Source organism: Melitaea cinxia, chromosome 15 (genome assembly GCF_905220565.1).
Source record: "Melitaea cinxia chromosome 15, ilMelCinx1.1, whole genome shotgun sequence".
NCBI lineage: Eukaryota > Metazoa > Arthropoda > Insecta > Lepidoptera > Nymphalidae > Melitaea > Melitaea cinxia.
In genome coordinates this window covers 5107944-5396301 of record NC_059408.1, presented here as the reverse complement: position 1 = coordinate 5396301, position 288358 = coordinate 5107944, and the positions used below count along the sequence as shown (strand labels likewise).

Sequence of the window (288358 nt, the reverse complement as noted above, 5' to 3'; positions counted from 1 at the left end):
CAAATTCAATTATTTTTTCAAATTGTGTTGCTTCTATACTATCCGAAGGAACTTCGTTCCTACCTGGTGTCCCATGACACCACATAATTTTTTTTAACTTGAAAGAATCAAAGTTTTCTGAACCGTAAAATATCAGATCCAAAGGACAGGAGTAATGATCATAATTATAAAGGTTAGGTATTTCATTGAAAAAATGTCTCAGTAAAAATAATAAGACTTTATTCAAAGGCTACTTCATTATACGAGCGATTCAATATAGACACAGTCTCGTAAAATAACGTATTCAAAGATCAAGCTAAAGAAATATATAATCGACGTTTCCTGTATTTAAAATCACCAAGTCATTTTCGCTTTAAAAATGACAACGTATCTTAAGTACAAAGCCTATTGTTCACAAAGTTTGTATTAATCTCTTGAAAGGAACAATAGCCTAATACAGCTTACGTTACTATATTCGGAGGGTAAATTTTGTGAGAGCCGTAAAAGCGTTGGTTGGAGTGTTGGGTTGTGAGATGTATGTATCTAGCTAAACAAAGAATGGCAAGTCACGATGGAAGATATAAGTAAAACTATGTTTTAGTAAGAGTTTGGAACTGCTGATTACTAAGTTGCATTAACATTTTTTTTACATGACTAGGGAAACAGATGTACAGTCCACTGGATGATAAACGGTTACAGTAACCTATATACGCCTGTGACAGATTTATACAAACACAGACAGATATCATTACATAACATAAATCAAAGTCGCTTCCCGCTGTATGTATGCTTAGATCTAAAACTACGCAACGGATTTTGTTGCGGTTTTCTTGATAATGATGATTATGATAACTTGTGCAAACCCGGGGCGGGTCATTACTATGTTAATATAAGCAATATTTTAAATATAAAGTGTTGACCAACTTAGTACTTTGAGAGATTAATTTAGAAGAAGAAGAAGAAGAAATATACTTGATTGTGCATAAAAGTTAAAGTACATAGGTATCTTAAAGATAAAATAATAATTGTGTTTGCTCGCTAATGAAAAAAAAAACCGACTTCAATTACATTGAAGAGTAATACAACGTAGATCGACGAAAAAATAGTCAAGTAACTACGCGTTATCAGAGATTACTCAAAAATTAGTTATCAGATCTCGATAAAATTTATATGTTACATGATAAACACCAGCTTTCGATTAAATTAAAAATTATCAAAATCGGTACACCCAGTTAAAAGTTATTACGGATTTTCGAGAGTTTCTCTCGATTCCTCTGGGATTCCATCATCAGATCCTGATTTCCTTATCATGGTACCAAACTAGGGATATCTCCTTTCCAACAAAAAAAGAATTATCAAAATCTTTTCATAAACGACGAAGTTATCCTCGAACATACATTAAAATATATACATACTAGCGACCCGCTCCGGCTTCGCATGAGAATTATCAAAATCGGTACATCCAGTAGAAAGTTATGCAGTATAATACAACGTAGGTCGGCGAAAAAAGCGTCAAGTAAAAACTCATTATTAGATATAACTCGAAAAGTAGTTGTTAGATCTCAAATAAATTTAAATGGGACCAATTGACACACACCACCTATCGATTAAAAAAAATTTGTCGAAATCGGTCCAGCCGGTCAAAAGTTCTGATGTAACATACATAAAAAAAATACAGTCGAATTGAGAACCTCCTCCTTTTTTGGAAGTCGGTTAAAAACACAAAATAATAGTATGCACAAAGGCGGTCTTATCGCTAGGTAGGCGATTTCTTCCAGGCAACCTTGGGGTAGAGGAGATTTTAAAACAAAACAGAGTAGCGTCATCAAAAAGGCAAAACGAAGTGAATCCTACAATCTAAATTAATTAATTAATAAATAAATAAATACACAAATAAATATAATTTAATATTGACAATGAAAGGAAGCGGTATCGACTATTATTGATTTAAACGACTATAATAAGGTTTAAGATTTTGATATTATTATTGTTATTGTTGGTTCTTGAAGAATGTTTTAGAAGTCAGTTTTTGATATTTTTTAATATTTATTTATTAATAGATTATTGTATATTTTAATATGATTAATCTTTATAGATATAAGAGATTTCTGCCTATATATTGACTCAGCACGATATCTTTGGAACCATAAGGCGTAGAGACTTGAAATTTGGTAGGAATATTCCTTTTGTCGAGTAAAGATCAGCTAAGAACGGATTTTAAGAAATAGCACCCAGAAAAGGGGACGTTAATTATTTTTGTGATGCAAATATATAGTAAACTTTTCATTTCGCTCGCATATCTCCAACTTGATTTACATACATTATTATTTTTCACAAAATTTTTTGTTTAATAAAAATAAAATATAGCCTATGTCACTCCTGAATAGTGTAGCTTTCTATCAGTGAAAGAATTTTCATGACCGGATTAGTATTTGGGAAGATTACCCCCTACAAACAAACAAAGTTAAAAACTTTACCTGTTTACACTCGTAATATCGTTTCAGTATAGTAGATTACAAACTTAGGTAATGTACGCAGTGTTATAAGCAACCATAACATAGTCACAATATTTAAATTACTCAAAATCCTAATGTCTCGGTAGACATTAGGTAGCTTCCTGTTATATCCTTATTAAATATTATAATAAATAAAATGAGGTAATGTTCCTAGTGCAGGGCGAGAGAAAAACAAGCCGGAGGAAAAAACTGTCGATACTCTTTGATAATTTAAAGTCAGTGGTAAACAGTTTCGGTGACATCACATTCCTTGTCTTACCTCGCGATGAAGAAAAATGGGTTTTGTTTGCTAATCTTGGATATGGACGGTCATCGTCGCCAAGTGTATCGTATATTTAACTGAGGTAGGGCACAGCAGGAATTTCCTGCTCAAAATATGGAGCGGCCCGACTGGGGTAGTACCTCGACCTTACAGAAGATCACTGCAAAATAATACTGTTTTCAAGCAGTATTGTATTCCTGTTGGTGAGTAAGGTGACCAGAGCTCCTGGGGGATTGGGGATTGGGACGGCAACGCGCTTGCGATGCTTCTGGTGTTGCAGGTGTCTATAAGCTACGGTAATCGCTTACCATCAGGTGAGCCGAACGCTTGTTTGCCGACCTAGTGACATAAAAAAAATATATATCGCCAGTCGATTTTACATCTCTGCAAACGCAAGTAAACGGTGATTATTACAGTACAATTATAGTTCTTTTAAACAATATCTCTTATATCCTCTCATCTTAGTCTTATATATTTACATTCATAGAAATGTCGCCTGAGTTATTATTGAGTCTGTGACGATTTTTCGCTATTCCACGGGAACTACGTATATTTGCGGGATGAAAGGTATATCCTTTCTCGGTCCATAAAATATGTGCATGCCATATTTCATAGTGATCGGTTAAGCCATTAAGCCGTGAAAGTATAACAAACTCACTTTCCCAATACAATATTAGTGTTAGTATTTCATAACTTGGAGACCATTAAAAGTTCAACAAAACAAACAATAATAGCTTAAATTTACATTTTTGCATATTAATAGCTTCATTAAATTTAACTTTATATAATTGTGAATAGACCTTAAAGAAATTTCAAAGTTAAATGAACAGAGTAATTTTAATTGTCAAAATGACAAAACGTTTTAGCAGCTCATTTCAAAAGGTACTTATGCAGTCTTAAGATTGTTATTAGTTTCTTTAAAATATAAAAAGAAATTCAGAGAATTCATTATTTTTAATTCACTCTTTTATACTACGAATCTTTTTTTTTATCAAAAAATCTATTTTGGATTTTTTACGAAAACTATTACTTTGTGTTTATTTTATAAGACTAACTTCTTCTTAGTTCTTTAGATGAAACAAAAAAAAATGGCTATCTATACATCTATACAAATAAATAAAATTGGAATGTCTGTTTGTAATATCAGAATAACCGCTTTTTACATACACAACGCTTGGTACGTATACCAAAATACTGTTTACAATTTTTGTCGGTCTGTCTGTCTGTCTGTTTTTTCCGTCTAATCTCTGACGCGGCTGAACCAATTTTGACGGGACTTTCACTGGCAGATAGCTGATATAATAAGGAGTAACTTGGGCTACTTTTATTTTAGAAATTTATTCATTTTATAACTCTGCGAACTGAACAATAACTTTTTTGTTAAATTCCACGCGGACGAAGACGCGGACACAGCTATTATGATAAATTAATACATAAATATTAACGACACTATAATGGTAATAATTAATTAATGAATAAAATATTAACTAAAAGTCACTATGTTAGTGAAATATAAATATTAAACGGAATAGAAACTCCACTTGCTAGATTATTCCGACTGCGTTCCAATGGGGCTTCAGTTTAATCATTGAATTCTATAATTATGTCTAATGAAAAATCCTTACTACAGAGTTGCTATGACTCTTTGTACGTAATTTAAACACTTTTTATATGTTTGTTTATCTTTATGTATGTTACTGTTAACATCAAACACTAATGCTAAACACGTTTTAATGATTTAATGAAAATTTTCAAATTATTTCATTAGTTTCGTTTATTTTGATTAAAACATGTGAAAACATATTTTATTTTCACTGTTTATCGAAACATCTGGTACAAGGAAACATATTTGTATTACCCTCAAAGCGAAACTCAGCATCGAAACTGCTGCATCGAACTATATATGTATATACAAATGCTTGGAAACGACGATCTTATTACTAAATAGTTATCTCTTCTTGATTCCCTAGGACCCAAACTTGCTAACATAACGGGTTAGTGCATTATACAAGTGTAGGAACTTATTTAATACAATTTAAATAATTATAAGCATTTCTATTATATATAATTATTAGCTCTGCCCGCGGCTTCGCCCGCGTTGAAATCAGTGTGTCAAAAAGTTTTCCCGGCAAACTTCCAGTGAAACTCTCATCAAAATCGGCTTAGCCGTTCCGTTAACCTTCCTCTTGAAGCTCTCTCTCCAATGGTGAAACCGCATGAAAATCCGTTCAGTAAATTTTGACGGAATCGATCACATACACTTTTGGGGACTTTGTTTTATAATACACAACTGTTGCCCGCGACTACGTCCGCGTGAAGCGCGCGTCGCATCGAACAAAATGGTTCGTTGAATTCGTCAGAAATGTGGTATAAAATAATGTAGTAACAATATAGTATTGTAATGTAAATATGTTTAAAACTAGCTGTGCCCGCGGCTTCGCCCGCGTTGAAATCAGTTTGTCACAAAGTTTTCCCGGCAAACTTCCAGTGAAACTCTCATCAAAATCGGCTTTGCCGTTCCGTAAACCTTCCTCTTGAAGCCCTCTCTCCATTTGTGAAACCGCATGAAAATCCGTTAAGTAGATTTTGAGGGAATCGGTCACATACGCTTTTGGGAACTTTGTTTTATAATACACTAACTGTTCCCGCGACTACGTCCGCGTGGTTATGAAGATATGCATTACTATTAAGATGCTTAACGCAAATTATTTTTTTATTTCAGTCACTTGAAATGCTTATCACTCTGAGTAACTTTTTCAAAGGCACAATTTAGTATAACTTAATAGTTATTTTTATAAAACCTCTCTATACACCACATTTTTAGTTTTATTTTCAGGCTGCAGTATGAATAACCTATCAGGCGAACTTGTTGCTACTGTATATGTTTCATACAAACTATCAACCCCAATTAAACCCCCTTAGCGATGGAATATCGCAAAATCCGTTCTTATCGGATGTTTACTAACTATAATCTACCTCCCTGCCAAATTTCATCTTTGTCCATCTTGGATGGATGGACCATCCAGCGGTTTTTGAGTTCTCGTGATGCCAATCAGTGACCTTTCTCTTTTATATATATAGATTACGATGTATTATTTGGACACTTCCTCGCCATCTATAGAGCATACATTTTAAATTTCAAGTCTCTTACCTTAATAACATATGACATTCATATAAACTTCCAACCCCCGTTTTATCCCCTTATGGATCGAGTTTCGTAAAATCCGTTCTCAGCGGATGTTTACGCCCTATAAGGAACCTATCTGCAAAATTTCAAATTTGTAGCTGTTATAGTTTCAGAGATTTCGTGATGAGTGAGTCAACCTACCATACCCCATTTTAACCCCAAAAGGGAGTTGATTTCTAAAGATACATTATTTAAACACCTTCTCACTATCTATAGAGCATACATTTTAAGTTTCAAGTCTTTTCCTCCAAAAATATAGGACTTTCATACAAACTTCCAACCCCCGTTTTATCCCCTTAGGGTTAGAGTTTCATAAAATTCGTTCTTAGCAAATGTATACGCCCTATAAGAAACGTACCAGCCAAATTTCAAGTTTGTAGGTATTATAGTTTCGGAGATTTCGTGATGAGTGAATCAACCTACCATCCCCCGTTGTAACCCCAAAAGGGAGTTGCTTTCTAAATATACATTATTTGAACACCTTCTCACCATCTATAGAGCATACATTTTAAATTTCAAGTCTCTTACGTCAAAAACATGGGACTCTCATACAAACTTCCAACCCCCATTTTACCACCTTAGGGGTTGAGTTTCGTAAAATCCGTTCTTAGCGGATGTCTACGTCCTATATAGTCCTATATAGACTAGATATAAGGAGCCTACTTGCCAAATTTCAAGTTTGTAGGTGTTATAGTTTCGGAGATTTCGTGATGAATGACCTTTCGCGTTTATATATATTATAGATATACTGCGTGCAATTTAGTTTTTAACATGGTTCTACGTAAAAATATGCCACGGAATAGTACGCACGCTCCTCCGTGACTCCGTGACGACAGGGGTAAATAAAAAAGTATTCTAGTAACGTAAAAGTTAGATATTGTAAGAAATATTTTTTTGTGCTACTTATACGTGATCAATATAAATGTTTCTTGAACACATAGGGTTGCAAACGCGGTTATTTTCCTTTAAACTGGGTCAGTTTAAAGGAAAATAACCGCGTTGCAATATAAATAACCTATCAGGCGAACTTATAGCTGCTGTATGTGTTTCATACAAACTATCAACCCCAATTAAACCCTCTTAGCGGTGAAATATCGCAAAATCCGTTCTTAGCGGACGTCTACTAACTATAATCTACCTCCCTACCAAATTTCATCTTTATCCATCCTGGATAGATAAACCATCCAGCGGTTTTTGAGTTCCCGTGATGAGTGAGTCAGTGACCTTTCTCTTTTATATATATATATATTACGATGCATTATTTGGCATCTCCTTACCATCTATAGAGCATACATTTTAAATTTCAAGTCTCTCACTTCAAAAACATAGGACTTTCATACAAAATTCCAAGCCCCGTTTTACCCTCTTAGGTGTCGAGTTTCGTAAAATCCGTTCATAGCGAATGTCTACGCCCTATAAGAAATCTACGTGCCAGATTTCAAGTTTGTAACTGTTATAATTTCGGAGATTTCGTGATGACCTTTCGCTTTTATATATTATATAGATTATATAGATTTATTTAAGATACGCTACTAATGTTAACATAAATGTTTAATAAATGCATCACAAATCATCAGATACAAGTTTTCTTACCAAATATCTAGTTATAAAAGGTTTATGTTAAGTTTTGTTATGTTAAATTTTTATTTTGTCCGCCCGGTCCATAAGACCTTTACGGTCTCTCCACCATATCTTAACGAGCTCGTAAAGACGGCTATTATCATAATATATAATAATAATCTTTTAGCGATCTAGAAATATCCTGTGCTATTTATCAAACCATTAGATAGTCATGTTAAACTTCGAAGCGAAGAATGCCCTCTCAAGCTGTTGGTCACTTGCTAGAACTTTAAAATCTATACTAATATTATCAAGAGGTAAAGTTTCTAACTTTGTTTGTTCGTAAGGGGTAATCTTCGCAAATACTGATCCGATCACGAAAATTCTTTCACTAATAGAAAGCTACACTATTCAAAAGTGACATAGGCTATATTGTATTGTGATTGAACAAAAAATTCAGTAAAAAACCTTACATAAAAATTCTCGTGTCACAATGTTAGTTACAATACTCCTCATATCAGGTAGATCTGAAAATCGGCCAACATATTTTTTTCATACAGCTAAGTTATAAAGGGAATTAAGGGGATCCCAGACAAATTCGGCCGTTTTCATGTGCTATAAAGTATACGTTAAAGTTACGTTAAAAATATCAAATAAATATATGTTGTAACTCGGATTCAGTTTATTAATGTGACTGTAAGATAATTGTATAAAATTCTCTAAATAAAGAGAAATAATTGTTTACCTGGACCTCCTTTCGCGTACAAAAATCGTATAGGCTTTCTAATTTTACTACTTACAATAGTGAATATTTTTTTTATTAATTAAGAATCCTGTACTTAATATTTCTACAGAAGGGTTTTTTATTAAGTGCAGTATTTTATTAGAAAATCGTAAAAATATAATTTTTGGTTATTTGCCGGGCGACAGGCGGCCCGCGGCAGACGGCCTTTGTACGGGGAACTTGTGTCGCTCGTCATCGCACGCTGCTCTTGCTTACGCGCAAATCTATTTACTTTTTTTAATCCAAGATAGGCATCAAAATGTAACAGGTAGACAGACTTACTGTTGAATTTTGCAATTGTATTTACTTCAAATAAAAAAATAATTTAAATTATTAATTTTGAGCTGTGTAAATGTAAAGCTGCTTAGCTTGTGGTCTAAAATCCGAACCTAAAGTCGATCTTCACCGAGCTGATAATAGAATAAAATATAAATTTAGTATATCTATACAAATAAAATTGGAGCGGCTGCTTTTAATATTAAAATAACCGCTTTTTACTAAATTCATATGGATGTATACACGATACATACACAAAAATAGCATTTTGACAATTTTTGTCTGTCTGTATGTCTGTTTGTTCCGCCTAATCTCTGAAACGGCTAGACCGATTCTGACGGAGCTTTCACTGGCAGATAGCTGATATAGTAAGGAGTAACTTAGGCTACTTTTATTTTAGAAATTTATTTATTTTATAACTGCGAACTGAACAACAAGTAACAACTAGTAATTAATATAATTTTATAGCCTAAATGATCGACACAACAAGAAGAAAATTAAATAATAATTATGGATGATCACAACTTGTATGCAAGCTCTTGGTCTAGGAAACGGATCAATCGCATGTCCTAAGTAGTACAAGCTAGAGCCGGTAGATGGCCGAGTTTAATAACCTTTACGTAATACTGATCAGGTGAAGTGCGGGTGGGTGGGGTGTGGCAAAGTCTAAATGCTCAAGGTCATTGAGAAGGGGGAGCCTCTTAAGAGGTGTTAATAACATATATAATAACTTTTACACGGTCTTAAGAGGCGCCATGGACAGAGTCCGGTGGTGGCAAATCATCCGCTCCAGATGCAACACTGATTCTGACCATGATCCTCAGACATAATGGACCGAAAAGATAGAAAAAATAACATATATGGCAAAACAACGTTTGCGTGGTCAGCTAGTTAGTGATAAATGTAAATTAAAAAATATCAAAACGAAATAAAATTGTAAATTGTCTAGACAGACGTATTCAATTTATTTCATAAAACCGCAATAATCATCTAGTTTCTCGGTTAAAAGTTCCGGCGCTATCAAAGCTATTAAACTCCTCAAAGCATGCGACTTCTGAAAGCTAATTTCCTGTGTTAAGCAAACGCAATTTAGCAAATTAACACAGTCGAGTTACACTCTACCACAATGATGTACATCAATAGCAGTTCGAAGCCAATTTACAGACCTCTCGCTGGCAAGGATATGCGTCTAATATCTTTACCAATGCGTTCGCCTGGCAAGTCAGAATCATTTGACGCTCGACGGAGCGCGACACATCTCTGATGGAAAGCCCGCCCATCCGTGATAATCGACACCTTACTTACGATATTAACAACCTTATTCAGTAAATACATTTCTACCCGAATAAAGATTCGAATGAAAACTATTTTTTTTATCCATACTAGAGCTAAGAATACGAAGAGGAGGGTGATGTGTGAGTAATTTGTAATAAGGTAAGTAATACGTGAAGCGTACTTGTTGCATTACTAAGTGAGCAATACAGCATCTGGTGTATTTGTGTGTGTAGGCGCATATAGTGTTTGGATGTCTGTCCTTGTGGGTCTCCCCACCGTGCCTCGCAGAGCACGTTAAGCTGTCAGTCCCGGTTGTTATCACAAATATCTGATAGCGATCGTTACTAAAAGTGGGAAATATATCCCTCAACCCGCAGTGGAGCAACGTTGTGGATTAAGCTCCAATCCATTTCCTAGATGGAGAAAGAGGCCTATATGCCCAGCAGTGAGATGTTGCAGACTGAATCGTGAATCGCGCAGTGAGCAATAAGACCAGTTTCAATATCGATTGTCAATACGGGTTAGTTTTAAATTTGTTCGTCTCAATATCAATCAAAGGCAACCAGGCAACATTTGGGTAGAGGAAATGGTATATATGTAGACAGTTTAGGTGTACAGTTTTACCTAACCATATACAATATACTTATAGATGATCATTCTGAGGCGACATTGAGATGACTAACGTCGTTTTCGCAATTTCAACAAGAGATTTACGTCGTAACGTCTATTAGTATCGTTTCCTCGCTGTGTATCCTTTGACAATGTTGTACTTAATCATTTATTCAGATGTAATAATTTTATACGATATTTTAGCAACATTATATCCAGTCTGCGAAATTAAGACCGTTGTTCGTAGAATAGAAAATAGCTTATATTATTAACTTAATTAAATAATCAAAGATACTCTGATTTGATCATGGTAATTGATCAAGAGATACAAAGGAACCTTTCACAATCTTTCTAAATATTCCAAGGTCAAAATTTTTAAAATTAAAAAAAAATCAGCATGAATTTCCAATAATGGCCCTGAAGAAATTATTTGTTATCAATACCTAGTAAGTTGTACTCACGATTATTTGTCAGAAAAAAGGTTAATCTTTGAATTCATATATCTATTTTTTAAGATTTACAATAATCATATTAAAGCCAGGAGTTTATTTTGGATACAAATTGCATACAATGTACATAGTTAAATTTTTACTACCCACATTTTTCGAGGAGACCACTTTAACGGAATATACCCGGTATGATAATAGATTTTAGTCAATAGTTTTTGTTAAAATCTAGAGATTCTTTTCTTAAAATCCTCTTGGACGTTTATGTCATTATTCAAATAAAAACATAAATTAAATTTTAAGACTCAAATATACGAAAGGAAGGAATAGACATTTTTTAAGAATAAAACGATTATAATTAAAATTAGACATACATACAGTTACAACATCTATATTAATAGAGTAGTAAATTCTTTTCATATTTTGTAAACATATAATTTTGTATCTAACTGGTCATACCAATAAGTATAGAAACTTAGAAAAAAAAGTTAAAACACTTTCCCGCAATTTCTCAAATGTTTTTGTATCCAATAAAACGGAGAAATTAGCTAAACTGAAATTTTATTATAAAAAAAGGAAAAAGTGCTACTCAAGCCACGAAAAAAAGTTGTGAAAATATGGACTTAAAACAGGGTCAGTAGACAGTAGCATTAGAAGAACCAACTACAAAGATACTTTAAGTCCATCTAGTTTTATTTCTATTATAATGCAATCTATTATTATCAAATGAATTTACATAATAATAACGATGGCAATTTCATTAAACAGTGTCTTGTATTAAAGTCATGTTTGTAACAACAAATGTGAACTATGACAATGATATAACTTCGTTTATGACATCATATATTAATTTGAAGTAGTTTTGGGATATATTAAGCTTTAAACATATTTTAGAAATGGAGGAAGTCTTCTACCAATAACAACATCCACATTTAAAAAAGTTAATCGCTGAAATTTATGAACCCGCATAACTTCCAAACGACTGCATCAAATTAGGCAATTATTTTCTTGTTGTAATCGTTATTATCAGGACAAGGTCTTTATAGAAGAAAAATTATAATATTCACAAAATAATAAATATGGCAGAATTTTGCCGTCTCACTTAGTTTACTATATTTAGCTTACTTCTTGATCGCACACACGTTAATCTTAACAATAAATCTACGAATATTCTTCATTTATTTCTTATTTCGAATTCTTAATTCCAAATTTAATTCCTTTAAGCTAATTTCAAACAGTAATCTTCCTTTAATTTTCTTATCCATATAAATTATTAACACTTCTCTTTATATTAAGTGCTTGATCCTAAGTTGAGCTTAGCGAAATTTTAGCTTTAGCGTCTCTGACTGTGTTCGAGAGATAAAACAAATACTCCAAAAAACTATTCGTAACGCAATCTACATTAAGTCCGTTGTCATTAACAATGTTGGATGTGCAAATTGTGTGACTTTTATTGAGTAACAAATAATAAATACACATAAAAAAAAATTCTTAGTAGGTACTACTATTTAGATTCACACCGTTACTATAATTACAGTGCAACATTGTAAAAATAAAAATAAACTTTTCTTGTATTTTAGACTTTTTAGATTTGACCCATTGCTCCAGGAAACTCTTGACGTTTGCTGTAATACATTGAGCAGACGTGTAAACATACAATTTTTAACTAATATTAATAAATGGCTATCATACTTATATCTGTGTGTAGTCATTATATCATGAACATGAACCATTTTAAAAAAATAGTGGTAATTATCGAAAATGTAATCCCAATAACATTTTGTTGATTAATCACTCACATCGTATTTACATTAAATATAATTTTCTACTTATTGAAGCATATAAATTTATTTATTATTTATGAAATTGGACTTCAGATCCCATCACTCAAATCCAAATCAAATAAAACGATATATTATTCCGTAGTAGCATTTTTGTACCAACACATACATATATGTATTTACATAGAACTTGTAATGAAAAAAAAAACGTGTATTCTGAGATAACTTCATAAAAAAGTGTGCAAATAATCTCGAAGTTGCTCCTAACATACATGTATTATTTGAAAGAGTAGCTAACTTGTTTTGTGAAAATTCTGAAAATATATATTTCAGCGCAATTCAATATATCTCTATCCTTTTTATAAAATTACCTTGACTCCTTAACATTTTTACTTCGAAAATTTTCCTAAAACAAAAACATATTTATCTAATACTTTTAATCGAGCAATTCTTGTATATACATAATCTGAATCTCGGAAACGGCTCCAACGATTTTCATGAAATTTAGTATACAGGAGATTTCGGGGGCGATAAATTAATATAGCTAGGATTCATTTTTAGAAAATCCCTGTTTTTAGGCAATGAAAAAATGGCTACACTATCGTTAAAATACGAAGGTAAATTTCGCAATTACGCTTGTTTTCCGACCTAGTTATATATTTAAAAAAAAACTTAAACGTATTAAAACGGTTGTTCATTTATATTCAAGATAGATTATACGCTGCTGTGACAACTTTTTGTGCGAAACCCTAATTACTTTTCTAAGTTAAAAATGGCCTACATTAGCAGTCATTAAAAGTCCTATTAAAATCGGTACAAAATTTCAGCAGAAAGCTGATATAAACATACCTAAGCGAAATTTAAAAAATGTTCTTGTTTAAGTACCAAAAAGTTTTAATTTCTTATTTTTACAAATTTTTAAATAATATTTAAAATTAAATATTTAAATAATTTTGACTAAACTAAACGGCAATGAAAGTGTTAACTGCTAAATTTCTTGTCGAATTTTGCTCAGTGTAAAATACATTCCGTATTCCGATGGCTTTACATTAACCATAATTATAAAAGACTAATATAATTACAATTGGCAAAATTACGATTAAAAGCGCTTATAATAATTACTGATTCTGAATGTGTAACTATATTTAATGTTATCACAAAAATTAACTTTAATTTTATTAAAAAATTTCATGCTTTGATAATGTTTTACTCAATTAAATAACGATTGTTTTATTTGATAGTACTCATTACCTTTAGAGTTTAATCTGTTAAACAAATCTGTAGTAATAAAATAAGACAAACAAATAGTATGTTACGTTTTATGTTTATGGTAGAGATCCGTAGCATGCATTCCATATAGGCAGAAAGGCACTGCCTACCTTGTCATGTTACTAAAAATGATATATAAAACATGAACATTACATATTCAAAAAAAAGACATAAACCGTAATTCAATTTAAATCCGCTTCACCTGAAAAACCCGCCGAAATATATGCGATATTAGCGCTTCGCGCGAATCGACGACGGATCTTTTAAAAGACTTCTGCCTAAAATTGCTAACAAAATGTTAGAAATGACAGTAGGACATTATATAATCCTACAATTTTATAATGTCGCGCGTCATATAGAATACGAACAAAGTATTGTGTTTTTAACATTGGTTGGTTTAACAATGAGAGTAGGCACAGCCTAAGAATAACCTATCAAATCAAATTGTCTTGAATTCGATACCGTTTTTACCAATAATTATGATTTTTGGCACCGTCGCATAATCGCAACATTCCACAGATTAATTTCGTAATAGTAGTAATTCGCTTTGAATTTTTCGTTTGTGCGTTCTTGTTATTAGTAATAATATTAATATATTAGTGGTCATTTAGTTTACCTGTGAAATATATAACGGAGATGTATGTTTGATGAAAGTAAATAGTGCATCCATTTCAACACTTCGATTTTACGGATAAATTAAAAATTCTTCAGGCGTATCGATTTAACACATAAATAACAATGACGTTATAATTTTTCATTTATTAATAAATAAACAAGTACTTTCGTTAAGCATACAATTTTGTAACGAATTAAATAGTGTTATCAACGATTTCCTATGTTTAACACAAACGAAATTATCAGAGTGCCGGCCTTATGAGGTCACAGTCTATCCAGTAACTGATTTATTTGATAAGTATCAGTTGGTTGTTTGTACGTGTATTTGTATGCCTGCATTATTATAAGTATAAATGCACTTTACGTGTCCAATAATTTTATACGGAAAAAATTGCGAGAATGTAGGTGCAGTGTGGCTGTTCATATTTTTTTTTGAGTGCCTACCCTGTCTAAAAACTTTATGCAAGCCACTGGTAGAGCTGTATTTTAATAGGACAAAAGTAAAACGATTTTTATTTAGAATGGCCTAATTTCAGGATCCATTTTTAATCCAATATGAAAGATCATAAACCAAGAATAATCATCGAAAATAATATTAAACCTGACAATACCTAGTGCCTGTCAACACGGATAATATACTTAATGAAAGTAATCCAGAGCATCCGATAAATAAGTAAGTAATAAATTATTGTATATTTTAATATGATTAATATTATATATTAGTCTCACAGTCAATTCAGCCTTTCACCGACCACTGCTGGACATAGGCCTCCCCAAGTTCACGCTAGACATCCAAGTTTTGCGCAATCCTCATCCAACCTCCACCGACAATCTTACGTAGATCGTTGGTCCAGTGGGCAGGAGAACGTCCCACACTACATTTGCCAACACGCGATCTCCACACCAGGACACGTCTGCTCCAGCGGCCATCGGTCCTGCAACACAGATGATCAGCCTACTGCTACTTCAACTTCCTAATTCTGTGGGCTATGTCGGTTACCATCCTTCTTTCGCGAATAGTCTCATTTCTAATCCTATCTCTAGGGTCTCTATCTTTGAGAGAGACCCCAAGCATAGCCCGTTCCATTACAAGTTGAGCGACTCTAAACTTGTAGACTAGTCCCATCTTCAATGTCCACGTCTCGTTAAAACACTGTAAAACAAAAACCGGCTTCGATTGCATCGACATGTATTAAAGCGTAGGTAGACGAAAAAAGAGTCAAGTAAATACGCGTTACCAAACATTACTCAAAAAAATCATCCTCAGATTTTAATCAAATTTGAATGCGACTATAAAACAAGCATCAGCTTTCGATTAAAACAAAAATCATAAAAATCAATATACCCAGTGAAAACTTATACTACTTATATAATACAACGTAGGTCGAGGAAAAAGATAGTCAAATAAATACGCATTATTAGATATAGCTCGAAAGTACTTGTCAGATCTCAATTAAATTTAAACGGACCACATGACACGCACAACCTATTAAAAAGTTATCGAATAGAGAACCTCCTCCTTTTTTGTTATTCGGTTAAAATGTTTAAATAAACTCGTTTTTATGACGATCAAATGTAAATTACGTAAGATACGACTTACCTAATCAGAAAATAACAAATATTAGTTACCTTTTTCACCTCAATCTACCTTTACATAGAAAATACATAACATCTTATTTTTCTCTAAATTAAACCTAAATTAAATTTAAATTGTAGAACTTCGATTTGGTTCATATCAATCACAACTTTTATTTGAACAACAAAATAAAAGACTAGTAAACCATTATTTTTTTTAAATGAAATAAAAAATATTAATAAATAAATAAATAAATATCGCCAATGAAGTATAAATAGTGCAATATTTTATTATCTATGCCATAAAAAATACGGTGTATTTTTTTTAAAGTAAATGTTATAAATAAGTACATATAGTATTATTTGATTATTTATATCTGAAATTTTTATAAATTATTATTTAGTTTATTTATAAAATAATAAAACGGTTCGTGGATAAAAAAGCGTAATAACGCCATCTATGGAAATATTTTGCAACTATATCAGACTTTGAAATGAACCTAAAAACGTCTAAAGCAAAAAGGTTCAAATAATATGTGTAACTTGTGTTGTGAATTATTTTCTCGCCGAATCTCATAATTTTGTTTTTGACTAAAATATGTTCTTTTTAACCTGGTTTTCATAGTTTCACTATATTGTCGTCTACTTTTACGTATTTTTGTAAATGGGTATGTGTGTGAATTGTTATTCAACAGTAGAAATACATACTATAGCTAAATTAATCTTAACTTTATCATGAACAAATAAAAAATTACACTCGAATTGAAATCCTTGTCTACATAGAGAAAGAGGCCAACGCCCATCAGTGGGAAGTTACAGGCTGAATTGTACATTACTTGTACTCGTACTCGTAGTCGAATTGAGAACTTTGTTCTTTAATAATTGTGTTTGCTCGCGAAAAACGAAAAAAAACCGACTTCAATTACATCGACGAGTAATACAACGTAGATCGACGAAAAAATGGTCAAGTAACTACGCATTATCAAAGATTACTCAAAAAGGACTTATCAGATCTCAATGAAATTTATATGTGACCACATGACAAACATCATCTTTCGATTAAATCAAAAATTATCAAAATCGGTACACCCAGTAAAAAGTTATTGCGGATTTTCGCAATTTTCCCTCGATTTCTCTGGGATCCCATCATCAGATCCTGGTTTCCGTATCATGGTGCTAAACTAGAGATATCTTCTTTCCAACAAAAAAAAAATTATCAAAATCGGTACATCTAGTAGAAAGTTATGCGGTATAATACAACGTAGGTCGACGAAAAAAGCGTCAAGTAAAAACGCATTATTAGATATAACTCGAAAAGTAGTTGTTAGATCTCAAATAAATTTAAATGGGACCAATTGACACACACCACCTTTCGATTAAAACAAAATTTGTCGAAATCAGTCCACCCGGTCAAAAGTTCTGAAGTAACATACATAAAAAAAATACAGTCGAATTGAGAACCTCCTCCTTTTTTGGAAGTCGGTTAAAAAGTTACTTTACCTGAAAAATTACCAAAACTGGAGTCCATGTTAAGCATTTTTTCTCTTTTGAAGTAATGGTCTAAGATTCGAACTAGACATGATTTTCACCTATCTATTTAATGGATAAAAAATATTTTATATCTACTTTAGCATGTCAAAGATAAATCGCGAAAGGGTTGGCTGTAAAATTCCTGGCCGACTAAATATAGTTACTAGTTAGACTAAATATAGGCGGTTGGCGAATATAATAATATTCTCCAACCGCCATTTAACCTAGATTTTTAGCAGACAATCCTATGACATCACATTAAAAACGAAGCAGCGCTCATTTTAATGTAATATTTATTTATTTAACATGTGGGTAAAAATAACTAGTATCCATATATATTAATATAGCTGTTTAAACAAACCAACGTTAACATTTTCTTGAAATTGTCGGTACGTACTTAATTTATTCTTTAAACTTATATGTATCATATTTTATATTGAAAATTAAATTTTTTGAATTAACCATAGTTTGGTGTTGAATTTTTCTCCCAAGTCTTACGCGATTTTTTTTAATATACTCAATTAAATATATAAAATAACTTTTATATAATCGATTATGATAATTATGATGATCGAGTAAAAACTGTCGCTAAATCTATAACGGTTTAGGTGTGGTTCGCTTTAACATAGTTGAAAGATACAATTCATTATCAGATGAACAGAAAGTAGTCTTAGTAACACTAACCAAAGTACAGAATCACAAAAAGGAGCCATTCCTCTTGTAACTAACCAAACAAAAGGAAATTATTTTTAGTGTTTAACATTTGTTAAAGTAATAAACTAAACACTAAAATTATTTTATAGATTTGTTTTCTTTTTTCAATAAAGCCCTTATTAATTACTGTTCAATTACGGAATTTTCCAGAATCAACAATTAACCTAATGAGCGTCAAAACAAAGATTAAATTTCGATTCACCTTTTTCATTACTCAAATTTCTTCTAATACGAATTTCCTTTTGCTATCTTTAGGGCTTCTTATAAAATTAATCCGTGGAGAAAAATTAAATTTAAATGATTGTTTGTAATGAGAAAATAATAAAAATAGAGTTTATTTATTAAAGCACCTTGATACTTGTACCAAAAAAATTTCATTCAGCTTAAAGTTGCCTAATCTTCGAAATGACTAGACTAATTTTACTTAACAATATTAATTATTTCATATTATGAGAAATACTTTCATTTCAGAAAAAATCATTAGATTTGCGATACTGAGTTATTATCAGCTTTACAATGAAACAACTTTTTCAGACTTTATCGCGGTTTATTAAGTTTTTTAGATGCCCGACGTTTCGGATACTTTACAACAACCATGGTCACAGTTTGATTGATCCGTTTAAACTAATCTCAACGCACCCACAACTTTTTCTTACGTTCCAGATGTATATGGGCAACGGTAGTCGCAGTCGTAATATCAAATGACATCCGCTCGTTTGCCCCCCTTGGTATAAGAAGAAAAGAAAGGACTCGAACTTAAGCTATATTTACTGACTTTCATGATGCTCATGTGTCTTAAAGTTCCTATCCCGCGATTAATTAAAGCATCACAAGAAAGTCTGCACATGATGTTGAGGATTCAATTTCCAAACTTAAACGTAAACCATTGCGTAATAGAATAGCGTTCTTACTATCACTCAGCGACGCGTTAGCAGCAAAAGATTTTGGGCTAATTAACTTATCCACATCTCATTAATTTTTCATACCATTGAAAAATATAAAGGGCGCAATAAAACTCCTAGGCGACATATATGAATATGCCAATACTTTAAGTTTAGATCAATCTATAATATAAAAATGAGTCGCTGAATGTGTTGCTAAGCGCAAAACTCGAGAACGGTTGGACTGATTTCGCTAATTCTTTTTTTAAAATATTCCTTGAAGTACGAGGATGGTTCTTACGGAGAGAAAAATTCTAAAAAAAAAAATTAATTTCCTGAAGAAGTCTAAAAACAACACTTTTCTATACTCCCGTACAAAAGATTTGTGATAATACTTAAAAGTCAATTTGAACTTTAATACCATACGATAAAGTTTGTGTTAGGCGATACGAAGTTCGCCGGGTCAGCTAGTAGTTAATAAAAGTTGAGATAATAACAATACAATATCTAAAATATTACTGAATTGTCATTATGGGGAGAATACGTTATTTCATAATCTTAGACGTCACAATCTTCTTTTAAAGAAGGTTACTTCTGAATAACACGTGCATTCGCTAATCACGTGGCACAACCAATTTACCACTTGTTGAAGTTGTTTATACCTGAATATCTTGCAGAATTAGCAAGTTGAAGTGGAAGTAGGCTGGTCACCTGTGTCACACGACCGATGACCGTTGGAGCAGACGTGTGCTGGAGGGGAGACTGTGTCTTGGCAAAGGCATTGTGGGACGTCCTCCGGTCCGCTAGACCGACGATCTACGTAAAATTGCCGGTATAGGGTGGATGAGGATTGCGGAAAACCGGGGTGTCTGGCGCGAATTTGTAGAGGTCTGTAACCAGCAGTGGACTGCTGTTAACACATCTGCCTTAGAGACTCTTTAATCCAACATTTTAGTTGTCACTAAATAAGATAAGGAAGAAAATATATAATAGTTTTTTAATACTTTTCTATACCTGTATAAAATTCTGGTCTTTTTTTCTTAGTTTTCACTTTTCTTATGCTTATCTGCATTAGCTGTAACGTGTTTTTAATAAGTTCAAAGTTTTTGGTTTTAAAAAGTCATAGGCACTCTAAAAGTAGTCTCAAAGAGTATTTACAATATTATTTTCCCTAAAGTATTTCAATACAATAACTTTATTTATTATTGTTAAATAAATGTTAAATATCAACAAATATAAAAAAAAATTAAAATCAACAATTATAAACATAGCATATATATTTTTATACATGCAATAGTACTGTACAAAGAACAAAATATAGTTTTTTTGTTAAATACTTAAGGCCAGTTTCAGTTCTACCTATCTCTGAATTTGTTTACATTTACCCCTCCTGGGGGGGGGGGGATTGGGGATTGGGTCGGCAATGCGTTTGCGATGCTTCTGGTGTTGCAGGCGTCTACGGTACAGCTCTTACCATCAGGTGAGCCGTATGCGTGTTTGCCGACCTAGTGATATAAAAAAAAAATAAATATACATCAAAATTATTTATTTGTAGGTAGTCCATTATAATCGCTCTCGATTTACAGAATATTTTGAATCTTATCTTTTTCTTTACGTAGGTATAAGCATTTTGTTTTTTTTTTGTTGTTTTTTTTTTTTTTAAAGTGTGTAGAAGATATTTTTTCTTTGCTTTAAATGTTTACATATACCATGCTGTGACAAATATATGCAAACTTTTTCATTTGAAATTCGCTTTTCTATTATTTGACAAAGTTTCCCGATACAAAAGAGTTTTCAAGCTAAATCAGTTTAAATAATAAGATGTTTAAACATTTAATTCTTATATATAAAATTGTTGTGTCACAATGTTAGTTACCATACTCCTCCGAAACGGCTGAACCGATTTTTATGAAATTTTGTGTGCATATCAGGTAGGTCTAAGAATCACCCAACACCCTTTACCCCTGTTATAGGGGGGTGTTCAGGGAGTTAATAACATATATGGCAAAACAACGTTTGCGGGGTCAGCTAGTAACTTTATAATTTTCCAGTTTGTAGCGTCAATCACACGGCGTAAAATGTTATTGATCGCACCGTATCGAAAGGTCTTATCGATAATTCTTTCTAAGTTTCATTCTAAGTTTTTCATCGGTCACTGAACAACGGGTTACTTATAACTTCAATATTGAATAGTTCTCATATCAAATCGCTTTGTCCTTTGCTTTTAATAGTTATGGCTATTGTAGACCTATCTAAGCTTACGAATCTAATAACAATACAAAGTTGTGTTACTGATTACAATACCCAGTATTTTTTTAAGTACAAAGTAGTGATGTATCAATTTAAATCTATAAATAGTCTACGATAATTTCGAATTACCTTTGACATTATCATTTAATATCCTAAACAAAGCTATATCAAGGAATCGTGTATTAATTCATCTCGTAATGAGCTTTTCTACTGACAAGCGCGTAATTAAAAACTGTTTCAAAATACGACGGCAAACGTTTTAATTCATTAAATGAAATTTGATTTCCAGTTAAGCGGAATATAATCTGATTGCGTTCGACTTTCGTTTTAATGATATTTTGTTTTGGGTTGTGAAATTGTTATTACGTACATAAAATGCAATTTCTGTCTGCTCTTATGTCCTTTCAATATTGTGGATTTGAACATGTCACATTATGTAAATTTTGGACACGATAGTCTGGACGGAGTTGTTAAATAATAATAGAAACACTTTTATCTTTGTCCTTGTTATGAATCTTTTTTTCCACTAGTCTCAACAATACGGTTTTCACGGTATCCTAAAAATCTTATATCGTACGAAGTGGCAATTTTATAAATCAACTTACCGTGCCTCCGTGTTTTAAGCCGCATTAATTTTACGAAAAAAAAATAAACAAAAAAAAATTCAATTTGAACCAATAGATCCTGAAATAAGCGCGTTCAAACAAACAAACAAAACAAATTCTTTAGCTCTACAATATTATGTATATGATACGCTGTCCCGAAAGGTCCTTTGTTGTTTGTAATATTTATAAATGATTTCCTTTTGTCATTCCCAGCGAATGGTTCTGTACTGGTATAAAACAATCAGGTGTCCCAAAGGAATGTAATTAGGTCCTTTGATGTTTCTTAGGTAGAACTTTACCAGATATTATTTCAAATAACGAAAATTTCAATATAGGTATATAAGAATACTTGTGTCATATACAAAAAAGCGATCATCTTATTTTAAGTCAAATGTAATCTCTGACAACTCTACGGTGTGGTTACGGCATTAAAGAATATAGTCACCCCCTATCTTCCCGTGGGTCTCATAAGAAGCGACTAAAAGATAGCACACTTCCACTACCACCTTGGAACTTAAAAAGCCGACCGATGGTGGGATATCCATCCAACTGCTGACTTTAAAATATACAGGCCGAAGACGGGCAGCAACGTCTTCGGTGCGACAAAGCCAGCCCTGCGGTCACCAACCCGCCTGCCCAGCATGACAACTATGGGCAAAACACCCGAGTTCACGCCATTTTTGGCGCGAAATTAGGGAGGCCTATGTCCAGTAGTGGACTGCGGTAGGCTGAAGTGTGTGTGTAATCTCTGACCCCAAGAAACCTGTTTTTATACATTTTATAAAATTTGTTGCTAAGTTAAAAATAACTGTCACCTTTTTTTAAATATATGTTTATATGTCTAAGACGAAAACTAGTTGTATTATTTTCTTTACAAACAAAATACAATAACTGTAAGTAACACTTTGACGACACGATCAATACCTGGGTCAAAATAGTTCGTGTCATGGAAATTATATATGATACTTTGTGGTGTGCCGGTAAAGTTATTAAGGTTCTGAGCTGTATAAATACGAAAATTTCACAGACTTTATTTTATATATAGGTATATAAGTGACAACGACGCGTTGGCACAACGGTCACAGCACTGGATTGTATCTGTTGCATTGGCGGTTGCGGGTTCGATCGCCACACATGAGAAACATTTGTATTGGCCATACCATTGTTTGGGTGTTTATGCAGTCCTTATATCCGAATATATCCGCCAACCCGCATTGAAGCAGCGTGGTGGATTCAGCTCTGATCTTTCTCCTACATGGGGAAAGAGGGCTATTCCCGGCAGTGGGATATTACAGGCTGAAGCGATATATATAAGCTCTTAGGTAACCTGAGCTATGCAGAATATATTAATGTTACTTTAGTGAGATTAATTTTAGAGTGTTTTTTCATTTTTAAATTGATGTATGAAATTTTGATAACCGTTCTGTTGTAGTGGTACGAGAAGTCGCATTAATCCCAGCATTACTCCATACGTAACCATGGAAAAACTCTAAAGTTTGCATTTCACAGACACCTGATAACAATTGTTACTTATCCCAATGAAATTATCTACCGAATCGCAGTCGATTAACTTGATGTATTAAGTTCAGAATAAAGCAACTCTTATGCTCTACATATGATGGCTATTGCCATATTTGACCATCAGTGACAAATTTACAAGCTAATACTCGTATATCTTATTGAATTCAGTTCATATGAAATTTACGTCAGTATTAAAACTCTTCAACGTCCATTTATTTAAATATTACGCCGTCGTGATCGGTACAAGATATTTATATTAAAAGTTGGATACTCATATAGAACTAGTTACTGAAATTTTTGAAATTCATTAACTTATAAAAATAGACTTCCAAACCCTTACTTACTCGTTCCATCATCTTCAACTGTTTAGCGTAACACCTGTTTATAAAAATATAAAAGTATTTTTATCGTTTGGCCTTAGTTTTTGCTAGTTAGTTTCATCTGTTTCTCTACTATAGTTTTTTGTTCGTTAGGGTCTAGGTACACCATGATTGAATGACATAAAATCGAAGAGCTAAAAATAAACAGGTGTACAGCGTACAGCGTTTAGTTCAAGCTATAAAGCATCATGGTATTATTTACAGTTTCAAATGATATTTTATTTTATGGTGTTAATTATCGTATTAAAATTAAAAGTTACATTATTCATAAATTAGAACAATGGAGAATATACAATAACAGCATTGTATTAGTATTATATGAACAGTTCATTAGTATCATAGTTACTAAGAACAATAACCGCATTATATAACAAATTATACACTAAAATCTATTACACTAATCACTCTGACTACTATCCCTAGTTACCAGTTAACTTCCCAGTTTGTATGATACCGTTTAATAGTTTTTAAGTTTAACACGAATAGATATGACTATAATGAATAATAATCGTAATATGTCTTCAAAGTAACAATACGTATCGTTTTATTTTATAGTTATAAATTTTAACATCATACATATATGTAATTTTCGGTTACAAACAGATTAATAATAAGTTTAGTTGTTCGTTAACTGTGGTAAGAATATATTATGAAATTAAAATGAAACTTTAATATAAGCATTAGCACTAACCAAACAACTAAAACCGCCATCCAACTAAAAAAATCGTAGAACTGCAAACGTATGTACTGATAAATATATTATTTGAACGATTTAGTAATAATTTAACGCTTCGATTCTTACGGCGACTGATCTGCTTCACGATTTTAATTACCTATTGGATTTAGCATTTTCATTCTTGTCGACTTTTCTATACATTCGATTTACATTTTTATTTTCATTAACTTCTAATTTTTATTAATTTCATGCATACGTAAGTAAAAACTCTTCAAAAGTTTTACCAAATAAATTCATTTCTCCAACTTAAGTTACAATATTTTACTTAACTAACCTTTTTATATTATCGATATAACAAATTGTCTATAGAAAATTAATAATAATATATAATTATAAAATATTTGCAAAGGCCATAGAAATATTTGCTAATGGTAAAACACAATCTGGAATAAACCGGTGATGGAGGTTTGCTCAAATATTTTTATGCCTCTACAATCGTGAGTCGTCTGATTTGTTATCAGAATTTGTGTACCAATTAACATAATTAAATAGTAAATAATAACCATAAAAAAAATGACACTACTAAGACTAATAAAATTCGTCATATTTGTAAAAACATTATAATAAAACCATAGACAAAAAGTATATCAGTAACGAACATATAAAATGTACCTAAAAACTATTTCTTGTTTATTTCTTTTCAACTAATATAACAGTTGTTCGAAACCTATCAAGGGCAAAGTTAAAAATGTTTTAAAAAAAGCAATAAATCAACTATTAAAAAATATAGTATTAAAAAACTTGATACCCATTTGTTAAGACTTGGATCTTTCTCCTTCTAACTAATAAAAAAGTAAGTCAAGGAACATCATAATGAGCGGTTTTAACAAATTATCATCTAAATATCTAACAGTTTGTTTCACTGGTTTCTCATAATGTTTAACTCGCACTTAAGTTATTGATAGGCACTATCAGCAAAAGGTAAAACAAGCCCCAAATAACACACTTCAACTTTTTGGGTCACAAGTTGCAAATAGCAAGTATGTGACAAATAGAGAGAAGTTTGATGGCAAAAAATTGCCATAATTTTAATCTATTACGTATTACCTACCTATAATATTATCAGAAGTTAATAATACAGGCTCTAAAAAATCCTCCTTAAATTCTCCTCTATAAAGGTATTCAAAGTCATTTTCAATCAACTTAAGACCATAACTAATCTGATGTGCTCTAATCGCTCGTTGTCTGACAATTGATTTAGTAGACCTTAGTGAACCCTATGCGTTGTTTTCCCAATAACAAATGCTATCAACTAAAAATAAAGCATTGAAACATACAAACAGACAATAGAAATATCTACATACTGTGTATAGTAAAAGATATTGCGTCAACGTGTTATGTTTACAAAATAGGAATTTGTAATCTTAACCTAATAAAGTTGAGCTGAGCTGAGTAAAGTAAACGTATCCATCATAACGTGTATTCAAAGGATACGCTAACTCAACGGATACAGGAACTTGATAACAAAGTTAGCAACTCCATTTAAGAAAACTTAATCGAAGACTCTGCCGTAATAAAGATTTTAAATTAAATTCTCGGACAGAGTGCCGACGTATGTACCCAAAATTAGATCTACGTGTGAACTGTTATGTGACTGTGAGGTCTACGACGATTATTTGAGAAATGACTTGTGATCTCTCACAGGGAATGTGTTTTGAATGTATAAAGCTATCGTACTTTATTAAAAGGGAATAGAGTTTAATTTAGCTTGAGATGTCCAAGTTATGAAGTGCGAGATACGTTCCAAAGTTTCAAAGCATTAGACGTTTCCTTTGTAATGAAATTGCTTAAACTCTGCGCTCTGTGCTATCAACGTTTCAACTATTTAGCGACTCGAATCGTACTGAAATGTGATTACATTCAAAAATACGTAAGTGCTTTTATTTCTTTACCAATATTTTAAACGTTACATTTTAATAAAGGTGTCAAATATTTGCTTTAATTTATATTATATTTTAATTATATTATATTATTAGTATTGTGTTATAATACGTATTGTTAAATTATAATTATTGTTTGTTTTACTTTTTAATTTTTATATTGTACATCCACTATACTTTCTTGCAGATACCAAGGTTGGTTGGTAGAAAATGCATTAGCGTTAAGCCCGCCTTTTGTACACACTTGTATTAGTGTATTTATTGTACAATGAAGAATTTAAATAAAAATAAATAAATAATCAAAATAAAAATTTTATATCTTACAAATAAATTAGTAATATAAAATCATAGCAAGACAATTCCTTTGTTTCCTCCTTTTCCTTTGTATATGTTATTTAAAGCAGATCAAATGTGATGTAGGTAAATGATAACAGTCTACCCGTGTACAGTACATAAAGCAAGGTACCGAGGCTGGCAGCTCGTTTCCCGGTACTACATAAACCTGAGTATTGATTTTTACAATTTACGCAGATAGCTATTAGTTTACATACAAGCCCGAGCGTAAAACAATGAACTCGGCCAGGTTTTATTTTTGCACGCTAATTACGTTCCGAGTCCTCTTTGCGTTTTCCGTACAAATTTCAGATGAATAGCCTAAAAGGGTTCACTTTGTTTACATGCCAGCTAGGCTTCGCCGCGACTAATTGCTCTGTGTCGGCACCTTGAGACAGTTGGAATTCACCTGAATCGGCAGATGCGTCGCAGCTGTCGACCGGGCCAGTCCTCTCGCCCCGCGCGCCCCCGCGCCCCGCCGACTCGCGCAATCGCGGCTAACAGTTTTATTTTCCCGAATAAACTTTATCAAACAAAGCGTTCGTGCCCCGCGCCCTGCATCTGCTCGCTCAGCTGTTACTCCTGCAGCTGGCCGCGTTGCCTCGCTCCATCCCGCACAACGTCGGCGTGTCCGAACGAGACGAACGTCACCTAGCGTAATCGCATCGAGACCCTTCAATTCCCTGTGCACGGCCCATTCGTAGTCCGTATCCCGACGCCGGCGGGCAAACTGCTTGTGATTATGACGAGCAAGCGTAAGCGCGAACGCGAGAATGAAGCTGAGCGGCACGTTAAACGTCAGCGGCGTCGCAAGCGTTCCCGCAGCGAACCATTGATGAACGACCCCGATAATGCTGAAAAGCGTCAAGCACTTAAGCGTTTATTTGGACGTATTTGTTCGGTTGAAATGGATAACGAGCATCACACTTCGGATGATATGTTTGACAACATGAACGAGTACGAGAGCCAGGACGCTTACGGAGACGAGAATGATGATCCACTGCTGGATTCGGTGCCCGTGGACATGGACCCCGAGCAGCTCGGCTTCCTGGTATGCGCTCAGGAAACGCTCCGTTTCCTCCACGGCCGTGGAATTCCAATCGAGCACCCGGTGTTCTCGAGGCTGCGCTCGCGTCTTCTCCGCGGGATTGGCGAGATGGCGATGGCCTGAGTATTGCTTGGCCCAGAGCCCACAAGAAACTAAACCTCCTTCTAGCTTCACTATCGAACATTTTCATTACAGTGTTTATTTATCCAGTTTCATATGTACATCGGTGTGATCTTCCTATACAAAGAACTATTCTATTTCCTATAAGGGCTCTGGTTAGTGCTTAAGGTGTTTAAGTGAAAAGTTGATTGTTGTCAAAGCAACAGGTGGCCCGCGAGGGTATTCTAGTCATTAATACTAGTCAATAATGAAATATATTTGTTAAACAAAAAAAAAAACTATTGATATAATGAATGTAATAAATTCGTCCATAAAAACGATATTTGAATTATTTATATCCTCATCGGTAAAAAAAGATATTAAATGAAAACCCAACTAAGATAACTAACATTAACAATTTTTTTAATATTACATAGACTAATCGATTACGTTTACATTTTTTTTAATCACTATTTAATTTATTACATAATATACAAAGACAATAATAGTAACAAATCTAATTAAATCTAATAAATTTATTACTCATTCTCAAATCATTTTTATTTTGTAAATAATTAATCAAGTTATGCATTATAAAGAAAAAAAGCTAAATTTAAATAATTAATTAGAACAATGTCAATACTTGATATATTAGAGATTTTTTGTTTCAAATAAGTGGAGATATTAATTAAATGTCTTTGTTCTAAAAAAATAACAACAATTTTATCGGATTTTCGATTTTATTATTAAATAAGAAATGATTTACTAATAATTAAAATACAAAGTATCTCAAATTCTCGAAAAACATTAATAATTAATAGTTACATAATTATATTAGAATATCTTTAAAAGTAATTAACCTTGAAATGTTATTTATTTCTTTTATAACGTCAATATATGTCGTTAAATTTATACAATATTTAAGATACATATTGAATTCTTTATTTCAAAGCCAGTTTACTGCAAATAAAATTATGTATATTATATACAAAATAAATTTTTAAATATCACAGGTATACCGTGTCGAATATGCAAAAAAAAAATCGTATCAATTAACATTTAAAAAGCAAATAAATTTACTTATAATATTTAAAAACTGTATACCGACCTTTATTTGTTTACAACGGCAGGCAAATTCAAGAGATACGACATGTACCTAAAACATTTTAATCATTTAAGAATAAACTAACAATACCTGTGCGAATAATGCCCACTAAATAAAAGTAATAATTATCACGTTACAAAATTTAAATTCTGAAACAAAAGCAATATTTAAATTAAATATTGCTTATAATATTTTTTATAATATATTTTTTTTTTTTGTCATCGGTAGAGCAAGCAATTATCTATAAAATGATATATAATATATGTGGAATAATTGTGAGGCTTTTTCTAAAATGGGAAGCAAACATCTTAAACCTTAGCGTATTCTATATATGATTAGAATAGTCGTAATGTGGTATTATTATCTATCTACATCACGTCAGTTGTAATTATTAATTATTTAAATACTAATTTATATTTTGTAAAAAGATATATAATGATATTTTAAAACATAGTTACATACAGTCATAATAATATTACTATATAAACAAGTCGGACTTATTTTTGTGCTATCAGCTAATTCAGCCAATTAAAGAGGATGAAGTTTTTATATATAACATCGCTATAAAAATTCGTAGGTTCAATAAATCAATAAGGCTGGAATAAATTTCGAGAAATCTTCGTTCTAATGAACGTTGGCGTTTTGTACACGAGTGGAAATTTAATCTTACTTAAGACGACTTACATTTTCATAGATCAATAACTCAATTTTATTTAGCTTATAAATGAGTAATCCGATAAAATTGCTTTAAAGTTTTACGAGAGCTTAAATTTTCTTTATTAGATAAGGAGCAGTTCACGTTCAGTTCAACTTACCGTAGTCCACTGCTGGACAGAGGAAGTTCGCGCCAGACATTATGGTGCGAACTCATGTGTTTTACACATAGTCATCACGCTGGGCAAGCGCGTTTGTGACCGCAGGGCTGACTTTGTAGCACCGAAGACGCTGTTGCCCGTCTTTGGCCTGTGTATTTAAAAACCAGCAGTTGGGTGGTTATCCCATCATCGCTCGGCCTTATAAGTTCCAAGGGACCTGTGTCATCCCTTAGTCGCCTCTTACGACACCCACGGGAAGAGAGGGGGTGGCTATGTTTTTTACTGCCGTAACCACACAGCTTAAGGAGTAATATTTTAAGTTATTGTAAAAGGAAATATTTCTATAGTTTACAGATTCTTTTGATCGTTTGCTTGAACGAAATTGGATTTCTTTTAATTTTATTAAAAACTATCGACCACTGTCCGTCGATATTTTTTTACACAATAAGTAATCACCAACATATCATAAATACTAAAACCTTCGCCAAAACACGCTGCTTATGGTATAAGTATTATTCCGATCAGTAGTTTTCGCAGTATAACCGAACATGAAAACCGGCTCTCCATTTATTAGTTTTTTTTTTTGCTATCGTAGGAGAACCCATTTACGGGTGACATCCAGAATACCCGGGTAGGTATTCCTAGACCGTATGTTGGCTTCAGCACTCGGAGGTGCAATACCGACCAAAACCCCTGCCTGGCCTTCAGCCACTTTATTTGGAGGGTCCCGGATCTGCTGCATCATCCATTTATTAGTATAGATAGATGTTTTACAATAACAGTTACGTATTTTTAGAGTAATGTCAAACTTTTTAGTTTTCTTTCAAAAGATAAATGAAAAACATAATAACTGAGAACATACTATAGGTAACTATACAAACAAAAATTACATATTATATACTACATACATAGCTTCCAACTGCGACAATTTAGATCACTCTTTTTTTATTCCCGTTGCTATCCAGGTATGGTTTGTATTTTTTTTTTAATATGATTAGGGTGGTGAACAGACGTAGACCCACCTGACGATCTGATCCTACGGGGTTGGGTAGTGGAGTAGCTAAGGATCTCAAGCTACCTTACTCATCACAGGATCACAACACTAATTGATAGTAAGTACTAAGGTCTGGTACTTCCCCAACAGATTCAGATTTTTGGTAGGATATTTGTATAAAAGAAATTAAAAAAAGAAAATCTGAAACATTCTCAAAAAAGTGCGATACAAATTTCGTCTGGTCAGCTTTGTTTACTAAATTTTAATTTAAAAAAAGGATATTCTCGTAATTTTATTATATTACATCAGGTATACATCACTTTCCTACGCGTGTTCCACGAAACGGATACAAAACATGTCAGAAAATGTCGTTACTCGTTGTGATTGAACATATCATAATACTTGACGTGGCTTATCCGAGCCACTTCTCATCCTTACACGCCGTATATTTTGACATATTTTAGCAGAAATTGACCTTTTATAGAATATCTATAAAATATAGTATTCGTCTAAAATTATTATAATAAATTATATTACTAAAAAAATATAAAACATTTTTTCTCTAAAGTTGAAATTAATACAATTATACCTTATTATAATTTAGAAATTCTTATCTTAATTTTTGATAAATTACGGCGGCTGACGGCGTTACGGGTTCGATCCCCGCACATTACAAACGCCAAATTTGTATTGGCCATACAGATGTTTGCCATGGTATGGGTGTTTGTGCAGTCCTTATGGATCTCTTTACCGTGCCTCGTAGAGTGCGTTAAGCCGTCTGTCTCAGTTGTTATCATGTACACTTGATAGCGATCGTTACTCAATAGTAGGGAATATAATCGCCAACTCGCATTGGAGCAGCGTGGTGGATTAAACTCTGATCCTTCTCCTACATGGAGAAAAAGGCCGGCCCAGCAGTGGGGTATTGCAGGCTGAAGCGTGATCTTAAGTTTTAAAAATAAATATCGATTATGTATGTCTGTGATGGAGTATAATAAATTTTGTTACCACTGTCTACAAATTTTACACACATGAATAGTTTAATATTAAAATATAATATACATTCCAAAAATGATATTAACATACCAATAGTTGTTTTGTATTTAAAGCATATCCTGTTTAAATTTGTGACTGAGACATAACAATAAATAAATATAAATTGGTTAATGTTTTAGTGTAGTCTGTATGAATACCATTCCAGCCTATTGCAGTCCACTGCTGGACATAGGCCTCCACAAGTTCGCGTCAAGTATGTCTGTATGAATAATTACCTTACCAGTATATTCATACATGTAATGTATTGCCTGCAAGTAATATGGTCTAAGCGAAAATGAAAATAACTATAGGGAAAATAATTATAATAGTCACAAAATGCAGATAAATAATTTTTTATTAGTAAAAGTATATATTCGTAATTTAATAAAATTAAATAAAAACATGAATCTTAATACCTACTAGACATGCTTTGGCGTTAAATGTATTGTACAATTATTCTATAAATTTCATATGATTTCTTAATAATTACAAAATATATCGAATTACTATACTCGTAAGACTGATAAATAAATAAAAAATAGTACAATCGTTATTTAAGTAATGATGTTAATACATAGTATTATTAAATATTACTCTCATTTAGTACAAGAATGTTGTAATATTGAACATTACTAAATTTTACACTCTAATATTTGGTAAATAAGAAAAAAAACTTTTCTTCGGTACTTAAAAAGATTGAATTTCTGAATAAATAAATTATCTTTTTGCTACTAACGTCTATAATTTATTTGGTATGTAGCAAAATTTAACATAAATTCTCAATATATATTTAGAACTGTTACATTATTTAATATTATATTCATAAACTAGCTTTAATATACATATTACGTATTAGATCGATAGAAACACTATCAAACAAAAAGCAATTTTAACTCCGAGCTAACTTGATGCATATGTTATATCACTTCCCCGATACGCATATTCTAAGATCAACTTATTGATTTCATCCTTACTTAAACTATTCGGGCTATTAACATGTGGCATTTCTGAATATAATTCGTCATATCGATTTTGGTTACTTAAGAAAATTGTTGTGAGAATTGTATAGAGTTCGTGTGCTGTCATCATTGTCGAAGGATTTGCTTCGCTCTTGTCTATGAAGACTTCGGGTATCATTCTGTAAAAAAAAAACAAATACGTAAGGAAAAAAGTGATGACAAACACTCCGCTATAATGGTGACTTAACGTCGGCGTTTTCGGGTTCGAGTCCTGCTCGGAATAGGTATTCATATTTGTACAAATATTTGCTTCCGGTATAGATGTCCGTCCTAGTGGTACTCCCCGCCGTCCCTCAGAGAGCATGTTAAGTTCGTTCCCGGTTGACACTTGATAGGTCGATATTTTATTATTACAGTAAAGTAGGAAAGGAAGAAGGGAAGTCTTAGCAGGATATATCCGCCAATCCGATGTGGAGCATCGTCTTGGTTTAGTTCCGATACTTCTCTTATAGACTATCTCCTATAAAGAAATTAGCCTATGAACAGCAGTAGGATGATACAGGTTAAGTCAACCAACTAAAGTAAATATATATATTATATATATATTACAAATGTGAAACTTATGTTTCATTCTCTTTATTATTTTGCTATATAATTTTAAAAACAAAATTGTATAAAATGGAAATACATCAGTTTAATATATGACAGTTTTCCATATATATATATACAAATATACATAGAACATATATTAATTTTAAATATATTGAGCGTATGTTCATTTCGTTTATAGGATTATTTAGAAACAGTTATACTATACAAGGTTGTTTTTTGGAAGAAAGTTTATGTAACTACATAATTTTCTGGAAAATCTAATTTAGTTCGTGTATTTAATGAATTACTATAAAAAACAAAACAATTATCCGCCTTAATATTACATAACTATAATTCAGAATAAAATTAAAATACACTTAGTCATTTTTATTCTTACTAGTATGGAAGGGCGACAAAGTGTAAACACATAAAACATAGCTCTTCTCTAAAAGTGATGAAAGTAAAACCACCTTAACTTTTATTAAAACATATTTTAAATAGTTTTCACGAAATTTCGTATTTAGATATAAAGGATATTGCTTAAAATTGCAAACTTTGCTCAAATTATAATTTAATAATGAAAGTCAAAGACAAAATACGGAACGCTAATATTAAATTACACTCCCTCATCCAACATCATTATATTCTGATACAAAAATAACCTACGGATATTATACCGGGTATTATGAATCTCTGTAGAATCAGTTCCTAATTATTACGTACTTTACGATCGACTGTATATTCATATTTGTTATCTACTACTTGACAATATAGATATTAGATGTTAAAAAAGTTATTTAAATAAACTCAGGCTTTGAAACAACTTGATTAATTTTCGATTTAAATGCAAATGTATGTGTAATGTGTATGTAAAGATAAATATAGAATTAGAATAGTAATGGTTTCACACTCAACATTATTATGATTTGCACCGTAAGTCCGAAAACACACGCAACCAGACGAAAAATTTAAACAGACGAAATAAACAAAAATAGTGTTATTTATTATTAAATACAAATAAGCACAATAATGACATTTAGAGACAGATAAATTATGAAAATAGACATGATAAGCAAGCAGAAAATGTAAACGCATTCGCTTTGACTGAAGGAATAATAAATGTTGCGTATTTTCTAGTTCACGAAGACTTACTTATCCATCTTAAAAATAAATAAGTAATGTTACTAGTACATATTGTATTTCATAAGACTTTCACAGACTAGATAATTCTGATCTTAGCTCTTAGTAAGGATTTCCGTCTGGTCACTTAGTTTGTATTGTCGATATTTTTGATAGCCCTAAGTTATAAGGGGGGGGGGGGGGGTTAAAGGGGATAATAATATATATGGTAAAACAACGTTTGCGGGGTCAGCTAGTAATAATATGTTATAACATATTATAAGTACGTAAGATAATATATATTTTTTTTTATTGTTTGCCTCTAATTTTGCACTTTTTTTGCTTAGTTTAATTTTTCTATTTTATATGTAATATGTGAGAGTGAGAGAAATAAATGATATATTTATTTATTTAATGTAATTATATATACCTATTGTAAATAAATACTTTATTCACGGCATTTCTATAGAACGATAATGGTCTTCCATTGAAATTCTCCTATTTCATTCGTCTTATTCATTCTTCTTCTTTAAATTTTTTAGGACTTTGCAGAACATTTTTAAGGATTAAAAATTCAGAAAACTACGTAGTAAATTGGAAATTTTCAACGTTAACCGTTATTTACACTTCACGCGGTTAACATTTCGCGAGACAGGACGTCTTTCGTTTCGTGTATTTAATACATAATTACCTATGCAGAAAAAAAAAACTAGTATCTATCTATTTACATTTTCCATTACTTATATACCAATGTACATATATTATAGATTATAAATTAACGTGTGAATGAACAATAAATCATTCATATACACAAACAACCGTTGCCAGGTACCCAAGTCTATAAACATATACATAACAAAAACGATACAGTCGCGGTAAACCGACATATGTTTCGAAAGGAGGCGTCAATCTAGTTCGAAAGAGTTTATTTTTCTCGAACTATAGATTATCACCAAACCATTATAACTCCTTTTTGAATGTTTTGTAATCTAGTCTAATATATAAAATTCTCGTGTCGCGGTGTTTGTAGTTAAACTCCTCCGAAACGGCTTGACCGATTCTCATGAAATTTTGTGTGCATATTGGGTAGGTTTGAGAACCGAACAACATCTATTTTTCATCCCCCTAAATGTTAAGGGACCCTAATTTTTTTTTCAGATTAATTATTTATTTTTTCTTTTATTATGATTTGGCGTTGAAAAATACATACAATCCTAAATTTTCACCCTTCTACCAATAACCCCTATTTTTAAATAGCGTTTAGCGGCAAGACAACGTTTGCCGAGTCAACTAGTCTATATATATAAAAATCAATTGCTGATCGTTAGTCTCGCTAAAACTCGAAAACGGCCGAATGTATTTATCTTATCTTGGTCTTGAAATGTTCGTGGAGGTCTAGGGAAGGTTTAAAAGGTGCGAAAAATTCGAATAATTGCCGGGAAACCCCTAAAACCAGCCCTTTTCTTTTTCCCATATAAAAGTTTTCTAAATAAAATGTAGAGTCAATTTGAACTTTATTGCTATTCAAAAAGTTCATGTTGTTTTTACGTAAGTTATTAATGATTATATTGATCTTATTCGTAGACCGCATTTTAATTTAATTTACATACGGTAAACATGGTATTAACTAGCAATTTCACATTACTTATTATATTGTTGCGGGGGCGTTAATAATAGAAAATTCCCGTTTTTAAACTATCGACTCCAGAATTGGTACGAGTCTCCTATATGTGATATAGAAATGACCGATAAGCGGATTTAAGGATAACTCATGCCCAATAAGGATTACGGGGGTGGGCGGTAACAATGAAAATTTTAAATGTATGTAACTCCGAAACTACTAAACCAATTTTTATCAATTTTTTTAAGCATCTGTAATTTGGTCCAACTTGGGAGATAGGGTAGTTTTTATTCAACTGGACCCAGTAGGTGGCGCTGCTATCAGTATGTAAGCTATCAAATTTAGTAGCTGTTTTCCGGGCAGGACAACGTCTGCCGGTTCCGCTAGTCATTATGTAAAATAACAATTCAGCTATATATATATATAATATGAACAATGTCAAAAATATAAAAATTTGCTTATCCATATAACGTATCTTCCACATATCGTAAATTAAAAAACAAATAAGAAATACAGGAGAACTGAAGTTTAACTATTTGTGATAGATTATCATCATCATTATCATTTCAGTCTCTCACAGTCCACTGCTGGAAATAGGCATCCACAAGCTCACGCCAAAAATTTTTTCCCATAGTCACCACGCTGGGCAGGTGGGTTGGTGACCGCAGGACTGGCTTTGTCGCACCGAAGACGCTGCTGCACATTTTCGGCCTGTGTATTTCAAAACCAGCAGTTGGATGGCTATCCCACCATCGGTCGGCTTTTTAAGTTCCAAGGTGGTAGTGGAACTATGTTATCCCTTAGTCGCCTCTTATGACACCCACGGGAAGAAAGGGATTGGCTATACTCTTTACTGCTGTAGCCACACAACAGATATTTGCAATATAAATATGCATATAGCCAGTGTTTAATATTTGTTTAAGACTTATATACGTTACTATAGAGTGTCACATTTACCAAATCTTTGTTTGTAAAAATGGACAATTTAATAAGAAATAAAAAAAACACAATTTCAAACTCGGAAACCAACAATCCTGACAAATACTCGGAGTTGAAGATTCAAATACAAAGGCAAGTTAATCCAAAATTATAAAACCACGGCTCTCCGCGTAGGTTATAATCTGTTCAAATGGCTGCATTATACGGGTTCTATGAATCATCGCAGCTGTACTTCTAATTAAAAGCTTCAATTGGCTACCCCTTCGGACGGATGTTCACTAAAACCGTAATCTATCTAGAGTTCGCTACACGGATGGATTTACTTAAATAGCCACAATTCCATTTTCATATTAAGTTAATTTGAACTGGTCTATTAACTTGATCATTTCAAAAGTTATAAGCATTTTTCACTCTATCTCGCACATAACCTGCTGATGGGACTTATGGACAGAAGATCGTCTCAATCAAATCAAAAGTTATAAAATCAAACTACAACGGTTTTAAAAATGATATTCCTTTGAGATTATCCTGACAGATATAGAGAAAAATAAAATATAAACATATCATTAAATTTTCTCTGATAGTGTCGTGAGTGTTGCGTCAGATAGGTCTATCAGCAAACAGTGAAACGGGCCCTGATTCTATCGATACATATATAATACACTAGATAAGCCACGCGGTTTCACCCGATTAATTTCCGATCCCGTGGGAATGTCGAGATAAAAAGTATCCGTTATTCTAGATCTCCAACTATCTACGTACTGAATTTAATTAAAATCAGTCGAGTAGTTTTTGCGTGAAAGAATAACAAACATACATGCTTACACCTTCACAAACTTTCTCATTTATACAATATTACTTTATTCACAAATATATAAAAAAAATTGTGTAAAAATTATTTAAACATGTGTTGATTAACTCGAGATTGTTGTGGACTCAATTTATCAGTGTTATGTGCTGTTTTATTTTGGAATGTATTTCACTAAATAAAACTCGGGCCAGAAACATTTCAACCGATTTACATTCCACCCAACACATGTCGAGGAAACCTGTTAAAACTTCCTGCGACTGCCCCGAAAAGAGAAGAAACAACCCACCTGCACTCGCCCCTCGGCTTTATCTTGAGCAAACCTTACAATTACACCTTATATTGCGAAAAAACACTCCACAACTCTCTCAAGCTATTAATCGTACAGGAACTTTCGACAAAATGCCCGAGTACGACCGACCGACAGTCATTCACGATCCTTTTTTCAAATACTTTACAATTTTCATTATTAAAGACATTAAGCTTTATTACTTGAAGTTAAAGTTCATTTTCCAATGGACATATATAAACAAGGGGTGCATCTGGGAGCTGTCTGGCCCTATTTGTGTGATTTACCCCAACATGTGGTGTAGTGGGGTTTGAATCAGCTCCGAAACCGGATAAATGTAGTGCTGCGCTGGTTTCAAAAATGAATGATATTGCAACGGATTTTAGTTTTACAACGATAGTGCGCAGATAAAAAATGCTGCGTAACAGAATCACAGATAAAAAAAAACGTATTCGTGCGGCAGAACAAACTCAACAAAAGCTTTATATTTATATTTTTTGCGTTGAAAACCAACACAATGGATTTACGAGTATTTATACAAAGTGGAATACGACATAACAAAGTAAACATTATCAAAAGAATAAATAAATGTAACAAAAATTACATACATAAAATAAGATAATTGTTTGCTCGCAAAAAACCGACTTCAATTACATCGACAAGTAATACAACGCTTCAGCCTGTAATATCCCGCGACTGGCCTCATAGGCCTCTTTCTCCATGTAGGAGAAGGATCAAAGCTTAATCCACCATGCTGTTCTAGTGCGAATTGGCGGATATATTCGCTACTATGAGTAACAATCTCTATCAGGTGTACATGATAACAACCGAGACCGACGGCTTAACGTGCTCTCCCTGGCACGGTGGGAAGACCCATAAGGGCTGCATAAACACCCAGACCACGGCAAACATCTGTATGGCATTGGCCATACATTTATATTGATAAATGTTTGTCATGTGTGGGGATCGAACCCACAACCGCCAGCGCAACAGCAGCAGTGCTGTGACCGTTGCGCCAACGCGTCGTCGTAAGTAAATACGCGTTATCAAAGATTACTCAAAATGTAGTCGTTAGATTTCAATCAAATTTACATGAGACAACAGAACAATCATCTACTTCCGATTAAAACATGATACATCAAAATCGGTACAACTAGTAAAAAGTTATGAGGTGTAATACAATGTAGGTCAACTAAAAGAATAGTCAAATATATACGCTTTATTAGATATATTAAAATGTGATAAATTTAAATGACGACCACGTGACAAGCACCACCTTCGAATAAAAAAAAAGAATCATCGAAATCGGTCTACCCAGTAAAAAGTTGTGAGGTAACAAGTATTAAAAAATACATTAAAATTGAGAACCTCCTACTTTTTTTAAGTCGGTTAAAAAAATAATAAAATATTTAATATTAGGAGGTTATGGAGGAAGTGGATTTATTCAAATGATTTTAATCAATACTCGTGATACTCGTGCTGGCTTTGAAATAGACAGGCTGAAGACGGGCAGCAGCGTCTCGGTTCGACAAAGCCAGCCCTGCGGTCACCAACTCGCCTGCCCAGCGTGGTGACTATGGGCAACACACATGAGTTCACGCCATTTTTGGCGCGAACTTGTTGAGGCCAATGTCCAGCAGTGGACTGCAATAGGCTGAAATGATGATGATGATGATGAATACTTGTGATTACCTGTAGGTAAAGTAAAAATTGTAAGCGTAATTATATTCAATAAAAATAAAATATAAAACAATATATTCATGTAATTTTAAAATACCTACGGATAGAAAATATAGAAAGTGAAATTCTAGCAAATGTCAATATAGCGCTACTGAAAAAACATTCTTGGAAACTTATCATCTACCCACGATAATACACCTACACACTAGAGATAGACTTTGAAATTAATATTATAAATATAAGTTAGTTTTTATTTTATTAGGCTTCTCCTCAATTTTATGTAGAATAAATTAACTGTTGGATTAGGGATTTTTAAATTAAAAATATGAAAATAAAAATGTAAAGAACGATGTGATTGTTTAATAAGAATAACTATATCTCCATTCTCATCCATGTAGACTGCGTGCTGTTTGTCAAAAAATATATAAATTTTACACTCTGCGTTTTCCTGAAGAGTATCCTAGGACACAGTGTCTGTCTGATACTGTCTAAATCGTCTGCAGTAGACGGATTAAGACTAATGATAATATTAATTTTCACACAATACACACACGACCAATACTTCTGTGGTCCAATAGATGTTTACCGTAGTATGGACGTTTGTGTTTTAGATTTGTATGTATTTCCTGACTCCTGACACAGATTTCATATTTTAGTCCAGGTTGAGTGTAGAGCATTTATTAATAACTAGCTGTGGCCGCGTCATCCGCGTGGAATTTAACAAAATAGTTATTGTTTAGTTCATAGTTATAAAAAAAATAAAGTAAAAGTAGCCTAAGTTACCCCTTATTACATCAGCTATCTGCCAGTGAAAGTCCTGTCAAAATCAGTCCATTCGTTTTAGAGATTAGCCGGAACAAACAGACAGACAGACAAAAATGGTAAAAAATGTTATTTTGGTATATGTACCGTGTATACGTAAGAATTTAGTATAAAGTGATTATTTTAATATTACTAACATACTCACCAATTTTATTTATTTATGATTACTAGTGAAGTTAATTTTAATACCAGTAAATAGTTTAACGAACGACTCTCTTCTGGCTTCGGGAGTTCCTAAAATATATTTAATAGACAAGATCCAACTAAAAACATCTAAAAAAATGGTCTCTTGTTCGGGAATCCCCTTTTTTGTCAACATAACGGGCATAATAGTAAATGTTCTAAGAATATTTCAAATGTTTACCTACTACGGTTACAAGGATCCAAAGATCCTTTTGATGAACCGACACAAACATAGTGGTTAGACAGTACAGTATTATATATAACTAATAATTAACAAATAGTGAGAGTGGTCGAAGAATATGTAAATTTTTCTGCATTTAACTAGTTTCCATTGATGTAAGATGACGAACTCTACCACTGAGGCAGTAATAGCCCTGTGTCTAATGTGGAAACAATAAGCTTTAATCAATAACTTATGAATTCAAATTAAAGCCAGAGCCAAAGTTTTTAAATGTTAACAATCTAAAGCATTTCATGATTTATAATGAAGAAAAATCTAAAAACCGAAAATTAGTTAGGTTATTAAGAAGATGTAATTGAGGTAGAGCAGGAAATATCTTCGTTTAAATCTAGAACAGCCCTACCGGGGAAGAATTTTCAAATAAAGAACCTTAGAGAAGATCACTGCCAAATAGTAAATACTTATCTCAAGGGGTATTTTGTTCCTGTGGTGAACAAGATAGGAGCTAATCGGTAGAAGCAAGTTCAACACCGCGATTGTTATACTCTTAGAGTTGAATTTTCAATAACCGCCTACTATCAGACGGCTTGTACGCTGATTAATCTGCAAAGACCAGTAGATTATCTGAACACAGTTTAGTAATACTCCTATTTTACCAGATCTTTTTCAAAGAGTTTGGATATTTACAGATGTAATAATACAATCGTTATCGAAAGACACCTTGAAAAGGCAGTTTAAAATGTCACAGTGTGCTAGGTTAACATAATATTTCGGAAGATAATCACTATATTTATACATGGCGATGTAGATACACATGAATAGCTACCATCAAATTTCAGTAACAATGAGTAAAGTTATTATGAAGGAACATTAAAAGTATTATTTGTCTTTGACTATCCTAAGTGCTAATTGTTTAAGGTAGTTTCCCATTCAAACAAAGTTATACCAAACCAAAAAAAGACTTATATTGTTACTTATGGTTGTGAATGCACACACACACTGTAATCTTATCACCTTAAACTCGTTATGGACAGTGTGAGACTAACATAATACAGATATATTATACAATAGAATGTAATCATTCGTTCGCGAACTGCGCAGGCGATGAGCCGCGTGCGATTTAACGAAATAGTCAAACCGGAAAAATCGTGACAAGAAATTTAATTAGCCCGACACAAAGTGACAATGTATACACAGACGCTAATAATAAAATGTTGAGTGTACTTAAAAAATAGATGTAGTTTTTAAACAGTGTTTATAAAATGATTATTACATTTTCAGAATAAGAAAACAATAAAATAATCTCGTGACGCTTGCGAGAAGTTTTTAAAATGGTAAAGATATTTTTAAACTTATACATCACTTTTTTTTAAACTATACACTCTAATTTATGTAATTTTATTATATAAAGGATATTATTTAAGATATAAAATAGAAGATGAGTTTAAAACATAACTTAAAGATGTTGTTATAAATACACAACCTGCTTAGAACCTGTTTCTGTTTTGGAACCATTTATTTAACACATTCATACACACGGTCACCGAATACTTAACGTGATAAGACTTTCAAACTGTTTGAAAATAAATTTATATAAAATCAAATTATTTTTCATATTTCAAATTATTTTAAAAACCAACAAAACCTATTGTTAACACTTGTGCCACGATTTCATTGTTTTATTTAAAAAACAATTATCATTAAATATACAATACGGACATAAGTATACTATTTGTCGTATTGTGTAGTACTTATTTGTCTACAACAAACAATACTGCTTTGGTTAAAATGAAATAGAATAACTCAGTTATTTTTTTGTTATTAGTCTTTAATTACTAAATCTCTTTTTATCATATGTCAGAACTGTTTAAAAGTGTTCTAGAAGTTCAGAGAACCATTATATTTTCTTATGTCTTCAATGCATTATTGTAAAAACTACCGTGTACTATTTTTCAGAGCACACTTGAACCCTAATCAAATGTGGACTTACTCGAGCGTAGACATCCCAGCGAGTACAGTCAGCCGGACGGAGAGAATAAGGATATACATATCTGAGTGCGTTGTGTGCTTCTGTATATTATTCTTCTTTGTTTGCGTAGGCCTACTCCTTTACTTGTTCTTCCATTTGTATAACACCGTGACAAATACACACAAAAATATTGTTACTTTAATTGAAAGTTGAGGTGGAAAATTACTGAATGTGAAATTACCAAGTGTGTAGTAAATAGATCTCGTTCCTGTAAGATTATGTAAAAATAAAATGTGATTCTAATTTATGATTGCATTGTTAAGTTTTATTTTATTGTAACAAAGTCAGTATTTTATGATATTTATTTGTGTAATTTTTGTGTGTGTAGTTATATTACTTACCTAAACTGCAGAATGAGGTATTGTCACAATTCAAATGATGCACTTTTAATATTTAGAAATAATGAACAGGTATATAATTAATAACATAATTTAGTCAGATACGTGAACAAAAGCTTATCTAATTAAAAGTCAAGGAACAATAAAATGTGTACTTAATAGCGTTATTTAATTATTTCTCCTATTAAATTAGATTGTTTCACGAATTGTTTATTATATTGAATTGAAACCTAATTATATGGAAACAATATAAAATGTTATTCATCAATAAAACAATGAAGAGTAAATTCAAAATAAATAAAATACGATAGATTTATACCCTTTTTCCTATCTATAATTGGACTGGATAATTAATTATCACGGATTTCAGTCCGTGAAATGGATTGGCAAATACGAAGCCTTATTTAAACTGAGGCGAGATGATTATTTGTATGAATGAATAATAAATGTAGATCTTTAACTAGTAAATGGATAGAACGACTAGAAGCTATGATCGTGCATTAATTATTTGCATAGTGCTCAGTCAACAAATTAAACTGTATTTACCTATACATTATTAACAAAATTGAAATTTATTTGTATGAATCTCGGGATCTATCGATCTTATTTTAATTATGTGTTACATATTCTATAGATTTATAGAGCATAACGTCACGAAAAACAGTGACCATATTTTTATTAAAATTGTTGTTTTAATTTTAAAAAAATATTATTATTATTATGCGTCTTAATAATATAAACTTTAATTATGTGTATAACTTCTAGTGGACCTGAGAAATATCGTGGCGTTCTCAAAACATATTTAAAAAGTAAAATCAAATCAAAGTCGCTGTATACAGCGACATTGATTGACTCTTAAAGGTGTTTCTTTATATATATTTTTTCTATACAATTTTAATAACAAAACTGAAAATGTAAAAGTAAACAGCCATCTTGAATATTCGTTACCATTGTAAGCAAAACGATGTATTGATCGTAAAGCTTTACTGTAAAATATTTCTAGTCTATCGTTGTTTAAGATATTTATAATATTTTTTTTTTATGTAAAATGTTGATTTTATTTGCTCGATTTAATACTGATCTGTTCACTTACATATAATAATAGTACCTTTAAAAGAACGTTCTGTAATTATAACCATTTTTTGTCCAATTTGAATGGATATATCCATTATGATAACATATCAGAAATACAAAATCATTTTTTTATGAAAAAAGTATATTTTCATTTGATGTATTTAATTCCTATACCTATTTTCCTTGTAAGTCCTCTCCACTCGTTTCTTTATCATAAGTACCTGAAAAAACATTTAACTCTTTGTAATCCTAGTTTTGTTAGTTGCTATAAGAAGTTTAATGCAAATTTACTTAAACATTAATATTTTGTAGGAAAGATAAAGAAAAATCGTCTGTGAAATTACACAACATTATTAAATTCAAATGATGTTAAAAATCAATTAATAGATATATAAATTATATATTTATTTGATAAACGATAACAAACGAAGCCATTAATTAAAAGTTCGTCAAAATAAAGTAAAATATAATATGATTATTTCTATATACGAGTACCTATATAAAACTAATTTTAATTTATTTATCACTTATTCTCCTAAGTCCTACCTTTACACCCAATATGAAAGAAAGGCATTAGATACGTACTCGGTGCTATAACATCAAATTGGCAATGGTTAAGGAGCCGTAGTGTGCGCGGTAACGGAGCATTGCTTTGTAGCTGGGTCCGCCTTGGGGAAAACAACGGTAGTCGACAACGGCGCTTCACAATTCCATCAGGAACAAGTAAGTACACTAACGTTAAATGTAAATACTTCGGTAAAAAGAGGTTTTTAAACGAATTCAAAAAAGGAGGAGATTCTCAATCCGATTGAATTCTTTTTTATGTGTTTGTTTTTACTGGGTGTACCGATTTTGATGTGATTCTTTCTTTGTTCGATTGTTCGAAAGCTGGTGCTAATGAACGAAATCTGACGAGTTGTTTTTAAGTTGTCCTTCATAACGTGTTACGTGTTACTTGTTGATAAAAATTAAAGTTACTTTTTTTAGTAAACATAATTATTTTTATTTAAAGAATACAGAAAGCGAATAAATAGTTATTTCAATAATATGCAACGATGAGTAATACGATGAATACTCAACAAATCAAAGGCACGTTTTATGTTTAAAATTATTCAATCAAATTAATTACAAACATAATCGTAATAATAAATGAACTCATTAATTATTACGCGGTAAATTATCATAAGGGAATCATCAATAGCGTAGTAATTATTTTAATTTATCAGCTAGCATTATTATACAAATTTTATTTAAAATTAGAAAACCAATTTGGAGGATAACAGCCATACAAAGCGGATGATATGCTATAAAATATGCAATGCAATACACTAAACTCAAAAATAGTCAAAATCTACCAAACCCGCTATTGCTAAAAGACAATTATTTTCTGAGACCTTGTGTTAAAACTTATCACATCTGTAACTTCATTGTTATCTTATCATCATAATAAATATTATTGTTTATTTTTTCTATTTATATATCTCTCCGTCCTTTAAGGTAACCTTCGTCGCCGTTTTATAGTTCTAAGATGTATCTTAGACTAGATTCTTTACACTACATTCTACAATTTGTTTTAAGCTTTCATGGTGACTAACACACTTAATTATACGGAACTTACGCTGAACTTAGTTACGTTACAGACGCCATGGTCACGGACGATAATGAACGTGTTATTAAACTGGCGTCTTTCCATTTAAGTCCGATATCAGAATCGATATTGTAACCTAAATATGCAACTTATTTGCACTAACGCTTTATCAAAAATGATAAATTATTAAATAATTATTATTTATAAAATTACAGACGTGTGTTCGTTAATGCCGTGTCAATGACAGAGTCACCTGAGTTTTTTTTTTTTTTTTTTTTCGAATTGAAGAGTGCTGTTGGCCCTAGCGGCCTTTACAGCGTCACCGGCGAGAGGGGCCGGGCACTTAGGCAAGCCGGCCGCGAAGGAAGAATGGGAGCCCTCTGGGAGGGCTCGGAGGGGAAAGACGCCCGCCCTAAGGGTGTCTCCTAGCGAGATCGCACCTCGTCTTAGAGCGTCGTCGCAGTGGAGGAGACGCTATGCGGAGCGCTGAGACGGCTTACGGACGGTCAGCTACGCGCCTAGGCGCGTGCTGACCGTCAGAACGCGGGGACCTCGCCCTCGCCGGCAGGGGCGGTGTGTGTGTGTCCTGTGTGTGGTGGTGTATATGGCGTTAAGCGCCGTGATCCTATCGTCAGGGTCGGTTAAGACGTGCATGGGACGCCTTTGTACGGTCTGTAAGTTACCTCTACCTACGTATTTGCAAGCCTCTGCTACAAGAGGATTTGGGTGACTGCGCGCTCTCTCAAAATACGCTGTAGCGAGTGTTCCTGAGTTTTACCGTTGTCAGTTATTTATAGCCAATTATCCCGTGTCTTCTCATTTTTTTTAGTAATTAGCTGTAGTACTTCAGTTTTTTAACATATAATTTCGGCTATGGTAAGCCTCCATGTAGCTATCTTTATATGGCGTTAAACAACAGAACGCCAGTTTTATTATACATTGTTTAGTATTATTCTACCTTCCTATCTTTTGAACTGTTACCTATTGTTTCTGTTTACATTTTTTGAAACTCGTTATTTATATTACTGTTTGATTGCATTTGCCATTTCTACTGAACGTAATACGTTTATTGTATCTTCTTGATTTTTGAATTTTCCTTAAATCAATATCAATCAATCATCTTTTATTCCTATAAAAATTATGCATATCTTAAATGTACTGAATAAGAGTCATTAGACTCTTAAAAATAATTATAAAGATTTATTATCTATATAGAAATTAAAAATAACTTAACATCAGTTACGAAATAGTTTTTTTTGTCATAAAATATTAAGCAAACTCCGAATTTTAATGAATTTACGTCATATCATACTATGTAGTGATGATTATTTATAAGTATGTTTATCGAAAAAAAAAATGTTGCTATACCAGTCGGCTGTTACCTATAACACAAGTATTAAGTTGCTTAGTTTAGGAGCAGATGACCGTGTGAGTAATGTTGCAAATATTTATTTATTTATTTACTGTGCATGATGCTACAAAAATTTGCCCTGATCAGTTGTTTCCATACAAGAAAGAAATGTTGATCCTAACGCCATCCAAACTGCGCGTACGAAGTTATAAACACAACTGCTATCATTACTATATCAGATAAAATAATCATGTCGGAAAAACCTGTTTATATACGAAGATATAACGTTACTATAAAACAATAATTGCACTCAAAGTCACTTTTAAACGACTTCCAAAAAAGGAGGAGGTTCTCAATTCGACTGTATTTTTTTTTTTTTTTTTTATGTATGTGACATCAGAACTTTTGACCGGGTGGACCGATTTCGACAAAGTTTTTTTTTAATCGAAAGGTAGTGTGTATCATGGTCCCATTTAAATTTATTTGAGATCTAATAACTACTTTTAGAGTTATATCTAATAATATACCACATAACTTTTTACTGGATGTACCGATTTTGATAATTCTTTTTTTTTGGATAGGAGATATCCTTAGTTTGGTACCATGATAAGAAAACCAGGATTTGATGATAGGATCCCAGAGAAATCGAGCGAAACTTTCGAAAATCAGCATAACTTTTTACTGGGTGTACCGATTTTGATAATTTCTAATTTAATCGAAAGCTGATGTTTATCATATGGTCACATTTAAATTTTGTCGAGATCTGATAACTACTTTTAGAGTAATCTTTGATAATGCGTATTTACTTGACTATTTTTTCATCTACCTACGTTGTATTACTTGTCGATATAATTGAAGTCGATTTTTTTTCGTTTGCCTGTAAACACAATTATTATATAACTTCTTTTAGATGTTGTTTGAACATGAACAAGAAATCCCAACGAGTTAAACCTACAAGAACAGATATTTTGGTAATCATTACATTTCCGCCAATCCGCAGTGGATCAGAGTGGTGGATTAAGCTCCGATTCTACTTCTACATGGAGAAGGCCTATGACCAGCAGTGGGATGTTATAGGCTAAATATTTTTTTAGACGTTGACTAAAAAAAGTCAACAACAACTCTTTAATACTCCACTACTTCAATTGACACTTCAACGCTAAAATTAATCTGGTTTTTTTTTCGCTTCATAAAACCGCAGTCAACTACTGGAAATAACACGGTTGTTTTTAATAACAATAATTTACTCTTCAATTATTTTTACTACATATAAAAAGAAGTTTACAATTTATAACACAATACACAAAAAGAAATGTACAACAGGCGGTCTTATCGCCAAACAGCGATCTCTTCCAGATAAGCAGCGTGGAAGAGATAATTTTATTAACATTTTTTTAGAATTAAAATTGATAATAGATCATAATTATGCGTATACCCATAAATTCAGAATCTGTCAAAAACGAAACGACTGTTCTACAAGTTTTGGCTGTACGATATTAAATTGATTAAGTATCTCTACATACACATAATTATTACGTCAACAAATTTACAGTGACAACATACCATAAATGACAAATGTCCATAATGATGTAGTGTCCCCGATTAAAAAGTCCCCGACATACAAATGGCATGGTAAGTGGTAAATCTTTAAATAAATAATAATTATCATAGCTATCACGGAACTGATAGAAGGTTTTCACTAAAAATACAATCAAAAAAACGCACACACTTATCATACCTAAATAATCTGTTTAATTATATTAAACGTTATTTTGTAATTGCCAGTAGAGGACGCTTGTAGCAGTTACCTTGTCTGTGTATGTTGTGGTTATATTGCTGAAAAATACTGATACTTGAAATATTTCTTTATTCCAATAAGTTGAAATAAAAAAGAAGATTAACCTCTATATATTTAAAACGACCATATTATTAAAATTGTTTAATATCAGAGATGGTAAAAACTAAACAATAACAGTGCCATTAAAGTTAATTAATATTTCCAATAAAACATTTCAATTATAGTTTTGATAACAGTGACATTATTGCGGAACTAACAAATCTATATTATATAGGTTTATTTAATAAATAATGGAAGTAGCCATGTAAACGTATGAATGTCACCATATTTGTAGTGTTCTCTGATATCTCTATACCAATATTTAAATATAAACCTGAAAGTATATTTAACAATGATAAAGTTAAGTATCATGTTACGTGTTATCAATATTTTGAAGTCTTCGAATATTTTTGCTTGTGTGAATTTTTCAACAATATTATTTTTGCGAGAAAATTTATTAGTAAAAATCGTTATTTAATTTAGGTAATAATGTGTGATATGATGATAACTGTTCATGCATATGTCTGTTAGTAGAACTTACAAGTTTTGTACGAAACTTTAAATTTCTCCTTTCAGTAAATGACAAAACTATTATAATACAATTATATTATTTCTTTCTGAATGCAATTTTACCTCTGTAGTACAAGTCTTTTAATAATTTTTCACCTAAAGGACTATTGCATCACAAGCTAATATATACAATTACATAGTGAAATATTTACATAAATAAAAACTTATTCATAAAACTTATGTTTATGACCTCGTAAAAATACCACATGCCTTTAATTTAATAGTGAGTCAAATGTCAACACTCAAGGTGAATCAATAATAAGATCTTTCTACATGTGAAGTAAATGCCTTAATCCTTAACACCGCTTCCGAAACACACACATACACAAACATACGAGTATATATATATATATATATATATTACATTGTATACAAATATTCGACACTACAATAGATAGAGCCGGCTGCAAGCACAGCATTTAATTACAGTTGTCATTGCAACAATGTGCCGACGATTGGTAGACTAAATAAAATAAACCGCACGAGTTGCTAACTGTTGCATAATCAATGAAAAACTGACTCCAATTTACATCGACAAATAATACAACGTAGGTAGCCAAAAAATAATCAATTGTATAATCAAGTACATATATAATATACTAGCTGACCCGGCGAACTTCGTATCGCCTAACAGTGACTTTTAAGTATTATCACAAATCTTTTGTATGGGAGTATAGAAAAGTGTTGTTTTTAGACTTTTTCAGGAAATTTTTTTTTTTTTTCAGAATTTTTCTCTCCGTAAGAACCATCCTCGTACTTCAAGGAATATTTAAAAAAAAGAATTAGCGAAATCGGTCCAACCGTTCTCGAGGTTTGCGCTTAGCAACACATTCAGCGACTCATTTTTATATTATAGAATAACTCATATTAGATATAATTCAAAAAATGCTTGTCAGATTTGATAATAATAATAATATTCTTTATTGTACACTATTAAAAGATACAAACAAAAGTAGTATAATTAGAGGAAGATGTACAAAGGCGGTCTTATCGCTAAAAGAGCGATTTCTTCCAGACAACCTTTACGTATAGGACAGCGCATAGAAAAGCGGTTAGGAAGTGTACAAATAATTGTTATAGAAATTCGAATACATCACAATAGATTATAAAATTATACATACATACATATATATATTGATCAAATTTTAATAAGACTACGGACAAGCACCAGCTTTCGAATAAAAAAAGGAAAAAAAGTTAACACACATTAAAATAGTCTAATTGAGGACCGCCTACTTTATTTGAATTCTGTTAAAAATTGATAGATAAAAAGCCATACATAGTTATAGGACCAAAAACACATCGAAGATTAACACGTATATATTATACAGGATGTTAACAGCGTTAATGATTGTACAAGGTTCGATCCTGTGGGATTATCAGGATAAGGACAAAAGATCAAAGAGTGGGATAACGACTCTGATAGTCTTTCGCTCAAATTTATTTTTAATCTTTACTACACAAGTATACGTACACAAGTATAAAACATTGTGCACAAGACGGACGTAAATGTATTCAGCTTTATTTAATAGCTGACGTTAAGAAGTAAAGAAGCATCGCTGCATCGATACAAATTAAAAAAATAGCCAAAATTTTAATACACAACGGATTCATCGAGTTCAAATTCACTTCGCGATAAAGATATAAAATACGAGTATCGATAAGAAACTTAATTAAAATAAGAATACGGCGCTTCTCAGCAGAATCTCCGTTTCGAACTTGACATTCATATTATAATAATACATTGCTGTATGTCAATTCACAATGTCTATAATCATTCAAAAGTGCTTTTCAAGTCTATTCAAAAATTAAGTTTTTATTTGATTTAATGAAAACATCATGATTGATGATGAGTGATGAACTGATGATCGTTAGTGATGATTTCAGTTTCATCATTCTTCTGTGTAAGAAAAAAAGAGATGCTCGTCGTGAGATATTTTCAAGGCCATATTTTACATACATCATTTACTGCGATATAGAATCTCATTCGTAAAACATGTAAATAGTAAATAAAGCCCTAGTAGTCCTTTGAATTTGAAAGCGTAAATGCTTTGAATAGAAACGATATTAGAGTTCTATTTTAAAACGCTTTCCTGGGATTTATTGATTTTGGAATGACGCAACATTTGCGACCTTAATATTAATATTTTTGCGAACAAATCGTCTCTACAGATACTTAGAATTATTTTATAAGCTCATTCACTTTGTAAGAGTTTTATGTTGTAATTGATTTTGATCAGTTATTATAAAACATTTATATTCTATTACACGTCACTGATATCTTTGTGAAAATTTTATAACCTTTTGTTAAAAACGTTTTTTTTTTTCAGTCAATCGTCCTTTCATTTTGCGTCTTAGTTCACGACAAGATCATGCCAAACGATATGCGGTGACAGCTACTTTTATATTTTAAATGTATACGACAATGTGTCGGGTATATCTGTTTTTTCTGTCGCCATTTTTACCACGTAAAGTGAACCAAAGTATAGTTGTGACTACCTTTTTTCAGTAAGAACAAATTTAATATAAAACAATGTGACAAAATGTGTTTTAAACAGGAATTTCAGTTACACAGTTAACTAAAAACAACTGAGATGAACTTTTTAACCAGCAAGTAGACGGTAGCTTTCGCAACTTCATTGTACAAATTTTATATCACACACCCTCCACTACACCGGATGTCAGTTAAAAAAAAAATGTTATTTCCCTTAGTTGTTACAAAATTTAAAAAATAACGCTCTTCAATAAAAATCTAATTTTGAACATAAGATTTCGCTAAAACAAAAACGTAAATGTTTTCTATTTTTTATTTCAACAATTTAACAGTTAACCTGTATTTATATTTCTTAAAAACGTAATCTAATCTCTTTATTTAATTTGATACAGTATTTTCTGGGATATGTGTAATGGGCACATTTCTATCAGTTAAATTTAAATATATTTTCGAAAGATGAAAAAGGTTCGTTTTGATTAAGCTGTAAAATTACGAACCGAATAGTTCGCATTCACTGACAATCATTGATATCTATACAAGTAAATAAAATTGGAGTGTCTGTTTGTAATATTAAAATAAAGGCTTTAATTTAAGGCTTTTTAACACATCACATCGATATGTGTACACGGTACATATACCAAAATGACATTTTTTACAATTTTTGTCTGTCTGTCTCTCTGTTTGTTCCGGCTAATCTCTATTAAATATAAGTGAACGGTGACAGTGACACGGAATAAGCAACTAATTATAATTGTAATTATTTTAATTATTCTTGTAATGTTGTATTAATTACAAGTTCACTTAAATAATCACAATCTTTGACCTCTCGACATGAGTCATAAATGCGTTCTTATATACGAACTGTAAGATCGTAGTAATCATTTAGCCCGGTGAACGTAAGATTGGGTGTGGTACACCCAGATCAAAATAAATCGATCAATATATTAATACCGATAATGTTCTGTACGTCTGAGTAGCTGCACGGAGGATGGTAAGGAAGCATCAATTGCCATCGCTTCAGTCGATGATGACCTGGAAAACTGTGTTGAAAGGGTTGTCAGTGTACTATACCCATACACTCGTGTTACAAATTTGAACAAACTTATTTTATCTTCTCATTATTGCATCATATTTATATTATTTATATTTTATTCTACTGAATCCGTTAGTAATAATGATATTGACAAACAACTTGCCTCGTTCGGTTGTATAATAATAGTTAATATATTTGTAATACAAATAAATATAATTTACATAAGTAAATAATAAATGCTAAGTAGCCTACACCATAAAATAACAACAAATTACAGTTTTAAATTTTGTTAAGGTTACAGTCATGACCACACCGCGCGATCAATCTTCCTGTGTTTACCCATGCTTCGTGACATTGGCGATATTATCCGGGATATTTTTTTCAATATTTAAAACCATTAAGCAAAATAAATGAAATTAGTCTTTAAGACTCGGTAAATGTGGACAAAGATTCAGTTAAGTATGTTCTTTTTCATATTTAGTCAATCTATTTTATTCTATTAATCTATTTATATATTAATATAATCTATTTTATTTTTAACACAAACAACAAAGATGTTTTTATTTCATAATTTTTGTTGAATTACTGTTCAATTTTAATTATATATTTCTCATACGTTTATAACTTTACCCTGTTTTGTGTCATTAATAAAATACAATAAAATTGAATTCTATTTACTTTAAATAAGTAGTGTTCAGTTCTGTTTACTTTCTTTGAAATTTTCAAATGTCTATTAAATTTCGAAAGGTGACAGACGGGAAGACGGATAGACAGGCTTTGTAATAAGGATCGTTGGGACCGATTAGCTACGAAATACCTATCGCCTTTGACATTTCAGCCTACGGATTCTAGTATCAACGAGCACTGTATTTGATTACCTTTAATACCAATAAACTCTATTGCTTTCGAAATATGAAATAGTAACTACTAAAACACTAAACTTTAACGAAAATATAACAAAAGAATGAAAGAAATATTTCTATTATATTTTGTGTGCCCATAACACAAGAAAAATTATTATATAAGCTTTTAAATGTTTTTATCAATTTAATTAGGATTTAATTAATACTTATGCATATGTACTTTACCATGATAAAAAAAAATAAAAAAAATTGAGATTTGCAAAAAAATAGTAGTTTTAAACAATATTATTTTTAAATAAATTTCAATATTTTTTTTCAGTGCAATGCTTTGTTCATTACAATATATATCAAAAAATATAATATCGCCTATAGAGGCCTATTTAAAATGATTTTCATTTAATAACGTACCTACTAAAGAAAAGAGTATTTATTACAAGAAAAATGTAATGTTTGTGTCGTTTATTTCTCTCCCATTTTCATTGTCATTTGTTTTTGGTTATATTCATAAGAATATTCTAACGAGGTATTTTCCTAGAACGCCTAATATTTTATAATGTGATAATTTAATTAATTACATTTAAATTCATTCATTCATTCAGTTCAGCCTATTGCAGTCCCCTGCTGGACATAGGCCTCCCCAAGTTCGCGCCAGACATCCCTGTTTTCCGCAATCCTCATCCAGCCTACACCGGCAATCTTAATGGTCGGTCCAGCGGGCCGGAGGACGTCCCACACTACGTTTGCAAAGACGGAAATCATTTGAATACTATCAATATTAATTTGAGTAATCGCTATAAAATAACACAAAACACTGACAAAACAACAATAGCAACCATTTGACATCCTATTTATAAATAAACTAAAATATCTTTCTATTTTCAACTATTTATGTAAGTACGTAACTATCGTCGTTTGTAATTTAATACGCTCTAAGTTATAAAAAACATCATCAATTCTATTTCATCCCCTCGTTCTGATGCTGATAACATTTACTCACAATATATCAATGCACATATGCGAAGACAAACCAAATCTTGTTTATCCTGTCTCGGTCCGTACGTTGTTTGCCAAGTCGGTGACTCGTCGATAACTAAATATCAATAAATATCACTCTGATAGCCCTAAAAGCTATGTAAATAAAAGCTACTTTACCCTTGAACTAATATAAATTACATTTAATTTCATAGGGCTCTTTTTAATAACAAGTTGCAATAGAGATATATGATGTAATGGTACCTACAGCTGAGCAAATAACTCTTTTATCAAGAAGAAGGTTACCTCACCTAACGTACCCACTAAGCAGCCAACGACGAATGAATACTTAATTAATTTTTTTGACTTGCAGAATTTCTTGCGATGTTTACATTCACAGCAACACAATATGAATTCAAAACACAAAACATGAGGTAACTAAATAAATAATTTGGGTGTCAATTTTAAGTCGGATGTCTAGAAGCATACACAAAACGTGATAAATCTATTTTTTTAACCAACTCCAAGAAAGGAAAAGGTTTCTCAATTCGACAGTATATATATATATATATATATATATATATATATATATATATATATACACATTTTGATGATTCTTTTTTTGTAGGAAAGGAGATATCCCAAGATCGGTACCATTATATATATATTTTCGTTTGATAGCAAACATAATTATTTGGGTTAGGAGAAAGTATTCTGTGGATTTTTTTTTGTAACAAAACCAACTTTGGGCTATTGTTTGATTGTAATAGGAGCAACTTAACTGAGGTAGGGCATAACAGGACATATCCTGCTGAAAATCTGTAGTTGTCGATCCAATCGGACTGACTGGGGAAGTACCTCGACCTTAGAGAAGATTACAGCTAAATAATACTACTTTCAATCATTGTTGTGTTATTAGGGTGAGTAAGGTGACCAGAGCTCCTGGTCCCCCAGGAGCTCTGGTCACTTTACTCACCATTGGGAGATTGGGAGTAGCGGCTATTCGTAGTGCTTTGTTTGTTATAATTTAATCTCCTAGCAAATATATATATATATTTTTTAATATAAGTTGGGCTCATTAATGGGCATTGGCCATGGGCTCTTAAGTATCCATGCCTTTTTATTTACATTTTAATTTTCAAAGCTTTGAGGCGTATTATTTTCAACACTGCATGCTCCTCACAAATATTCACCAATACACACCTCCTTGCAATTATTCATTATTTATTTATTTAGAAAACCAAAAACTTATACAAACAATTTTTATCATATATATAACCTACAACAAATAATAAATATAATTTCCATAAATTAACATATTTTTTTTTTTTTTTTTTTTTTTTTTTATACACCTCCGACATGGGGATCGGAGTCCTTACTTAAGCTACTCGTTCATACCAGTTCTCGCATTTATTCTTCTCGCACTTTCATCCTGCATACTAATTTTCTTTCTTTCATTCTTCCACATTCACACACTGGGTGGGTTCCCATCTACGCTAGTCCTAATTTCTAATTTTGTTTCTAATTTTGTTTCTTTAACACGGGAAAATGATTGGGGTTTGAGCATAATATTTTTATTTACACTTTTTATCTTATTTTTATCTTTTATATACATAACTTGCATTTACAACAATTCTTGTTTCTATTTTATAACGTAAGATTCACAGTTACTTCGCTAACTTCGTAACTTCAACCTATGGAGGCACTTATTCTAGCTAACCTTTCAATTATGAATATACTTAATAATATCTTACAATTTATAACTATCTTCATGCAAAATTCTAACTATTTTTACATTAAAGATATCTTGCCTTATTACTGTTCCTACTTATATACATTAATTGCTTATGTTACTCTAAATATACCACTATATTAAGTTAACATAATTTCTTAGTGTCTATTTCTATTATTTACATCTATGACTATTTTACTGCAATACTGCAGGAACAGTGGTCTGACTTTTCCGTTTTTAATAATTTCACTAAGCGTTTCTTTTTTCAGTGCTACGCCAGTTTGGCATTGGAAACGCAGCCTCTCATAGGCAAAAGTTGGGCACTCCAGGAGGACGTGGAAGACAGATTCGGGACACCGAGGGTCGCAGACGCACGACGGACTCTCCTTACACTTGAAGCGATGCAAGTATTCGGAGAACCCGCCATGCCCCGTCAACGCCTGGGTGACGAACCTGTCCACCTTTATTTTGCTCGTGATCTTGTATGCGGCTATCGCGTCAGGGAAAAACACCTTGGTGACGCCAGCCGTTTCCCCGTCACGATACCGCCGGTTCCATTCATCAAGCGATTGCATACGAATGCTCCGCTTGATGAATGAAACCGGGCAACTGTCGTAATCGAAAGCGCGTTTAAGCTCCAGCGCAGCCTCCTTGGCCAGATGGTCGGCACGCTCATTCCCCTCTAGTCCTGCGTGGGCTTTGATCCAGTGCAAACTGACACGTTTGCCTTGGAGCAAAGCCCTCTGCAGATGTCCCCGCGCCTCAACGGCCAGGGGATGGAGGGCTTTTGGATTTTTTAAGGTGAGCAGTGCCGACGAGGAGTCGGAATATATTCCAACTGATCCGGCCAAGTCGTCGGCGGCCATCCGCGCCGCCCGGCATATCGCCAGGAGTTCGGCCTGGTAGACCGTGCAATAGGACGGCAATCCAAGCTTGAGGGTTGTGGCTTCGGCAGCGCCGTTCCACACGGATAACGCTGCCCCCACCTTGCCCTCAATCTTGCTGCCGTCTGTAAAGATGTTATAATTATTATCGCTATTGGCGTTGAACTGTTCCTGGTCTACCAGACACTTGAACTCCAAGTCGATATGACAGGCGGGGTGCGGAGACCGCAGAGCCGAGGTCATCCGCTCCACCTCCCGATCCCCTGTCACCCGCTGGGGCACTCCCCTCCGCGCCTCGTATAAGGTTGCTGCTTCGCGAACGCGGAGGTCGAGGGGGAGTATCCCAGCGAGCAGCAGCGCCGAGTTCAGGGAGGTGGTTCGGTATGCCCTGCACAGCTTCTGCGCGAAGCCCCGCTGGACCGCGTTCAGCCGCTTGCGGACACCGAGCTTGTCCACGGCCGGCGCCCAGACGGCGGCCGCATACAAGATCACGGGCTCAACCACCGCTCTGTATATAGTGCGGATTACTTCAGGATGGAGGCCCCAGCTGACCTTAGCCGCACGGGCCAGCTGGTGATAGAAGGCGAGAGCGCGCCTGCAGACGTTTGCGACGTGGGCGTTGAAGGTGAGTTTCCGGTCTATGACGACCCCCAGCAGCTTGATCTCATTCGTCAGGACAATGTCGACCCCACCCATGCGAAGGCGCGGGTCGTTATACTTCAGTTTGCGCGTCACAACCATTGCATTCGTTTTGTGAGGCGCAAACCGAAGCTTATTAGCCGCACCCCACGCCTCCACACGTTCAAGGACGGCATTGGCCCGACGCTCGATCTCGAGAGCCGTCTCACCCTCAAACACCAACACCACATCGTCGGCGAATGCCTGCGCGTAAGCGCCCCCCGCCTCCATCTCCTGAAGCAGTGGATCCAGGAGCAGATTCCACAGAATCGGCCCGCCGATAGACCCCTGCACGCAGCCCTTCCCAGTGTCTCTCACGTGTTCCTGCCCCAGGTACCTCACCCTAGTACGCCTGTCGCTCAGGTAGCTGCCCAAGAGCCCTCGGATGTTTCCGGGGCACTTTTCCTCAGCCAGTCTAATCTTTATTTTTGGCCACCAAGCGTTGTCGAAGGCGCCCTCTATATCCAGGGAAACCAGAACAACGATCTTTTTTCTTCCTAGACACACACTATAAATAACAGAAAAACATTAGTCGGGGTTTGTGTCTAAACGGTCGAAATCATAGTTGCTCCTCGCAAATAAAACTTTTAAAAATTTCAAAAAGTGGTTTAAAGTGCATTATTATATATAAACTGCATATCAAAAGTTGCGAAATTGCACGCCCTATACAGTGACATATCTGGATTTTCAAAATTTAGACTTTTAATTGGTGAAAATCGTGAAAAAACTGTGAGAATTCAAAAGTTTTAAACACAAAAAGTGAAACGCTGCGTTTTTAAGATCGACGACATATAGATATTTTTATATCGTTCGACGGGGCTCATTGAGCACTAAAATTTGAATATACGCTCGGATTTTTCCGAGGAAAACTCACGGAGTTATTCACGGAAAACTGCGGACCACGTGGCCACGTGCACTCACTTCCCGGGGTGCACTGGTAGCGTGACACACCTCAATCGACGCGGCGCAGCAAGGCAAACACGACGGCACTTCGACCATCAAAATCGGATGAGTGCTTAGGGAGATATTGGACTTTGAAAATATTACCGCTTTTGAATCAAATTTTTTTTCCAAAAGTAACGAGAAGACCCCCTTAAAATTTTATTAAATTTTGTTCGCTTTAATTAGATCTAATTACGTTCCTAATTTCAAAATTTTTCGTTCGGTAGTTTCGGAGTTATAAAATTTTTTTTTTTTTTTTTTAAATTTAAGGGTGAGCACAAGGGGGTCCTGGGGTCCAATATCGCCAGAAGTAATCTCGAAAATTTATTTCTAGTGTTAGTATAAGTTAAGCATAGTTTTATTTTGTATTCTTACAATTTTAATCGTAAATTAAGTTAAAAATTTTGAGTTTTTCATCCCCACAATTCGGGGGTTGATTGTAAAAATCTTAAGTTAGTATAGTTAAGTAAAGCGCGACAAGCCCTTTCAAACGAACCCAAACACGGGCTATTTAGTGCAACAGGGGCCGAGTTGAGCAGCTTAAGACCTTGTGGCGGCCATATTGGTCGCCATTTGTAAAAATTTTAAAGGGCCATAACTCGGTTGTTTTTCATTTGATCAAGCTGGGGTTTTCATCATACGTTATATTGTGGAGAGAACTATAACCCCACAAGTAAACGGGCTCTATCTAGAGTCGACCCTCGGATCCCGATTTTGGAACCTGAGCTGGACAGAGCATCGGAAGACGAACATAGAGAGCCGTCGCATGGGACTCTGCGATCAGCGGTTCCCGAAATATCGACTTTCTTTATTTTAAAGAAGTTGACTGCGACCCTACGGCCGACTAAGAGTGAACTTAGAAGGTAGAATATCTCGGGAACCGCTGGTCGTAGCTCGACACGGTTTCTTTTGCTGACAAGCTCTCCGGGAGGGCTCTAGAACTGATCGCAGTGGGTGGCTCTACATAGAGTCCGCAACGAAAAGGTAGAGTTTTTTCTACCTTTTCTTAGTTTAAGTTTAGTAATAAGTAGTGAGAGTACTAGGGCAGTTTTGCCTGCATTTTCGATTAGAGAGCGGCTATAGTGAAACCGCTCTCGCAAGAAAAATAAAACTTCAAACAATTGTATAGTTTGCATCTTATTGACTTTTTTTTTTTTTTTTTTTTTTTTTTTTTTTTTTTTTTTTTTTTTTTTTTTTTTTTTTTTTTTATATTTTTCCTATATTTTAACTTAATTTTATTTTATTTATAATTATTTTAATTTATTTTATCTTACTGGACACGCCTCCGACATGTTCGGCCTGCGCACCCCACCCCAAAACAAGGCCAAACCGGCCCAGACCACGAAAACCGCGAAGAAGACGATAGACGGGGCAGCCTCGGGGCCCCCGTCACGGACGAGCCCTGTCAAGGGGCCTACCCCTACAATGAGTAAGGATAAGGCGGGGGCGGTGGGGGCTCCGGAGCTTCTGAAAGAAGCTATGCTCCACAGTCCTCACCGTCTGTCCCGCCAATCCATTGAGGATAGTGGGACGAAGTCCAGATTGGAAGTGGCTGATGAGCTGAGGCGACGCTGCGTGGCGGCCACGACCAGCTCAAAGTACCTAAAACGGGAGTTGAGGCAAGAGATCGAAATTAACATATTGGTATTATAGAGATATCGTTGAGAAAAATAAGAAAACAACAGCCACAAGTATGTTACATTCCGATACACAAAAAATGCTTATAATAGAATTTTGATGTTCAGACACAGTTAACTAACACTTAACAATACACTATGTGTTTACATAATATGTTACTTGTGTATGTACATATATATAAAAATAATTTATACATTTTTACGGTGACTCAGATAGTATTTTTATAATATTGGTTTTGAATTTTCTTTTAGACTTTGTGAAGATGTCGACGTTTTTAAATAATGTGCTATACGTATGAGGAAGTCTCGGTTACAGCGAGTTTTTTAAATAAGTCGAACAATGTTGAGGAACTTCTAATATACCTACTATGTTTTACCGGTACCAACTATATTTAGAGGTTCGAACACTTATTTTAAATACTAAGTGTGGGCAATCAATCTTACTATCTATTATATCACAGACCAGATCCATATCCAAAAGAATAAGTCTCTGCTCTTACGAAAGCACTTTTCACTGAGGTAGGGCACAGCAGGAATTTCCTGCTCAAAATATGGAGCAGCCCGACTGGGGTAGTACCTCGACCTTACAGAAGATCACAGCTAAATAATACTGTTTTCAAGCAGTATTGTGTTCCTGTTGGTGAGTAAGGTGACCAGAGCTCCTGGGGGGATTGGGGATTGGTTCGGCAACGCGCTTGCGATGCTTCTGGTGTTGCAGGTGTCTATAAGCTACGGTAATCGCTTACCATCAGGTGAGCCGTACGCTTGTTTGCCGACCTAGTGACATTAAAAAAAAAAAAAAAAAGCATTTTATTTTCCGGGCAACCTTCTTTATAATTCTCAAAATTTACGACAGCGAAAGTTTCAATGTTTAATGGGTTTTTTTTGTATACGCTCTAGGCGGATCTGATAAATACGGTATTGAGGTGACCGTATAGGACTAGGATACTCTAAAATGCTCCGTACATAAGCAAAATAAACATTCTTAATAGCTGATATATCTGTAAACGGTTTACACATGCGGAGAACCAACCCTAGGTTTTTATATGACTTCATTAGTGTATTTTCTATATGATCTGATACTAATGGTATATTTTATTACTTTTAACTGTTGCGGACTAACGCAACACCACGGGCGCGGTGCGCGGCGAGGGACGGAGGGACAGCCCCACCATCGGATCGGAGCGAGGATATCGGCGGCTCGACCTACGACACGTCAGCGACCCTTTGTTTCTACGCCTAAGACTGTTTATTTAATATTTGCTGCATTCACAGTTTTGTTCCCGAAACGGCTAATAAACCAGATATATATACAGTCCACTTAGTATTAATTTAACGTTCACCAGAACACTAACATAAACTATACGAATATTTGTTGATCAAAATGGACCACCAAATCTCTCAAACTTTGTTTTCTGTTAATTTATTACCGATATCTATCCATGAATACCGCCTGAGAACGATTAGTCAAATATGACTTTACCCATCGAAGTAAGTCCCCATGGATACCCAGAGTTTGTAATTTATTTAACGGGATCACTAATCAAAAACCATCGTATTATTTATAAGAACGCATGGAATCACGGCTACAACCAGTTTATTATTAGAAATACGTCAGTTTAAAATAGATCCTGAACTTAGAGTGAACTAAAAATCTTCGGCTTCATATTACGTTTATTGTACAAGATTATAAGCTGAAGGTAAAAATTAGATTTTCTTTTTGTGTTTATACCGTTTCTAAAAGCATGTTTATAAAATTATGCAACTATCAACATGCAGCCGCCATTACGTGAAGTGCAGCACTTCAATAATAAATACAGGTTTTGAATGAAACGTCTTTCTTTCTCAATTTTTATAAAATTCATAACGACTCGTTAACGTTCAATGGGGGAGGTCAAGTAAACTCAGACTGCGTAGAATATAATAACACATATTATTTTTATATAAAGTATTTTATTCGTAGTACTTTGTACAATAATAAAAAGCTGTTTAGAATTCTCTTGTATTCATTATGTATGAGATTAAAAGGAAGTTTTTTTAAAATCTATTCCTTCGTCTTTTGTAAAACGACTGCATTTTTTATTGCTCTATCCACTAATTTAGTGATTGTTTTAAATTTCCAATAAAATTAAAAAAAAAAAAACCAGCGTAAATAAAATCAAATGTCTTTCCTATCTGAACCTAACAATTGTGTGTGTGTGTGTGTGTGTGCGTGTGTGAAGAGTAGAATTCCTAGACAGTTAAGAACTTTACCGCAAATAATGTCCACTCTGTTACACTGCAACATGAACAGTAAATTTGTAATCGAGCAATGTCTAGCGACTAACTTTCTTCTGGTCCGCACGAAACTCTTAAATTCTGAAACGGCATTAAGGTCCTCAAGTGTTATCGTTCCGAAAAGTTGAACTGCTAAGAGACTAGACTTTTACTTGTATTATTGTCAAATATATATAGATTTTATTGGGTGAACTATTAATGCGTAAGTTACTAATAGGCGCGACGACCATATCCTTAAAACTTATTTCTTATAATAATAAATTTAATTGTAACATATTTATGAATAATGATTTAATTGTATTTTTTGTTCATTATACATTTTCTTTGAAATGACGAATGACGTCATAAAGACGTTAATGCGACAAAGTTACAGCGCATTATCCGCACGATACTGGAATTATAGAATGTAACCTAGCCCACCTGAATAATTTTCCCGCGAAGAGTTAACAATGTTTCATACAACAACTGAATGATTAAACTACTGACAAATATTGTAATAGTCAAGTAAAAGGTTAGTTTTTACGTAAATAACCTATTATTTTCTTTTTTTTTTAACTGCAAATAATTACTGTAATAATTGTCTTATAAGGGTTTGTTATGGTACTAAAGAAAAAAATAATAAGTTTACTTCGATTTCAGTTAAAATATCGGTAGTATTACTATGAAAGCCGGTGGTTCCTTATATAATTTTAATCAAAAATTTGATGGTTGGCCTTGCATGGTACATGGGCCTTACTGGGAACATTTACAAATCGTGAGGAGGAGTTGAAGCAAACGTAAGAAAAAAGGAAACTCTACAAGGAACAGAGTACAAAAAAAAAGAAAAACATCAATAAAAATGATTCCATTAAACTGCTGAAAAGAAAAGCACAAAAACAAAACAAAATAAAAAAGTGCAGAAGTTGAAGAAAAGAAATGGGATTGTCTCGCATGCAGAGAGAGTAGAATCGAAGATATTAGGCAAAATAGCGAGCGTCTAAAGTTATGATCATGAGGAGTGCATTTATTTCACTAAAATATATCACATAATCAAGCTCAGATTGAGATTAAAATATCCAAAATTATTATCTTTTTCAGTTTATAAGTTTGTTTCCAAATTTATGTTATTATTTTCTTATATTTTTGTTTTTTAATCTTAGTAATGGTTGACTTTTAATATTCCTGATCATTATAAGCCTTTATAAGTTCGTAATAATTAGAGTAGATACTTAGTCTGTAGTGTTTATTATTTCATTAAATATAAAAAGGTTGTCATTGACGATCATTGTTAGTTTGGTCTTCTTAGGAACATTTTGGCCTTACAAAGAACGGACCGATAAGAAGGCCGTTATAGGTATTTTTTTTTAATATAATTTCACTCTAAAACTCATTGGCAACTTATTTCTTAGCGATATAATACTCATTAATGTATATTTTTAATTATTTTCATTAACATATTCTTAGTTATACGATGATGTTCATCATTCAATGTTCAATCATTCAATGTTTCTTTTAAATGGAACAGTTTTTTGAGTCATTTTAGTAAAAGTGTATATTTTAATTATTAAAACTCTAGTTATAAATTGAACGACTGATTTATAATATTGACCTTGTATGGAGTCCTGTTCCTTGCAAGGTCGTTTGGAAGAGCTTATTAAAAGTTAAGTTTATAAATTAAACAGCGATTACATCTAGAAAAAAAAAAGTAATTTGTGTGTTAAACAATAAAACAAAGTGTTAATTCATAATTTGTTTCTTTGTTTATCCAGTAAATGAACTAATAAAAACTATTTATTCATTACAGTGGCCTTCCATGGTCCACCCACCTTTACAAATAATCGTTCAATAACTTATCTTTCAATAGCTCTTTTTATGAAGTATTGATTCACTTCAGCCTATCGCTGTCTACTGCTGAACATAAGCCTCAACAAACTCGCGCCAAAAATGGCGTGAACTCATGTGTGTTGCCCATAGTCACCACGCTAGGCAGGCGGGTCGGTGACCGCAGGGCTGGCTTTGTCACACTGATGACGCTACTGCCCGGACTGTCTTCGGCCTGTATATATCAAAGCCAGCAGGTGGATGGTTATCCCGCCATTGGCCGGCTTCTTAAGTTTCATGGTGGTAGTGGAACTATGTTATCCCTTAGTCACCTCTTTCGACACCCACAGGAAGAGAGGCTATATTTTTTACCGCCGTAGCCACATAGCTTATAAAGTAATGATTATGATAGTGTATTGGTAAAAATCAAATTCAAAATATGAAATTTTTTAAAATATGTACGAGTATGTTTTTAGTACACGTAATTATAAATCAAAATTTTAATAATATCTTTTCACAATAGCTTTATTTATTTTATGTTTTTAAAGAACATTCAACTTAAAATTTTCGTATATTAGTGAAAATTAAAAAATTTACGTATCTACGTACTCATTAAAGTCGCTACACTGATAAAAATACGAATAATTAAAAAATGTTTTTAATTTATTTTGGCTCATTAACATTTTGTTATCATAATCGTTGCGAGGCATTCTTTAAATACCAATAACTTAATGTCAATGGTGTTTATATCATACCCAACAAACTCAATTAGTCTTTTAATTAATTGCCTAGCCTTGTCCCTAAAAGAAGCATTCAACCAATTAGTTTAATGACATTTAGGTAAAAAACTGAATCACACTAAATTTTACATAAAGGACTAAAATAATATATAACTAATGTACATATACTTCGTTTCGGCCTGTACTATCCCACTGCTGGGCATAGGCCTTTTTCCCCATGTAGGAGAAGGATCAAAGCTTAATCCACCACGCTGCTCCAATGCGGGTTGGCGGATATATTCCCTACTATGAGTAACGATCGCTATCAGATGTACATGATAATAACTGGGACCGATGGCTTAACGTGCTCTCCGAGGCACGGTGGGGAGATCCACAACGACTAACAACCAGACAGGAAATAAATATTTATGTACAAATATCCACTCTGAGTGGGAATCGAACCCACGTTCGTCGGTGTTTAGGCGCCGCCGACACGGCACACGTACCATTATACCAGAGCGGTCATCATATCTACGACATCATATATACAGATCATATACATACACTATATAGAAAAAATCAATAGGTTGACGGAAGAACAAATCAACATTTTTTGTAATCTTTAATTAATTGTTAACAATTGTAAAAGTAAAGACAGAAATCTACTGAACGGATTTTTGCACTACTTGTAACCAATAGATGGAGTTATTTATCAGGAAGGTTCAGCTGGTATTATGTTACAATACCTTATTATATGTATATACTTCGATTCTAAATTCTTCATTCCAAAAAATGGTCAAATACGGTACTACTAATCGTTATCAACTTAAATATGTTAATTACCTTGAGAATTTCGTGCACTTTATGATTATTCTTTATTTACCCCCATTTATATCTCACACGAAGCAAGTTATGATTCGTTCGTGAAGATTATATAATAGTGCCTGTCGCCATTTCGAAATTACGTAAAATTTTCGTTTCGTCATCGGATAATCTTCAAAGAATCGCGTTACATGTTTGACTCTTTCGTAATAAATACCATTGGAATATTTCCTTACGAGTGGTGCCATCGTCTGCCTGTCGACGTATTTTTTTTTATTTTTTTATTACATTTTATATTAATTTACATTCGAAATAATATCTGATATAAGTGTTAAAATCCAAATAATTACCGACGTAACAAAACAGTTTAATATTTTGGTGGAACATTTGTAGATTTAGGCCTAAGCAAAAACCCCATACGAGAATTTCATTCTTCTTGGTGCTGTTGAATGTGAAGCGTTTGTTCATTAATGTACTAGAAGACTATTTAGTTTTAAGTTTTAGTTAGAAGACTATTTTATTTATTATTATTATAGAAGATTATTTTAACAATGTTAAAAGAATATTTTAAAATAAGAATAGTCTTCTTTCTTCTTCCTTTATTCTTATTGTTCTTCCATTATTTAAAGATGAATTTTTTTTTTTTCGGTAATATCACAAAAAGTTTATTTCATAATTAAAATTTTAATAAAAAATTCATAATAAAAAATTTAAGGTAATGTACACTATCATTTTATCAATAACTATACCTTAAAACAGTAACATAGGTATATATCGTAAATAAATACATTGTATATAACGTAAACATCAAAATTATAAAACAAAGGAGAAAAGCCAATTTCATAAGTCATCATTTTATCCTTATTTGATGTAAATATACAATTGATTGACCGAAATAAACTGGATGTAATCTGATTGAATATGTATTGATTTCATATGGGCTCGCCGTATCAATAATAATTCAGGCAAATCTGTATCAAGCCAGGCAGAAGGTAGAGTTCCATAATTTTGCATATTACAGATAATAAATGAATTGTAGATATTCATATTACATGTCTATTCAGATTATTTTTGATAAATCTTTATGTACATATTATTAGAATAATAAGATTCCTATTTCAAAATTCTCTTACAATATAGAGTATTTTTTTTAATATAATTGTACCCTATATTATTTACAGGTACTATAAAAACTATCCTTATCCTTCCCTAGATGAAAAAGAAATGCTATGGGCTGAATTGTTACTGTAATTTTTTTTAATTAAAACAATATTTAAAACGACTTATTGGCTTTTTACAACGAACTTGTATTTAATATTAACTAGTATTAACAATGTATCACACAACAATTTAATAATTACTTATTTAAATATTGTAATATTGGTATGTTTCAACAGTTGCCGTTAATGGTTGAAGGTATCTGGTGTATAATGTTATCCAATGGTTAAGTTTATGATGTATGATTTTTCAGCGTCGAACTCCACTTTATAGGATATTTATATTCGCTATATTTTCGGTATCGCTGTGAATCTAAAAGTTTTATTTAAGTTGAATTGAGTTGAAACAGTCTTAATTGAGGGGAAACAGTTCCTAATTCCCATTTTTACCTTTGATGTTAAAGTCGATTTATAACTTATAAGTAGGATAAACTTCAGTCATAACTAGTTACCCCTAAATGTTGTTTCATGTTCGATTTTCAAATCATAAACGATATCTTTCAATTTTGATAGAAGTTTTAAGTACAAAATATTTATAAGTTTTTTTTTTATACGACACAAAATACATGCCTTTTAAAAGCCACTTTGAAACCCAATATTTCCGAAAGCGAAGCTTGAAAAGAAAAATATTCGAAGAGAATTCGATTTGATTTTAAAATATTTTTCACGATGCTCTTGTCAGTCGAGCGAATAAAAAAATCGTCCAACTTCACAACCAACTGATAGTAGCGACTTAACTTACTAGCGATATTAATAAATGCATTTTATACTATATATATATCTTTATAAATATAATGTCAATGTTACTGACAGAATGATTTGGTACCTATACGTGTATTTATTATTAGAGAGGTAAAAAACATTGGTGAAATTAATGTCTTACAATAAATCAAATTCCAATTTTGTTTTTCTTTGTATAATACGCATTGCGCATGCAAATTAATGTAAATTTTTATTTATAATTTCTTTTAATGTGTCACAGATTCGAAAAATTGGTAAAACAGAGAACAAGTGCGAGAAACCTTACAGCTTCTCTTTCGAATTACTGTTTAAATGTTTACAAATTATCACATAAGAATATCGAGAGAGATATCGGTATAAATGATTGTAATGTACATCATCACCATCATCATCACTTCAGCCTATCGCAGTCCACTGCTAGAGATAGGCCTCACCAAGTTCGCGCTAAACATCCCGGTATTCCACAATCCCGATCAATATTGTAATATAATTAAATAAATTTGTCATATACATATTAATTGCAATTTTGAGTTTTAATAAATAGGTTAAAAGAATTTTATTCTCGAAAAGAAAAATTCACTTATATGAGAACAACATAATAAATGTAACGATACAAATATTCGACTTATAAGTAGGTACGGAATAGAATATATAAAATAATTCAGTCGTTTTATATATTTTAATCACTATAAAAGCTCAATTTTACTTAGCTATACTTAAATTAGTTTAAGGACTTAGTTATTAAGGTTAATTAAAAACTCAACTATTTACAAGAAATTATACTTAGATATAGTTTCATTACTTTAAGAAGTTAGTTATTAAGGTTAAATAAAAAAAAAATTATTATTTTTTGCTTTTCAGTTTTTCGGTAGTTTAATTTTTTGTTAAAAAGTTTTTATTTACAAAGTGTAGTTGTTGGTGTCAAAGGTGGACATCGAAAAAGTATTTTAATTATTTTATTTTGTTTCCTTTGAAGTTCTTGTAGTTTTGTTTTGCCAGTGTTACCCCATATTTCTATTAAATACAATAAATGCGATTTTACTAAAGAAATGTAGATGTTATATTTTATTTTCTCGGGTATACATTTTGAAATATTAAAAGTGACCCAATTAAAGAAGAATTTTTTTTTTATATATTCTACTTGGTATTTAAAAGTTAAATAATTGTCTACCTATTTCGTAAACCTAAAATAATAAACGCTTAAATAAACGCTTCAAAATCAACAAAGTTCATTTATTTATGTTAATTACTTGAAAAGTGATATGCCGTTCATAAATAATTGTACAATAAAAAATTTAATAATATGCAAAATAATTTTATTTTATTTAACATTTTTAAATATTTAAACAACGTTATAAGTGATAACCAAAGAACCCGGATAACTATAATCTATATAAATAAAAATGAATGTTGCTAAGCGCATAACTAAAGAATGGCTCGACCAATTTGGCTAATTAATTTTTTGTATGTTCCTTAAGGCCCACGGAAGGTTTTAATACAATTTTTTTTAAATACTATTAACTTTTGACAGAACGAAGCCTGTCTGAGCAGCTAGTACGCTATATAACTACGCGGGTGAAACCGTGGACCACAGCTAGTTGCATATAAATATGATTTGTGATTTCATTTTATTGTGATATTCCTCCATCACGCCGCTTATGACGCCGCGTTGGAGAGCACGTTAAGCTGTCGGTCCCAGTTGTTATCATATACATCTGATAGAGATCGGTCACAGCACTGGTTTCTGGCAGTTGCGCTGGCGGTTGCGGGTTCGATCCCCGCACATGACAAACATTTGTATTGGCCATACAGGTGTTTTCCGTAGTCTAGGTGTTTGTGCAGTCCTTGTAGGTCTCCCCACCGTGCCTCGGAGAACACGTTAAGCCGTCGGTCCCGGTTGTTATCATGTACACCTGATAGCGATCGTTACTCATGGTAGGGAATATATCTGCCAACCCGCATTGGAGCAGCGTGGTGGATTAAGTTCTGATCCTTCTCCTAGATGGGGAAAGAGGCCTATACCCAGTAGGGGAATATTACAGGCTGAAGCGATTCCTCCATCACTTTATTATATTTATTTATTTTATACTTTATTGTACACCACAAATACATTACAAACAAAGCAAAAGATAGTTACAGACTATGAATTACAATGGGCGGACTTATGGCTAATTAGCGATTTCTTCCAGACAACCCATTACGTACTTGAAATAAAGGAATAAAAAAGATTTCAAGATATGTAAAAGTATTTCAAAAATCACAACAGAACTTATTATTTCGATCGTATAAAAGCCATATTCCTTTTTACCTTTTACACAATGATATTTCCATCAATGTTATGTTACTTCAAACAAAGTAACTTTTACAGAGTTAAAAGTATAAATGGCTTTTAGCGAATGTTCAAAACATACGTGGCATAGAGATATTCAGTTACCGACAACCCGTACGCCCTGTCTAGCTTTGAAAGCGAGGATAAAAATTGTTCTGAAAAATTGTGTGCCAGTTAAAATCATTGCATGCAAAGCACAATACGTTTTTAAATAACTTTATAGTAAATGTAAACGAGAAAAGTTTTTGTTTCAAACATTGGATATCTAACACATATAAAAAATTGTAATTGAATTTGTTACAAATGGCAGTCAAATATTAGACGTAGGTAAATTAAGTATATGTATGTAATTGGATACGCTAAATTTATTTCCAAATTCTACAATATTTACAATTCTCTACTTCAGAACTTAATATTTAAAAATAGTTGTAATATAAAATCACGATCATTTTTCGCTTTTTAAGACGAGTAATAACAACTTATGTATTAGACATGACTTTTACAACATACAACATAGTATATAAATGCAAACACTTGAATATGTTTTGTCTTTTAAATGCTGAAAATGACATCAAGTAAACTACCTTAAAGAGTTTTAAGCTGCTATGCCAATACCTAATAGTATTTGATACTTTCAATCTCTATCTAGTGGAGCTATCGTTTGTCACTCGCTTAGTAAACGGAAAAATCTAATAACAAAAGATAAGAGACAGTGAGAAACGTATTTTTTCAACAGTTTCTGTTCTAACTTACGATTTATTGCTTACAGTTTCGTTTTTTTTTGCTAGTATCTGATATGCTATACTGATTTAAATCTATCAATCATTACAGCCTATACAGTCCACTGCTGGACATAGGCCTCCACAAGTTTACGCCAAAAATAACGTGAACTCATGTGTTTTGCCCATAGTCACCACGCTGGGCAGGCGGGTTGGTAACCGCAGGGCTGACTTTGTCGCACCGAAGACGCCGCTGCCCGTCTTCGGCCTGTGTATTTCAAAGCCAGCAGTTGGATGGTTATCCCGCCACCGGTCGGCCTTCTAAGTTCCAAGGTGGTAGCGGAACTGTGTTATCCCTTAGTCGCCTCTTACGACACCCACGGGAAGAGAGGGGGTGGCTATATTTTTTAGTACCGTAGCCACACAACAACTACAAATGACTTAGAGTAGCTTTTTTAGAGACACACGATAAAATTTACATTTAAAGGTGATTTGCTTGATAATAAAATATTTTTTATTAATTATCTTTCGATACTTTTCCGGACATTTTAATCTCGATACTAGACTAGCATAATATTTTAAAATTCATAAATTTACTAAGCGTTAAATATGTACTTGTGTTCAAATACGATAAAATTAATATCAAAATTCTGAAGTGAAAATCTATCAATATGACTTATTAATGTTTATTGAAATTCATAAGATGTGTCTTTTCTATCCCACGTGACATTGGCGAAATCGACAGTTCCCCCTGGCACAACTAAAAGCCATTAAGCTCAAGAATTAAGCGACTTAAAAACGCTAAAAAGTACTTGTATTAATTATTGTGATTTTTCAAATTATTTGTCGTTGTAGTGTATAATTATTTCTGTCAACGCAGGTTTAATCGCGAGCGTCAACTAGTGAAATAAATGTCATTTCATATTTATTAAAACTTTTCGTATATTTTGCGCATCACTACTGGTTCATACACGGAACACTCAGCTCAGAACGTTTTAATTATTTATGCAAGTAAGACCCTTCAACCTCGCTTTAGGGGTTATACTGCTGTCACATTTACGTGACTGCATTTTCGACAGCTTTGTAAAATATGTCATGTAATTATTTTAAAAATTTAATTTGCTTTAACGTCGTGCATAAATGTTGCACACTTGCTTTAGTTGAAGGGAATTAAATGCAACTTTGATACTGCAGCAGTAGAAAGAACATATCTAAGAATTTATTCATAAAACATGGGTCTAAAATGCATCACACAAAATTGTTCTTAGAGTCTATTTGAAGTGAAGTGCATTACATTACAAAATACATATTGCTACACTTCGATCTCTATGTAATCTCTACATAATGTAGATCTACAAATTTGCTATTTTCAATTTTGTAGGCGCTTCTACTAGAAAAAGATTCTCGGTACTTTTATTTTTAACTCTAGGTTAGTTTAAAATTTTACTTGCCTTATTCTTTCTAATCATAAATCCAAAACGGAAATACTTCGTAAACTCGTAAGGAGGTTTTCAATTTCAATACTTTGAATAGGACTCTATATCATGTTAGTTCTTTTTTTAAACGAAGAATACAGAGTGTATTGGGTATAACTGGTAGAAAAATAATAGTTAATCTTTCAAAGCCCTTATTATTCTTTATATATACCCAGTGGCGCAGCGTGCTTTTGAGGGGTCCTGTATCAAATTTAGTTAGGGGGCCCAAAAGAAGGGTAAAGATTTTTCACAAAAGAAACAAAAATGCTTACATTCAATTAAAATAAATATTTATTGACTATAAGTTATCACTTCCTCCTAGAAATGGGGAATCGTGGATAAAATTTAACAAATTTTTTGCTTATACACGTTAGGGGCCCTTGTAGCCCGGGGGCCCCGTATCATTGATACGGCTCATACGGTAGTAGCTGCGCCCCTGTATATACCTATGCATCCTACACTAATTTACTTTTCAAGCATCATTAAATGTATTTCAGTTCAAAATGTTTCCGTAATTTTACTGAAGATATACTCAAAACATTCATTCAAATTGTATTTCAATTTCATATCACACGCTTAATTTAGCGTCAATGAAAATACACGTATATTTTAATTTTCTCAAACAATGATCACGATGATGAAATGCGCTGTGTACATTGAAAGGGCAGCTAGCCTCGCATGGTTTCGACGCAACGAATTTTTGCTGCACTGCGCGACTGAATTACAGCAAATATAGTACGTACATGTCATCAACTGTATCCAACTGGGCTATCGATTTTATCAAAATGGAAGCCGACTAGTGGTCAGTCAGAAAACTGTTTAATTTTACAGACCTCCGTTGTTACACCAGTGCGGTCCGTATTTGAATGAATACTCGTTATTCAAAAAAAATAAAATAAATTAGAAAATATTAAAATATAAGTCTATTTATTCGACATTTTCTAAAATATAAAGTTACTCATATTTAATACTTTTTTGTTGTAATTTTTATTGCAGTAAAATAAAAGTCACACAAAGTTTCAGTGAAACAAAGAAACCGTAATACATCAGAGTGTGTAGTAAAATAAAGTAGGAACATCTCTTTATTGTTTTACAGGACAAAGGCTCCTCGTTTCAAGGAGAACTTTATAAGGTTGAAAGTCGAAACTTGAGTAACATTACTACGTTATTAGACGTTCCAAAAACATTTTTCTAAGAATCAGTATTTATTTTAAAATGAATTTTATTATTTCACAATTTCACTTACTTTCTTTTTTTTGTACAAAAAATTTTCGTTGACAAATGATAACATAAAAATGTCAGTGACTACAAATAGGAGTATCCTAATAAGGCTGTTAAAAGTTTGAAAGAAATAACGAACGCGCATAAGTTCACTAAGCAGTTACAAAATATAAAACATTAAAATACATCAATTTTATACAATGATAAAGGCGAGATAAATCTCGTTCGACCTACGCTTCGAGCTTACGACTTCACTTAGTTACTAAGCAAATGCCCGGCCGGGCCCAGACTATCCTCATGTTTCTAAGGCAAGAGATTTCCCTGTATTGATTAGTTCTCCGCAAACGGGATCCGGACAGTTTATATCACATTAGCGAGTTTATGTAATGGCGTAGATTATAAACTATTCCATTTATTTATGCTGGTAATCAAATTTATAAGAGATTTTTAGTTTTTTTTTTTTTTTTTTCTTATAGTATAAAATATTACATTTAAAGTTTAATTGTATACGGTATATTAATAAATATTGAACTAGAGTTGTAGTTGTTGGGTTCAATTTTATAAATATTGATGATGTGTTTACTTCATGTTCTTTATATATTAATCCTGGCAAAAAAGTTTACACATATTTTTTGTAGTAAAAAATCAATCACTCAATTTGGTTTAAGTTAGTCTCACAATTAGCGTGTTCAAGCAAACAAACACATTTTTCAGTCACATACTCGTAATACAAGTTAGAAGTCGACTCAAGTAAGATTTTAAGCTTCATTATAGATACGCGATTATAGTTACAGGTACTGGAGAAAGGGACATACATACACAATGTATTGGGGAATAGTAATGACATCAGGAAATGACGTCTTGATTAATCTGAGGATGACAACGTCGAATTGTAATAAGCGAATACAATCAGTGATGATTCAAAGTGTCATTATTGCTTGGTTCAAGCTAAGATCTATTTTGATAGACACAAAGTGATTCGCTACGAAGATAAAACTTTCATTTCGAAAAATATAAACTATGACGTTTTCTTTAAAACTACTGTTATAGAGTAAAAAAATTTTGATTTTCATTTAAAATATCGATATTTTTAATAAACATTGTTAGTATGTCATTAAAAATAATCGTTATAACTAATACCAAACTACTGACATTCCTAATTTAACCAAATAAAAAGTTTTTTTACTAAATTTGACGAACTTTCTTTCACTTCACCATTGCCATAGACGCAAATGTAATTCCATTAACATTTTAAAGTAACTAGAACTTTTTGAGAAAAGAGGACGCGTCTAGTTAAAATTGCGTTTTCTTTTCTTATAATTTCATTTTATCCGTATATATACATATATACTCCCGGTATTGCGCGACTCGAGTCAAATAACACAGCAAGTTAATTAATCACTAAAATTCTACATAAAGAAAACACAAGAGAGAAATACATAGAGATTATACAACTAAATGAAAGATTCACTGAACTTATGTTTCAAGAAAGCGTTATGAATGTCAATGTCCACCTGAAATCATTATGAAGCCGATGACCTGATTTTGTAAGACAGACGTAATAGAAGAAAAAAAAACTACATGTAACAAATAAATGAACACTTTGACGACGCGATAGCGCAACGGTCACAGAACTGGCTTATCGGTGTTGCGCTGGCGGTCGCAGGTTCGATTCCCGCGACGCATATGACTTTGTATTGGACATACAGATTTTTGCTGTGATCGGGGTGTTTGTGCATGTGTATTTTGTGTTTTTCTCGATCTTCGATAATCAATATAGAACGAGGTTTTTTGTGTATTCACATTCTAATTCGAATTAACACAGTCCTTATTTCTAATATTTAACATACTAATAAATATTCTAATTGGTGATCACATTTTGTCGTTTTTATTACGTACACACGAATGCTGCATAAGTACATCGTTTAGACCCGCTTATGTATGCATATTCTTCTAACGAACATTTAATACTATGCAAAAATTATACATTCATAATACGACGTCTTTAAATAAAATTTTAGAAGTATTCTCAGTTCTAAAATATACTTATTCTTATATCTATTGATATAAGATTTAATTATGCAATGTATTTTATATTTATTTACCTGTAGAATATTTCGATCGTCACTTTTAATGTTTTCTAGTACCTGAGAACGCAGTGTGTATTTTATACTAGTGTTAAAACGAGTTGAGTATACTTAAATATACATAACGTATTTTATATTTTCTTTCTTTTTTTGCACGCTTGACTTAAGGAGTAAGCTGGTAAGTGCGTGACGAGAGCGTTACGAAAAGTGTGATTGGGTGATGCGAACGGAAGTTTAGAGGAAGATATAAGTTACATGGAGCTAAAGACGTTTTACTTCAATCGTGTGGTCTAAAGCACACTCAGTTTTTTACCTATAAGTAAGAAAGAAAAGAAGTAGAGTAAAATCAATCAACAATTTATGTAATTTCCATTTAACCATACAAGTAAAAAAATACAAATTACAATAATAAATCAAACAAGCCTCGAGACAACGTATTGCAGCCAAGTCATTATTTCAACGGCCACAATTTCGCGACAGATCATTCACCCGGAAGGTTTGGGGATTGACGAGTCAAAAATAGCGGTCAGTCCAACCACAAATACCTGTACTATGTCACCTACTAATGGACTCTAACACTCAAACGAACTTGTGTCGATACTATTTTTCATTACCATGAAATTATTTCTTATCATCTAATCCATTCATTCTAAAATAGAAACTTCATTAAATCATATGTTATTAATAACTCCAGCAAAGGTTTATCAATCTTTATTATCTCTATAAGCTGTAATTTTTGAAATTACAATAACATAAATTTATTTGATGAAATAACGTCTAACGGTATCTTAATCGCATTATATTTTAAGTGTGCATAAGTGTGCATAATTTAAATATGTCAAACAGATCTATCTTAGCATACGTAAATATCATAACTTCTTTACAACTTATGCATAAAAATATAGATACATAGACAAAGTCACGTAAAAAAAATGTCGTTTCCCTGAATTTAATTAACGTATCGCGAAACGTTAAAACAAAAAAAAGGTATTAGTTCTATTCTTTAACCCGACGAGTCTCGGTCAGACAGATGTTCGGCTAAACGCTAATTACACTAGACCGCAAATGTATGCTCTAGTCTGTGCCGATATAATTAAACAAAGTCCGTATTCCATAATCTTGTTTTCCTTAACATGTTGATATCATTTTTTATTTATATTTTCAACCTAGAAATGAGTAATTAGTATTCCTTTTATTATAACTAAAAGAAAACTTGTTTAGTGCATATAATAAATTCATTTTTAACCAGATATGTACCAACCTACTGAATCTTTCATGGGAAGACGCAACCTCGGCTACTTACTAAACTACGTGACTAACTACGTGAGTAGTCTATGAGGTAATTAGGCTATTAAAAACTAGTTATTATAGATTTTACATGAAATTATTTGTTTTGTTACAAAATATAGTTAGCTGATAATAATATATCAATTGATAATTCGTAATGTATTGTATCGTCACAACATGTTTACCGGGAAAAGTTAACGAATGAAGTTACTATTAATATGATCAAAGTTATATCCAAAACAAATGATAACTCATTTTGTAATTATCAAGACTCAAAACATTAATGTTTAATTATCCTTTATTTGAAAACTTCCTTACCGCTGCTGCCTTTGTACGTCTTTTAATGCAAAATTTTTGTCTTTTATTTTAGTGTACAACAAAATACGATTATATATTATAAATATATAATAGTTTACTGACGTACCATCAACAAACGATAAGCTATTATTATGCTTTTTTTATTTAAATGTGAAGACAGTAAGCTTTTCCACACAGTGTAAAAGAATCAACAGGATTTAGGTAAGTTACAGTTTAAAACAAATATTTATTTTGCAAGTTCATAACAAACAAAAAAATAAGTTAATAACACCAATATTAGGTATCCGCACTATTTTGAATGCATTCGTTTTATTATGTTTCTGAACTTTTTAATCCAACAATAATCACCAACTAGAAGAGTGAAATTTTACAAATTAATCTTAATATTCATATTTTAAAAGCAATATATATTCGTCGTTTTATTAAAAAAAGGGTTTATGTTTTATACATCTATACTTAAAAATATCCCGTAAACATTATCCAATCGTACCCCCTGTCCCATGTAAGCGATAGTCGCAATTTAAGAATAAAGAGCATAAAAATACCTGAAAAGAGAAAAAATAATTGTGTTTGCTCGCAAACGAAAAAAACCGACTTCAATTACATCGACGAGTAAAACAACGTAGATCGACGAAAAAATAGTCAAGTAACTACCCGTTATCAAAGATTACTCAAAAAGTAGTTATCAGATCTCAATAAAATTTATATGTGACCACATGACAAACATCAGCTTTCGATTAAATTAAAAATTATCAAAATCGGTACACCCAGTAAAAAGTTATTGCGGATTTTCGAGAGTTTCCCTCGATTTCTCTGGGATCCCATCACCAGATCCTCCTTCCTATCACGGTACTAAACTAGGGATATCTCTTTTCTAACAAAAAAAGAATTATCAAAATCGGTATATCCAGTAGAAAGTTATGCGGTATAATATAACGTAGGTCGAAGAAAAAAGCGTCAAGTAAAAACGCATTATTAGATATAACACGAAAAGTAGTTGTTAGATCTCAAATAAATTTAAATAGGACCAATTGACACACACCACCTTTCGATTAAAAGAAAATTTGTCAAAATCAGTCCACACGGGCAAAAGTTCTGATGTAACATACATAAAAAAAAAAAATACAGTCGAATTGAGACCATTACATGATCTAAAAGTTTCCAATTCAAAACATTGATTTTCAGGAATAATATTGCTAATATAATGACAGCTAGATTAATTATTATGAATTGTAAACCCACGCATTCACTGATTTTCAGATTCAGTTATTAAGAACTACTTTTTAACCGACTTCCAAAAAAGGAGGAGGTTCTCAATTCGACTGTATTTTTTTTTTTTTTTTTTTTTTTTTTTATGTATGTTACATCAGAACTTTTGACCGGGTAGACCGATTTCGACAAATTTTGTTTTAATCGAAAGGTTTTGTGTGCCAATTGGTCCCATTTAAATTTATTTGAGATCTAACAACTACTTTTCGAGTTATATCTAATAATGCGTTTTTACTTGACGCTTTTTTCGTCGACCTACGTTGTATTATACCACATAACTTTCTACTGGATGTATCGATTTTGATAATTCTTTTTTTGTTGGAAAGGGGATATCCTTAGTTTGATATCATGATAAGGAAACCAGGATCTGATGATGGGATCCTAGACAAATGGAGGGAAACTCTCGAAAATCCGCAACAACTTTTTACTGGGTGTACTGATTTTGATAATTTTTAATATAATCGAAAGCTGATGTTTATCATGTGGTTACATACAAATTTTATCGAGATCTGATAACTACTTTTTGAGTAATCTTTGATAACGCGTAGTTGCTTGACTATTTTTTCGTCGATCTACGTTGTATTACTTGTCGATGTAATTGAAGTCGGTTTTTTTTTCGTTTGCGAGCAAACACAATTATAAATATTACGTTTCGGATATATTTTGTACTGTGAAATATTAATTTTAAAATCAGTATTTTATTAAATGAAGTACACGTAACAAGAGCTTATAGAATAGTGGGTATTGTAATGAATTATTAAAATATTACAACACATGCGGATACAGTGCACTATATGCGGATACACTATAGAGTGGTTTTAACTTCTTACTATAGATCTTCCCCACGTATATGCAGCTTATGTCTATGTGACTGAAGTACATTTATTTGTTATTTTTCGTGTTTTTGATAGCTTTTTAAAAATGTAAGTTGTATATTTTGACGTTCTTTATTTATTTATTTTATACTTTATTGTACACCACAAATATATTACAAACAAAGCATAAAGATAGTTACAGACAGTGAAGTACAATGGGCGGACTTATGGCTAATTAGCCATTTCTTCCAGACAACCCAGTTCGTTAAGTGTTTATGAATATTTTCTTTTGAATTCATTTCATACTTACATATATTTAAATTATAGTTATAGTTTACGACATTAGACTAATGCCTTAATCTTTATACATAGCTCCACATAACAACCGCTTTAGTGTAGTGGTGCCAGTAGTCGCCTAAAACACCGATGGTTTGCGGGTTCGATTCCCGCTCGAGATGGATATTTGTATTTGTACAAATATTTCTTTCGAGTTTGGACAGACATGACCTTGTGGGTCTCCCCACTGAGCCCAGAAAAGCACGGTTGTTATCATATACACCTAATAGCGATCGTTACTCATTGTATATCCGCCAACCCGCAATGGAGCAGCATGGTGTATTAAGCTTCTCCAACAAGGAGAGGCAGCCCAGCCACGACGTGGCCAAAAATATGTATGTATATTTTATTAGCAGTGGGATATTACCTGGTTGAATCGTTATGTTATAAATCTTATGTTTTGAGCCTCTCCATCTATAAGCCTATTGGATAAATCACAAATCATTATTGATATAGCAGTGAATCCAATTCCAGGCCAGCATTGGTAAATCTTCATTAAATTTATACACTTGGTTAAAATATATCATGGATTACTACATATTTCTGAAAAAACTATTATATATGTCTGTCTACTTATTCTAAGGGAGAAGAGCAGTGCAACAGATAAAGTTCCAATCAAATTTTGTAACGTTTATAGATTATGTTGTTGTTGCGGTCTTACAAAACCTAATTACCTACCAGCCACAACTGGCGAGGCTCTTAATTCAGAGGGCAGTCAACAATGCCTTTGCGCGACTAAACGATACTACTGGTATTAGATTCCTACATATGATATTAGCGTTCTGTCAAAGTGATCGCTTTGATCTGAAATCTGAAGTTTGGTGGTAATTTGGTTGAGTATTTGTGTTTCAAAGTTTAGTCATTTGTTCTAGATATATTTCCGCTTTGTGATTTGTATTTTTGTTGTCTGTTCTGTTTGTTGGAAAACTTGAAATGTAGCCTTATGTTTAAGCTCGAATTCCACAGTAACATTTAATATTTTGCTAAATCATTTTTTTTTTTTATCGAAATTGAATTTTAACTGACTTAAATTAAAAATCTATTCCTTGTGAGCGCGACTAACATTTTAGCTTTTCACTCGCTCGTTTCATGGACAGTGTTTTTATTGAATCTGATTTTTTTAATTTGTTTGTCTTTTAGATTTATTCGTTAAATTCAGCAGGATGTACATATGTATTAATCACATGTATGTGATATATAGATGTTAAGATTGTTTAAGATGTTTTATACAATATCTACCCGAGATCGGTATTGACTGTTATATTCGATTGTATAATACAAACGAATATATAAATCCTACTAGCTGACTCCGCAAACGTTGTTTTGCCATATATTTTATTAACCTTCTCAATCCCCACCCCGCGTTATAACTTAGAGGAATAAAAAATAGATGTCGGCCGATTCTCCGACCTACCCGATATGCAGACAAAATTTCATAATATTTTATTAACCCTCTTACCCCCCCCCCCCCCCCCCTATAACTTAGGGGTATGAAAAATAGATGTTGTTCGATTCTCAGACCTACCTGATATGCACACAAAATTTCATGAGAATCGGTCAAGCCGTTTCAGAGGAATTTAACTACAAACACCGCGACACGAGAATTTTATATATTAGATTAATATCATCATTATAGCTTCAAGAGAAGAATTTTTACTGTTTATACAACTTATACGATATTTCAAAAAACTTTCTCTACCAGTGAATGTTTCAATTTCGATTTTTTAATTTTATCTTATTAGACAAAAACATTTTCCCGCAATGTAGAAATATGCATAACGGAGTTACAACTTCTAAGGGAAAGTTAATTATATATTTCAAAATTGCAGTCAATATAATTGTGTTTGCTCGCAAACGAAAAAAAACCGACTTCAATTACATCGAAGAGTATACAACGTAGATCGACGAAAAAATAGTCAAGTGTAGTAAATAGTCAAACTGCGCGTTATCAAAGATTACTCAAAAAGTAGTTATCAGATCTCAATAAAATTATATGTGACCACATGACAAACATCAGCTTTCGATTAAATTAAAAATTATTAAAATCGATACACCCAGTAAAAAGTTATTACGGATTTTCGAGAGTTTCCCTCGATTTCTCTGGGATCCCATCATCAGATTTTGGTTTCCTTATCACGGTACCAAACTAGGGATATCTCCTTTCCAACAAAAAAAGAATTATCAAAATCGATACATCCAGTAGAAAGTTATGCGGTATAATACAACGTAGGTCGACGAAAAAAGCGTCAAGTAAAAACGCATTATTGGATATAACTCGAAAAGTAGTTGTTAGATCTCAAATAAATTTAAATGGGACCAATTAACACACACCACCTTTCGATTAAAAAAAATTTTGACCAACTCGGTCCACACGGTCAAAAGTTCTGATGTAACAAACATTAAAAAAAATACAGTCGAATTGAGAAGCTTCTCCTTTTTTGGAAGTCGGTTAAAAACACATTAAAACAAAGCAAACGCGACAGTGTTACTAGATTAAGAACAGTACGCCTGTAAAAATATATATGCAATTGATTTTATAACAAGTATTTTTGCGTTGACATTTATGTTTCCGCAAAAATGCTAGTTTAAAAAATGTATTGAACCCTTTATTGAATTGAACCCCTTAACCCGTTTCTTAATAATTGTGTTTGCTCGCAAACGAAAAAAAAAAACCGACTTCAATTACATCGACGAGTAATACAACGTAGATCGACGACAAAATAGTCAAGTAACTACGCGTTATCAAAGATTACTCAAAAAGCAGTGATCAGATCTCAATAAAATTTATATGTGACCACATGACAAACATCAGCTTTCGATTAAATTAAAAATTATCAAAATCGGTACACCCAGTAAAAAGTTATTGCGGATTTTCAAGAGTTTCCCTCGATTTCTCTAGGATCCCATCATCAGATCCTAGTTTCGTTATCATGGTACTAAACTAGGGATATCTTCTTTTCAACGAAAAAAGAATTATCAAAATCGGTACACTCAGTAAAAAGTTATTGCGGATTTTCAAGAGTTTCCCTCGATTTCTCTAAAATCCCATCATCGGATCCTGGTTTTCTTATCATGGTACTAAACTTGGGATATCTTCTTTCCAACAAAAAGAGAATTATCAAAATCGGTACATCCAGTAGAAAGTTATGCGGTATAATACAAAGTAGGTCGACGAAAAAAGCGTCAAGTAAAAACGCATTATTAGATATAACTCGAAAAGTAGTTGTTAGATCTCAAATAAATTTAAATGGGACCAATTGGCACACACCACCTTTCGATTAAAAAAAATTTTGACCAACTCGGTCCACACGGTCAAAAGTTCTGATGTAACATACATTAAAAAAAAAATACAGTCGAATTGAGAACCTCCTCCTTTTTTGGAAGTCGGTTAACAAAATAATCTTCATACATGACATAAGCTATTATATCGTTAGTTAATTTATTTCAAGAAAGGAAGTATCTAATGTGAATACAACGCTGTGAACACTATTTCTAATGAATTAACTAAGGTTTGTTGAATTAAATTACACCTCTATCAATACATAATAACCTTGTCATTTACAAATTATCAAATAAACACTAATTGGGGTCACAATTAATTTCATAGTTGTTAGTAGACGTAATATATAGAAAATAGCTTACATAATATATATGAATAATATAACAAATGAAGAAAAGCGTTATCGTTATCAATTCATCAAAGAAGATGCGCGTGCGCTAGTATTTATCTGGCAGTATATTAATCCAGCTAACCTAAAACCTCCAGTAGCACGAGAAACACCGGTCGAGTTGCACGCGTTCGCGTTGTCATTGGAATACATTTTGGCCGGTCTGCGTGTAACAAATAACATTTAAAATGGTGAGTGTAATGTGCTTTACATCCAAATCAGTCAGTGTCAGGTGTCTTGCAAAAAAATGGAAAGTATTTATGTAATTTATTTTTTTTTCATTCGATACATGTATCTAATTGCAGTCGAACCATCAAATAGGTATTTTTCATTTAAAGCACTGAGTGCATAGCATTATATCATATGGCCGCGATAAAATGAAACATCGGCAAAATTACTGTAAGATTTTTTTTTACGTAGCGTATTATTAAAGATTTTATTTTAAGATAGTTAAAAGTGCTTTGGTTAGTAAAAATATTTACCCGTAATATATATTTTTTTTAGTTACATAAATAAATAATTATACAAGGTTAACTTAGCACGTGACTGCTTCGCTTTTTTACGTGATTAAAAAACAATTTAATATATTATCAAATTATAAATGCTTAATCACCCCTATATCTGCTACCAAGTCTTGGTATCTTAATTAGATCTATAGATAAAATGTCGAACCATTGTCACTCTACCTAAAAATTTAATTGCCATAAAAATATATACAGATACATCTTGAATGTTGCCACTTTAACTGGGCAACCAGAGCGAAATACATCTTTGACATCAAAATTTTCTGACAGAAAACGCTTAAATCAATTTTGTGCTACTCTTACTGATACCTACTGCATTAGATCCTGCGTCACAAATTTGTTTGCGCCCTGAGATGCACTTTTTCTTTTATTAAAATAAAACTTAAAAATGTACCAAATTTCTTCGTTGGATTCACCCATTTTGGCGGACAGAAAAACAGATAAAAAGTGGCAGGAAACTGTTTTATACTTTTTAATTTCATTTTTAAATGTCACCTTTTCATGGTATCAAAACCAGCCGATTATAAACAATACTACCAAAAATATTTTATTGTAACTTTTTGCTAGAAGAGACTTTTTCTCCGACCTATTATTTAAAAATACTGTAAGTGTGACATTTACGTGAAAAACGTACGCGTAATCAATAGTTTATTTTCTTGTCAAATAATGCATGAGAAATGTTCATGTTCAATGTTTCATTACATAGTATAGTCGCTTCCCGCTGTCTGTATGCTGAATTCTTTAAAACTACGCAACGGATTTTGATGCGGTTTTTATAAATAGAATGATTTTAGTGGAAGATTTATATGTATAATACATGCATAATATAGTATGAACACTGATAGTTTTGTAACCGTGCAAAGCCGGGGCGGGTCGCTAGTTAATACTAATTCATTATCTCTATTTTTACAAAGTGCTTAATTACAGTATAATTCGTTGTGGTAAAATCACGTCCTTCTGTTTATAGCTCATTAAGGAAAGTGCAATTTGCAATATCTTAAAATGACTCAACTAAACTGATTTTTAATTCCAGTTTAGGACTCTCTCTTATTGTTTATGCATAAACCATTTCATTTTATTGTTTATGTTTTAAAATAATCACTGATTTTTTATGTTTTATTGTAAAGGTCAGTTGAAACAAAGCATAATTCTATCTAATTATCTCTCATAATTGCTGATAGAATCCTTTCCAAGTGATATTCAGCGTAATTAGTGTACAAGTAATCAGAAAATAAATTTCTGTTCTGTTTTTCCTTTGACTACAAAAGAAAAACCAAGAAAAGCCTTTATTATATAAATTGTAGATATTAATTTTATTTTATTAATTTTCATGTCAAATTTAAAATAGCTGCTCTGATATATAGTATATATATATAGAGAGTATATATGTAGAGATTTAGGAGCATAATTTTTTTGTTACGCAACTTTTCTTATGACTCAACTTAGCACTATCTAACTCTAAAATATTCGAAATAGACAATAAATAAATAAATTAGACAGTAAGTAAGTTCTGCGTTCAGCTTTGTTACTTTTTTAGATAAACATAAAGAACTAGAGTGGCGATAATATAAGTTACTTATATTAAACCCGTTCGTCAGATTCATTCTATATATTTTCATGTACCCTATCTAAACTAAACCTTATAGTTTTAGGTGGTATTTATTTACAGAGAAAATAGGTATGTGTTATATTTATAGTTTGGATTCTAAAAGTAAAATGACGTACTTTACTAAATAAATCTATAATTATGAAACTCGCGGGTTCTCGCTCGTATGGATTAGGTACACGATTTTGGCTGTTCCGTTTTCTCCCGAACCGTATCCCATGTGTCGGTTAACACAGACACAAAATTTTTAAAATTCCTATAGTAGTTTTTGATTTTATTCATTACAAAAATAACAAGTACAAAAATACATTTTGAAAAATATAAATATATATTTTATCCTACTAATATTATAAACGCGAAAGTTTGTATGTCCATACATGTATGGATGTTTGTTCCTCTTTCACGCCAAAACTACCGAATTTATTTTAATGAAAGCTTACAGTAATATAGCTTATACATTAGAATAACATAGGCTATAATTTTTTGAGATGGTGTGTGAATTCTCCAAAATATAACGATAATTGTCAAGTAAGTCGGAAAAAAATCTGCCATCTGCGAACTATTCTGGCATGCGCTGCAAAAACTGTAGAGTTTACACGTATATAATGTATGAGAGAAATGTTTATCTTAATTATTCCTACAAAAAAGTCTGCGACAGCATATATGTATCTTTTATGAGTAAGTCATTATCGCAAAAAAGTGAACCATATAAATACAATAAAAATTGATATTACATTTCTAATGCACATTTGGTAGTAACAAATTGATTTTTATTTTAAAATAAATACTTTTATTAAACTTCGTCTTTTACACTATATCATTTAGAGGATAATTAATCTATACAAATAAATAAAATTGAAGTGTCTGTTTATAATATTAAAATAACTGATTTATACTAAATGCATAATTCGACTCATCCGTAGAATAAAGTCCGATTTGTAGATTTGATAGTTTTCAGTAGAGGCTGAAGAAGTTGTTGACTTTTGTAACTCTTAAACGGTGAGACTTGACATTTTGATTTTTTGGTATGTTGTTACATTGCCTCTGTCTTGTAAAATGCTTTGTAGCGTATATCTTTTAAGCGTTTATAACACGAGATAGTGAGTTCTATGTTACCATATGACATTTTACTGTGGAATAACTTGGGTCCGTAGTGTATATTATACATTGTTTTACGGAAATGTCTAAAATAAGTGACGTCCCATATTAAAATGGTTCGTTTTTTGTTGGAATTACCTATACCTTTAAGAGTCCTTTGTGAATAATAACATTGAAATATAAAACATAATTTTAGCCTAATTATAACTAAACTCTAATGTAACTAAATAAAAGACGAAAATATAATATTAATTGTTTTTTAATTTAAAAAATATCACAAAATAGGTAACAAAACCATTAGATGCTAGATTAGGTTAGAAGTTTCAGATCTATGCTCCTGATAAAACAAAATAAATGCTTTAATTATAAAATAAACAATAACATAGATTTTCAAATAACATTGAGCCTTTATAATTTTACAATTAGAAGCACCTAGACGAGGCTCTATACTTTACAATTAAACTGTATGTAAACCTGATGACGTAACAGTTAAAACTTAAAATAGGTAGTAATTAAATGGCATATCGTATCACATTATTTATTGTGTGGTAGGTAACTAGTAAATAGATAGCCTAGAGGAATTACAGTAAGGACTTAAATAGCAGTCTTAAACTTATAAAGGTACGTGAATATTTATCACTAGCTGCCCGGACAGACTTCGTTAATAGTAAAAATTAATTTATTATTATGTTTTAGTTTCTTTTTTTTTGTATTAAAACCTCCGTTACCGGGCCCTAAGGAACATCCAAAAAATAAATTAGCCGAATCGGTCGAGCCATTCTCGAGTTATGCGCTTAGCAACGTTTATTTTTATTTATATAGAAGAAGATAACAACGAAAAAAAAAAACGCATTTTTAATATCATATCCAAAATCGACCGTTCCAGCGGGGATCGAACCTGCATTTCCGACTAACTGTGTCAACGTGTTACCATACAATAAATAATGTGATACGATATGCCATTTAATTACTATTTTAAGTTTTAACGGTTACGTTACCTGTTTATAGTATACAGTTTAATTGTAAAGTATAGAATAAGATATTTAAAATGTTTAGAATTCCCTAATGTGTGGGTAATACAAAATTAAACAATACGGATAAAACGTATTTTTAAATATTTCACTAGTGACTGAACTCAAAATAAGTCACTTAATAATCAGCCTCATTAATTTATCAATCACTCTTACTTCGTAGCCTAGATGTGTGTAGAGGAAATATTACGTAGACAAACAATAACTTACTCTGTTATGTGCTTCTATAATTACTTTTTAAATGCCTTGGCGTTTTAAATGCCTTGCAGCCTGCTTATCAGTGTGGTGTTTTTTAAAAGATTCTTTTTCTTGGACATTCATCGCACTGATCCTTTTTGGGAATATGGAAAGCTAGATTGAAGTTTGAGTTGACAATTTCACGATACTGGCGTTCTTTTATAGTCTTAGATGCGTATTCCTCTGAGCCGAACCATTGAAGATATAATTTGAACATTTTCGCAATACTTAAGTCCCCTTGCAGGTAAAGCTTTTGGCTGTTCTTACGGATATAATGCGATTCATTGGGTACAAATGCCCGAACATGGTCAGAGACACTTTGTTTCATTGCATGATTTATAACAACGTTGTGCTTTTCGTGGCAAACCCGTCTGTCCTCTTCTAATATAGCACTTCCATCGTACTTCTTCCACGCAGTCTTAAAGATACGAGTTGAAACTGCAAGACTATAAATGAACATAATTTGTTATACTTCTATTTTTTCGCAGTGAGATGCATGGGATTACCTGTAATCAGTGGGAGATAATACTTAAAACTATGTTTTCTATTATTAACAGTGTCATTGTTTAGGCATCACTTTTTTTTTTCTTTATTTTGATCGGAATATTTGATAGAACGTTTGTAACAATATTTACACGATGGCCCCATTGTTTTTACGCCTACGTACTACGTACGGCTTTACCCCTTTTTTTTTGTAACGTATTTTTTACTAAAGTTCTTAAAGGATTTGCGTTTAAGGTCTGTCCATTCTTTTGGGTGCCTCTGCCGTTTTCTAGTTGTAGTGTAATTGATTGAGTACGAAAGAGCAGGCGTATTTGTAGTGCTAAATGAGGACGAAGGAATCAAAGAGTCTACATGATTAGCGCAGAAAATGTTATCGCAAGACTTATTGAAATTAGTAGGAGACGGAATGGGAATTAGCACTGATAGTCCCAAATTTATCGGAGTAAACCTATCGTCAAAAACTTCTAAGTTTTCAAGCTGGCTATTGGTGAATTTTCGAAACTAGAAGGTGCTTTCAAAGAAAGTGTACTAGGTTGATTGCTGTAGACTCTCTCGGTAGACAGATCAGACGTGGCATTCGGTATTCGGTCGCAGGTAATTTCTCTGGTTACATTATCTTCATGCAGGATTTCTTCCTATACGTCAGCTAGTTCCTGATAAAATTTCTTTTGCACCAGGAGGCAATCATGACGTTTGATGTGTCATAGTGGTTTCGTTATCATACACAACTAAAATTTAAAGAAAAAACTGTATTTATTGTAGGTATTTATAAAATACTATTAATATAATATGTTAGCAATTAATTGAACAAATGTTGAATTAAAAATATTTATAAATAACAATTATTTCAAACGAACAACGTCCTAACTGATTTAATTTTCCCTGTAACAACGTCCCATCTTAATATCGAACCAATGAATCGAATCACAGATTCCGTAGAAAAACGTCTGATAGTCACATATAATGCTTCAAAGTTCAATTTTGTTCGTATAAAATTGTCCTAATATTACATAGGACTTCTACTTTTTACTATTTGTTATTTATATTAATAATGGCTACCAAGTGAATATGTATTACGACAAACGCATTTTCGTACTCAAAATGCTATTTCACTACACCTCCGTCAAAAAACGTCTTATGCGAAAATCGATCGCCCACAACTAGTAATTGCGATAAAAAAAATACATATAAATAATATTTATTAATTTAAGACCTAAATGTTATATCACGAAATAATGTAACAAAAAATCGTCAACTTACCAGTATTTACGCTGTTCTTTGTATAAACAGCATCATATTTTGTAAATGTTGAATTAAGATCAAGTTCTTCTGCGTCATTTTTGAGCATATCCAACATTTTCCGAGATCGTAACATCTCTAAAAATATGTCTTTTCATGCAAAGCACCGATGAATTACACTTTTATATCAAAGGGAAATAAAGCTAAGCGCATGCCACAAAAATACCCGTTTTCCAACGAACAACGGCCAGAGTGACGAACAGACGGGGCGCTCGCGCCGCTCCTGCTGCCCAGGCGCCATCACTTGATCACTTAGTGCGTTATTATGCGGAGCAAATGTCAGATAGAACGTTATTCGATTCTATATTTCCGAAACTAAATAAAATACGAAAATTCTAAAAACGTACGTCTGTAGAGCTCGAATTGCTTATCTCGTCTAGCTATTTAACTCGTTTTTGCGTCATGATCACATCGGACTCTGTTCTACGGATACGTCGAATTATGGTTGTATACACGGTTCATATAACAATATAACATTTTTTACAATTTTTGTCTGTCTGGCTGTCTGTTTGTTTCAGCTAATCTCTGAAACGGCTGGACCGATTTTGACAGGACATTCACTGGCCTATACCTGATGTAGCAAGGAGTAACTTAGGCTACTTTTATTTTATAAATGTATTTATTTTATAACTCGGCGAACTGAACAATAACTTTTTTTGTTAAATTCCACGCAAACGAAGTCGCGAGCACAGCTAGTGTTCTAAAAGGCGGTAACAAAAAAATTTTTAATCAAATTTGTGGCATTTATGAAAACTATGTTGTTGTTTTAATTTGAAAATTAATGATGAATAGTTTTATAAAAGCCAAATATATCGGTTCATTTTAATCAATCCAATTCTAAAAGTACATAATACATTCATTTTAAATCAACGCAAAGCCTATCGATCAAAATGATCCAGTAAAATTCCTAATGGAAAAACCAGCAAAATCGCTATAAGCTTTATGTATGTGACAATATCTACTACTTCACTAGAAAATTCTTCGTAAAACTGAAACCAACTGTGTGCACACTGATATAGACCAATCTGTACAACAAGTACTACTTAAAAACAATTTCGATATTTAATAGCCATTTAAAAAAAGTGGCCAGTATCAATAAACATTGTTACTTTAAAATATTTTTTAAAACACATGTTTTTGTTGCAATTTAAAGAAATGTAAAAACACATATTTATCGTAAAGTAATCGTACAATAAAACAATACAAATACATGCGAGTGATAAGATTAAACATAATGACATTCTAGGACACATATGTCTCTGTGTGACACGTACTCTATAATTGTTAATAGAGAAATACGGAGACCTCAAATATTTGTTGAATAGAGACAAATAATAAAACGTACTCCTATATTATTTAATTTAGTTATATCTATTAACCTTTTAAAGTATTTATACCATTTACTACCTATATGTTTTTGACATCTCTTGGGATGATAACAAATTCTTACAGCGATATAGATATCAATATTGGTATTTACAATATTCTTTAAATTAAATACTTGCACCGTTATATATAAAAATATAAGTCCTTCTTCTAAAGTCATCGTGATCAGAAGTGGCTGTCTGTCCTTATTTCAGTAACTGATTGTATATTAAAAAGCACCATCTGGGCTTTTTAATATACTTAGTGAACTTAAACATAACAATATGACTGTTAGTATATAATAATTTATTTTTAAAGTTTTAATTTGTAATATGACGATTCGAAAGTGCTCTTGGAGCCTATTTAAGGTTTAAGAACTTTATTTCTTATAAGAATAATACAATTCACTTTCATAAGAAACAATTAAAGTTTAAACATAAAAACATAAAAAGTAGGCAGCTACGTACAATCAAAAAAATGTAAAAAATATTGGAGGTAGTTACATAAAGTTTGTTTACAAATGAATATTATGCTTAAAGATTCCTTAGACTATGCGAAACTGGATGTGGCATGTGTGTACTTTAAAGATATATTAATTTTGTGTGTATTATTATTGCGTAATTTATTTAGTATGTAGAGGTTATTAATATTTGTTTCTTTAATATCTATTTCTTTATTTTAATTATATATTATATATGAATAAAGCTATTTTTGATTTGGATTTTGATTTTGATAAATAATTAAATAATATATGAAACTATGCCAACGAGTAAATTATTCTAAAATCTAAATAAATCTCTAAACGTATATGCATAGCTTTCGAATAACTGCACCCAATTTGAATAATTATTATCTTTTGTGCGTCCTTGTCAGGACAATGTTCCTTTTATGTGTAATTAACAAAAACTTGACATATTCACGAAAATAAAAACATGCTGATACGAACTTTGACAGGCCTAGTATGTCAAAATCTGGATTATGTCTTGATTCCGTACAGTTATTACAAAGTATACCCAATAAAACAAGTTCATTAAATAAAAACGTGATCAAAATAAAAAGAGTATTCGACGGTAACTTATACGTATATTAGAGCATCTAATGCAGTTAATCCGAATTACTTTATTTCCTTTCTGCTTCTTGCAATCTTCGCTTTGGGATTTGTGATTAATGGTTCTTCCTTTGTTGCCATTTTGTCCTTTTTGTAAGCGTAATGTATTGTTAAGATAGAGAAGAATGTTAGACTAATATTTAAACTGCTAAGTTAACTTAATGTACATAATAAAATTGTTATAACTGTGTATCTTCGAGATTCTAATACTTTTTTCTCATGACACTTTTAAATAAAGTCTAGACTCTCAACAGCTTATTGATGTGAATTTAACGGGAAAATGTTAGATGTCTATTGTTTTAAAAATATAATATAATGTAGTTGAATATGTTCTGTCAAAGACATAAGTACTTACTACATATTTAGTTTTTCTTTTAAAATGTTTCTTTTTTGAGTTGTTAAATGAGAGATAAAAGATCTATTATCTCTAAATCTAAACTAAAAATGAAATTAATTTAGCTAGTAAGGTTCACGCTCATTTGCAATATGCGCGAGCAATATGATATGGTGTGTTTTTGAACTTTTTGAACATTTTAAGCCGTGATATAATTAAATTTGAGAAAAAACATTAAAAAGTCAGCTATTTTTAAAGTATTTAAACATAAACATAAAAACAGTGGTTCAACGTGAAACGATAAATTATTTTCTTTGTCTGGACAAAAATTACTTTTAACGATAAGAATGGTTTTGTACATAATTCCTTAAATTACTGATGTGGCATTTATATTATAAGGATAATCGTTATAATCAGTTGAATATTAGGTTACCACACATTAATTAAATATTATACGACATATATGTACAGAAGCATCTCTTACTTAATATCGTTATTGATAAAATTCGGATAGCCTTTTGGTCACATCGTATTGATACCGTTATCTTATTTAGAATATTTATCTGAAATAAAAATAAAGCTGATTGTAAATCGATTTTTATAAGTCTTTTATCTAAGCTATTTTGTCTAGAAGTAACAGAAAATTAAACTGGGGACACTTAATGATTTTATAAGTACGTTGAATGAGTTCGTTACCAAATTTTTAGCTGTATAATTTGAGTGTTGAAATTTCTTTATGATTATACTTAATTTCTCTCCCAGAAATTTATATGAATACTTACTTTTTATAGTAACGTGTTTATATGTTAATATGATAAATTAAGAAGTTTGTTTGAGTTAGAATAAACGCAATAATCTTTTTAGTTATCAGTACGATTTTGTCTTAAGTACCTACAGTAAAGTACAAAAGCCATATCAAGGTCGTTTTTTACACGTTTATTATTTTAAATTAAACGTTTTTATTATGAACTATTGTTGTACAAAGTATTTTGTTTAAGAATATTGCTGATTTTTTACACCTATTCGAATGTATTTAGTCACAGGTATTGTTTTTAATTTATACGACTTTAATCATTTAATGTATGAAGTTTTAATGGAGGATATAATCTCAATAATAAAGTGGATTTTAATGGTAAAGATCATATATGCATTTATAATAAATAAAGTAACAAATAAAATCATTTTTTATTTTAGTTGAAGCTATTTGAACTTTATAAAAAACTATTCAAACCTGCAATTATACTTTTCTAATATAGGTATACATGTACAATTACACACGATGTAAATGATGAAAGTGTATGTGATTCTAAAGGAAAAGTAGATGTACAGAATATCAGAAACTCATAACAAAACTGTTTTTTTTTTTGTGTTATAATAGATATATACAAAACTTGAGTATTTGCACTTATTCGATTACGCTACACTACGCTTCAACCTGTAATATCCCACTGCTGGGCATAGGCCTTTTTCTCCATATAGGAGAAGGGTCAGAGCTTAATCCACCACGCTGGCCAATGCGGGTTGCGGATATATTCCCTACTATTGAGTAACGATCGCTATCAGGTGTACATGATAACAACCGGGACCGACACGTTAACATGCTCTCCGAGGCACGGTAACGAGACCCTAGGACTGCACAAACACCCAGACCATGGCAAACATGTGTATGGCCAATTCAAATGTTTGTCATGTGCGGGAATCGAACCCGTAACCGCCAGCGCAACCGCCAGTGCTGTGACCGTTGCACCAACGCGTCGTACAATTATCTCTAATTATAGAAAGCTGTATATGGCTATTATAATAGAGACACTTCATTCTCTAACTTATAACCTATTACTAAATCTTATATTAAAGAAGGCCCATGTAGTACATGTATATAACACACACACGTATATGTTAATCGAAAGAAATATAATGTGAATCACTACTAACTATACCTAGAGAATTCGTTAAGCCCGTGAGCTTTTTTGTGTACCCAGTATCTATATTGAATATATTTTATTAGCTTTAAATTATAGCAACACTTAATGAAACCGTCAGCAGTGATACAAAAAAGAGTTACCACATGACTGACTACTATTTGTTGTTTTTTTTTTATTTATTGGTTGATCGTTGAGCATCCGATTCACGGTCAAATAACTCAATAGTATACCTATTCCAAAGAGCGACACGACCTGTTCTTATATTGTTGTACTTAAGAAGACTTTTTATATCCTCCGCACGCCAACTGCTGCTCCGCCTCCGTGCTCACGACCAAACTTAAAGTACGACGAATTAGTTTTACGCTGTAAACTGGTTAATTTTTTTTTTTTTATTTCTAAACTTTAATACTAGTATAATAAAGATGTATGATTTCTTCTTTCGTAAATGTAATGTTATGACTACAGATGTTCCGTTTTGACGCGTTTTAGTACTTTGTGCTGCCTCCGCAAGCTACTGCAGTTATGCGATTTGGTATAATTTCTACTAGGTTTTTGAGACGATGCTGTGAAATATTCTGTATTCCGGCATTCCTCTATTGAAGCTTCTTTCATTGCACATAGCGTGGTTGGCGGCGGATTCCGCTGACGCACAAGTCGTCCCAGTACATCCCATACATGCTTAAGTCGGGGCTGCTTGCTGGCCACTGCATGTGTGTGTTAGTGGCCTCTTGAAAATAGGTAAACACTTTCTGAGCTGTATGTGGGCGGGCATTGTCTTGCATTAAAAATGGACCAACGTAGTCATTCACAATTTTAGTGAGATTTCTTTCTGCAGTTAAAGTTCCATTTTCTATTACCAAATTCATTACTAGCTCAGTGCGGCTTTCGGAAGAAATCCCAGCCCACACGTTAACAGAGCAGTGTGGTACTTTTTCTTCTATACAGGCTTGATTATAGCGGTATATTGTAATCTTCCCGATCTTTTGTAATCTTTTCCTCCCGTCGTGCTTGTATAAACAGAATCTAGACTCGTCTGAAAACAAATCTTGACCAGCCAATTCAACGACCAATTCTCATGTTCTCTACTATAACTCAACCTCGAGTTTCTATGATGTCTTTTTAGTTTTGAGCCTCTAAGTTTGGGTTATTTTAAAATTATAAGTAGAGACACCGAACCCGTAACTTTTTTATTGCAAAACTAAAACAAACGCAAAACAATTGATATGAATTTTTTAGTACTACAACCAAAAACGACCATTATTTTACATTTTCAGTTTTTATACAGTTATCAAAAATAAATAAATAGTTTTATATATATTTATGTGGCATTAAATATTCTTTAATTTAGCCTTTATTTCATAAAGCTAGGTCAAGTACTTTTGAAGATATTGAAGATTTTCTAACCGACCTTTTTTTGCGATCAAGCGTGTTGGAAAAGTCTCAAAGTGTAAACCACTTTTGGGAACAGTTCCCAAGAAGAGGCAAAAGAACCCTATTGTTAAGTGAATATGTTATCTGTCCGTTTGTCTGTCTATCTGTCGCACAATTTTATCTTTAGAACAGTAATAGAGATAAACATGAAATTATCACTTTGTGATTATAAAAATAAATAACTTGAAAAAAATAAATTTACATTTTTAAAGATATTTGATTTCAAATATCTTAAGCCGTTCATCATATTTATTTTCATAATTATAGAGCCGTTTCTAAGTTACATTGGGTAAATAACATGATTATATGGCTTACAACACTTAAAAAAAAGCCAGAAACGTCAATCTGAGTAACGCCACAAAATACTTCTAGCTATGATAAAAATAAATTACTGATGTTATATTATTTCAGAAAATAAAATATGGCAAAATATTTAAACACAAACAAAACGAAATTTAATTAAGACTAAAAATTATTATATTCCAGTAGGTTTCAAAAGCAATTTCGAGAACGAAATTAAAATTACATTCGTTTTAATAAATTATCTATAAAGTAAGCTACACTATACACCTATATAATAACAGTTAATAACGTATGTACGTTATAAGTTATCTAAATCCAAACAATATCTCCTCGACGGTGAGATAAGGCACAACAACAAAGAGAACCTAATACAATTTGTAGCTAGGAAACATATAGATTATATATACAAGTATATTCAAGACAGATATGATGTCTGGGTACCTAGATCTCGTACCGTCGCAAGATCGATGCGTCTTATCCATACCGGGTGACCTACATACTCGCCCCCGCATTTCCTAGAAATTTCCACCATTACACCGAAAGCTTCTAACGATGTAAACTTGTTTCTTTTCATCGATATTTATTGGTAATTGATTTATAAGTTGTAAGGATTTGAGACACTTTTGTTGATATAATCTACCTAAAAGCATCTTACTTAAACGTCTTAACAACAAACTCTTAGTTGGTATTCGAAGAATACAAACAATACAATACCTTACAATGCGAAATACAACACAGCACGCAAATTTTGAATGTTTTTTTTTATAATTTTTGGACGCCTCCAGAGACGAACTGCATCGTTATTGTTAAATTTTGACTAGTACTATACTTACTAGTACTGTACTATACTTCTATTACATAGTCTCTTTCTTTTACACCACACGGTAATATAAAGCTGGTTCGTGTCTCTTTAAAAACACTAACATTGGAATCGCCAAAATCGATTACATTATATATTTTAGCGTTTTTTTTTTTTTAATCATTTATCTTATACGTCATTAATCTATATATCAACGTGAAGAAAAAACTTTGTACACCTTTTCACGAAAATTGCACAAACGGAAGAGTATTAAATTTTGTACACTAATAGTTTATATAGAGGAGTGCAGAATACTAATATTTTTTTTTAATTATCTATAAAAGTATATGAAATCAATAAAAAAAAAAACATTACACACACTACCATGTATTTGACAAATACACGCATATTATATACTCTTTTGTTGATTGTTAAAGTCTGTAGTCTGTGCGTAATTGAAAATTTTTAAAAAAGCTTTTTTATTTTCAATATTTTTTGGTTTTCTTTAATTTAAATTTTTAATTATCTTCGAATTTCGACCTCTGGACGAACACTATTTATTTGAAATATTTATAATTAACATAACGTAAGTATAACTATACTGTCGTATTTGTACAGTTGATAGCCACGTAAGTCTGATTCCAGCTCTGACTTGGAATGTAGTATTTATGTAGAAGTGAGTTTTTTAATTAAAAACAAATATTATAAATTTGTATAACGGCAGATGTTACTTATAACTCATCCGCTAAATTGCCTATCTTAGGAACTGTCAATTGTATCTAAAAGACAAAAACATCAGTCCAAATACTATATATATGTGTGTGTAATTTTTAATTAATGAAAAAAAAAACGTAAATTATTATTATAACTATTTGGATTGTTTGTACATGCTTGCATTGTTGACTAGCCCGTTGACGCAGTTTGCCTGCTTTCAGTAGTTTCAATTTTTCCCTGCTTTCAGTTCAGTGGGTTGCGGGTTTGATTCCCGCCTCATTCTGGGTGTAATATAATATTTCTATTTATATATTTATTTATGTATTATTTCTATGTATGTCAATGAAAAAAAAATAGTTATAACAGTCGGCTGTTACCTGTAACACAAGCATTAAGTTGGTTACCATAGGAACAGACGACCGTGTGTGTATGTTATAGGTATAATATTTATTTATTTCTGCGAAGCGTTTGTCTTCAGTTTGAAAAACGTAAAATAATCGGATATCTTTTTACAATTTTTACCCTATATTTAAAAATATTATGTAAAATAATTTAACACAGTGAAATAATAGAACTAAAGGCCTTGAACTATTAAATAAAAATAATTTAAACAGACTTTTATTTAAAATTCAATTGAAACATAATTATTTACTGCGCTGCTAACAACAATGTCGCCGATAAATGATTACCTAAATTTTAACCGAAATGCTAATTTAAATTCAAACTATTTATTGGTTTCGCTAATAATTATTGAGTTTATTTTCTGATTTTTTTCTATTAACTTGAACATACTGAATAAGTAAAAACAGATTTATTAGTGCAATTCAATTAACAATTTTCATACAATAAATAATTAACAAATAATGCATTTAAGTAAAGAGAAGAAATTCTGAAAATATATGAAACGGGATCACAGTTTGTATAGAATTCAAACCGTATCCGTATCCTATGGTAAATTTCATTCTTAGTCACAATTCACACGAGGCTAATATTTCACAAAACGCCTTAATATTGAACGACAAATAGCTGTAAATACCGGCATCTGATATTTGCTTCAATATGAACTTTTCCATATTTAGTTTAAGGCGAAAACGGATTCTGAATTTACCGCTCCACGTTGCGGGGGAGATGAAAATTTGTCCAATTCCATTTCATTTTAAGCGTGTTTTGCAATTTTCTAGTACTCGTAATCATAAATAAGCTTTTAATGAACGTAAAACATACGTAGGTACATAATATGCGTAGGTATATCAAGCTAAACGTCAAGTCTTATGACCATTTAATGAATAAATAAAAATCAAAATATACATTATGTATTAAAATGCATATTTTTTGCATTGAAATTATCTGCAAAGTTAAAGTTTGGAATTTTACCTCAAGAATATAATGACCAAGAGATTTACATATTATTGATAACACACTAGCTGACCCGATAGACATTTTCTGTCTTGCGAAGTAAAACACGTTAAATCTAAATAATTGTTATGTTTCCTTTAAGAAGAAACAAATGTAACATCGTTCTTAAGTTAAACAGTGACCAAGGGATGGAATTAAATATTCATTTTTATGAACATACTGATCAAACAGACGTTGTCGTCCTATCTTTGAACTTTCAAACGAAAGTTGAAATATTTGTTACTTTTTCTGCGCAAATTTTTTTTTATTTCTCCACAAGCTATTAGAAAACTTTTAAAAAATTGACCAGAATTGTTCAGCCACTCTTGAGTTTAGCACTTAGCAACATATTTAAAATACACTAGTGGTCGTCCAGTGATCAAAATTAATTAATCTATATCAATTCTCAATTATCTCAATATATCTTTCTCAAGATATCTCAATTTGACTACAAACTTTAACAATAAACCAAAGAGTATATATACGCGTGTGTGTCAAATACGTGGTAATGTGTGTACTATGTTTTTTAATGATTTAATATTTTTTTTCCATAAAAATAAATTGCATTCTGCACTCCTCTATATAAACTATAAGTATGCGAAATTTCATACCGTCCAAGCAATTTTCGTAAAAAGGGATACAAAGTTTTTGCTTCACGTATATTATAATATACACAGATTCATGTTTTTTTTTCATATATACAGATATATCTATATTATTTAGCATAAATTCTTTAATTATCTGTATTAATAGAATAAATTATATCTGTATATATAAGAATTTACAATTTAAATAGATTAATAGATTAACAAATACTTTGATGTGTTATAAATAATATAGAAGGACGGAAGTGGACACACATGTTGAATTGAAATGAGTATTTGATAATCTTGGTAAGTAGATAATAATCTCATACGCTTTGAAATGTTTTCCTCGACATGTACGGATATCTGTTCATCTCGTTTTATATTAGGATACAAGCTAATATAAAACTTTGTAGCCTATAAAATTCTACATATAACGCGCTATGAATAATAGGTATATTATTTTGTCTCTAACAAATATTTCTAAGATATGACACGTAACAAAACGTAGTTTTCAACCTGTGCACGTTTTAATACCAATAACAGACCAAGGGAAGATAATATGCGAAAATATTATTTCTGATTTTATAAAAGGAAAATTTATACAATTTATAATAATAATAGATACTGGTGGTCGCTAGTGGTCGAAATTCGACCACAATTAATTTAAATTATAAGTTTGGCCATTATTAAGTTTCTGTTGTCAAGGACTATACATCTATAATAATAAACAAAATTGTGTATATGCGTGTGGGAGTCAAATACATTGTAGTGTGTGTAATTTTTTTTTTTATTAATTTAATGTATTTTTAAGCATAATATTTGAAAAAAAATTTAGCTTTCTGCACTTCTTCTCTGTGTAAACTATAAGTGTGTGAAATTTCAAACTCCTCCATCCGCGCACTTTTCGTAAAAAAGGGTACAAAGTTTTTGCTTCCCGTATATAGATAAGCTAATGCTAACCTTTTTTTTACGTGGGGAAAATCCATCATGGATACCCTCCAGCGCGGGGGCGCCAGAGAGTTATGTCAGACTCCTACTGACTAAAAACCACCACGTGTTAGCAGTCATCCGCCTGGGTGGGGCGAGAGGGGTCGCGCTAGCATTCGCCACCTGGCCTCAGCGGTAGGCCCGGACAAAGCTTCCGGGCCCCGGCATAATGGTGGGGTGGCCTCGCTCACAACAAGGCCACCCCTCAGAAGTATGGGGTCGTGTCGTCCGGCCGGCCGAAGTCCCCCGACTATCGGCCGCCGACCCCACCTATTACGAGGGTGGGAGGAGGTGGGCAAACCGCCTTCTTGCCCCCGTACGTCTGCGCCGGAGTGGGCCAGCAGAGGCGTCTTCCTCTCTGGCCCGCTCCGTGGTCTCCTTCTGCATCATTACCTCTTCGCAGAAGGAGACCACCGCCTGCCACGATCTCTCGCTGTTAAGCATGGCCTTTACGACACTCGGCAGCGAGAGATCCCGTCCGAGAACCGCTGAAAGCGTGCGCCGCTGCGGTTCCCAAGTGGCGCACGCCTCCAGCATGTGGAGCGCCGTAAAGCTAATGCTAACCTAACCTAACTCTTAAGAACTTAATAATATTAAAATTAAATATACTTTATTAAGCTGGTTTTAGATACAAAGTTGAAAAAAAACCTGACATATTTGCTACTAAATATATTATATACTTGTAGGAAATAATTCAGTAAATAGTATCAACTCAGTATTTAAATAAATGCTTATTTACATACAGCGTAAATAAACGCTTCCTTAAATACTGCGTGGTTGTATTTTTTATTCAAAATATTTAAAAAAAAAATGGATATAAGTAGTTTACTTTGAAACAGAAAAATGATTGATATTGTTTTTTGGAACGAAGTTCCTTACGGCAGGCTTGGCATTTGGCTGGGCGACCGAACTGAAAAAAATGTGATACTAAAACCGTAAGACAAATATATAACGGAAGTGACGTAATATCAGTCACACGACTGTATAATATGACGTTTGTAAAACTAAAATATTACTTGTAATCTTTTTTTATATTATTTATATAATTTTATACTCTCGACAAAAATAAATAAAGACACATGTTTTTTTATTTCACTTAATAGTATGAATTATTATTATTATTTTGTTTGATTTATTTTATTTTACGGTATTTGTTATTGTCTAAAATATTAAATTTCCTAAATACTTTTATGTACTTAATTAAAAACGAATCAACAAAATTAAAAAAATCAAGAACTAGAAAATATATATAAAATTCAACATTCTTTTTTTCCTAATTCTTACTATCTTCTATACTATCCGAAGGAACTTCGTTCCTACCTGGTGTCTCATGACACCACTTTTTTTTTTAGCCCAAAAACATATTCTTAACGTTAAAGACGTTATTGGCCGGCTCAATATTATTATAATTATGTGTTATCTATAATAAAATTGTATTTCACAGTAAAAATATTCTGTACAATTTTAAAATATCATTAAAATCAAAATTAAATTTTCTTACTGCAAATTGCCATAGATAATATTCTCTTTATAAATTACTTATTGCATCATTCTTTAAAGTAAAACTGTTAGTATTAGGTACATAAAACATAGTATATAAAAACTCAAAAATATTTGCATTCATTGTTGTTATAATAATTTTTTGTATTCAGTTATTGATAAGCGAACCAGAAAGTATCGTACTAATATGTCGTCATATCAAGTTTTAATGTAGAGTACGCCGCCGTTTCCCATGTTCTTAGTGATTTTATGTTGTTAGGATGGCACGTCGACTTTTTGTCTTATCGATCTCACATACTATCTAATTTTATTCATTACAGGTATTGAAAAAAAACATTTGGTACCTATTATTATAGAAATATTTAATGTAACATTAAAAAAAATTTTTTTTTAAAACAAAAACTAATTAGAACTTAACTTGAACTAACCATTAAACCAATCAATCAATCAACTAAGTTTGTTAAAAATTATATGCTCAAAAATTATTTAAAGAAGCAATTAAGAGACATTCCGTAATACAATATAGTTATATAGTAGTACAATATAATATAGTAAGTAGGTAAATAACATCGTAAATCAAAAATTAAATCCCGATATTCTCTAAAACTTTATATTAGTGACGCGCGTCGCTTTTAAAAGTGTCTCGATAAAATCACAGACAATATTAAAAAGTCGATATTTCTGAATAGAAAACGTGCCACGTACACTGATTTATTTTTATTTGTTCTCAAATACTTAATCAGTTTCTTAGAAGTGCAGGTAAGTTTACGAACAGGAATCCCATTTTCGGGTTCACTGAACGAGTTTTTATTGCCAAAGGGGGAAAGGCGATGGATTGCGTACATAATTGCACCGGTTTGTGAGCTTTGGGTATCAGCCACAATTTAGAGACATACCATTAATTGTAGGAGAAGGATTGAAGCTTAATCCACCACGCTGGCCTATGCCCAGCAGTGGGATATTATTACAAGCTGAATGTATTAATTGTAACTTCGACCTCTTATCTTGAAAAGTTTGTTGTACAACCTTTGAACAATTTTCATCGCCAAAAAATGTATACACTGACTTAAAATATTTATATATCTATACTTGAGCCAGTAAAAAAAAATAAAAAATCTATACTAATATTATAAAGTTAAAGATAAGTTTGTTAGTTTGTTTCAACGCGCTAATTTCAAGATCTACTGGTTTGAATTGATAAATTATTTTTGTGATGGATAGTCCATTTACCGAGGAAGGCTATATGATATTTTAGTAGATTTAGTAGAATATAGACGATAATAGATTTAGTACTTTCACTGAGGTAGGGCATAGCAGGAATTTCCTGCTCAAAATATGGAGCAGCCCGACCGGGGTAGTACCTCGACCTTACAGAAGATCACAGCAAAATAATACTGTTTTCAAGCAGTATTGTGTTCCTGTTGGTGAGTAAGGTGGCCAGAGCTCCTGGGGGGATTGGGGATTGGGTCGGCAACGCGCTTGCGATGCTTCTGGTGTTGCAGGTGTCTATAAGCTATGGTAATCGCTTACCATCAGGTGAGCCGTACGCTTGTTTGCCGACCTAGTGACATAAAAAAAAAAAGATTTTTTCACAGCTAATAAAATATAAAGCTATTATTTAATTCAATATCTATTGAATATAAAATGAAATTGCAATTATGTACAATAAAACTACGTATTAACGATCATTGACATCCAATCAGTCTCAAATTTTAACGTTAATTATTCACTTCGCATAAATCTGATTTATAATCCATCTAATTACTGGTTAAATTATTATTTTAACGTTTTAATTTAGAATCTATGCCGTGTCCATTGAACCGTAATACTAATTACATTAACTTGCTCACCCATCTCGTTTTAGGTAACGTGTTAAGTCATATATCCTTGCTGTTACTCAGATAACATGATAAATGTAAGCTCCAATTATACACGAACAATTGTTGCAAGATAATATGAAGCTAATGATAAGAATTCATACAAAACATACCAATATTATAAACGCGATTATATATACTCTCTATTTGTTACTTTTTCACTTCAGCCTATCGCAGTCCACTGCTGGACATAGGCATCCCCAATTTGGCGCCAGACATTATGGCGCGAACTCATGTGTTTTGCCCGAAGTCACCACGCTGGGCAGACGGGTTGGTGACCGCAGGGCTGGCTTTGCCACACCGAAAACGCTGGTGCCTGTCTTAGACCTTTGTATTTGAAAGCCAGCAGTTGGATGGTTATCTCGCCATCGGTCGGTTTTTGAGTTACTCTTTCACGCATATTGAATGGATTTTAATGAATTAAAATTCAAAGTACTAAAGTACGGAAATATATTAGACTTTTAGAAAGGTCATATGCTATATTTTATCGCGAAAAAAAGGCTTGAATGTTTTGAAATAGGTGATGAAAATTTGTACTAACTAATAACGAAACGCAGACAAAGTCGCGGACACCAGCTAGCTTAAGATATATCAAACATTCACTCATAACTATATAATAACACGTAATAAAAATGAGAATTTAACATCATTGTATACTCTTCATATTTGTGTATGTAAGTACTTTAAGTACGTACGTACTTTACGGTAGATAAGGAAAAAATGAGATATTTTTAATAAACAGGTCCCATAACATGAATAATGAGTAATGATTTCATTTTATTGAGCAAAAAATTGTATAAATTGTATACAACATGGATTTTAAGAACCTTGCCAAAATGACAGACTTAACTAATAGGCTACCCAACGGCTGCACATTCTATACTTTTTAACCGACTTCAAAAAAAGAAAGGAGGTTACTCAATTCGACCGTATATATATATATAATTATATATATTATGTATGTTCGATTTTGATTTGATTATTTTTTTTATTGGAAAGAAGATATCCCCTGTATGGTATTATTTGTATTTACTTGACTATTTTTTCGTCTACCTACGTTGTATTACTTGTCGATATAATTGAAGTCTGTTTTTTTTTCGTTTGCTTGCAAACACAATTATCATACTATCAAGGCAGATTTTTTTTTTAAATAATTAAAAATGGTCAGTCCAGGATTTATGTAGGCAAACTATTTTTAATATATTATCTAATATACTAAATTTATTATAAAGTATATTGCATTCTATTATCAGCTCGGTGAAGATCGACTTAGGTTCGGATCTTAGACTAACCACCATAAAAACTTGATTATTGTATATATGAAAAATGCAAACCTTTTAGTTTTGACTTTGTATTAAAAAGTTGCATGAAAATAAAAACGCAAATTAAACATGAACGTAAAGAGACGATTGTTATTTATTTTTAGACGTGATAAAATTTCTAGAATATTATTTAAATTACTTATAAAATTCATAGCTGAAATTGGAGTAAAAGGAAATACATAAGAGGAAATAAAATTTATTAAAAATAGCCTCTTATTTATGATGCAATAATAAAAATTGGCAAAGTATAAGTTCGATTTGCACAGTAAAAAAACATACGGTCATTGCATTTTTATCTTCGTTGTCTTTATTATCCAATACTTTATAATATACATATATTAGTATGTGGAAGTATTTATTAGGCAAAGCATAATCGTCCTTATCAATAAAAGTTACATCATCAAAACGTTCATAAACTTAACTTTAAGAAGGTACAGCTGAGACTATGCAGTTCAAGCGATATGGGAATAGTAACATTAAGGGTTAAGGCATCACTGTTGCAGTAATCTCAAGCTTATACTTATTAGGAAAAATTGTTTATATATATTTTTTTAATCATATAAAAATGTATTTCTATATAAAATTAAATCTGTTTTTTATACCAACCACTATATGTATATTTGACACGTGTACTATTTTCATCCCTTACTTCATAATACAGTCGCCCACTGACAAACCGCTATGATTAAATAACAGATCTATTTTAGCAAGCCTCGTGATTTCATGGCCATTTTACGTCACGTGAAATGATATTCAATTTAAAAAGGCTATTTCAGGCGGTTGGATTTCTAGGGATTCACTCCTTTCTTTAGTATTTAAAAAGGCAGGTTAACCAACATCTCCTTTTTTTTCTTTTAACTTTTTATATAACTACATGATTTTGCTTTGTAATTATACTTCTTCTATTATTATAAAATATACATTCTGTCATTAAATTCGTACCGCCATTTTTATTTTTTATTTTTTGAGAATAAAAAAGTACACTATACAATTTAAAGCAGTCGTTCAAAAGTTATGTGCCGTAAATAAATTTCAGCTATTCCGTTTTATACAAGGACATATTTTTATTTGCAAATACATAATATAGACTCGTATATTAGCGGGACAGTTAGCATTAAATAAGTAATTCAATTATTTTAAGAAGTCATTTGCAGGCTACGAGGTACAGTGAAATGTCAAACGCAGTCTTAATCATTGCTGTCACGTCTGTTTTATTCAACTTATTTAATGCGAATATTAATTAGTGTTAAAAACGATATCCGCTCAAGGTCTGCAATGATGTATATGGTAAACTTTGCTAGCGTAGACACGTCTAAGATTTGTTTTCTATACCTTCTGCTTAATACTATTTCTTACTTTTACAAGTCGTAGCTCATAGTTACAGCATAAAGCTACGACTTGAGGTTTCACAAGAAAAATTTTTGATACTGGGAAAATATCAAGATTATAAGTAGCATATATATTAATTTAGATCTCAAATTATGTACGTATCAAGTTTCATAACAATCAGTTCAGTATTTTGTATATGAAAGAGTAACAAACACCCATCAATCGATCCTGACAAACTTTTGTAGTTAGATTGTAGGTACAACTTACCACTATCTATTAAGCTTAATAATGCTAAAAAGCGTAATCAAAAGTAATTGGTAAAACTTAAGATAAGAGCTTTTTAACCGCCTTCAAAAAAGAGGAGGTTACTCAATTCGACCGTATATCGGTCGCGGGTTCGATTCCCGCTCACGAAAGACATTAGTATCGGCCATATAGATGTTTGTCGTGGTCTGGGCGTTGTGCTTGTGTATTGTGTGTGTTTCCGGACCCCCGACACAGGAGAAAATCTTACTGGGGGCTGTTGAGTGTGAAGCGTTTATTATATATAATATAATGTATATTCGGAGATAACTTCATCGTTTATGAAATGATTTTGATAATTCTTTTTTTTTTTTTTTTTTTTTGTTGGAATGGAGATATCCCCGGTGTGGTACCATGATAAGGAAACCAGGATCTGATGATGGAATCCCAGAGAAATCGAGGGAAACTCTCGAAAGTCTGCGTAACTTTTTACTGGGTGTACCGATTTTAATGATTTTTAATTTAATCGAAAGCCGGTGTTTATCATATGGTCGCATTTAAATTTCATCGATATCTGATTACAACTTTTGGAGTAATCTTTGATAATAACTTGACTGATTTTTCGTCTACCTACGTTGTATTACTTGTCGATATAGTTGAAATCGATTTTTTTTTCGTTAGTCGTGTTTTTTTTTGCCTGCAAACATAATTATTTTCGTTTGCCTGCAAACACAATTAATTACATTATAAAAATAAAAATCAAAAAGTGGTTGCAGAACGATGAATAAAATACATTTTGTAATTTCTTAACTTCATTAAAAATTTCGAAACAGGATAAACGTAATCTTCTAGTCTATTACATATATAAAACAAAGTCGGGTTTGTTCGAACACTTATAACTCGAGAATGGCTGGACCGATTTTCATTGTTTTTTGATTTGTTATATTTGTTTCTGTCCTGAATAGCGGAATAACTATTGAAAACATTGTAAAATTAACGAAGAAATAAAATATGAGAAATATAAATTTCCTGTACATAATTTTCATGTATTTCCTAACTGTCAAACATCCTGTCGATACGGTAAACCCTCCCCTCAAATTAAAGAACGTATTTAAATAAATGTTTCGAATTTACAGGATATATCCACAATATTCGAATACTGGCGTGTTTTAAATTTTAAAAATGTAGAATATAACGTCAGTAATGAAAAAAAATATATATATATTGGTTGTCAAATATTTATGCGTGCCTTTAGAAATTTATTTACGTAAACAGCTTTCTTCCATATACTAAATGATACATTTCTAACAGCAAAAATGATATATAAAGAAATTACATTCATTATAATCATATATCATACCTATAGGTATTGTGGTTATTTAATAGGACTATATGTATCTATACTAATATTATAAAACTGAAGCGTTTGAATCTTCAAAAATTTTGAATCAAACCTCAAAAACTCTTGGTTCGAATTGAATTTTTTTTTTTGTGTCAGATAGTCTATTTTCTGAGGAAGGCTATAGGCTGTATAACATTTTATTACCTTTTTTTCTCAAATTAATGTGGGTGAAATCGCGGGGCACAGCTATTATTTCTAAATGATTTAAATATACCTATAGTATGTACCTAATTAATATTTGATCGGATGGTTTGGAAGCGCAGCCAGCATTTACCGCTATTCAATATTCATAATTATTAGCGTCTAATGTATGTCGCATAATTAATGCATAAGTAATAATTAACTAATTTAAATTATACCTATTAGACCATATGAAATATTTAAATAAATTTCTATAAATTATTAGATTATTATACCAAATACCGCAACAATTAATAGCATAATTTATCAATTATTTATTAACAAATACCAAATAATTAAAATAATAAAATTTCGAAGATTTAAATAAAAAATATATAAATATCTTACAATTAGTAAAGGTCAATAAAACTAATAATCTATATACAACAATAGGTCATAAAAAAGTGAAACGGCAAATTATTGCAAAGTGCACATTATCAACTATCGTAAACTGATGATCATTCGATGTATCCATTGATGAAACCAATCGAATCACATCGAGGGTATTATACGCCGTTTTATTACATAACTAGCGGAGATCTGACGTCGTATTGAATTAACTTCCGACATTAATTGGTAAGCGACAGAGCACTGTCATCGTTACGGACACCTCCAGTCTGTATGATAGACATGTTATTTAACGCATAACAAACAAAACGATTTAAAAAGATACAACGTTCATATTTATGTGTTTATTTAGATCAAATGACAATTTTCTAAAAAATATAAAATATTCAAATACAAATACTCTTTATTGTAAATTATCAGAGAAAAAAATTTACACCGAATGAAAGAAAATATAGACATGTCGAAAAGGCGGTCTTATCGCTAAAAGAGTGATCTCTTCTAGATAACCTCTAGCATGAAAAGGAAATAATATAATTAAAATTAAGGTGTAAATTATAAATTTAAAGCTATTTTAGTAGAATACTAATTCACAGAAATGCTCTACGATAATTTATACAGACAATTCCAAAAATTTCGTATCGTTTTAGCTGAAACGTAGAATACAAATTATGATAAAGTACGTACAATAAGTACACATGCAATAAGTTTTCTATATTCTAATACAAAACTAACAAATATTAATTTTCCGCTTTTATAATCAAATTTACATTATAAAAAAAATACTTAACGAAGATTTTTTATAGGTTTATTCTTTAAATTATAATAATATACTTCTAAAATCCTATTTACACATTTTTCTCTTTAATAATAATTAAATCGAGTGGTATCAATATGAATAATAGCTGAACCTGTTTCTATAATACTTACACTCATTATAGACAGCCTACGATTTATTTGTTGACCCATTGTTTCAATCAACCAATAAAATTTGTAAAAATATGTATGTAAGTACTTAGCATTAACAAGCAAAAGTGTGTTAAAAATTGTAGGAACATTTAAAAAAAACTATGTTTAAACAACATTTAATTAGAATATATAAATACGGTATAAAATAAAACTTAAAACAATATAGTTTATTCTTACGAATAAAAAAGACAAGATTACGTATCTCTACGTCATTATATTTCCGATTCAAATTTGTAATTCTAGCGAAAATAACTGGTACGTATTTTACTCTTTTTAACCGACTTCCAAAAAAGGAGGAGGTTCTCAATTCGACTGTATTTTTTTTTATGTATCAGAACTTTTGACCGGGTGGACTGATTTCGACAAATTTTGTTTTAATCGAAAGATGGTGTGTGCCAATTGATCCCATTTAAATTTATTTGAGATCTAACAACTACTTTTCGAGTTATATCTAATAATGCGTTTTTACTTGACGCTTTGTTCGTCGACCTACGTTGTATTATACCGCATAACTTTCTACTAGATGTACCGATTTTGATAATTCTTTTTTTGTTGGAAAGAGGATATCCCTAGTTTGGTACCATGATAAGGAAACCAGGATCTGATGATGGGATCCCAGAGAAATCGAGGGAAACTCTCGAAAATCCGCAATAACTTTTTACTGGGTATACCGATTTTGATAATTTTTAATTTAATCGAAAGCTGATGTTTATCATGTGGTCACATATAAATTTTATTGAGATCTGATAACTACTTTTTGAGTAATCTTTGATAACGCGTAGTTACTTGACTATTTTTTCGTCGTTCTACGTTGTATTACTTGTCGATGTATTTGAAGTCGGTTTTTTTTTTTTTTCGTTTGCGAGCAAACACAATTATTGTACAATTATTTCTTTCCGGTCTACGTGTCTATTCTTATGGGTATCTCCACGTTATAGCTGATTATGAGCACGTTAAGCTGTCGGTCTTGCTATCATAGATACTACATGAAGAAAGATGCCTATGCCCAGCAGTGGGATGGTACAGGCTGAATTAGTCGATTCCGTGTAATAGATACTTAAACTATTGAGATAATAAAAAAAAAAAAAAAACAAAACAATATACTTAATTTCACGTGACATTAACGTATTGTACATATCGAATCGACACATTTAAAAAACAATTTAACCATGAATAATAATAAATCTCTGTACAAAAGTGAACTTTTGTTGACGAGTCTAGCGTTAATAGCTCTAACAAGGTTGTTTAGAGTTTTATTAATAACTAGGTGATGCTCGCGACTTCGTCCGCGTGGTATTTATTATTCCTTCAATTAAAATTTTATAGATCGCAGTACCTCATAATCCTTCTTTATAGGCGACATTCAAGTAAACAAGTAAACTGATTCAGAACATGAACGAATAGGTTGGTTGGCAGAATTACACAGGAAAGCAACATAGAGCTGGCCGTGCAAGAAACAGTTGACGCTGAGGTTCACGCCCGCAACACGCAGCTTCTGTCCTCGAGCTTTGTTTTTGTCACGAACGAATAACCAAACGACAACCCTTACAAAACTTTTTTTTTCACTATTACGATGTAGAATGCTGTCAACGCCATCTAGTTTATTTAATATGATGATTAAATACGCTATGCTAGACACTGTTTTTTTAAAGTTTTACTTTTTCGCGGAATCTCGTATTTATAATGTATAAATTGTTTTATTGTATGATGATACCGGAAATATCAATACTTAATTAGGTGCTTAATTAGGTATGCTGTTTAAGTATTAGTTTTTTTAACTATCCCACAGGAACTCTTTAATTTTTCGTGATCAAAAGTGTTTTATATGTTGACCAGGGATATAAGCTACCACCATACAAAATTTATTTTAATTTGGTCCAGTCGTTACGGAGATTAGCCTGTACAAACAGACAGACAGAAAAACAGAAAAACAAAACATTAAAATAAACTAAATTAGTTCTATTTCACTTCTTACATCCCCCTGACTCGGTTTTTAGCATTATTTTTTCATTGCACAGACCTCTAAAGTTTTATTATACGAGCATGTAGTTATAAATACATTTAATGATCGACTCAATACGAATTTTAAATGTATAATTTTGTATATATTTTGAAGTCATAACATTTATATTTTAAACGGTTTTTTATTAACATGAACGCTTCCCACTTCTATAATTTTTAATTAAGTACGCAATTCACAAAATCTCGACTATCTTTTTACAGATTAAATTAATTGCATTTTAATAGAAAAAAAAAGTAAATGAATATATTGTAGCTCTCGTGGCTATTTGTACGAATTTACGACCACGATTTATGTTACAACTGATACTTGGACTTAGTATGTCTTTAATTAACCTACATAAAAAAAGGTTCTCAATTCTACTTGAAGGTTTTTTTTTCAGGGCTACCTCAGAACTTTTTATATACATTTTACCGATTTTGATGATTCTTTTTTCGAATCGATAACTGATGCTTGTCCATTTAAATGTGATCGAAATCCGAAAAGTACTTTTTGATATATCTCATTTTTTTTTATAAAACGAGATCGGCAAACGAGCGTAAGGCTTATCCGATGGTAAGCGATTCCGCAGCTTATTGACGTCTACAACACCAGAAGCATCACAAATCTGGAATGCCCTTCCGGCTTCCGTTTTTCCAAATAATTACAACTTGGGTATCTTCAAATCAAGAGTGAATAGGCATCTTCTAGGCAAGCGCGCACTATCTTAGGCTGCATCTTCACTTACCATCAGGTGAGATCGCGGTCAAGCGCTAGTCTATATATTTATAAAAAAAAAAAAACAAACGTATTGCCGACCCTATCCCCAATTCCCTCCCGAAACTCTGATCACCTTACTCACCAACAGGAACACCCTGCTTGAAAGCAGTATTATTTAGCTGTGATCTTCTGTAAGGTCGAGGTACTATCCCAGTCGGGCTGCTCTATATTTTGAGCAGGAAATATCCTGCTGTGCTCTACCTCAGCTAAACCTACCTCATATAGAAATTTGACTATTTCATCAAGTTAATACGTTTATGATGTTCTCATTTTATTACTTGTAAATTGAAGTCAGCTTGATATGCTTATACACTTCAATTACACTTACTGGCTTTCGTCAATTCATTTAGTATCAACCCACGATTTCACCCACATTTTAGTCTCTAGTAATTTAATAGATATAAATTTATTCCTACAGTCTTAAATATAATTTACTTAATTAATATAAGCAAGTTATTAATTCGTAAGCAATGTATGTATAGTGTATAAAATTATACTTCTAGTAAATACGAAGAGATTATTACAATTTTGATTACTACACGGTTCTTATTTACTGCGGAAAAACGTTTTAAATTAAATTAATATATTCTGAGATTAGGACGTTGAAATTTATACAAACGAAATTAATCTTACAAAAAAAAAACTTGTACTATATTTGTGCTACAAACAAGTCTGGCTTTGCTTTAATGTATTATATTTTAAAGAATTTTATAATAAGTTCCTTTGTGTCTCTTTGGCTTGGTCGCGTCAAAGGCGCCTTCTTACGAGGTCAACCGTCTGAATAAATTTTAACTAACTTTTTCTCAAATATAATTTAAAAATACAACTTAATTATATAATTGCTATTTTGGTAGCTAGATAAGGTAAATTGTATCAAATAAACAAATTTTATTGTTGTAGCGTTTATTTTTTACTTAGGCACACGTATAATAGGTATACGTGTAATTCTAATCCTAAAATTATGTCTTACATAAAATCTAAGTATAAATAAAATACGTAATTATAACTAACTAACTGTACCCACGACTTCGTCCGCGTGGAAATTAACAAAAAAATGTTTTTCAGTTCGCAGAGTTATAAAATAAATAAATTTCTAAAATAATAGTAGCCTAAGTTACTCCTCATTACATCAGCTATCTGCCAGTGAAAGTCTCGTTAAAATCCATTCAGCCGTTTTCGAGATTAGCCGGAACAAACAGACAGACAGGCAGATAGACAGACAAAAATTGTAAAAAATGTTATTTTGGTATATGTACCGTGTATATATCCATATCCATTTAGTAAAAAGCGGTTATTTTAATATTACAAACACTTCAATTTTATTTATTTGCATAGATTAAATGACCTCATTATTAGTTTTTATTTATTTTACAACAAAACGAGGTGCAATTTTTGTTTACATTGTCTTTATAATGACAATGTTTCAGTTAAAAAATTAAGTGTGTGTTAGTATATATGTTTGTTTAGTTATGTTATTATTAATGTGTCATTTAAATATTTCAGACAAAACTACGTCACATAACTGCGGTGCTCGCAATAGTGACGCTGTCATCAAGCAGTATCGTCAAAAAGCCAAACGACGATGGCAAGAACTTCGAATTACTAATACTTCATAACAACGACATGCACGCGAGGTTTGAACAGACGTCCCAGCTCAGCGGCACTTGCACCATCGCTGATAGGGAGGCGGGAAAATGTTATGGTGGTTTCCCCAGAGTTGCACACGTGTAGGTATTTGAAGATATATTTCAAAATTAATTTTAAAATGAATTCACATTCAAACCGTCCAAGTTCCGAGTGCATTATAATGTAAAGATAAAAATCCATGACGAATTTTATGAAAATTGTAATCTCATATGCACCAAACTCCCTCGTATTGTCTACGTGACGTTGAACAAGATTTTCTCTGCTACATTGTTAGTCCTTGTTTATAGTGAAAGCTGATAAATGTTAAGAAAAGTGTGATTGGTTAAATGACTATTCAGCTTCTACATTGCTCGATTCTTATATAGTTTAATAACAAAATATTTATCGTCGTCCTTAGTTTTTATTATGACAATAATTAATTTCTAAATCCCAGTCGGATAAACTAAGACTAACTTGCTTAAACAAACTATTTACCTATTCTGTTTTATTGTATTAATATAAATTGTTATGTAATAATTACAGGGTAAAAGAGGCAAGAAAGGCAGCTGCATCTGGCGAGGGTCCTCCAGTACTGTATCTCAACGCCGGGGACACCTACACAGGAACCGCCTGGTTCACTATCTATAAATGGAAAATAGCCGCTGAGTTCCTTAATGCTTTACAACCGGATGCAGTTGTGAGTATACATACAAGAAAAAATACGTGTATATCATTTGTTAAGTAATGTTCGCGATTGAGTCGCTTTTGTGAGCTCATTGATGCATATTATCATAAAGTCTTATACGGTAACAACTAAATTCTGTATGTTTTTTGATATAATTTTTAAAGTGATAAAGTCTTTAAGCAATAAAAAACAAAATTTAAATACAAAGTTACATTGTCTGTCTGGTTTAAAATAAAGGTTGTTAGAAATGGTTGTTACTGTATCATACTATTATAAGCATATATATCATATTGTGTTGTTGCTTATTACGTCTCGTGTTACGCCTGACGTGTAGCGAGAGACAATACGAAATGCCCATATTATCATGCTAAGATGTGGCGTGTTGACAAAGCTTGTCCAAACATCTACATATCCACAGGCTTGTCTGATTGCTCCTACGTGTAATATTGCATTGCGTTTACCACTTACTTGTAATTAAACACGAAACTATCATCTATATATAAGTACATAATCGGGAATAATAATTATAGATACTAATTAAGCAAGATATTATTAATATGTAGTAATGACTTATAAAATTATGTAAGTTACTCAGTCAACAATAATTTAGTACTGATTATAATAGTCAGAATCAAATTTTAATAAATGGAGGTAAAACTGTCAATTCACTACATAGTATAAAACAAAGTCGCTTCCCGCTGTCTGTATGCTTAGATCTTTAAAACGACGTAACGGGTTTTGATGCGGTTTTCTTTAGTAAATAGAGTGATTCCAGAGGAAAGTTTATACGTATTACACATTGCTAATATAGTAGAGGAACACTGATAGTTTTTGAGGTTCTGTCGCTAGTATCTGATAAAGTATACAAAAAGTTTAAAAAGATAAATGGAAAAATGATATTAATGAGACAGTTGATATAACATCCATCTTTGATACCACAACAGGTTGTAAAATTGAGGCACAAGTAGGTACTTTAAAATTTGATTAACAAAATCTTCTTTACACTTGTTCAATTTAGTTTCTGAAAAATAAGTATAAAAATTAATTATACATGTGTTCTTAATATTAGCTATTAAAAAGTAAAATTAATTACACTTTTGTGTTACTATTTAATTTGTCAATTTAAAACGTAAAAAATACTAGGACGTAGCAGTCGACCTATTTAATTAAATCGCGTGAAGCGTTTGTGTCACACATAATTGAATTTTCAAAAATAATTAAAGGACAAGGCTCATTGATGTATGGTATCATCATTTACCGTATTTTTCTGTATTTTGAAAACAAAATTCGACATTGCAGTAATTTTATATAATAATTCATAGAATAGAACTAAAAATGTGTAAATGTATGTTATATTATTAAAAATTTAAGTGTAAATCTGAAATTTTTTAATTAATAATTATGTTTGCTCACAAACGAAAAAAAACCGACTTCAATTACATCGACGAGTAGTACAACATAGACCGACGAAAAAATAGTCAAGTAACTACGCGTTATCAAAGATTACTCAAAAAGTAGTTATCAGATATCTATAAAATTTACATGTGACCACATGATAAATATCAGCTTTCGATTAAATTAAAAATTATCACAAGCGGTACACCCAGTAAAAATTTATTGCGGATTTCTTACTCCAAAAGTTGTAATTAGATCTCGATGAAATTTAAATGTGACCACATGATAAACATTGGCTTTCGATTAAATGAAAAATCATTGTCATGTTATGCAATCATGTTTCCCTCGATTTTTCTGGGATCCCATCATCAGATCCTGGTACCAAACTAGGGATATCCCCTTTCCAACAAAAAAAGAATTATCAAAATCGGTACATCCAGTAGAAAGTAATGCGGTATAATACAACGTAGGTCAACGAAAAAAGCGTCAAGTAAAAACGCATTATTAGATATAACTCGAAAAGTATTTGTTAAATCTCAAATAAATTTTAATGGGACCAATTGACACCCACCACCTTTCGATTAAAAAAAAATTTCGAAATCGGTCTACCCGGTCAAAAGTTCTGATGTAACATACATTAAAAAAAACAGTCGAATTGAGAACCTCCTCCTTTTTTGGAAGTCGGTTAAAAAGTAACGATACAGAAAGGATTCTCAAGATATTTTTGTTGACGATGTAGGTACGTTAATTTTGCGATAAATATAGCGCTCATGACTTTTTAAGATGTCAAGGTCGACTTACTTGCGCACTTGTCTAAGATTGTAACGAATTAATCATTTAAAAAAGGATTTGTGCTAAGTAATGCACTTATACAAATACTACAATATATATAATACAAAAAGAGATCGAATTATGTTATAAATATCTTCGCTGGTCGCTCAAAACTAAGATTCATTATTATACCTTGATAAACAAACAAGTTATTGTAAAGTAATATTTTGACATTTTTTTTAATGATAATAACACAACGAAAAATACAAAGAAAACGTTTGTTTCTAACAAATTAGTAAATTCTAATAAAAGGTATCATGTTTGGCCATGAGCTTTTACATTTGATATTACAAAAAAAAATGTACAGATTTCATCCCATTGCAATACCACGTAGAAAGAATAGAACATTTCAGAACTAATAAAGCTCCGGAACACAAAGCTGGAATAAGTCAATCAACAAATGGACTGGCATTTTCATAGCAAAATTTTCTATCGTTGACAGCAGAGCGCAGTTATATTTAATATTACAGACTATGTGCACAGAACGTTATATACTCTGGAAAATCAATACTTGTTGCGTCACGTCCGGTTATATAATGTGAAATGACACTGGCTTTACATAATGGGTTTGAATGTGTTACTTTTATTCGGCACCCGTGATATCCTATGCACACATGTACACAAATATGCATAATACGCGGCTATATGTAGAAGATTCATTTGTAAACGTATTGCTTTTGTTTTATATATCATTTTGTAAACTTACGTTTTACCGGACTTGCTCTGAGCAATAACAAAGAATTAATCATATGAAAAATAACAAAACAATAAAATGAAAAAGAAGAAAGAATTTCTTATTGGTCCTTTGAAATGACCTTCCAAAGCAAAACGAAGATGAAGAAATGACTGGAATGTAAGTGATAAAATTACAAGATATTACAAAAGTAACTAACATCGTTAAAAAATCATGTTCATGCGTGTGCCTTAACAATGTAAGCTTTTTATGTTTTCCTTATCCATCAAACTGGTGGTGGTTATGTTTTGCTATTTTTTTTTTTACATATAAAGAGAATAATATTTATTAGTAATAATTTATTTTTAATAACTGTTAATAACTAACAAATCTTATGCATTTTAACTAAACATTTTCAAAGACAATAGGTATAATAACAAATTATATTAATTTACTAATAACACAAAAAATTGTTATTGTTAACATTAAATACTTATTTTTATTGTTAATAAAAATTCTTTTTTCAGTCTCTTGGGAACGGCGACATCAAAAAGGGATCCAATGAACTAACACCATTCCTTACGAATTTGAAATCTAATGTTATAGCCAGTAATGTAATTTTAAATTCAGAGGAGGCTAAACATAAGATTAAAAAATCGGTAGTATTAGACATTAATGGCGCTAAGATTGGAATTGTTGGTTATCTCACTCCCAAATCTAATTTATTAGACAACACTAACAACATTGAATATATTGATGAAGTTATTGCTGTACAAGATGAAGTAAATAAACTTAAAGATCAGGGTATTAAAATTATTATAGCCTTAGGAGAATCAGAACTTGGAAAAGATGAAAATATAGCATCGGAAGTTGATGGTATTGATTTTGTAATTACTGGTCATCAAAATATTTTCTATTCTAATGGTACAAATGCTGAAAATGATTTTGAGAAAGCTATCAAGCCTTATATTGTGTTACAAAAATCTGGAAAAAAAGTACCTATAATCCCATCATTTGCATACAATAAATATTTAGGAAAAATAGCAATAACATTCAACGCCGAAGGAGAATTAACAAACTACCATGTAGACTCGATTTTGCTTGATAAATCCATACCTCAAAATATAGAAACTGCTCAAATTGTTACAAGACTTGCTGAAGATATTACTTCATCAAATGTAGAAATTGGTAACACTGTTGTTGAGCTTGATGGAGAAACGTGTAGTGTAGAGGAATGTAATTTCGGTAATTTAGTGTTAGATTCGGTAAATTTATACTATGCTACTAGATACAATGGTAGTGATTGGACTGACGCCCCTATATCAATAATAAATGGAGATGCTTTCGCACACTCTATATCACCACAAAACCGTCCCTTCCCAATCAGTAGAGCAGATTTATATTCCGCTCTACCAGAGTCGAGTAATCTGGTTACTGTTACAATGAATGGAACAATACTTAAGCTGGTTCTTGAACATTCCGTATCTGATTATACGATCAATAACACATCAGGTCGTTTCTTACAGTTTTCTGGTATAAGAGCCCAGTACGATTTAGCTAAAGAACCAGGTTCTAGGTTAGTAAATGCAGTGGTACGCTGTTGGAATTGTTTGGTACCTCAGTTTTTCTCAATAGATAATTGGAGAAGCTATAAAGTTTTGATGCCATCTTCTTTGGCTAATGGCAACAAAGGCTACTCTATGTTAGTAGGTTTACCAAAAGAAGAACTTGAATATGATATAATAACTTGTACAAGCGAATACCTTCAAATGAGAAGCCCTATATATCCAGAAGTTGCAGAACGTGTCGTATTACTCAATAAGCCGTCGTATCCAGGCTCCGCCACAGCTTTAACTTCATCTTTCATAGTCTTTGCATTAGTTCAATTAACATATATATTGGCTTGATTAATCTGAATAACGATTGAATAAAGATTTATTATTACATTTCAGTCGTAGTTTAAATATATTTACCTAATCCCAGTATATTTTTTACCAGCTGATACTAAAAAAAGAGGAAGTCAATTAATTTTTAATGTTCGTGCAAGTCCTAACTTTTTTCTGTTTTAATAATTGTAAGTATAATATTTGCATGCAAAAAACTTGTTATTTAAATCAAATTTATAGTATAAATAGTATTACTAATACAAAAATTTAATTTTAACAACATAACATAACATAACAATACACTTTATTGTACACCAAAACAGAAATAATACATATTATGGACTTAAACAGAGTATCATCAGGCACAAAGGGCCGCCTTATCGCTAAAAAGCGATCTCTTCCAGGTAACCTAGGGGCAGAGGAGATGGTATTGTGTCAGTGTAGGTGTACAAATTGAGACATAAACGTTTGAATGTATTTACTTATTTACATACATACATACACACATAAACACATACATAAATACGTACATACGTACATACATAACAATACATAACATACATAAATTTTTTTTGCTTATTTATTTTCTCACTATTTTATGTATTCAAAGTATTTTCCATGTATATTTATAGCCTCTATAGGCATAGGCCTCTTTTGCCATGTAGGAGAAGGATCAGAGCTTAATCCACCACGCAGGTCCAATGCGGATTGGCGGATGTATTCCCTACTATGAGTAACGATCGCTATCAGGTGTACATGATAACAATCGGGACCGACGGCTTATCATGCTTCGGAGAACACGGTGGTTAGGCTCACAAAGAGTACACAAACACCCAGACCACATCAAACATCTGTATGCTCAATACAAATATTTGTCATGTGCGAGAATCGAACCCGCAACCGCCAGCGCAACAGCCACAAACCAGTGCTATCACCGTGGCGCCAACGGGCGGGCCGTATATATATATATATATATATATATATATATACAGTGACTCCACAAAGTATTCGTACCCTAATAAAATTTATGATATCTTTATATAGAATGAAAATTATCCGTAACTACTAATATAATAGTGGTGTTTCAGATAAATGTTAATGAAATATACAGTTATTTAAAGTTTATTTATATTTTACTAGCTGTGCCCGCGGCTTCGCCCGCGTTGAAATCAGTGTTTCACAAAGTTTTACCGGCAAACTTCCAGTGAAACTTTCATCAAAATCGGCTTAGTCATTCCGTAAACCTTCCTCTTGAAGCACACTTTCCATTGGTAAAACCGCATGAAAATCCGTTCAGTAGATTTTGAGGGAATCGACCACATACGCTTTTGGGGACTTTGTTTTATAATACACTAACTGACCCGCGACTACGTTCACGTGGTTATGAAGATATGCATTACTTATACTATTATTTACATTATACTATTAAGATGTTTAACGCAAACTGTTTTTTTTATTTTAGTCACTTGAAATGCTTATCACACTAAGTACTTTTTAAAAGCCACAATTTAGTATAATTTAATAGTTGTTTTTATAAAACCTCTCTATACACCACATTTTTAGCTTTATTTTCAGGCTGCAGTATAAATAACCTATCAGGCGAACTTATAGCTGCTGTTTATGTTTCGTACAAACTATCATCCCCAATTAAACCCTCTTAACGGTGGAATATCGCAAAATCCGTTCTTAGCGGACGTCTACTTACTATAATCTATCTACCTACCAAATTTCATCTTTGTCCATCCTGGATGGATTAAAAACCACTGGATGGTCCCAGCGGTTTTTGAGTTCTCGTGATGAGTGAGTCAGTGACCTTTCTCTTTTAAATATATATATTACGATACATTATTTACACACCTCCTCACCATCTATAGAGCATACATTTTAAATTTCAAGTCTCTTACTCAAAAACATAGGACTTTCATATAAACTCCCAACCCCCGTTTTATCCTCTTAAGGGTCAAGTTTCGTAAAAGCCGGACTTAACATATGTTTACACCCTATAAGGAACCTACCTGCCAAACTTTAAGTTTGTGGCTATTATAGTTTCGGAGATTTCGTGATGAGTGAGTCAACCTACCATCCCCCGTTTTAACCCCAAAAAGGGAGTTGATTTCTAAAGATACATTATTTACACACCTTCTCACCATCTATAGAGCATACATTTTAAATTTCAAGTCTCTTACTTCAAAAACATAGGACTTTTATACAAACTACCAACCCCCGTTTTACCCCCTTAGGGGTCGAGATTTGTAAAATCCATTCTTAGCGGCTGTTTACGCCCTATAAGGAGCCTATCTGCCAAATTTCAAGCTTGTAGGTGTTATAGTTTCGGAGATTTTGTGATGAGTGAGTCAACCTACCATCCCCCATTTTAACCCCAAAAGGGAGTTGATTTCTAAAGACATATTATTTGGACACCTTCTCATCGTCTATAAGGCATACATTTTAAATTTCAAGTCTCTTACTTCAAAAACATGGGACTTTCATAGAAACTTCCAACCCCCGTTTTACCCTCTTAGGGGTCGAATTTCGTAAAATCCGTTCTTAGCGGATGCCTACATCTTATAAGGAGCCTACCTGCAAAATTTGAAGTTTGTAGGTGTTATAGTTTCGGAGATTTCGTGATGAGTGAGTGACCTTTCGCTTTTATATATATTATAGATTACGTGTAAAAAAAAATTTACAAAATTATTCTCACCATAAAGTATTCGTACCACAACGCAAAACGAAATAATTTTACTCTAATATTTTATTAATACTTTGTAAATAATCCATTATTATCAATTACTAATTGTAAACGTCGTGGCATTGACTCAATTAAATTTTGTACATATTTACTGGATATAGTATACCATTGTGATTTCAAGTGTTGTTTCAGTTCATTTTTATTTGATATTTTAAATGTTCTAATTTTTTTGTCAAGAAATGACCACAAGTTTTCTATGGGATTTAAATTGGGCGACTGGGGTGGAGTTTTTAGCTGATGTGGAACTTTGTCGCGAAGCCAGTTCTGGACAATTTGAGCAGTATGCTTCGGATCGTTGTCTTGCTGAAAATAAAAATTGTCGCCAAGTCCCACAATTTTAGCAGATTCAAATAAATTATCTTGCAATTTTTTCAGGTACATTTTTGCATTCATTATACCCTCAATGAAATGAATTTTTCCTACAGCATTGTTTTCCATGCAACCCCAAACCATGACACCACCACCTCCATATTTAACTGTTGAAATAACATTTTCCTTCAATAACGCCATACCTTTTTTTCTCCAAACTTTTCTTTTGCCACTAGAACCGAAAATTTGAAACATGCTCTCGTCTGAGAAAATAACAGATTTCCAAAATTCCAATGGCTTACTGAGATATTCTTTAGCGAAATTTATTCTTTTTTTTTCTGTTAATTTCACTAATATACGGTTTTTTAATTGCAGTTCATCCCTGATATCCACCTTTTCTGATAACTTTCCTCACTGTCTCAGCACCGACACTCTTTCCTCTTAATATTGCGAGGTCTGTTGCAATTGTTTGTGCGGATACAAAAGGATTGGCTCTCACTTCTTTCATAATGTGTCGTTCATCTCTGGTACTTAAAACTTTTGGACGTCCTTTTCTTGGTAAATTACTAGTAGTACCAAATTTTTTCCATTTTTGTATAACATATTGTATAGTCGACTTACTTTTATGAAGCATTTTTGCAATCTTTTCATAGCTATTGCCTCCCATGTGAAGTGAAATAATTTTTAATTTTTCGTCACTAGAAAGTTCTTTGGTTTTCGCCATTATACATAAGTATACTTACGTAGAAACTGTGACAGTGAAGAAAAACAGGGTCCTTATCCTACAATAGTAAAGCAGCACTCAGGAAGTCTTGTGCCGGTAGTGCAAGCTTATGCATACACAAAATATTTAGGAAAACTACATTTAATATTCGATTCTAATTGAGAAATAATAAGTTATGATGGAAACCCAATACTTTTAAACAATTTCATACAACAAGATCCTGCCGTATTAAATGTGGTAAATAAATATCGAGAAAACATTATAAAGGTATCAGACGTAAGAGTCGGTAGCTCTTTGGTGATTTTAGACGGCGTATCCTGTCGCTTACAAGAATGTAATTTAGGAAATATGATAGCTGACGCAATCGTTGACAAATACGCTAAAGAATATAGAGGATATGGTTGGTCCGACGCGCCGATTGCCATCATCCAGGGAGGACGAATCCGAGCGTCAGTTTCACATGTGGATCAAAGATTTAATATTACCAAAGGAGATCACTTTACTGTCATGCCTTTTGATGGACATATTGTAAAGGTAGCAGTTAATGGCTCAAACGTACAGAAAATGCTCGAACATGCTGTAGCTGAATATAACACAACACGTGCAACTGGACAATTTTTAAAAATGTCTGGAATGAAAGTAGAGTACTATTTCAAAAAACCTCCGGGAAGGCGAGTTGCAAAAGTACTAATGATTTGTGGGAAATGTAAAATCCCTATTTACACGCCTCTTACTGTGTCTAAAATTTACAACATATTAATGAATGAATTCCTCTCAATGGGAGGTGATGGATTCCCAATTGTCAGCGAATTATCATCTACTATTCTAAGTTATGATGAATTAGAATGCACGGTTGAATATGTAAATAAAATGAGTCTGGTCCATCCAGCTATTCAGGGTAGAGTTAACAATTTACAATAATGATGAACCAAATTATGCTGTTCAAAGGTCTCTTTCAGTCTTATCAATAGTTTTGAGCATAGTTAAAACTCTGTCCTTATAAGCAAAATTTAATTATTGTACATATACAAGTTTGAGAACCTTTTTTATTAAGCATACTATATACAATATAAGAACACCACCCTGTATTTTTAATACGTTAATTTATTTTATTAATTATAATGTATTCATATGTTACTATTTATTAACCAAGTTCAAATAAATTATAAAACGACAGTTTTGGACGTTCGCTGAAAAGATTATAATAATTGACTTAAAAACACACTTTAATGGTCTTAATAAAAGTCTTGGGCTGTCTGGAAGAAATGGCTAAATAGCCATAAGTCCGCCCATTGTACTTCGCAGTCTGTAAAGGTTTTTAAATGTGTTTATTGTTTAAAATGTAGTTGTGGTGTACAATAAAGTATAAATAAATAAATAATAATAAAATAAATTTTTAAAACAAAAAATGATGAACTGTGTCAAATATTAAGTTTTTATTTCTTATGTTTGATACACCACAAAAAAGCTACAAACTTATTATTTAACTTTTCTTGCTAAGTCAATACGCCCAGTCAAGTTTTGAACTTTCGAAGTTGTTGTAAATGTGACAGCTATTTTTAACAATAAAAGGATATTAAAAACAAAGTTTTGACACAATTAATAGAAATTTTTTCGCTTGATTGAAAAATTGAAAACATTCGTTTGTGAGTTCGACTCGCACTAAGTGAATTCGTTTTATTGGTTCTATCGGCCATGTTACTCAATTGGTAAAACACGGTTAATAAAATCATCTATCTTGTGACTAAAATTTATTTATACTAAATATTCGTGTCTGATAAAATGTTAATAAACGCTTATTCGCGCATAAAATCAGTAAAACCTTTCTTCAAAGAGAAGTTTATTCATTATCATCTCTATTTTACTGTTAGTACGTTTTTGCCAATTCTATTCTAATAATTAGTTGTAACTAAATCCCATTAAGACTCATAATTAAGTAGGTACGCTTTTGTTTTAACATTCTAACCTTGTTTTCATTTACAAGTAATTTTAAACATTAGTTACTTTTTATTATATAATTAAAAATGAAACCTAATATCAATGTTTTTTGTGTTAAATATTATATTTATGTTATACCTATGTATAATTTAACAAACGCACACTAAATATACATTTAATTCATAATTTATTATTTTAAATTTTAAGACTTGTTGTATTGCAATCTATTAACATTTTTGTACTCTAGAATTTGAGCTTATAAACAATATGCTTACATAAAGTATCTTGATCTTAATCTTTTTTTAATTTATTTATTAATAGTGCTCGAATGCTTTACTTATTTGTTATCACTTCATATGTATGTACTAATGCATGTGTTTTATGTAATTAAATATTATTTTCTGTCATTGTTACAGTCACTTGGAAACCATGAATTTGATCGTGGCGTTAGCGGATTGACTCCGTTCATACAAAACCTTTCATGCCCTATTTTAGCGGCAAATCTTGATTTGACCAAAGTTCCTGATTTAGAAAAAGAGACTAATCTAAGAAAATCTGTGGTTTTCAATATCTCTGGTATCTCAGTCGGCGTAATAGGTTACTTAACACCTGAAACGAAAATATTAGCGATAAAAAACGATGTTGAGTATGTTGATGAAATTGTTGCTATAAGAGAAGAATTAAAAAAGTTGAAAGGTGAGGGCGTTAATATTATAATAGGGCTAGGTCACTCTGGCTATTTACGGGACTTAGAGATTGCAAAAGAAGTAGATGGCCTTGATTTAGTTATTGGCGGACATTCAAATACATTTCTATGGAACGGTACAAGCCCCGACTCAGAAAAAATTCAAGGACCTTATCCTACTTACGTCACACAAGCATCAGGTAAGCAGGTCCCTGTGGTGCAGGCTTATGCTTACACAAAATATCTTGGTAAATTACATATGTTATTCAACAGTAAAGGAGACTTGATTAGCGCAGATGGACTTCCTATTTTATTAGATAAAACAATTCCTCAAGACCCAGATGTTTTAGAAATCGTTAAGCGATACAGTACTGATATTTTGAATTACACGGAAGAAGTAATAGGTACAACAGCAGTAGGTTTAGATGGTCTTAGTTGTCAGCAACAAGAATGTAATATGGGTAACCTCATAGCTGACGCTATGGTTTATTATTACGCAAGAGAATACAACAGCAGTAAACATTGGACAGATGCACCTATAGCTTTAATTCAAGGCGGAGGCATAAGATCGTCAATAACGCAAATAGATCTGCCAATTACTATTACTAAAGGTGATTTGATGGGAGTATTACCATTTGAAGGAGGTCTTGTTGTAGTAACAATGAGCGGTCGTATTCTGTTACAAATGTTAGAACATTCGATTGAAAATTACAGTGAATTAGATTATCCTGGTGAATTTTTACAAGTTTCTGGTCTCAAAGTTACATATAATCTTAAAAATCCAACTGGCTTTCAAGTAGTTGAGGTTGAAGCAAGATGCTGGAATTGTTCAATACCAGAATACAGAAAAGTGACGCAAAATGAAATGTATAATGTTATAATGCCATATTTTCTTTCAAGTGGCGGAGACGGATACTCAATGCTTCAAAGCTTACCAACGCGATCGTTGAACTACTCAGAATTAACTTGTACTATGCAATACATCAAACAGCATAGTCCGATTTTTCCACAACTCGAGAATAGGGTAACAATTCTTAAACAAAGCAGTAGTACAGGATTTAGAATAAGTCTATCAAAAGCATTAATACTTTCTGTATTATATTTAACAAGTAAAAATTTTAAATAGATTTAAGACATGCTGTAAAAAAGTGTAAAAAACTGTAAGAATATTTGTAAAATCTTAAAAACTTTTAGTAAGTAATTTAATAAAATTGTTTTGTTGAAATTTTTCTTTTCTAGGAAACAATTAAAAGTGATATTTAATTTTGTTTTATTTAATAACCTCTCAAACGCAATGTCTTACATGTACAGTTTTTCTGTACTTACGTCACTGAATTATTGCTAAACGGCTGAACTGATTTCCATAAGAACTTTTTGTTTTATAGATATTATAAACATGTATTGATGTGCGTATTTTCGACTTGAAATAAGAAAAATATAAGTATACTAGCTGACCCCGCAAACTTTGCTTTGCCTTATATGTTATTAACCCGCTTAATCCCCCCCCCCTCTTTTATAACTTAGGGGTATGAAAAATAGCTGTTGGCCGATTCTCAGACCTACCCGATATGCCCACAAAATTTTATTAAAATCGGTCGAGCCGTTTCAGAGGAGTTCAATGTTTAACACCATGACACGAGAATTTTATATATTAGATATTCATCTTTTGTTGTACAGCGTTATTTTATTTTGAAATAAGTCAGAATAAATTATTGGACGGTTAATTACGTAGTTCTTGTATTTCTTACTTAATTTAATGTTGCATAATTGTAGATAAACATTTTTTATTTATTTATTTATTTATTTATTTATTTATTTATTTATTTATTTATTTATAGAACACCAACAAAGTATACACCAAATTTCAAGTACATATACAATAACAGTAGAGTCTGAGTGTAACTTTAATTATAGGTGATAACTACATTTAAATTTGGGTAACATACACTAATAACACACATAAATAACATACATATGACAAGAACTTAAGATAGTGTTATACAGTTAAATTAACTACATTAAAAGATTAAACAAAAGAAATCAAAATATTAAAAAGAAATAATTTGTAAAATACTAAATACTGATCACTTTGCTGATAAATACAATTTAATCATTATTTTAAATCATTATTATTCATTAAATTATATTATTATCATTATTATTCATTATCAATCATTATTATTAATCATTATTCATCATTTATTTTTATTATTTTTTTTAATTATTTTTATTTTTTTTATCATTTTTTTATTATTTTTTTTTTTTTTATCATTGAACATAGCTATACACAGCGTAATGATCAACACAAATGACATTTTGAGCTAGAGGGAAACTTAGAGGGGCGAATGGTTTACTGTTAGGTTAAAAAAAATAAAAAACAATAAATTTTTGTTTGAATTATTAAATCAGTCTGTAATTAATGTAATAAAAGATTGCTGACCTTAAAAACTCCATATGAAGGTAATAATCGAGAAACAAAGTAAATGCAATGCAAATTAGCCTTTTTAACAACTTCCAAAAAGGAGGTAGTTCTTAATTCTATTGTAATTTTATTTTTTATTTTTTTAATGTATCGAAGCTTTTGACGGGTTGGACCTATTTCGATTATTTTTTTATTTAATCGAATATTTTTAAAGAAGTGAATATTTAATTTTAATCAAAAAAAATGAATTATTTTTTTGGGTAATTAATTAAAATGTTATTTTTTTAAGAATTTGCGGGTACTTTTTGACTGGTTATCAATGTATTTGCCTATTCATAACGGTTTGAAAAAATTAGAGTTTGAATATCTACGTGATGAACGTATATGTATATTATACGTTCATCAGAATGTACCTAATGATTTTGCAGCGGGTTCTTAGACTATAGAGGACGTTCAAGTTTTACGTAACGCAAATTTTAAAGAATTTTTGACCTCCCATTTGCGTTCCTCGTGTAATGCACCGTAAGGTTTTCCTGTCCCCCCCCCCTCCCCCCATAAACGTTTTGCAACACCCAACTAACCATTTTTGCCCAAACGTCACAACTATGTTGCGCAAAGTACCGGAAAATCACTAAAAAAATCGTATTTGCGGTAACTATAATACATCTATCATCATAACACATATATCTATACTAATACTATAAAGCTGAAGAATTTGTTTGTTTGTTTGTTTGAACGCGCTAATCTCAGAAACTACTGGTCCGATTTGAAAAATTCTTTTTGTGTTAGATAGCCCATTTATCGAGGAAGGTTATAAGCTATATATCATCACTCTAAGACCAAAAGGATCGGAGCACCAATGAAGAATGTTTCAAAATCGGGGGTTCTTTTTTACTTTTGAGAGCTTCCGCTGCGTGCGCTATGAAAACAGTTAGAGTTTCGCAAAAATCATGTATGACAGAATTGATCCCCTTTAAAAGTTCTAAAAAAAAGTCCGCGACAGCATATATCTATCTTTTAAGGTTGGCTCACCTATTCTAAAATTATCCATTATTTGCGAAGATGTTTTTATAAACATGATATTAATCCTTATCTAAATAAATACGTTATTCATCACAAGTATTTAATTTAAAACAAAATAGCCTTTTACATAATCCGATTTCAATGAGTATCTCAGGAGATATCGCAGTTTTAAAATAATATCGCAGCAAAATAATGATCAAGTGTTGCGCGAGCCTCTGTTCCACGCGGACGAAGTCGCACGCAGAAACTAGTATATGCATATACAAAAAGGGGCATTAGCGAAAAAAGTTGCCAAATTAGGAGATTTTAATACCCTAATTTTTTTTTAATAAAAAAACAATGTTACGTAACACGTTGTTCGAAACTCCCGCCCCTGTAACGCATGGTAACGTTTTACAAGACCCCCTCCCCCAAATTGCGTTATGTAATACTTGAACGTCCCCCTGGGGGCGATAAGACGAAATTTTAGACATACACTGATTGATTGTATGTGCATTGCTTGACATAGGCCTCTTTCTTCGTGCCGGGGCCCGGAAGCTTCATCCGGGCCTAGCGCCGGGGCGAGGTGGCGAATGCTAGCGCAACCCTATCTCACCCCACCCAAGCGAACGACTGCTCACACGTGGTGGTTTTTTAATCAGCAGGAGTTTCACATAACGCTCTGGCGCCCTCGTGCTGGAGGGTATCCATGATGGGTTTTCCCCACGTAAAAAAAGGCTTCTTTCTTCGTGTAGCGATCCCGTGGCGCCCCGCTATGACAATGGGGGTACCACTGGGTTTTAGTGGGTAGTCTGGGTTGGCCTGGAGTCCTACACTCCCGCTAGCCTTGTCGAAAAAAAGGCCTCTTTCTTCGTATAGAAGGATCAGACCTTAATCCACGACGCTCTTTCACTGCAAGATTAAATATATTTCCTGCCAGGAGTAACGATCGCTATATAGACACTATAGAAAGGCATAGATAAACTAAACCAAGTACATACTTGTACAAAAAAAAAACTATTCGCCTAGAGTAGGAAACGAACCTGTGATTGCCGATATGTAAGCGTCTACGCGCACCAGATTTTTTGTCACGCAAATATGTATAGATTATGATAAGGATTTAATGCTATATATCTGCATATCTATATAATATATCTAATATTTTTTGCAGTCTCTCGGCAATCACGAATTCGACGAAGACATTGGTGGAGTCGTGCCTTTTATAAGAAACCTGACGTCACCTGTTCTAGCTGCTAACCTCATTCTTACTCACGTGCCTGATCTTGAAAAAGAAGCCAATTTGTACAAATCAATAGTAATCATTAAAAACGGCGTCAAAATCGGAATTGTAGGCTATTTAACTCCAGAAACTAAATTTCTTGCACCAAAAAATAATGTAGAATACGAAGATGAAGTCGTAGCTTTAAAAAAAGAAGTATATAAACTAAAACAAATGGGAATAAAAATAATAATAGCTTTAGGTCATTCAGGTTTTTTGACAGATTTGTTAATCGCCGAAGAGATTGAAGACCTAGATTTAGTAATAGGTGGTCATTCCAATACTTTTCTCATAAATAATAGTACAGATGAAATACCCGAATATCCACAAGGTCCTTATCCTACCGTAGTGAAACAAAAGTCAGGTCGAAAAGTTCTAGTAGTACAAGCTTACGCTTATACAAAATATCTAGGAAAATTGCACTTAATTTTTGATAATCAAGGTGAAATTATTTATTACGACGGTGAACCCATACTATTAAATAAAGTAGTCCCAGAAGATCCAGAGCTTTTAGAAATGGTTTATCGATATAGAACTGATGTCGATAACGTTTACAATGACGTAGTTGGTACTTCATTATATTTTCTTGATGGTGACTCTTGCCGCCTTAAGGAATGTAATTTAGGAAACTTCATTAACGACGCCATAATAAATTACACAAAACAGTATTACGATGAATATTCTGACGTTAACATAGCTGTAACTCAAGGAGGTAGGATTAGGACATCTATAAACGGTGAAGGAAAACCATTTAAAATTACAAGGGGTGATTTAATTGCTGTCATACCGTTTACTGATACATTATGCATAATGTCCATGAATGGAGCCACACTAAGAAAAGCCATGGAACATTCGGTAGCATCGTGGAGAAAAATCGACACTCCTGGTCAATTTCTACAATTTTCTGGAATGCAAGTCGTTTATGATTTAGCTAAAGAGCCTGGCTCTCGATTAGTTAAAGCGAAAGCAATTTGTTCAAGCTGTTCTGAACTAAATGATATTAAAGATAATCTCGAGTACAAAGTGATAACGTCCAGTTTTCTGTGCGATGGAGGAGATGGATATGAAATGTTTGAATCTCTTCAAAAAGAAATAGTACCCTATAACGAAATAACTTGTGCTATAGATTATTTGAAAAAATTTAGTCCTATAAAACCAATTGTTTCAACGAGAATAAGTATTATCAATGCTGATAATGTCCAATCCGCTAGATTTTTGCCTTCGAAAGGATGGTCAGTTACATTTAGCATTAAAATTATTTTTATAGTCTGTTCAACGTTATTATTTACCTAATGTTATTAATAATTTAATTATAATTCTTTGTTTGTTATCTAAGGAACAAATATTTAAATATAGAATTAACATTCCTGGTGCTAGTAGAAATTTAAAAAAATGTTATTGTTATTGATGAAATTAAAATGATTTTAAAGTACTAAAATTGTTTTATTTAACTCAATATTCTTTTAAGAAAATAATAACACAAAGTATGTAGTTAAACCGTTACAGTTACAAGTTATGATTAAATAAATACTTTATTGTATTTAAAACAGAACGGTTAAAATTTATATAGTCTTTAGTGAGCATTTACTTAGTCCAGAAAATTCTTTTTGAGTAAAACTAGCTGTGCCCGCGACTTCGTCCGCGTGGAATTTACCTAAGAAAAGTTATTGTTTCAGTCATAAAATAAATAATGTTCTAAATAAAAGTACTCTTACGTTATTTCTTACAACAACAGGTATCTGCAAATAAAAGTCCCGTCAAAATCGGTCCAGCCATTTCAGAGATTAGCCGGAACAGACAGACGACAAAATTGTAAAAAATGTTATTTTGGTATATGTACCGTGTATAAATCCATATGCATTTAGTAAAAAAGGTAATTTTAATATTACAAACAGACACGTCAATTTTATTTATTTGTATAGATTAATTGTAATGATAAACTGTCACTAAGTAATTATTTTAGATATTTTTCAGTTGCTTGCAAGACAGTCATGACGAAGGGACCAAAGTAAAATTTTAAGAATCTCTAGTTTTACAAAAAAAAAAAACAATGCAATACACTTGTTCTAAAATTCAAGCATCTTTGTTTACAAATAGACTTTATAAAAGTGTATTCTTTCTTAATATGCCAAATTAAATAGAAACCATAAAGTGTATGTTTCGGAGCTCATACAACATGTATGGTATATAATAGCAAATGATACTATAATTGGATTTTCAAAGACAAAAACAGTTTAATTATATAATCATTTTTATTATAACTTTTATATTAAAACAACAATATTCGTGGCTAAGTAGAAAACATACTCGAAATTTCAATATCAAAAAATAATACTTTTTATAACATTATTTGTATTTATAACCTTATAGTAGCTAGGTTACAATACTTACTATCAATAATATCAGTTTACTGATATAACAATATTTTATGAATTATAAATATTTTTTTAATGTTATAACTAAAATATAATACTTATTTTCAATCACAATAATCATTCCAACTGAGTATATTACTGTTGCAAATAAGTTTATATTTTATAAATCTCTACCATTTACATAACGTTGTAGTAAATTCTATTTAATTTACCACAAAATAATATGAAAAAAAAAATTTAATGTTTAGTTTTACACTTAACAAACTTAATTAAAAACAATAAAATTTCAAAATTTTGAATCGTAAAATTAAAAAAACGTAATAATGAAAATTATAATATGTATATAATTCTAATCAGATTCAGAAGTACTTTAAAAATCTACTTAAATAAAATATTTAATAAAAAAAATTAACTGACTATAAACTAATCTTAATTTATTTTGAGTAACTCACACACCAACAACGCCAACTTTTTAATTCCTGCTTGTATTAGAAGTGACTGGTTTCCATTTAATCATCAAACTATTACCATATGGTACTAAACCCTCAAATATCGCCAAGCATTGTTTTAAAGCTTCTTGGCAGTCACAAAGCTCTGCACACGGTGCATAAGGCTCTAGTTCTTTACAAAGGACACACAATTTTTCATAACATTTAAATGCAGTTTCTACATCTCCTTTTTGTAGTTTGTCTATTACATTAGCATTTAACAAACTGTTTTTAGATTGAACTAATTTTGCACGTATTTTTTTAAACATCATAGTTAGACTAATGTAAGAAGGCCAATTATTGACACATGCTTCACATGAACACGTAAATTTGTACTGAAATTTAAGGGTAGCCTGACGTGAACTTCGTTCTTCAATAGCATGATGAGGTCTGAAAATTAAGTTAAAATTGTAACTAATTAAATCAAGAATAGTAATTATTTATACAACACAAATATATTTATTAAATGCGTTTTTCTAAATTGGTACTTTTTCAAATAATTTGTAGCATTGTTTAAAAATATTACGTAGTAGAAAGTAATGATTAAAAATTAAGTATTTAATTTAAAAAAAAAACAGATTAAATTAATATTTGCAAAATCATTGGTGATGATTTTATAATAATTATATATGTTGCTTGTATTTATTGAAATTGTGAGGCGTGATAAATATTTCAAGATGCAAGTACTACTTACCCATAGTTATCAAAAATTTGCATTCCTTTTTTAATTGGGCGTAGAGCAAACACACACATTCTTCCAGTGCCTAGCTTACAGAACCTTACAACATTTGGGGCACATGAGTGATTGATAAGGCTACAAAAGGCATATGGGGCACTTGCTACACTTATTTCATCTACAAAAGTACCCTTCTCACTTTCAATGTTAGAACTAATACCATGCATATTTGTGGGAGTCGTCATCAAATGTAACAATAACAGTCCAGCTACACATTTGAAAATTTTCTCATTTTGATCTTCATTATCAGCTTTCAAAAAATTTGAATTGTATTTTAAAAATCTTAAAAACACAACGGCAGTAACAGACTTTTGAAATATATCAGAAATAGATCGTTTATCTAAATTTGTAGCTAATGTATGAATAGGTGCATAGTATTTGGAATCATATACCCACTTGCCATCAACCTGAATATGTCCTTGTAGTTCAGTGCCAATGTTAGCTTCAGCATCTTCAATTGTTTTAAAGAAGTCATTCCAATTCTTATGATCATGACGAGCTTTAAGTACAGTTCTCAGAGCAAGAAGTTCTAACTTAGTAAAGTCCATTTCAACTAGGGTAGCCATTAGCGGGCATTCAATAGCATGAAACTCTTTCATAGCCTTTTCTTTACATTCCTCACTACAGTAAAGACAAAAACAACAGGCATCACATGGCATAAGATTCAAACTCCTCGAGATACAATAATTACAACAAAATAAGTATTGAGACTTAAGTAACAGAGTCACATATGGATTTTCTTCAATTATAACTTCACCTACTTTTATATCCTCTTTGGCAATGACATGCCTACCCATTTCCTTCGTGTATAAAACTTTTAATTTATTGCTTGCACTTACATATCGAGGATCTTTTTCACTTTTCATTTGTAAGAACTCTTGAAAATCAGTTTTCTCTACTTCCTCTTTCTGTTTGCTTAAAGCCTGCATACACATTTCCTTCCTGTTGTTAAGCCTTTCAGTTATTCTTTCAGGATAGTTCAAAGAAAAAAAAGTATTTATATCTTGTAAACATTCTTTGTATTTGTTTAGTTCAAAGAACACTGCTGATCTGTTAGACAGAGCAAGACAATAGTTTTCAGAATTTGAAGGAGCATTCAGAAGTGATAAGTTATAATACTGCCACGCTTTATGGTACTCTTCTTGTTGAAAGCTTTTGTTGCCAAGGTTACGGTAGTGTAAAGAAAGATCATTACTTTTCTTCATTTCTGTGACATTTGGAAAAGCATTAAGATCCTCAAAAATTTTATAAACAAAGATCACTCTCTCACTGTTAGTTTTGAGTAATAATAATTCTTGTGACATTTGTTTTATTTTACCCTGTGAAGTTAACTTGGCGATAACGCCTTCATAGCAACTATCAATAATCATCTTGAACTGCAGTGAATAAAATCTGTTTATTTAATTATTATAGTTAATAATTATGTCTCACTTTGCTACACCTTTTATAGTTATAAATTTAGGTTGTGAAATGATCTATGTGATTGATCAAAGATTAAAAACTCAAAAGGTACCCCTGGATAAATCTGAAAGAGGTTTGTGAAAATTAGTATTATGTGAAGCATCACGTAAAGCAAAATAATATAAATTTTTTAACAGTACTTACAGATATTCTGAACGTGTTACTACATCCTAAACTCTTGGATGAGCTATTTATACCTCAACCGGCGGCAACGCACACTGTGATTAAGCGGCTACTTCAGGATATATCTGCCACATCCATTATGAAACTGGACGATTACTCCATGAGTAAATTGTGGGATCTCATGACCATGATATTCAAATGGCAAATATCTGTAGCAACAAATCAAAACATTTTTGACATAACCCGGCAACATTTACGTGGTGTAGCTATACTTATGCCACAATACTTTTCGAAAGATATTTTTGAAAATTCCCAAAAAAAATTTGATATCTTAGCACAAAAGTTTACAGACGATGACTATAATTGTTTATGCACTGCTTTAATAATCTGGTTTTCAGAATACCACGCTAAAATTTCAGTTCTTATGAGATTAGGTTTACAGAAAAAAGATGGCACATTTTCCCTTCCATATACAATAAATGCCAATATTCTAAAGAAATTAGGTGAAAACATATATAAATATGATAACGCTAAAAAAACTGAAGATGAATATAAAAACTATAGTCTCGATACCGGCGAAATAAATTGTCTTTTAGCGTCAATTGATAATGTCTTTAGTACATCTAACGTTATTAAATTAAAATTGCCATTCGAGTTTGATAATGAGAAAAATGAGAACAAAATATTAAAAATAGATACAAAAACTGAATATAAAAATATAACAGCAACCTTAAAGAATAAAAATAAGAGCAGCGATCTTACATACACAGCAAATGTATTGAAATCGCCCCAAGAGGACCTGTTAGAAATGCTTAATGAGTAACTATAAAAATAATATTAAATTAGTGCACGCCTATGTATGTTTCTTACACTAAAATATATTAAATTATGCCTTAAATATTACGTTTTATTTTCTACTTAACCTTGAGAGGTTTCAGTTTCTTGCCATAGTTTCTTGAAAGAGTATACCAAGTTACCAACTTTTTGTCGTAATAATAACTTAGGCAAATTACTCGACTTTTATTTAAAAAGTAACACACTTGTCAACCAGAGTTCAAAACACAGAATGGAACAGAATGGACAATATGGTCCATAGATTATACACTTATATACTGGTAATATGGTCTGCGGATTGGCAAAGTATATGTCTCAAAGAGTAATAATTATGTATAATTGAGGGGTATAGTATCAAAAACTGCAAAGTCCATTTTTTTAGAGTAGCCACATTTTTATACATATACTAACTTCAGATCTTTTCCTACTAATTCGTTCTTACCGATCAAAGCAACATCAGCTTTATCCAATAGAAATTAGAGGTCAAAGAATGAAGAATGCAACAAAAACAGCAATGTCCTAATGTGGTTAAATCAAAAACAGCATTGTCCATTCGGCCAATGAGAGGCCGGCGTGTTATGCCTAAACAGTATGGCGGGTGCAAACGCAGAGAGTAATACGGTGTGACTTTTGTACCCAATAAAACAACTTTTAGAAATAGTAAATAATTGTATTTTGTTGTTAGACTATTCAATTGTTAATTATGGATAACTCGCCAATAGTTGTCGATAATAACAAATCTAGAAAACGAATCAGAGATCCCACAAAATGGAAAAGAAATTTGGAGAAATTGGAGCAGTTAGTTTAGTTTCATTTACTAATTTTGATCCTTTAACCCTGGGAAATATTATTATACCTAAAATTATTGTTTATATATATTTTATTTTTAAATAAATCTAGATATTTTATAATATTTATGTGTATGTATATAATTATATATAAGAAGTAGTACAATGCTGCTTTGCAGCCGAATTGGGCTTGCACGACCGGGGTGGTACTTCTCGCTCACATAATACCGGCGTAAAGTGACAGCTATGCTGTCGCGTTTCGTACGGTTTGTGAGTTTCCGGTGACCTATTAGAAGATGAGGAGTCCCACATTGTCCTATTATGATAAGCTCATACCTCAAAATATAGATAGCGGAAGATGCGAACTACATGAAGAAGAAGACGAAAAAGCATCTCGTCAAGAAAATTTTGATCTACCTGATGTTCGAATTTGATTAAATAATCGCAATACAGTTATTTCCTTTCTAGATCCTTTATTACTTATTTCCAAAGAAAATCGCTTGACGTTCTATTCTTTTTTTTTATAAAATTTAAATTGATAAATTAGTAAAAGTTTTTGTTTAACAATAAATTACATCATACTTAATATTTTTATTTATATCAATTTGAACATGCCAATTGCCCCTTCATATTCATGTACTTATGTAATTTTTTTTAAAAATTCGTTAAGTATCAAACTATCTATAGAAGTTGCACTATACTAAAATAGTATAATCAATATCAGCAATGTCCATCAAAGTTTAATTCAAAACCTGCATTGTCCTCAGATTAGTTTCAAAAAACGCAAAGTCCATTGGTTTTTAGTGTTTTATTTATATTTAGGACAATAAATACGTTGTTTTATAATAATTATGACTTGTATTGTTATTGTTTGGTTTATTATTTAATAAATTTGTAAAGTCTACTTTATGATGAAGGGAGGAAAACGTTTATTTCATTTTATTTAAAATCATTAACATTGGACTTAGCTGTTTTTGAAACTATACCCCTCAATTGTATTATACAATTTTTATTTTGTTTTGTCAAAACATGTAGTTTAGACATAGCGGGGAGAACCAAACCATAGAGAAATTATAAATAATTAAAACCAGTGTTATAATGTACTTATTTACTACTATTTAACTCTGTCTCAGGCAAACTATTGAAGTATTAAATTATGACCATGACGAGAAGAGGGGCCTGTTCCGTATGACTTTTACTGCTCTTCAGTACATGTTCAAATAGAAAGTAAAATGCATATTTTTTACTTTTTTCTCTTTTTTAATTAATGTAAAGTAAAAAGCAGAAAAACTCGCGAAAAAAAAAACCACGTTCCATCGTGCGGGGGGGGGGTTATAGGGAAAAGCTACGTTAGGCTACATGAGGGGAGGGAAAGGTTGGATGGCGGCGTGCATGCTGGCCGGCTATCCCTGCTGCCAATTGCAGGCAGAGATCCTCGCCGAAATTTACCAGTTCGTGGCGGCAAGGAGATCCTGGGGGGAGCCTCCGACGTCTCCTTCGGAAGTGAGTGAGACGGCGATTCGGGCCGCTGACCTTCCGTTTGGTGCAGGTATTTTCCAGACACGGGTGCTTCTGTAAGTACCTGCACCAAATCGCGAGACGAGAGGCGACTCCAGCCTGCCACGAGTGTGGGGCGCCAGAGGATATGGCGTCCACAAGCTGGAGGTGTGCGCCGCATGGGACTCGCAGCAGCGCACGCTTTCGGCGATCCTCGGACAGGATCTCTCACTGCCGAGCATCGTAAAAGCCATGGTCAACAGTGAGAGATGTTGGCAGGTGGCAGTCTGCTTCTGAGAAGGAGGCCGCGGAGTGGGCCAGAGAGAATGACATCTCCGCTGACCCACTCCGGCGCAGACGTACGGGGGCAAAGAGGAGACGGTTTGCCAACCTCCTCCCCCCTCGTAATAGTGGGGTCGCCGGCCGATAGTCGGGGGACTTCAGCCGGCCGGACGACACGACCCCACATGTCTAAGGGGTGGCCTTGTTGTGAGCGAGGTCACCCCCACCATTGTGCCGGGGAGATACCCTAGTTTTTTTTAAAATAAAAAACAATGTTACGTAACACGTTGTTCGAAACTCCTGCCCGTGTAACGCATCGTAACGTTTTACAAGACTCCCTCCCCCCAAATTGCGCTACGTATTACTTGAACTTAAACCCCCCCCCCCCTTGGGGACGATAAGACGAAATTTTAGACACACACTGATTGATTGCATGTGCATTGCTTGACATAGGCCTCTTTCTCCTCTTCGTGCCGGGGCCCGAAGGCTTCGTCCGGGCCTACCGCCGGGGCGAGGTGGCGAAAGCTAGCGCGACCTCATCTCGCCCCACCCAGGCGGACGACTGCTCACACGTGGTGGTTTTTTAATCAGTATCCATGATGGATTTTCCCCACATAAAAAAAGGCGGAGGGGAGGGTCTAAGAAGGGCTAAAATATGACCGCACGTGGTTTATGGACGCTCCCTTTATTTTTATAAATAATCGTACAAAAAGCTATTCATAGCTGTTTATAACGGCCATGGGACGATAAAAATACCGAATCGGCCTCCCCTGCTGAAAATTCCAAATAAAAAACGATGATTTGTATGGGAAGTTATTATAAACTACTGTGTGTTTGAAACAGGGATTCCAAAATTGTTCAATTACTTCAATACTAATATTTAATTATAAACTATTAGTAAATGTATTAATTATAATAATCTGGTAATGATAAAAATATTCTTATGAATTTGTGACTAGTCCTCGTCGCTATTTTCATTAATCACATTGGTGCTATTGTCTTTATTGAAAAAAGTATTAAGTATTGTGTAAAGTATTAAGTGGTCTGGGGATGTTAGCTAACCATCGTCCGTACGGCAGGTAAAAAATTATTGCAGCGACTTTAGAGCAAACCCCAATTGTCCTCAGTCCATTACCACATTCGCAACTAGATTTTGATATTTCACTCCGTCCAATTGTGTTTGGTTTATATTCAATAAAACATCTGTAAACCTTTCTATCAATTTGGCGAGATTGTACTTGAGCCTTCAACATATTGGTGGTATCTATTTATATTTTTGACGATCTGAATAGTCATTATTATCTGAATCACTCATTGTCTCTGCTATATATGATGAGTACTTCGTAGCTAGCTACATATTATACTAATCTGTGGCGTTAGATAGATATTAGATAGTGCTGTGTGGCTACGGCACTAAAGAATTTAGCCACCCCCTCTCTTCCCGTGGGTGTCGTAAAAGGCGACTAAGGGATAACAAGGTTCCACAACCATCTTGGAACTTAAGAAGCCGACCGATGGCGGGATAACCATCCAACTACTGGCTTGAAATACACAGGCCGAAGACGGGCAGCAGCGTCTTCGGTGCGACAAAGCCAGTACTGCGGTCACCAACCCGCCTGCCCAGCGTGGTGACTATGGGCAAAACACATGAGTTCACGTTATTTTAGGCGTAAACTTGTGGAGGCCTTTGTCCAGCAGTGGACTGTATAGGCTGTAATGATGTGGCGTTAGATTACTTACATCCAAAGACGCCGTTTGCAAAAACGTGCAAAAAATTTGAAGTCTAGAATTCCCTTCGTCAAGAACAGCCGCAGTATCCATATTCCCAAAACAATTAATGCCATGTATTGAGCTAACATGTATTTTTTTTAACTTTTTTTTTTCACAATTTAAAGCATTATTGGTCACAGAAAACACCTTTATGCTTACAAAGACATTTGATTGAAAAAATATTTTACTATTCTCATATCATCATGACGACGCTTTGGCACAACGGTCACAGCACTGGTTTGTGGCTGTTGCGCTGGCGGTTGCAGGTTCGATCCCCGCACGTGACAAACATTTGTATTGGCCATTCAGATGTTTGCCGTGGTATTCTACTAATAATGGACTACCTTTCTTTTATTCAGTATTCGCTAAAGTAGTTGTTTCTTAATCTACGTTAATAGTTTATTCAGAACACTCGGAAGGAACATCTACTCTGGTCTGCCACCATACCCATACATTTTATGCAAAAAAGCAGCAAACATTTTTAATAATTGATATTACTCATTGAGATAAGGTATTATGAACATATTGACTACGCAAACAAAATGTATAAAGGCGATTATACAGAAAACACAATTATTCAAAAAATACTTTATTTACAATACAAGAAGTTCACAACTCATACTTCAAATGAAAAGGAATACAAAAATGTTATATGATAGTTAAATTTTCAATATAGTACAATTTTGTCCTAGAACTTCATTCATTCAACAACTATATTAGTATAACAGTCTAATGAGATCTTTAACGTGATTTAAGTCGTTTTACGAATTCATTGTAACTAAAACGTTATGTATGCACTATCCTTGACATTAATTTTAAAGCAACACAACTTAAAAAAATTGTGTCTATAATAGCTCTCATTGGACTGTTGTTTTAAAGTAACAATCAAGTAATAAAAATAACAGCCACTCAAAAAGTTACAGAACGTAAAATCGAATACTATTATACATGTCTAAATTAATGTTTTACTGTCCTTATGTTGCATGTTAATTGCCTTTTATTAATTTGTTATTCATTAAAAAAATTCAACAACACCAATTATTATAACAACGTATTTAATAATAGAAAAATAACAATAAGAACAAAACTGAATAAATCAAGCCTAGCCTAGCTTTAACCTAGCCGTGTTCCACATTTACCACTTCTCTGTAAATGCAACCCTGACATTGTATCTTAACTATTTAAAAATGTTTGTTTATGTGTTATATAATAATCCACACATTAATTTTACACTTTAAAAATGTAAATATGCATTATGTAATTTTCTGTTGTCGATGTTTCATTCACTTCAAATAAAAATTATAAATTTATAATGTTACATATTGTCAGTTAGTAAGTTAGAAATCCATTAAAGGTAGACTAGATATTAATACACAATGTTATAAGGAATCTTTAAGCTATTTGTTACAAGCAAAGATCTTGTACATAATAGGCGAAATGTTATCACAAATAGAAGCAATTGCTTGAAACAAACCACTACCTTTCTGTCCAATATTTATTAACAAACCCATATAAGTTTAGTATATTATTATACTTACAAATATACCTTATATAAATATGCCTCATAAATTCATTTTTCACATAAATTTTTCGGGTCATTAAATTCTGTAAGTATACTAAATAACTAAAAAAAATATTAATTCAATAATAATATTTCAAGTATGAAAAGAAATGTATCTGTTAAAAGAAGACCAATTTTAACTATTGTTTTTCTTGAATAGACCAAAATGAAGATATAAATAAATATTTTGATATTAAGAAATTTCATTTTACATACATAATTATCAAGATATAAACTGAACTTATGAATGGCGTTTCTAGACAGTCCAAAAAAATGCATTTATCAATGATTATGTGAATGAGAAGTCCATATTTTCACAAAAATATAGATTAAATTTGATTATAGTTAAAAAAAAATTGACAATTCTAAAATAGCTCATGTCATAATAAATTTTACATTATTCACACACTTTGCTACAAGAATCTTGAATAGCACCGCATTCAAATGCGTTTTTATCGCTATTGATATAATGGTACAGATAGTTTGTATTAAAAATGGTACAGATAATTCATAAAACGTCGATCATCTATAAAACCTAACCGCGATAAAATCCGAAAAAGTTTACATTATAATGAGTTCATAAAACATTAATTTTTATGAAGAAAAACATACCAGACTATCACCATTCACCAGAATATCACCATAAGAGAATTAGAATCATCTATAACACAATAAATTTTCACAGTTTATCATGATTGTCATTTTGAATTCTAGACAATTGAATCCGTGGTCACGGCGTTTACAATGTCGCCGAGATGTCGGAAATATCAAAATGACAATTGCTTTAATTGCCGTAGAATTAAATGTTCATAATGACCATGAAAATTTTAAAACACCTCTATAACACTATTCACTAGGTCACTAGAGGAATCTTGAGTGTGTCCTTGTGGAGTTTGGTGAGAAACTAGCATCGGGCAGTACACTTGTGTCTCCATATACTGGGGTCGAGGGTCCCATAGCCGCATAGGGACTGCGAGACCATGTTCGAGTCCGCATCGGAGGCGTTTCTGGTATCACCGTCTGATTTGGCTCCATTGGCATCCGGATTTGAACTTTTCCGTTCATTCTTGATTGCACTGAAAAAAAAAATTATATGTATTAATAAAAATAACCAAATGTGCTAAATGTGTGAAATTAAAGCGATTATCTTGTATCCAAAATAGTTTTATTATGACTCGAATTACCACTACATATAGCACGAACATGATTATATTGAAGATAGTGACATCATATTGATGACGTCACTTAGCCTACTGCAGATACCCTCGTTATACATATATAAATAACTAAAAATATTACACCCAGATTCAAACGGGAATCGAACCCACAACAACCGGAGCGGAAAGCTATAAAATGCCAAATTTTAAGTACTTTGTGAAGTTATATTAAAAGAAATAAACACACATTTTATTTGTCCTTCTTTTGTACTTTTTATACAGGGGCGTAGCTACCGCCATATAATACGGGGTAGAGTGGCCTCTAACATGTATAAGCAAAAATTAATAAAATGTTATCCACGATATCACTTAATCTCGTGCTTCACGGGAAAAAACATATAAAAAACTGTCACACGTGCTTATAGATTGTTCGCTTCAGAAATGACAAAAGTCGAAAAAAGCAATCCCCTTTTTCTTTTGTGAGAAATGTTTACCCTTCATTTGGGCCCCCAGTTAATTTTGATACATGGCCCCTCGAAGGCACGCTACGCCACTGTGCATATAGCTAGGTTTTGTTTTATGGTTCTAGTTTATATGCACCTGTATATACCCTCTACTATTTTGCTTAGAAAAAAAAAATATCTTAATTAAAAAATCACTGTTAAAATAAAGAAACTCACCATATAAATATCCAGCTGCTACAGCAATAACAGTTATCAAAGTAGGCAAATATGGCAATATAAGTGTAAACAATGCTCCCAGTAATGTACCACACGCGATATCACACTCTCTCTCCACTTCAACTTTAACCTCTTGAGATGTTAATTTTGATATCACATTAACCCAACCCATTCCGCACGTTGCTGTTTCACTTTTAACTAGAACTTTAATTTCGCCATCATTTGTATTTACATCCACTTTTAATCCCGGTGATGTAGTTAATCTAACTAGTTTTAAGGCCTGTGGGTGTCCGTTTATTGTAAACGTTGTAGGTGGGTTTAGAAGGGATACTTTGCTGTGTGATAGCTTAATTGGAGGTAAAAGTTGAACTTTAGTACAAGTTCGGGAAACTCCCCACTCCGCGCAAAGCTCCACTTCTGAGGCTTCTGTTATTTGATTTGCTGTTATTATTGAGCATCCGAGTTGGCCTGAGAAAAGTATAGAATATGAAATAAAGTTAGTATAAAAATATTGACTATCTTGATAACTGTCGTTTTTGTAAGTGTTGTAATAAGATAGAAATGTATAGAACTCGTTTAGTTGGGTCTATTTCTGAAAAAATGTATAATTAGTTTTTTCACCAACTAATCATCAAAAGCGTAGTTATTTCAAAATTTAGCAAATAAAATTATAGTAACTTATAAATTTAGCAAGTATTTAAAAATGTTTGATTTATCAATTAAAAAATTAAATTATTAATTAAAAAAAAGAAAATCGTGAAAAGTTTTCTGCTAATCGTTACAGTACAATTTAATCATAACTTACCACTGGGTATATCTAGTACAGCTTCGGCAGTGTGGGGTGATTTGGTATGACATGAGTATGGCAGTTCCACTTTTATTCCATCTAGCATGTATTTCTGTTCTTCTGTACAGAGCAGTGGACCAGACGTAACTCTGTTTCCTTGAATAGATAAAGGCACGAGAGAGGAAGGCCACTCGCCGGCTAGGAATTCCATCTGTGAATAGTAGTTTAGTATTTATAAGATTATCATTAAATATACGACCAAAGTTGAATTTGAGTTATTCGTAAAATGTATATATGAGATCAACATTGCAGAGATTTTCGAACCAGGAAAACATTTCGCTAAGAAAACTTATATATACTCTATTCTCTTCAATATTCATCAATATAAATTTATGTATACCGTGTATACAAGTATTTAATTATATACAACTCGTTACTAGAAACAAAAAATACGACTATTTTTCAAATTTCAAAAATAACTAAGCCAGTACAAGTTGTAGCAAAATTTTAATCCCTTATCTATAATCTATAATATAAAAATGAGTCGCTGAATGTGTTGCTAAGCGCAAAACTCGAAAACGGTTGGACCAATTTCGCTAATTCTTTTTTTAAAATATTCCTTGAAGTACGAGGATGGTTCTTACGGAGAGAAAAATTCAAAAAAAAAATTAATAAAATTAAAGAATCGGCTGTTAGGCGATACCAAGTTCGCCGGGTCAGCTAGTAAATTATAAATTTGACGCCATTGTCAGTGTCTGAAAGTAATATAATTATTGTGTCTCATAATATAATTGTTCTGTTTGTCGTGTGTTACATTTTGATGAGGGTTCTTTTTACGTGAAAGGGAGTTCCTTTGCGGTACTTGCTAAACATCGATCAAGTAGTTTGAAGAGTATTAGCTGTTTTCCAAAATGATATATTCGGCATAAAATAGAATTATTAAGTAGGGAACATCCTAAATATTCATATTTTGTTTTTCTAAGCTTACTCAAGTTTAGCACATAGGTATGCTCATATAGCTCACGTGTTGCACAGACGTCTGTTGTACGACCCAGGTGCTGGGCGGACGCTCCAGACGCAGCGTGTGGCTGGCGGGCTCGTCTCCGTCCAGAACGGCCAGAGTGATCCCGGCGCGCGGGTACAGGCTCACGCGCGGGGGAGCCCGCCACCCCACGCCTTCTAAGCATATCGCCCAGCTGCCTGTCGCTGTGAAACACGATCATAAAGGATAAGTACATTTTGAAGCTGCCGTCCAGCAATGTAATACTCTAAAAGTTCCAGCTTATCTAAGTTAAAAAAAAACATGACAGTTTAAAACACATATGGAATTTGTTGCCTAGAAATTGCACATGTTTTCATTCTAATCCTATAGTCTGTAAATGAGGTCTTTTTCTTTTGAAAACCATGCATATCTAATTACAAGCTGTTGATAATCACATACGTCTTATAAGACACTAAAAAACTATGTGTATTTTTTATCGCAGTACATAAAAATTTCCACTTTAGTTTTATTTTTTCTTTTGTGTTAGACTCGCAGTAATACTGTGTTATAAATTACAAATTGTTTATATAGTTAAATTTCTCATGTAATTGAATTTATTGTAATTCTTTATGAGAATAAAGTTTCTATAACCATAACCATAAAAATCATTATAAAAAAAAAAAACAACAAATAATAGTCTGTACTTACCTACAATCCTGTTGGTGCTCACATCAGAAGGAGTCACCCAAACTTCGTCACTGACAGTCACTCCTCCAATAGTGCTCTGGAAGCTCATGAACGCTCCAGTGGCTTCCAGACCTGTTATCACCAATTCATTGCCTAATGCACTGTAATAAAAAAAAAGTTATTGTTAGTTATCACGATCATGAATAATTGCTATAAATTATATTATTTATTATTATTATTATTAATTATTTAACAACAAGACGGGGTTTGAAAATAAGTATAAGGAATAATAATTTATTCATTTTAAGTATCTCCAACGGATAATAAAATAAATATTTATATTAAATAATATACTCAGAAAATCCTCAGGGGTGTTCCATAAAATATGTTAGCTAATACGGTGGGGAGGCTTTGCTTGGCATGACATTGTTATGACTCGAAACTCCCGGTTTGAGGAAATGTGACATTCGCACTTCATTATTTTTTATAATTTTTTTTGTGACAACGAGAAGTCATTCTCGCGTATTTCAGAAACCTTTTACTTTTAAAAACATATCTAAATAAAAACAAATAAGGGGAGGATCCCAGCTGTTGTTAAGTAATATTTGTTAGGGATCGGCAACACCTTCCTCTATAGTGCGACCGGTAGTAATCTTACATACAGTACCCGGCCATAAATAATGCACATCGGCCTTTGGAAAGAGACATTCTATTAATTTCAACTTCATAGTGGGCCGTCTCTGAAGCACGCCTCCATGACGTATCGGACTGTCAATAATTCGTATGACAGATCTAATAGTGTAAGATCCCGTCGTCTCGTTCTTTTTTTTTTTTTGATTATGCTTTAGCCTGTAATATCCCACGGCTGGGCATAGGCCTCTTTTACCCATGTAGGAAAAGGATCACAATTTAATCCACCACGCTGCTCTAATACGGGTTGGCGGATATATTCCCTACGATCCCTGAGTGATGATCGCTATCATGTATACATAATAAAAACCGGGACCGACAGCTTAACGTGCTCTCCGAAGCACAGTGTGAGACACACAAGGACTAACAACCAGAAATAAATATTTGTATACCGCGACCGTCGGTGTTTAGGCGCCACCGACACGACACACGACCATTACACTAGAGCGTCTTTTTGATTGTCGTTTTCCAAAGCTCGATGTGCATAACGCATGCGCATAAGTACCGGTCCGCGCCGCGCACGGCGGCCTGGGTCGGCGGCGCGAGGGCCGCGTGGGCCGAGTGGGCCGCGAGGGCCGCGTGCGCCTGCGGGGCCAGCAGCGCGCGGCCCGCGGCGCCGCGCAGCACCAGGCGCACGCCGTCGCCCTCGCCCGCAGCGCTCGCCGTGCAGTACTGCGGCACTTGCACCTCCACGTGCACCACCTGCAAACCGTTCCTGATCAAAATCTGACATTGATTTTAATTTTATTAATATAAATGTACTAATTTGTATTATTATTATGTTTGTTTTTTATGAATTTTAGGATTTTTTTAAGTGTGATTATTTATTGATTATTTTATATTTATTGATTATTTTGTTTTTATTGAATTATTCAAATTGTTTGTAAAATTTAATGTTACTTGTTGTGATAAACTTAACTAACGCATTGGGTTACTGTAATGTTAGTTCTAAGTTTTTGTTAATGCATAAATAAATAAATAAAAATCGAGAACTACTTTATACCACACCACCCACCACAAGTTTGCTGAGTGAGATTGCCGACGGTAGAGACTGTCCGCTGATTGGCCATATGGTCGTATGGCTTTTAAATTATTTTCTGTTTTTCTACTAACAAATTTTTATAGATCCAAGTTGTTCGAAATAAAATATTTGTATTTTGTTTATTACTAATTTATTTATTCGAATAAAACTTCAAAACTCTTAAATCGTCACTTTTACATATTAAAATTATATTTGTTCTTATTTGTATCAACCACCGATTTGGAATATAGATTCTGAAAAATCTACTAGAAACACCGCAGTTACTCAAAAACTTGTTTCAATATAAAATTGGTAATATCTTGCATAAAATACAGAGTCACAAAATCAACACATTTAAATATATTTATCATTGAGGTAGGTACAGCAGAAAACATTGCGCTCAAAACTTCGAGCAGTGCAACCGGGGAAGTACCTCTAGAAGAATATAATACTGCTCTCAGTTAGTCTTTTGCTGCTATGATGAAAAAGAGAGCCAGAATTCCTGGGAAAAGTAGGTTGTAGATTCGGCGAAGCGCTAGCAACGTTCCTAATGTTACAGGCGTCTATAGGCTAAGTCATCCACTAACCATTAAGCAGAACGTACACTTGTATTGCCATCCTTATGGGTAACAACATCCAAAGTTACATATTGTCGGCGACTGCGTCTCTCTACTGTTACCGGTGGTTGATCTAGATAGTTTCGTATTTATTTTTTTGCTACTGACAAATAAATTCAATTAGGATTTAATAACAAAAAAAAACTGCTCTAACGCTAGTATTCGATTAGCATTAGAAACCTATGGATATTTTTTGAACGATGATAATAATTAAATTTATTACTATCGTATTACAACGAAACATTTTAGAATCACAGATGAGTTGAAAAACGATCATACGAAACAGAAATCAAACCTACCGTCTCTCTGTCAATATTATTTCTGTCATCCTTGTGTTTCACTACGATCACACCATGTCCAGGCTTTATAGCCCTCACTTCTCCATTGCCATTGATTTCGAAGGCACCGTCCTCATAAGCAGACCAGGTTCCTCTAGGTAATGACTTCAAGCGAACCATTGCGCCAACAGCCAGTGACAAGCGGTCACCAGGCACTAAGTCTCGAGAAAGCCCTTCAACTGATGCACGTATGTCCGATATACCGAGAATTTCTATTGTGCTATCCCAGGATCTTGTTTCAGCCATCTAAAAAAATATATATGTGTTAATATCATTATACACTTATCAGCACGAATCGTGTGCGATGACCTACAACTTCCACAGAAACCAATTCTAGATCTCTTTGATGGTACGAAGTGAGCCCAAAGCTGCCATTCGTGCGCCTTTCGTGATTTGTTCATTTCCCTTGCTTAACTTTTGGTACCTACTTATTAGTGTCTCGGTTATAAATCCATTACTTTATTAACTATATGACTATACTTTTGACGAAATGGCTATCACCAATACTAATAGCCTTCGTAATTTAATTGATACAGATATTTAATTAACGCTAATTACCTTTATTTATTTTTATTTCTGTACTAAGAAAACTATTTTCTTGCTATTTTAATTACAATCTATACATATAAATATAATTGAAGCGTCTGTCTGTGATTTAAAAATAACAGTTTTTTCAAGTGTATATAGTTTTTAACACGATACTAAAACACAAACAAACGATTTTAAAATGTTTGTCTGTCTAGCTGTCTTTCTATTTGTTCGGAGACAATCTCGCACGCGAACGAAGTCCCGGGTACAGCTAGTATTTACTATAACCAATTTCGTCTCATACATATAATTAATAAATTCATCATATCGGTTAAATAAAATGTTTGCAACCCCTGCACGATGCAAAAAGCGATCTCCACTCTATGGCCAAGCGCTTAAAATCCTGACCAATACCCAAACTTATTTATTTAGGAAAAGTAAAATTACCTGTCCCATATTTCTTACTCTCACGTCAAGAGTGATGACACCAGGCTTTAAAGGAACAAGACGAACTGATAATCCTTCTGCGACTGACCTTTCTAAGAGATCTGAAAATATAAATATACATACACTCTGCATCACGCTTTATGTACAAGGTTTATTATTTGTTGCTAAAAAGTTTTATTTAGAGACAAAGTGCGTTCTTGCCAAGTGCCATTGGAGTCACATTTTTTATGTCTCAAGTGCAATAAAGCATACATATATTCATCAGCTCATGCACTGGTTACCCCATACTCACCGTCTATATGGGTAGTGTATAATCGCGCTGAAGTGGGGTCGCGTAAACCCCACGTAACGCGAGGAGGGGGTTGCAGGGTGCTTAGCGCGGCGGCCGACAATCCTTCCGAATGAACCCACACGGGGCCCGGTTGACCCACTAGTAGCGTTTGAGTAGCCGCTCGAACTCGAAGATTAGTAATTGGTACCACCTGTCAAATATTTTATATACAGATTAATAATTTCACAAGATATCTGCAAGATGTCTGCTATTTATATTATATCAAATATATAAAAACCTTCCTAAGCGGCTTGAGAATTTTTTTTTGTCTATATTTCTTAGGTCTGAGAATAAGTCTTAGGATATTTTTTATACCCCTAGGTGATAAGTGTATATGGCAAAATAACATTTGCCAAGGTCAGTTAATTTTACTATTAAACTATACGGTAATATTAAAAAATTATAGTTACTTCGATTTCAGCTTCCGCACTGGCAATTTCAACATTAGTTATATCCAAGGCGACCAATTTAACACGCGCTGTTCCAGTAGATACGCCTTGTACTAGACCTGATGACGACACCTGTAAATTAAATAGTATTTTACATTTAATGAAACAACTTTTTTCTGATTTTATCGCGGTTTATTATTAACTTTTGATTCCCGACGTTTCGGATACTTTACAGCAACCATGGTCACGGGAGGACCATGTCTGCTGTCCTCCCGTGACCATGTTTGCAAAATCCGAAAAAAGTTGTTTCATTAAATGAGTAAAATTCGCGTAAACATTAGTATTTTACATTTAACTAAATTATTATATTTCTATTTTTTACTCAATTAAACTAGAAGTTTATCCTCAGTTACTGTTATTTGTTATAGTTTTGATGATGCGTTTGGTATCTTATAATAAAAAAATAGTGTTAAATATTTTTGATACAAATTTAATATTAATGAAGTATTATAATCATTCATTTTTTACCTAATAGATAAATTGATTTGATAATAATAATAAATCGTCTTATTATAGTAGCAATTAGGCCGCCTTTTGTACTTATCTCCTGTTTTTATTTTTGTAATTTTGTTCACTCTTGGTGTACAATAAAGAGTTTATTATTATTATTATTATTTGTTAGAATAAATTAAATGATAATCTAATATTAATATAGATTTAATAAAATAAGCTTGACGATTTAAATTTTACAATTGTCATAAGTTTATTGATATACTTTTTGATTGTAGTCACGAAAAAATGTTGTGGCGCCAAAATTTTATAAAAGCTATGAAAGACGTGAAGATGTTTACTGCCTTTAACCTAGTTAGTATGTGTAAAATATGTGCAAGGAAAAGGTGAGATTGTGTAATATGTACGAGTGCGTGGTCGCCGCCGCGCCGCAGCTGCACGCGCCCGCCCACCGGCACGCGCACGCTCGGGCGGAGCGCCGCCGCCTGTGAGATACGTACGAGTGCGTGGTCGCCGCCGGCGGCGAGGCGGTAGCGCGGCGCGGCGAGGTGCGCGGGCGGGCCGCCGCCGCGCCGCAGCTGCACGCGCCCGCCCACCGGCACGCGCACGCTCGGGCGGAGCGCCGCCGCCTGTGAGATACGTACGAGTGCGTGGTCGCCGCCGGCGGCGAGGCGGTAGCGCGGCGCGGCGAGGTGCGCGGGCGGGCCGCCGCCGCGCCGCAGCTGCACGCGCCCGCCCACCGGCACGCGCACGCTCGGGCGGAGCGCCGCCGCCTGTGAGATACGTACGAGTGCGTGGTCGCCGCCGGCGGCGAGGCGGTAGCGCGGCGCGGCGAGGTGCGCGGGCGGGCCGCCGCCGCGCCGCAGCTGCACGCGCCCGCCCACCGGCACGCGCACGCTCGGGCGGAGCGCCGCCGCCTGTGAGATACGTACGAGTGCGTGGTCGCCGCCGGCGGCGAGGCGGTAGCGCGGCGCGGCGAGGTGCGCGGGCGGGCCGCCGCCGCGCCGCAGCTGCACGCGCCCGCCCACCGGCACGCGCGCACGCTCGGGCTCAGCGCGCAACGGCGGGAACACCGCCACCTGGTAGCAGACACGTGCATCTCGATCAGTATATCATCAATTTTATCATAAGTGAAAGGATATCATTGAGGAGGCGATATTAGTGAGCTTTAATGTCGTTTATTTGTATTTTCAGGTGAGGTAAAAGTGTAATTCTCATAGTTTTTCGTAATATTTTAAAATTAAAAGTGTGTTAAATAAAGCTTTATATTTTCAGAGAAATAATTTGTGTTTAGTTGCGAAAATCCTCAATAATATATCTTATGTATATTAATACGCTACGGTTAAGATTTTTGCCTCCCTTTTTAGAAAAAATCTCACAATTACTACACCTAAATTATTTATCATTTTATAGATAATTGCTTGCTCTACCGGCATTCACATCTAAAAAAAATGTTACTGCTTTTGTTTTTGTAAATTAATTAATTATTAACATTATATATATGAGTGCTTTAATTTTGAAACAGCGTCAACATGATTGACGGTCGGTAATTTTTTTTCTTGTATATTCTTATCTATCGTACACCAAAATACAAACATAAGTAATAAAAAAAAAACAAAGATAGAAAGAGATTAAGGCATGAGGCGTATTTATCGTCACTGGTATAAATACTCGTTATTCTAAACCACTCTGAAACTGAGAGACTGGTTTAGAAAAATACCTGTACCGGTGACTTAAGTATCTATTGTTATTTTTTCACAAGCATTAAAAATATCATCTCCATCTATATATATAGTGTGACAACTGTATAGTGTGACAACCAAAAAACAATCTTGATCTTTTTCTAATGTATAATAAAAATTAATAACTATAGTATAAAATGTTTTTTACATAATTAATTTGTGAAAAATTTTAAGTGTGTTATATAACAACAAACAATAAATTTAAAATAAAAAATCAATTTTATGAAACATTTTTTTTTAAATTGATTGAGTTTTTTGAGTTTACAAATTAATTTTATATTTACGATATAAATAAAATAGCATTTTATAATCTGAGTGTGAATGTGAGTTGCATAGTTTTGGATGCAAGTAGACCATCAAATTTTGCCGGCTTTAATTTTTTTACAAACTCAATGACACCGACAAACATATTTATTAACAAATAATTAAATGCCTATTTGTATTGATAATGTGAGAACAAAAAATTAAATTATACATTTGTTTACAGAAATTATCATTATATATATCATTTTACAGTAATTTTCGCATATTTTATTTTTTATTTTTATGAAAGTATCAAATGCGGTTTTTCACACTATAACAACAGGCCCTTGGCGCGTATGAGCGAAAGAGACGGCTGCGCAGAATTTGGCGTCAATCTTACCTCTAAGAGCGCTGGCGCTTGACTGATTTACTGGGTTGGATGCGATTTTTTAACCGACTTCCAAAAAAGGAGGAGGTTCTCAATTCGGCTTTTTTTTATGTATGTTACATCAGAACTTTTGACCGTGTGGACCGATTTCGAGAAATTTTTTTTTAATCGAAAGGTGGTGTGTGTCAATTGGTCCCATTTAAATTTAATTGAGATCTAACAACTACTTTTCGAGTTATATCTAATAATGCGTTTTTACTTGACGCTTTTTTCGTAGACCTACGTTGTATTATACCGCATAACTTTCTACTGGATATACCGATTTTGATAATTCTTTTTTTTTGTTGGAAAGGAGATATTCCAAATTTAGTACCATGATAAGGAAACCAGGATCTGATGATGGGATCCCAGAGAAATCGAGGGAAACTCTTGAAAATCCGCAATAACTTTTTACTGAGTGTACCGATTTTGATAATTCTTTTTTTGTTGAAAGGAAGATATCCCTAATTTAGTACCATGATAAGGAAACCAGAATCTGATGATGGGATCCCAGAGAAATCGAGGGAACTTCTTGAAAATCCGCAATAACTTTTTACTGGGTGTACCGATTTTAATAATTTTTAATTTAATCGATAGCTGATGTTTGTCATGTGATAACATATAAATTTTATTGAGATTTGATTACTACTTTTTGAGTAATCTTTGATAACGCCTAGTTACTTGACTATTTTTTCGTCGATCTACGTTGTATTACTCGTCGATGTAATTGAAGTCGGTTTTTTTTCGTTTGCGAGCAAACACAATTATAATACTGTTTGTAATTTTATTGGAAAATATTTGTAAATTTAAAATGTTATTGCGGTTTAATGGAGAAACAAATGGAAAAAAAATCTGCATTATGTATCAACAAAAACATATTCCACATATTATCATACATTTTTATATAGTTTTAAGGTAGAGGTTATTGAAAAATAGGACTTCAAAGTATACATTTCGACCGACCGAGTTCGATTTACCCAGGAAGACGGCTGATGAAAAGGTTAATAGTTTTTTACACACAGTATAAAAAAAATTCTGATCCATTATCTTACTACAACAAAGGTTGCTTTATTATTTTTCAAAAATATAAATAACATTATTGCATCCCATACTGAGATTAACGACGTTAAATTATTACAATTTCGCGGAAAGTTAACGATTTTTGTGAAATGGCTCTTAACTCTCTCAAAGGTCTTTTGGACAATTTTGCAAATTATACAGATTCAACTGTCATTTTCCAACTTACTGTTGTCTAAGAAAGAAATCGTGAGAAATAGAGTGTTTAAAAAAATACTAAATTTAATATTATCATCTTTCACAAGTAATTATATCTTATGATGTAACATTTTACTATTGTTGCTGTGTTGGTCTGTGGCTGTTGCGCTGGCGGTTGCGGGTTCGATCCCCGCACATGACAAACATTTGTATTGGCCATACAGATGTTTGTCATAACCTGGGTGTTTGTACTGTCTTTGTGAGTCTCCCCACCGTGCCTCGTAAAGCACGTTAAGCCGTCGGGCCCGATTGTTCTCATGTACACCTGATAGCAACCGTTACTCATAGTAGAGAATACATCCGCCAACCCGCATTGGAGCAGCGTGGTGGATTAAGCTCTGCTCCTTCTCCTTCTACATGGGCAAAGAGGCCTATGCCCGGCAGTGGGATATTACAGGCTGAAGCGAGCTGTCTATATAATATTTTCGTTACTAAATTACATTGGACACAACTTTCATGTCATGCTGAACAACTCACGAAAATAATTCTAAAATATGTTTATAACAAAAAAAAGTACCTCAACTTCAGGACTCCAAACTCCACCAAGTGATGCGCGGACTCTTCCAGAACCTTCTTTCATGCCGCACAGGCTTCCATTCTTCACGAATATTTGTCCAGTAGTCTTCCACTCCGGCTCTTTAGTACTACTCAAGTATCTGTATGATATCCCCTTCACTAAGGCACTGATGGATACACAAGCGTCAACACACACCGCACGAGCTGTTGACACTTCCACGCTTAGAACTTCTTCTATGTTTACCTAAAAATAAAAAACAAAAATAGGTATTACTAAATATAATTGAACACTTGATTATTTTATAAAATACCTATGTAATATAGCGATTATAACCAAAAATTATAAATACACTAGTATTTAAAAAAATATTCTTCCATACAACTTTCAAGTCTGGCAAGGATGACGTTTTTTTGCTCGAACAAACATGGCCCAAATCTGAGACTCCATATTTTATAACTAACATTAAGGATCACACATTTTATTCAATGTTTTATATATTAAATAATTTCTGATACACATGTTAGTATTATTGAGAAAATCGTAACATACACAGATAGAGAACAAGCCTTTGTAAAATCATTCAAAAATTCTGACTCTTACCTCAATGATTAGTTTTTCGCCACTGACACAAAGGTCTATCACTTGTAGGTCGTAGCTCCCAGGCGCTGGCACATTTGCCGACAGTACGCCGCCTTCCACAGTAGCTGTCACTCCTTTGGGTACCTCTACCGCGTATTTCCCACTTCCTCCCGTTATCGTTGCTATATTAGGAACTGATTCGCTTTCCCATGCTATATTTACCTAGAAATTTAAATAAATAGAAATAATTTAAGCTTTTTGTATGTCTGTATTTATTTTTAAAGAAAGAAAAGCAGAAAGCAACAGAACAATTAAAGACTGATATCTAAAATACGACGCCGCGTTGGCGCAACGGTTACAGCCATGGATGGTACCTGTTACGCTGGAGGTTCCGGGTTCGATCCCCACATATGACAAACATTTGTATTGGCCATACAGGTGTTTGCCGTGGTCTGGGTGTTTATGCAGTCCTTGTGGGTCTCCCCACCGTGCCTCGGAGAGCACGTTAAGCCGTCGGTCCCGGTTGTTATCATGTACAACTGATAGCGATCGTTACTCATAGTAGGGAATATATCCGCCAACCTGCATTGGAGCAGTGTCGTGGATTAAGCTCTGATCCTTCTTCTACATGGGGAAAGAGGCCTATGCCCAGTAGTGGGATATTACAGGCTGAAGCGTATATCTAAAATACTTTCCCCTAAAAGGCCTTCACTCAACAAGCTGCATTTGATTTAATACAAAGCTGTTTTATCGTGAAGCTATTCTTTTCAATTTTAAACTATTACGGCGCTAACAGATTTTATATAACCATTGAACGTAAAATATGTAAATGCATTACATAAAACAAAATAGTCAAATAAATCTCGCGACAAGCTCTTATATCATATAAATTTGTAATGACGTTATAAGTAGATAGTAAAAGTTTTAAAGTAAAAATTTATTTTTTTCCTTTTAGCGCATTCAAATAAAAGCTTGTTTTTAAAAAGGTTTTTTACTTTTAATTTATTTTTGACTTTAAAGCTGTCGCTGGACACAATTTCAGCTCAATTGGTTCAAGCTGCTAAGCTATCTGCTTCAAAATTGAGTTGTAAAATTTCACCCAAACAAACATACATACATACATACTTTGCGAGTTAAATAAAAGCTTGTAATAACAATAAGCATCGTGACCAAACTTACAGAGAGTTTCTGAGCTTGTATATTATATGACATCATAGGAGAGCCTTATTGACACAATGTTTATAGTTTACCTTTACTGAGTCACATTTTAGAGGTGCTACAACTTTAACTGGTATAGTAGCAGTGGTGTCAGGAATAGTAGCTTTGAGCACTCCACTCCACCCTATAGCTTGTTCAGTAGCTGCTACAAGCTAAAAATATGAAAATGTGACAATAAAAATATTTTTTGACCATCTTTCCATATACACTCTTAAAAATATTTCTATACACATAAATATTTGGATATTTTACAAACAAAATTATTGTATTATTGATTTTTATCTAAAATTTACATGCAAGTACAAAACTAAACTTTAAAATTTAATTCAAAAACACAAATCAATTCAAGAACAGATTACAAAATGAATAAAATAGATATGTATATCTTTTCATTTCTAATAAATGTGGTTAGGATACAGAAAATTACTAGATTTATTGTAGGTTGAGTATAGAATAAAAGTGTAATAAAACATACTTGATAGTATTTCTGAGGCACGGGTACAGGAGCAAACTCAGGGTTAGTTTCCACAAACAATCTGTCACTAGATCTATATTCCACTCCAACATGATTAGGTTGTATGTCCCAAGATACACTTGGTCCTTGCTCATCTAATATCTCCCTTCCTATAGCGTCTAAAAGAGTCACTTTTACTTGGACTTCTTGTCCTGGACGGAGCCATATCCTGTAATAAATTCAGACATTACGAACGAAAAGGTTTAAAGATGGAGGGTTGATACGATTTTTTATTACAACGAATTAATTGTGTATGATAAAAGAAAGTATATAAAACCCAGGTACGCCTGTATACTTTTATCTCTAAACTGATACATGACGCGGGTAAAACTAAAGGGCAAATCTGATAATTTGTAGACAAAAGCAAGTAAAATTCTCGAAATAAAATTATTAACAGTTTTGTTATAACACATATTGATCAAATTTTAACGATTTTTGTTTTGTTAAACATTTTTAAAAAAGGTATGTAAGGGGCCATCCATAAAATACGTCCCATAAAACATATATAAATAAATATATATGTATATAACAATGAATAATGCTTCTTAAGTACGTGAGAATGACTTTCCTTCGTCATGAAAAAGTTTTAAGACCTGTCGAGTTACGAACAAAACTTAGGCTCACCGCGGGCCGGCCGAGCAGTTCCCGGGCGCGTCGGGCGGCTCGAGGCGCGCGCGCGCCACGTGACTGGCGCACGACACGTCCAGCCGCGCCGCCTCGCGCTCCTGCCCGAACTGCGACACCAGCTCCACGTGCGTGTCGCCTTTCTGTTATAATAATGCATACGTATCCATATTATTCAACTCGCTCTGTTACCGTGGGTACTTTTCTTTGTGTTCGAACTTTTTGTGATGGGCTCGAAGGACCAAAATAACTAGCTCGAAGGACCAAAATAACTAGCTCGAAGGACCAAAATAACTAGCTCGAAGGACCAAAATAACTAACTGTACCGTATAAAGTGAGACGACATGCGGGGGAAGGTTAATGAGGAAAACCAAACCCAATGAAAGTCAATCTAACATTGAATTCATTGAGATAATTTTTAGTATATATTGACAGAAGTATAGACGTCATATGTGCTGTATGGACGTCAATGATTTGTGTAAAAATAGCTATTTCGCAAGAAACAACTTAAAATATAGAAAGTTATTACACATTACATTTACTGAGTGTGCGGTAACCCACATACAATTATTACAACTGTTTATGAACATGAGAAAATCCTCCTAGGAGCCGTTGAGTGTGAAGTCTTTATATATTATTATTTACTAGTTATATTCAAAAAGTTATGCTTACGCGTTTTGTTAAACCTGGAACTATACATTTTTTAACGGTTCGTTAACAAAACGAAAAATTTCTAAATATAGCGCTAAATATAAATCAATAAGTTCTTTGAATTTATTTTATTAATTTTTCAAAAACCTTTTACAATATATTCGAAAACTTGAAAAACATAATAATGATAATTTATATATTTTGTTTTTATACATGAAAGTTCCACTGCAATAATGATAACATGACATTTATCTAGAGGCTGCAAACGATATTGCTGAGTTTCTAAACAAAATTAATTACTACATACTATGTCGAATGACTGAATTACATTACTTATTTAGATTTTAATATTATTAGATATTCATCGTTATTACAGTGGATTCTTCATAGAAAAAAAGTAAATTACCCTCCGACAAGAAACGGTGAAGAGTTGTGCGTCGGGATATCGTATGGGAGGTGCCTTATCACGGGTTACGAGCGTCGCTATACGAGCCTCAGTCGACACGGCGGATAGCGTTTCACCATCTGCCACCACCTGGGGGTAATAGTATATTTCATTACAAGTGTGGAAAGACTCCCATTGCAAAGAGTTCCGACAAATGTCTACCCGAGCCGACGCGCCGCCGAAGGCGAGGGTTGACAGTCGTACTGAACGACTATTTTTAATACAGTTGCGAAAAAATGTAGCAATTTAAAAATAATAAAAAGAAAATTTCTGAAAAATGGCGCCAACCGTAGAATATAAGCAGAGTTTTTTTTTTCTTCACCCATTCTGGTAGGCAAAGGGAACTATGCCCATAGAGCCAAGTCTTCAGTAGAAGTTTTTTATTGATATGAAATGAAAATGAAATTTAATGAGATGAAATGAAACCTAACCAAACTCATTCAATCAAATCATTAAATCTGATATTGAAACAAATTAGTAGCTTCTTTTTAGACATATACGTATTTGCATGAATCATAAAAGCTTCTATGAATTTTTTTTAGTAAAAACTTCATGGTTGGTTTTTCTTTTTAATAGACATTATTTTGACAGTTGGGAAAGAGAATGCACGAGTTCGGGAAAGGTAAAAAAAAAGCACGAGTATGTAATAGCCCACATCCCGAACGCTATACGTCCCTGTAATACGCCACTTTTTTACCAACTGTATTAAAATATTATGTATTACTACTATGTATTATACTATTATTATTTTTTCTATTATACAAGTAGATCGGCTCACCTGATGGGAAGCGATTACCGTAAATTATAGACCTGTAATACCAGACGCATCGCAAGCGCGTTGCCGACTCTAAAATTTCGCCAAGAAGTTCTGGTCAACTTAACACAGGAAACAACACTGCTCGAGAGCATTATTTAGCTGTGGTGTTGGGTCCAAATGTTGAGCAGGATATTTCGTGCTGTGTAATGGGTGTGTGGCGACATCTATCGCGCGAAATACGAACGACTACAAACTACGTAATTAGAGAAAACTGACGTATGCTACATCGCGCTATCGGAGTTTTCAAAGTGATTAAGTATATATACAAGATCCCGACAACAACCGTTGGGCCAGAAGCCCGCCAGACACAACAACCGTCGGGTCGGTAGCCCGCTAGACACGACACCCGTCTGGTGGAGGATCCTCCCTTTTCATTGGTTGATGAGGAATTCAATCACCACGTTCCTCACACACTACCCAAAGGTGTATACTATCTGGCCATATGAAGGACCCACCGGCAGCGTGGCCCCGAGCAGCAACACGGCGCGCGCGGGCCACAGCAGCGCGGGCGCGGCGCGCACGGCCACGCGCGCGCGGTCGCTCGCCGCCTATACTATCTGGCCATATGAAGGACCCACCGGCAGCGTGGCCCCGAGCAGCAACACGGCGCGCGCGGGCCACAGCAGCGCGGGCGCGGCGCGCACGGCCACGCGCGCGCGGTCGCTCGCCGCCTATACTATCTGGCCATATGAAGGACCCACCGGCAGCGTGGCCCCGAGCAGCAACACGGCGCGCGCGGGCCACAGCAGCGCGGGCGCGGCGCGCACGGCCACGCGCGCGCGGTCGCTCGCCGCCTATACTATCTGGCCATATAAAGGACCCACCGGCAGCGTGGCCCCGAGCAGCAACACGGCGCGCGCGGGCCACAGCAGCGCGGGCGCGGCGCGCACGGCCACGCGCGCGCGGTCGCTCGCCGCGCCGCGCGCCACCCGCAGCGTCGACACGCCGCGCGCGGCCCAGCGCGCCTCCAGCACGCAGCACGCGCCTTCTGAACAGTTATCATACCACTTTATTTTTCTATTTTGTCTGATTGATTTTACGTTCTTTGTTATGAAATGAAAACATTTTTATTCATCATTTGGTAATAAACTAATCAAAAAAAAGTAATCATATAGAGTCATGGTTGCCAAAACAATTTAGATTCAACCTGTAAAAATCAAATCAAAAGTTAATAAGCAGCGATAAAACCCGAAAAAAGTTGTTTTATTTAATCTGTAAATCAATTTTATTCATCATTTGGTAATAAGCTAATATCAAAAAAAATAATCATAAGGAGTCATGGTTGCCAAAACAATTTAGATTCAACCTGTAAAAATCAATTAAAATTTGCTACTTCATGATTTTAGATACATTATGAACTGTGGTAATGTACCCAGGGTCAGTAATAACACATTTATTCAACAGTTTTAATTTTTTACAAATATAAACTTCTCTATAAAAGCAACGACTAAAACAGAAAAACAAAACTTTAAGTAATTGTTTGTCGTTTCCCCATCGTATCTCAGAGATCACGTTAAGCTGTCCCAGTTTTTATCATATAATACTGATAGCGATTGTTTCTTATAGTATATATCCCTTATTAGAGCAGCCTGGTAAATTAAGCTCTGATCCGATCGATCCTTCTCCTACATAAAAAGGCATATGTCCAGCAGTAGGATGTTACAGGCTGAATCGTTATTGTTCATTCGGTCATCATATCATTATTATATTTATACATTAATTATTATACTGACTTAAGAAATAAATTTTAACTCACCTACAGGTTCAATCCAAGTTGCCGAAGTAATATTTTGTGGTTCAGGACCCTCCAATACAGACACAGCAAAAGAGCCACAATTACAGCTGCAACAGAATTTTTAGTATATAAAGAATCTTCTATATTAATAGTTCATTCTATGAACCATTTCGAAGCTGATGATTATTATGTTGATAAGATACAGTACATAACAGTAATTTTTTTTTAAATCAACCAATCTACAATCTAATTGATTCATTGTATATAGCAACAAAAAGTTGTGTCGTATTTTCTTTTGTGGCTTGTGACAAAAGGCTATGTCACTAATAAATCTGTAATAACTCGGTCAATTTAAAGATTCGTGGGGAATATAAAAATAATTATTTTATATTAATTAGGTCTCCCAGCAAAAAATATTGCGTATTGGTACAACAACAAAAATAGTCCTGTCAAAAGATTAGTCGGAACAAACAGACAGACAATAAGTGTAAAAAATATAATTTTAGTATATGTACCATGTATACATCCATACGCATTTAGTAATAAGCGGTTATTTTAATATTACAAATAGACACTCCAATTTTATTTATTTGTATAGATTCTTTGTGCAATGCCTAACCGCTGTTGATGTAATGTTGAAAAAAATGACTCTTTTAGTAATAAGACCACCTTTGTACATTTTTTGTTGCATAATTGCTATTTGTTTATACTGTGGTGTATGACAGCTCGACACGCGCAGCAGCTCCGGCGCGGCCGGCACCACGGTACAATGTGCGGTGCGGTGGGCACTCACCGGTGGAAGTTATAGAGCAGCCCGGAGGCGGGGTGCGCGGCGACGAGCGCCACGTGCAGCGCGTGCGGCCGGCCCGCGCGCGCGCGCCCCGAGCTCGACACGCGCAGCAGCTCCGGCGCGGCCGGCACTACTCTGTACAATGTGCGGTGCGGTGGGCACTCACCGGTGGAAGTTATAGAGCAGCCCGGAGGCGGGGTGCGCGGCGACGAGCGCCACGTGCAGCGCGTGCGGCCGGCCCGCGCGCGCGCGCCCCGAGCTCGACACGCGCAGCAGCTCCGGCGCGGCCGGCACTACTCTGTACAATGTGCGGTGCGGTGGGCACTCACCGGTGGAAGTTATAGAGCAGCCCGGAGGCGGGGTGCGCGGCGACGAGCGCCACGTGCAGCGCGTGCGGCCGGCCCGCGCGCGCGCGCCCCGAGCTCGACACGCGCAGCAGCTCCGGCGCGGCCGGCACTACTCTGTACAATGTGCGGTGCGGTGGGCACTCACCGGTGGAAGTTATAGAGCAGCCCGGAGGCGGGGTGCGCGGCGACGAGCGCCACGTGCAGCGCGTGCGGCCGGCCCGCGCGCGCGCGCCCCGAGCTCGACACGCGCAGCAGCTCCGGCGCGGCCGGCACTACTCTGTACAATGTGCGGTGCGGTGGGCACTCACCGGTGGAAGTTATAGAGCAGCCCGGAGGCGGGGTGCGCGGCGACGAGCGCCACGTGCAGCGCGTGCGGCCGGCCCGCGCGCGCGCGCCCCGAGCTCGACACGCGCAGCAGCTCCGGCGCGGCCGACACCACTCTGCAGTTATAGACAAGTCATGTTTTTAACTGTAACTGGACTCAGGTCCTCCCGTGACTGTAGGGCTGTAAAGTATCCGAAACGTCGGTTTTATAAGAAAATCTAATAAACTGCAATAAAATCAGAAATTGTTGTTTCATTATAATATTATAAACGAATAAATTAATCATTTATGATTATGACTACCTCGTTGGCGCATTTTGTAGTGACCCACCTTGCTTTCTGCTCTGGGGGTTCAATTACAACTCAAAGAATTATATTTATAATGCCCTAATAGAGTATTGATATAACATATAAGTCCTTCGGCTACAACCTATAACACAAACATAAGTCTTAGGAATAGACAACCATATTCCCTTCACATGCTAACTGCATATTTTCATTTCTTAATTTTTTTTTTTTTTTTTTTTTTTTTTTTTATTGCTACCTCGTAATTACTGGGTGTATTGATTTTGATGTTTTTTTTTTAAATATCAGAAAGCTTGTGCTTGTCGTGTTGTCTCATTTAACCTTTTGACCGCCATAGTCACCTATACTTGACAAGGGCTCGCGAGTCCTGTGCGCCAGCGACGTCTATAGGTGACAAGAAACCCGGGCCACAAAAATATTAAATAAAATTATTAAAAAAATATTTCTAGTATTTTAATTCAACATTTCTGAAAATAAAATATCCCTGCAACATTCTAGTATAAAAACAAGTCTTTTAGAGCTACAGGTACTGAGAAACATTGAAATAAAAACATGCATTCTTTTTCCACGTAAATGATATGTCCAGAACGCCGAAGTCGTCTATAGTTGACCGCTAGGGATGTGACGCAAGAGGTAGAAATAAATAATAAATAAATAAATATTTACAACATACACACACGGTCATCTGTTCCTAAAGTAAACAACTTAATGCTTGTGTTATAGGTAACAGCTGACCGGTATGGCTACATTTTTTTTGATAAACATATATATAAATAATACATATATAAATAAATATATATTACACCCAGACTCGGGGTGGGAATCGAACCCATAACCTCCGGAGCAGAAAGCACCTGCTGACCTGTAGTCACTAAAAACTGCGCAAATGGGCTAGTCAAAATGGTATAGATGTTTTTAAGCTATCCAAAATTCAACTTTTTGAATAAAACAAAAGGTAAAATACATAAAACTATCATCAGCTAACACATAAATAGCAAAGGAATAAAAAATCAAATCAACTAAAATCAATCAAATCGTCTTAATAAATCTGATATCTCAAATCTGGCACATCTCTAGCGCGTAGTCATTAATCCGTTCTCTACACGCCGTTGTCAAGTATAGACGACACGCTGGTGACGTCATAAGCGAATAGCGAGAAAACTAGTGCAGTGCAACACGAGCGATACCTTAGAACATCGTCGCATTTTGGATGGCGTTGATGATTTTAATAATATACAATTACCAATAAAAAATTAATAAAAATATTTTTTTTTTTTATCTAAGGTTAAGAGCGAAATTACGATTTTCTTTCTCATTCTTAAAATCATCTGGCAGCATCAATATCATCTCTAACCCCCACTCTCATAAAAGATTTTTTTCTGAGACCCATGTCTTTGGTGTCGTGAAATCAAATGGCTACTTACTCAGTACTATTTTAGTAGTATTTGCTACCTAAGCAAAAAAAAAATATTTAACGCATGTAAATATTTCTTTTAAGCTAAGGCTGGCACCGACCGCACCGATTATATTAATTTGCATCATCGGATTAACTACTGAGTAGGGGAACAGTGGAACACGGGGCACTCTTGAACAGTGTCGATAAAAATGGGTTTGAACATTTTTGTATGGAGCCTGGCATATCTAGCCACCGCCATCTTTTTTTTCAAAATTTCCGAGCACAATAAAAGTGGTATGTTTGGATAGAGGACACTTATACAAACAAAAAACGTTATATAACATGGTATCCTAAAGTGTCACGTTTCCGAGATATTTGGAAGTAAAGATCGCCATTTGTGTCCAAAGGCGATCATTGAAAATCGAGTTGCCGAAACTGAAAAAAATAAATCAGCTGTTCTACTCATACTACACTAGGGTTATCTCCTTTCCAACAAATAAATAATTATCAAAATCGGTTCATAACCGACGAAGTTCTCCCCGAACATAAATAAATAAAAATATATATCGAATCGGTCGAACTGAGTAACCTCCTCCTTTTTTAAGTCGGTTTAAAAATTACAAATTTGAATTCGGTTAATTTTTTAAAATTACTTTTCATGTATATATCGATTCGATTCGAAATCGATATATAGCCTGCCGCTTCTCGTCTTCTCTCTTCACGTCTCTAAGAGAGTTTAAAAACCGTAGGTCAGCTGCGCCGTAGTCGTCCAGTCGTGACAATGACGTCATGGCGATAGAAAAGAGTGTTGTGCTTTACTACGATTATTTTTGTAATATTTGTTTTTTATTTATGTTGTTGTAAGTATATATAACGAGTGCAAGATAACACAAGAAAAATATTGAAAAATATACCTTCCTAGATTATATAAGTAGTCATTTATTGCATAAAAACCAGCAAAAACAAGTCACTGTGTGGTACTCGATAACGACTCTTGGCAGCACTATTTTTTTAGTAGGTATTTTTGTTTATTTTATGCCTTGACGTACAGGGCACGGGAATGGATTTGAGGCGTGGCGGTCAAAAGGTTAAATTTGATCGACATCTGTCAAACAGTTTCTGAGTTATCTATAAAAATATGTATCTTACCATACTTGTCAATGTAAAAAAATGACAATTTTATTTTGTTTGATAACAAACACAATTATGGACCATAGGACCAGATTATAATAACTGAATATTACTTCACCTGCCAGTAGCCCGTATGTAAGGGTATTTAGTGAGATGCACTCGTACATCCAATTGTCCCTCTCCACGAACATTTAGCAATCCTGAAGGGTCGAGTGATAGTGCCGAGTTGGACGTTTCACTTTCTGACCATGTAACCTCTTCATTGCCCCCTCCACGATGATTAAGTTGAATATCTCTGTAATTATATATATTTTTTTTATTTAGATAATAAATGCACAAACTGTTTGAGTATTTTTAATAAGTAGGAATTGTAAATTTTAAAGAAAAGAGTATGGAAGGATACATAGTTAAAGAAGTCATGAAAAGTAGGAAATATTACTAATTTTTTTCCTGTAAGGAAACCACCCCTGTCACATTTGAAATAACATATAATATTCCATTTTGTAAAATATTCTGAACTTATTGGCCATTCAACTTACATACTAAATATTGCATTATGTGCACCAAGGTAGTAAAAGTAGTTTTAAGCATTGAAAATGTACTATAAAGCTAAATAAAATTCACAAAAATTAAAATATAGATTATACATACTGTATTGTATCTGTCCAAGCAACAAAAAGTTCTGGTGGCACTATTTCTAAAGGATCTACAACCACTGCAGACACTTGTCCTTCAATCTGTAACATTTAATAAAAATAACCAGGTTTATTCACTTTTAATATGATAAAAATATGAGTAATGATTCATTATTTTAGACAAATTAAAAAGAAGCATGATAAGATAATATACAGCTATTTCATATATATATATGTGTGTGTGTGTGTGTGTGTGTGTGTGTGTGTGTGTGTGTGTGTGTGTGTGTGTGTGTGTGTGTGTGTGTGTGTGTGTTCGTGTGTGTGTGTATATATATTAAATGACTTATCCTTTACAACATAAGTTTAAATTTCTTTTATTATACAAACCTTCTTCGATGTGGTCCTTCCAGCAATAGAATACAATCGAGCAGTCACAGTAAAATCACCTGCATTTTGAGCGATTGCATCAGTTATTGTTCCATTTTCCGTTGATTGTATTAAATCGACATTAGCTTCACCATCCACTGATAATCTTATCAACATTTCTTGACCTGCTGTTATAGCATGCCCATCCTCATCGAAAACAACACAATGTATAACAAAAACTTCCCCATGAACCAAAATGTTTGATGGTCTGATCGTAACTCTAATTGAATATGGTTCTACAACTGATAGGGTAGCTGTAGCAACATTTGTAGCCCCAGACATTAGATAAACCGAGGATGTGCCGATTTGAGTGCCACGGACGAGACTTATGTTGTCCTCAAGAATAGCTACTGAAGTGTCTGGAACTTTAATGTTGTATAATGTATCAGCAATGTCTTGTACATTTAAGCGTCCAGCCTGAGCCCTTACAACCCTTTAAAACATAAAATTTTATATGTTTCAATTGAAAACAGTAAGAAATATATAATTTTACATCAATTATGCACCCAACTTAAACAAATGATATATTAATAGATCACTTCCAATTCGAAGTCTGCAAATTGGAAATTATAAATTTATCAAAATATTAAAATTGAAGAATTACAATTAGATATAAACAATTAAATATTATAATCACTTACTTATAATGTAATGTATCACCAGGAACAATAAACGCAGTTGCCGGAAGTAAAACTACGCTTGCTACAACTCGTAAGTTCAAATCAGTACATATATGTTGAAGACATACTGTCACTAATGCTTCACCCATGGCTTGTCCATATAACAGCACTGAATAAGAATGTAAACCTTGAGATTCTAGCTCAGCTACTCCTTTAGGTGCTTCGTAATCTGTATCACTCCATCGAACAAGGCTAAAATTAAAAAAAAAATTATATACTTATAAAGTGATATTTTTACTTAGATAAAGTTTTTTTTTATACAACTAGATCGGCAAACAAGCATACGGCTCACCTGATGATAAGATATTACCATAGCTTATAGACGTCTGCCACACCAAAAGCATTGCAAAGGCATAGCCGACCCTATTCAAAATTCCCCCCAGGAGCTCTGGTCCCCTTACTCACCCAGTCGGGCTACTTTCCTGCTGTGCCCTACCTCAGTTCAATTTAAAAAAATATTACTAAAATATATTGAAAAGGTTTTAAAATATAATGAAATTAGTGTCTGGCAATAAACACTGCCAACAGAAGGTATTTGGCAGTATCAATTACATATTGTTTACAATATTCCCTACAACATATGTAAGAACCAACTATCAACTGTAATGCACATGTTTCTAATATCTGTACACTGAAGTAATCTGTAAATGTTTGGTTGAAATAAAGAATGCATTATTATTATTATAATCAGAAAATAACTAAAGTTAGTACACTTTTACATAGTTTTAGTACTAATATCTGAAAATTGGCCTAAAGTACCAAATGTATTCTACAATAGACTAGGAAGCCTGGGATCTTACTTCATAAAATATCTATAGTTTACGATTCAGCCTGTAACATCACACAGCTGGCCATAGGCTTTTTTTCTCCGTGTAGGAGATATAGTTATTTTGGTACAATCTAATATAAGAAGGTAATATAAATGAATAAAAAAATACCAATTTTTTTCATTATCAATATTATTTATGAATATTCGTAAAATGTTAAATAAGCAACGAAAATAAAAAAGTGTGTGTACAATTCACACACGGCAGAAGTGAAACTTCTGTTAACTTCTTCTTCTTTAAAGACTAAGGCTCCATCAGCTTTTCAAAACTTCTGTTAAGTCATTGGAAGGTCTTGTGAAAAAGGGTGTAAGCACCATGCATAAAGCGTCACTTATGTATTTTGAGCAGTAATGTATTGTATCTCATTCTCTTCGATATATTTATGTATTTATTTATCGTGATGCATTTTTCGTTTCATCGATTTTAAAATCACAATGATTCTACAGAAGTTTAACTTTAAAAATTACGTTTACTTCCTTAGACTTTATCAAATAATCCAGGACCTAAATTAGACACTTTAATTGTTGGTTCACTTACTTTCTATGGTAAAGTTGAAAGTAATACTTACACCACTAGTGGCTCTTGATCTTGATTGTTTCCAACATTTCTTATTGTCCATGTGAAGTTTACTCCTTCCAATGTTGTAAATTTATTACCTGTAAAACAAAAAATGTATATTATTTACAATTTTAGTTTCTTTACAACTTCAATTGCCTTTAACAATATTTAATATTAAATTATTTATATATAGTTATTATAAAAGTTGATTGAATACTTTATTTCCTTATACCAATTTATTGTTGTAGAAATTTGTTACTAGTTATTATTACAGGAATGTTAGTGTGAAATGCATAGTACTTATTATAGTAAGGCTTTAGATTAAGAACCGTCAAATTACCTAAGCTCAAAATTAGACCATTTATCGACATAATTTTGTTACAAAAAAAATACCCTAACCTAAATTCAAAATAACAGTTCTTAATCTAAAGCCTAGCCCGTATTATTTAAAGCAATTGAAAATTAAGAAATAAATGCAGTACATACCTGTTTCATCATACGCTACGACTTCAAAAGCTTCAGGTGCTTCTTCTAAATAAAGATCTCTAGTAGTACTTAGAATTTTTAAAGAATTTATTTTATCGATATCCACATCTCCGCGTAGTATCTAAAACAATAATCAAACAGTGTGTATTCAAATTAAAACAAAATAATAAAGTTTCGCGCCAAATTGTAAAACTATATCTTACTTCACCAGTAGTTACATCTTCAGCTAAAATTATGACCAATCCAGGTGGTACACTTGTTTTAGACACTGATACTCGTGCAGAGCGGGAACAGTGGCCCCAAGTATCGTCGTGTAAGGGCTCAATATCGATGATGTCATCCCGTGATAAACTCCTAAACAAACAATACGTTTTACCTTTAAAATCATTACAATTATGATATTACACGATTATTTATACTTAAAATTACTTACCAAGTATAACAACCACCTTCAATAATTTCAAAAGTAAAGTTCACATTCAAATTTTCGAACCATGGCAGTAATACTCTTGGCGTGTTTATCTTAGCACTATCACAAATTGTTATCACAAAATATGTTATGAAAATACCTAGGAACTTCTTTAAATGCGCCATATTAAATACATGAGAAAAAATAGTACATTTATTTCTAAAACCGCTAAATAGAAAACTATAACCTACAATTCACAGTGGTTTCAATGGGTTTCAATTTTTGGCATTTGGCGGCGGTTTCGCGGTTTAGTTGTCAAACAACTGACAAACATTGTTTGAACTACAGATAACAAATACAGACATAGATTTCATTGTCAAAATGTAATTTAAAAAGACAATATCCGAATTTGTAAGGGCAGATATGGAGCAGATTTATATCACATACGTAGCAAAACATTTATCAAAGTAAAGTCAAAAGTATAGCTAAGTAATAACACGTTTAATTCTTTGTTCAGTTTTAATTTTACCAAATATCTTTAAAAGTAAAAGAAAGTAAATACTTTCAATTTTAATTTACTAAATTTATAAAATGGCTAGTGGACGTGGTAAATAGATGTTGTCCTGCCCGAAAAACAGCTACTAAATTTGATTACTTACATACCGACAGCAGCGCTGCCTACCAAGTCCAGTTGAGTTAAAAAACCACCCTATCTCCCAAGTTGGACCGAATTACAAATTTTTACAAAATTTGATCCAAATTGGTTCAGTAGTTTCGAAGTTTATCGCCCACATACATCGTGATACGAAATTTATATATATATGTACCTTTTTTTTTATTTTAATCAGTCAAATTGTATTGATTTTATTTTTATAGTTTTAATGATTTGATTATTAATGATTAATAATTTTTCGCAATATTTAATATAAAGGAATATAGTACATCTAAATTATATAAAATACATATATACGTATATTATAAATACGTAATAATAATATAGTTAATTTGAGAAAAGGTAAATCATTCATAGGTTATAAACATTTTCTGAACGCAATAAAAAATACGTCAAAATGTTACAAATGGCTACTTTATGTTCGCCTTGTTATGTCCCGTATTTTAGTGTGATTCATTAATAAAAATGGTAAAATATGGACGTGATCAATGAAATATTAACAATATATACTTGAAGAAAGATTATATTTTACTACTAAGCAAGAATAACGGAAACAGTGATGTCTTTCGACAAGGCTTCAGAACTTAAAAGTAAAGAGATCGATAAAATCAAACGTCGTCATAAAACTGACGACACTGGTGTTGCAACAGCATTAAGAGGCAACGAGGATATATTAGAGTGCACAAAAATGGAGAACGTTGACGAAAATGCCGGGAAACCAACAGAATTATCTTTACAAGGCAGCTCTCATCTCATATCTAGCACAACTAGCAGTCTGGCGGATACGCCCGGTGATTCTGGTGTTTTATGTTTAGACAGCGAAGCTTCTGAGGCCACCAGTCAGGCTCTCATGACTCATAGTCTTGTAGGAGCGGAGGAATTGACTTGCGACAGTATTTACGATGCAGCACCGTCTTGCTCACAAGATATGATCAAGAGCACCAACAGTAGCATCATGACTCGCAGTGATATAGATAATCAAAATATTGGTGCTCCTGATGATATTGTCCCTGAACTCTTGGTTGAGACCAATAAGAAACCACTGTATGAAAACTTACCAGATGTTGTTTTAAAAGCATTAGAAAGTGAAAAAGTTTGCTCAGAAGAAATTAAAAAGTCTGCTTTGAGAACGTCAGAACCAAAAAAATCATTATCAGAAGACATTGTATACAGAAGGAGATGTCGTAAGAAGTCTCAAAGTGGACAGAGTTCACAGAAAAAAAGAGTTTCTTTTCACGAAGATATTTTAAATAACACTAGAACAGATAACATTCATATTGAGAGGGGTTTTATTTCTTATGGACCAGAGAGTGCCTATTGTGATAAGTTCAGACAAAAAAATGCTTTGAATGACAGGTTCTCATGGTGTGCTTCTGGAGACCGGACACCAAAGTATGCTGCAGATGTTGCTCAACAAACAATGTCTGACATACTCACATATGGGGATTCAAAACATGACAAAAGTGGAATATTTGAGTACTGCCCAAACTTTGAACAGGATAACAAAGATAGGGTAAATAATAATGATACTAAACAGACCGGCAAATTATATGCATGTGATTCAAACAGTTCAGATTCTAATTTTAGTTGTGACTCTGAATCGTCATCCAGTGATTCAACATCGTCTAATTCAAATAAAACAGAAACATTACCAGTTCATAAGAAAACGGACAAAACACAGAAATCTTACTCGTGTGATGGTTTTGAAAACAGTGGGCATGTGGCGTTTATCAGAAAAACTTATTTCTCTGAAGCCGATATCGATCAGACACATGATCGTAAGAATAAACCATTGGAAGTCACTCAGAGTCCAATAAGAGTGAAGTCAGTCCTTAAAAAGAAAAGGTACATAACAACAAATGTTGTAGAGGAGAGGAAACATAACAATAAGGTTTTGAGTTTATTAGATGCCAATAATATAATAGACTCCTTAAAGAATTTTTACAAAAATTTCAACTTTAATTTTGCACCAGAGAAAGGATTGCCAGAGACAAGTTTTGAGTTAAATAATGTTGTCGAAGCACTACCATGTGATGTAAATCAAAATAAAAAACTTTCAAAAAGCTTAGACTCCGGTTTTCAAATCGATGATGAAGATGACTTTGTTGAAATTAATTTAAATCCTCAACCTGTGAGTGTAGAAAAGCCAAAAGAAATTGTATCAGGATCAAAAAATACAGTAGCAGGGGATAGGACTCCTAATGAGGGCTCCCCTAGACATAAATTGACCCTCAATATGAAAAGTCAAATGGATAAAAAGATGGCCACCAAAAAAGAAGTACTTCCTCCGCTAAGTAAATATGTCGTAAATTGTGAAAGTACAGTGTACGAGCATAAAGGAGTGTCCTACAGTTACGTTCATGATACATTCCAAACAGCTTTCGAAGCTCCGAAAGAAACATTCGTCCCTATCCCAGAATCTACACCAGTTAATGAGTTAGTACTGAGTGCAAGTAAACTAGACCTCAGTTCGAAACAATCAGAGACAGATAACTCAAGTAGGACATCTACACCCAAAAGACAGTTCAACAAAAACATTCAAGAAGAAACAGATCAAAAGAATGGGCTGCCGAAACATTTGTCATCGCCGAAAAAGCAGAACGTCAACAGATACAGTCGAAAATCTGCGTCAACGGTGCAAAAGAGTGACGAAACCCAGCAAGTAATTAGCGATAATTGTTCCAACACCGACAACTCGACCTTGAAGGGTGCCGAGGATTTCAATGACGAATTTTTCGACAGTCCCTCTAATCAGAAGTTGCAATCTAATAAATCGGTGTTACTCAACCGTTATCTAAGAAATGTGTGCCAGAAGAAGGACCTTGAGTTAAAAATTAAAAATAATAAATTTTTCCAAGTCAAATTGAAAATGGAGAAAGAGTTTCCGAGCATCATATATCCTTTCAAAGATGTGTCGGAAACTTTTCACATTTCCGCCGCAAGAATGTCGCGTCTCATCGACAAGGAAGTCATCGAGAACAAAAGGCTTTCCGTGCGTCTCCTCACCGCTGACGAGCCATCTTACTTTGACAGTTTCGAGGACAATGTCGCTATAGAATGCAGTGAGAAATTACGACTCCAAATATTTTCATATCCAAACGAAACATTGAATAGGGTAAGATATATATACATTAAATAGAATTAAGCTAATAAAATAATTACTTTTTGTTTTGACGGACAAATCTCTGAGATTCCCAATCCTATTTTAAATCTTCTTATAATATTAAAAAGCCCATTTGCAATTATTTTAGACTTTGAGTAATTTCATTAACAATCAGATAAGTATCAAAACAACTCGGGTGAATCCTCTAAGGCCTAAGGGTTTATACCTTACAAACTTAATTGTTATTTACTTGACCTTGTGAACAACATTATTAACTAATTTATTATTGAAATTGCAACACGTCCTCTGTAAATATATTCAGATCAAAATACGTACGAGATTATTATCGTTAATTACAATTACTATTTCCGACATTAAAAGATGGGGAAATACCGGTATTTTACATAAAAATTTAAAACTGATAAGATATGAATTAGCTGAAATAATTTTGTAAAATCTCTTACAATTAGAATGTTATATTGTCTAGGATTAATAAGCAACTATATGACATCGTGCTACGACTCAGCCTGACGATATATTAAATAAAATCGTATATATTAAAAATAGCATGGTGTCGTCTCCTGTCAAAGATTTTCAGTGTAATATGAAACTTTGAATAGTTACGGGTTTCTGTAAAGAACTCACTATAGACGGCGCCACGGTTCGCTGAAACCGAATATAAAAATCATCATATCAAAAATTTCGATCTAGCGGGTACATCGTTCCATAGCTTAATTGGCTAGAGCGCCGACACGGTCAGTCGGAGAAGCGGGTTCGATCCCCGCTGGAGCGGTCAATTTTTGATATGATATTCAAAAATGTTTAGAATTCCTAATGTTTGGGTAACACAAAAATAAAATCGTACATATTAGATATATTATAAAAAACGTCAGTCCATTCTAAGACACTAGAAATGTCTAACAATACAAAACAATTTTTAAGTTGTATTAATTATTATTGAGTAAAAATACCAGTCTCTGTGTACATTCTACATATATTTAAAATAAAATATAAAAAAAAAACAATTCATTAAATAAAAAAAATATATATTAAAAAGTTACGTAAACAATTTAATTTTATGAGAAATGTTACTTAAAATTTTGTATTTTATTATCTTATACTATTAAACGAGCAAGTCTTGTATATATATATATATATAATTTTCCATTGTTAACGCCCCCGCAAGAATATAATAAGTAATGTGAAATAGCTAGTTATTACCATCTTTACTGTATGTAAATTAAAATTTAATTAAAATGCGATCTACGATTAAGATCAATTTAATCATTAATAACTTACGTAAAATGCGCCCTAATATATTATTCAACGTGAACTTTATTGAATACAATAAAGTTCAAATTGAGTCTATATTTTAGTTAGAAAACGTTTGTATGTAAAAAGAAAAGGGCTGTTTTTTAGGGTTTTCCCGGAAATTATTCGAATTTTTCTCGCCGTAATCCGTATCCTTGGGACTTCAACGAACATTTAAAAAAAGAATTGGTAAAATTGGTCCAGGCGTTGTTGAGTTATGCGCGTACAAACACATTTTGCGATTCATTTTTATATTATAGTTTCAATATTTTATGGAACATTTATTTATATTTAGTTTAGTCAATGGTACGGAAACCTTCGTGCGCGAGTCCGACTCGCACTTGGCCGATTTTTTTTTTATCAGAATTACATACTTTTATTACTTTCCATCAATATATTGTATTAAAATAATTATAAATAAAAAAATATTTTAATGTATTGTATTTGATAGCTTTCTAAAAAGCAATAGCGTAGGTACCTATTTCATTTTTATTATTAATACTAGCTCCGGCTTCGCACGGGTATAAAATATAATTATAGCCTATGTATGCCTGTATTAAAATTACACACACACACACACACAATGTATAAACTTTAATTAGATAAGGATTAATGCTGTATTGGTTAAAATCGCTTTGAAAATTAGCCATTACTTGTCGTAAAAAGTTCGCCGAGTTTTCTGTAAACCTTTTCAATGTGTACAATACTTAGTACATTATTTTGATAAATCGCGTAGGGTTCAGGCTGCGTTTGCAATGTAAGCGGAAAAAATGTAATTATTTACGACATCACATTAGAAACCTCAAAAATAACAGTATTTCTCCACTATTTAATGGATGTTATTATACATATAAACCTTCCTCTTCAATCACTCTATCTTTTAAAAAATACCGCATCAAAATCCGTTGCGTAGTTTTAAATATTTAAGCATACATAGGGACATAGGGACAGAGAAAACGACTTTGTTTTATACTATGTAGTGATATTGACCTTTTTTTGTAGAAGACCTTCTTCTAACTTCTAGTTGCTAACTTCTTCTTCGTTGACTAGTTAACTTCAAGGTGTTGTTTTTTTGACAGTGTGCGCACGCATCGTAAAAATTTACTCTCATAATTTTCCCCAAAAGAAGTATAACTTCAAAAACCGACTTCGACTATATCGACAAGACGACAATACCTGCATTATAGGTAAAGCTGCCCCTGAACTTAGGTAGTTGATAAAATAGTCAGTACTCATCATATCTCGATCAAATTTAAATGCGATTGACCATGTGACCAAGTACCTGTGCTGGTACTTTGATTCAGAAAAGAATTATCAAAATCGTTACCCCCACAAAAATATTATGAGGTACATACACATAAATACAGTCGAATTGAGACTTGTTATTATTTTTAAGTCGGTTAGTTAAAATTAAAGAATACTATTTATGTACATTGAAAACTCTTTTCATTAAACCTCATTTCTCATAGATGATGAAGGTTCAGTCGCCATACAACATGGACGACGGTTCCTGGACGCCTCTCCTCGTGTTCATAACGGACTACGCACTGTACGTGGCCAGCGTGAAGCTCGGGGGCACCGAATACGATATACTGTGTCGACTACCCCACGACGAATTGGATGCGATAGCGGTATGTGTCATATGTTTAAAAAGTTTACTACACCCGCGTGCAACTGAATCGACTCAAGCCGTATATTGGTATAAATTTCGATTTTGAGGAAAATGGCTTATCCGATTTTCTTGTTTTTTTCTTTGTTTGAAAGCCTAATCTTTTCTCTTAAAAATGCTATCCTAATGAGAAAAATCGGTTGAATATTTATTGATAAAATTTAATTTGGCGGAAATGCACAAAAAAATGACGTAGTTGAGACAATTAAGCGGTCGTCTGTCTCAGATGTGCTCCGGTGTCTATTGGTTTGTGGTCTCTGAACGAAGCCACCAGTCTCTTGAAACCTTCTGTATACTCGTGAAACAGCTGATTGGCTCATGTTAAGTTCACCAGCGACTTGCCGTTGATTATGGCCCGCTTGCAACAAAGCTACAACTTGGGCCGCTGCTTCTGAGGTAGTGTCCATTGGATCGCGATTAAAATACTGGGAGCTTAAGGAGGTGTGTAGCTGTCAACGTCTGACAAGTGACTGATAAGATTTTTTTTTTTTTCGAATTGTTGAGTACTGTTGGCCCTAGCGGCCTTTACAGCGTCACCGGTGAGAGGGGCCGGGCACTAAAGGCACCGGCCGCGAAGGAAGGAGGGGAGCCCTCTGGGAGGGCTCGGGGGGGAAAAACGCACGCCCTAAGGGTGTCTCCTAGCGAGATCGCACCTCGGCTTAGAGCGTCGTCGGAGTGGGGATAAGAAATATGGGTCACGTGAGCTTTTATACATGATTTAGTCTCGCAACTCGTGGGTACCGCAACGAGTAATTTCTGTAACCCTTTGACCGTATTTATTTAAAAAGTTTTGTCATTGTTTATTTGAAAATTGTTATATTTATGAAAAAAAATATGTCTTTCGAATAGAAAAAACTTTTACAAAAATCGGATAAGCCATTTTCCGAAAAATCAAACTTATAAACCAATATACGGCTTGAGTCGATTCAGTTGCACGCGAGTGTAGTTTACTTGTTCTTTAGAGTTCAGTTTTCAAAATATTTTGTCTCATTGGTATTACCATCATTTAATTATACTCTGTAAAAAAAAGAAGTTTAGATATACTCTGTTAAAAATAAGCTTAAATAGACTCTGTTAAAAAAAGGAGGTTAGATATATTATATTAGAACCGAATATAAAATTCCGCCGATGCCGCGTTGGCGCAACGGTTACAGCCATGGATTGTACCTGGATTGTTGCGCTGGTGGTTGCGGGTTCAATCCCCGCACACGACAAACATTTGTATTGGCCATACAGGTGTTTGCCGTGGTTTGGGTGTTTGTGCAGTACTTGTGGGTCTCCCCACCGTGCCTCGGAGAGCACGTTAAGCCGTTAACGTTAAGATTTTAAAAATTGTTTAGAATTCCCTAATTTATGAGTATACAAAAATAAATAGTAAGATTGGATAATAATATGTATGCTTTATGTTAATGGAGTAAAAACTAAAAAAGAAAACAAATGAAAATTCTTATTCTCAAATCATTACATTATTAATAAGTAATACACGAGACACTATTAGATTTAAAAAATATATTCTTTATTTTTAATCTTCTATACATTTTTAATGCTAATCAGAAGCAAGGTAGCTAGCTCTATTAAAATATCCAAACAAATAAACACTTAAAGATTAAACGGTCTCCAGTAAAATGTGAATCATGTGTCGGGGGTCACAAAATTGTCATAAATGTTCAGACGACGAAAAATACCTGTATTATATATAGTTATATAATGTATATAGATTGTCATGCGCGGAAATCGATCCCATGGCGGCTAACATATTACGAGTATTAACCTGTTGTTGTGACCACGAATTATTAACATTAATAATATTAAAAATTACACAACATATGTAATTTTAATTTATAACAAGTAAAGCATTGCGTAAAATATTCAACAGAAATATAATTTGACGCGTTGTGAGTTTTGTATTTATTTTGGGTTACAACGTACAAACTTACTTTCATATTAATGAAATCTTAATAAGTTGTTCTAATGGTACATTACTAAAGGTTCCTGTGTCAAAAGTACAACTTGAAAAGATCTTTTTACGTAGTAGTAGCTTGTTTTCTGTGTCATAGGCTGAAAAACATCTTGCTATGACTCTAGTGAAGCACTATAAGGAGGTACTAATTATGTATACAAAAGAACGCGTGAGACAATCTGTATATTTCAAAAATATATAATTATATCATCTTATAAATAATTGTTTGACCTCAAAGGTTCTTAAGTACTTTTATCATAGGGTAAGAAAGTCACAAAGATAAAGTATCGATCGGGCAATGCTCTTAAAACAGCTTTTATGTTGAACAATAATAGAAAAATAAGACTTATCTGTAATGTCCTCTTAAATAACATATTTCACGTAAATATTTATGTTACCACACATTTAATTAGAAATAGCGGACACAAATCTTATGCAGTTCATACTTAATCATGATTTACGTAATCTCCGTTTTAATTTCCATTAAAATCTTTTCATCATCTTAACTACACAAGAGCAACATACAGTTACATTTTTAAAAGAACTACAATATCAAGAATTAGGGACGTAAAACGGTATCCATCATATGAATAGTTAGATATTTATTTTCATCGTCGGAATTTTATTTTATTAAACTTTATCCATTAAATGTTTCTATTTACAACTTTTAAGTTGTAGTTTATTAAACGGACCGGGACTGTTTTACCTAGAGCTGTTAAAACTTATTGGTAAATTAAGTGCGAGATAAACATTATTAGCAACCGTTGAAAAAGGCACTTAAAGTTGATTTGAAATAGTTTTGATTGTAATATGTTATTGATTCATAAAGTGTTGTGTTTCCCCACTTCGTGAAACAGTGATACTGAACATTTAGGGAGCACGTATGTGTAGTGTAAATTGTACAAAAGTCGTTATCTAGGCCAGGGAATCAGACCTTCCTACCCTTTTCTTGTTTCGAAATTAATTATTTCGTAAATGTTTTCTGTATTGTGTTTTGTACTTCTCACTAAAACAGAATAGAACATAAGGTTTATCAATTAAATTAATCAATTCTTTATTTAATTAAATTCTTCTCCTTCTCCTTCTCCTTCTTCTCCTTCTCCTTCTTCTCCTTTCCCCCTTTTCCTCCTTCTTCTCCTCCTCCTCCCCCTTCTCCTTCTTCTTCTCCTTCTCCTTCTTCTTCCTCTTCCTCTTTTTCCTCTCCTTCCTCTCCTTCCTCTCCTCCCTCTCCTTCCTCTCCTTCCTCTCCTTCTTCTTCTACATCTTCTTCATCATAACTTTCATATTCATCATAACCGTGAATCGAACTCGTGATCGCTAACGCAATAGATCGATGTTGTAACCAGCTAACCACTGCTCTAACTTTTCAAGCGTTTTACATACATTAATAGTAAAATGATGATGATCATATTGCATGTTTCCAAATGCAGAGAAAAGATTAAATAAATTCATCCAATTATTGCAGGTAACCCATACTGAGTATATTAACTGATATGGATATATCAATAATAATTCATTATTATATCTTATTTCAACGTTCTGTGTTTGTCATTATGAGTGAGGCGACTTGTTTTACAGATAAATACAACGTAGGCAGTTGATAAAATAGCCAATTAAATATTTTTACCGATAACATAAAAAATACTAATCAGATTTTGATCAAATTTAAATGGTTACGCACGTCAAGTTCCAGCTTTCGTTTAAAAAAAAGCAAAATCAAAATCGATAATAACTATTATATAAAAGTTATTACAACCCAACAAAAATCTATGAATGAAATAAAAAACTAAGGCGAATTGAGAACTTCCACCGTTTTCCAACCTATTTTTGCCGACTTCAAAAAACGGTGAAAGTTCATTTTTTTTCTTCATATTATTACGGACATTTTTCATAGGTCGGTCCTGAAGCCCATTACGTCCAAGTGATCGACATAGCTGGAAATATTGCTTGTTCCGTTGTAACGGGTGAAGCCTCCCTCGGGGCGAGGTTGGCGTCCTCATTGGAATGGAGCGCCAGAACGTCACCATTACGCATACAGCGCCCTCCAGCTGTGTTGCCGCTCAACTGCCGACACCTTGCCGTGGCGATCGCCAGGCAGAGGCATGAAAAGAGGGTAAGTTAAGACATTCATACTTGCTTCTTATCTATACCAATATTATAAAGGTGACAAGTATATTTATATGAACGCGTTTATCTCAGGAACTACTGGTTCGAATTTCAAAATTATTCTTTTTTTTTATTTCACTAGGTCGGCAAACAAGCGTACGGCTCACCTGATGGTAAGAGACTACCGTAGCTTATAGACGCCTGCAACACCAGAAGCACCGCAAGCGCGTTGCTGACCTAATCCCCAATTCTCTCCAGGATTCTTGTGTTAAGTAGTCCATTTACCGAGGAACTTTAATAGGCTATACAATGTCTTGATGCGTTTTTCCTCAAATTAACGTGGCTGAAACCGCGGAGCACAGCTAGTAAAATCATAAAATTATAGGTGCCACCAATACTCTTCTACGGCCGGGCGTGTTCGGGCGAAGCTGAAGATAGACTTATTGAAGCACCTGGAGCCTTCGCTCCACCACTAGAAGGCTACCTTATGTGTAAGACTGAGAAAAGCAAGCGCTTCGAACCTTGCTACTTTCTACTTAGGTGAGTGCGTTAATAATATTGACTTTTTTTTTAAATGTGTGACACCAAACCAAAACTAAGGGGGAGGCTGTATGTTGATACTATTAGAGGCATTAGTTTTTGACTTTAAGGCTAAAAGGGTACTTCCAGGACTCTAACTCTAAGTTTTACTTCATAAGGCTGTGACTGTCTTTAATAGACAGGCAGTTTGTAAATGTTGTATTTATATAGTACAAAAAAAAAAAAAAACAATTATTTAAAAAAAAGAAAATAATTTGCTAGATCCTCAACAGTTTCGTACTAGATCAGTCTAAAAAAGACAGTTACACTAAACTTTTTAGTAAACTTAAAAGTGATAATTATGGCGTCATAATTTTTTACTGAGATTTTTTTTTGCGATTTCAATTTAACAATACTTGTTTTGTCCTACATATTATACAACTAATATAATTTATTATCCTTTTACATCACCATGTACATAATATATTAGACACGTGTAATTAAAACAATCTAATGTAACGTAACTTAATTTCCTTTGTGCATACATTAAAACCTAACATTATACAATTCTGTAATTACATAACGCACTTCGTATCTTATTAATACGAATGCGGTTAAAGAAGTCGTTTCTAAAAAGTTACGAAAAACTACTTTAAAATCAAAGTTCTTGTAAATAAAAAATATTTACCATAGAAAATTATCTTAAGCTGGTTCCTATATTCTATAAGGATTTGTTTACGAACCGTTACATTTCAAAAACATTCGTAAGTAAAACGAATTGTTTTCAATATAGAAACCGGACTTAAATAAAATAGAAAACGTCTGTAAAATTTTTGTATTACGTTGCTCCACTTAGTATATCTTTAATAGTGTGTTTCAGCAAAAGTGCATTAGCATACTTTCTTTAGAAACTTTTTTATTTAGAAGAAAAATGTTTTAATTTTAAAATGTTTACGCTAGCATAAAGAGACTAACGAGTAAATACAGTGAGAGGTAATTGAGTGAAATTAACGAGATAGTAGTAATGTGTTCATAGAGCACTTAGGTATGACCTTATTCTGAAGCGAGACTGCACGTAACTATACTTTTTTTAATTCGATTCGAATGTATTTTGTTATAAAACTATACACTATTTACTAGCGGATCTTATATGAGGATTTTTTTATAAATAATACTGGAGATTTAAGTTTCATACTAATTAAATCTGTATCAATTGAATGAAACAAAAAACAAAAAAAAAACAATTTATATATGTGTGTTTTTTGATGATGACACGCTAAACCAAAATTATTCTTACGAAATAAGTAAGAATTAAATAGTACTTATTATCAATTTTTACGATATACATATTTCGTTAGAATTGATAATATTATTTCTTACGAAATATCAAAAAAAAAAATAATATGTAAAATTACATTTTAATATATTATATGTATATTTTAACGAAAAATAGTTTCGAATTATTAAATTACAAATACGTCATACTTGCGGATAAAATTAAATAATAAGCATTTAATTCAATTATTTCATCACATCACATCAGCCTATCGCAGTCCACTACTGAACATAGGCCTCCACAAGTTCGAGCCAAAAATGGCGTGAGCACATGTGTTTTGCCCATAGTCATCACACTGAGCAGGCGGGTTGGTGACTGCAGGGCTGGCTTTGTCGCACCGGAGACGCTGCTGCCCGTCCTCGGCCTGTTTATTTCAAAGCCACCAGTTGGATGGTTATCCCGCCATCGGTCGGCTTTATAAGTACCAAGGTGGTAGTGGAACTGTATTATCGCCCTTACGACACCAACGGGAAGAGAGAGGATGGCTATATTATTTAATGCCGTAGCCACACAGCATTGAATTATTTATCTCTCAATTAAAATAATTGTTCTTAACAAAGAAAAACTTGAATGTCACGTATTTTTTTTCACTGTCGTGAAAAGATAAAAGCAAAACTGCGTTAAACATTCTTTGATTATGGCCATAATTTTTTACTATTTCGTAACATTTTGCGACTACAATAAAATTAATTTTTATTTGAAAATCCAGATGAGAAACTGAAAATGAAATGTTTTTAGGGCATTCCCCTTAGTATTAACTTAATTAAGTGAGTCACTGGAAACTGGAGAATGCGGAACTTTAAAAAGCTGAAAATTGCTTAAATAATCATTATTGTTATTAAAATGGTTGTATCCGTAATGCAAATACGTGGTACGGTTGAACAGAGCGGGCGTTTTGCACTGGGGTCCGCACTCGCCGGACGGCACTCCGCTGCCGAACAACATCGCGCTCCGGACCGTAGTGGGCGTGAGGCGCCACGTGGACGCGTCGCGCCGCCCGCACTGCTTCGAGATAGCCATGAGCGACTCCAGCAGGCTACTGCTGGCCGCCCCCGACGACCCCACGGCGTCTTCCTGGCTGCAGTCGCTACTGTTGCACGCTGCTCAGGTTTGTTGACCACTGAAATATTGTGTGCCTTAAAATATTATATTAGCCGATTATAGCGTTATCAGTAGAGTACTACTGTCAGTCAAAACTTTTTACAAGAAACAAAGGGAAAATACAACAGACAAACTTCGTCCTGTTCAAAATAATTTTAGACGGTGATATACCATTGTAAATGTAAATACTTCCAGCAAAATTATAAGAAGTTTCGTCAAGATTCATTCAAGTATATATTCTCATACAGAAAATATATGCGTCGAATGTCCAACAATTCGACATAATACAGAAAAAACATTTTTCAAAATCTGCGGAACCAATTTTATTTAGATAGAAAAACATTATGTAAATTTCTTGCTAAAAATCTGGAGCAGCTCGACTGGAGAACCACTTTAACCTCACAAAAATCAACGCTAAATAGCCCTGCTTTCAAGTAGTGTGGTTTAACTGCGGTGTCTAAGGCAGCCAGAGCTCTTTGGGAGGGTCAGGAATCGACAAAGCGCTGGCAATGCTGCTGGTGTTGCCGGTATCCATGAGTTGAAACCTTTTTTTTCCCACGTAGAGAAAATCCATCATGGATACCCTCCAGCGCGGGGGCGCCAGAGGCTTATGTCAGACTTCTACTGACTAAAAACCACCACGTGTGAGCAGTCATCCTGGGTGGGGCGAGATGGGATCGCGCTAGCATTCGTCACCTCAATAAATATTATTATATTGAATACATAGTAAAATTCAATAAGTAATACAAAAATAGCTTTGCAAAATACCGTATAATAAAATAAAATGGCTTGTCAGAAGTGCGATTCGAACCCACGCCCACAGAAGTGGACTGCGACCTGAACGCGGCGCCTTAGACCGCTCGGCCATCCTGACATATCCATAAGTTGAAACCTAAGTGAACCGACAAAAAAAACAGTAGTAATGAGGATAATTTGTCGCACTTAGGCACTCGAAGAGAAGGACGGGTCGAAGAAGAGGCCTCGCGCCGGTCCGCCGCCCGCCTGCACACTGCTGGTGACGGCGCACGAGGTCCTGAGCGTGCGCGACTCGCTCGACCTCGCCTTCGTGCCCGGCGCCGCCGCCTACCTGCGCGAGCGCGGCCGCGACGCGCTGCTGCGAGGTGAGCGCACTGTGCTCAGTTGGTACAGCCCTGTCCTCTTTTTTACCGTATACAGTAAACGCACTAACTTTATATACTTTATTGCACTAAAAATAATATACAGAAAAATTATACATAAAGTTGATGGCAAGGGTGGACTTATCTCTAGAAGAGATCTCTTCCAGTCAACCAATGGTCATGAGAGAGTGTCATGTAGCGGGGAACACAGTGCAAGAATTAATAACGTAATAGCTAAAAAACTGTAATATATTACATACTTACAGGTATTAATACATACACTTACATAGATACATATAGATATCATACATATACATATCATACATATACATATACACTTATATCATGCATATACATATACACACACACACTACTTACATACATACATACATACATATATACACATACGTACACACATGAATACAAATATGTGATATAATATTATAGGTAACTTCTACATATTCAGTCCATAATACCTTAACTTAGGATTCTTATAACAACAGAAGACGAAAATCCCTCTTTTATCATACAAGATATGTGTGTTATTTTCAACATTTGTATAGTGACATAAGACATTTCCTATGTCTACCCGTGCCAATTATATTCTATTTTTTTTCTTTTATGCAGAGTATATTGAAGACATGAGGACAGATGTCGAGATTCTAGCATGCGGCTCAATCAAGAATTTAACAGCTTTCAAAATTCCTGATACTGACGAGAATTGGTGTTGTTTGGTGAGTATTTATTTTATTGTCCTAGATAGTCAACTAGAAAAATATGCTAAGGCGAATGATGTGGCTTTCATTATCACTTCACTTCAGCCTATCGCAGTCCACTGCTGGACATAGGCCTCCCCAAGTTAACGCTAAAAACGGCGTGAACTCATGTGTTTTTCCCATAGTCTGATAGTCACATTGTTTATTTATTTTTAATACAGTTGCTCAAAAAGTGGCGTATTGCAGGGACGCATAGCGTTCGGTATGTGGGCTATTACATACTCGTGCTTTTTTTTACCTTTCCCGAACTCGTGCGTTCTCTTTCCCAACTGTCAAAATAATGTCTATTAAAAAGAAAAACCAACCAAAAATCATAGAAGTTTTTATGATTCATGCAAATACGTATATTTCTAAAAAGAAGCTACTAATTTGTTTCAATATCAGATTTAATGATGTGATTGAATGAGTTTAGTTAGGTTTCATTTCATTTCATCTCATTAAATTTCATTTTCATTTCATATCAATAAAAAACTTCTACTGAAGACTTGGCTGTATATGGGCATAGTTCCCTTTGCCTACCAGAATGGGTAAAGAAAAAAAAAATTCTGATTATATTCTATGGTTGGTGCCATTTTTCAGAAATTTTCTTTTTATTATTTTATTAAATTGCTTCATTTTTTCGCAACTGTATTAAAAAAAAATAGTCGTTCAGTACACGTGCGGAACCGTCATTGCAACTTGTTTCGACTGTCAACCCTCGCCTTCGGCTACGCCTCGGCTCGGGTAGACATTTGTCGGAACTCTTTGCAATGACAGCCTTTCCACACTTGTAATGAAATATACTATTCCAGACGAACTCTATTTATCATTATTTATTTATCTTGAAGTAGATATAATCCTGCGGCAGCTAATGGTGTGATGTGTTGCAGGAGTGGAGCGTGTGCGAGGCGCGCGAGCGCGGCGCGGGGCTGGCGCTGGTGCTGCCCAGCGGAGCCGAGCTCGAGCGGCTCATACAGGCGCTGGAGCTCGCGCACAGGAGCCTCACGGTAACACTGCGAGACGTCCAACTGCTCTCTCTACACTCGTGTGTATCATGTGTGCGCCGAGCTCGAGCGGCTCATACAGGCGCTGGAGCTCGCGCACAGGAGCCTCACGGTAACACTGCGAGACGTCCAACTGCTCTCTCTACACTCGTGTGTATCATGTGTGCGCCGAGCTCGAGCGGCTCATACAGGCGCTGGAGCTCGCGCACAGGAGCCTCACGGTAACACTGCGAGACGTCCAACTGCTCTCTCTACACTCGTGTGTATCATGTGTGCGCCGAGCTCGAGCGGCTCATACAGGCGCTGGAGCTCGCGCACAGGAGCCTCACGGTAACACTGCGAGACGTCCAACTGCTCTCTCTACACTCGTGTGTATCATGTGTGCGCCGAGCTCGAGCGGCTCATACAGGCGCTGGAGCTCGCGCACAGGAGCCTCACGGTAACACTGCGAGACGTCCAACTGCTCTCTCTACACTCGTGTGTATCATGTGTGCGCCGAGCTCGAGCGGCTCATACAGGCGCTGGAGCTCGCGCACAGGAGCCTCACGGTAACACTGCGAGACGTCCAACTGCTCTCTCTACACTCGTGTGTATCATGTGTGCGCCGAGCTCGAGCGGCTCATACAGGCGCTGGAGCTCGCGCACAGGAGCCTCACGGTAACACTGCGAGACGTCCAACTGCTCTCTCTACACTCGTGTGTATCATGTGTGCGCCGAGCTCGAGCGGCTCATACAGGCGCTGGAGCTCGCGCACAGGAGCCTCACGGTAACACTGCGAGACGTCCAACTGCTCTCTCTACACTCGTGTGTATCATGTGTGCGCCGAGCTCGAGCGGCTCATACAGGCGCTGGAGCTCGCGCACAGGAGCCTCACGGTAACACTGCGAGACGTCCAACTGCTCTCTCTACACTCGTGTGTATCATGTGTGCGCCGAGCTCGAGCGGCTCATACAGGCGCTGGAGCTCGCGCACAGGAGCCTCACGGTAACACTGCGAGACGTCCAACTGCTCTCTCTACACTCGTGTGTATCATGTGTGCGCCGAGCTCGAGCGGCTCATACAGGCGCTGGAGCTCGCGCACAGGAGCCTCACGGTAACACTGCGAGACGTCCAACTGCTCTCTCTACACTCGTGTGTATCATGTGTGCGCCGAGCTCGAGCGGCTCATACAGGCGCTGGAGCTCGCGCACAGGAGCCTCACGGTAACACTGCGAGACGTCCAACTGCTCTCTCTACACTCGTGTGTATCATGTGTGCGCCGAGCTCGAGCGGCTCATACAGGCGCTGGAGCTCGCGCACAGGAGCCTCACGGTAACACTGCGAGACGTCCAACTGCTCTCTCTACACTCGTGTGTATCATGTGTGCGCCGAGCTCGAGCGGCTCATACAGGCGCTGGAGCTCGCGCACAGGAGCCTCACGGTAACACTGCGAGACGTCCAACTGCTCTCTCTACACTCGTGTGTATCATGTGTGCGCCGAGCTCGAGCGGCTCATACAGGCGCTGGAGCTCGCGCACAGGAGCCTCACGGTAACACTGCGAGACGTCCAACTGCTCTCTCTACACTCGTGTGTATCATGTGTGCGCCGAGCTCGAGCGGCTCATACAGGCGCTGGAGCTCGCGCACAGGAGCCTCACGGTAACACTGCGAGACGTCCAACTGCTCTCTCTACACTCGTGTGTATCATGTGTGCGCCGAGCTCGAGCGGCTCATACAGGCGCTGGAGCTCGCGCACAGGAGCCTCACGGTAACACTGCGAGACGTCCAACTGCTCTCTCTACACTCGTGTGTATCATGTGTGCGCCGAGCTCGAGCGGCTCATACAGGCGCTGGAGCTCGCGCACAGGAGCCTCACGGTAACACTGCGAGACGTCCAACTGCTCTCTCTACACTCGTGTGTATCATGTGTGCGCCGAGCTCGAGCGGCTCATACAGGCGCTGGAGCTCGCGCACAGGAGCCTCACGGTAACACTGCGAGACGTCCAACTGCTCTCTCTACACTCGTGTGTATCATGTGTGCGCCGAGCTCGAGCGGCTCATACAGGCGCTGGAGCTCGCGCACAGGAGCCTCACGGTAACACTGCGAGACGTCCAACTGCTCTCTCTACACTCGTGTGTATCATGTGTGCGCCGAGCTCGAGCGGCTCATACAGGCGCTGGAGCTCGCGCACAGGAGCCTCACGGTAACACTGCGAGACGTCCAACTGCTCTCTCTACACTCGTGTGTATCATGTGTGCGCCGAGCTCGAGCGGCTCATACAGGCGCTGGAGCTCGCGCACAGGAGCCTCACGGTAACACTGCGAGACGTCCAACTGCTCTCTCTACACTCGTGTGTATCATGTGTGCGCCGAGCTCGAGCGGCTCATACAGGCGCTGGAGCTCGCGCACAGGAGCCTCACGGTAACACTGCGAGACGTCCAACTGCTCTCTCTACACTCGTGTGTATCATGTGTGCGCCGAGCTCGAGCGGCTCATACAGGCGCTGGAGCTCGCGCACAGGAGCCTCACGGTAACACTGCGAGACGTCCAACTGCTCTCTCTACACTCGTGTGTATTATGTGTGCGCCGAGCTCGAGCGACTCGTACAGGCGCTGGAGCTCGCGCACAGGAGCCTCACGGTAACACTGTTAGCTGGACGAGGATAGGCCAGTAAATTATTACTCACATCTAAGTGATTTTGACACATAAAAACACATGTATGGGGTAAAATGCTCTCGGGGACTACTCGAGCAAGCTGTACATTTTTCGTGTTTCGGGATTCGTTAGAACAGAAACAAACAAAATTTGTGGATTGTTTGTCGATGTATTTTGTTTGTTTATGTATTCACACACACACGCACCCGCACACGCACACGCACACGCGCACGCGCACGCACACGCACACGCACACGCGCACACGCGCACGTGCACGCGCACGTGCACGCGCACACACACGCGCACACACACACACACACACACACACTTCAGCCTATCGCAGTCCACTGCTGGACATAGGCCTCCCCAAGTTCGCGCCACACATCCCGGTCTTCCGCAATCCTCATCCAGCCTACACCGGCAATCTTACGTAGATCGTCGGTCCAACGGGCCGGAGGACGTCCCACACTGCGTTTGCCAAGACGCGGTCTCCACTCTAGGACCCGTCTACTCCAACGGCCATCGGTCCTGCGACACAGATGACCAGTCCACTGCCACTTCAACTTGCTAATTCTGTGGGCTATATCGGTTACTTTCGTTCTCTCGCGGATAGTCTCATTTCTAATCCTGTCTTTGAGAGAGACCCCAAGCAGAGCCCGTTCCATTGCACGTTGAGCGACTTTAAGCTTGTGGACCAGTCCCTTCGTCAGTGTCCACGTCTCGGCTCCGTATGTTAACACAGGCAGGACGCATTGCTCGAAAACTTTTGTCTTCAAGCATTGCGGAATCCTCGAAGTGAAGACTCGACGAAGTCTGCCAAACGCCGCCCAGCCCAACCGAATCCTCCTATCGGTCTCCTTCTCGAAGTTGTTGCGGCCTAGTTGGATAGTAGGTAAATATAACCCTGAACAACTTCGAGAAGGGTACCATCGACCGATACCGGTATCGGTATGACTTGGTTGTTAAACATAACTTTCGTCTTATCCAAGTTCATACAGAGACCGACACAAAGTTATTACAATGTTTATTAATTAAGTACATATACTAATGTAGTGTGCTTATTATGTAATAAGGAATTATTTAAAATGGTGTTCCAAAATCAGTAAATAGACTATTATAGTCACTAATTTCCTAAACTTTTTTTTAGAATGAACCATTCCCGCTCAGTGTGGTAGAAGCATCGAAGTCAGCCTGCAGTGCCGCACACGCTAAATACGAAACTGCATGGTCACATATGCTACCCCAACAGTGAAAATATCCAGTCTGATTCAGTCATCTCAGCCTGAGGCAGTGGCCTCAGTCTGAGTTAGTCACCTCAATCTGAGTCAGTGGTCTCAGTAATAGTCCAATGATAAGTTAAACTAGTTTTTTTTCGGCTTTACGTTTATCGCGCTGGTATGCTTTGTGATATATAGTGATATTGTATTTAATCAAAATATTAGAAAACATCTGTTACATTATGCATTTAAAAGTCAAGTATATATTGCATATATAAACATATTATGTATAGCATAATTGGTTATATAATAAGAATGCTTCTAGTTCAAGTATTTGTTATATCAATATTTTCATAATAAACATAGTACCATCCTGAGTCACAATAATTCAAAATTACGATTTTAGAGCAGCGAAAATTTGTAAAATTATTTACATTCTCAATTGATAAAATTCTTATAAACTTAATTATGATCCTATATTTAAAATAACATATACTTGCTTAATACTATTGATATTATTTATGAAATTCAGATTAACTTTTAAATATATATTCTTGCTTTAACAAAATAAAAATAAATCATTTTCTTAAATTATACACTGAAATTGTTTGATAATACTCATTTTTGTCACAAATTTTACTTTTATTAGTTGTGAATGTTCAAACTGATAATAAGAAGTATGGTAATATTTTAAAAACATGTGTCTCTTTCTGTTATAATATATTTTATAAAAAAAATAACAATAGTAAAAAATCTGGATACACACACTAGAATACTGTTCAATACTAAATTATCAATAAAACTAGCTAGCTTTTTCAAAATGTCATAAATCCAAACATATCTACATCAAGTATTGTAAAATATTTCCTGCATTGTACAACTTTATTTCCAATATTCATAGACAATCCATTATTCTAAAAGTCGTATTAAAATAATCAAAATAAAATCAGTAGGTATAAAAGAAGCACAATATAGTTTAATACATGTAACATAAATGCTTTTAATTAATACTGAATATTAGTTATGTACTTACCACTCACTGTTTTGATAGATTTTAATATCATGTAGATTTAAGCTTAGTTCCTATATTCAAAAACGGACCGTTTAGCTCACGAATGAATGCTTGAAATATGACGGTTCGTAGTCAAAACGAAAAGTTTTTGAATAAAGAAACTGAGTTCTAGAAATACTGTTTGAAATTCTAGTTTATATACTATAAATATGTAATTCGTACTGGTCAGTATATATGTATGACACCGTTATTGGCCACCAAATGTCACTGTCAAGTTGACATTTCATTTCGTCTATAGTGCTCTTTATTCCATTAACCTGAATGAGTGAATGAATACTCTTTATCTTTATCTCAACTCCACCGTCCAATCTCCTTCGTGTGTTCTCCACTTTACGTGACATTGGTGGAATCAATAGTGCTCCACTGGCACAACTGAAAGCCATTAAACCAATCAGTCAATAGTACTGACCAGTATGCTGAATTAAATCTCAGTATGTACTCATAATGTTTCCAATTTGTCATCTATGAAATTAATTATAGTTGCTACTTAAACCGTTACGATATGTTTACGGTGTTTTCCATAAAGATGTATTTAAAAATCTGTCTAATCTTCTGTCTGTAATGTCTAATCTGTGTCTGTCTTTTATATTGATTTAATATGAATTACGAATTCTATTATTTTCTTTTAAAAATACTGTTTATTTAATTGGTATTTATTTAATTATTATATTATCTTTAAATATGATGAAATTGAATATTATCTCCTTTTTATTATATTTCATATTTTTGCATATTTATTTAAAAGTTTTATTAATATTATTAAAAAATGAAATTCCTTCGACTTTTACCTATGGCAACTATCTCCATCACTAAATTAATGATCTTGTAAATAAAATTGTTAAAAGCAGTTCCTATATTCAACAAACGATTTTGAAAGACGACAATTCGTAGGTAAAACGAATCGTTTGTTTAATATAGGAACCGGGCTAAAATCGATACATTCTATTGTTTCCCATAATTTCTAATACGAAGTTCAGTATTGGTGTAATAACGTTAAAGAGAGATTCCTAGTGTTTGGAATTATATGAATTTTGTGAAAATAAATAGATGTGGTTATTCTGAAACTTGAGATTATGAATGATTTACAAGTTCTCAATTCGCTAGAATTAGCGATGTTCGATTTGCATGTAATCAATTTAAGGGAACATTATCATTCGCAAGTTTCCACAGAATAAGACTGTTTTGCGCAAAGGTAACGCTTTGATTATTTTTTTTAATTGTAAAATGTTGTTTTTGTTTTTGCGAGCCTTTTGTAGCTTTATTTTGTTAAAGTTACTTATAATGGTTTCGTTATTTTTTTTTATTGGCGATTTTTGTCCAAAATTCGAAATTGACGGTTTTACGTGGATGGCTTGAGTAAACATTTTTTTAATGTTGGATTTACGCCTGTCATTATTTATATTTCTAATAATGGTTGTCTTATGCTTCGTACACTGTTACCTATATTAATATATGATATAATAAATGTTCGTGTATATTGGGCCGGTGTAGGCCAATGTGATATTACTGTATTATAAGGTAGGGTTTAGGATCGAGTGTGCCTCGAAAGCTTAACAATAACGTTATGAGATTTAGTTGACGTTTTTAATTTAATCTTTTTTTTTTTTGTTTATGTTTCGATTCTTGTTTATATACTCCCTATGTATTGATAACGAAATGTATTCGAATTATTATACAAAATTGCTCACTTACAATGCCTACTAATCCTTATATCTGTACTGTCTGATTATAGCTTGTATTTTATTTTTATATAACAAAATGCTTTATATGTATGCTGCTGGACAGTGTTATTGTACATAATGATTAAAAGTTGTACTTTTGGGGCACAGTTGTGTACATTTAGTAAATTTTTACTTGTAAACTTTCGCAATACTTCAATGTTTTTAATTTTATTTTAGTGAAATGAAAATTATTATTTTACCTGTAATTACATGACAAATTAAATGTACTTTTTCAAATATCTGCATGTTAATGATTGAATATTTTTATTATTATTTTTACCAGCATAATAAATAAAAATTACTACATCAGACCCGAATAAACGATATGTCATATGATTATTATTAATAATATTTAAAAAAAATGTAATTATTCCATTCCTTATTTTAATATCTTTTTAAATTCTTTGTTTAAGACTGAATTTATATTTATTTATTAACATGGAGGTAGAGTTTTGTGTCTCGTAGTTTCGTGTGTACACGCTTCTGAGTGAATGTGTTACTGTGATCTTGTTGTTTACCACTGTGGTTGTGTGAATTAGTTTGTTTTTGCGCCCGTAAGGATGTTTTAGCTTTTAAATATTAAATGATCTTTCGGTTTCCTATGAATTACTTTAAATTGTGATGTTCAAACCAAAAATGAATTGATGTACGGTTGAAATAAAATATTTCTAAAATAATTATTTTCATAGGTAGTAATTAAGTCGATTTTGGAGATTGTTTCAAAAACTCTTTCTTGTATTTTTTATGTAGGATCAGTTTGTAGAGAATTTTTATTTTAGAATTATTTTATTCGAACCAAAATTTGTCGTTACTGTAGAAAATTTTGTTAAAAAACCTGTTTAATAATTATTTTCTGTTGAAATTGTTTAGAAATGGGGTATTTGGTTCTTGCCAAAATAATTGTTTTGTTCGCTGCCGTTAATTTCCAAGTCGTTGCTAAAGTATTAATAAGAACAATAATAATGTTAATATATGACATGTATTCGTAGAGGCAGGAGTTTTTAAATATGCAAAAAATATTTTCGCAATAGTTGAATACTTTGTATAATAACATTAGATGTGTACCGATGTATATTCCGAGACGTTTTCAGAATAGAATTTGAATTAAATAATTAAATAATAACCTTTTTATTTGTTTCATTTCTTTTATACAACTTTTCTTTTAGACAACTGATCTGATGCGTGAAGGCGCCAAAACACCAGCGCTCGCGGATTGGATTCATGCTCGGTGTGCCTATTTTTACTTGAACAAATAGCAATTTGTTTTCGGTCTGGTTTGTCACTGTGTTGTCAAAGACATGATAGCAATCGTGACTCACATATAGCCACCAGCCTTATTAATCTCCGACCCTTCGCCTATATGAATAAAGCACCGACACTTCTACATAGATAAAGCTCAGGATTTTAGGCATGAGGCATATGCACAGTAGTGGAACAGTCTTAACTCGATCAATCCATCAAATTTGATCAATCGTGTTGCGAGTGCCCCATGTCAGAACTGGCTTATTTAGTTTCACATTATTCTATAATCTGTTCAAGTGATATATATTTTTTTTTCTTTTAATTATCGTTTATAAAAGTAGTAATACACGAAATATTAAAAAAAAAATAGCAACAAAAAACCACTAAGGTTTCAACCTGTGCTATCTTAGTCTAATTATACACATTCATTATTTATAACAGTTAGAGACAATGTTCAAATTCTTTTAATAAGAAAATAAGAAAACAATTTGTAATATTATAAATAAATACAATAAAATACAATTTAAGTAAATGTTTAGTTCAAAATATTTAAGTAATGTTGTTTTAATTTATTTTTGATATTTCTATTTGAAATACTTTTGCATAAATCTACGGGTAGGTTGTTAATAAGTCGAGGCACAATATAAGCAGTTGTACGCTCACCATACATATTGTTAGCGCGCTGTGTACGTAGTTGTCTCTCAGTGATCGCCCGTGTGCATACAGGATGTTCAATAATATTTTTTGATGATATATTGAAAAATTGTTCTTTAAGCAATATAAAATTTACTTTGGAATGTACTGGTAAAATTTTACAATGCTTAAAGAGCCCTGATTCGTTATTGGAAAATTTACATTTTATTTTTGGTGACACTATTGTTTTTAATATTCTTAATTGGAGATTATATATTTTATCGAGGTAAGTTTTATACGTGCGGCCGTAACTACTAATTCCGTATTGTATATAGGATTCTCCTAATGCGTGGTAAAGCATAATTTTTAATTTGAATGGTATACGATTTTTAAGTATTGTTATATTTGAAAGAAATTGTCTTAGTTTGTCACACACTATTTCAATATGGTGAATCCAGTTAAACTTGTTATCTATTGTAAGTCCAAGATATTTCTGTGTTTGGGTAATCTCTATAGTTGGGCATTTACAATTTACTTTATTTTTTGCGTGAAGACAGTCATGGTTATGAGCAATCAAATTTTCTATAGGACATTGTTTAATATATGGAGACTTAATAATCAGTAGTCTTGTTTTACTTGCATTGAGCACTAGACCAGAGTCATGACACCATCGTGTTAGGGCATCTAGGTCGACTTGTAAACTGCTTATAGCGGTTTCGAGATTTCTATCAGCCATAACAAGACATGTATCATCCGCGAACTGGTAACATGTACTATTAGTGATACAGTTGTTCATATCATTTACGTAAGTTAAAAAGAAAAGTGGACCCAGCACGGAGCCCTGAGCTGTACCCTCAGTCACAGATATATGTTTACTGCAAATATTATCTACTTTAACAGTAAAGATTCGGTTATCGAAGTAATTTTTGCACCAGGTCAGTAGTGGACCACGTACTCCACAATTATCTAATCTGTCAACTAGCTGCCGATGTACCAATGTATCAAAAGCACGGGAGAAATCAATAAAGAGAGCTAAGACAATTTTTTTGTCATTAAGATGTTTGTTGACTTCGTCGGTAAACTTTGACAAAAGGAATGAAGTGCTTTTACCCGACTGAAATCCGAACTGATTTTGATTGATTACATTATGTTTTCTGTAGAAACTATTTATCTGTTCTGATACATATTTTTCAATATAAATTAGTGAGTCATCGCTCTCACTTATCTCAGCCACGCTACTTAAATAGTTAAGTGAAGTTAAGTCTGAATTACTTAAACTTCAATTTTCATTACCACGAATAAAATAAACTAGACCGCAAAGAAAAAGGGTCGGTTAGAAAACCTTAGATATATTTAAAAGACCCTCACCTAGCTTTATGAAAAAAAGACTAAATTAAAGAATATTATAATGTGCTTAAATGAAAATAGAAAATAATGAATTTATACTTTTTAATTTTGAATAAATGTAAAATAAATAAATGTGCGTAGTTATTCCAGTATTATTGTAAATGTTGACTGGTTACAGATGTGCCGTTTTCACGCATTGTGTTACCTCCGCTATACTGCTGTTATGCGATTTGCCATACTTTCTACTAGGTTTTTGAATGATGTTGTGGAATAATCTGCCATTCCTCTAGCTACTAGAACTTCTTTTATTTCCCGTAGCGTGTGGCTGCGGATTCGGTACTTTTTCTTTTATACAGGCTTTATTATCAATTTTTTTCGAAAATACGCTTTTTTTGCCTTTTTCCATAATTTTTGGGGGGGGGGGGGCAATATTTATTGGCCCAGAGCGCTGAATCTTAAAATACGCCACTGGAGTGGTAAGCTGATAAAGTTATTGTTTTGTTATTAAAACTAATATTCGAAACAAATCAATATAAGTAGATAAAATTGGAGTGTCTGTTTGTAATATCAAAATAACTGCTTTTTACTAAATGCGTATGGATATATACACGGTACATATACGAAAATAGCATTTTTTACAGTTTTTGTCTGTCTGTCTGTTTGTTTCGGCTAATCTCCGAAACGACTTGACCGATTTTGACGAGACTTTCACTGGCAGATAGCTGATGTAGTAAAGAATAACTTGGCTAATTCTATGTTATTCATTTTTTTTATTTTATGACACTGCGAATTGAACAATAATTTTTTGGTAAATTCCACGTAGACGAAGTCGCGGGCGCGACGGCGGCTAGTGTATTATAAATATGATAATGTCATACGTATTTTGCATTTGTTCTAATGCGTAGTTGTTTTGATATGCACACAGAAACAAAATAAATATTTATAAGAATTAAAGTAATAATTACTGAAATCACGTAGAATAATGTGTAGCTGTACCTATGCAAACTGTATTACCTAGTATTCCCAAATAATTAAAATTCACAACGTTATTCTGAAGCAATATAAAGCTAAAATTTATTTTGGTATGTATTTTATTGAGATGTAAGTTTAGTTTGAGGTCCAGAAAGCCTTGCGACTTGACCTGTGGAATCTTCGTTCCCAGTGGTAGAAATCTCGGGATAAAACACAATTTAAGTAGATATATGTTATTCTGGATCTCCTACCAAGTTTTAATATAACATTAATTTTATAGTTTTTGCGTGAAAGAGTAACAATAAAATCTATCGATATATCTGTCCCTACACATTTTGTTGTTGTATTGTAGAATTTGATACCGGTAAAAGGTAGAGTTAAGTAAAACTATTTCTCAAACAACGAATAGTAGCGGATATATGTACATATCAGCATCAAATGTGCATATGATTACCTACACCGCCTACACGTTATCCTTTATCGCCAAGCACGATATCATTTTTAGACAAAAGAATTAAATTAGATACAAGATTTAGTGATGTATGCCCAGAATGAAACCCGTGATCTTTTAGTTACGATCCGTACCTATATTTTATTCTATATGTCGTCTTTGCTCGACATTTAATAAATTTTAATTGTTTTAATCTAGAAACATCGCTTCTATTCTTTGGATTACAAATATTGTCTTTAGAAAAGGACTTTATTCACTATTTAATAATAAAACTAGTTAATTTCCATACTCGTTTATAGTAATATGTAGCAACTTTATAAAGAGTAAAACTTGTCTAACCAAAATTTGGACTTTTACTAGATTAATTATGTAACTAATTGAACAACAAAACAGCACTCTATTAATAAATAATATTTTCTCGAGACTTAAGAATATCTTATCAGTAGTAGAGTAGCATTTCCAAGGTTTATATAAAGATGTCAGAAAAATAGATCAGAAAAACATTAGAATATGTAACACCAATTACGAAATTTTTTAATCCTTTCCTTTCCCTTATTTCTCACACCTTTCACCTACATTTCCATCCACCAAGCTGTTGCACAATACTCATTTTTCGAATAGGACGTAGATAGAGTAGTGGTAATAGAAATGTTTAAAAAGAAACTCCAGAAGTCAAGAAAATTTAAGGCTTACGCGGTACGCCACTGTAATTCTTACAAGGTAGAAAAAAAGCTTCATTATATTAGCTTCTTATGGTGTAAGATTATCTACAACACTACAGTGTTAGACATAATAAGTGCCTTAGCCAGACAATCTTTGGTGAAGTCATAAAACTATTATGCGTTGAATTTTTTTTTTTTTTTTTTATTATATAGAAATTTAGTATCGTAAGATAAATGGAATCTCTTTAATTCGAGTAGTTATGTGGTATCAAAAACTAGTTTTCAAGCAACAAATACTTATTTATAGATTAGTTTCAATACAACAAACTCCATGATATATTTTGTTAAAATGTTTTTACGGCTCATATATACACCAGTAGGTCAGAATATTTCTGTTTTGCGTTTGTCTCGAATACCGATAACCTGTTATCGTCGTATTATCGTAATAAACAAGCTGGCTAATTAACATACCTGCTGTTATTCCCGTAAGGCTTAAATAAACATCTCGCTTTTACGAGTATCACAGTTGTGTTGTCGCAGTGTTATCAGCTTTTTCGAGATATGGAAGAATTGATGGTGAGACACTTTTTTTTCTTAGATTATCTTTGTAAAAGTTTGTTTCATATACAAATTAGATATATCATCAAAATATTATAAAGCTATAAGCTCATCTTATGAAGGTTAATTTTTTGTAAGTATACCTACGTGCGTTCAGACCATATCGTTTTTATTACTTTAAAATATCATTTTTCTGTGATAGATCTAATACTTGTTTTTTTTTCCTATATTTTTATAATTACTCAAAAAATATTAACATAAAATTATAGTTTTCGGATTGCAACATATTTAATTAATGTTTAGGTATTTAGTTCGGAACCATTGACTACGTGATAGGAATTCAATTTTGTACTTCGTATTATCTAAACATCTTATGCTAATATGAAAAAGAAGAGGTATTATCTTGTATGTTTATCTGCAATTAACAAATGCAGAAACGTGGACCTGCAGTAATCATTAATATAATTCTTAAAACTTACAATGTGACACAATTATATGTGTATTTGGGTGAATATTTGAAGATAGACATATTCAGGGTTTGTAAATTAAGGTCAAATATTTCTTTCAATTACAACTTTTATTGATTTAACCTAAAGTTTATAGTGCAGATTACCGAAATAAATCAAGCGCACAGTATTTGAAATGATATATAGGTCTGAATCTAAAGCTGAAAATTTCCGTCGAACGGTGATGAGATATAAAACACACGGTAATTAGTGTATAAAAAGGGTAATTATGCTTCGTGATTGGTAATTAGAAATAAAGTGAATAATATACTTGAATTTAATATTTATTAATTATTTAGGTGACAGTAAATGATTTCAAACTTAGCTATATAGCGACGTGATTGAATAATAATAATTAGTCAAAAATAAAGCGGTTTTCCCAAAAATTTATAATACTTTCTGTCTAGTAATTGAAATAAAATCAACTAAGACACTAGTTCAAAACTCAGTGAAATTGAAGTTAGACGATGAGATCTTATATAAAAATTTAAAAAATAAATTATCCATCATATATATAACTGCAGTGTGAAGTTCTAGCTCTTGCCTACTTCCTCCAAAGTGGAAAGCTGGAACCTCCGACCCATATTTCAAAGCATAGTTCTCACTGAAATCTATGTGAATGATAGCTTCATTGCCCTTGAGATGTTCCTTCAGATCTTTTACTGCAGCAAATTGCCACCTGCGTGTTCCTTCATGTTTCAGAAATATAGGAATTTTATTTTCTAATTCTGCAATAGCTTATCTAGGAATAGCTATCTTTTTAATTTCGCGGTCGCGGTCAAAAAATAATTGAATGTCTTCTTTTAGTTTCTCATATTTAACATTTCTTTGGTTAATTTTATTTATCTCTCGCACTCGAAATCTATTAGTTTCAGATAAAATCTTAAGATCTTTCAAAATCAGCTTATTACTAATGACAGCATCACTAAATTCTCTTTTTTCTTTCTTCAATTTTTTATTTTTGTAATTTGCTTCTAACGTATTCCTCATTGCTTCTCCAAATATTTTTTTTTCTTCGCTTCTTCTACTTTGGTTTTGTCTCTAACTAGTGCTGTTACTTTAGAATTAGGACTTTGCAGTCGTTTTTTTCAGTCTTATAATTATTTTCGTCTTATATTTATTTTAGATTCTAATTGTGATTTGTAAATTTAGTCTTTTTTGTATTATGTAGCGCATCTTCCTTAATTTTCATCTCAAGTTATTGACTAATGTTTCGTGTAGATCGTTAGATGTAGATGATTGTGGCCCATTTTCACAAATTGAGTTTTGTCTTCTGGGTGTTTTTTCAATATTATTTCCATTATTTTCACTTTTACTGGGACTTTCACTTGTATATTTAACTCCTTCCTTCATTAATTTCTTTTTTTGAAAATGCTTTTTAAAGTTCTCTCTCCATTTCTTCCTCTGTAGCCTTCTAGCTCTTCGTTTTTTGTATCGCTGACGTTCTTTTTCATTTTTAAGTGCATATAAAATAGGTTCAGCTTGGATTTTAGCGTATCGTTTCGGACGCGCGATTTTAGCCTTGGCCAATGTTTCCTCTTTCGATTGCTGTTTCTCCCGAGGCATTTTTACTCTGATAAATATATATATATACATATTAGTGGTCTGCTGTATGGCTACGGCACTAAAGAATTTAGCCAGCCCCTCTCTTCCCGTGGGTGTCGTAAGAGGCGACTAAGGGATAACAACTACATCCTTGGAACTTAAGAAGCCGACCGATGGCGGGATAGTCATCTAACCGCTGGCTTTGAAATACACGGGCCGAAGACGGGCAGTAGCGTCTTAGGTGCAACAAAGCCAGTCCTGCGGTCACCAACTCGCCCGCCCACCGCGGTGACTATGGGCTACACACATGAGTTCACGCATTTTTGGCGTGAACTTGTGGAGGTCTGTGTCCAGCGGTGAACTGCAATAGGCTGAAATGATGATATGTTAGTGGTAGGTGGGTAGTCTGTTAGTAGGTTTTTTTGTTGCGAAAGTGCGAGTTCATACCGGAAGATCAACAATGGGTCACGCGTTGGTAATAAGAATTCTACCTTGGGCTGGCCTAGCGGAGTAAGAAGATTCAATATAATAAGAGACCAGCATATGCTGGTGCCAATTACCATTTTAAATTGCTCATTACCATTCGCTAAAATACGAACGGGAAAAACGGTAATTATATAAACGGTAATTAGATATTTGTATACTTCTTCACATTATAGGTTCTTTGTAGAACTTAAAAAATTAGAAACTTAATCAACTCAAAGAGTATCCTATGGCGACTGTTATAATGCATAAAAATGTTAAATAAAAATATTAGACTTACCAGGGAAATCTCGAACGGTAAGGAGATTTTTTTTTTGCCAAACACAATTTCTGGGCGATTAAGGTAGGCTAGAGTTGGCGCCAAAACACTTTTTGATGTGTTACCCGCACGAGTCGAGAGGCAGAACTGAGCGCGACCACCGAGTTCTCTACAGGTAGCAATTTACCCTATGCACAAAAAAATTACCCTCTGACTGTATGAACAAATGGTAGTGAGTCGGAAGTGTTGGGACAATTTTCAAAGTCATCACAAATTGCCTAAAAGTATTCTTTAATATGTATAATTTTGATAATTGGTAAAACATGTTGTGTACTATTTAAATAACTTCTTAAAAATACGATCTTTAGAGTATTTTTATAACTTCAAGAGCATGAACTGCTAAAATTTGGAGATTGGGACACGAATGGTGATGAGATTTGAGGAACGTTTACGAACATAACTAAGCTATTTATAACAATAGGAATATATTATGTACATCTGTATATAGTGCTGCAACTATATTTTACGTTAAATGAAAAAAAACGTAACTTTATATTTAACTAAGTAGTTATTTATGGAGGGCCGCGTGATATGCACATCTCAAAATAATCACCCATTTAGATCAATAAAATTGTAAAAATTGTTTCATTAATTATGTTTTCCTTAACACTTTTTTTTTAATTTTTTAAATTATCTTATATATAAAATTCTCGTGTCAAGAGATAACGATTTAACAACTCTCAACGATAATGGACTAGAATATTAGTCGGCTAAGAGACGTCCATTTTCTACCACGTATAAACATGGATAGTCGAAGTTTAAAAAATTATCTAGAGTATGAAATATTTTTAAGAATAACTCCGTGTTTTAAGAGAAATTTTAATGTATGTAGATAAATCTGACAATATGTAATGGTTACAGCAAAGCCGATTATGGTCTAATTGCAATCATTACTTTAATTTAGTCCAGCTGAATTTTTTCCTGTCATTAGAGTATACCGAAATCTTTTTTTTATTTGTTGATACCTTGATTACTAACTTTATTTATTTATTTTATTTTATTTTGATTTATTTGGAAAACAGACAGTATACAGAGACTTAGTTTAAAGCTAATTACTTAAAAAAGAAAATAAAAATACACCATTTAGAAGTTTTCACATACGGCTGCTACATAAAAAAACTAAAGCTTTTACAGTAAGTAGTGACTAATATAAAACAATTGCATAGCGTTCAATTAAACATTTACAAGTTATATAGAATTACGTTAATCCAGTGCTTTGTCAACACAAAACCGAACTTTAAAGCTATTACACAAAAGATTCATACGTTTATACATACAGTTGTTAAATAAAGACCAAAGCTTGAACTGCAGGTAATGATTAATATAATAATAAATTGCTTAATACACACAATAGCTTTAAGAAATCGCATCAAACCAGTGCCTTGTCATAGTTCCTTAGAACATCGACTGATGTATTGCATAAATCAAAATCAATTTCGCTCTGGCGGGTACATCGTTCCATAGCTTAATTGGCTAGAGCGCCGACACGGTCAGTCGGAGACACGGGTTCGAATCCCGCTGGAGCGGTCAATTTTTGATATGATATTCAAAAAACGTTTAGAATCCCTAATGTGTGGATAACACAAAAATAAATCGTACATATTAATCAAAATCAAGTTCTGGAATGTCATTCAAAGTATTAATTTCTTTAGAGGTTCTAATCTTATATATATCATATACTTAGTCAATTTCCAATAACACATTTAATTCCTAAATTTAAAGTACCTATCCGGCTTCGGATCAGAGTTTTCGAGTGAAGATCCGAGGAGGCCTGGTGCCTTACCGGTCGGGCAGAATAGCCCTCAACGATGTCCGTACGGTTTATATGCGGAACAGCTTTCTGGTAGCGCTTTTACTGCACCTCGTCATGAAAATAAGCGCTCCTGGTTATACAGGTAAGGAATAGGAATACTATATGTTCTAAATATCTTATTAATAAATATCTTATTACATTAATTCACAGGTTCGCTTGCAAATATTTTTTAAAAATAAATATTATAACATATAATTATATTAACGCGTTGGCGCAACGTTACAGCCATACATTGAACCTGTTGCGCTGGTAGTTGCGGGTTCGATCCCCGCACAAGACAAACATTTGTATTGGCCATACAGGTGTTTACCGTGGTCTGGGTGTTTGTGCAGTCCTTGTGGGTCTCCCCACCGTGCCTCGGAGAGCACGTTAAGCCGTCGGTCCCGGTTGTTATCATGTACACCTGATAGCGATCGTTACTCATAGTAGGGAATATATCCGCCAACCCGCATTGGAGCAGCGAGGTGGATTAAGCTCTGATCCTTCACCTACATGTGGAAAGAGGACTGTGCCCAGTTGTGGGATATTACAGGCTGAAGCGAATATTTTCTTATATACCCCTATTGCACAATATTTTGACATCACTTATTTTCAGGATCCGCCCATCAGTCGTACACAAGCCATTTAAGCGAGCTAATATTGCAAAATACCTGACTCATAATTGGGATGAAGCTGAACAGACTCCTAATCAGGCAAGTTATACTTATGACTTGTTAATAATGGTACAGTGAGGTCACTCTTGGTCCCAATGGTATACGAAGTTCAAGACTATTTTAGATAATAAAGAGATTGAAATTTTCTAAAAGCCAATCCTCAATGGATCTAATTTTTTGTCCCATTTCATTCTCTTATAGGAAATATCGTCGGTGATACTGCAATACATTTCCTTTTTTAATTAAAATTAATGATCTGTCATTTTATGTTAATGATATTTGTAATATACCTACTTAGTTAGTGTAATTGGTTGATGATCGCATCGCCTATGCTTAAAGTTGATAGAAAAAAAGTAAATGAGGACGACGTAACCAGCTTTTTATCGTGAGTATAAGAACTCTATGGAAGAAAACTCATAAAACAGATCAGCGCAAACAGAGATTTAGATCAGATGTCCGGCTGACACGGCATACCTCAGCTACCCCGGGTATTCTCTGGAGCACAGGTTCATACCTCGTGCCGGAGTCTGTGTGTACGTCCGTGATGACATTTGCATCAAGCGTCTTAAGCACCTTGAGACATCCAGTTACTCCATCCTATGGGTTCTGGTGGACACAGGACAGGAGAAAATCCTGTATGCCTGTGTCTACCGTTCGCACAGTGGAGACGTGGAGACAACTCAGTTATGTGACCATCTTACCCTAACGGCGGATAAGGCTCGAGAGCGTTACCCTTCGGCACAGTTAGTCATCCTGGGGGACTTCAACGCCCACCACCAGGAGTGGCTGTACCCATACCAGGTGACCGACCATGCTGGGAGAGAAGTGCGTAAACTAGCCTTGACGCTGGACCTCACCCAGCTTGTAAATTGTGCTACCAGGGTACCAGACGTAGACTCTCATACCGCCAACTGCTTAGACCTATTTTTAACAACTGATCCAGACAGGTACTCAATGACAGTTTCTGCACCACTGGGTACTTCTGACCACTGTCTGGTAAAATCAATATCCGTCTGTTCCCCACCCGAAGAATCCCCATGTGGCCCAAGACGGGTGTGGCGATATAAGGCAGCGGATTGGGATGAGATGCGTCACTTTTTCTCGTCCTATCCTTGGCGAGAGGTATGCTTTTCTTCTGATGATCCGTCCAGCTGCGCTGAAGCCATTACCGCGGTTATACGCCAGGGTATGGAATATTTTATACCATACTCTGACGTAGCGACGAATGGAAAAGCTCGCCCATGGTTTGATGCGGAATGCTATCGTGCAGAAGCCAAAAAGCGGTCGGCATACACTGCATGGGCTGAAGCTCGAGCGCGCAAGTCTCCAAATTCTCGGAATTTGAAGAAAGCTTTTAACCAAGCCGCCAAGGCATGTAAAAGGACGTTACGCAGGACTAGATTCAACCATATCAGCCGCATCGGGGCCAAACTATCTTCTTACCCTTCTGGGAGCAAAGCGTTTTGGTCCCTGGCAAAAGCCGTTGAATCTAACTTTTGTCGGCCGTCACTTCCACCATTGCTGAGGACTGATGGATCACTGGCCCACTCTGCGAAAGAGAAAGCGGATTTGTTTGCATCTCTTTTTGCTGAGAACTCACGTCTGGATGTTGCAGGAAAAGCTCCACCAATCTCAACTCGTGCTGACTGCATTATGGCAGAAGTACGCATACGCCAAAAAGAGATCCTTAAAATCCTGCAAACTCTAGACGTGAACAAGGCCAGCGGACCGGATGGTATACCAGCGATAGTCCTGCGTACCTGTGCCCCTGAGTTGTCTCCACCTCTTACACGCCTGTACCGCCTGTCACTTAAGACTGGCAAAGTGCCGAAGTCTTGGAAGCTTGCCAACGTGCAGCCTGTGCCCAAAAAAGGTAGTCGTGCAGACCCTGTCAATTACCGTCCCATCTCGGTCACATCCATACTCTGTAAGACTATGGAACGTGAACTTAACAACAAACTCTTGGCCCACTTGGAAGGTAACGATCTCCTCAGCGACCGGCAGTACGGTTTCCGCCAGCACCGTTCGACTGGGGACCTTCTAGTGTAAGCCACACATATTTGGAGTGAGGCCATTGACAAACATGGCGAAGCACTTGCCGTGTCTCTCGATATCTCGTAGGCCTTTGACAGGGTTTGGCACGCGAGCCTTATAAGCAAGCTTCCTCCATATGGTATTCCACCTGGCCTTTGCACTTGGATTTCTGACTTCCTGAGCGAACGTTCAATACAAGTTGTCCTTGACGGGTACTCATCGGACCAAAAGGCTATCGACGCTGGTGTTCCTCAGGGATCAGTCTTGTCCGCTATCCTCTTCCTGCTGCATATTAACGATCTGCTCGTCCCCGGTACCTTTGGGTACGCTGACGACTGCACAGTGACGGACAGATACTTTTCAGGTGCAAGGGCTAGTAAGGATGTTATTCAGTCTTGTCGAGAGGATATGGTCAGCCGCTTGAACGTCGCCCTCCAGGCAGTCTCCGAATGGGGCGATGCCAATCTGGTCACGTTCAACGCTACAAAAACACAGGCGTGTGTGTTCTCCTCTAAACGGGGCCCTTTACACCTGGCTCCGACTTTCCGGGATGTTTCTGTGGAAATTACCGACTCCCTACAGCTCCTCGGTGTAGAGCTATCGTCCAATCTGAACTTTGGGCAACACATCGAGTCCAAAGCAAAAACTGCAGCAAAAAAACTAGGTATTCTCTCTAAGGTCAGGCGATACTTCACTCCAGAACAGCTGCTTCAACTGTACCAAGCACAAGTTCGGTCTAGTATGGAGTATTGCTGCCATCTTTGGGATGGATCGGCCAAATACCAACTGGCAACTTTGGACTCGGTGGAAAAACGAGCTAAGAGACTCATAGGTGACCCTACTCTGACAGACACCAAGTTGCAGAGTCTCGATCATCGGCGTAGGGTAGCTCGTCTGTCGGTGTTCTACAAAATATATTTCGGTGAGTGTGCGAAGGAATTACACGATCTAATTCCCCCAACAACCTTCCGCCATCGGGACACTAGGCGCGGTCGATCGTTCCATCCTTATGTCATCGATATGCCACCTACGCGCACAAAACGCTTTGGCTCTACTTTCCTGATGCGCACAGCTAAGGAATGGAACTCGTTGCCCGCGTCTTTGTTTCCCGAACGATACAATCTGGGTGCCTTCAAGGCCAGAGTGAATAGGCTGATATTAGGCAGGCATGCTCCACCTTCGACCGCATCGTCACTTAACATCAGGTGAGATTGTGGTCAAATGCCTGCCTATTTGTCATAAAAAAAAAAAAAAAAAAAAAAAACATGGACAAATGCAGACCAAATTCTCATACCGAGTTATGAGAGCATAAGAGATCTCGTAGACTCTCCATAGGGAATTTTCAATAGAGAATGGTTTAAGAAATGCAAAGTGTTCAGTGATTTCAGTTTTCACCGCCACGAAACCACATCGATGTTTGCGTTACCCAATGTTAAGCATCTGAATTAAAATTGGGAAGTAAATAATAAGGATCTTACGGTTTGTAGCTGTCACAGCAACACGCACAGCCTATGGGGTAAGGCTACAGATATTGAGACTGCATTTATTTTGCAAAAAAGTGGATATTGGAGTTCGAGTCTCCTTGCAGCATGTATTTCATAAGGTATATATATAGTTAGGTATACTATTTAATGGCGTCACAGTATATTTATAACAATGCTATGTATATTCATAAGAATATCGATTGTTTTGACATAAATATTAACAATCGCAGAATAAACACGAGATAGAATAACAAAATTTCAACACTGTCTTTTTTAACCGACTTCAAAAAAGGAGGAGGTTACTCAATTCAACCGTATATAATATAAGTATACTAGCTGACCCCGCAAACGTTGTTTTGCCATAACACAAAATTTCAAATATTTTTCTCAATTTGATCGCAGCACCAACTGTCGGGACAAATAGAATAATATTTAATATTTGATGCTGCGATGATAGCGCAGTCTATCGGATCCAATGTAAAACATTCAAAATTTTTTTTTTTTTATGTCACTAGGTCGGCAAACAAGCGTACGGCTCACCTGATGGTAAGCGATTACCGTAGCTTATAGACGCCTGCAACACCAGAAGCATCGCAAGCGCGTTACCGACCCAATCCCCAATCCCCCCAGGAGCTCTGGTCACCTTACTTACCAACAGGAACACAATACTGCTTGAAAACAGTATTATTTTGCTGTGATCATTCATTAAAGACTACTTATAAATGAAAAATTAGTTAAATAAACATTTTCCAGTGGACCAAATTGTGAATCTAAACCACCCTCGAATCCCCTTGAACTCACAAAAAATTTCATAAAAATCGGTCCAGCCGTCTAGGAGGAGGTCAGTGACATACACACATACACAAGAAATATATATATATATAAAGATATATATATTTGTATGTTCGGGAATAACTTCGTCGTTTATGAAACGATTTTGATCATTCTTTTTTTTTTGTTGCATGGGATATATCCCAAGTGTGGTACCATGATAAGGAAACCAGAATCTGATGATGGGATTCCAGAGAAATCGAAGGAAACACTCGAAAATCGTAGTGACGACTAGTGCGTTTGTTAATTTTTTCGTCGTTTGCTCCCAAACGGAAAAAAACCAACATCAATTACATCGACAAGCAATACAACGCAAAATAATCAAGTAAATCCGCGTTATCAAAAAATACTCAAAAAGTAGTCATCAGAACTCAATCAAATTTAAATTGGACCACAAGACCATCCATCGACCATCTTTCGATTAAAACAAGAATCATTAAAATTATTTATAAAAAATATACTGCTACTGCCTTCTTGTGGATAATATTGCTCACTACGTTATAGTACATCGAGTGTGTGTGTGGCTCTTCCTGACAGGCCCGAGGGTCTGCCTGGGTACGGGCCTCGAGGTTACCCTCTTTACCCGGGCTTTCATCACCGTGGCTTCACCTCCGGGATCACCTTATTTCGGCACTATTGGGCCCGGGTCTCAATGCTCTTGGGGTCTTCGCCTTGTATATATTTCCTATATCTAACGTCGGTCAGTCCATTACTGAGGGTGTCTCCTTTATATGAATTACGACGGGATGTCCTCCTGCGCGTCGTCCAGATCGTCGCCACCACTGTTCGCGCTGGGTCGGCTCGGCGGTGGTTGCAGGAGCTCGCGAGGTAGAGGACGCCCTTCTGGCGGTCTCGCATGTCGAACAATTTTAATGCATTCTTAAAAATTATTATTGACCTTCCAAGCTCAAAACAATACATGGAATTTGTAATAGAATCAAAGTCGCAATTGTATAATTTTTTAAGTCGAATGATTGTTTCAACCTTATTAAAAGATGCATATAAGGTAAAAAAAACATTTCAGAAGAAAATTACCTATACCACATTATTATGCTAGGTACTTAAATTTTTGGTTTAGGAAGTTTTTCAACTTTCTCACTTTCATGTCAACATTATATAAATAAACTGACTTATGTAGTATAATTAATGTAGTAAACCAATTACTCGAAATATTTCTGTCGGCCTATGGATAAAAAACTCACAAAATATGGACAAATGCAGACCAAATTCTCATACCAAGTTATAATAATCTATCAGGTCTCATAGACTCTCATAACCCTGTATGAGAATTTGGTCTTTATTTGACCATGTTTTATGAGATTTTTCCATAGGGCTACATTATGTTATAAGAGTGTTAACTGTAAAAAATTTGCCTACCTATAAATAATGAAATTTAATATAAGTATAAACGTTTTTTTCATCCTTGTAATAATAACTACTTGTAATAAAAGGGCTTAACGACTGAATCATAAGTGGAGGTAAAGTACGTAAATTCGTAATTATACTATATTTCACTCGACTTACGACGTAGAAATAAAGAATATATTTAGTTTTTCCCTGTCCTGTAAAATTCGTACTGTGTATGTACTTACAGCCTTTTTGCCACTATTGGTTACGCGGTATTGCAGTATCAACGACGATATGGAGCATAACAACTGTTAATTTCATTTAAAAAGCCAAAAAATTTAATTCCTTCATGGAAAAGACAGAACTGAAAAAATAACTTAATTTTAAGTAGATGTTGGTTAGTTTTTAGTAGATCAATAGGTACAGTATACGATTTTATTTAGAGTCGCTGGTTTCCCTTCGACATACCCTCAGATGAAAAGTTTGACTTCGTGGAGGGCTTGCACACGGTGTGCGGCGCTGGTGATCCTCGCGCTAGGCACGGCATTGCTATCCACGTGTTCTTATGCAATACTTCGATGGACAATAGCGCTTTTTACAGTAGCGATGGGGATTTACTTATAGGTAAATATAGTAAAAGGAAAAAAAATTATGTGATTTGTAAGCCAATATACTTATCTACTATTTGTGTCATCTAGTGCCACAACAAGGAGTTTTGAATATAACAACGGAATTCGGCAAAATGGTGGTTTCTCCGAACGAAATTGCTGTCATACAACTTGGAATGCGATTTGCTGTAGGTGTAGAAGGACTAACAAGGTACAACAAATTTAACAAGTTTAAGCTAACAAGTAAGGATTGAAACATTTATTAAGATTTATATCACTTTACAGAGGATATATTCTGGAGGTATTCGACGGCCACTTCAAGCTTCCCGATTTGGGACCGATAGGCGCTAATGGCTTAGCAAATCCTCGTGACTTCCTAACTCCCGTAGCTCATTACGAAGATAAAGATATAAATGGTATTGAACTTATTTTAATAAAATATCAAGTTTAATTTTCTTGAGACACACATTAAAAAAAAATCAGACTGAAGCTTTCCTGTAAGCACTTCGCTAGGTTAACATAAGTGTTCCATATTCTCTGATAAATTAATAATAGTTAAATGAAAACTTAATTGAAAACCGTTAATACTAGAACAACCGCTTTGGTGTAGTAGTGCGAGCAATCGCCTAAAACACCGACGGTTTGCGGGTTCGATTCCGCTCGGGGTGGATATTTGTATTTGTATAAATATTTGATTCCGGTTTGGATGTCTGTCCTGGTGGGTCTCCCCACCGTGCACCGTGCCTCGAAGAGCACATTAAGCCGTCAGTCCCGGTTATTATCATAAATACCTGATAGCGATCCGTAGTGAGGCAGCGTGGTGTATTAAGCTCCAATCCGTCTACATATATCCCCAACAGTGCGTGGTTCTTGTTACAGGCTGAATTCGAAATATTAGAAAATTCCATATCAAACGAGTTTAACCATGATGCAATCATTTTTAGGCAATTTGATAAGCTTTAAATAAATATCAATTACGAGCGTTCCGGTGTAATGTTTTTATAGTACACCGTTCTCATGTTCGATTCCTGCTCGAGATGGATATTTGTATTTGTACAAATTTCAGGATTCCAGTCTGTTTTTCTTTCCTTGTGGATCTACACTATATAACCCTTTCAGGAATCCAATAACATACATATTAAAAATATTGTAATTTGTATATTCAAACATTTGAAATGATTAGAACCTACGACCGCTAGCACAAACGCCTATGTTGTTAATATTACGCTAACCCGAAATAAATTAATTTAATTTACTGTCTTTAGGCTTTAAAATTCTGAATAAGTACCAGGGTGCCTTGTTCGAGGCGGAGCAGAACCACACTCCCTTCGACGTAGTGGCGTGGCATGGCAACTATGTGCCCTATAAGTATGACCTCAGCAAGTTCATGGTGATCAATTCAGTTTCTTTTGATCACTGCGTAAGTTTCAATGTTTTGTATTTAAAAAAACGCAAAAACTAGATATTTTATTGGCTTAATGAGACTGGAAAGAAGAGCAGCAACTTTGAATCATTCTGTGTCTATTTCATTTTTAACTGAATACTCATTTGAATAAATTAATAATAATAAACTTAAATAATTTCAATTGTATTAAAACAAAGTAACAAATATGACCTTATTATAAAAATATAAGGGCAAATTTAAGGAGTGGCTATTCACATGAATACATCTACATAGATGTAACAATGATAACCACTACATATATGTAAAAAAAATTAATAACATTTCTACTAACACAGGACCCATCTATATTCACCGTACTGACGTGCCCATCAACAAAACCAGGCGTGGCTATAGCCGATTTCGTAATTTTTCCACCGCGTTGGTCCGTCCAAGAGAATACTTTTCGGCCTCCCTACTACCATAGTAAGTAATGATAGATGTATGAAACAATGATACACTTAAATGAATTAAATATTTTTATTATTGTGTTTTTACCAAGTTAAAAAGTGCAAATACATAATCATGTACTAAAATAATAGCACGCATCAATTAATTACGTTGTTTATGTAAAGTTTAAGATAAAATTCTTCAAGGATTAAGAGAACGACACCACATTGTTGGTCCTAATTATTCTGTTAAATTTAAACATTTTAACGACCTATAAACATAATATGTTTGACTAGCTCGTTGGCGCAGTTTGTAGTTACCCTGCTTTCTGCTTCGCGGGTTGCGTGTTCGATTCTGATTCTGAGTCTGGGTGTAATATTTGTATTTATATATGTAATCTTCTGTCTATTTATCAAAAAAAAAGTATTTAGCTATATCAGCCGACTGTTACCTATAACACAAGCATTAAGTTGCTTACCTCAGGAACCGACGACCGTGTGTGTATGTTATATTTATTTATTACTAGCGGACTCGACAGACTTCGTTCTGTCAAAAAGATTTGGAATGTGGCAGTTTTTTGTTACTATATTAAATAGCAATAAAGTTCAAATTGACTCTACATTTTAGTTAGAAAACGTTTGTATGGAAATAAGAATAGGGCTGTTTTTAGGGCTTTCCCGGAAATTATTCGAATTTTTCTCGCCGTAAAAACCATCCTTGGAATTCAACGAACATTTAAAAAAAAGAATTGTTAAAATTGGTCCAGGCGTTGTTGAGTTATGCACTTACTAACACATTTTGCGATTCATTTTTATATTATAGATTATTTATTTATCATTACTTTTATAGGGAATTGCATGAGTGAATTTATGGGTCTTATTTTGGGCTCGTACGAAGCTAAGGAGGGAGGCTTCCTACCTGGAGGCGCGTCTCTACACTCTACGATGACTCCACACGGACCCGATACAATGTGCTTTGAAACTGCCTCTAAAGCAAAATTAGAGCCACAAAAAATCGCTGTTGGTACTCAGGTTGTGTATAAAAACTATCAATATACTCTGGACTTTATATACTTTATGATAGTTGAAATATTTTATTTAATATTAATCACTTCATTTTTCAGGCGTTCATGTTCGAGTCGTCTCTCAGTATGGCCATAACGAAATGGGGTCTAGAAACTTGCCACAAATTAGACGCGAAGTACGCCGAATGCTGGCAAGGCTTGCCCAAATTATTTTCTGATAAACTAGATATTTAAACTTGGATTTATTACATATTTTTTTAAATAAAAATTTATATTAAATCACACTTGTCACGTTTTTAATGTCTGAAGCAAGAAAACTGTTACAATCGTAAACGTAATTGACATCGTCGGTGACATTCGAACACAACTGCTGTATTGTAGTGATCTAGTGGCGTATTCTTGTAACAGACCACACTCGACTTTTTTCTTTATTATCGAAGTATCTCTAAAAACCCGAATTAAGAAGCAACTCATTTCTGGTGACACGCGAATAGAGGGTCCTTTAACTTGAAGGGCATCAACTACCGTAGTATTCTGAACTGAAACCGTCGAATTACCATCCTTGATAACTTCCTGGACAACGCTGATGGTTTTAGTCACATTAGTGGTCGTTTTTTGTTCACGTTCAGATTCCCAAATAAAACTTGACATCAGTTTGCAATCTATACGCGTCTCTTCGTATTCGCCATTCTTTTTATGGATACTTAGTTTGCATATTTCACCTGGACTTCCTCTGTATTCCCTGAAGTGATTATCTTGATAATGGTTGGACGACATCCTGCCCAAATTGTATAAAGCCAAACCGGTTAAGAGGTTATCAAATCGGCTGCCCGAATTTCTATACTGGTAAACGTATACGGGAGGTTGTCCGTGGAAAACGGGATGTTGGCCCGATCCATAGCTTATGTGTTGTGGAGGGGAGTAGTGGTAGTGATGTACCTCGGTCCTGTGTCCCGAGAGCCCTGGCGAGTGCGGGTAACGGTGGGTTTGGGTCGCACGGGGGTAAGATTGTGGAGTGCGAGTATTTGAATGTACGTACGAATTTCCGGACAAACCATGAGAAGCAGGATAGCTAACTCCAGTCGATCTACCCGAGGATCTCCCGCCTTTCGCCCCGTACAGAGGCGTTATAAAAAACCCCAATTGAAGAACAAAAAAATAAGGCGACATTTCGCCGGAGGTGTTGGATTTGAACAGAACTCAAATGTGCGTGTACGAAACAATGCTCCACTCCCAATAGAGCAATCACATTAGGCGTGACGCAGACAGGCGTTGTTTACCGACAGCAAACATGGGGTGTGGAGTGTCCCTCGCTAAATTAGATCACTTAAACGGCGCCGCGAATAACCTCAATTAAGCTTATTAGCTCGAAAGGTGATCAATAAAACTGCTATTTGTATTGAGATAGTTTTTATTCGTAATTAGCGGAGCTTAAAATTACATTTCATTACTGCATAAACATAAATACAATCGATCAGTCGTGTATTCTGTCTTCGACCTATCCTTGTGAATTACTTGATAATAAATTTGAACTAAATCGACCTTTAAGGGCCGACACGACGGCTTTAGAATAACTTAAAATTATTTTGTATTAACTAAAACTTTGCAAAAATTAAAGTCGTCGGAAGACGACATTTTCTTTTTAATGAAAATAGAAAATTATACAAATGCCTTATTTTTTTAAGCAAAGTTTACTTGAACGTAATCCGTTCAGTTTCGATACGAAATATATAAAAATGCATTTCACACTGACAACCATTAGCCTGCGCCTTACTTCGGTTTATTCTGAATGTCATCAAATTAATGGACAGCAAAAATGTTTTTAGACAGAAATTTAGTATACATCTTTCCTTTTAATTCGTATGTTACCTCTTTCAAGATTTTTACAAATAAAAACTATTGTTTTTTTTGGAAATGCCTATTTCGTGGTTGACACTTGACAACGAATTCGTAACAAATATTTCTTAACGAAAATGAACAGGTTACAATTATTATAACCTCTCTCTTTCGTGAGTTAGGATTCATTTAAATGCGTTAATGTATAATATGCACATATATCACGTAACAAAAAAATGTCGTTTCATTAAAAATAAACAAGTGTTTGCCATCGGAGATTCTTTTGTGAAAAATCTAACGTTGGCCCCTTTTTTGGAGTTTTAGATCAACATTAAAAATATCGCTAAATATTTTGTAAATAAAAATGTACGAAATTTAATCTTATTTAAGTAAAATATTCAAACATGTCCTGTTGTAGTCTGCTTACATACTAGAGTGATGAAATCTTTCATATCAGTCAATCAATCGATAGCGATGTTCCTATTGCTGGAATAAAACCCATACACTTTCTCAGGTCTTATTAATACATTTTACGGATGGTACCTGGTTATCAAATTTTACAACAATAAATATTAGTTTTTAATACAATTACCATTCGAACATAAAGCAAACTCTTCATTGGATGGCTCATATAAATTTTTATCACATAATTTTGTTATTAATTACTTCGTGTCATTACTGCCCTCGATCAACCGACACCCCCGGGGAATAGTGGTAATAGAGAAAAGTAAATTTTACAGGACGAGCAATAAACAGTTTTTTGTTATATCGCGTGTCCTAAACGGTAATATTGTATTATACATTATTATTTTTAGCATTTTTTACGTAACATGTGGCTATAAAAATAAATTAAATATCACTTTTAAAGTCATTGCCAAAAATGGGTAACACTGATTTTTATATTAGGTGTATGTAATGAAAACTGTTTGCATGTATTACGATACTAAAAAAAATAGTATCCAACGAATACATCACTTAAAATCCATAATAAAATTTGTAAATCATGTTTACGTGAAATCGTATCGAAAATTAAGCTAATAATAAAGCAGTAATGTACGTTTACCGACCAACACTGACCGAACGCTTAGCGGTAACATGTGTTAGGGAAATTAGTTATCCATTTTTTTTACGTGAATAAAATGGTATAACAGCTTACCGGCTTATTGAGACAGATGTTGGTTCCATATTATATGACTACGATATTATTATGGGTTGTAATTGTGATATGTTTTCCGGAGAGTAAAAATATAAATTGTTAGAACTTCTTGGATTTTTAGAAAAAAATAAATTTAAAAAAGTCCCTGAAACCTGTATTACGACCTATAGATGCCGAAAATGCAAACCATTAAAATTATCAATCAATAAATGTAAATTTTAAGCGCTTTACGACTTTATTCCCCGGGGCGTCGATACCATCTCAAAACATAGAAGAAACATTGGAATAGACCTCACATAGAAATTTCTAAATTGACGTAGAAAAAACCTGTGAGACCTGAGTGACGTGCGTGTACTAGTAATTTAATACACACCAAACACAAAACAGTGTGATGTTTGATGGAAAATAATATCTATATAGATGCTATGACAATGCAAACATGGATTGATATTCTTAAGACATCCACCGTTTAACTGAATCGCGTTTGACGTGTTATAAGCCTTTATTGAAAATAATGTTCTAATACGTACAGTCTTTTGTAGTCTAAAAATTATCGGGGGCCAAATCAAGTCTTGAGGGCCACGGGCAATGTAAGTCTCTGGATTCTCTGGCCACTTTTAGGTCTATTTAAATCTTATCCATACCATAATCATTAAAATAAAATTATTTACAGGTTACTCATGCTTTTGAAATTTTTGAAATTGTTTGCCGACCAAGTTGTATACAAAAAAGGGCAATTTAAGAACAGAAAGTAAAATATCAATTATTAAAAAGTTTTCTGGGCCTAGGTGCGTAGGGACGTACGCGATTACCACGCGTGGACCGAGCCCCGGGTAGGAGGCCGGGGGCGAGGATCTACCCATGGTTGACATTCACTCCCGACTCCAGCTCGGAGGCTGGCGTCTCAGGCTCTTCGTCGTTATATATGTTCTCTGCCATCTGCCACACCTAAACGAAAAGAAAAAAATTAAGTAATAAATTAAATATAAGTAAGCAAAGGAATGGTTCAATCTGTTTGTTAAAAAGTAAAGAAAAATTTTTCAATGTCTTATTTTCATATATCATCATTATCTTCAGTAAATACGTGACTTATAAAAGGGGCTCACTGAAAGTCAGCGCCATAATTAAAATTTACGTTACTCCAAGTTATAATTCAGTCAGTCAGCTCAGCCTATTGCAGTCCACTGCTGGACATAGGCCTCCCCAAGTACGCGCCAAACATCCCGGTTTTCCGCAATCCTCATCCAGCCTACACCGGCAATCTTACGTAGATCGTCGGTCCAACGGGCCGGAGGACGTCCCACACTGCGTTTGCCAAGACGCGGTCTCCACTCCAGGACCCGTCTGCTCCAACGGTCATCGGTCCTGCGACACAGATGACCAGCCCACTACCACTTCAACTTGCTAATGCTATGGGCTATGACGGTTACTTTCGTTCTCTCGCGGATAGTCTCATTTCTAATCCTATCTTTGAGAGAGACCCCAAGCATAGCCCGTTTCATTGCACGTTGAGCGACTTTAATCTTGTGGACCAGTCCCTTCGTCAGTGTCCACGTCTCGGCTCCGTATGTTAACACAGGCAGGACGCATTGCTCGAAGACTTTTGTTTTCAAGCATTGCGGAATCTTCGAAGTGAAGACTCGACGAAGTCTGCCAAACGCTGCCCAGCCCAATCGAATTCTCCTATCGGCCTCCTTCTCGAAGTTATTGCGGCCTAGTTGGATAGTATGGCCTAGGTAAATATAATCCTGAACAACTTCGAGAAGGGTACCATCGACCGATACCGGTATCGGTATGACTTGGTTGTTAAACATAACCTTCGTCTTATCCAAGTTCATACAGAGACCGACACGTCGGGAGGACTCGTTTAGGCCGGCCAGCATCTGGCCTAACTCATCCAGCGTCTCCGCAAAGATGACAATATCGTCGGCGAAACGAAGGTGAGAGATGAATTCACCGTTGACGTTGATGCCTCGTTCCCCCCAATCCAAGGTCATAAAACGTGCTCTAGCGCAGTGGTAAACAGTTTCGGACACATTTTCGAGCACTCGAAAATGTGTCTCACTCAGCAAATCAAAACAAAAACGACATAACTAATAGCAAAGTAACTCTCACCTGCATGATGTTGTCCTCGGAGACGGAGCAGATAACCCAGGGCTCGTTAGGGTTCCAGGAGAAGTCAGAGATCTTGGCCGTGTGGCCGCCGTGGATGAACAGCAGCTCGGGCGGGCCGTCCTCCGCGTCCTCCGCCGTCTGCTCCTCGCCGATCTTGGAGAGGTCCCATACGTGCAGCCTGAACACACACACACACACATTCCAAATTGTGACCAAGTCAAGGTTGCTTAGTAATTGAGGCCAGAATGCTAAATGTTGATTTACTTGAGTGTCGTAGACTCAAACTGAATTGTGAAGATTAGATGCTAATAATAAACAAAGGTTATAATTGCCATTTCAGCGATGGGGAGAGCTTTAACGGCCGTTTTCAATAATCTATCTATCTATTCTTTTGCCTACTAACGATAGGTTTTTGACACTATTTGTATGAAGCTTACGTCAAAATTCTATCTAAAGTAAGCAAATTCAGAGATAGATAGAGTATTGAAATTGGCAATAAGTCAGTCACGAAGAAGTAGGTACTCGAGTGCGTCAGATATTAATGGTATACCTAAGTGTTTTTGATAACAGAAAAATATTAATCTGCCACAAACATCAAAGAACATCAAAGTGAAATGTCTGTACAGCATAATAATCTGACGCGCTCGTGTTTTTCTAATACTCGTTTTTTTTTTTACTAATCTCTTGAATTCTTCACAAGGTTTAAGTTGCTCAAAGTTGTGCAAGGTTATTCTGACACGCTTGAGTCACTCCCAAATCCCCGGAAGAACTCCTCTATTTTTTAGTATGTAGAGTGATGAAATTAATTTAATAATTTCTATTTATTTTATTTATATAACTTTATTTGCACACAAAAAGGCACAATTTAGAACCATCACAAATAAATAAGTAAGCTCAAGCGGTTGTCAATCGTTTTCGCCGGAATACTAGAATGCTGTCGCTGCTTTACAATGTACCTAAAAATCCCCGGGCCCCAGAGTATCTAAGACAAAAGTTTATAGTACGCAAATCTGACAAGGCACTGCGCTCGAATTATATCCATCACACTGCTTCCAACAATTGCTCTTTTACAGTGCAGTCAATAATTCTGTGGAATGCCTTGCCTAAAAGTATTAGGGAGGCTAAAACTCTTACATCTTTTAAGAAGCTACTTAAAGATTTTTACCTGATTTGTTAGAGCTAGTCTTTGTTAGAAAGTTTACTCATAGTTATTCTTTAATGTGCCGTCAATAATTATTAATTTTATATTTATGATAAGCATCGTCTTCCGATTAAATTAAAAATCATCAAAATCGGTACACCCAGTAAAAATTTATGCGGATTTTCGAGTTTCCCTTGATTTCTCTGGGATCCCATCATCAGATCCTGGTTTCCTTATCACATAACTAGGGATATCTCCTTTCCAACGAAACAAGAATTATCAAAATCGGTTTATCAACGACGGAGTTATCCCCGAACATACATTAAATACATACATATATATAATATATATACGTTCAAATTGAGTAACCTCCCCTTGTTTTGAACTCGGTTAAAAATAGTAGGAAAGTCAAAACTGTACATTGTATATTTTTTTTTAAAGAATACTTGGGGTGTGATCTACAATCGATACCGACGCCAAAAATATAGTTTTTAGAATTTTTGTCTGTTTGTCTGTATGTAAGTCCGGGTTAAACTCAAAAAGTACTATATGGATTTACTTCAAATTTGGCACGAATATTATTAAGAAGTCGGGTCAACATATAGGCTACATATTATCACGCTATCACCTACCGGGAACGAGCAGTGAACCTGTATTTTTTCAATGCACTCTGTAACAACGTGTAATCTAACGACGCATATTTGAATGTTGTTGTTATTATGTTAATAACCATGCTTTAAGCTAGCTTCACACTATAAATAAAGACATTCTGTAGTATATTTAGTAAAAGCATTGCACCCGTGCGAAGCCGGGGCGGGTCGCTAGTAAGTGTAATAAAAATTTAACCATAGAATAATTAAATCGGGACTACTGTGATTAAAAAGAATATCTACTGTAATTCAGTCCACGGAGAATCATGCACGGTCTCAAGAGACACTATTGGAACCAACATGTCATATGATTTTCAGTAAAATCATCTGCTCCTTCAACTTCGTTCTGATCTATTTGGTATTAAACAAATATAGTGGTTTGACAGTCAGTAGATGTATAACGTCGAAGTATGAATGAAATTATATATGTATTTGTTTGTTTCAATCAGAAAAAAAATGCGTGATGTTTGCAGAGGCCCCCCTCTCTCCAACGTAAGATTAGATGAGATTTGACTTGACCCCCCCCCCCCCCAACATCTCACGTATTTTATGAACGCCCCCTAATGCGTATTTACTTGACTATTTTTTCGTCTACCTACGTTGTATACTAGTCGATATAATTGAAGTCAGTTTTTTTCGTTTGCCAGCAAATACAATTATTAATATGAAACTTTTATTACTCCCTTTTTAGTTATTAATTATCTAATAAATTACAAATATGAATTTGGTTAATTATTTTAAATTACTTTTTTATGTATATATTATATCGATTCGATTCGAACTCGATATATAGCGTGCGGCTTCCTTGCGTGCGGCACAGCACGTCTCTAAGAAAGTTTCAAAACCGTAGGTCAGCTGCGCCGTAGTCGTCCAGTCGTGACAGTGACGTCATGGCGATAGAAGAGTGTTGTGCTTTACTACGATTATTTTTGTAATGTTTGTTTTTTATTTATGTTATTGTAAGTTTATATAAGGAGTGCAAGATAACACAAGAAAAATATTGAAAAAATAAACCTTCCTAGATTATATAGGTAGTCATTTATTGCATAAAAACCAACAAAAACAAGTCACTCTGTGGTACTCGATAACGACTCTTGGAAACACTATTTTTTTCGTAGGTATTTTTGTTTATTTTATATGCCTTGGCGTACAGGGCACGGGAATGGATTTGAGCAGTGGCGTTCAAAAGGTTAAAAAGTAAAAAATAATTAAAGTAACTCAATCTTAAAGTACCTAAATATGTACGAGTATTAGTAATTCTATAAAAAAAAATACATCGCGTTGGGGAACCGCTCCTACTTTTCCGCTCTGTAGTATTCCTTTTTTCCGAGTTGTAGTTATGTACTTTAACATCAATTTACTTTAACTTTAACACAAAAAATAATAAGGCTCGGGTAAAAGAGTTAGGTAGGCATGTGATACTAATGAAAAAATAAATAGTAAGTTATAAATAAGTAGGGGCGGTACCTCTACGCGATGTATTTTTTTTTAGAATAACTAATACTCGTACATACTTAGGTACTTCGTTTCTTTAATAATTTTTTACTTTTTAAAGGCAACTCAGGTTATTGTGTCGGGTTTTTTTTTAATTTTTATTGAGTTCAATGATCATATCAAATACTATTTTTTTTTAGCTAAATGATCAGTCGAAAACAATTATTTGTGAGTATTTGTCACCAAAATTAGCTTAAAATGTATTATAATATTTAAATCATACCTCCTATCCGTTCCACTACTTGCAAGTATAGTCTCGTTGTGCGGTGACCACTGTACTTGGAAAATTTCATCTTTATGAGATTCGAACGAATGCAGTTTAAGCTTTAAGTTACGCAAATCCCATAAAGCCACCTAGGAATAAATATAATAATTGTATTAAAATTAAATTAATAAGCACGATTTTTTATAGTCTTTATAGATATTTTTTGTTGAACAGGTTTTACAGTGCAAAAATTAGTTTTAAGAATTATAAAATCAATGTAACTCGTTTACTACTAAGCTCATTCAAAATACTTTGCAATTTAATTAAAAATTAAAGATTATGCTTTTTTGCAATTGATTGAATGAAATATTTGGAATTGTAAGACCATTCATTACATAAGAATTAATATATTAGGCCTAATAACATATTGAGAAAGTAAAAAAATTGAATATGAAAAAATCTAAGAGTTACGATTGTTTTCTTATAAAAGGAAAATCAATAACATAATGAACTTACAGTTTTATCAGCACTACCAGTTGCAAGTATAAATTCCGAATACGGGTTGAAGCTGAGGCAGTTTACTTCAGCGGTGTGTGCATCAACTGTGTGAGATGGCTTTGACGTGTTATTACACCTATAAGGAATTTAATTTTATTATTAATTTAAAACTTAAACAGCACATACGTGTCAGGCAGTCATCTCTCTTCCAGCTATAAGACCACATTAGAACATCTTTCATTTAATGGTGTACAATATAAGAAATTTATTATCCTACTTGCTGTGCCCGCGACTTCGTTCGCGTGGAATGGTGGACAGCATTTTTGGATGCATCTTTTAGTTTATTTTGGATTATAAACACTGTCGTTTCGGTATTTACATGTTCAACGTGATTGTTGTAATTGGCATAACCTTTTTATTTATGAACCGATGGACATGAAGCAAACACTAAATGTTAAATAAAGCTGACCCCCACAATATATTAGTGAAAACCACATTTAATCGGATAAACCATTTCTGAGATTCACTTCAGCCTATTGCAGATTCGGTAAATTTTTATTATATTTATTGATTGTTACTACTTGTTTAGTAATTCTTCTTAAAATAATTAAAATGACTCAGTTAACAGTGTTCAGACAAACTGTTTAGCTATATAATACAATATATAAAATATAACTATGAAATACATGAAATTTCACAGAAGTTGATATTCTACATTATTATTTATATAATTTCTGCTATGTGGTTACGGCAGTAAGAATATAGCCACCCCCTCTCTTCCCGTGGGTGTCGTATGAGGCGACTAAGGAATTACAGTTCCACTACCACCTTGAAACTTAAAAAGCCGACCTATGGCGGGATAACCATCCAACTGCTGGCTTTCAATAACACAGGCCGAAGACGGGCAGCAGCGACTTCAGTGCGACAAAACCCTGTGGTCACCAACCCGCCTGCCCTGCGTGGTGATTATGGGCAAAACACATGAGTTCACTCCATTTTTAGCGCGAACTTGTGGAGGCCCATGTCCAGCAGTGGACAGTGATAGGCCGAAGTGATGATATCATTTAAGATTTCCTTTAAAACTTTTTAAATTAAAAACATTTTTAAATTGGCATACATACATAAACAATTAAATACACTTGTAAATTGAATCTTTATTTTATTTTTTAATCTTTGTTTTATTTTATTATTACCGAGCTTCTGGGAGGCATGGTAAAGTCAGCTTATGAACAAGAACTTGCTATGCGTCTTGTGTTGCTGGCTGCTAAAAGCTTAAGCAATCGTTTACCATCAAGTGAGACATATGCTTGTTTACCGACCTAGTTGTAAAATTGAACAAATAACAACGACCTAGTATCCCAAATCATGAGCTTCTGATCGTCAGCCACGGAACCAAACAGGGACTCATGCAAAAGATGCCAAGCGACGTCCTCCACCACCGCTGTGTGGCCGGTGAATACAGATTTGGCCTCTATCACTCGGCCCTCCTTTGGGGTCGCGTTGATGTCCCACAGGCAGATTGTATGATCATCACTGTAATTAATTATTTAAGCACGATTGTCATATCTAGATGTAATCTCTATTTCATGCGAGATATTAACAGGTTTAGAGCTAAACTCAAAATTAGTACGTGGCAGTGATGTGGCAGTCGCCATCATTGCAATATTTAAAAACTAAGATTACGCGACTGTTATCGAGAAAACATGCAATTTTCATAATTATGATAATTATATTTACTGTATCTATATTAGAAATAAATCTATATTAAAAAAAAGAAAATCCTGTGAAAATCGGTCGGAGATTAGCCTGAACAGACAGACAGACAAAAATTGTAAAAAAATTCATTTTGGTATATGTACCGTGTATACAGCCATATGCATTTAGTAAAAAGCTGTTATTTTAATATTACAAACAGACACTCCAATTTTATTTATTTGTATAGATAATAATTTGTGCAAAAATAATTGAAGCAACAATAATAAACTGAGGCTTATTAAACTAGTTACATAGTATTTTAATTAGCATATTTATTATATGTTAGTCCATGGAGTATAACAACTATTTAATGGGTACTATGTACAACTATATATGCGACAGGTTGGTGCAGTGGTCACAGTTATTGTTTGTTCTACTAAGTTTTGTGTTCAATCCTCACACATGATAATTTTTTTCTTATGTGAGCAGACACATTTTTATTGTCTGAGTATTTGTAGGTATTTGGCTCCATAATACAGGACATTCTACAAGGGCACTGAGTGTGCAATGTTTATTATTTATTACACAAAGCAACATTCTATTACGACTTTTTCTATAATCATGTATATTTTACTCTCCTTAACCTTCTATGACGAACAAGGTTTAAAAAACATGTTTTTTTTTTTAGTTACAGATATTTTTATTGGTATCCTATTTTTAAAAAAAGGTTATCATCTATATTGCTGTTTTTTTCTTCAAGAACTATTTAGTTTATATATAGCAATTTTGCAGTATTTATTACTTATAATAGCTTACCTCGCTGAAAGGAGATAGCCATTGAGGTTGGGGTTCCATGAGAGGCCATATCCCTCCTTTTGATGACCACGTAATCTAAAAAAAAAGTGTAATGTGTTATTTTTATTTTGTATATTACAAATTTGCTTACTAGCTAATCAAGCACAAAGGCAAAAGATAGACATATAATGTCTTACATCACTTAATGGTTAGGGCCAATAGAAAGAAGAAACACAGGAGTAATAAGAAAGATGTAGATGGAATTATGTCATAATAAACAGAAATGATCCACCAATCTGCAGTGGAGGAGTGTGGTGGATTATCCGATCCTTCTCCTACATGAAGAAAGTTTCCTATCAGGACATCCATTAATTTTATGTGAGCACAGAATGGCCATGAAATCTTTCCCAATTCTCATTAAAACGGGGTTAAATCGAAAATCTCACCTAAATTAAAAAAATATATAAAATATATATATATTAGATATTTAAAAAAAATTGATTGAGTAAAAACTTTATTACATATATCAACTATACCTGAACGGTATATTATTTTCCCGAATAATAAAAATAAATTTAGAGGTGGTCCAGGTAAATCTCACTAAATCTCGCCTAAAGGGAGGAGTCTAAACTGATCGAAAAATAGCTCATGTAATTAATGGATGCCCTCTATGCCTAGTGGGATGTTACAAGCTGGAACGTAAACACAAATGAAGGCTTAAGAGGTTTAATCCAAGATTTTATGTTTAAAAGTACCCCACTTTTTTAACCGACTTCAAAAAAAGGAGGAGGTTACTCAATTCGACCGTATATATATATATATATATATATATATATATATATATATATATATATATATATATATATATATTTATATGTATGTTCGGGTATAACTCCGTCGTTTATGAACCGATTTTGATAATTCTTGTTTCGTTGGAAAGGAGATATCCCTAGTTTGGTACCATGATAAGGAAATCAGGATCTGATGATGGGATCCCAGAGAAATCGAGGGAAACTTTCGAAAATCTGTATAACTTTTTACTGGGTGTACCTATTTTGATGATTTTTAATTTAATCGAAAGCCAATGTTTATCATGCGGTCATATTTAAATTTCATCGAGATCTGATTACAACTTTGGAGTAATCTTTGATAATGCGTATTTACTTGACTTTTTTTGTCTAGGTAGACACGTTGTATTACTTGTCGATATAATTGAAGTAGGTTTTTCTTCGTTTGCCTGCAAACACAATTATACACATTTGGATTGTAAAAACCTTAAAAGATGGAATAATAATTGCTTTATTATTATTAAATGTGCTTAAAATCTTAGTAATCATTAAGTTTAAACTTATATGAATAATGTTTGACAATGTAACTATTATACCCTATCCCCCCCCCCCCATACTTTGAATTTTTAACAATACCAAAATCTTCAGGACAATTTTATCCTCATACAAAACATTTCAATGGCCAAAATAACTGGATATTATCTAAATAAAATTATCAGTATTTACTCAGTATGTACAAATCTATATAAATAAAAATGAATACTGCTAAGCACATAACTCGAGAATGGCTTGATCAATTCAGCTAATTTATTTTTTGTATATTGCTCATGAACAGAAGATTTTCACAATAAAATAAAATTTACTATTAACTTTCGACAGAACAAAGTCTGTCCGGGCAGCTAGTCATAAATATTAATGAACATTTTGAGTAATGAAGTATATTATTGTTTAATTTACATGATTTGGAATCAGAAATATTTACCTGAGATCAGGATGACATTCCCCAGAGGGTTCAGGTTTCGAGGGGTGCTTGGTGTAATCAAATACTAGAACATCAGATGATGGTGTCTTCGTAGCAATAACGCAAGGGTTCTGTGGCATGTACCGGGCTCTGTTCACTTCGCCCTCATGATTAATCTTAATCTCTATGTCTATTTTGCCCGATACAGACCCAAAACCACCAAATTCTGTTGAAAAAGAAAATATGTAGGTCCTTAACCATACCTTTTCATATGGGTGCCATATGGCTAAATGATATATAGTGTAACATTACTCTGGCATAGAGGTGCATGCACTGTGTACTCACAACCTGGTGATTGCGGATTTGATTTGCACACGGGAAAGATATTTGTATTTGTACAAATATTTCTTTCCAGTCTGGTTGTCTCCCCACCGTGCCTCAGATAGCATGCTAACTGTTGGTTCCATTTGATATCATAGATACATGATAGCGATTAGAGATGTTCGAAACGGCTATATATTAATAATGCGTTATAAGAATACACTTATAAAACGCCTATTATTTTTTACGTTATAATATATTAATATGTTGGATGAGATAGATCTCTCTCGCTCATCGTCTCTCGAGTACTCGGTCTACTGTGGGCTTCAGTGGTCAATGTTGGCACAAGTAAACACAATTTACGATATCACCAATTTATTATGACACAAGAATCACTAAACAGAAAGGCAACGCAGCAAGGAACGCGGGACAGTTATTAGTTAACGGGGGGGAGACGAACTTCTTAGCATTCGATGGTTTCACCGTGAGGGTGCCGAGTCCATCGTGTGGCAGAGGGAGTAACTCAGAGCAGAGCTTAGAACTTGCGACCTAGCTGTAGGTTTACGGAAGGCCCCATTTGAGATGTACATCAATGCTCACCTTCACTGCTCGAGTTGTCCGCCCTGCCTAGCCAAATTATAGATTATGTAACAATTACTTCGTTTGCACAAATTAATTATTGAAGGAGTCTATGTTAAGCTACTAGCAGGATACAACAAGTGCACCGTGCCAAGCCAGAGCCAAGACTTCCTTAGCCGCAGTTGCACCGATCGTTTTATACACGTCAGAATAACTCTAGTAATATAATGAGTGAGGGTAGGTGACTATCGAACGATATACTAGGTGGCGTGATCGATGCATCTGTTGTTTATAAATTCCTTGCTAATTGCGTACGAAAGCGCAAGTGCCGACAAATATAATATTATAACAACGCGTTTTGGTGCTCACTGTTAAATGTTACATATTATAAATTATCTTTTAATATTATTATTATCATAACTAAATTATATTTAAAGTTCCTAAAAATGCAACACCGCAATTGTAAAAATTACAAACTCACAAAAATGACGAACATCACATAAAGAAATATTATTTATTATTATTTTCCATACTGATTATTTAACAAAACGAAATAAATAACCTAATAATTATGTAGTATAATATTAACAAAAATATCCTATACAAATATCAGTTTTCAAAAATATATTGGTTCTGGACATTAAAAGGAAAATAGTACTTATCTAGTTACAATAGAATACAATTTGAAATGGGTCCAATATATTATACGGCAGGGTCAGATGTTCTCGAAATTGAAAGGAATTTCAATCTTATTCCATTAAAATAGAGTACAATTTGGCTCTGTGTATATTTGAGTTATAAAGTAATAAAAATATACTTTTATCAAATATAACGCTTGCCAGTTAAATAAATAATAGGTTGTATAATTATTTATAAATAGTAGTTTTTTTTTATCTGCTATCTAATATAACGAACACCTCTAATAGCAATTGTTACTCATAGCAAGGAATTAATCTAATATTAAATCCATCAACCCGGATTGGAGCAGTGAGGCAGATTAAGTTCCAACCCATCTCCTACATGGAGAAAGAAGCCTGTGCCAACCAGTGGGATGTTACGGGTTGAATCGTGATATACCAATTTTCAATGAGACAAAGTTGTTCAAGACCTTACCACCCTTATCATTATCATAATGACTGGCATCAAACTGTGCATCTTCATTTGGGAGTTGGACACTAGCAATCAGTAGATGATTTTGTTCATCTGATGTATGTGTACCCAGAATTAGTCTACGGAAAAAATCACACGAATGTTAAAAATTTGTTATAATGTAAAAAAAGTACAACAAAGAAAGCTAGTACTTGTTGCCTATAAAGATTAGCTTATTTCAAAGATTATTTCGGTACCTGTGAACGGAATAATCTTTTCCTTCTGGCCTAGTTACATCAGGAAGCCACTGTGCCGTCAAAGAAGGCCATTCCAAAGCGTGTGTCATGACCAGGTCATACAAAAATGGAGTATTCTTCTTCCATATTTTGTATTCTTCGTTGATAACTCTCTCTTCCACGGCATCATCAAACGTTTCTATAAGCAAAAAAATGCAATAAAATAAGCTGTTAAAGAAGATACATCAATTCCGATAACCAAAAAAATGATGAACGGTCTGTCAAGAATAAGCATAATAATGCTCTGCAGAAAACATTTAAATTGTGTTATGGTTTATTATATTTTACCTCCATCTCCTTTATCGCCCATTTTAACGTTATTAGCGAATTTTCGTTCGCACTTTTTAAGTATTTTATCACAAAAACCAACCGGCCCCGTAAAGGCGCCAAACAACAATTCTTTTCTAGCGTTGTTAGTGCTGCCAACTAACAAAATGAAAATTCACAATTTTCAATTTACTTTTTTTACTATTAGTGTTAGTGCGTACTGCGTAGTGCCACACTTTCAAATTGTAATAGCTTAATAGGTAGGTAAATTAAATGGTTACGATTTATGTTAATCATTAAACGAGAGAAAAAAATACATAAAATAGAAAATACTAGTTTTTTGTATTCTATGCAAAAATATCTACAGCTTTTTGGATTAATAAAAAAAAAGTTTGCGCATACAAAGTACACATTTCAGAAGTGAAATTTCTTTGGCAATTCTTTCTTTGAAATTTGTACAAATCTAAAGCTCCGAGAAGATTTCCGTTCTAGCACTATCGAAAAAAAGTTGCCCTAAAAATGATGCCCTCATACGCCTAAAGAAGTTTCACTTCAAAAAATGTTTTGAATCATTCTTGATAGGACGATTTTTTCTAATAATTCGAAAATTATTGAGCCAAGCTAAAAATTTATTGGTCCACGAGTTTAATAAACGTATTATTGATATTAAACTGAACTGAATTAGTGTATTAAACATTCCACTGCTAGGTAAAACTGTCTTTTTCATATCTCCAAATCATACTGAATATTCGAGGATAATTCATGTGTAATTGTTGGGTATACGTACGACTCATCCTCTGTGTAGAAGAAGAATCGGAGCTTAATTCACCACGCTGCTCCACTGCGTGTTGGCGGATATATACTATTGAGTAACGATCGTTATCAGATGTTAATGACAACAAACCGCGACCGATGCAAAATATTTGTATAAATGCAGAATGACAACTGTGTGAAATAATATTATTATGTTAAAGGATAATAGAAGAACACTGATAGTTTTAGAGGTTTCTAATGTGATGTCGTAAATAAACAGATTTTTTTGCGCTTACATTGCAAATATTTATTTTATATTTTATACTAACGACCCGCCCTGGCTATGCACGGCTGTAAAAGATATCAGTGCTCCTCTACTATATTATGCATGTATTATTCATATAAATCTTCCTCTGGAATCACTCTATTTACTAGAGAAAACCGCATCTAAGCATACAGACACTGGGAAGCGACTTTGTTTTATACTATGTAATGATTTAGTATCAGCATTACCCCGTGCGTAGCCGGGGCGGGTCACTAGTAAATTTATAACACGTGATAAAAATGAAATGTTGAATTTTTATCAAAACTTTAGGACTTTGACAATGATATTTTGGTCACATAAGTATAAAGTGGTAACACTTTGTAAAATTTTGTCAAATTGTCAATATGGCTGATGCAGCATTAGCACGTCGTGAAGCACGAAGAAGAAAAATATTAGAGAATTCTCATAACAGACTTCAACTTATATCAGGAAAAAATGGAAACGAAGTTAGCAAAGGTATTTATCTAAAAATGTTGTGTTATTCTACTTTTTTTTTTAATTTTTAAAATTCCAAAATTGTTTCTTTTTACAGAACCTTCGATTAAACCGCCAATATCTGAACCAATCCATGAAAATTTCGTGTTCCAAGAAAGCAGCATTTCCAACAAGTGTGTTCTTAACAATGGTGTAATAAATACAGGAGAACCAATCGGCTTTATGTCAACGAATCACGAGAATTTTGCAATAAGTGATGGAGATGTCAATGCTTTAAGTAATGACATAGCAGCTTTTCTGCCTGCAACATCTGAGCCTACGCAGTCGCCACCGTTAATGGAAAAACTATTTAGCTACAAGTACGATATAGTGCTATTGTCATTGTTAATTCAATTGTTTTATAGTTTTTCGCTAGTAACTTTTGATAACACATACTTCTTCCTTCCCTTATTATTGTATGTCACAACAAAACTAATTTGGTTCCCAAAACAACCAACTTCTAACTTTACCAATATCCTTCTGTTATTAAATGGCATGTCAGCCACCAGAGCACGGAGGATCATTGCTGTCACAGAATGGATTAGTGCGTTTTCGCATGATATTTGTGTGTTTTTATTCGTAACTATTTGTGTACAATCACTTTGTCAGAGTATGAGAAGCAATATGTAGGATCGAATATTTTTTATTCATCTAACTTGAAAGCATTTTGATGACTGAACAGTTTCATTATAAAAAAGTTAAGGTTACTGGGAATGCATTATAGTTTGATTGCTTGTGCCTTTTTATGTAAGTGAGAAGTTGTGACAAGTGTGCGTTTTAGTCACATATTGCCATTATAGTTTTAAATTTGTAAGTTTGTACATAGTGAAATAGAAGTTTTTGTATTATCAAAAAGTAGTTATATTGTGTGCGTCAGGTATTTTGGGAATATGCATATTATATTACCTATTTATTTATTCTTACCTTACAATGGGTGCTGTGATGTTTTTCTATGTGGAACGTTGAGAATGTAAAGCTACATGTAATTACATTTTTCACTTGTTGCATTTATTATAAAGAATACTTCTCTATTTTTGTATCTTTTCTATACTTTCAATACAAATTTTGTGTATTTTGAATGTCAAAATAATTTCTCTTTTAATTAAAGTTGTATAAAAAGATTTTAAAAAATTACATTTTCAAAAAAAAAATATTTTAGTAATTTTTTTTTTATTTTGAAATTAATATCATTGGTAAAAAGTTTTATACAAATTTAATTAAAATTATTACAAACATTTCTCTTCCAATATTTATTATTAGCATTATTTAAAAAGTTATTAAGCCAGTAATACTGCTATTTAAAGATACTTAACAGTGAATATGTGTATCATGGCAGTTTGTGACTGAAAAAGTATTTCTAACCTTCAATTGGCAATTTCATATAACTTAGCTTCTTTGCTCAACAAAACTTATAGGCACTTGTTATGTAATAAGCATGTTTGTTATGACTTATATCACGTTATGGGTTCTTGAAGAATTTTATAATTAAAGTACAACAGACACTGAAGCTGGCATCAAACCAAAGAGTTAGGAAAAATAATATTCACATTTAATCTAAGGTCTGTTTTTTTGGAATTGTCCTAATTGGTAAACAAATATGGCGTACTTATGACCACAGACAATTAGAGTATAGTGTAGCTTAGTGAAGTGACACAAAGAGCAAATGAATGAACAATATCAATAAGCCATAGACAAAGTAAAATTAATTTTACATCGAAATATTTAATGATACCATATTGCTAAAATTATTTCAAAACCTAATAATATATTGAATATTTTTGCTAAGAATTAGTAGAGGTACAGAATTACGAAAAAAAATATTAATCGAGCATCGAGCATAAAAGGCAACAAAGGGGACTGTCCATTTTGGCCCAAGGTGAACAGAATTCATACAAAAAAACAAATATACCAATAATTTTCATAAATTAAATCATGTTTATTCGTGAATTGCAGTTTTATCAATATAAACTGATGAAAAGTTTATTTAATAAGTATTTTAATTCATTAATTATATACTTCTAGTTTATTTTCGGTTGGTGATTTGATTACAACACGTTGCCAGTCTTAAAAAAACAATTATTATTAACGAACAATCGATTTTAAAATATTTTTAAATCAATTATTTGTTAAAATCGATTAAAAGTATTGTTAAATCGAATTAATAAGAAAAAAGTCTAAAAAAAGTCTATAAAAGTGTATTTAGTAAAAAAACATTTAACTTTGGTGAAAAATAAACTATTTTAGAAACATTGTTATTGACTAAATAAAAAGCAAGCAATTAATTATATTAAATTCGATTATCGATTTAATCGATTTATTTGTTTATTGAAAATATTATTTATTATGGCAACCCTAAACTACAGACTTTTGCTTCATACATTCATTTGACTTCGATGTTGCTTTCATGGTGATATAGCAACCTACTGTAAGGTTTTCCGTCAACCGAGAATTCATCACTACTGCGACGTAAAATACACAGTAGGCATATTCATAAGTAGGAAAATATATTTTGTATTTATTTTATATGTAAACAATAAAGGTCAGGCAGAGAAGCCATAAAAAAATATTATTGCAACTGCATGGTTGGTCGACGGACAGTAGGTTGTTGTGGCCATGTCATGAAATTATTTGGTTTTTGGGCTGAAAAAGGTTTCAAGATTTTATAAATCTACCTGCCTAGTTTTTAGATAACATTCTGTTAACGTACGAATCCGATTAGTAAAACAAAAATAACAAAACAATGATTTTTTATTTCAGAAACCTTCTTGTAATTATCCACAAAAAAACAAAAAATGAAACACCTGGATACAAAACTATATCATTTTTCTAATTCATACTTGTTAGTACTACTAACTTAATATATAATTATTATTCTCAGTGACTGTCCACTCGGGGCCGAAACCCCCATACAAAGTGGACAGTCCCCTATATATTTCGTTTATGTGATATGGTCGGTAAAAAAAAACCAAAAATAAAATTTACAACAAAATAAAGGGGCCGCCTGTGTCTAAAAAAAGTCGACCCTATTAATATTATTGTCACATTATTTGTATTTACTATGAATAAAAAACCTTGCGCCGGCGGCACACTCTCTCTAACATCTAAAAAAAGGACTAATAACATTGTACTCCACGAAGCTCTCATTGGGTAATCTTAAGTCTCATCCTAAAGTCTCAAAATTTTTTCCTGTGAACTACAGTAAACGTTTATGCCGTTGCTATGTGGTATACTTTAATATTATATGGGATAGCATTAAAAATGTTCAGGATGAAATTGATATTCAGAAATATTCATAATATAAAATAAAACCTTTACAATGAACACTTTACCATAAATGATTGACATTTGCAATATTTTGTAAGCATTTTTTTTGTGCGCTCAACATAAAAAAAAGAAGAAAAAAAAACAATTAATAACAAAATACAAATAAATAACAAATCGCTTTACTGTAATATTATTTAACAAGTTATAATTCGTGAAATTTTAAAATATAGTTAAAGAACATGGCCTATTTTATCGCTCATGCTGTTCATTCACTTATACTCATTCACTTCTAAAAATATTATGACCACATCCCTATTTGCCTTATAAAAAAAGATATTGAAATGTCATATTCGAAAATATTAGTTATCTGTACTCTCGGAATTCGTATTTTGTAGTTTTTATGTGTTTAAAATGATAAATTGATATTTGTTTTTAGTGAAATAAATAGTAAATGGAGTTTTACAAATGTCCGTAAGCTAATATTTTGTGAAAGTGAGTGATAAATGCGGAAAAAACGTGAATTACGATTGACAGCGGTTTGTTTACCAATTAGGACAATTCCAAAAAAACAAGATATATGTATTCAATTTGATAATGTATAATGCTTGATATAATGCTTTTTTTAGTTGTAATGCTGATTCATATTTATTATTTTAATTCATATCGTACCAGCTGAATGCCTGTTGTTGTAAATAGACAATGAAACATAAATAAATGATTTATTTTAATTATATTTTGTAACAAACTTTTGAAATAAAAATGGCTCTAACAATGTTTTTCTTGTATTTTATTCCACCACCCGTATAAGGATACTGTAAAAAGAAAACAATTTTAGTTTTATATTAACTACATAACTTGCTTTTGTTATTGTTATGCAATGAATATAGAAACAATTACGAGGTACAATATTTTATGTAATGACATTTAAGTGTAATAAGAAGAATAATTATAAGGTTTAATTAAATTAAACTGATGTTGAATGAACCAAATGAATAGTGGTTACAATTAAATAAAAATATGATACGATTCAGCCTTTAGAATCCCACTGCTGGGCATAGGTCTCTATCTCCATATAGGAGACGAATAAAAAATAGCATAAGGTAAATAACAAAAATCAATATCTAATTATAAGTTTTTGAGGAAATTGTTAAAAGCATTACTTGAAATTCGAAACAATTTATTTTCATGTTATTTTATATTCATTGAATACTAATTAATGAATTTTATCGAGGCTTATTTCATTTGCATTATTTATGATTTTCACTGTGAAAATCAAATCTATGTAATTAAAACTAACACTATAGAACACTTATTAATTAGTTACTGTAATTGATAACTGTATCTAAATCCTTGTCTCTGATGAGATCTAAAAATATACATAACAAAGACGCCTCATACTAGGACATAATGTGAACAGATGAGTACTATAAGTAGGGTGGGATTAGTAGATTAATAATATGTGTTTGTATTATCATTAATATTATGGTTTTCATACGCACTTTACTATTGTCTATTTTTTTACGCTTTTCATAGTTACTTTCAAAGTCCCGTATCCAATCAATTGATGACACTTCTAGTTCAACCACTAGAAAAATTTGAATTAATATCTATAATATAAAAATGAGTCGCTGAATGTGTTGCTAAGCGCAAAACTCGAGAACGGTTGGACCGATTTCGCTAATTCTTTTTTTAAAATATTCCTTGAAGTACGAGGATGGTTCTTACGGAGAGAAAAATTCTAAAAAAAAAAATTTAAATTTCCTGAAAAAGTCTAAAAACAACACTTTTCTATACTCCCATACAAAAGATTTGTGATAATACTTAAGTCAATTTGAACTTTAATACCATACGATAAAGTTTGTGTTAGGCGATACGAAGTTCGCCGGGTCAGCTAGTTAATTATAATTGTGTTTGCAGGCAAACGAAGAAAAACCGACTTCAATTATATCGACAAGTAATACAACGTAGGTAGACAAAAAAAAAAGTCAAGTAAACACATTATCAAAGATTACTCCAAAAGTTGTAATCAGATCTCGATAAAATATAATTATGACCACATCAGTACACCCAGTAAAAAGTAATGCGGATTTTCGAGTTTCCCTCGATTTCTCTGGGACCCCATCATCAGGTCCTGGTTTCCTTATCATGGTACCAAACTAGGGATATCTTCTTTCCAACAAAAAAAGAATTATCGAAATCGGTCCATAAACGACGGAGTTATCCCCCAAAAATACATAAATAAAACATACGGTCGAATTGAGTAACCTCCTCCTTTTTTTGAAGTCGGTTAAAAACTGAAAACCGGTTTTTATTTGAAGTTGAAATGAATATGAATGAGGTGTATAATAGAATAAAAACAACAAAATAAATCCATAAATTTTTATGAAGTAATATAACTATTGAATAAGAAAACAAATTCTTACATCGAAAACCCTTACATAAATGATGTCAATACTACAGCAAACTAAATACAAATAACAACTAAAATTTAAAGAAGCTTTTAATACTAGTCATAATTGTCTTACTTTTTCGTTCTTCTTTTATTGAGGTATTTTCTGATTGTTTAGAATTATCATTAACAGTTTCTCGGTCACTCGTGCTCTGACGTTCATTTTCCAATGGTTCGTTGTTGCTCACACTACTTTTTTTGTTTGAAACAATGATGTTTGGAAGATCAGTTTCTTTTTGTATTTTATTTTCTGTCGTATCTTGATTTGTTACACTATAAATACTTTCATTACTACTAGATTCTGTATATAAAGTTTGAACAGATACGTCAGAGCACCCGAGTCCCTATTGTGAATCTTTTATAGACTTTGTCTTTTTCTGTCGTAAAGGCTTTTGACGGACGAGATCAGAACGACCGATTGATAACATTTTTAATTCCCATGCTTCTAAATCTTTTCTGGAAATAAATAAACAAAAAATTATTGGTCTGGTCAGAGTACGAACAAGTTCCTTTTTATACTTTAGGATTTATACTTTTTTGAAATTTTTTAATACAAGCAAACAAAATTTGTCAAAAATTTTTCCATGTAAAATGGTCATAATCATCACATTTACTAGACTAAATTTTAAAATATACTTATTTACTTAAAAAATTATACTATACCCATTTGGAAAACTAAATTTTTAATGCAAAATAAAATTTATAATGAGTTAAAAAGTTATGTTGTCATACTTATACTTATTCATAAGCTCTTGTGCCTGTTTTTCATATCTGGTCCTCTCACTCTCGGGTAGTTTCAACCAGTCCTTCTTAACTCTTTCTTGATATTCTTTCAAATTGTTACTCTTAAATGTTTCATTTCTTGATTGCGCATAGAGAAAATAGGAAGACATTGGTTTCTTCGGCCGGCCCATTTCTTTATATTCCTAAGGAACGTTATACCTATATATATATTTTTTTTATTTATTTGTCTTGTCAGCAAATTCATGCAAATTTATTACATATAGATTATCTAATATTAGTAATCTATTGAGTGTATTATTAGCACATAATTATACAATGCTTACAATTAGTACACATACTTGGTCCTTAATTAATTTGACTCTACATAACCATAATTATTTTTTTTTTAATAATAAAAGTATACTACAATAATACTATATTTTCATTTTATACTAATTCTGAAATAATGGTAGATTTCTTTTAAGTAATGTTATAAGGGAGGGTTAAAAAAAATAATTCCTAGCAAATTTTTTTATTCATATATTTTTTCTCGTCTATTTAACCTTTTGAACGCCATAGTCACCTATACTTGATAAGGGCTTGCGAGTCCTGTGCGCCAACGACGTCTATAGGCGACAAAATTAAACTGGACCACACAAAAATTAAATAAAATTATTAAAAAAATATTTCTAGTATTTTAATTCAACATTTCTGAAAATAAAATATCCCTGCAACATTTGAGTATAAAAAACAAGTCTTTTAGAGCTACACGTACTGAGAAACATTAAAATAAAAACATCATTCTTATTCCAGGTAAATGATATGTCCAGAAACGCCGAAGTCGTTTATAGTTGACCGCTAGGGATGTGACGCAAGAGGTATAAATAAAAATAATGTGGTGTTATGGGACACCAGGTATGAACGAAGTTCCTTCGGATAGTATAGAAGCAACACAATTTGAAAAAAAAAATCTTGAATTTTATATATATTTTCTAGTTCTTGATTTTTTTTAATTTTGTTGATTGGTTTTAATTAAGTACATAAAAGAATTTGGGAAATTTAGTATTTTTGAAAATAACAAATACCGTAAAATAAAATAAATCAAACAAAATAATAATAATAATTCAAACTATTAAGTGAAATGAAAAAACATGTCTTTATTTATTTTTGTCGACAGTATAAAATTACATAAATAATTTAAAAAAGTTTACTAGTAATATTTTAGTTTTACAAACGTCATATTATACAGTCGTGTGACCGATATTACGTCACTTCCGTTATATATTTTTCTTACGGTTTTAGTATCACATTTTTTCAGTTCGGTCGCCCAGCCAAATGTCAAGCCTGCCGTAAGGAACTTCGTTTCAATAAATATTTATAATACACACACACCGTCATCTGTTCCTAAAGTAAGCAACGTAATGCTTGTATTATAGATATCAGCCGACTGGTATAGCTACATTTTTTTTTGATTAACTTACATATAAATAATACATATATAAATAAATATATATTACACCCAGACTCGGGGAGGGGAATCGAGCCCACAATAACCGGAGCAGAAAGCAGAGTCACTACAAACTGCGCCAACGGGCTAGTCAAAATGGTATAATGTATTTTAAGCTATTCAAAATTCAACTCAAACGTGTTATATTTTCTATAAATAATTTGATATTTGAATAAAAAAAAAAGGTAAAAAACATTAAACTATCATCCAGCTAACACAGAAATAGCAAATGAATAAAAAAATCAAATCAACTGAAACAACCATAATAAATCAACAAAAAGAACAATCAAACAGCTGTAATAAATCTGATATCTCAAATCTGGCGCATCCCTAGCGCGTCACCATTAATCCGTTCACTACACGCCGTTGTCAAGCATAGACGACACCCTGGTGACGTCATAAGCGAATAGCGAGAAAAGTAGTGCAGTGCAACATGAGCGATACCTTAGAACATCGTCGCATTTTGGAAGGCGTCGATAATTTTAATAATACTTATGTTAACAATTACAAATATATATTTTTTTCAATTTTTTATCTAAGGTTAAGAGCGAAGATTACGATTTTCTTTCTCATTCTCAAAATCATCTGGCAGCATCATCTCTAACCCCCACTATCATAAAAGCTTTTCTTCTGTGCTTAAGTTAGCCTTTTGATGTCTATTACTCAGTACTGTTTTAGACTATTTGCTAGCTAAGCGAAAAAAAAGTACTTTATATTAAGTTGAAGCAATTTAATATAATCGGTGCGATCGGTGCCGGCCTTAGTTTAAAAGAAATATTTACATGCGTTAAACATTAAGGCTGGAACCCACCCCTCTAAATAAATAGTAGGCATATTTAGGTAAGTACTTTAGAGTTTCTTAAATGTTAAACTTTTATTACTCCCTTTTTAGTTATTAATTATCTAATAAGAAAAATTAGAAATTTGAATTTGGTTAATTTTATTTTGAAATTATTTTTCATATGTATATATCGATTCGATTTCAAATCAAAATGAACACCTGAATAATAAAGGACATTTGAGATTGCTTTTAAATGCTACCTGTTTCTTACTACTCTTTTATGTCATTTTTTTCTTTACTTTGTAACTTTTAATAGCATAGCATTTTTTCTATTTTATATCACTTATTTTTGCCACTATTTTTGAAGTAAAACTTCTTTACGCACACTTGCTTGGGGATTAAGCTGGTGAATGCATGACGAGAGTATTACGAAAAGTGTGATCAGGCGTGACGAAATGAAATTGAGAGAGAGATATAACTCTATGCTCTATATAATAAGAAAAGCTTTTAACATTATTACAAAAGACTTGTTTATCAAAATTTATAAAACTTACATCCGTCCACTACTAGAATACGCTTTCCAAATCTGGAATCCATACTTTAAGAAAGACAGCATTTTAGAAATGCTGGAAAAAGTACAACGTAGAGCTACAAAAATGGTGACCTCACTAAGGTATAAGACATATGAACAATGACTTTCTGAACTTAAATTAAGTACATTGGAATAACGTAGCTGATTTGGAAAAAAATATGCTCCTGTGTTTAGAGCTGTTTTAACTTTTTAATCCTTACTGTTTGATAACTTACAGCTTTTAATTTTCTTTTTTCTTTAGCAGCAGCCATTTCTTCCTTGACTCTTTTAATATCTTCTTTTTGTTGCTCAGTAAGTGAGGACTCGTATATTTCTTTGATTTTTTTATAATCTTCCAAATCTTTTTCATATTCTTTTAACATTTGCGCCTTTGTCTATAAATAATTTAATACATTTACACTAATTTACCGTAATTATTAGTTGTACTAAATAAAATTAACACTAACTTTAAGGTATCTAGTTTTAATTAAATTAAATATTAAAATAAAATCATTTTGTAAATTTACCTCATTATCTAATTCTTGCCAATGTTTTGAACTCCATGCTATGGCCTCTTTAGAGCTAATCCCAGGGTTTTTGGCGAGAAGTGCGGGTCGCATTTGCGTCATAAATTTAAAAAATGGTGTCAAAGGTCTTTTTGGTTTTTCAATTCCTAGCTTCGCTTCAGCTGATTTTTTTGTATAATTACATATTTGTGTTTGATTGAGCCAAGTTGTTCTAAAAATAGAATCAAAATATTCTCTGTTACATTCTATAAAATATTAAAGTCTTAAAGCAATATATAGTGTTTTAACAATTTGTAATAAATTGTATAATATAAAAGTAATTGAAGTAATTTCGGCTATTATTCTATAGCATATTTAAAAGCAGCATTATTTAAATCGTTATCATTTTTAGCGTGCATTTCAAACATAAACACAAATTTAGCGTCATAACCTCATTCTTACCTTCCTAGTAATATATTTTTATAACTACCAGTTATAAAATTACTTAAACGACAAATATGATTAAATGGAGACATTATTCAAAGTATTTATTGTGATATTTTCATCAAAATTACTTCTATCCTGAGTTAGAAATAACATAAAATGTCACATGAATGTATACACTTGACAGTTAAGAACTATGAAGCACAGATTGGTTAGAAATTTAGGATAGCAGTCGCGCTCGTCCTTTGTACTTTGTTTCTTGGCTGATTCGGTGATCCCCGACTGAATCCGAGAGAAATCACAGGTGTTTGTGATTAAAATGGGAAAGGTTTTATGCGTAGAATGCTGGGTGACAAAAATTACACTTTGTTTTTAGTTAATTAAAACAATTACATTTGTAAACGGTCAATTACACCTGTAAACAGCCAAAGTAGAAAAAAGTCATTTATATTTCTATAACTATTAATAAGACCCTTTTGTAAAATGTTACGGATATTCGTTCTAATTAGAATATGCTAAAAACAGTATTCATAGAAAGATACTAGTAGACAAGTAAATTCTTATAAGAATTTATAGTTTTAATGATTTAGGTCAATCATTTGATCAGCAAATACGATCTACATCTACAAAATTAAAATTTAAGTAGAGATTAAACTAATTTAATCACAAGAATTTCATACAATTCTTGCGATTAAACCTGACCTGTGTGACCAGATTTCATTTAACGAATCTACTGCTTGTGGAGGTTAAAAACTACTAAATTCTACCAAAAGAGAATGAGAAAATACTAAAAATCTTATATGTAATAAGCTGTTGTGTTACTACGAAAAAGCATAATATTGTTCTCTTGATTATAACTACAAAACAATAAGATGAACACAGAAAACACCATAAATAAGATAAATCAATGTTTATTACTTAAAATTAAAATCTACAGAAATATAGATATTTTTTAAATTGTGATCGAGTTATGGTTCTCTTCTTTATGTTGGGTAACATTGTCATAAAACTGTTCAGAGTCCATTAATTTGATTTGAAAGCCCTATTTCTTAGCATCTTCAACATTTTCTACTTTTTATTGAAATTTTATACTGAGGGATAATTGATAACTGTGGGAAGCCCCTACATTCTAAGAACAATAATATTCAATCCTTATTACCTATGAAATATAGCTTAAATTGACTTGTTTAATAAGAGGCTCATATAAAATGCCTCTGCAAAGTATCATTTATGTAAAATTAAATTTAGGTATAAAGAGTGTTACAAACCTCAAAACTTGTATAATTTAAGTTTCATGTGCTTTAGCAATTGGAAACTGTCATGGTGATGATTTTCCAAATATGTGCTTATAAAAAATATTATATACTGTTTGTTTCCATTAAAAATAAATAAATAAAATAAAGAAATAAATGAAATAGAGTGAATCGGGAGAATATACCCTAAAATCGTTTTATCAGTACTTGTTCACCAAAATCGCGAGTTCCACCTATAAATCGGTAACTTTTACATCATTGGCTTACGGCACGAATGGTTTCGAAAAGAATAAAAATTAAAGATATACCTACTTAATCAATTTTTTCAATACATGTGGGATTCCATCAGTAGCTTTTTCTCTCAAATACTTTACATTAGAAAGAGATAGTTACAATCCATTCGATGAAAAGGGGAATACTCCGCATTTTTTCGAGAGGTTTGCCGTATGAAGGAAAAAAAAGTACCAGAATAGTTGAAAAGTGTGAATTCTATCAAAATATACCAAATATTTTTTACCTACTAGATACTGTTAGCGGACCCTGAAAACTACCAAAAAAGTAGAAATTACTAAATTTAGTCACGCTGATTAAGTCTCTGTCACAAACGGAGTTCTTATAGAACACAATTTTAACACCCACCATATTCAATTAGAATTCAAGTTTTGAAATCAATAAGGAGTCCCTTCTTACTTAGTTAAATAGTTAACTAAAGTCAATTTTGATCAAACTTAGACTGTTCCCTAAGTTGGAAGATGTCTGCTTTAAATCAAAAAGAATCGTCTCGATTGACTTTTATTTTCCGAGAAATTTGTGGACAAACAGACAAAAATACAGGCAAACATGCTTGGAACCTAAAATATTACATAAATACCTATATACGCTGAATTTTTTCCTCATTGTCGTTTAAAAAACACCACAAATAGCTTAAAGCTAAAGCTGTACCTCATTTAAAAAAAAACCCAAGAGAAATTAATGGTCTACCTAGAAACCACGCTAGAAACTAAGCTTGAAGTCGTGGACCAAGTGTATATTTGCTCACAAACAGTTCGCAAGGTGATCAAATAGAATTTGGGTAGGTAGTACTTATGAGTCGCACCTGATAAATTTGATTTAATTATAAAATATACGTGCTAAAATTTTCAACATTCTGAGTTAATAATATCACAGATTAGAGAAAATGTATAAAGCTTGGTTTTTATATTCAAAAACATTCATTCATTTTGCTCCAGAACCTTACAATTTCGATCATGTCGTGAGCTTAGATTTTGGGCCAAGGTATATAAATTATTATACATTAATTTCATTGAGTGCTATGCACTACTAAGTAAAAAAAAAATCTGCTCTTTTCTGTGGTTAGACAGTAGAAGATTTAGGTGAAGACTTAGTTTTATTGAGGTACATCAATATATATCCTGAAATTTTAATTCTAAAGGCCGCTGTATACGTAACGTGGACGGGACGTAAATACGTTATTATTAAACAGTTACGGGGATTTTTAATGCATACGTACTGTTACAGAAATTCGGAACTAACTTGCTAGTGTTGTGAATGGTGACAAAAGTATCGTAAATTATTATTTTTTCACTGTGCTTATAATAATTATTGTTTTAAATTAATACGGTCAAATTATTATGATTTAATTTTCTAAATTTCTTTTCTTTTTCTATTTATTAATTATTTTTGTTTTCGTTATCTTAAAAATTCGTGGAAATCTAAAACGCTTGAAAAAGTCCACTAAAATTTATTTCTTAACATGGCTTGGTTAAAATTTTTATTGAAAGCTTCAATTCTGACCCTGCAGCCAGCTGTATAGTTTGTGAGTTCGACTGCTGCCACGAGTGTATGTAGGTGTTAATATACGTATTTGTTTATACATTTATGAAGTCTTTAAAAAAAAAAAAAAAAAAAAAAAAACTAGCCATATAAGACTGCTCTTCGTTATCTAGATAACACAACTATTACGTTGTCAACTCAAAAACAGACGAACATCTGTATTATATGTTAAGCGATATTTATTTATTTATTAAACTGTAAAATTCGAATTCCGATAAAACATCAAAACTTTATGTTAAATACTATCCTCGACAAAAAGTCTTATTGATAAAAAAAACCGACTTAAATCACATCGACAAGTAATACAATGCAGATAGACAAAAAAATAGTCAAGTACAAACGCGTTATCAAAGATTACTCAAAAAGTACTCATCAAAAGTTCATGGGAGATTGTGGTTGTGTGCAAGTTTCGTAAGTTCTTGCGCGGTTATTTTTCTGTTTAAATATATTGATACCTTCCTGTTGTTGTAAAACCTCTGTCCCACTGTGTTTTTGTGTTGTGTGATTGTCATTCTGTAAGTATATTTGTGGAGTTTTTACTTGTTTTAAAATGGATAATGAACCGTCAGATCCTGGTGGAGGTTATACGAATACGGCAGTTTCAGTGGATTAGAATGGATCAAACAGAAAAAGGCGGCCTGAATTCTATATTAATCTCCAGGCCAAAAAATCGTCATCTTCCGCCCTTGAAACGCCATCTATTCAATTGACTTACGTTCATCCGGACTATGATAAAGGAAAAACAAGTACTCGCCAAATGATGTTGCTCCTTTCGTGGTCCATGTATCTAGACATGAAACAGTAGCAAACACAGGTGCAGTCCTACGTCCAATACAATTCGGCACTCTCTCTATAAAAATAATATCAATAATGTTGTGATGGATGGTATTAAAAGAGTTGGACGTAACCGTGTATCAATAGAATATAAGACAGCTGAACACGACAATGCTTTCTTAGACCACTCAGCATTAACTGCTGGTGGATATATAGCAGCAATCCCAGTATTTAGCGTTTCCCGAATGGGGAATTATTCGAGAAGTTCCTGTGGAGTGGTCTATGGAAGAACTGGTGGAAAATATTGAAGTCCCTAATGGTGTTTGAAAAGTTGTCCGGGCCCGGAGACTGACCCGAAAATCATATAATGAAAATAATATTCCCATTTGGATCCCTACACAAATAGTAGTTTTAAATTTCTCTGGACAAAAACTTCATCCTCGTGTATTTTGTTATTTTACTTCTTTACTGGTTGAAACCTACATTCTGCCAATAATCCAATGCAATAATTGTTGTTGATTTGGTCATGTAAAGGCTCAGTGTAGATCAAAACCGAGGTGCTTCAAATGTTCACAAATGCACGAGGGCGAAACATGTTCTGTCCAATCCCTGTCCTGTTTATTTTGCTCTGGCACGCATGCAGGAAATGATAATTCATGTCCTGAACACTCAAGCAATAAAATTAATTATATCGCAGGAAAGCTTTTCATACGTTGAAGCCTCTGCTAGATTACTACAGGTACGTAGATCATTTGCTGACACAGCTAGGAATACGCCTCTTATTTCTAACCCTGTTAATACACAATATTCCCCTACTTCTACTTCATATAGAAAAACTACACTTACCCCACTCCGTCCAATCGCACCTGCTAGCCCAGGTTATGACAGACAAGCGCACAAAATATAGTCCAACCCCCTATTTCATCCGTAACTGATGGGTGTGCTTTCCCACAAGAGAATATTTCCCCTAATGATAACTTTTTGGAACTCCTAACTTCTATTCTCATTTGTATGATTTCCCGGTTCAGTGACCTACAGAACCTCAACTGTCTTTATTATTGCAAAATGTCCCTGAATATAATCCAGTGGAACTGCCGTAGCATAAGGAATAAAAAACATGATTTTACGTATATCTTAAAAATATATAATCCATCATTTGTTGCCGTCCAGCAGACCTGGTTAAGGCCTGGTCCCTTTTGTAGGTTACCCAGCTACGTTTGTGTCCGGGATGACAGAAGTGATGGTAAGGCTGGAACCACCATTTTAATCTCTAGAAAATGTACATACTCATTCATCCCTACGTCTCATAGTGATAGTATCAATGTTGTTGTTGTTCGTGTTTTAAATGTTTCATTTATATCTGTATATATTCCCGTCCCCTCATCATCTGTGTTGTCTGAATTTTCCTCCATTTTATCCTTCTTAACCCCACCTATAGTTATTTTGGGTGATTTTAATTGTCATCATATGTCATGGGGGTCATATTTCAGTGATAGTCTCTCCCTACCTTTACTAGACTTATTTGATGAATACAACCTCGTTGTACTTAATGATGGTTCTCCCATACGTAGGGTTTCACCTTTCCAGAATCCAAAGAGTGTCGTCGACCTTTCTTTAAGCTTCTGTAACATCTCAGCCCAATTTTCATGGTCGATTCTCAGTGACTCTTTTGGCAGTGACCGTTTTCCTATTCTAATTTCATTTAGTCACACTCTTTCTTCTTCTATGATTAATTATCGATCCAGACAATCATTTACATTGGCTAACGCAGATTGGTCTCAGTTTGCCAACTTAACTGATCAACAAATCCGTCAAATTCCGCCAGTCTCTGTCGACAATGTTCACGTGCTTTACTCAGATTTTAAAAACATTTTGTTAAATAGTGCGAAAAAAACGGTTGCTATTAAAAAAAGAGGCATTTGAGGCTTCCCCACCATGGTGGGATTCCGAATGCACAAATGCATATAGGCGGCGTAAAGAGGCAGAACGCTTGTATTCGGTATCTATGAGCTTAGAAAACTACCTGAATTACAAATATATTGCAGCACAGGTAAAAAAGTTACTTGCTCAAAAGAAAAAGAGTTGTTGGCTTGTGTTTTGTGAAAGCTTATCTCCTTCTTCTCATCCCTCATTAGTTTGGTAAAATATTAAAAAAATTCCGTGGTTCTTTTTCCCCTAATGATAGCCCTATGATTAATGATATTTCACTTTGGTTAGATTCCTTCTCTCAGAAGTTGGCTCCTGCATCAGTCCCGTCTTTGGAGGAATGTCGCGTTTTTTTAAGTTCGCCGCGTACTCCCCTCAGTGAATTTGATCATCCCTTCTCGCTGGAGGCGTTTCAATTGGCTTTAAATTCCTTAAATGACTACCCCGGTTCACCCGGTGTCAATGGTATCCCTTATTCCTTTGTGGTAAGAAGTAGCCTGGAAACACAGAGAACTTGTCTAAATTTTTTAAATTCCATTTTTCAATCGGAAATCCCTCTAGAGGAATGGGGGACTCTTCTTATCGCCCAATTGCTCTATCATCAACCCTGGCAAAAATTTTAGAGCACCTCATTAAAAATAGATACAGTAGATAGCCTCAGTATCTTCATTACTGATATCCGCACTGCCTTCTCAAAAAACGAAACATTGGTGGGAGTGATCCTTGACGTGTCTTCCGCCTACGATAATGTGCTTCTTCCGGTGCTCAGGCAAAAGATGCTTCATCTGAGCCTTCCTGTAAAGATAGTAAATTACGTCTGCAATTACTGGTCAACCCGTTCTATTATAGTTAATAATCAAAATTCCATCCTCCCCCTTAAGAAAGTTTGGAAAGGTCTTCCCCAAGGTTCGGTACATAGTCCACTTTTATATAATATTTATACTAACGACCTTGACCTTTCAGTTAGTTCTTTCTGCAATGTTTTGCAATATGCGGACGATGTGACATTGTACATTTCTGGCACGCATATACTAGAATGCTCTGATCGACTTAATTCTTTTATTTATTATTTAAATCAGTGGTTGGATAGACATGGTTTATCCATATCTACCGAAAAAAGTAGTGTGGTGGTGTTCTCTAGGAAGAGATCTATACCTAATGTAATAATAGTTTCAGATAACAAAGTTTTCCTGGTTAGGATAGTGTTAAATTTTTAGGAGTGTACCTTGACTCAAGAATGACTGGCTCTCAACATGTTAATCATGTTCTAAATAAGTCAGAAAATAATGTCAATATTCTTCGCTCACTTTCTGGAGTGTGGTGGGGCTCTCATCCCTACACACAGAAGCTCCTTTATAATGCTCTGGCCCGCAGTCACTTTGACTATGGAGTTTTTCTACTTGAGCCCAGTAATAAAACCTGTTTAAAAATATTAGATAGGGTACAATCTAAATTAGATTAGATTTAGATTGGGGATAGTGATATGATAGGGGAAGACTTCATAGGGGCTATGAAGTCTTCCCTTATCAATGCTATGCAGGTGGAATGCGTCGATCCACCCCTACATCTGCGACGTCAGTACCTTGCTGATAGGGTTATCTTTAAAGTTCTCCAAGACTCTCAACATCCACTTATTCGTAAGCTTAGTGTACTGTCCCAGCTTACTTCTTTCTCCAACTATTGATGTCATAAAGATATCCCTTGTCTCCTTAAGAGTTACCTAGAATTTACATCTCTACCATGCCCAGTTGCTCAATTCAGACTTAACCCTCTTTATGATACCCCCTTTTCTTCTGTTGTCTTCTCCCCCAAGATTATCCTAGATTTACCCATAAGTAAGGATTATATGGTGGCTAACTTTTAATTCAATTATATTATGAAAAGACAGTTTAAGGACTGGTTAAAATTATATATATACTGATGCATCTAAATTTTCTTAGTTGGATTGTGTTAGTGTGGCTGTCTGGATTCCTAAAGTTAATATTATTTTAAATTACAGATTACCACCAATATCCTCGGTTTTTACAGGTGAAGTTTTAGCTATTCTTGAAGCTCTTAAATTTGTTGAGTCACACCGTCTTGACAAATCCATTATTATTACTGACTCGAAGAGTGCTCTACAAGCAATTATTTCTAATCAATTTCGAACAAAGTCAAGGTTTCCATTAATCCTGAAAAATAAACATATAGGTACTTTTTAATTTGAATAATAACAATATTCAAGTTGAGTTGGGTTCCTAGCCACTGTGGTATAGTTGGCAATGAGAATGTCGATCTTTACGCTAAGGAGGCAACTAGGTCCGGAGGGCTTAGTCAATTTAAGGTTTATTGTCAGGACGTCATTCCTCTTGCAAAAATTCGTTTATCCTCAGTCTGGAATGAACTGTGGATGCAGTGTAGTAGAACTACGGGAAGGCACTATGCTGATATTCAAAGGCAAATACCCACCAAACCTTGGTTTTTTAAGTATTACAAAGCGGCCAAGTATGTATGTTCCACAATATGCCGACTTCGCCTTGGCCATTCTTACAACCCTGTCTTTCTAGCTAAAATAAGAATAAGAGACAGTTCCCTTTGTGAATGCGGATTAAACGAAGGTTCCCCTGAAAACATTTTTTTAGCTGCTCACAAAATGTATCATCATTATATAATTTTCTTTCGCCTGTTATCCCACGCCCTACTCGTTTTAAATCTGTGCTATCCTTTTTACATACACCATTTGTTGATACTTTGTGTGCTTTTATTGTAGAAAATAACATTAGACTATAGAGTAATGTCCTACTAATCTTGGTTGTATTTTGTTTTAGGTAGAGCAACAGTTCCTCTCAATATCGGTTAAAAAAAACTTTTTTCTTTTAATAGCAAAGTCAGTCTCGTCAATGTCTTAACTGAACAACAGACACTCACCGAATATTGAAGCATCTACTCTGATACTGGCAATTCCGTAAGGATGCTAAAGCCAAAGAAGAAGAAGAAGTCGGTCAAATTTAAATGAGACTACAAGACTACCATCGGGTTTCAATTGATACAAGAATCTTCAAAATTACTACACTCAGTAGGAAATAAAAAATAGAGTCCACTTGAGAACCTCCTCTTTTTTTGCAAGTTGGTTAAAAACGGCTCGGTAGACGTTGAAATTACAGCTGTAAGAAAATAAACTTCAGCATTATATCGTAGTAAAGTAATTTAGTCTAAGAGTTTTGAATAAAATGAACATCGTTGTATTATTTATTTTTTATTATGTACAAAGAAAATCGTTAAGTAAGTGATACTTTTTTATATTTACATTTATTCTTCTTATTGTATATACATTCTTTCTAGTAAAAAAAAAATATGTCAATGTTTATATTTATACGTGCACTTTTATTTACAAACAAAAATATATACTTATCTAAAGTTGTGAAATTTTTTACAATTAATCATTTCACTATAACTGTACTTATTATTTAATAACATTTTACATACAAACAGAACATAAATTATTAGTATTTTATTATAATTATAATTGTATTCTTGACGTATACACTAATACCAGTAAAGCAAAAATTAAATAAATATCCTTCTGATCTTTATTTATATTCATTTTTCAGATAATAATTTAATATTGTATTTTATCACAAATTTGAAATAAGGGCAAAGCATTGTTGTCAGTCATTTTGTTACAGCCTTAAAGATTGTATTCAACATTACAGTAAGATTACAGGTATATAAAATTACAAACACAAGGCACTTGACGACTTTTTTTTCTTTACATTCCATTTTACGTCTTCAACTTTTAGTCACGACTATAAATATTGAAATATTTGTAGTAATTACATTATGAAATAAATAACAAAGATTGAAGAATGCGAGGTGGATAAAATTTATGTACAGTTACTTTTCAAACCTATAATTTACTGTAGGCACTTATATTCTACTGGAAAAACTACATATATTTATGTACAAATCTTCCTAACCTATGTGACTTACAAATAAGTTTTTAAATAGTTTTTAATATTATGTAAATGGCACAGTTTCTCAAAAAACACATTTTTTGTCGATTCATTCACTTATGTAATAAATGCATTTTGAATAACTATTTTTAAGTTATCACTTGGCGCCATACGATCATAGGATCGTTTCCCCGGTTGAATAATGGTAGTGGCGAGGTTTTCTGTAAGATTGTTGCTGTGGCGGTCGATAAGTAGCATATTTCTGCGAATGGCGGCTTAATGTGTGGGGATGTGTTGCGTAACAGTGTAACGTTAGGGGTGTTGGTGGTGGACCCGCCGGGCATTTAGCTAATACTGGTTTCCTAGGACCTGTTAACCTTCTCCAGAGCGCTTTCAATCTCGGCGTTGCTATCCACACTGCTACCATGACTCCTAGTATTTGCGTTGCGAAAATACGGAATAGGAACACCCATAACGATGGTTGTGGCTGTGTGGATGGCTCTGATGAAGGTACGGGTGCAGCTAACCAATCTTCTCTCAATATATACTCATATACCCACGTTGCTAGTATACACGCCGAAGGCACTGCATATAGAGCAGCGAACGCTCCTAATCTTAGGAGACTTTGATCAGGGTGGGCTGGAGGCGGCGTGTTTAGAAGCGTTGCTGGAGCAGGTAATGGCACAGGACGACGAAGCACTGCCCGAAGACCAGAAGCTAGGAAAACGCTGCCTAGTAGCAAACATATAGCTTCGGGGACGATGACCAATGCCAGTAAAGATTTACTCGACTGGTTCCCCACGAAGCATGTACCTGAAATGTTTAAAAATTTATTTACATTTTGCTCATTTAATGGATACCGACTCATTCTTCCGAAAAGAATAACATTCCAATTTCCAGTAAAGCAGCTCTCAATGCGAACACCTACACAAACAGACGGCGAGAAAAAAGGCTGCATTAATAAGGCAGTGGTTAAAAAGAGCCGATTTAAAATTGAAATACGAGCGTGCGAGGAGGAAAGGTGTCGTATTTAACGGCTCGAATAATGGCCGCGCATTTCTTTCGCTCGCTATAATGGAAGGGGAAATAATAAAAATAAAAGAACAATACCCTGGGTATGATTGAAACTGCAATATGCCTGAGAATCGGTCTGTGTAGTGTTCGACACGACCGCAGCTGGGTTTTAAGGGGATAAAAATAAAATGTATCGAGGATTATAACTAACTCTAAAGATAACCTGACCGAAGCGACAAGTCCTAATCCTCTTATCGGACATTTCGTGTCGTCAACCTGAAACTTTAATCTTGACGTAATTTTTTTATAAGACTCCTTCAGAGGATTATTTTATTTAGTCGCTTTTGAAATAATTATTGTTTACATTAACTTTATATGAATAACCGCAGTCTTTACAGGTTAGCGTTTGTTTATCTTACTTCTTTGGAGTTAAAACAAATTACTGTTACTTTTATCTAAAGTCGGCCTTTTTATTTCTGTTTTTATATTTACGTGTTGCGGTATTAATTCCGACTTTATAGAATATTATCAGAGCGGTACTCTTCAAATGACTGTGTGTCCGTTTAAATAAAGGATTTAATACTCCCCGAGCTTATGTATATGATAAGAAGTTTTGTTTGATAACAACGGTAGGTACCCACAAATACACCGCTTTGTTTTTTTACATAAATGTGGGTCTTCTCTATTCCTATGTGTGATAAATTTTATTATAATTATTTTTCTTTTATCTTTAATATAATTAATTACGTATTACATACAATATTAACGTTAAAATTTCAATGACAAACAAAAAGATTTCAGCGAACTAATATATATATATATATATATATATATATATATATATATATATAATACCTTTTGGGTATACCAATATGTTTATACATAGTCTACTTAAAAAAAGTAAAAGTTCTCTCAAAAAGGTATATTAAAAGTTAAATAGATTCTTTAAGGTATTAGCGTAATTTTGTAAACTAATAACGAACTTCATTAATCGCACACAACCAAGTCACCGTCTCATTGAGAACACACGTAGTCACTACAATGGTGCGGTTCTACAGAACAGAACACTCAATACGAACGCTTGAATGCGTGCTCCCGTGCACTCGTACAAGATTTAATCGCTTTGAAAATACCGCCGACTCAACAATAAAAGGAATATATAAGTAAGAATCGCCAAGATTGATTGTGATATTCCGATACGGATGTGTATTAGGTTGTATTGATTCGGTGTACTAAAATAATAGGTCTCAAGCCATTCATGTTGTTTGGAATGGAATTTCTTTGTATTTGTCTAGCATGAGAATCAAAAAATTTGGAACGTTTGTACCTATGCTATATAAAAAGTCACATTATATATTTGTAGTTTAGTACTTGTGTAAATGTAAATCTTATCTTAAATTAAGATGTCTATCTTAAATTAGTACTGTGTGGCTACGGTACTAAAGAATATAGCCACCCCCTCTCTTCTCGTGGGTGTCGTAAGAGGCGACTAAGGGATAACAAGGTTCCACAACCACCTTAGAACTTAAGAAGCCGACCGGTGGCGGGATAACCATCCAACTGCTGGCTTTGAAATACACAGACCGAAGACGGGCAGCAGCGTCTTCGGTGCGACAAAGCCAGTACTGCGGTCACCAACCCGCCTGCCCAGCGTGGTGACTATGGGCAAAACACATGAGTTCACATTGTTTTAGGCGTGAACTTGTGAAGGCCTATGTCCAGCAGTGGACTGTATAGGCTGTAATGATGATGATGATGATGAGTTTAATTTAGTATAGTTTTCTTTAAGTGTAATGTGATTGTGGCTTATTTACCTACCTATATACCCTTTCTTTTAAGTTTCGATGCTGTTATTGTGAGTGTGACAATAATTAAAATAACATTTAGATTAGATGTTTGGTTATTCTTAATCAATTTACCAAATAATAAACGTAAACATTCGGTCATATTTTATTTAAAATTTAGAGTTAACAACTAAAACATACCTACTCGAAATTGGTTTTAACTTGAGGTGTAAGAATAATGTTACCTGTAAGCTCATCAGCGTCTACGTCTCTTGTAACTAGAACTGCCGCTGCTAGTGCAGCAGGAACTCCCCAGGCTGCTAACTGCAGCAATGAGGAGTGGCGGTCGTTCCTGGATCCAGGGGTAGTAGGAGGACGTAGTACACTCGCCCGCCAAGCTCCGGCTGCTACCACCCACCTGGAAATAATATAAATTATGCTTAAAATAAAAAAAAACTTGAATATTATTTAAGGGTTTTATTAAAAGCAGATGAAATAATATATACTATATACATTACTAAATAAATATTTTAGAAAAACAGAGCAGTTTAGATTTGTTTAGAACGTAATAAATTAATTCACTTATATTTAAAACTAGTTGTGCCCGCGACTTCATCCTCCTGGAATTTAACAAAAAAGTTATTGTTCAATTCGCAGAGTTATAAAATCAATAAATTACTGAAATTGAAATAGCTTAAGTTACTCCTTACTACATCAGCTATCTGACTGTAAAAGTCTCGTTAAAATCAGTCTAGCCGTTTTAAAGATTAGCCGGAACAAACAAACAAACAGACAGGCAGACAAAAATTGTAAAAATGTTATTTTGGTATATGTACCGTGTATACATCCATATGCATTTAGTAAAAACTCGTTATTTTAATATTACAAACAGACACTCCAGTTTTATTTATTTGTATAGATTTTAAGTCAATTAATTACCTACATAAATTTATATGTTATTAAATGTTCGTTTTACGAAAAGTTAATAGATATGAATGATACGAATTATAATTATTATAATTTTATTATTCTTGTGAACTTTTAGTTCTCGATCTTTCTATATATCTAGCGATAGACAAAAGTAGACGTTCGTGTAACGATCTAATTAATTATGATTCGTCGCATCGCCATCTGTTAGCTGTATGTGAATATGTCCCCGTTTCAAGACTGGATATTAATGAATTTCAAAATACCAAAACTACTATTTAAATAAATTCAAATGGATGATTCTCAGAACTGTTTTAAATATTAATCTATTTAAATAATTTTAAGGTAAGGTATTCAAGACATTATGATTAATTTAAATTGTTGATCCAGCCGTGAATAAAAAACTCAGCTGTTGATAGCAGGTGGCGTGTTAACTACTCAAGACCTATCATACCATATGAGGAGACTTTAATATAACTTTTGTTAAAATTCTTCAACAGGGACCTATGTTAATGAGGTACTCTAGGTGGAAATTAGACTCGTCAGTAATAATTTAATTACGAATATAATTAGCAGGCCAAATTAAGTATAACATTATTATTTAGGATAGGGTAGGTCCGAATAAAAAACCTTTTTATAGGTACCAACTAATTAAAACTTGGATCGTGTATAAATATATTTATGAAGGAAGAAGAAGCCCTTTGAAACGAGACCTTTTATTTACGAGCTAGGATTTAGTTCCAAGATTATTTATCCCCAAGAACCCTTACTTAAGCTCGTTAAAATTTTGTGACAGGTAAATCCTCGCAAGGGAACAAGTCTTCAATGTGTCGCCTTGTTTTTAACTTTAGCCACCGTAAGTTGAGCCGCGGTGCGCGTTTAACTGTGCAAAGTACTTTCATTTAAGTGAACACCTGAAGGATTCTTGAAGGTACTTTTAAATTGGTTTATGTTCCCCGCAGTGGCGTGTCACTGGCACTTGAGCAAAGAACAGTTTTTATTTGAACAGAACCAAAAGTGGCGCTAGTCCAAACAGTGATGTTTGCTCGGCCGCTCGCATGTTTGATCCGGCCTCCGTCCAACACATGTCGGATAACATTTTACTAATGTTTGAACGATTTGCAATGTGATAATTAGGTACGGAATAGTTGTTGGAACATTCTTTGGAAGCAATGCTTGGTGCCGCAAAAACCCTTATCGAGTTAAAATCATTAAAACATGAAACTATGTCTAAGTATATGCAATATTTTCATACGTTACTGGAATTATATTGTTTTTGAATATATTTTTTAGTATGTATGTACTTAAGTAGGTATAATTCGTTAAACTATGGTACCTACTACTAACTACCTATATATAAGTATATATGCAATAATATCGATCGGAATACTTATTTAGACTTTAGCCTACAATATAGAGTATTGTGAAATAATCTGGAAATGCAAATGTTATTACGACTGAGGCGCGAATGGTCTGCCGCTTTAAAAATTTTATTTTTTTGTTTTTATGTGGCGTCACGTCGCGCCTCAAGTGCCCATTAAATGATAATATTATCTCAGAAGAAGCGATTCCTTTCACGCTATTAAATCGGAAAACCGAAAATGTATGTTACTTTTAAAAGTATATTATAGTTTAAGGGAGAGGTCATATGAAAGATCATTTTTGTTTGTCATGCCATAGAAAATAAATACGACTCTTTTTAAATTTCTAGGACCTTATTATATATAAAACCTTCATTATATAGCGAACAAAATATAATTTTAAACTACTAAATTTTGAGAAAATAAAAAACATCTTTTCTCTAAATGATTTCAAATAAAAATGAATACTTTTTAAACGTAAAGTTCACGGGGCCACACACGCCGCTTACATTCATATTCTTATTTCAAATCTGTCGGACATCGTAAATGTCTACATGACATACGCTGTTCGGCCTCAGCTTCGTTTCACTTCTTGAATTTAGTCTCGTTTTACAGAACATAATTTACAGACTATTCATACCACGATGATCACTTAAGAAAAATATCACCTAAATTTTAATTACAATTAAGTGATAAAGATGCTAAAATATTTTTGTTAGTACTTTTTAATTAGTGTATCTTGGATATTTTAACAATTATAATTAGAACAGTCAAGGATTTTTTAGGAAAATACCCACCACCTACATGTACCCAATTAACATTACACGTCACCATAAAAGTCGTTCTACTATTCAGCTAATGAGTTAAAGTTCGAACTGGTTTTCTGCTAAGCTATATACGTTACAGTTCGCTGTACTGCAATCGATCAATATTTATTAGTTCAAAGAATATGGTAAAGTGGTAAATAAATACCTTTACAGAAACGCAGCGAAAAAATTCAGGAAGGAGAAACTAGCGTATATTGTAATGCCGTAGATAGATTAAGCTTATGAAGAGTTTTTTGTATGCCATAACATTACCAGCAATTTTATTCAAGGTTATATTATATTTAAATATGCATATATTACGTGTATCGTTTACATTTCGATTATATTTATGAAATTAACATTCGTTTATGAAATAAACCTCATTTGAGTATTTTTATCACCAGAGAGTAAGTAATAAATTATAATAAGGTCATTTATTATCCACACTTCCATCAACCATTTTGAAAATATTGATCGAATATACATTTTAGCAAGTATACGACCAGTGTTGGAGACCTTCGATCGGAAACAAAAAGTGTTTCTTTAAACTATTAATAAAACGTTTGGAGGACTAAGCCAGGTCTAATGTGATTGGTCAATATGGTCCGTTCAGTTTAACTGCGTCCATATTTAGCCACCTGCTGTGAAGTTGTTCGTCGTTTTGGGGATGCATTAAAGGTACATATTTTTATTAACATTAAAGGTAAATGCCTCAGACAGATATCAATATTCATAAATGTTGATTAATTTCACGCGATTTTTATAGGCATTCTTTAAGTTACGATACATAGGAAGTTAGTAATATTAAGGACAAAATTAGTTTCGCTTGCAACAAATATGTCTTCTCTCTTTTTTATTTTGTGGCTTGTATCTGGAGCATTAAACACCCATTTCAACATCCAGTACACATTAATATCATACATGGGTCCCTGTCAAAACGTGTAACAGAAATAGTGCATCCTGTTTCGAAGCAGCGCAGACGCGCGCTGGGGACGTATACGAATTGAACGGATAATCGATTTTACGATCTCCCGAAATAAACCGGGTCCCTCCTCATGCATCATCAGCGGACGCCGAAGCCAAAAATTATTTCGAGTATGTAATAAACTTCGTAAGTCATAACAACGTCAAAGAACTAGGCGTTTCGATAAAATATAAAATTCGAGTAGTATTAGACATCATCAACATAAATACGGTTTAGTGCCGACTATTTTGATGATAGTTGTTTGTTTTATAACGCATGCTATTAAAATCGTTTTCAAATTTCACTCAACTTTAATCCGATATAAAGAAGGTACAGATTTTTTTCGAACTAGTTCAAGCGTTTCTTTTGTTATGCAGTTAAGAAATACAAAACAATATTTAATTAATGATCTATTTATATTAAAAACTAATATTTTAATTTTTTTTATGCTTAAAGATAGGCTATTGGAAAATGGTACAATATGTCTATTAAGTTTTCGATACCTTATGAGTGAGTCGTTACTTTTTGTATGTCGGGTATACGTACCTAGTTTGATATGAATAAGGTATTTTTCTACTAAATATATATAACTATAAACGTTCGTGAAGATACGAAATATCTAGCTCGTATAAATAACGTTATGAAAATAATGGAATGGCATCTCGTTTAAAGCAATAAATAAGTCCGTTCACCTAAATAGTGCAGTGGATGTTACATTTTATTGTTACGATCGTCTTAACGATCCTTCTTTATGTTTCTCTGCCTGCATCTAGTTACAACTGTTGTATTTTTAGTCATTTATCGTTTTAAACAGACCTCATTCTAAACGAAATTTTTGTTTATTATCGACGGATAAAACCCTTTTGTGAACAGTTTGTCAGGAGTTACTTTAACCGTGTCATTAAAAGCTTGTTAAGAAAAAAAAAGAAAAAAAAGGTGTGCAATATTACCGCTTGGGGCCGCGCCGGGTACTGAGGCCCAGCAGTGAAGAACAGGGGAGCCCTAATAGAAGGCTCCGGAAGGCCATTCGTTCTAAATGTCTTCTAGCGAGATCGCACCTCGGCATAAGATGAAGTCGGAATCCAGAAAGCGCCAAGTTGAACAAAATATATAGGCATACAAATCTTCATATGTACACATAACAAAAAAAAAATTGAAGGATATAAAAATAATAATTGTGTTTGCAGGTAAACGAAAAAAACCGACTTCAATTATATCGACAAGTAATACAACGTAGGTATACGAAAAATGAGTCAAGTAAATACGCATTATCAAAGATTACTCCAAAAGTTGTAATCAGAGGTATACGAAAAATGAGTCAAGTAAATACGCATTATCAAAGATTACTCCAAAAGTTGTAATCAGATCTCGATGAAATTTAAAAGTGACCACATTATAAACATCGGCTTTCGAATAAATTAAAAATTATCAAAATCGGTACATCCAGTAAAAAGTTATGCGGATTTTCGAGTTTTCCTCGATTTCTCTGGGATCAAACCCAATGATACATTAAAAAAAAAATAGATACGGTCGAATTGTGTTACCTCCTCCTTTTGAAGTCGGCTAATAAAATAGAAATTCAAACAGGTGAATTAATAATTTTAATAGCGTTTTAAAATTCTAAATATCTTTTATGATAGTGGATTTTTGTCGGGCTAAAACTTTTCCCGCGGAATATCTGGTTTGAGGACGACCGGTAATATCATGATACTCGTTATGAGTCGATTTGAGCCCATTAGCGAAGCTTATTAAGAATATAGGTATCTACAAATAGCTCATATAATATAGGTCTTATAGACAAATCGACAAAGTATTATCCGCTGCTAGAAGCTATTGCTTATTTTTTGGCTAATGTAACTATAAGTATGTTAAATAAGAAAAAAAATAAGCATCATCTATAACAATCTAAGTCATCAGTCTAGGCATCAGTCTAGATTTCTTTAATTTATATTACAAAATAGGTAGATACCTACTGTAAAAAAGAAAAAATTACGTTCTAAATGTGATACGGAGTTAAAAAACACAAACTATTTTAATCTTGCAGCTTAAACATTAAAAATTATATATGTATATAATTTATTCTTAAAACGGACCAATATTATCATCAGTAGATTTTTCTGAAATTGGTCATTATTTTAATCAAAAACTGCTTCACAAATGATATTCACATAATGGTCGTCCGCTAGGTTTACGATACGAGCCTATTGCATACAAATTACTCGTATTTACATTTCTTTTTATGTTCATCTCACCGCTGATTGGCGACAGCGCTGCCATGAATCATAAGTAGATACTTTATGTACATAATTTTAACCAATTTACTTAAATGAAACTTTTAAAAACTGTGATTCGAATAAGTTACTAAAATATTGTATCAGCGTCTTTGTTAATAATCAAATACACAGGCCGAAGACGGGGGGCAGAGTCTTCGGAGCGACAAAGCCAGCTCTACGGTCACCAATCCGCCTGCCCAACGTGGTGTCTATGAGCAAAACACATGAGTTCACGCCATTTTTGGCGCGAACTTGTGGAGGCCTATGCCCAGCAGTGGACTGCGATAGACTGAAGTGTAAGTGTATTAATAATAATCTCTAGTCTCAACTTATGGTCTCCATAAAACTTTCTTGTAGTAATTGACGAAATCTCTTATAATAAAAAAATATATTAATAATGAATTAAAAGAATTAATATGTCTTTAATTAAATACCGAAATGTATTACATATACCAAAAATATGTTACAATTAAGGCATAAACAAAAAAAAAATAGAATTAAGTATATAATAGACATTTGTGCTTACAAAATTTTACCTAGTTAAAAATCTAAAAACTTGAGGCGCTTTTTTCCCCGTAAGTTACTTTTAAATAATTGTAATAAATCAGCCGAGTCACTTCTCAGCCCATTCGACTGTTCTGAGCCCACAAAAACCAAAATCTTGTTATGATAATTCGTTGACACATTTTCGTCTTTGTTAATCGTTCCTATTCCAGTAAGACTCAATTACCCTCTAGTTTGTCATCCTCATAGCAATGGATAACACAAATAAACCGGAAATTATATAATGTAATATAAAAATATTTTGATGCAATTTCTTCCATTTTAACAGGAGTGATCCATTTTCGTCTGAACTACAAGGTTTTTTTATATTATTTTTATAATAAACTTAGCTACTAACTACTGTAATATTTAAAATTATTTCAATTCATTATTTAACACACACGTTGTTACAAAAAAAGCAAATGTATTTTTTGTAAAGCTTAGTTTATTTCGTCTTATAACTTTGTATTAAAACATGAGTGTGATAGAGAAGAGTGACTTCTTCTGGCACGTGAGCTTATTGCACTCAAAAGAAGAAGTCAACCTTTTTGTAAAGATTGTATCACTCCCAACGTGCAAAAGATTAGTTAAAATACATTACCTTAATACTGAGGGCGATTCCAATGAAATTTATTTATTTATTGTATTTATTAATTTTTATTATTTTTATTTATTTATGGCGAAATTGATTGTAAGTGCTATGAGATACTGTTGTTATATTTATTAGTTTATTATATTATATTATTCAAATGTATATATATGTATTGCTTCTAAGTATTAATGTATAGATATTTGTATGTAAGTTTATTACAATGTAACTGCACCACCTACCCGATCTTCAAATAAATAATATTCAATCCTAGTTCGGGTTTTCTGGAAGAAATGGCTAACTAGCCATAAGACCGCCTCTTGTACTACACATTCTTAAGTTGTCTGTATTATTATTGTTTTGTATTTGCATATTGTGGTGTACAACAGAGAGTAAATAAATAAATAAATAAATAAAATAGGTTCGTTACAGATGAAATGAAAAGAATATTTACTTATTTTTAACCGACTTCCAAAAAAGGAGGAGGTTCTCAATTCGAGTGTATTTTTTTTTAATGTATGTTACATCAGAACTTTTGACCGTGTGGACCGATTTCGACAATTTTTTTTTAATAGAAAGGTGGTGTGTGTCAATTGGTCCCATTTAAATTTATTTGAGATCTAACAACTACTTTTCGAGTTATATCTAATAATGCGTTTTTACTTGACGCTTTTTTCGTCGACCTACGTTGTATTATACCGCATAACTTTCTACTGAATGTACCGATTTTGATAATTCTTTTTTTGTTGGAAAGAAGATATCCCTAGTTTAATGCATGATAAGGAAACCAGGATCTGATGATGGGATCCCAGAGAAATCGAGGGAAACTCTTGAAAATCCGCAATAACTTTTTACTGGGTGTACCAATTTTAATAATTTTTAATTTAATCGAAAGCTGATGTTTGTCATGTGGTCACATATAAATTTTATTGAGATCTGATAACTACTTTTTGAGTAATCTTTGATAACGCGTAGTTACTTGACTATTTTTTCGTCGATCTATGTTGTATTACTCGTCGATGTAATGATGATGTCGGTTTTTTTTTCGTTTGCGAGCAAACACAATAAAAGATTCTAGTTGGTATGTATGACATGAAATAGCCGCTGGTGCTGCTCTGGAACCATTATTCTACTAAGAAAAACTGACAATAGCCTGTAATTAACCATACAGTATTTATTTTACTTTTTTAATCAGATGTAAAAAATAATATACTAGCTTGCCGCCCGTAGCTTCACCCGCATGGACTGCACTAAGATTGTGCTCCGCTTTCTCCCATTTAAATATAGCTTAAGTATACACAGTGAAAAACTGGCATTTTACTCCTGAATGAAAAATTGGATTCTGATTATCTACTCAAATATTACAGTAAAGATTTAATAATAAAACATTTTTAATGATTTTTGACTTTTCTTTCTTTAATTGTTTTGATAAATATAATCTGTGCACGTATATAAATAATACTCCTCTTAACCCGTCGAGGTCTACGATGTTCATTGTAATATCTAATCGACGTCAAGATTGTTTGAGAGCGTTGCTGCTTGTCCGCTTGTCTAGTTATTTCGGTTTGCCTTTTCACCGTTTTATAATAGGTGATTACCGTTTGACGGATTGACGCGCCGCACCGGTCCTATATTGCTCAACTTTATTACACATTTAAATATTTTATTATGTTGTTTGTCGAATCGGATCTTGTTTAAAGGAATTGAATTAAATTTTGTTTTTTATATGTTATTTTTTAAAGTATGTTTATGATGTTATTTTTGTTGCCAATAAAGTTTTTTTACTCCTAATGTAATTGGTTAAGGATGTTAAGGTAATGAAAATGCATAGATAAATAATATGTAAACAAAAAAGTTGTCTCTGATTATAAATGTCAGAAGTCGCAGCAATAAAATTACATTGTTTGATTGAAATCATTTAAACAAAAGCTCGACACCGGTACCTTATCAAGAAACCAAGTTACATTGTTTTTGCATCGATATTCCAATAGTCTCCGAAGAAAACTTTTTTAATCGAATTACTTAAAATCGATCTTAATTAGTGATGCGAAACAAAACGTTATGAAAATACGTGTAAATCGAATTACGTGTAACAAATAAAAGTCAATACAAATATGGTATCTAGAATCGATTGGTAACGAGTCGATGGCGAGTCGTTTTCTATAGAAAAACCACTTTTTCATTCGTCTTATTTTTGTTCCACAGGAGCATTGCCTCCATTATAAATAAGTACAATTCCCATGAACTTGGTTCTATATTTTGGGACAATCCATTATTGCTTATCGATTTTTTTTTAAATCTTGTAATCGATTTTGTAAATTGTAATTACAAACTTATGGAACAGATTAAATATATTTTAATTTAACTATGTTCAAAATAATATAAATACATCCTCCTTTACATCCTATCATTTAGCCAAAAGTGAGGCATTTTGTTGACGACTTAATTGAAAAAATACGATTCAGCCTGTAACATCCCACTACTGGGCATAGCCCTCTTTCGCAATGTAGGAGAAGGATAAATAGTATGTAAATTAATATTGCTACTTGATATTTAAGGAGTTGGTTTTTTAAAACTGAAAGCTATACAAACAAAAATTTAATTATACTAAATTTTATTATCTTCCGATTCGAGGTGCGGATTTTTTTAATTATCCGTAGAACCGTGACCGAATGGTGTCTATAGGCGAGAGAGATAGAGGCATTAGTGTGAGGGAGATGAGGTTATGCGTTTGTCGTAGGTGTGAACGGGACACGTGCGATACAAGCCTGCGCAGCCTACTGATTGGTTCCCAAACTTCGAGTATCTAGCGATGTTATTAAAAAATGTAGTTTCTCAAAATATATAAGATAATATTGTAAATGTGTGTTTATTAGTTTTTTTTTAAATGTAGATACGATTGTTAAAGTCACAGATTTGATTCTGTATATCCCCCAAAGTAAGATATTTATGCACGTACCCGTATAATATAACAAACACACTTTAGTGTCTAAAGAGTTCTTAGCCGAGGAATGATTCTGCTAGCATACACTCTTAAGACTAGCGTCCGCTCTGAACCCTAAAGAGGAGACCCATTTTTTACGACTAAGTCAGAGTGGGTGGTTGGAAAATATTTCAAAAAGATTTTAAGAAAAACTATATCTTTAATGTTTAGATAATTCAATGTCAATTCCAAAGTATGTCACGAATTTTAATAAATTGTATAAATATAATTCTAATCTGTGATTTATAAAATCTGCAAGAAATTCTTGATCATATTGTATATGTACTTTACTGGTTTTATTCGTCACGACAATAAAAACTTTCAAAAGACATAACTATGTTGTACACTAAAACTTAAAGTAATTACTATAATAATACTTATTCTACTTTAAGTAACATTAATGTAGAAAATACAAAAATAGTGTACCAATTGTGGTTTGAAAAGCTTAGAAAGGCTCGTGCTTTTCCTTCAACTCTCGTTAATAGCTTATAACGAGCTGACCTTGCTTTAACAACGCGAAAGAGATAGATATATGAAATTATATTTGATGGACAAGGACAGAACACCACGCGGTCAACAATAAGCCCACTAACTAGATGGATTCATTGAAAAGAAAACATCTTAAACGCCATAATTACTCATTGAATTATAGAACGTATCGTATTTATCTAGAGAGTGATTTTCCGTAAACAAACAGTCGGTAGTTATTTGACAACTGATGTTACGCGACTAACGAGAATGACTCAAGAATTAAAATGTTATTGTGATTTAAACCTTTTCACCATAATATTGAATCGACTTTAGTCTGAACGAATACGAATTCAGTTCTCTCTGGTCTCTGAAATTTATTCAAATTAGATTTTCTGCTTCGGAATCCTTAATTCTGAGATCATGTCGAAAGCGGCTTTTATAAGGGCGTTTTATTGTTAAATATAGACCATATGTTTTGATGATAACTTTTTATTTTATACCGAAAATGTATTTTGATAAGTTTGACTTTCTGCACCGTATTTCTTTTTTGCTTATAAATAATACTTATAAAATACGTTAAATCTGACATTTACTTTTACGAAATAGTAGCCTTAGATATATTTTGATTCTTAAAAATTTTATGGTAATGCTTTTACTTTCCAAAACAACAGAACATCTAGATACAAACTTTCACATTCCATATCACCCTCTTAACGTAGCCTAGCTACGTATTATTTATTTCTAATCAAAAGCTCAAGAATTCTTAGGTATAGTTTTGACTTTTAAAAAACGTCACTTCATACAAATAATGTATATAAATAATAAAATATAAGTGAAAAAAAAAGTATAAAAGAAGTAAAAAAAGTAATGGTAAAAATAAACAATAATACATAGTAATTTAATATTTCAACAATTGTTAATAATCTAAAGTAACTTTTGCTTGTTGAACATTTAAATGCAAATGTAAAAAACGTTTTAAAAGTTGTCATCTTATTATAATAATTCTGTGTATTAAATTAATTAAAATTCGCTAAAAGAAACCACTTTCCGTGTAATTATATTTCAATTGATAAAATAATTACTAAACGTTGTTTCAATCTTTAACACAAAATTAATTATTTTAAAAATTTTTTTTTTAAATTGAAGTGCTGATAATTAAAGGTAAGAATTACTTTGACTATAGCAAGCCTTAAATGTTTTATTAATAAGATTCAATTCACAACTTTCACAATAAAAGGGAATCATATTTAATACATTTATTATATTTATTTCATGATTTATTTCATGACACTAATATTAGAGTTTGAATTTTCATTTAAGTGATCTTATATTTGTCTCTTTTTGAACGGGTACATAAATTTTTTCGCAGTAATGTAGATGATGCATAAATTGTGTCCATTTAAATTGTTGAGATTATGTATTTATAATATACTATACATATAATATCAAAAGATAGGTTTCAAGCAACCATTGAATGAAAACTTTTAGAAAAATGAATAACTGTGATTACTATTTTTTTAATATTAGTATAAGATATGAAAATTTATTAATTAAATAACTTGAATAAAATAATAATGAAATAAATAAAACCCAAATAGGAAAAATAATGGAAAATAAACATCAAACGTATAAAAGACATCAACGCGTCGCGTTGTTATAAAAACTCTATGCAATAACAATTAATGTTTCATAAACACATTTCAACCAAAAAAAAGTTATTCTGTAACGTCTTTCCGTTTAAATGAGTGTCGTAGATAATTATGTACGTCGTTCATTAAAATTTTATTGACACGAAGCCTATGTTTGAATAAAATATTTCAACTGCTAACATTCTAAATGTCAATTTAGAATTCAACGAAAGTATAACGTGACATTTTTTAATTTCCATTTAATAAAATGTCAACATGTCTATGTACGTCATTTATAATAAGATCGATTAAGAACAATACTGAATTATTTATAAGCACGGAATGGTGGATCTAGGAAAAAACAAACTATCGATCCCATGTGTCATTCCATTCGTCTTATCCATAGTTTAAACTTGGAGTCGGACCCCGCTGAGTTTGTTTTTCGAGGGCCCTTGTGTACCTTTATCGATAATATTTATCAGGTGATTAAAATTTCGACGTCCGTAAGAACAACAACGCAGGCGCAGCAAGACGTCATTTTTAATTTAAAAATCGAGTAATAACATATACCGTGAGTTAAGGTTGAGAATAAAATTAAAACAACCCTATCGCTTTATAACTTTGTGGTTAACGAGATTGTTAAGTTAGTTCAAAATATTATTCAATATTATGAGCCTGTTTACTGGACGTATGTAAAGTTTATCCTTCACATAAGTTACGAATAGACTTTATGGCAGTAGAGTAAAATAGGTCATTAGGGTTTGTTTTACTTAAATTATTAAACTACAAGTTTTAGATTCATATCGCGAATAAAGTATCCCTTAAGTAAATTGGATTGCAATGGTGAAAAAGAAACATCATAAGCTTTTATCTCTTGGATGCCGTCATTCATCCTTCTAGTGCTACTGGGGGAGTTGGGGATAGGGTCGGCAACGCGCTTGCGATGCTTTTGGTGTTGCAGACGTCTATAAGCTACGGTAATCGCTTAGGGGAAAATCGGGATAGATGCCTCACTTTTCGAAATAGCCACCTAATTTGAAAAATATGATTTTTATACGAATAATTTTTATTAATGTAGCTAGCTCAATCCTTTATGTTGAATTATTACTATTTTTTTAACCTACCCAATGCAGATTAAGCAGAAATTAGCTTTTCGTGAACCCTTTTTTTGAGGATAGATGCCTACCTATATGGATAGTTGCCCCACCATGAAAATAGTGAGTAGGATAGATGCCCTTTAAACCGTGTAAACGAAAAACCCAAACCAAATGTTAGGTAGTTCTACTCCTAAAACATCGATTGTCTCCGAGAAACATGGGCCATAGTAATGAAAAACATTTTGTGTTTTTTTATATCTTTTAATTGTTATAATTAGAATATAATTTTTATATCACACAGATTACTATACCTAATTAAATTTTTAAAGCTTTTGTTTAACTAAAATATAAGCTCTTAAGTTTCAACAATATATATATATATATATATATATATATATATATATATATTAAACTAAATTTTATATATATATATATATATATATAAATTTAATTAAATTTTACAAGCATTTATTCAACAAAAGTATAAATTCTTAATTGTTGGTCTAAAATATTCATATTAAGTGTCAACATGCACATACTTTCTCATCGAAAGCTGACTGTAGGTTTTCTATAGTCCAAGAACATACTCGAGCTTGCATTCCTTCCTTTCTTTTATATTTTCGTGGCATAGTTCTGCTAGAATCAGTAAAACATCCAAACATAAATATACGCAAATACATTTAAAAAAAAATAACAGACACAAAAAAAATTTAAACATATAAACTTACTCTGTATATGGTGAGTGAAGGGATAGATGCCGCTAAGGGCACCTATACCTCAAAAAATCAGGGCAACTATCCTTTGTGATTAGGATAGATGCCCACATATTTTTTAAATAAATTATAAACAAAATAGCATCTATTTACAACTATATGTAGACTCAATGACCCAGTATATAGACGTGATAAAAAATATAACGGAATTTATTACTATTTATAAAATTATACAACCTTAAATACTAACCTTTAAAACTTTGACGTGTTTGTAAATTTCGCCACGGAGACAATTACACACACGAGCCAAACGCGTCCTTGCCACACGAATATCTGTAGATATCTGAGATACGGGGTGACTTCGACTCCTACTTATGCGATTAATTTTTATTTGTGAGTTCGGGATGTTAGGTTTTTAGAACATGAGGCATCTATCCCACTGCGGCATCTCTCCCGGTTTTACCATACAATCAGGTGAGCCGTACGTTTGTTTGTCGACTTGGTTATATGAAAAATAATAATAATACCTCAGATAGCTTTACGGCAACCGGTGAAACAAGCCATTTTTGCATTATTAATTGGTATAAACTTCATTGATATCAGATTTGATGTTGTATATAACAATGTAACATTAAATTTTAAGTTTCTCAAGTAAAAATAAAATACATACCAAAAATATTATTAAGTACGAATTATAATCGATTTAAAAGAAAAACCAAAATGTTTACTTCTATTAAATAATCTATACTAATATTATAAAGAGGAAAGATTTGATTGGTTGTTTGTTTGCATTGAATATGCTCCAAAACGACTGAACCGATTTGAAGAATTTTTTCACTGTTGGAAAGCTACTATCCGCGGGTGACACACTTATTTTCAAAAAAATTAGGGGAAATATTATTTTGAAATTTATATTAATTACCCAGGTGAAACCGGGGCAGGTCACTAGTAAATAATATATTTAAAATTGATGCTGAATATTTTATTCCATATAATGATTGACTATATTACATACCTTTTAATCCTTCTTCAATCAATCAAAAAAGTTATATATAATTCCGCAAATATGTGTAAATATCTAAAACGTAACGTCTTTAAGTTTATAATTTAATTTTACAATCAAATCGAGACCAAAAATGTCTATATTCAAGTTGGTTTCAAACTCACTTTGTCATTTAAAATAGTATACTAATTTTTTCATTAATTAGGTAATAATAGTTACTGTGAAGCTATCAAAAAACTACAAGATCGAGCTAAGTGGAAGTGATAGTTTAAAGGAAGACCCTGACAAAAGCAGCTAGTAATAACAATGACAAGCAGAAGTATTATTGTGAAGTTACCACAGACTTGGAATCTAGGTTCTGTCGAAGGAAATTGGCGACACTCAACAAGAATCTGCAAGAAACTCTACATTTATACAATGTTTCGGTAACAAAAATATAGACAGTAAATACTAACCTCATTATTTATTCCATTTTATCACCAATTAATCCATGATTAAATGAGCACTGTATGTTTTTGATAAAATTGGGCAAGAGAATTTATCTTCCTGTAATGCTCTTGATGTATTCGATACGGGCGGCTGAGTTCGCAACCACGATTGCTTATGTGAGATATGATAATGGGCTTTTAAGGTCCCAAGGGATTCGAGTAATCCTAATGAAATTTAGAGTATGTTTTCCCACGAGACGAAGGAACAAAAAAGAAGATCACAACTATGGTTATACACAATATTAATTTAAATTCAATAAATCATAGCAAGCATCAGTTACAAAAAATATAAGATTTATAATTATGTCCTTATATGATAACTTTATCATTTCCGCGTTTTCGTGCTTTAATTTTTATTGTATAATTGTTATAATAAAATAATTTTTATGTTTTTTTTTTAATTAATTACGTAAGTGTTACTATCCATAGTTGATTATACAAACAACCTAAAAATTAATGAAAAAAAATTACAAAAAAATCGAAAATAAAATTAAGTAAAATTTAAACTAATACGTATTTTATTTTACTATCTGTTTATTTTCGACAATTAAAAAAGCACGAGGTTAAAAACGTCAGCCTGGATTATCTGTGACAACGTTAGCGATACAATAAACAAGACTGTTGTGAAACGCTCGTCGAACTCGTTGTCACAGCGCGCCTCGCCGTCAATCACGTCACAATCATCGCACCACGCCTCGTTACCCGATAGAAAATGATACTAGAAAAAATTGTGAACGCTAAGACTGCGTTCGATAGACACCATTATTATTAATGATATTACACACACTTTTTGTATGAGTGTCTAAATTTTCATGGTCACAATTAATGCTTTTACTCCCACAGGCCTTGACGCAATTGTCATTTTGTATATTCAATATTTCAGCAGCGTCGCAGACATTATTGTATTATGCATAAGTGACATATTTTAAAATAGTCACAGTATTTATTATTATTACTGTCATATGAAATCTTAATATATATAAATCTCGTGTCACAATGTTTGTCCTCAATGGACCCCTAAACTACTTAACCGATTTTAGTCAAATTTGCACACCGTGTGCAGTTTGATCCAACTTAAAAGATAGGCTATATTTTATTTTGATATATTATGTTATTATTATATTTCAGAAAAAAATAAGGTGATACGAAGTTCGCCAGGTCAGCTAGTAGTATATATTATTAGAATTATTGTTAACATTCAGCAGCTTCTCCTCAAACCGAAGTTGAAGAAAGTAGACGAAAATAAAACAACATAACTTCTAAACAAACTTATTTGCACACTGTGTATTATTTTTCAAATGATTTATAAGATAAAAATTTGTATAATAGCTATTTCTAAAAATTCTAAGCTAATTAAATTTATTTTCTGCCTTTTAATATTTAGAACTTTTATTGTAAACCAGCAACATTTTAACGCTGTTCGTCTGAAAGTTTTGTTGTAGATCAATGGCGGCCGTGATTACAGCTTTGATGGTGCCGCCGCGGAATGCAAAATACAGTTCAAAGTCGCCGACTTACACAATCTGTGTTTAGGTGTATTATTAGGGTCATATTTTATTGGATGCGAAACAAGCTGATGTGTGGAGCAATTAGCATTTTACTAATTATGAGACAGATAAGTGACATTTGAAAAATGTTCCAAGATAGAGCTGAGTTTGTAGTATTTTCTTACATTTATTTGAAAATAATATACACGTATATTGTTGCAGTTAACATATACACACACTGTGTATTGTCACAGCACTGTTTTGTGGCTGTTGCGCTGGCGGTTGCGGGTTTGGTCCCCGCACATGACAAACATTTATATTGGCCATGCAGATGTTTGCCGTGGTCTGGATGTTTGTGCAGTCTTTGTGGCTCTCTCCACCGTGCCGCGGAGAGCACGTTAAGCCATCGTCGGTCCCGGTTGTTATCATGTACACCTGATAGCGATCATTACTCATAGTGGGGAATATATCCGACAACCTGCATTGGCGCAGCGTGGTGGATTAAGCTCTGATTCACATGGGGAAAAAGGCAAGCAATAGGATATTACAGGCTGAAGCGAAGCGAACATATGTATGTATTATTAAAAAAATAAAATACTTAATGACAAAAAAATAGAAATCATTCAATAAGTGAAAGGTATAGAAATAGATTACTTACGTAAAATCATTTTGTGTGATTCCAATTTTATAAATAAATTAGTAAACATTTTAACTCTTAAAGTTTATCGAGCCCATTGTTACAATTTATACCTAAAGCAAAATATAAAAAAGTTTGCATCATAAAATTATTACGCGTAACAATTAGACGCAAACATTCATTCTATAAATAAGCAAAACTTGCCACTAGAGCTGTTTATAATATATCATAAACTAACAACCGGTCGCTTGCTTGAGCTTTTATTGCGAAATTATTCAAAACTAGGTTCAACTAGGTATTTTAAATTAAAGCATTATCTATATAGAGAACTTATATCTTATAATACTAAGTACAGTAGATTTACTTATAACGGGATCCTGTTGATTCTCATCTGTTTTAAAACTTATAAAATAAAATAAAAAATAATACAAACATTCTTTCTTGTATTAGATTATATTCTTACGTAAAAACTATAAGTGTTATATTTGTGTAATATTTAAATTTAAATACATTTATTTCGAAATTTTTCAATATTATTTATAGGTACATATTTAAAATTCACAACTTAAGAACTAAATATTTATAAATACAAATTATGAGCGTGATATCATCCGGTACAAATCATGTTGACATGGAATAATGCCAAGAACTGGCAGCATTTTTCCGTTTAATCGCTAAGCCGATTCTCTGGGCAATAAATGCACCAATCCTCTTGTCACCAGTGGAGGCAATAAGACGAGGAGTTGAATCTTTATAACATTTTTAGCACTTCTACTCCAAGGTCCAAGTGTTTCCGACCGCACCAAGATGTATTTTGTAATTAGTGACCAATATTTGTGCTGTTTAGCCGTTTCAGCTTTTTTCGCCGCGGCTACGGCGGGAAAACCTACCGGAACACAGGAAGGCCGTGTAATTCGAAAGAATTCCTTCCACCTTCTGTCCGCAGGGATATCTGCGTGCAAAGCACAGTGGAACAATTCTAAAGCAATTCTAAAACTCAGTCTAAATGTGTCCCAAGGTTAATGTATAAACACTATTATATTAATAGCTCTAACATATTTTTACGATAGTCTTTTTACCGTACAGCTTAGCGATCATCAAAAAACAATACAATTTAGATCATTCATTCTCATTGGCCTTAGTCCGTCTATTGTAGACGATTTAGATAATGTCAGACAGACACTGTGTCGCCTAGGTCACTCTTCAGGAATACGCAGAGTTGCCTAAGCTCTGCGCCACCCTCTCGACCTCACCGGCTAGGCCCACAGGAACGACGACTCGATACGTGTGGAGCCAGTTCTGCTGCAGGAGTTTTTCGCATTTTAGAGTTATGCCACGACTGCTTGACGGAGACCCCATTCCGGGTTTCAAATGAAGTTTTCCTTCTCCAGGACCTTGAAACGGAAGTTGAGATGGAGATATGAGTTAGATGGAGCTAAAGAAGTTTTACTTCAGTCGCTCAGCTTAAAGCACACTTGTTTTTGAAATAGCTTTGATAAGGTGTTGGTCTGTAGCCTTGTAAAATTCACGGAACATAAATTGTATCTGAATTAAGTAATAACTCAAGCCGTGAACTTGTTACGACCGTACATCAACACTATTTAATTATGATACGTGCAGATAAAGTATACAAATAAGATTTAATTGTAGATTTTAATAATTAAATTAAATTTTAAGATAATCTTTTAGTTCACTTCTTTTAATATAAGTTAACTAATTGTTTATTAAATTTATTGAATTTTTAAAAAAATATCATTTCAAATTCTAATAGTTAGCAGTGAATATTATTTTAATGAGATTATTAAGTTTAGTTTAGTTATATAAATCAATTAATGCTTGCTCTTTTTAAGATAATTTATTTTAATTCTTATATTACTTTTTCTAAAATACCTAAAATAAGCGATAAATTTTCTCCTACTCACATCATCACATCTTATTATATAATGTGTTATAAAAATAAAAATGACTTTAATAGTTTTAATTTGTTTTTTATTCAACACTTGAAGTGTTGTCGATGTAGGTATGGTATGCGTTGTTCGCGCATCAAAATTCGCCACGGGCTTTTAGATTTAACGCGTTCTTCACACGGCTCGCATGTTAGACGAACCTGATATAAACTCCATTGCCTTTATCACTCGATGTGGTTCGTAAACTTTAGGTGTTATTAAATTATGGCCAATAATAACTATTTATAAATGTATAACATACTTTTTATTGGGTATCTACATACACAACAACTGCTATGAAAACTTGAGATTCAAGTTTTTATATAAATTTTATCATTGTAAATATGTATAATGTTTATTTAAAGGCTAAATTGATATGAAATAAATGCTTTGTTATGTAATAAAAGAAAAAAAAGTAAAAGAAAGCGTCTAATTCTTTTATTCATAGTCCATAGCTTATTATTTTAATCGAAATAGTTAATACCAATTGTTAAAATAGTCAGATTCGAACCTACAACTTTTTCATTGTCGTATTAAGGCAGTCTATTTACCTACAATTATTAAATTTGTTATTATTACTAAGGTATATAACAGTTAACAGTAATTATTAAATTGTATATAATATAATGTACGATACTATGTAGTTAGGTTTAATACGTTTGAAACAGAAGTAGTTTTTTAAAGTAGGTATTCAACAAATCCAGATCAAAAACTAACGAGGCTCAAAATCTCGTTTCCTAAATTGGCCAACATCATAAAATATAATTATAGGTACATAAGTACAACGAGAATGCGTTGACCCCGCTCTATGTACGATCTCGTTTAATCGAATTTATGAACATTATTTTACATACAATCGACTCTCATTTCTTTCGAAACATAATAAGCTGACTCGAATTGTATTGTTGAAAAAGGGAGACGCATAAATATTGAATCACGATGTTTTATGTAAAAGATAACGATGTAAGTCGATAGGATAAGAAATTTGATCACGCTTCAATTATTATTTAGTTAAAATCTTGTAAAATAGGTACGTAACAATCAAACTTAGAAATTTTACCTCACATAACAATGAACTGCTTATTTAGATATAAAATAGGTATAAATTGAAACTGAATGCTTACAAAAAAATATCAAATTATTATTTACTTTACTAAGCACATATCTACTAGTCTATAAATTATACATCGGATTACGATCTTATCTCTTAACACTGTCTTTATAATAAATAGTACGCAGTTAAAATTAACAATATATATTTATTATTACATTACAAACACAAATTAAGAAGAATTCATATTCTAGTTAGTCCGTGTTATCTTAGATCGTAAGACACGACGTAAAAATATCTCTGCTGTAAAATAATTTGTAAAACAAGGTCTTTTATCCCTTTTTCCCCAAATGAAATTAATTTGAGTGTGAAAAAGACGGAGATAACAACAAAAGCCATACATAGTTGTATCCCGCGGCGTAGACATGTGCATCTGCTTAGCGGGAAGCGAGAGTTGATGGAACAAGAACGGTATTGAGTAAATCTTGGATTTAATATGTTCTTTAAAAAGAATTAAATGTCTTAAACACTAGTACTTTATGCCGTAAAAGTTTTTGAACTGATATCTTTTGCTTCATAAAAAATACGAACGTACAATAATGTAAGCCATTTTGATATAACCTAAATCACTACATAGTATAAAACAAAGTCGCTTCCCGCTGTCTGTATCCATAGATCTTTAAAATTAGGCAACGGATTTTGATGCGGTTTTCGGTAAATAGACTGATTCCAGAGGAAGGTTTATATGTATAATACATGCGTAATATAGTAGAGGAACGCTGATAGTTTTAGAGGTTTCTAATATGATGTCGTAAATAAATACATTTTTTGTGCTTACATTTCAAGTATTAACTTTACATTTAGTATCAGCATTGCACCCGTATTATAATAAAACGTATATATATTAAAACGAATAAACATAGTTTATAGAAAAATTAAATCATATAATATAAACGAAATAGAGCTTGCGCATTTTATGTTTATTTATATTTAAAAAAAGATGATGAAACATTTTATCATGAGCCTGTCCAAACATTATCCTGTCCGACGCATCCCAAAGCATTTCGGGCGGCTTCGGCTCCATGTTTAAATTACGACTGTCGGGATTTCTGCTTACGATCAATAAATCAATAAATATATGCGCCTATGTCCGTCCGTCCGTCAGACATTAATGGAAATCACTGTTTGTTTAGGATCGATCCCCGCGCCATGGCTGTTATTTAACGGGAGCCATTTTGAAAACGTAAAATCACCTATTTCAAGAAATACATACACGTTTTAAATTCATATAATGTAACTTTAGTATAATATTACGGCTTATAATGAATACAAAATAAACGTTGTGTAGACATGAGTTGTTGCAGCTTCCAAATATCATGTTACAGTGTGACTTGTGTGGTTGTGGGTATTTTTAGAATTAAACAAGAACATGGCAACGCATTCGTTTATTCAAAATAGTTTTCTTATTTAGGATTCTTTAATTTATGAACGTCTTTAAAAGTTACAGAATTAAACATGTATCTACGAACAAAAAACTCTATGCTTAAATTTGACAGAAAAAAATTAATTTTAGGGTATTTGAGATTCTAAAATATAGTGCGTACAAGGTTAATATTATGTATTAAATCTTTGTTCCATTATATGCATTTCTTCACTATAATTTAAAAATGTACCTGAATATCCGTATTGTAGATTAAATTTATACAAGAACAGTTACAAATATTAATAATTAGGATAACCGCACATGTGTACAAAACATTCACTTTGCCCGAGGCTACACACATATTTTTTTTCCACCAGCCATACCCCGGCTGAGAGACAAAAAAGCCTACCTGATCTCCCAAGCCCCGCCACAATCCCTCTTTTATTTAACTGAACGACGCAACATTTCAACTTGTCTTCCAAAACGAACAATTTACTAACAAAGACCGCCGTTTTCTGAGAAAGAAACTAGCCCTGTAGAAAATCTAAAATTGAAAATACTAAAACCGTCTGGGTCATGTAAGGAATAGGTTCTTGTTTTGTTTAGAACACACGATTTACTGTTTTGAGAATTGAATCGGTCGTTCAGGAATATTTATTGCTTTGAATTGTAACAAACGAAATATTTAAGTCAATCCCAATTTATATATATATATATATATATATATATATATATATATATATATATATATTTATATATATATATATATATTGTCAAAGTCAATTTATATATATATTATTTATATATTTCAAATTCAATCAATCAATTAGTAATAGTAGTAGTCAATTTATTTATATATTATATTTGTTTATAATTTTTCGTCCTAAAACCTAAAAATAATATAATCTATTTAATTAATAAATAATTAGATAATGATAAATAAAACCATAATTACATGAAGTGTCCACTTTAAGCTAAAAAAAAAACGTATTTGAATTTGAGCTGATAAATGATAAGTATTTTCCAAACGATTAATAATTAGAACAAATAGAAATTGAAAAGCACGTAAAGTTTTAAATGCGAACGAAAAATCGAATAAATTACAATTTTTTTTATCTTAACGGAAATTTCTCGGGATAGTGTTGCCGGTGTGAAAATGAGCTGTGAAAGCTTTTAAAACAACTCAGTGGTTGCCTGGCTTGTTTGTGGGAGTAGGCGCTAAACACAGGCGCATCCGTTCATGTAAGGTGACGCTATATTTGTGACTCTTAAAGATTAATTAATCCTGAAACTTTATTTATGACCGTGACAGGAATTAATTACCTAACTAATAAAAGTGGAACGAATGGAGTAAAAATAGGGACTTAATCTAAAAAAATATGTTAAGTTTTGCTACTAAAACTGATTAACTTTTTATGCTTCCTTTAACGAAAATATAACACAGTTTACTAGTAGATAATAAAATAATTATGGTACATTAACGTTACATTTTTAAGTAAATTATTATGGTCACCCCTGATTCTTGGAGTTACGCTGTGCATGCGATCTCATTGTTGTATTCCCGATAAGAGCTTTCACTTACATTAGCGACTTGAGATTGCTCACTAGACAGTCTATACATTTCAAACAAAACATTTTGCATTATTAAAAGGAAAAATTTGCCTATTTGTTTTTAATCGCAATTTGAAACTACTGATGGTTATATTTTATACAGAATAAATTTAAACAAAATGCTGTTTTTATTTAAACTTATAAGAAAGTCATTCAAATATTACTAAATTACGACTCATAGTAGCAAAAATATTGTCATAATTGTAAACTACAGCAAATGACATTTTTTTTAAATACATTATATACATTTTTTTTTGTAGACACCAAGTTATTTTACATAAAGAAATTGATTCTATTTAGATATAAAGTTTCAATATCACACTTTATTTAAAAAAAAAACTATAATAGCTTGAACAGGAACGCTGATAGCTTTCTATAAATAAGAAACGTATTCCGTAAACCAATAAAATGGGTAATTTATTCTATTATAACAGAAATTACGTAGCGAGGCTATATGCGTAATTCATGAGATGATCTTGTTTTGTATTTGCAGCAATTTACTAAAGATAATAAGGAGTTGATTGCTGCCTACCTAGACATTAACATTAATTTTAAAATTTTCTGTCAAGCATCCAGTTCTGAGGCGGGTCTACGTATAACCGTCCTTAATTACACGGCTATCCATCATCGAAAACCAACAAACGAGGTTGTTTCAGAGACCAGCCCACCCACTGCCGAGGTATAATTCGGTTGGCCTTCAGTACACGATTTTACGTGGAACTTCGTTTAAATAGGCCTCATTTAATTACATAATGGGAACCAGTTCACTGTTTTTAACGACATTAAGTCAAAATACCAATCAAAAATGCTTCTGTTTGTATGTAAGTCCTTGTCTGTGAGAGCAACAGATTGTCGAATATATATTTGAATAGCATGATGCCATATAAAAATCTAAAGTATGGCCATAATAAAATCAGCTCACACTTCAAGAATCCTATTACGTTTTGACAGCGACGATACTCGTATGCGACCAATCTCGTAAAACAGGATTGTAAAGATTATATTACAGATTACGGTAACTAAACACGTGAGGGAGAAAGTGATAAATAGTGTAACCTAAGTTCAAAGTCGGGCGAGTATTGTATAACAATGGAGATCGTATCGCCGCCACGAGCGGAGCCGTGTTGTGGGTATCTCAGAGCGTGCATCGTGGTAACAAGCCTGATTTACTACAGTACACTCAAAAAAATTTAAATGAATCTTTGGCATGATAACAAAAAAAGGGTTGCTATGTAAAAAATGTAATAGTTACAAATTAAAAATGAACTTAAACATGTCTAACTTTTGTAATGTTACCCATAAACATTACATAATATATACAACGATTGTAAAAAATAGGTGTTAATTCTTAAACTCAATAAATTTACTATTAAATTATGTTCAACTGAACACAATTACATCTACAAGAGCCTAGGTTATAAATTAAGAATTAAAAAAAAATCCCAGTCATATATTTAACCCAATACAAATAAAACAGTGTCGCCTCTACCACTTTCGGGTATACTTTGACCAAGAAAGCGAGTTCCAATAATGAGTAGAGTTCGATAGCATCTCAGGCGGCGCGATCACCGCAACAGATATGCAGAATCCTTTCTCGGTTCCTTTGTGTTTCGAAGGTGAACACGACCGTCGGCTATTTTACTTCTCGACTATCCTTCGATCTCGGTTTCCAACTAAATCAAAACCAGCAAAGGAAGCTGTTTGTTCTGCGTAGCCACTGATCTAGGACTTATAAAACGATAGCTTTGATTGTTAGTGTCCTAAATGTTTATCTAAGATTTATAACGCAAACAGAGATAAAATATCATATCAGTTTTATTATATAACAAGGCGACGACTTTATGGTTAGTGCAAAGCTCTTTATATGAATCGTAGAGTGATCTTTTACAGCCCACAATCTTCATTAATGAACAAGTTTTATAAAGCATTTTTTTTATCAGACAGGCAGTCTGAGGTTAGAGCGTTTTTGCAAACTGTTTAACTTTATAATACGTATAGGTTGGTATAGACTGCATGCACGGTTACCTGCATTATTAAAAAATAAATAATATATACATAAATATAATATAAAGTTAAATATAAGATAACAAAAACACAAGCAAACAGTATCATTAAAATAAAATAATGAAACCTTTTTAAAAAACCAGTGAATTAATTTTAACGTTTCAATAAGGCTTAAAATTCCAAAGAATTCTATAAACAGAAACAACAAATGAAATAGAAAATTAACTTACAGTCGTAATCATAATAACGAAACAACAGTATAATAGATAATAACCAATTCATAAATTGAAAGTTGGAACAAGGATTTGCGATCTCGTCTTTCGATGTATCGCCTGGTTGTTACCAATGAAAATTATTCTGCCAGTGCAAACTACAGTGATTACGATGGAGCGAGCCTCAGGGAACGACGTCCGTGCTTATTGCCGGATGATTGAAGACCCTCCGCCTTCGATGCGGTTTTTGAGTGAGAGAGACGGCATATCCCTCTTATAAGTGGATAAGAGATGACACGAGTTCAGCATCTGATTAGCATCCCAATTACGGCGCGGGCGCAGGGGATCGAATCTTTTCTTATAGAGCTGATCAATGCTGGTTGTATTGTCGATTGTTTATGTATTTTTATTATTTAATTTATATCTGAAAAAAATTAAACTACGCACATATAATCAATATAAAAACCTAATAATAATAACAATAAATCAATTTATGCATAGTTATGGAATGAATATAATTTCTTAATATTTACAAGTATACCTTACATTTTATACTTTACATCGATACTTCAAAATTCAGTAAACATGCATACCTACCTACCTATGATAAAAATAATTTTATATTTCGTCATTACAGTATTAATGTACACGTGTTTTCTTTTAAAATTTTATTAGTAAATTCCTTTAGTAATAAATTCCGTTTTATCGATAGTTTATTAATTTATACCGTCGCCAGGCGCGGCCCTACTAACGAGCATACCATTCGGTGCAGGGCGGAGAGTTCGTGTTAAGATTACATCGGCTGCCGCAACGAAATTTAAAATAAACAAGAAATTATGAACTGCACCAAGATTACATATCAGCGGTACCACGTTGCGAAACTAGTTAATGTATTTTAAATATCGAATACACTATAATATCAATATTTTGTTATTTATAAAAAATTTAAAATTAAACTTATTTTCTTACTTTGTAAGTAAGATAAATTAAAATCCATTGAAGTGGTTGATTGCATACAAACTTTACTCTGCCAACTTCTAACAATTTGCATAAACTTTTCAAATCTCACTATGCTATTAAATTATTATATTTACAAAAAATTTCTAAGGTAATATTCACGAACAACCAGATGTAACATAACACATTACTTTATCGCAAGAACCTCGTCTCCGGTACTCCCTCTAAATGAAAATAAAATTACTGTTATTTACGAATAGCATAATAATGATACACGAGCAGAGTTTTGAATTTTCTAAACTAAAACGATTATGCTCCGTACTATTAAGGTCGGGTTACAAAAACACGGAAAATAATATATTAAAATATTGTAAAATAAAATAGCTTTAATTCAATTTCTGAATTTACAACATTATATTGGATTAAATATTTTAGATGTATTTTAAATCAGAATTATTAAATCATTATAAAATATTAAATCATGTTTAAAATAATATAAAATACATATACCATCTGTAATATGTGCTTTAAACGTGTAATATTTATAAGTTTTTCATAGTAGTGCCTATGAAAACCATGTGCACCAAGCGTTACAGATCATTGCACCGAGTTGAATAGGGCCTTCGCGTGGATACAAAACCAATTTGGTATTTCTCATTACGCTCAGACCACAATATGCTGTGCCAGCTAACTAGTTCTGATATGTCATTATACTGCACTCGTTGTATAAACAAGAAATCTATTGATATATTCATAATGGCAACTTTCGCTCATTAACTTTATGTTTTGAGGTTCTTGAGGTCACGCTGTCATAGTATAGACATTATTTCTATAATTTACCTGTACTTAGTAACGTAATAACTTTAACGTAATAACTAATTAAAATTAACAATCATACCTTTTCCTATCAAATATTTCATCAAACAAATAATGATAGATAAAAATTTCAGTTTATTAATCTCATGTTCAGGAATTCGAATCTTTTTAGAATGTTTTAATAATATTTTATTTATTAATGTAAACTATAGGAAGTTAGTTATAAAGCATTACGGTACGAGTAGGGCTCATAGAATTGTGTTGGTAAACAGTAAGAAAACCCTAATCTATAACATCGAAAGTAGGTTTAAATATACTCGTAGGCCTGCTATTAATTAAAATGCTGTTAATATTTTAAATAGTATAATTACTGGACGAATTGATGAACCTTCAGTCAAACTGGTGAAATGATTGATGATATTTTTCATAATATTAATGAGTAGGTATCCATACCACGAACTGCTCATCTTAGTCGTTGTGCAAACTTGACAGACGGACTTAGTAATATTTAGATATGAAACGGATAGCAGTTTAGCCAGATACCACGAACCGGATATTCGGGTAACCTTGTAGCCGGTTAGCCGGATATTTGGCGGGCGAATATCCGGCTAACCGGCAACAATTTACGTAAATTGATAGAGATCTAGATTATTATACAGGCTACCTTTTATGCCGACATATCCACGAAATCAAAAATAATCCAGGTGAAACCGTGAGAAGCGTCTCATATTAGTACCTATTCATAAATGTGCCAATGTTCCTATAAATGTTTGCCATCTCCTTCCACGTTCTTCTTCCTTAGCATGCTTAACATGTAACCGCTTAAAAATAATTTAGCAATCGAAACTGTCAGAGCGTAAAAAAATGATCACGTAAACACATTTAAATAAAAAGAACAGACACAGTACAACTATCAACAGCGAGCATTAATATCTGTCGGTGGGCCTATCAGATACGCTGTGAAAGAACACCGCAGAACGTAAATCTACGTAAAGTTATCATAACGAGCTGGATCTATAAGAAAATGAGTATTTCTCAGAAATTAATAACGTCCGCCATAAACTGTAAGCTGAACGAGTTTCTGAGACGAGGTGACGGTAATAATTAGGTGTCATTTGAGAGAATTGTTGATTAAAATATGTAAAATTTTGAAACTTTATTAGTGTTCTAAAGTTTAAAAATAGTATAACGCAACATTTTTATTCGTTTTAAGAGAAATACATATACATAATAGTTAGTTTAGTAGTTGAATAAAAATTCACAATAAGTTTATCATTACAAGTAAGATACAACTGAAAATGGATTTCACGTTAACGTTATAAAATATACTAGACTCTTTGTTTTATTTTAAATCAAGCGTATCTGCATACAAGTCACACAAAAAAAAACATTTTTTTCTTGAATATCCTTAAATCGATAAAAAAAAAAAATAAAAAAAAAAATATTCTACCAATTCTTTTTTACTATTTATTATTTGTTAAAAAGCGATAAGAGTATAATAATAATAAATCAATACATTTAAACACAAGCACAAGAATTTACACTGATTACTTTTTACGACAAACAGCTACTTATAATGAGGTCCGGTTAATGCATTTAACTATAGAACCCTAAAAAAGTTTATGAGCGCATAGAACTCCTACAATTAGCGTCCTTAACTTACGTTCAAAGAAATGAAATAAAAGTCCTCCCATCGAGGGTGCTGCTATTTTCGAAGGGTATTAATTACTTCCTTAAAGGTACAAAGAATTTATACGGACATGCGATATGCTAAGTATTTATGCTGAATCTCGTATCATGCTAATAAATAACATATGAGTAATATGTAACTAATAAAAGCACATAATTATATAAACATTCTATAATTCCATCATCTTTTAAGTAACAAATGTAAAAATATTTCGGAGACGCAATTGCTATTGGATTCCACGATGTGTTGTGTGCCCGCTTTTGACTAGTGTAGTTGCCTGTGAAGTGATTTATTGAACCTCGTTTATTTTAGTTCTCAATTCCTTCGTTTTTATGGCCCGTCTTTTCCACGAGAAAAAATCAGAAACAGTTTTTCAAAGAACTTTTATGATTTATGTTAATAGTTAAAAAACCTGTTCTTTTAAATAAAATTTTGACCAAGGACTTGTTACTGTACTGAAAAGGACGTTAAATTATATAGGTATTCGTTAGTTTCACATAAATGACAGATAGTGCAAAGAAAGATCAAAGCTAATGCCGGTCAAGAACGTTAAAAAATTCCATGTTTAAAATAATGGTCGACGCAACATAACTGGACAATAAGTCCGTTTGCTTTAAATTTTTACAGAGCGTAACTTATTGCTATGAAACAAAAGGTAAACTCCAGTAGCTTTTCGAGAAATTTGAGCTTTACTATTCATATTCAAATTTGTCTTTTAATTTAGTCAGCTTCCTGACGGTAAACTGACATTATTTTTTATTTTAAAAATTTGTTTCAATAGTTTCTTGGATTTGTTAGACGGTACAGTTGAACATAATTTATTGGTGACAAAAGTTTAGATTTATTTATAGACAGGATGGATTCAATGGAGCAGGTATCAGATATCCAAAGGTGTAATAGGACCATTGTAATTTCGGACTGGTCTTCCAGGGGATTCCTATTGTTCGTTTTGCGATTTTTTGTGAGTATTCATAATATAAAAGTTTTATTCTTGACGGTCCTTTTGCAAAGTATTTTAATTTTACAAGTATAAAAATATTTATTATTCATACACAATATTTTAAATTGTTGCCTATAAATTATTATTTAAAGTAGAGTATAAGCTTGTAGCCACAAGTTTACAAAGTACTTAAAACAAACCTCCTTGCTTGGTTTCAAGTTTGTAACGCAGATGGTTTTCATTACAAATCTATAAATTATTTCTTATCTGATAAGTTAGTATATTTTAAATAAATAATATGAAAAACTTACCAAACCGAAGCTGCTAAGCCGAAGTAATACAGCAATAAGAAGACGACAGCACAATTAGGGTTGGCTAATCCATCATGTGCAAGCAACATCCGTGTTGGCGACGTAGAGTCCTTGGCACAACCGGCTGCCGTGCGGCCGGCTGCAGCACGAACACCCCATCCTGCTGCGGCTGCACATCTGCAAAGTGCTACCAGCACCAGAGCTCTTTCACCGGCTCCACCTCTATCTCCACAGGCCAATTGTGCCCCTACAGCCGCAAGGGTACATGCAAAACTCAATGCAGCCCACGTCGCCAGCCACACTTCTGCCGCTTTGCGTTCTCCGCTTTCCCATAGTACTTCTGCGTCACAGAATTGTGCACATCGACCCGATCCTCTGACCCAAACCCAACTATTTGGTTTCACAAGTTGCCTGCAAGCACCTCTACCGACTGAATTGGTAGCGTCAAGTGGAATGTTCCCTAAAGGTGGCGCACGTTCACCTGGACCTTCCATACACATATGTTCGTGATTATTCTCCGCTGGGAACAGAGAACAGTCTAATTCTGCCGGCCACGGGAAACCGAAACCTCTTAGGACCGGATAACATCTTGCGTAAACACTCTCACATAGACCTCTACAAGGTCCGATAGGTAAAGCAACCTTATCGGTGCACATGGGAACATAAACCGAACACAAAAATAAATGTAACTGTGATGAACATCCGTATTGTACGAGTGGACTAAAAGTTTGCAGCGTCACATCAGCATCTGCTTGAAGTGTATGTCGAGCCAAGTTCGGCATTCCAGTTTGATTGTATCCAATGTTCTTGCACATCGCCACTTTAATAGGTTCACATGTCCTCACAGAAGCCTCAGCGGCTGTTTCGAAAACGAAGGTCACAGAGAAAAATAATAAAATTAAACACTGCATTTTTAATTTTGTTAATAGTCACATAACAAATTGCATTGTATCGTAAATATTTTCGCGCGGGTTTTCTTCGAACGCTGTACGTGTGCACCGTAACGCGTCTATAGACGTTATGCTGCGATCAGCCGCCACTCCGCGGGGAGAGCTCCCTGCTACAAACTACAAAAACAAAAAGGTCGGCAGGTATGCGCGATACTATCAGAAGGAAAGGGAGGGAAATTAGTGAGGAGTCGTGACTCGTGGCGCGGTCGCTGTCCAAAGCGGTGCGAGTCTCGTTATATGAACAACCGTCCTCATCCTCGGCTTGCCCGATGCTTGTTATCAAAACATAAAGAGACACGTACACTGTGCGATTTGAATTTAATAACATTTTAACAGCGTAAAATTTAAAATTCATATAGACATTGCTTAATTTTCGTATATCACATTTCATATAATACATTAATATACTTAAAACTACCGAGACGAAAACAAAAACCTCAAGTAATTATGATAAAATACTTTAAAGATTAATAAAAATAGTTTTAAAGTATTTTAGTTTTCCGTTCACAAGTTACGTAAAACCAAAGTTCTAGTTGTATTAATAAAGACGATAATTGTGTTTGCTAGCAAACGAAAAAAACCGACTTCAATTACATCGACGAGTTATAAAACGTAAATAGACGAAAAATTAACAAACGTACTAGTCGTCACTACGATTTTCGAGGGTTTCCCTGAATTTCTCTGGGA

General features: G+C 33.4%; 13 protein-coding genes, 1 long non-coding RNA gene and 1 other non-coding gene across 15 annotated transcripts; 7 read left to right on the top strand and 8 right to left on the bottom strand.

The window, feature by feature from the left end:
* The first annotated feature begins 27660 nt into the window (after positions 1–27660).
* LOC123660424 lies at positions 27661–28449 on the top strand. The gene has a single exon (XM_045595510.1). The coding sequence runs from the start codon at positions 27707–27709 to the stop codon at positions 28133–28135; it is 429 nt and encodes a 142-aa protein (XP_045451466.1). The 5' UTR covers positions 27661–27706; the 3' UTR covers positions 28136–28449.
* A 13886-nt stretch (positions 28450–42335) lies between these two features.
* Positions 42336–43825, top strand: LOC123660455. The gene is made up of 2 exons (XR_006744196.1): positions 42336–42586; positions 43209–43825. It is a non-coding gene; the product is annotated as an uncharacterized LOC123660455 (long non-coding RNA).
* Positions 43826–57291: 13466 nt separating this feature from the next.
* LOC123660631 lies at positions 57292–60198 on the bottom strand. Its single transcript, XM_045595687.1, has 2 exons — positions 60185–60198; positions 57292–59203 (listed from the first exon to the last, which is right to left on the bottom strand). Exons 1-2 carry the CDS (start codon positions 60196–60198, stop codon positions 57292–57294), a joined length of 1926 nt encoding a protein of 641 aa, XP_045451643.1.
* A 729-nt stretch (positions 60199–60927) lies between these two features.
* Positions 60928–133135, top strand: LOC123660630. The gene is given in 7 exon segments (XM_045595686.1): positions 60928–61281; positions 115068–115291; positions 115734–115887; positions 119302–120675; positions 124491–125243; positions 126797–127764; positions 131660–133135. Coding segments are annotated over 7 exon segments (5229 nt in total). The 3' UTR covers positions 133062–133135.
* Positions 133136–134467: 1332 nt separating this feature from the next.
* Positions 134468–136737, bottom strand: LOC123660374 (SET and MYND domain-containing protein 4). The gene is made up of 2 exons (XM_045595465.1): positions 135326–136737; positions 134468–135021 (listed from the first exon to the last, which is right to left on the bottom strand). The coding sequence occupies exons 1-2, from the start codon at positions 136735–136737 to the stop codon at positions 134616–134618; spliced, it is 1818 nt and encodes a 605-aa protein (XP_045451421.1). The 3' UTR covers positions 134468–134615.
* Positions 136703–137849, top strand: LOC123660375 (protein OSCP1). Its single transcript, XM_045595466.1, has 2 exons — positions 136703–136901; positions 136966–137849. Exons 1-2 carry the CDS (start codon positions 136790–136792, stop codon positions 137772–137774), a joined length of 921 nt encoding a protein of 306 aa, XP_045451422.1. The 5' UTR covers positions 136703–136789; the 3' UTR covers positions 137775–137849.
* Positions 137850–144544: 6695 nt separating this feature from the next.
* On the bottom strand, positions 144545–172133 carry LOC123660628 (nuclear pore membrane glycoprotein 210). Its single transcript, XM_045595685.1, has 28 exons — positions 171973–172133; positions 171743–171893; positions 171540–171660; positions 171064–171151; positions 169630–169860; positions 168950–169421; positions 168579–168664; positions 168046–168222; positions 165080–165211; positions 163656–163741; positions 162724–162887; positions 161044–161172; positions 159987–160129; positions 159324–159531; positions 158881–159000; positions 157652–157852; positions 157052–157294; positions 153780–153926; positions 152359–152469; positions 151910–152099; positions 151618–151718; positions 150604–150888; positions 149212–149368; positions 147998–148141; positions 147332–147513; positions 146326–146518; positions 145521–145988; positions 144545–144759 (listed from the first exon to the last, which is right to left on the bottom strand). Exons 1-28 carry the CDS (start codon positions 172131–172133, stop codon positions 144545–144547), a joined length of 5106 nt encoding a protein of 1701 aa, XP_045451641.1.
* An 881-nt stretch (positions 172134–173014) lies between these two features.
* LOC123660383 lies at positions 173015–192849 on the top strand. Its single transcript, XM_045595475.1, has 9 exons — positions 173015–175736; positions 178505–178666; positions 182559–182777; positions 183156–183310; positions 185511–185733; positions 186673–186847; positions 187472–187578; positions 188490–188606; positions 192386–192849. The coding sequence occupies exons 1-9, from the start codon at positions 173181–173183 to the stop codon at positions 192488–192490; spliced, it is 3819 nt and encodes a 1272-aa protein (XP_045451431.1). The 5' UTR covers positions 173015–173180; the 3' UTR covers positions 192491–192849.
* Trnal-cag lies at positions 186517–186600 on the bottom strand. The gene has a single exon. It is a non-coding gene; the product is annotated as a tRNA-Leu (tRNA).
* Positions 192850–201042: 8193 nt separating the features above from the next.
* On the top strand, positions 201043–215875 carry LOC123660382 (homogentisate 1,2-dioxygenase). Its single transcript, XM_045595474.1, has 10 exons — positions 201043–201131; positions 205689–205861; positions 206375–206471; positions 212572–212752; positions 212827–212947; positions 213022–213152; positions 214002–214156; positions 214477–214603; positions 215417–215598; positions 215691–215875. The coding sequence occupies exons 1-10, from the start codon at positions 201117–201119 to the stop codon at positions 215823–215825; spliced, it is 1317 nt and encodes a 438-aa protein (XP_045451430.1). The 5' UTR covers positions 201043–201116; the 3' UTR covers positions 215826–215875.
* Positions 215782–216761, bottom strand: LOC123660627. Its single transcript, XM_045595684.1, has one exon. The coding sequence runs from the start codon at positions 216759–216761 to the stop codon at positions 215880–215882; it is 882 nt and encodes a 293-aa protein (XP_045451640.1). The 3' UTR covers positions 215782–215879.
* A 2677-nt stretch (positions 216762–219438) lies between these two features.
* Positions 219439–231602, bottom strand: LOC123660418 (chromatin assembly factor 1 p55 subunit). The gene is made up of 10 exons (XM_045595505.1): positions 231499–231602; positions 231172–231349; positions 230939–231054; positions 228947–229151; positions 227198–227272; positions 226037–226219; positions 224705–224822; positions 224207–224337; positions 220699–220876; positions 219439–219531 (listed from the first exon to the last, which is right to left on the bottom strand). The coding sequence occupies exons 1-10, from the start codon at positions 231518–231520 to the stop codon at positions 219439–219441; spliced, it is 1299 nt and encodes a 432-aa protein (XP_045451461.1). The 5' UTR covers positions 231521–231602.
* A 1274-nt stretch (positions 231603–232876) lies between these two features.
* On the top strand, positions 232877–234060 carry LOC123660500. Its single transcript, XM_045595563.1, has 2 exons — positions 232877–233011; positions 233088–234060. Exons 1-2 carry the CDS (start codon positions 232900–232902, stop codon positions 233657–233659), a joined length of 684 nt encoding a protein of 227 aa, XP_045451519.1. The 5' UTR covers positions 232877–232899; the 3' UTR covers positions 233660–234060.
* A 4598-nt stretch (positions 234061–238658) lies between these two features.
* LOC123660694 (transcription factor A, mitochondrial) lies at positions 238659–243484 on the bottom strand. Its single transcript, XM_045595742.1, has 5 exons — positions 243293–243484; positions 242852–243062; positions 242561–242719; positions 239475–239668; positions 238659–239198 (listed from the first exon to the last, which is right to left on the bottom strand). Exons 1-5 carry the CDS (start codon positions 243364–243366, stop codon positions 239087–239089), a joined length of 750 nt encoding a protein of 249 aa, XP_045451698.1. The 5' UTR covers positions 243367–243484; the 3' UTR covers positions 238659–239086.
* A 9683-nt stretch (positions 243485–253167) lies between these two features.
* LOC123660534 (frizzled-4) lies at positions 253168–287632 on the bottom strand. Its single transcript, XM_045595591.1, has 3 exons — positions 286722–287632; positions 256036–256208; positions 253168–253805 (listed from the first exon to the last, which is right to left on the bottom strand). The coding sequence occupies exons 1-3, from the start codon at positions 287630–287632 to the stop codon at positions 253168–253170; spliced, it is 1722 nt and encodes a 573-aa protein (XP_045451547.1).
* Between the last annotated feature and the right edge of the window lie 726 nt (positions 287633–288358).

Coding starts and splice junctions, on each gene's coding strand:
- LOC123660424 (XM_045595510.1), top strand. CDS start 27,707: ATGACGAGCAAGCGTAAGCGCGAACGCGAGAATGAAGCTGAGCGGCAC.
- LOC123660374 (XM_045595465.1), bottom strand. CDS start 136,737: ATGATTATTGATAGTTGCTATGAAGGCGTTATCGCCAAGTTAACTTCA. Junction 135,022..135,325: donor CAAATTTTTGATAACTATGG/GTAAGTAGTACT, acceptor CTTAATTTTCAG/ACCTCATCATGCTATTGAAG.
- LOC123660375 (XM_045595466.1), top strand. CDS start 136,790: ATGTCTCACTTTGCTACACCTTTTATAGTTATAAATTTAGGTTGTGAA. Junction 136,902..136,965: donor CCTGGATAAATCTGAAAGAG/GTTTGTGAAAAT, acceptor ATTTTTTAACAG/TACTTACAGATATTCTGAAC.
- LOC123660628 (XM_045595685.1), bottom strand. CDS start 172,133: ATGGCGCATTTAAAGAAGTTCCTAGGTATTTTCATAACATATTTTGTG. Junction 171,661..171,742: donor AAGATGTAACTACTGGTGAA/GTAAGATATAGT, acceptor TTATTGTTTTAG/ATACTACGCGGAGATGTGGA. Junction 157,853..158,880: donor TAAAATGTGACTCAGTAAAG/GTAAACTATAAA, acceptor TTAAATTTCTAG/GTAAATATAGCATGGGAAAG.
- LOC123660383 (XM_045595475.1), top strand. CDS start 173,181: ATGTCTTTCGACAAGGCTTCAGAACTTAAAAGTAAAGAGATCGATAAA. Junction 185,734..186,672: donor TACTGTTGCACGCTGCTCAG/GTTTGTTGACCA, acceptor TGTCGCACTTAG/GCACTCGAAGAGAAGGACGG. Junction 187,579..188,489: donor ACGAGAATTGGTGTTGTTTG/GTGAGTATTTAT, acceptor GATGTGTTGCAG/GAGTGGAGCGTGTGCGAGGC.
- LOC123660382 (XM_045595474.1), top strand. Junction 205,862..206,374: donor AAGCGCTCCTGGTTATACAG/GTAAGGAATAGG, acceptor ACTTATTTTCAG/GATCCGCCCATCAGTCGTAC. Junction 213,153..214,001: donor CGAAGATAAAGATATAAATG/GTATTGAACTTA, acceptor TACTGTCTTTAG/GCTTTAAAATTCTGAATAAG.
- LOC123660627 (XM_045595684.1), bottom strand. CDS start 216,761: ATGTCGCCTTATTTTTTTGTTCTTCAATTGGGGTTTTTTATAACGCCT.
- LOC123660418 (XM_045595505.1), bottom strand. CDS start 231,520: ATGGGCGATAAAGGAGATGGAG. Junction 231,055..231,171: donor AAAGATTATTCCGTTCACAG/GTACCGAAATAA, acceptor TTTTTTCCGTAG/ACTAATTCTGGGTACACATA. Junction 224,338..224,704: donor CTGGTAGTGCTGATAAAACT/GTAAGTTCATTA, acceptor ATTTATTCCTAG/GTGGCTTTATGGGATTTGCG.
- LOC123660500 (XM_045595563.1), top strand. CDS start 232,900: ATGGCTGATGCAGCATTAGCACGTCGTGAAGCACGAAGAAGAAAAATA. Junction 233,012..233,087: donor TGGAAACGAAGTTAGCAAAG/GTATTTATCTAA, acceptor TTCTTTTTACAG/AACCTTCGATTAAACCGCCA.
- LOC123660694 (XM_045595742.1), bottom strand. CDS start 243,366: ATGTCTCCATTTAATCATATTTGTCGTTTAAGTAATTTTATAACTGGT. Junction 242,720..242,851: donor GGCAAGAATTAGATAATGAG/GTAAATTTACAA, acceptor AATTATTTATAG/ACAAAGGCGCAAATGTTAAA. Junction 239,669..242,560: donor AAAAAAGAAAATTAAAAGCT/GTAAGTTATCAA, acceptor AACGTTCCTTAG/GAATATAAAGAAATGGGCCG.
- LOC123660534 (XM_045595591.1), bottom strand. CDS start 287,632: ATGCAGTGTTTAATTTTATTATTTTTCTCTGTGACCTTCGTTTTCGAA. Junction 256,209..286,721: donor GGCTTAGCAGCTTCGGTTTG/GTAAGTTTTTCA, acceptor TATTATTTCCAG/GTGGGTGGTAGCAGCCGGAG. Junction 253,806..256,035: donor AGACGCTGATGAGCTTACAG/GTAACATTATTC, acceptor TAAACATTTCAG/GTACATGCTTCGTGGGGAAC.